The sequence below is a fragment of the Corvus cornix genome, chromosome 3 (genome assembly GCF_000738735.6).
Source record: "Corvus cornix cornix isolate S_Up_H32 chromosome 3, ASM73873v5, whole genome shotgun sequence".
In the NCBI taxonomy this organism is placed as follows: Eukaryota; Metazoa; Chordata; class Aves; order Passeriformes; family Corvidae; genus Corvus; species Corvus cornix.
Window position 1 is genome coordinate 76,389,688 of NC_047056.1, and position 288,358 is coordinate 76,678,045.

The 288,358-nt window shown below is 37.1% G+C and overlaps 1 protein-coding gene across 7 annotated transcripts; it reads left to right on the forward strand.

Annotated features, from left to right (window-relative positions):
• The first annotated feature begins 18,505 nt into the window (after positions 1-18,505).
• EPHA7 (EPH receptor A7) lies at positions 18,506-220,955 on the forward strand. Of its 7 annotated transcripts, none has more exons than XM_010403976.3 (17): positions 18,506-18,811; positions 22,803-22,867; positions 27,152-27,821; positions 72,956-73,111; positions 73,982-74,317; positions 137,852-137,976; positions 141,530-141,698; positions 149,147-149,255; positions 149,949-150,004; positions 153,829-153,954; positions 158,070-158,255; positions 158,815-158,876; positions 159,851-160,060; positions 161,129-161,278; positions 165,727-165,920; positions 167,032-167,187; positions 180,609-181,644. In XM_010403976.3, exons 1-17 carry the CDS (start codon positions 18,715-18,717, stop codon positions 180,802-180,804), a joined length of 3,063 nt encoding a protein of 1,020 aa, XP_010402278.1. In that variant the 5' UTR covers positions 18,506-18,714; the 3' UTR covers positions 180,805-181,644. The 7 variants fall into 7 exon arrangements, with proteins under 7 accessions (XP_010402278.1, XP_010402289.1, XP_010402298.1 ...); XM_010403987.3 differs by having other exon boundaries at positions 153,841-153,954; XM_010403996.3 differs by lacking the exon at positions 180,609-181,644 and adding an exon at positions 168,362-173,636.
• The last annotated feature ends 67,403 nt before the right edge of the window (positions 220,956-288,358 follow it).

A 288,358-nucleotide genomic window follows, 5' to 3' on the forward strand; every position in this document is an offset into this window, starting at 1 on the left:
ATGAAAGAGCTTGAATTACTCTATATGACTTCTTCTGAGGGCAGCCCTGAGGAGAAGGACTTGGGGGTGCTGGTGGATGAGAGGCTGGATATGACCCAGCAGTGGGCACTCACAGCCCGGAAAGCCACATGTGCCCTGGGCTGCATCCAAAGCAGCGTGGACAGCAGGGTAAAGGAGGGGATTCTGCCCTCTGCTCTGCTCTTGTGAGACTCCACCTGCAGTGCTGCATCCAGCTCTGGGGTCCACAATGTAAGAAAACACAGACCTGCTGGAGTGAGTCCAGAGGAAGGCCACAAAGATGATCAGAGTGCTGAAGCACCTCTCTCCTATGAAGACCAACAGAAAGAGCTGGTTTGGGGTTATTTAGCATGGAGAAAAGACTCCAGAGAGAACTCATAGCAGCCTTCCAGTAAGTAAAGGAGACCTAGAAGCAAGCTGGAGAGGGACTTTTTAAATAAGGGCTTGTAGTGATGAGACAAGGAGGGAATGGCTTTAAACTGAAAAAGAGTAGATTTAGATTAGATGTTCGGAAGAAATTCTTTATCATGAGGTGGTGAGACACTGGAACAGGTTGCCAAGGGAAGCCATGGATGCCCCATCATTGGAAGTGTTCCAGACCAGGTTAGATGTGGCTTTGAGCAAAATGGTCCAATGGAAGGTTCTCCTGTCCTTGGAAAGAGGGTTGTAACTAGATGATGTTTAAGGCCCCTTCCACCCCAAACCATGATTCAGTGATTCTCTGAGCTAAAGAATTACTGGTAGCATATCTGATGGATATCCCAAAATGCTGGACAGGATAGGAGATGTAATCTGAACACAAATCAGTTTAAACATCCTCAGGAGAAGCAGACCATGCTTTGAGCCCTGCTGAGAGACTATCAGCTCAGCAATCCCAAATCTGAAATAGCTTCTAAACTGCAGGCCCCCATCCTAATATTTTCATGCTCTTACCATAATCCATCACAGCTAATTATATTAACTTTCTCCATTTCATGCCATATGCTTCATTATCTCTGCAAGAGAAGTCAAGATTTCCAAAGGACAGTCGCTTATTTAAATTTGAATATATTCTATTCTTTTAAAATTTATTTTATCATCGTATCCTACTTATGCCTCTAAGGATGTAGTCACATTACCATCATCAGATAACAAGAAATTTGGCTTTTTCTTTGTTTTCTTTTTGTAAAACTCATTTAAACAATCCCTTTCATAGCTGAGAACCCTTCCCAATGACACAGTTGAAGTTAAAACTAGTTGAAAGGGAGTTAGAGCTTTTGTCGGGATCTGGCTGGAAATCACTGCTTCATGGAAGGCAAAAGTGCTCCTATGTTTTCCACAAACACTTTACAAGGCAAGGAACTTTAAAGAGGAATGACAGCAAAAACTATTGGAAGATTAATGAGGATCCCTGCATCCTGGTCTTTTATGGATCACCAGCTTTTCTTTCATCAGCTATATTTACTCAGCAAGTAAATCTACTGCTAAAAAATATGAAATGCTCTTCCACAAGCCTGTTTAAAGGAAAGAGACCCTAAACAAAAGAGTTAACAGCATTCTAACAACAAAGAAAGCCTTGAGGGCAGGGAGGAAGAAAAAACCCTTAGGAAAATCTTCATCTTGCCTGTCAATTAGTCATTTTGCTATTCACTGCATTGCACATCCTGAACTATCTTTTCTCACAAATGGAAAGAATGCAACATGGAGTGGTTAATCATATTACTGCATTGATCTTTTATTAAACAATATGCTGAACCTCTTGGATTGTTATTAAAACTAAAATGTGTTTATGGCATATAGCATGTATATCTAGCATTCTGGATCAAAGTATCTCCTGGCACTGTCACATACTACAGAGGCAAGTTGAGCTTAGAAACTTCGCATTCATCAGGAGAAACAAAATTTTGTAAATTATACATTTTTAGGACTTGTCTCAGTCCTGATGTTAACTTGTAATAAATTACATTTGTAACTTATTACAGCAAATTCAATTTGTAATCATACTAAGTAGTCCATGGAAATAGCATTCTATTGACAGAATTTTTGTGTTTTTGCTTTGTTCTTGATGGCGTGCTGGTGATTCACACTCCATTAAAAATGATCATCTAAAACAGGCCACTCCTATTTCAGGCCAAAAGCTTTTTCCTGTGCTCTGCTATCTGTAGAGAGGTTCTTCCACATGAGAAAAGCTCTGTAGTCACTGAAGATCAAGTTCAGCAGGTGAACTAAGCTGCAACCAAAATTTTCACAGAAAACGACTCTCTTTGTTACATTTTCATTAAGAAACTAAGCAGAAACAGGGTGTGACTCTAAATAGACTTGTGACCATTTATAGTCTATCCCACCCACACTTGTAATTGCAAGCAGAGGCTCAGAGATGGAACTGCCTGGAGTGGCCAGCACTTGCTCAGGTGGAAGATAAGGCAGCAGGATTGGTTGCAGGAGCAGTACCTTTTTTAGGAGGGAGGAGATGGAAACAGGAGTAAAGAACAGTCCATGGCCTCTTTTATTTATGCGTGTGGATATAGCTTTTCCTTGTTTTCTGTCAATCTAAAAGCTACATTTATATTTTGTGATGTTGTCTCACTTTTAAAATCACCTTTATAGCTATTTAGCCATACATTTTGCAGTATCTTCCTCATCATAATGCTCAATATATAATTACAGTTGGTTAGGGGGATTTTTTTGAAACAAACCTTCTTTATTAAAATGAATGAATAAGCAGATAAACAGTTTCTACCTAAGGTATTTCTCTGAAAAAAAAATCTGATTTAATTTTTCTCATTTTCTTTGAAAGAAAATAAAATTCCACCATCACCAAAAACCTTCAAACAGAAAAATATTTTCATTTTTCTTTTGAGCTTTCCTGCAGGAAAACAAAATGCAGAATTTTCAGCACAATCTGCAGCTTCATTTTTATGCGCAACTATCAGTCAGGTGCCTTAGGACACAGAAAATCCTGCAGACTACAAGGTTCCCTACAAATATAGCACCATAAGATGCAAAAAGCCATGTTTGTGCTTAGGTCCCATAATCTGTTACAGAGGATAGGCTATAATTTTAGTAGAAATAAACAGACCATGTGAGACAACTAAACTGGCAGAATTGATACCATAACATTTACAGTTACATCACTTGGCTGGTGAAACTCACCTAAAAGCTGTGGCGATTTAAACATGCTTGTTCAAAATGTGCAACAGAAGGCCCAATTGGAGAATCTTCTGTATTTTCCTTAAAAGCACATCAGAGCTTCTCTCTTCACTAAACTGCCTTCAGCCTGCATGGTACAGCGCTGTATCCACAGAAGGCACAAGTGTGCATATGGGAGAAGAGCGGCAAGGCACGCTGCTGGTTGTGCATCAAAATCAGCTGACATCACACATTCTCGTAAGTTGATATCATGCTTCCGATCATCCCAAGGTATCCTATGGGGCTGTTTCCATTCCAGTTCTGCCCCTAACTTCAGTCGTATTCATAGCAAGAAATCCCTTAGCATGCGTACATGGATGCTTTCGGTTTTAGGCAGTGAGCCTGAGAAGTAATACAGGTAAAGATTCAAGCACACACGACTCAGCAGCTACTCATACAAGCAGGCTGAGGACAACACAGTTAGATGTGGTTGTCTGCTCAGTCTCCAGGGTTTTGTAATTTTCTTCTGTATGTCTATAAGAAAGAATGAATTTCTCCATGAATATTTTGATTGTGCTTATGTTTCTGACCCCAAGGTCTTGCTATTTCATACACCAAGCACTGGGCCAGTAATATACACCTTCAGTCAAGCTAGGCTAATCAAAAAAGAAATATTCAAATGAACTCTGCAGTGAAAGAGTGAGTTAAAGGACATTTTTGATAACATTTGCATGTGAGTCACTAAGCGAATGCAATGCTTAGAATGAACATTGCTCAGTAACTCCTCTTCACTTTTGTTGATTAAACTATTGGTTAACAATAGTCCACAAACATTTAGATATGTTTTGAGTAATGAATCACTGACTGCTTTTGTTAAAGTTTGGATGGATAAATAATTTTTAGGCCAAAAGTGATATGCGTGATCCTCACCCATGTTATGAAGTTATTTCTATTGTCAGAAAGTGGTCGGTTTTTTAAGTCCTACAATATAAATTCTAGTCCATGACAGACACCGATATAATGGAATAAAGGGAAATAATCCTCTTTTTAGAAATACTTATATGTGTTAAAAGATATGTAACTTTTTAAACAGTAATTATCTGCACAAATGACCTTTACATTTTTCACATATCACATCTTTCAGTCTCAAAAATTATCAGCAATCACAAGTTAGAATACACTTACTATGAACATCTATGAAAATTTACTGTTTGGCCGCATTATTTCTGGTTATACCACCCCAAAATGCAGAAGAGACCCACTGCATATTGCTGACGGGCCTGTATTCCCATTTTAACCTTTACAGATGTTCAGTAAGTTTTATTTTTTAATAAAATACCACTGGTTAAATACCTAGAAAAGTGAATATTTTTTTAAGAAAATTCCATTAAATACGTATTTGTCTGTTCACTCGACCCACTTCCCTTTATTACCGCTTGCGTTGGTTTCCCCCCTTTTCAAATTTGTTTTTATATTCTTAGACAATAACATCATATTTTAGAAAGCTTCTGCTGTCCTCAGCGTGGCCAACGTTGTATAAAGACAAACAGCAGATGGGTAAGAAGTGACACAACATAATTACTCTCCACCTGAAGTATTAAGTAACTTATTCTTGAATAAAATAGAAAGGTTATTTATCCACAATACCTTAAGCATCAACTGTCTAAATTAATCAAGCTATTAGCCTAGATTTTAACTATCATAAATGCTGTTTTCTAAATAAAGTAAAACACGACATCATGCCTTTTGTTCTTCATAAATTCTGTCTTCTAAACACAACAGGTTTGTCATTTTCAGCACAATAACCATGTCATCAATAATCTTGCCAATGTATATTGAATACCTTCCTTCCGTGAACTTTGTTTTCTTGTTCCATTTCTTTCTTTTTTTTTTTTTAATCTACTTATTCAAATCTAGTTTCTTGCTAATTCCGCTTGAGTTTTGGCTCTAGGGTACTGTCTCTCCTCGGCCAGCCAAGTCTGCCATCCAAGATGAACTGAGGGATGTGGTTAATGGAGACACTTGCTGTCTGGTTGTACAGAGATCACGCATGCCAGCCTCTTGTTCAGTCACTGCAAGGTTCACTTGTGGTAATTGGTAGGTTCATTTGCTGGTTGATTTGTCAGGTAGCAGCCTGTGGTCTGCAGCATGTGCCTATTCCAAGGCTACTGTTAAGAAACAAATGCAACTTCTCATCAATAGTGGATAAAAGAGTATCTTATTTTTTCTCTTAACGAAAGATCACATCCAAGACAGCCAGCCAAACACCGTATCTCTTCAGGAACACAGCCTATGCCTCCTTATAAACCAGGAATTTTTTAGATATATGATGTGGAGGTATCAGCGTACATCTATGCACTTGTGGGTCTATAGATTCAAGGCTACCTGCTCTAGAGGTAACATGATGTTTGTCAGATTGAAGGTCTGACCCTCTCAAGCTGGATTCCCCCATTTCGAACTGGCAAACTTCACCTTGATTACATATTTCAGTTCTGTCCAAACCAGCCTCTAGTTGTCTTGTCAGTTTGAATAACCTCAAAATCTCTATCTGCACCAGTAAATAAAAGAACAGTGTGCAATGTCTCCAAACATCAACTATTTGTGCTGTTAGAGCAGAACGTGGCCAGATCAGCTAGTACAAATGATGCCTTAGGTTTTAAGTTTTATATTTTTCAAATCCTGTACTGCCTAATGTTCAACTCTGAAGTTTCTTGTGGCCTGTTAGCTGCTGTTCTCTCATGCTGGTTGGACATAACAAGCCTCTCTAGGTTTCCACCTCAAGGACACCAGGTGCCAAAATTTGTAAACTAAAAACCTCTAAAGAGGGGGCAAACTTGGGGTAATTACATCATGAACTGAGGTTATAATTGGAGAATTAACCCTGATATGCAAATGAACAAAGCTTATGAAAGTGTGAAGAACCTGTGACCCAGGGTCCATCTTGGGTGTAGCCTTTTGACTGCCCAGGGTGTACCTATGAAGGCCCTTCAAATAAATACCTCCTTTAATTCTCTTATTCTTGTCTAATCTCTGTTTTTAGGTGGCCAACTCAAGGCATCAGTTTCCTAAATGATTCCTGGGCATGGGCAGATGAAATACCCATGGGGAGCCTGCAAGTGGCTACCTGATTTGGTAGTTCAGACAGCTGAGGATTGGGATACAGAAACTCCCCTACCAGGCCACCAGTGTGAGACAACGTGCACAGATGTGGCTTACCAAGACAGATTTGGCCAAAGTAGGTAAAAAACCACTGCCAGATGCCATAAGATGGGACCTCCTTATCATCATCTCTGTATCATACAATCATACAAGGGTTTGGGTTGAAAGGGACTTTTACAACTCACCTGGTCCAGCCCCTTGTTACAAGCGGAAACACCTCGAACTAGACCAGGTTGCTCAGAGCCTTATCCAACATGGACTTGAATGTTTCTAGGAATAAGGCACCTACCACCTTTCTGGACACATGTATGTGGGTAGTCCTGTCTCCCAAGTACAGAACAGTACCAAAGAACGACTGCATCACCTCTAACATCCTTGAATACAGAGAATGTACTTATATACCTCAAAGCATGGTTCTGGTCCTCTTCAAAATGCCCTTAAGGAATTCTCCCCATCTCTCTCAGAGGGTTCAAAAACCTGGCAGGACATCTACCTTCCTGAGCCATAAAACTGAAGAACTACAGCACCACTGATGTTTACACTGGTTGGGCTTTCTAGCAATACTTATTTTTGCGCTCTACAGAATCAGTTCTGCAGAAATAGTAGGCTCTGTTTCAAAGTCCTATGAGATCCCAGTGGTCGAACATGTTCTGGGCTAGCACAAATTTGGATGAGGTGGAAAACCTTGATTAGTGAGCACCTTTGGATGAGGTCTCAAATCCTTGATTAGTAATGAAACTGAAAGACATAACCTAAAAGGTTTAGGAGACTGAGTAAAGAATTTCAGCAGTTCTATTAAAATCCTATTGCAAGCTGAACTCACACTAAAATGGGTATCCTTTCAGGGACAGAAAGGAAAAAAAGGTAAGTTAGATCTCTTATGCTATAGCATCATAGCTCTCCTGATCTACTAAATGGTGTCCTTTTTGAAAATTATACAAACAAACAAGTAATCAACAGAACTTCTCATTTCTGTTTCTTTTGAAGCTGACCAACTGAAAAAGGTAAAACAGATTTTCTTAAAGTTTTGTGAGGAAAGTATAATCCTATAATGAACAGTGTGAACAGCAAATTTCATCCCAGAGTTAATTTCTATAGCCCATTTATAAATCTTTGTAATACAGGTTTGTAATGGAAATACTGACAGACCCTTAACAATAGTGCTGCTATAATGAGATTTGTCATTTATGATTAATTGAGGATAGTCTTAAAACATCTTTTCTAAAAGCATCTTCTTTCCATCGGATTTATTCCCCATAAAGCTATATCATAAAAATCAGTTCCCCAATTTTGTCAAGTGCCAGAGACATTCTGCTTATTTACCCTTAATGATAATACAAGCTTCTGACAAGTAATAATTTCATCTGTGTCACTTCAATCAAACTGATTTTTACTGAAAACCTACAAAAGCAAGGTCTAAGAATCTGCAGTGTTTTTAATAATGTATTTCTAATTGCTATACTGTTTTAAAATCTGTGAAATACAAATGGGTTTGAAACAAATGTATGCCTAATTATATGATTAAATTAAGAATACAAAAAAAAATATGGTTAGCTGAAGACTATTTAAAAAAATGTTTCATTCTAAATGTTTCACTTAGTGCATTAATACTACTTTGTGAATGCAGTTCGTTTACTCTCGTGTAATTGAATTTGCTTGTTAATCTGTTTCCAAAAGGTGTTCAAAAATACAGCTGTGCAAGCAAATGGAATTTTACAAAAATGAATATTTATGAAGATCCAGATTTCCTTATTCCCAAAGGAATGTTCAAATTTTACTCTAAATCTTTAAAAAGATTTTTTATCTTGCTTCTTGAGTATATTAGTGATGTGGGCTGCTTATTAATCAATGTTTAACAATGTAATTACAGCTGGTTTTAGTCTTACCAGATAACACAGATTAATAAATGACCTGCAACTAGTGAAGTGTGTAGAAAGGGTAATGAATTCCTTCCATCAGCACATTAATTTATTAGTAATAAACAAAGAGTATGATGAATTAGAAGAATTTGTAGAGTTTCTGAATATTGCACCAAAATTTCCAGATGAAAGCATTTAATCATGCAGTTTTCATTCATTTATTTCCTTTGTAGCAATTCTGTGAGCTATACTATGCTGGGACTTTCTTTTCTGAGCTGTGTTAAGCAGTCCATTGAAAGTCAGGTTCCAGAGTTTTATACCAGTTCACATTGATTCAGCTCAAACTGCTACACACCAATTTTACCTGTTACTGAAGTTAGCTCCACTTTGATGTGAACAAACTAAATTCTTTCCATATAGCAAAACAAAACGTAGCTGAGCAAAGCTGTCTCCTCACTGGTCACAGCTATGTGGAATTCCTGTGGACAACATGCAGCTGCAGGTAAAGAGAAGCAGCCTGATTAATGTGACCTAACTGTCAGTGAAGTGGGGTTATCACACATATCTGCATGGTAGAGAGATGTAACAGCAAAAAACATAAGCAAATGTAGCTTTAAAATAATATTGTTATTTTAGCCTCCTTATGAACTCTTCCGCCTTTTCATCATTTGGATACAGACAGACACCTTTTGAAATCAAAGCTACACTTTTCTAAGAATTGGGTAATTCCCTATGAACAGCAAAACTGAAGGTGAGAAAAAAAGTTAAGGCATACATAATACAGCATACCTGATGGCATCATCAGTAATTGCACCAAACAGCAACAAAACTGTTAAGTGACCATGACAGACCCACGGTGATAATCCAATACACCCCTCTGCACAGCACTGCACAGCACAGCAGCCTCCCCTTCTTGTGTCTTTACTCCTGCTACTCTGCTTCCCTGAGCCGCCCCTCTCCTCAGTTGGGCAGGGAGGAGGAGGAGGCAAGCTGTACACTTAATCTTCCCTCACTCCTCTAGTTCCTCCAGCACAGTCTTGAAACAGAGCCAAAACAGTGAGCGAGCAGAGTCACGTAGATCTGCTGTCCTCTCAGGTAAGAGAGGGTGCTTCCCGAGGACAGGCAGTACTACAGCTCAGTGAGGATGTGCAGAAGGAGACAGTTCAAACATCTCCTATCTCACTGTAGGTTACTGCAAGTCAAACTTCCCCTGGAACAACTCCCAGACTCCTAGAAAAATCAGGTGGAAAGCCAATGGGAGAAGAGGTGGAGAGAGAGCTCTCCATTCTCACAGAAGAATGTAGAATTTTTGTTCCTTTCAAAATCTAATATTATCCAGATACTTAATACCATAGATTTAAATTTTTTTAAATATCCAGATAAACAGCTTTTGAAAGCTTTAAATGCTGTAACTCATCACAAGTTAGATGTCTTAGAAATCTTAGCAGGTGCATAAAAACACTGACTCCAGGGGCTCACATCAGGTAAGGCTCAGGCTCACAACACTCAGTAATTGGAAGCATGTGTGGGGGACTGTCAGGACCTACTGTGCTTTGACCAACATCCAGCCCTATTACCTACGTGCATCTAAACACTGCACTGACTTCTGAGAGAATTGTATAGGTGGAAGAATTGCAACACTGACTCTCAAAGTGACACAGTGACAGAAGCATATCCAGGGGGAACCTGAGGGCACATCTAAAGGGAATTCACAAGCAGAAATCAGTGGGAATGTACAAGCTACGCCTAAAAATATGCATAGATTTCAGTAGGTTAGAATAGGCTGTAATGAATTATGTAACTGTCATGAATTCTTGCCAAAAAGCCCCAACTAGCATAATGTTGTTGCAATTATGTCAATTCACAGGAGATAAGAGACTGGCCCTCTGTAAACAGTGTTTTGTGCATGAAGCTGTATTATCTCTACGTTCCATTTATCTAAGACTACTGAATTTATGAGGAAATTATGTATGTAGACACATACATATGCATATTTGACAAATAAATGTACTGAAAAGTCTCAGTATGAACAGATACGGTACAGTACTTGTTTTGAAAGAAAAGTATCTTAAATAATCTCCTAGTGAATCCAAATTCAGATGAAGCTCTTGCCAGCTGCCAGCAGTTACTAACAGGTACAGTAGAGGCAGTGCAGACTTAAAGCTATGTTCTGATTTCAGCAGGAAGGAATGTGACAAACTAGCGTATTTTGCTGAGCCTGATTAAGCACCTAAAATCTAGCTTAATTATGCTACAGCTGGTTATATGCAAGGCACATTATATGGCAGGACAAAGAGGCTGGAATAGCAGTAAAGCCTCCCTGTTTTTCTCTAAGGGAGGAAAGCTTTTGCATAGGCATGCCACAAGAAAACCTTCAGAGCACTGACTTGCAAATCATAGTGAGGGGCAAAGCTAAGGCCAGGCTGGGGGAAGGAAGAGTGGGTTGGGACAGGGCTCCTGACAGCAAAGGCTGAAACTGGTCCTGCAGTGCACCAGGCAGCTTTAGGAGTATGCTATAATTTTACAGGACCCCAGAGCATTTTGGAATAAGATGAGGACATTTTCAGCTTACCAAATGAGAAGGACACAAAGGTGACTTAATGATCTCTCAGCCTGCCATGTCCTTGGACTGTAAGAGACACACAATGGCAAATTTTTGGGTGTTTTTGTTTTGGTATTTTTGTTTGTTTGTTTGTTGTGTAGCAACATACATTGACAAGCCTGTGACCATTTGGGGGAAAAACAAACTCCCACTACCCATATGGGATGATTAGGAAGATATATGTTAACAATGAAGAAGGAAAAAGAAGTGTAGATCTTTTCCCCTGGAATTCAGGAGGTATGATTTCTTCTAAAATATCCTTGGCAGATGCCCTGGGTCTGGCAGATTACCTTTTCTTTTTTCTTTTTTATCTTAATACTGGAAGTTCACTTAGGTAAGTTGATTACTTACTGTGGGGCTTACGACAGTAATACAGCAGTTATAGAAATTTTTCTGGGAGTGTACAAATGAAATAAGTGAAAGAAATTCAAAATCATATTACCTCACAGACAGCATAAATCTGAATTCGTTGGTTTTAAGGTTCAATCTGCCAGATATATTAATTCATTTCCTTTCCTGTAACATTATTTGAATATTTGGTTATATTTGAAAATGGGATAAAGAATAAAATTAAAAATTGAAAGGGAATAGAACATGTTAATTCATGTATCACAATAGAAGGTGTTGTTAATTCATGTATCACAGATGACTTTAATGTTTCAGATTTTGGATTTTTACTATTAGAAGGGAAAAAATAAAGTTCCAAAAAAATTGATACAAGATAGTCTTTTGAGTCTACCCAAAGAAGACTGTTAAGACCAAAATAATTACAGAGTGCAAGGTAGACACCTGTATAAAATTACAGCCTGGGTATGAGATTAGAAATTAGGTATTGGAAAATAAATGGTTATTTTAATCATAAACACAAGGGAAATATAGGATGCTCCAAGATATGTACTATGAGTAGCAAATATATTTGTTACCTATCAGATAAGTTGTAGATAACAGTGTGGCAAAAGATTATTCAGGGTAGCCAGAATTAAAAAAGGTTATGCATTGGATTAGAAACCATAACTCTAAGTAACTGAGCAACACAATGATAGATGAATTACTGTAGACAGCTGCCATGTTATTCATGAGAAAGAAGGAGAAAAGAAAAGAAAAAAACCAACTATTCAATCACATTGATGGGCTCTAAATTCATTGCAAGCACTTAAGAAAAAGACCTAGACATCACTAGCAACACTACAGCTCAGTGACAACTGCTTATTGTGCCATCATTAGGGAAAAAAAGAAAAGAAGGCAAAACAAACAAAACAACCCCTAACAGAAAAAACCCCAAACTGAAACCACCCCACAAAACAACCAAAACCTACAACAGAAAAAAAAATTGATGTATAAGGAACCACACCCCACTGCACCATTTAACTCTTTTTATCACTACAGTTCAAATCACCTTCTCAAGAAAAACATGTGCAAAAGGACAAATAAAGGATTTCTTGAAATTAAGTGCTTTTCACCTGAAAGAGCATGAAAGATACTTAGTGTTTAGTTAAGAGTGTCACTCTCATTCAGCTGGAGTATCACCTAGCTCTCACCTAGATCAATGGAACCACTTACATGAGGAAAACATTATCTGAGCTGAGACCTTAGAGAGGAAACAACTAAGAAATTGCTTGGCAAATGCATTATATAATTATAATTAAAAAAAAACCCCAAAACCCTATTGAATGGTGAGTGGGATGAAATTATCCATTTTGTGGTGCACATTTTCATGGGATAGAGATAGCTAATCTGGTTGCATGAAGGACAAAAGGGGACCAGAGGCAATGTTGCGATACTGTGATTTATACTTCTGTCTGTATTTACTGATCCAGGCAGGGGTTAGCTTGCCCTTTAGGGTCTACTACAGCAAAGCCTATTTTCTTCATTATAAAGCCACGTGGCTTAATTTTATAGAGGATTTGCATCATCCCTGCATTTGTATCAGAAAATTACTACTCTAGACAAACCAGAATTGACTGTATAAAGACAGTTTGTTAGGTACTTCTATTAATTTTGTCACACTATGGTAAATACTAAAGAAATCACATCCTGAAACTACAGTTGGCAAATTCAAGCCAAAAAGAAATGCACTCTGAATAAAGCATTACTTACCCATGAAACACACTATCACATGCACTTTCATATTTAAAGGAGATAAAATATGCAAGGTCTTGTGATTTAGTGTATCTGGCAAGCATCAAGTATCTGAGGACAAAACAAGCTTCCACAAATTAGTACGTGCATTACTTGTCAGAAATCTAGTTTACTTGAAGTGGATAATGAAAGATCAGTTTTGGAGAGAGGTAAAGCCACAGACCAGGACTGAAGTGGCAGTATATCTGCACAGAAACTTGACACAGTATGAGAATACATGAAAGACGGCAAAGAGGGAAATCTGCAGAGGGTTGTACTCCTGAGAGATGCAATCCTTAAATTATTCTACTTCAAGGAACACCTTCTCACATACACTTTGGCAGCTTTCCTGTCAGTAGTGATGCTCCACATCACTACACTTCCTGGATCTAGAGGTGAAAGCACTGGAACTCCTGCCATTGCAATCTGTAGTTTCTCTTTCAGAACTAAATAAGGGTTATTGCATCTGTTCTTTTATCCTCTCCCCTCCTACCTCCTAACACAGAAGGGAGATTGAAAGAAGAGATGCTTTCATGCTCTTTCACAGAAGGAAATTGAGAGATTGAGACTGACTGTAAGAGAAAGTAATATATGGAAACAGGAAATCTATTGGGTCTGATTTTTCACCTCAGCTGGGCTGAAAGAAGAATCTAGCACTGTCACAGATGGAAGTGATCGGATGTCACTTGTACTGAATAAGAACAGGAAGATACCAACCTCACTGGAGCATATTGCTAGAGTTTATCTGTTACTTACAACTAATTAACTAAATTACAATTTAGCTGCCCTTATGGTCAGGCTCTTCTGTGCACAATTTTTAGTATGACAAACATCATAGGAAAATTGAAGCTTTAAATCTCACAAAGAATTGAACTCAACAAAGAACTTATATGTGTGGATATTTCTTGTTGCACCTGGACACAAAGACACTCCTTTAATTCATAGGTGAGAACGGCAAATTATCTCCTTTCAGAATATCTCCAGATGCTATCACAGGATGATGGCACTGGCTTGTCCTGCTCAAGCTTCCCAGAGGAAGGTCCACAGCACAATGTGATATACTAACAGTCTCTGAAGAATGATCAACAAAGAGACAGTATGTTCTCCAAAGGCTCTTGTTCCTCAAAAAAGCAGTTTCCAAATTCAGGTTTATCAGGGAAAGATGTCTCACAGGACCCAAATGCAGCATACTTTTGGACCCTGTACACCTCTGCTGTTGTTCCTTGGGAAAGGCAAAAGCATTTTATGTTCACTGTATGTTTAATGTGAATTTAATTTGTACTGTTTTATAGAATGTATTTAATTTCCATTAAATGGCAAGATGACACACCATCATACCTCTATTTCTGGACAGTGTTTCTGAAAGTGTATTGAAAATTCATAGATTTGGAAAACATGATCTATGTATCTATTTAGCACAGTACAACTTTAAATCTCTTAAGAGAAAATTTGACAGTGAATTTTTATTACCGTTCTGATATAAGTAAAGACTTTAAAGTGTGAAGCTTTATGGAACTATTTTTGATTTGTGTTAACTAAAATAGTTTTAAAAAACCCAAAACCAAACCAGCATTTTAACTAGAAAAAAAACTTTTTATATGAGCATGCTTTTCAAACAATACAGTCTTGATTCTTTACAATTTCTATATGAACCAAAAATATTTATTTAATACATTTCCTTCTTTACTAGAATAGAGCTACTCTGACTTATAAATCCACCAGAACATCTGAAATAGTGTATGGAAAATTCTTCCCCGGTCCAGATTTGGAATGCAAGTGCCATTACATCTGTAAAACTAAATGCAAAGTCTGATATAATGATTTATTATACATATACTACTTATAAGTCAAATGTCACAAAGCCACTGAATTTTATATTAAAAAGGATACAAAAAATGAAAAAAATGCAAAGAAATGTGTACTACACGTTTCATAGAAAATCTTGTGCACAGATAAAGAACTGCTTAGGGATTGCTTAGAATAAGATCAAAAATTCAGGGCTTGAAAGATCTTCTATTACTTAAACCTAATTTCTTCTTTTGCTACTGTAAAACAGAGTTCAAGGAGGTTTTTGTCAAAACCAGTTTAAGGATCATTCTTCTGTGGACAGAACCAATACTCAATATCATTTACTGCAACTGTGTCTGAGGCTAACCTTCAATACCTTTTTGAAACTACTGAAATTTCACTTCAGCCCTGCACAAAGTAGGAAAGAAAGAATGGGTGAATCCTGAAAAAAGGAAATTTGTGAAAACCTAACTTTGTAGCTACTTTCAAATGACACTCATTACTTTATGTATGCTTATGTCTACCCCTAGAATTCATCCTATATTTCTTGTACCACAATTTCAGATCGAGTTGTGGTGAAGATAGTCAATTTTAAGGAGGAAGAAATTATTTAAATATTTCTCCAAAGTCTGCTTAGAGCTTTGCAGTTGAGTATAGAGAAGCTCAGCTAATATGAGGTTAGTACCAGCATAGGGAAGCTCGGTAATGTCAAGAAAATCATTCTAACTACAAGTAAAAATAATAGACAGAATCTGGCCTACAGTCTTGGGGTTAGGAGAAAAAGGACAAAACAGAGTAAAACAATAGAGAGACAATCTTGGATTACATTGTTCTTTTCCCATTAAACATTTCCTTTAGTGGTGCCTGAATAGTAACACATTGAATTGAATGATATTCCCAGATTCTTTTTTTTTTTTACCTTTTTTTTCCCTTCTTCTCTCAGAGGTTTTCTGCTGAAAGGAAAATCCAAATCTGAGGATTGTAGTCCATTTAGCTTGAGTATTTTTGTTCAGTTGTATTATATCACTTTTCTGTTTTTCTTTGCAGAAGATCTAACACAGCTGGGTGAGATGCAATACAGGATGTGCATCCTACAGAATACAATGAAGTATTAGAAAACACTACAAATAAACAGAGGAAAACAAAAAAGATTTCAAATTCTTCATCAATTTCACAAAGATTTAATGTGTGAGAAGCACAAAACACCACCCCCAACACTAACAGACACTCTAAATGTATATGGAACATTTTGGTGTAACAGTGAATACATCCACGACTGTTTTAACAAAGCAGTCCATATAATATGTCATCTTTAGCTTAATTTACAGTTATCAGGAAGACAGGGCATTTAAAATTAGTTGAGCAGGAAGAAGAATATACATTTCTCTTTAATCTCTTATTTAATTTTTTTATCCACTCACTCATGTACACACATATCCTTTGTGTGGTTAATGTATTTACATAACTTTGAGAATCCTTGCATATGTACAGATCCAATACATATATCATACACACACAATATTAGATTATATAAAACAATACAGTATAACCTGTATAAATGCAGGTGACAACAAAAATAACTGTCTGGCCTAATCCTATGTATGAAGGACAGGAATACATCTCATTACTATTTAAGCCTTTCTCCTGTAAATTTGTCCATTTAGCAAGTTTCTACATTTTTATAAACACGGTCATTCAAAGCCTCAACGCATTTTTTAGTTGACTCTGTAAGTTAAAAATTATCTTTTTGGCTAAGTGATGTAGTAAAATGCTAGCACTTCATGCTAGGAAATTGACGAGGACTAACTAGGTTGAAGACTTCCTACATCTTCTTTAATCACTGTTGCAATATATGCAACATGAAAACTAATTTCACCCATGAAAATTTGCCAAGAAGTCACAAAATCCCTGCATGTATTTAAAATAGCCTTTCTAAAAGAAGATAAGCCTACTCACTGTTCTATATAGCTCCCCTTTCTGAGTACACATGTATGAGGATGGGAATGACAGACGACAGAGGATGAGAAGAAAATCAAGAGTCTGTACTATGCCTACACTAATGGTATCCAAAGTATCAACAGAGCATTCTGAATGAAACACAAAAACTGTCATATTCTAAGCCATATTAATTATTCAGCAAGTGAAAGAAATACAGCATATTTTGGAGCCTCGCTCTACACCCTTCTTGGAAGTAACAAGGAGCCCACAGGGAAAGTGCTCAAAGCCCGGAGTATGGTGGCTGTTTATCCATCAGTGCTGAGCATTGTATTATTGTTATTACTAGCAGCAGTAATTCTAATTTTGCCTTATCTACCTAAAGGTTCCATAAACAAACCTCTCATAATTTAAATTCCCATTTATGGCATAACATTTTCTATATCAGGATCTGCATCTGCGCAAGGCTTGTTTCAGATTCTCGCATAATCTTGCCACCGAATTGCAATTACAGCCCCCTGTCTTCGTTGCCTTCGCTTGCTTCCGAGACGATAGTCACCTATTCTGTTTACATCGCAGTATCTATCCTCCGAAAGGACACGACGATGCACTTTTAGCGGAGCAGTACAAAACCCGGTCCGTGCCGCCCGGCATCGGCCCCGGGAAGGTTGCGTGGGACAGAGCTGGAAGCAGGGTTCGATCGGGGGTGCGCAGGGGGCGCGGAGCGGGCCCCGCAGCCGGGGCCGCCGCCTCTCGCCGCGGGGGCTGCGCGGCCCCGGTCCCGGCGCGGCCCGGGAGAGGAGCTCTCCCACCGCGCCACCGTGCCCCGCGCACCACGCTCCGCTCCGCGGCCTCATCGGGGAGCCGTAAGTTTTTGTGTCCGTCCCGCAGTTGTTTCACCCGTTGAAGGAGCGAGGGGTGTGTTTGGAGAAAGGAAAGCGGAGGGGTGGGGGCATGATGGATCCCCGGAAAAAGCTCTCCCGGTCTGCACGGTGAGCGCTGACAAGAAAGATCAGGCAAGTTCCTCTGTCCCTCGGGTTTCACTTTTTTTTTTTCCCTCCCCCTCCTATTTGAATTGTCTCATTGTTAGAGGATTACACGCGCTTCAGGTTACAACCGGAGAGGGCAGGGGGGAAGCAGCCGCTCCTTCCCCATCCCAAGTAATATCTATATTGCCATAAACCTGTTCTTCCTATTTGGGGCAACCCGGAGACGCGGGGCGGAAAACACGAACGCAACAGAGGGAAGGGATCCCAAGTGATGTCAGCCCCGAGGAACTTGATTTTTGTGGCAGGGCTGCCTCGGGGCACCATCCCACAGCTTCTGCTGAAGTTTTTCTTTCGGTGGCAGTAACCCAGGTGCGCGCTCAGCCCGGCCACGGGCGGGCACCGCGCCGGGGCATCGCCGGGACCCGCCGACGTCGGCTCGGCTTTGGGCTCTGGCCGGACCCTGGCCGGGACCCCTCTCTCGCGCTACCCCGGCGGCTGCGACCCGGGAAGAGCACACGGAACCCTGAGGAACGGATGGACGGACGTCCGCTTGCTCGCAGGACGATCGGGGCGGCCGCCTCCAGGCGCGCGGGACAGCGCCGGGAGCGGCCCGGGCTCGGCTCCCCGCTCGCGGCTCGGCCCCTCCGTCCCGGCGCGGCGCCCCGCGCGCAGCCCGCGGCTCCCCGGCACTGGCGGACACCCGACACTGCCGCGCGCTCATTGGCCAGCGCCGCCGGCCCCGCCCCCCCTGCCGCGGCGACTCAGGGGGCAGCTCGGCCCGCCGGCCACCGACTGCCGCTGCTGATTGGTCGGCGGTGGCTGTCGGTCACGTTGAGGGACGGGCCGCCCCGCCGCTGCGGCCCCGCCCCCCCGCCCTCATTGATATTATCGGCGCGCGGCGCGGGCGGCCGGGCTGCAGTCGGGGCTGGCGGGCGGCCGGCCCGGTGCGGGAGCCGGGCAGCGGCGCGGAGGTGGAGGAGAAGGAGGCGAAAGAGAAAGGCAGCCTGGAGGGAGGGAGCGCCGACCCACAGACTAGCACAGCAAATTCTCCACCGTCCTCTAGCACCCACCAAGCGGCGGCAGTGGCAGTGTCTAGAAATAGAGAGCTAGAAATATAAAATCACCCCGCTCCTGCACCATGGCTTTCCAAAGTAGGCTCCCTTCTTGGATTATTTTGTGCTCCGTCTGGCTGTTCCGCTTTGCACACACGGGGGAGGCACAGGCTGCAAAAGAAGGTAAGGTGATGCAGAAAACAAAAGTTTGGGCTTATTTATTGCTTTTGCCCACGAAGTCTATGTGGTGGCTTAGCAGGGGACCTTCCTCCCCGTGCCAGCTGCTTGTCAGCCCCCCTCTCAGGAAAAAAAAAAAAGATAAAAAGACTTTTTAGTTGAGGTGGGAGGGAGGAAAAAGCACGGCATTCACTGGGGGTTGTGCGTGTGTATGTGTGAGGGACCGGGACAACTGCCTTTGCTCCCAGGAATGAGGTTTGTGAGGCATTTGCACGTGATGAGTCGGAATGGGGCTGGGAGAGCCCCGGCCCGGGGGTCCGTGCAGGGGAGCGTCGCTCTCCCGTGCCAGCCCTGATCCTCCCTAGGAGGTGCAGGGAGGGCGGGTTACCTCGCTGCTCCCTTGGGCAGGGGCTGGGGGCTGACTTTTAGGGCTCGGGACGTTTGGTGGGAGGCAAGGCACGGCGCGGGGCTGGGGCTGCGGGGCGCTCCCCGCCGCTCCCACCGGGGGCCTGCAGCGCTCCGGCCCAGCGGGGCCGGGCACAGACCGCGGGAAGGAGCATCGGGGCGCAGTTTTGCGTGTCCCGGCCATGTCGGCTGGACAGGTATTTAGAGGGGACATACGGCCTGGCGTCGTGTGCCTGCAACGTGTGCTCTCCCCCGGCATCGCTGGAGAGAGGTTTAGGGATGGGTGTTTTACACTATCTGCGTATCACAACGGGGCTTCCCGGTTCCCATCAGTCCAATACTGGTATCTGTGTAAGGCGAACCCCGCACATTTATTTCCGCCGCGCACGGAGACAATCCAGGCAGTTTTGTATCAGAGACTGATGGAGGTGTTTAAAATCAATTCACAAAGCCCATCTGGGAATCTCTTTTTTCACGCTGAGAAAATCTGAAATGATTTAAAGGAGCGCCCTGCTCGCGCTTGACAGCCGAAGGCGAAGGTCCGTCTCCATCTTCGCGGGGGGAGCGGGAGGGGGGACGACACACGCGACATGACAGGCAAGGGGGAGTCAGGGCATTTTCGGTACCTCTGCATATGTATACGTTTGGGGTTCCCCAACCCCCGCCCCCCCGCCTCAGCTGGATGCGTCAGTATTTTTCATCAAACCTCTGGCATGCAATAAAATATCATTTGGAGCTTAAAGAAATACCTCAATTAAAATGTCCTCTGCCATTAAAAGACGAAGTCGATGGCGAGGTTAGAGAGGAAAAGAGGAGGGAGCCTTTCCGTAGCAGCATTTCGAAAGTTTATTTGGAGGGGCTGTAAAGCAGACGCCCTCACACGGGGAGCACTAACGCGTAGCCGTGGGGTGCGGAGCGGGGAAGAGCCGGGCAGACGGACAGGGAGGCAGGCGGGGAGGGTGCGGACTGCCTGCCCCGCTCTGCCCTACGGATTGCTCCGTGATCGGGTCTATGCCGGTGCTTCCCAGCAGTAGCCTGTCCCGGTTTTTTCTGTATTATACGTGTGTGGGTGGTTATATATATGCATCTATACCTAGGAGTGTGCATGTATAATGTCTGTATATTCGGGGAAAATCACCTAGCCAAAGGAGGGTCAGGAGGGGGCGAGCGGCAGACAGGGATTGATAGCGGCTACCTGCTGCAAGCACAGAAAACTCCGCGGAACAGAGAAACAAAGAGAGGGTTAAAAAAAAAAAAAAAAAAAAAGGAAGTAACTTTGCAGGTTCACCGCGGGCCTCGCCGAAGGGCCGGTGGCGGCATCAGCCCCGCTTGGTTTCCTACCCCTCCCCGCTGGGTACGGAAGGCGGATGGGAGGTGTAAGAGGCTGAAAAGTTTTCCGAGTTTCCCTTCTGTAGCTCAGTAGAAACCACGGTGAGATGCTGGAGAGGAACGGGGCAGGGTCCGCCTGTCTCTGTAAGCGAGGGAGTGACCGCGTTACCTGCGGAGCCCTCTGCCAGCGGCCGGGACCCTCGTGGCAAGCGCAGACACGGGGAGAGGGCTGTCCCTTCGCTCCGTGGCTGCGAGAGCTCGGGGCTCCGTTCTGGGGTCGCTGCCCCGGGCGCTTCCTCCCAAAACCGCGGCTGTCGGGGGTGTGGCGGGGGCAGCCAAGCCCCGCTCTTCGGCCGCCTGCGCGCAGCTCCGCGCAGCGCCCGGAGCGCGACTGCGGCTCCCCGCGGAGGCGAGAGGCCGCTGCTCCCCCGCCTGCGCGGAGCCCCGCGGAGCCCATTCTCCGCGGCCGCGCCCCCGCGTTTCGCCCGCCACCTCTCTGCCTCCTTTCGCTTTCCGCCGCGCCGCGGAGCAGCTCCCCCGCGGAGGAACCGCGCTGGGGTCCCAGTGCTCTCCGAGCGCAGGAGGCTGCGGATCCCCCGCGGCTACCGGCGGAGTGCGCGGGGCGCGGCGCTGTTCCCCCGCATCTCTTCCCCGCGTTGCTGAACGAGCCGTGACGGCCGCGGGGCTCCCCGGGCTGGGAGCAGGGCAGCAGCCGCTGGCTTGGAGAGCTCTTCCCCGGTAACTTTGGATGCCAGAAGGAACGCCAGGATTTCTTTGCCAGGGGTGTTTGCAGAGCAGGGGTTTGTGTGTTGGGTTTTTTTTTTTTCCTGTTTCTTTGTGGGTTTTCTTTTTGTTTGTTTTGTTTGCTTGTTGTCTTTTCTTTCTCTGATGTGCTCACCCGTTGCTACGTGATGGAGAATTACTGCCAAATAAAAAGTATAATGAATTGCAGCCATAGTGTATTGTGCTGGTGCTGAAACGGTTAAATTTTTGGTGGTACCTTTTTTTTCATACCATTATAAGTGTTCTTTTTTAACAAGCCACTTATACCACCTGCTTTTCTAAAGAAAGTGTTACAAAGTAAAGCCTCTTGAATCCAACCTTAATGACATAAGCAGGTAATCTTTCTAGAGGGAGACTATCAAACTTCCTTAATGAGTAGTTCCACTTCATTACTGAAATACAGGCCTGGAAGCTACCGTTTTGTGTGCATCTAACATTCCATGTATTACTGTATGAAATAACTTTTTTAGGCATCTTATCTTTTTAGTAATTCACTGAAATTTTGTGTTAAATTCTGCTTGGAGGAAGAACTAAAGCCAGAATTAAAATTGTTTCAATAGACCTGACAAAAGTTGCTTCAAGTTACACCCTTAAGTCACACATCTAAATATCTTAGTGCATAAATGCTATGTGTAAAGCTATAAATAGCTTTATAGCTAAAGATATACGGAATAGGTTAAAATTAGGAATTTTACTAAAGAGTTGGTTTATTAGGCTGTGATTAACCACTTTTGGAGGTAGGGTTACATTTAGCTGAAAATAATTGTGGTGCTGCTAGAACTGATACATTTCTGTATATAAATGTCACCATGACATGAAGATTTTAGGAAGCTATTACTATAAAGTGAATTAGTCTGATTTTGTGTATGTGAGGTGTGAGGTAATTGCAGAGTCTTTTTTTTTTTTTCTGTATTCGTGGTTGTCATTTATTTGCAGAATTATTGCATTATCACCAAAGGGAAGTATTTTTCACTTTGACACTCAAAAAAGACCATTGCTTTTTCAGTGCGACTCTCGGCAAGGTATAGACCAGTCCCGTCTAAATCGGTTTGGAAATGTGTTGAAACGTTTGTGTGTCTGTGTGCTTTAAGCTGATTGTAATAACCAGCATATGGAAAATGTCCTTATGAAAAAGGAGAGGGAGGGAGCATGCATCTTAATGACTGATTAGTAGCACTTCAGAGCACTAAAAAACCTCACTTTTTTTTAAGCAATGAAATTATAAAGATTTATGTATATCTGCTTGTATGTGAATGGTACATAATTTAATTGTCTATTTACAAATAAATGCCTAGTTGTGATTGCAGATAATTTTTTTTAATAATATGAAGAAGAAATATTAGTCTGTACAAAGATTATATTCATTCCATCACTTTTTAAAATTCTTAATTTGTTCCTTAGTTTTATATCCCACCCCTTGTTATATTTAACAAGCTGTGGAATTTCATTTCTTTCTTCATTTTTTTTTTTTTTTTTTTAGTAATATTGCTGGACTCTAAAGCACAACAGACAGAGTTGGAATGGATTTCCTCTCCTCCCAATGGGGTAAGTACTACAGGCAAAACTTAAGTTCCTAAGGATGAGTAGTTATTTTACTGAAGCAGTTGAAAGACCTGCTTTAAACTAGCTCCCTCTCATATTTCTCTCAGTAATCATACCAAGTGTTTATGGCTTCATTTTTAGAATTAAACCTCAGGTTACAATGTACAAATGTACAAGCTAATTAAAAACAAGTGGCTTTTTGGAAACTTTTGGTACCTTTATGTTTTGTAGTGTATTTCTTTGTGCTGTACAAAGGATTACACTGTATATTTGTAACACAGTATTTTAAATCACTTCTTTTTTCTTCCTTTAGAAACAACAGATCTGCTTCTGTGTGGAAACTTTCTAAAAATATGTTTTTAATTTTCTGTAGAATGGGTGATCATAAATATGTTTACGATGTTTTCTTTGTAATTGAATAGCACAGATTGAAGTGCTCTAAAATAAAAACATTTATATTGCAGATGTGTTTGAAATGACATTCCAAACTTGAAACATCCCTAAGTCTTGAGGACCTCAATATCTGGAACTAGGCACGAATTATGTGGTTAAGGCCACCTCCAGCTTGCATACAAATGAATCTCATGGCACTCTACGAAATGTACCATTGTAAAATACATCATTATAAAAAATGAGATGTTTAGAAACATCAGTGTTAGTGTCTTATTTATTGTATCTGTAAAGTTGATAAATGCTGCTTTCAGTCTGAATTAGAAGTGTTGAAAAACCTCTTCTTCCTCAAGCCTTGAGGAAGAACATTTTCAGAAAGATATAATGGATATACTGTCTTACCTTAACTCAGTCCTACATGAACTCATTCTGACAAATCATAAATTATATGGACAGTTCTTGCTCATGGAAACAGTCTTGCTGAATCTTTTGTGACGCCTTGCATGAACAAGAACTTGGGGGATCAGTCCCTTAATCTTCAGTGCATTAAGAAATCTGGAGCCAGAAGAGCGTGAAGTGTGAGTAGGGATGTAAAAGTGTAACAAATCCTTTAAATAAGAAGAATGAGAATGTGAAAGTGTCTTTCTTTAAAAGCAAGATTGTAGTATCAATGCAAGCATAAACTGGAAACTAATCTGAGGACTTCAGAGAGAATGTAATGCAGGCTCAATGTGTATGATGGCTAATAACCTCAGCATTAGCATTTTGCACTGATTGAAGCCTTTACCAGAGGTGTTTGAAAGATTAGCTTGGTGGCACTTATATTGAGCTAACCTGTAGATAATGAAAGACATGTCAACACATGTTACACATGTCAGCGTACTGAAAGATGAAAGTAGAGTCAAATTCAACAAACAGTAAAAGGCAAGTTCAGGGGTAGAAGCTGATTTCAATCAGCAAGAGTGAATCAAAACTAATGGCTAGATTTGTATGTGTGAATATGTTCAGAAAAAGTTGCCTGTAAATTAACATAAAAGTACCATTTTAATAATGTAATTTTGAAAATAAATGTTTTTCTAGTTTTAATTACTGAATTATTTACTATGCAACAAAGACACTCTGGGAATAGACAGAAAATATTGAGGGAAACTAATGCATCATCACAGCACAGAATATATCAGTTAGACACTCGTTAAATGCCTCATTCAACTGCAAATGCTACATTTAACACTGTTAAGATAACTAAGAAGTTAAAATACCATAAATTGAAACCAATAGAAGAGGGCATATTCAAATAGAATTGCATGTATATCGGCATATTTTGCAGTAGGACAAAGAAAAGTGGAGTTTTCTTTCTGTGAAATTGCTCACTCTAAGAAGACTTCAATGAATGGTGACCTCAGCTGCCATAGGTGAAAACATCTTGAAGTACTGATTTTTTTTTTTTCCCCTTTCAGAGTGCCCTGATTACATAATTGCATCATGAATCATATTTCCTTATTTTTTTGGCTTTGGGAAAATATGAAAAAATAGTTCCAGTGCTTAATGCTAGGGATCACAAAAAGTAGTGCTTCTTGTGTGAATTTAGTTTTTTGTAGTATTTTCCTTGACTGTAACATAAGAATGTCTTTGATGCTAGCTAGTCTCATGTAGTGGGATTTTGACTCTGAGAAAACTCATTTGTATTGTATCATGAAGTGTAGGTTAATTTTGTAAAATTTCTTTTGTGTGTTGCTTTTTTTTTTTGTTTGTTGGGTTTTTTGGGGGGAGAATGGTGATTTTTTTTTTTTGGTGGAGCAGTCCACATCAAAACTCAAGGAGACTGATTCTCTTGTGTGGTGCATGAGAGTTACTTCCATGTCAAAGATACAATGCATTGTCTTACTGAATATCTTATTGCAGAATCTGGCTTGGTGTCTTAAGGGAAGAATGCTTACACAAAATAAAAAAATAAAACAAAAAACCCCCCAAACCATCTCAAAGAAACTGCAAAGGACATAGCACTTGCTGATATGAAATGGAGAATATGAAAATCACCAAAATTTTAGGTTTTGTGCCTTTTTTGTCATCTTGATGGGATTTTTTTTTTAATGGGGAGATGTTTTTTTTTTATTATTGTGGTATAGCCAAACCCCTCTCGGTCCAGGGCCCCTTTTTTTCTTTTTTTTTCTTGTTTGTTCTAGCTCTTATAGAGGTGAACAAAAATGACTCATTCAGCTCTAATAAATCTGTTATGAAGATAGACTTTATTTTATTCAGAGGTTAATACAGTTCCATATGCAATCACTTCAGTTAACTCCATGAGCATTTAATAATCTATTTCAATCACTTTATACCATGTGCATGTATAATGCCATATATGTATCTCATCTATATTAACTGTAGGTCCTTGAAATGGGCTTTGATATTTACAACTTCTGCGCATTTCAGCATCTGCAGCTGTGATATATTTTGTGGCGATAACTTCCAGCACCAATTCAGCCACATCTGTTTTTTTCTGAAACAGACAACAACATTAAAATGGTCTCATTTGCTGTCAAATAGGCTTACAGAGTAATGTACACTGTGTGGCTCCTGATCTGGGAAACTAATGCCTTCCATGTTTGGTTGCCGGTGTGAGGAATGTCAGTGGGTGCACAATCCTGCAGAGGTGCTGACTATACGAGTCCCACACAGCACTTAAGCATGTGCTTACCATTAAGCTCATAAGTACAGTCACTGATCTTAAGCATGAGCTTAAGTGCATTATTGACACAGGGCCAGAGGGCTAAGTGCCATCCAGGGAAGTCATGGTTGCCCGTATCCTGGGGTGACAATAGCTCAGCCCCCCTCCTCAAATTTATTACAGCTGCAGTTTCTTCAGGCACTAAAATGCTACAAGAAATGTGAAAAAAGGTGAGAAATAAGGATTGCTTTGGTTACACCTGGGCAGATCTGCCTGGTTGATTCCAGTGGAAGGTTTGCCATTGCTGGAGATGCAAATTCCCACGCTACCAAAGGCTGTTAAAGACTCTGGGATTGTTAAAGGCTTACCAGCTCATTACACAGTTGGTAACCTAAAGAGGGAACATCCACAAAACTCAGGCTTTGAACCAGTGAACTTTCAGTCATATGGGTTGTTTTTAATTCTGTGTGTAGTCTCATGGTTTATTTGAACTCCCAGCTAAATGAAGTTTGCCCCTTCTAACATGGGTGCAGCCACTGGATAACAGGTGAGGTGAGGAGGAGCTGCCGCTTACCTTTCAGGTTGTAGATGTAACAGAAGGTGGACTGAACAAAATGGAGACAACCAAAATGTTTTCTTGCTTTCAGATTTTTAATGCTGTCCATTTTCTCTTGCTCTCTCTTTATGCCACTTTGATCACATAGGGGTGGGAATCATCTGACTGAGTTTCAGGACCTTGATTCCATGCTTTCTGTAAAACTGCAAGTTTCATCAGAAGTTTTACATGCACGAGTTTTATGTACTCTAATGCTAAGCAATTTCAGTTTCTAAGACTTCACTGATGTTAGGTTTCTTTGGAAGAGAAACTGCCTCCCTCCTTTTGGTCTTTGCTTACTCAAAACCATTGTGACCTTAAAGAAACGTGTGTGAGCTCAGGGTGAAATCAGAACCTGGTATGCTAAACAGCCTTTTCTGAAGCTGCCCTTTTGCAAATGTGCCCATGATATGACAATGATTTTTGAAGTTGTATGTGGGAAAGACATGAAGGGAGAGAGAGCCTACTCCTGCATTAATATATATTTTCTTCCTTTAGGTGCTTAAAAGTATTTTTAACAATAACTTACTGTTAAAAAGAAGGGAGACATGAGTTGTGTGAAGCTTTTTAAAATACACAGTAGTTACATCTGGTGACATACTTCTTGTTTATTACTAACTGTTTGTTATCATTTTAGTGGGAAGAAATTAGTGGACTGGATGAAAACTACACTCCTATACGAACATACCAGGTATGCCAGGTGATGGAATCAAACCAAAACAACTGGCTTCGGACTAACTGGATTGCAAAAAGCAATGCACAAAGGATTTTTGTAGAACTGAAATTCACTCTGAGGGATTGTAACAGTCTTCCTGGAGTTCTGGGGACTTGTAAAGAAACTTTTAACTTGTATTATTATGAAACAGACTACGACACTGGCAGGAATATCCGAGAAAACCAATATGTAAAAATAGACACTATTGCAGCAGATGAAAGTTTTACCCAGGGTGATCTTGGGGAGAGAAAAATGAAACTTAACACAGAGGTGAGAGAAATTGGACCTTTGTCCAAAAAAGGATTCTATCTTGCATTTCAGGACGTAGGGGCCTGCATTGCTTTGGTCTCTGTCAAAGTCTACTACAAGAAGTGCTGGTCCATCATTGAGAACTTAGCTATTTTTCCTGACACAGTGACTGGCTCAGAGTTTTCCTCTTTAGTTGAAGTGCGAGGAACTTGTGTCAGCAGTGCGGAGGAGGAGGCGGAGAACTCGCCGAAGATGCACTGTAGTGCGGAGGGAGAATGGTTAGTGCCTATTGGAAAATGTATCTGCAAAGCAGGATACCAGCAGAAAGGAGACACGTGTGAACGTAAGTAAACACACAACTTGCTGTAAATTACAGGTCATGTTCTACCAGATTTTCTTTTTTTTTTTTCTTTTATTTGCCTTTTTTTTTTTCCCAAGAGAAATGCATCATCAGTCTGCTTTTAAAGTTTTCAGATCCTCAATCTGTAAAGTTTACACTGGTTAATCTAAATCATTCTGTCCGATTATGAAAATCAGTGGTTGCATAATGCACTTTCAAATTTAAAGAAAAAAGTTGAAGTTGTGAGAAGTAAAAAGATAGGTTCAGGACTAACATTATGAACTGGTTAAGGTGTCGTTTCTTGGAGCTCTTGGTAAGGCTGAGTAAGTCCTACCTATCACAGAATATTGTATCAATAATGACAGGTATGATTAGGTGAACCGTTTGTTCTTTCACACGATCTCTGACAGAATTCTAAGGAAATTAAAATGGATGTAGTAAACAGAATGGGGTGTGGTTGGTTAGTAATGAGAAGAATACACACAAAATCAAAACCGATCTAGAGATTTGTGTCAAGTGTGTGAAAATTCTAACACAAGATAGATATTTCAAACAGAATATCCAATTTTAAGAATAAAGTATGGTTTCCTTCTATAATTTTTTTGCACAAAACTAACTAGGCTTTTGGCTTGCAGTGGGATCATTGTGATTGTTTTAAAATAGTGGCAGATCAGAGACTATTGAGTTGTACTTCCTGATTCAGACTAATGCAGTTAACCATGTTCTTAGAATTCTACTTACCCTTAGCATTGCTGTCACTGGGGCTACAGGTATAAGACATTTCTGCTTAGCATGAGAAAGAATATTTTATTGTCTTTGCTTCCAGTAAAAATAAGAGAACCTGTAGTTTGTTTGAAAACAGCTATTTTCATGCACATTTAATACAAGGACTATTATTTTTATCACAAGATAACACAAGGAGTTATATATCGCCATATGTTTATTTCAAGATAGGTAGACATTTGTTGGTGAGAAATATTGTAAGTGAAAAACTGGAAAAAAATACCCTACAAATCTATGAAGAGGAGAAACATACAATCTCAAAAACAAAGTTTGCAGCACTCACTGAGTCTGAGGTGCCTGTGTGAGGACTTCAAAATCTGTAGAGGATTAGGGACACCCTAAAACAAAGTAGACGAGTCTCTTTATTAATTGCTTGTCCTCATTAAAAAAACCAGTTCTGCTTTTGATGAGTTTTTACGAGGAAATTCAGTGGAAGGTGAAATGAGTGGAGTTGATCTGAGGCCTTTGCAACTCCACACAAATCTTTCATTGTGTCTGTTGGGAAGGGATGAAGTCTTATACACTGCAGAGGGTGATCTCATTAGGAGTGATTGTAATGTGAAAAACTTCCCTGACAAAACCGTTCAGTAGATTGTATTAGAGGTCTGTTAAAAATGTTAAGTGCTGCATCCCACAGAAGTCTGTGTTGAGGTTTTAGAATTTTTTTTTTCTGAGTGACTGATTTTTTTTTTCCTTTTTTAAGTTAACTTGCTAGTTATCATTGATGTAATTAATATTCTAATTTTATTTGACTTTCAATAAGGGAGAGAAAATATCCAAAATATCCCCAGTGTATGTTAGGAAGGGGGTGGGGGACGTGAGCTGAGTGAGCATGGCGGGGATGGATAGAAAAGAAAGTGATGTTTGGTAACTGGAATTCAAGTAACCTGTTTATTAAACAGGCTTCTTAATTTCTAACCACGCTGATGTTGACAAAAGAATTAAATGATAACTTGTACTTGAGCCTGGTGGCGTGCTCATTTGCAAGAACACTTCCCATTTCTGGCTTGCTTCCAAAGCAATCGCTAGGAGAACACGCTACTCTGGAAGCAGTCCAGAGGATCATTTATGGTATTTTTCCTCTTTTCTTTCAGTGATCCTGTTAAGAGTTTCAAAACAAACTCTGGCCCCATATTGAGGCAAGCTAATGTGTTTGAGAGGGAAAAGGTGGTAGGCAGGCACTCGTCGAGTGCGTGCTGAGTTGGCAGCTCTGAGTCAGAATGATCTGGGTGACTGTGGCACATGCTTGTAATTGCTGTCTGTGTGTCCTGTCTGGGCTCGAGGATGTTATTAAGTATGATCAATTATGTAGTGACCGATAATACAGCTGGCACATTGATACTGCGTCTGTTTTTTGTGACAGATATTGAGAGAAACTTATCTGAACATTGACACTAATGCAACTGGCTATCTGTTTCTGTCAAGCTGTGTAGCAGATCAAGCAGAAGCAAGTTGGTGTGTGCTTCTTAACCCAGAGCTTTTATAGCCCTGTCTGAGGGCTCACTTCTGCAGATACTTTGTACCTGGCATGCTGCGTGACTTCTTTGGGACTACTCAGGGCAGAAAGCATTGTGCTCTGTCAGGATGGGCAGAAGTCTGTGATTCTTCTCTCGCACTTGCTAAAGCTCTGCTGAATTAACTTAACACAATAGCATGGTCTTTTAAAGATACAGAATAATACCTTATCTAGCTGTGTTGTAGCAAAGGTAGGAGTAGATGGCCACATTGTAGTTCCAAATAGCTCTTCAGCCTGTAAGTCAGCAGGGATTTTCATTTGTGTTACGCTAGCTTGATTGGCTGTCTGTGATTGAATAATGTGTTCCTTTTGCATACAGCTCCTCTCCTGTTTGTGAAATTTACTGAGTTCATATACTAAAACAATTGAATTTTGATTTATACACAAGTCTGTACTGAAGGGGTTTTTTGTTGATTTGTTTTTTTAATGAATGTAAGTAACTTGTAGTGCTGGGAAGGATAAGGAAGAAAACAGTTGTGAGTGGTGAAACACATAACCTGGAAAATGAGGTCCCATGTGTTCCCCCTTCATTGCTTGATCTTTCAAACTGAGTTTATCTTCTTTTTTTCCCTTTTGGATGTACACTGATTACTTCTCACTATACGAGTACCAAAGAATCCTTGTGAGCTCTGTGGTCTAACATGTACATTAGAGAGCCAAATTTTAGAGAGTTCAGAAATTCAATTTAAAGCAAGATCTTAAAGCTGTGTGAAACAAACATGAGAAAACTACGTGAGCCTCTGAACTTTCAGTTGCAGATTGTTTTGCTTATGTACAAGGAGACTATTTCTTCAGTGTTGATCTTAGGTCTCCTGGTGTGTAGCACTAGGTTTAGGTGTGGAAGTCCTGTATTTTAAATGATTATCTTGAAGGGAACCTAGCAGCGGTACCAGAAAGGTACTTAGACATATTCAGTTCTTTTAACACCATGTATTGCATCTGTTCTTGAAAAAAAATCAGCAGCCAACCGTCTGAAAAAACTACATCCAACCAACCAAAAAAAAAAGCCAGCCACAAAAAGCCCATGGACTTCTCAGCAACTGTAGTGGACTCCCAATAGGTCTAACTTGGACTTTTCTCACAGTGGAGTTCAGTTGATATGTTATGCATGTAAAGGAGTACAGTGCAATCAGTGATTGATATTTGAAGGTGAAAATAATTCTATGAGAGCTTTTAGTATAATGTATTTTCCATCTGTTTCATGTTAGTTGGGGGTGGGGAGGGAGAGAATTAAATTTATTCAATCAGAGCAGTAGAGTGATATTTCAGAAGGTAGGAATCTTCTCTTAATATTACTGAACTGAGAAATTACATAGATGACTGGGCACCAAGTCCAAAAATTCAAATTCGTAGGGAAAGCCAAATGGGCACATTTTACTGTTAAATGTATTATAATACTGTATGCATTAACAGTTGTTTTATTGGCCTCGAAATGCGGAGGGGATTATAGCTATTTGCACATTTTGTCTTGGTGAGGTAAAAAGGGAGCTACAGGCTTTTCTTTCCAGACTTTGTCAAGTGCTATACACTGTGCCAAAGAGCAAGCTGCATCTGTTCCTTCTCTCTCTTTTTTTTTTTTTTCTTCTTAGGACAAACTTTTTATGTCTTCACTTTGTAAGATATTACTTGATAACAGATCCAGAAACTGAATTTGCCTTATGTGCAGCATATTTGTGGTAAAGTAAGTGTGGTTGTGGGTTTTTTGTTTGCTTGCTTGTTTGTTTTCTTTCTTGTGTGTTTTGTTTTTTTAATGTTACTCCATTTATGAGCTGATGTGCCATGAATTTATTGGTAGAGGTCAATGAATTAAGACTGGAATGTGAATAAGTTGTCATTAAAACAAGTATTACCATGCTTCTAAAAAGTTCAAGTTGCACATATTGTGAATTGAGTGTATGTAGAGTTCAGCTCAGGGAGCTTGTCAAAGAAGCTGTGGGTGACCTGCAACTTGAGTAACCTATGCTGACATTCCTGCATTATTAACTTGAAAATTTTTTGCTTTGTGGAGATGGAGAAAATTTCAAGTTTCAATGGCATTTATATCATCAAGACTCTGAATGTTTCGTTTTTTGAAGAAGAGTTACCTTTCTTCCACTTGCCTCCAAAATTACTCTAGGGAAGAGAATGTAATTAGTTTCAGCTAATTGAACCTGAGCAGAGAATGAGGGTATCTCTGTGTCACTGAGTCTTGTCATTTTCTCAGAAGCCGGTAGAAGTTCAACAGCAGAGCATCTATCTCCTTCCCTTTTTATTCCCTAACATATTAAATAACTTTTCTGTTCCTTTTTAAATAAAGGTCAGTGGGATCTGATAGCAGACACCACATGCAGCTGAATATAAACTATTTGATTAAAAAGTAGCATTAAAAGGTAAGTATCTTTGCAAAGGATCCTAGCAGCATTCCGGAAAATAAAATAGAAACTTTAAGGTGAAAGTAAGACCTTCTAGCTAGATGGTCAAGAATTACTGAAGGTGTTTCTACCATGAAATGCAGAGCTTTGATTTCTGCTTCAAGCCCCCTTTGGAATTTGTAGAAAGTTGAATGTTTTGGCCATCATTCACCTTGTGGTCTTCTGACTTTTCCCCTCTTGTTAGAGAAGTGTGGTAGAAAGATATATTTTCTTGATATATCTTTCTTTCAGACCAGTCTAGTGTTCATAGAGAGGATAATCTTCACAAATTTATTAGTCTCTCTAAGTAGTTTGGATTTCTTTGACCTACTTTGTTTGTGTTCTTTGGCTTTTTGGATGTGAAAGCACAGAGAATAGAAAGGGAAAGGAGCTACGTTAAACATGACCTCTTTGAAAAGTTGTTTCCAAATGAAGCAACACAAAATGGCTAGTGTTCTCAGTGGTCAGGATTTTCCTGGAAAAAATGGTGCCTTCATGCTTCATGAAACCTGTTTCAGGTCTCTTCTGCATTGTGTTTTGGCCCTAAGATACAATTGATTTTTGGTAGTGTGGCTTTGCTGGAAGTATCTGAATTAGTTTGCTAAGTACGATTATAGGCAGTCATAGTTTTGGTGATACAGCATCCTCTCCCAAATGTGAAATGAAGATATAAGAGAAGTAGGGTGATGAGAAGTCGAACTGATAAGTAATGAAGGCAGTCAAAACCATCTAGTTTTCATTGATAATGCTATCAGAGTGATCCCTAAGATGAATTAACTGTAGAGCTACTGACAGATTGAGTTTTCAATAAACTAGTTGTTTTGCTTCAGAAGGGCTGAAAGAGGTGAAATAGCACACACAAATGGGCTATCAGGAGCCCAGATCCTAGAAGTGGAGTTGTTGGATAATGTAGTTGAATGTCAAGCTCTTTCCCTTTCCCGCCTTTCTTCTCCACTGCCCTCTGGCCTGTCCCTCTTCCCAGCTTCTGCTGTCTCCAGGAATTAATCTTAGTTTTGCATTTTGCTTGAGGTTTGATAAATACCAATTCCTTAAACTAAATTTGCTGCATGGTTGTTGTTTGGGTTTTTTTTGGTCAGATCCCCTGCTGTGCACAGATTTTGAAATGCAAACAAAGCCAGCAATGAAATCTAAGAGAATTTTAGTAATATCTCCTTCAGTTACAGGGGAAGCACTAAAACTGTCTGTTTTACAGGTCTGGGATGCCACTACTGAATTAGCTACGGTTGCTCAACAGCTGGGCCCTTAACTCCTTAGCCATAAAGTCTGTCTGCTGTTTGTTCTAAATGAAGCTTTAGTTGGTATTTAGAAATGGAATCTCATCTTGTCAAGTCTGTTGCCCAAAACCATAAGTTTTGCTTCTGAAACAAACTTTCCTGCCCAGAAATCTTTTGTGAAGGGTGCAATAGGCATCTTACGGCTTTGCTATCATTTTCTAAGTTTGCTGTGTTTCTAAGTATAAAAAAGTTTTCCTACATGAAAAAGAAGCTGCTTGCTTGGAAATTCTGAGAGGTTTTTTTGGTTTGTTTGTTTTGGTGTGGGTTTTTTTGTTTTTGTCCAGGGTTTCTGTTAACCTCTCAGAATTAGGCCACTAAAAATAAATTTAAGTATTGTTTCATTTCTGAGTACAAATGGGAGAAGTGACATATAATCCTCCTGAGGAGGATCATAATTGTACATGCCTTCCATTAAATATGACTGTTAACTTTTTAAGAAAAAGCAAAACAAAACCCATCCAGAAAACAAAGTTTCAGGAATTGAAAAAAAGAGAGTTAGTAGGTTACAGAGAAAGTGTAAGTAGGGATCATTTAATGGAAGAACCAATCATAGAAAAGAGAAGAACATGTTAATAACTATTTACCTAATCTACTTTATGTATCTGTAAAACATCTATTATTTCTATAGTGAAATGCTGTTGAAAGTTGTTCAAGAAATCTGCAGTTCAAAGTATATATTATTCTCTGAAAATAAGGACCCTTAAGTAGAGGACTGAATTTGAGGTTTTTATTTAAGAAGTGAGACAACCATATGGAGAGAGCTATGTCTGGTACTGAAGCTGAAAAAAAAAATGGAAATTATGTGGGCAAAATGTTTGGTTAACTAGATTAGCTTTTGAATTTTGATGCATCCCAAACTTCCTCTGTTATTGTGAAAATATTGGCTCCCCAACAACAGTTCCTATATACTAAGCAGTATTAAATCCCTAAGAAAATCTCTCTGTTTTCACTTGGGAAACTGTGGAGATAGTTTTAGTGTAGGTTTTCAGTTAATATCTTGCTTATTATTACTTGAACTATAGAGTAAAAATTAATTATTGCTTCTTGATTTCTTAGCATTAAATGCTGGAATGCTGGCTTCCCTTATACTGTGCAGGCTCTGTCTGCAATGCTAATTTAGTTCTTAAAAACAACAGCCATACACAATTTATTGTGGATTAACACTTTTTAGATTAAAAAGAAATAAAACATGTTGAAACTAATACCTGCAAAGTCAAAATGGATCTTTTGAAGGGTTATAATGAGTTATATGTATATAACTTAATTGTGTTGTTTTTTGCCTTAGAGATACTATAAATATTACTTTTATAAAAACTTTAGGCTGGAACCAAATTGAGAGTAAAACAGTTTGTAGGAGTTTCCTTCAAAGAATTAGAAAACTGTGTTCAGGGAGCTTATTAAAAGCCAAACAAGAAAAATATGTATATGATTTCTGCTTTAATTCTTCACAGAGTGTTGTGGTGTCAAAGAGAACCAAAAAAAAAAGGGCAGGTTCACTATTCAAGTCATCATGACCTGTCTTTAATTTCGTAAAAAGAAACCTCTCTTTAGCAGAATGGTGTGTCTAATTTCTTCTATAACATTGCATTATTGTGAAAACAGCAGCAATAGCATAAGACATTTTTAGGAACGCACTTCTCCTTAATTAGATAAGCTTTTATCCCTGTGCACTTCCTAATCTTTGTGCTGCTGCTGTCTGTTACAGTGAGTTCTCTTGTCCCTAATATTAATAAAAAATATATATGTGAAAGTGAATAGTATCCAGTTAATAGTTCATGGCAGAAACTGGGGTAATCTCATGTTTCATTTCTTGCTCTCAGACGTATCAGCAATGTGTGCCTGGTGGCTCTAGAGAAAGTATTTTTGTATATTTTTCCATTAATGACTGTTTCTGACTTCATAGAGTCTCCCTAATAAACACAACACACCAACAAAAAGGAGAGTGTCTGTTCAGTGTTTAACACTCTTTTCCTTCTATTTTTCTTCATTAAGAAGAGATTTTCCATTAGGAAAAAATCTCTCTTTGAAGGTATATGCTCTTTGGAAAATTTTGCTTAATATCAAGCTAATTTATAATTCTAAGTCAGAGTAGCAAAGGCAACCAAATATAAAACTTGTGTGCAATAAGAATTGGGCTCAAGTACTGTATTTCTTGAGTTCAGATCCTGTCAGTGCATGTACCTGTACAGCTTTATTTAGCTGGGTGGCCCCACTGCTTGTCTTGAGGACAATAAAGTTGCTCACATCTATAACAAACATCAGTGTTTTTTACCCAGGGTAATTTGATACTTTAACCTGTTAATTTTTATGATTTGGATTAGTTACATGTGTCTCTTGGCAAGACGTGGCTCTCCTGCAATAATAGTATCAAGCATTTTTCCAATAAAAGACTAATTAACTCTAATTGTTAGTATATCTGATACCAGTACATACCTCAAATGTGTGTGATTGATGGGGGGAAAAAAAAGGAAGTACATGATTGAGAAACATAATTACTGTTAATATTTTGCAATGCATTCAGTATACATAAATGCAAAAGTTATTTCTTGGTGTAACTGGGAGATACACTGAGGCTTTTGAGAGGCTGGAGTAAGTCTACAGCAGGCTGGCTGCTGATTGGTTTTTTTGGTTTTTTTTTTAACAAAAAAATTCTGATACTATGTATTACCATAAATAGACTGGCTGACAAAGTGTGAAAATGGGATTTCTACTTTTCACTAAACAATTTATAAGTATTTTAAGGAAACAATGCCTAATGCAGGAAACTATCTGTAGAACTGCAGGCTGAGGCACCATCCCCAGAACTTAATGGCAAGAATTCCATTAACTTAATGAGAGTAACATCATGTGATGATGTTTTCCTACTAAGAAAAGTGCTAAAGTTTTAGGTAAGTGTAAACATATACATAAACTTGAAAATTTTATGTTGATGAAACATATTTAAATGCATGCTTTATTAGAATTTTCAGAATTGTAATACTGTGCTGCTATAAATGTATGCAGAGAAGTGGATATAAACGGGACCCTAAAATTCCACTGATGGTATATCTCCCGCTGGTGAGATGTATAATCTTGAGCATGATTAGTGGCTATAACTTCTTATTATTCTTTCCCTGCATGTAGTAAATGTGATATATCATGCAGTGTAGATGACTGGTATTCATTTTACAGTGGATGGAGCACAGTGGATTAAACTGGGACCGGGGGGGTGGCCCTTGAAAGTGATGTTTGGAGGTCTTCTGGCAGGTTACTAATATGGTGGCCTTATGTAGCCATATGCATGTGACCTGCTGTACATTCCCTTCATCTTACTGGATGTGTTCTCATAATGTGACTAAACTGCAAGCGTCCCCTGACAGTTGATAGAGCTAATTTTTCCTCAAATGACCGTGTATATGCTTTATTTCCAGTCTTATAATAGAGTGTAAATGTGCATATTTTCCTATAGAAGCCTAAACCCATGTGTATTAGAGGGCAGGATGTCCTTCATCCACTTGTGATGGACCATCAAAACAAAACTCAGGAGTTGTATGGAGCTTGTATTAATGACCTGATCCACTTGACCTGAAAAGTTAGAATGGTATGTGGCCTCCAGCCCTCCACATCCCTCAGTTTCTCAGTTTATGAGCTAGTGTTCATTTGTGAGTAGTAAGCACACAGTAGTAATTTTTAACTTCCTGAGTGTGCCATCTTTTTTTTTTTTTTTTTTTTTTTTGGCACTGAACTATTTTATGGGTAGATTTTGAGAAGAAATGATACATTTAATGAAAGTGTGTGTGATGCCTATTTGTATCAATCAATTTGTGTCCACAGAGGGATATAGTTGGTGTTGAGAAACTCATTAAATCTCTAATTTAAAATATTGGAACCCTTCCTTAGCTACCCTGAAAATTCTTAAAGAATATTGGCAACTGAGACTTTATAAGTAAGTTTTTTGTATTCCTAAAAGTTGGACAGTTTGTGTGCCGAACAGCTCAACTCTGTTAATGCTGGAACAGATTGCATATTCAAAAATTTTTCTGTGGAACATGGTCTGAGTGGGCAACATGTGGCTGTGATCACTGGCCATATTTACATGATCTCACTCAACTCATGTTTTCCAGGCTTAGGTCAATTATTTTTCTTGCTGAGGAGAATTTGAACTTGGATCTCTTGCTTCAAATAGGGCATGTCTATTAACCAACACGCAGTCACTGTTAGAAGCTTTTATTAGCTACTGCTGAAACTTGTTCTTCCCATGATGTAGCAGTTATAACCATTCACATGGAGCGATGGATTCCAGTCCCTTAGGTTTTGAGCTTTCTTTTTTATATAAATATATATGTTTATATGAATGTATATAATATATAAAACACACAGACATGCGTATAAATTATGAACCATTTAATCTTGACTATTTGAGTTCTAGTGTTTCTAAGTGTTGACATAATTTTGTTTTGATAATTATTTGCATTGTGTATATATGTATGTATGTATTAGGTGAATGGTAGAGCTGGAGAAAATGTTCTACTGATTTTTTATTTGCGTATAAGAGTGATATGTTTGTATGTCAAAGCAAATGGAGACGTATTGATCTTTTCCCTTGTTTCTGTTAGAATGTATAGTTTTGTTTGAAGTCTTAAAACATCAAGTAAGAGAATGTTAAATAGAAAGAAGAAGATTGCATGGAACAGATAGTATTTGGTATTTTGTTTTTAATTGCTACATAGAAATAGTTTTGGGATGTGACTTTCAAAGAGAGAGTATTCTTACTTGATTTTATTGTCTTGGATCAGGCCCATGATACAGCCTCTTAGCTGAAATCAAGCATTGAATCTTGGGTATTTGATTTGTCATGTTTCAAAATGTCAACATTTTTTTTTTTCTGATTGATTTATTTGCACAATAAATGAATTAAATAACTCTTAATTTTATTTTTTTGTTCAACTTATTGGAAAGGTTTGTTCCGTACCAGTAGGTCTTCAGAAAAAAAACCCATTCATTATATTATTTACTGAGTATATTATAATTGTGACATTTTTCTGTGCTGATTGTGCAAGGACACATTTGTCTGTTATACAGACAAATGGACAGCTTTCAAAGTGTGGTCAGGTTTATTGGCACTAACTAGAAAAAAAGAGTAGTGATAAAGTCCTTCCAAATGATAACTAAAGGAAATGGACATTGTTTTAACTGTTAGCAAATCCCAAGGCTCCACATTGTCACCTAATTATCTCACCTATGGACATCTCAGCCAGATTTCATCTGCAGTCTGATGCTGGGAAGTGTGAAAGTATCATGTGCTTAAAATCATAAACAGGGTTGAAAATCATGTCCCCCTGTGCAGATGGAATAGGATTTTCAATCTGTGATCTCTGACTGTTTCTTCTCCTTACTTAACACCTATAATTAGTTGCATATCACTTAATTTCCTGATTAAAAGGCACATTTTTTTTTCTTATGATGTGTATGCTTGTCTGCCTGCTTTTGTTTGTCAGTTAAAATAAGTCTCTACTTGGCCTGTTATTGAAAAAGTCTTGTCAGTGGAATTGCTAGTGAGTAATGCTGGTAAACAAGGGAGAGAAATAACATCTTTTTAAAACAGTTTTTCTTTTCCCTGGGCAAACGGGACATAGGAGGAGACAATGACATACCTACTTTTGATCTTTTGTCTTAAAGATTTTCTGTCATATTTAGAGCTGCAGTCATTGTATTGTGTATTATTGTTGTAAAAAATCATGTATCCAAGAAGATAAGATTCAAAATTCCATGACAAGTAGAGATGAATGGTTTTTAGAAAATAAAGCACAGGCTGATAGCACAAATGATGTGCAATATCTAAGTAAGGGATTTTATTTCCTTAATACAAGGACTAAATGAAAATGCAATGCCTGTTGTCACAAAACAAACCCCACTTTTATAATTCCACCATTTAAAGACATTTTGTATGTTTATGCAGTGACAAGGGTATTCATTATTAATTAACATTCAGGAGATAACTGTCAGTTGCCAGTCAGAGTGGAGCTTGGAAGAATGTTGACATTGATTGATGGACATGTTCTGGGACTATGCACAAACAACCTGCTCAGGTCATCTGAATACACAGAAACATTACAGATCAGCTCTACATACACAAAAAGCTTGGGCTGTCCTTCTTTCCGAAGGGAGGATATCCTTCCATGTACCCTAGACTCACTTGATTTGTAGGTTAAGCCTTCACTTTCCTGCACTGTGGTCACCAGTTAAGAAAAGTTCAGTTTAGTGTGGTAAATATGGGTAACATGTCACTGTTCTGTTTCTAGCTGTTTGTAATTGAGGTGCTTAAGCATTCAGCTTGAAGCAATATTTTTATGTTGCTTTCTGAAGTGCTATATGTACTTACCTAATGGATATATACTAACACAATTTTTTCTTTAGGCAAAAGAAAATCCCCAACTCCTAATTTATATTACTTTGAAATGCAGAGATGGAAGAGGCTTTTCAATCCTGAAATCTCTATGGTCTCTTCGAAGTGAGTTTTAAATATCTGCAGTGATACCAGTTGTCTCCATCTCCTGGAATCAGTAGTGTATTTAGATTCAGTGGAATGAAGACATCCTTGTGGCACCCTCACACCTCCTTTCAAAGGAGGATATAAGCAAGCTCTTAGTGTGTCACATACCAATTCCACTTGCCCTAGGCTGAGTAGCCTGTGTGCTGTGGGGAGAGTGTCTGAAATCCTCCTGCTTCTTGTGGTGGGCACCTGCTCGTAGAACAGTGGTAGTACTTAGCTAAAGAAATTGGATTTGTCTTGTCTTCTTTAAAATCCCCATAACTTTCAGCTTTGGGAGACACTGTAGTTCCACCCACTCCAGATGGAAGTAGCGTGCTGTTGGGAATCCCTTGCCAATCTCTGTCCCTGGTAACAGGTTCTGAAGCATATTGGTGAAATCTGTTGAGAGCTGTTATAATTTCATACTTGTGTGCCAGTTTTCTCTTTCCGTGTTTCTTCCAAGTACCTGCGACTGGGGTTCCTTAATGCTTCTTTGGGGCTGGCAGAGTATTCCAATGAGGCAGAGCTCCCTGCTTTTACCCAGTGGAAAAGGGCACCACAAATGTTTCTGTTGCAAAACTGCTTATTTTCCCTTGAGTAAAATCTTGCTTGCTTTATTCATAAAAAAAAAAAAAATAATGAGTCCCTTGGGACTGCTTGTGAAAGTAAGAAAAACAGGAATTGGCCCCATGTCATAACCATCTGTTATTAACACAAAGAGCAAGGGCCCAGTCTTGCAGTCCTTGCTAAAAGCAGTTTGTTTAATAGGAATTACTACAAATATGAAAAATGTGTGTTTTACTCATTACTGTGACAATATTCCTTTCCAGTAGTGAAAAAAAAAGTCATCATGAATCTTGGTGTACAATCACACAATTGCATTATTTTATATTGTGGTAGGCTGTATGCAATAAACATCTCATTCCAAGAAATATATGTATTGCAGTATTTTCAAAAATCACTTCAGCTACTTTCACACATATTTTTTCATAGTACATCTTTTTATTTTATGGCTGAATTATGACTGGGTTTTTTTTTCTACTGTTTTTATGACTGAGGTAAACCTTTTTTTTTTTTATAGCAGCTAGTTTGAAAATAGTGCCATTTTTTCCCTCTCCTCCGGCAGAAAATGTTTGACTTTTTCCTTGATGACTCCCCTGCCCCAGACACACACACTCTCCAATCCCCTCCCTCAATTATAACTACAAGCATTACTGGAGAAATGAAATAATTTGATCCATCTTGCCATGCCATGTCATGGCAGAGGTAGTTTTGGTTGCTGTTACTTCTGTTCATTATAGGATGAACTGCTAGGCTGGATTGCATTTTTCTCCCCCCAACTTTGTGACCTCCCCTGTATTTTGTATTTTTACCTTCATATTTGAGAGAATTATTCCATACTATTTAATACAAACCCCATATCTCTGTAAAGGATCAGCTTGATGTCTTCCTGCCCATTTGCATTTCCATCAGTTTGTAGCTAGTTCTGAGAGTTCTGCCAGTCCCTGCAAGATAACTTGAGCCATGGGTGTTAATAGGAGCGTTTAATCCATGCTCCTTCGCTTCTGGCTATAAATCTGTTAGGCAGAACAGGGGTTGCTATAATCCTGTTGATTGCACCTCAGTGGCAGGCCAGTCCCCTGGCAGGCTGTAGTGCCTTTAAGGGTGGCTTTGAACAATCGGTCTGGCAAGGAGCACATGCAGTGCGACCCAGAATCTGGGAAAATATATAAATTATGATAGGAGGCTGCATGTTTCCATGGTGCATGCAGAAAGACAGGAATTGCTATATTGGATCAAACAGGTGGGTTGTCAAATCCATTACTCTTTTGCCAGCAAATGTCCAGTAGCAGATGTTTGGGAAAAAAAATATAAAGGAACATCAGTTTTGCTTTTCTTCAACCTGAAAGCATTCTCTGCAGCTCTATTATGTCTCCTTTATATCCTTTCTCCAGTCGTTTCATCATTCAATTGTTAGAATGATTGTTTTCATTTCATATAATAGATATGTTCTAATCCATATATACTCCTAGTGTATTTTTGTGTTTTTTCTTAAGTTTGTGGCCTCAGATTTAAATAGACTGGAAATTCTACAGATATTTGCATTATTAGCTATTCAAACCTTAAATTTATACTTTGAACTTGACTGAAAAGCCCCTTGAGGATCTGACGTAGAAGCATACACAGTAACAACAGTAAATTGATTTCTGTGCATTTGGAGATGTAGATTTTAAATAGTTTGATTGGGAAAACTAAATTAATAATTTGTAAACTATATGTAGGACAAATGCAGTTGAATTTTATTACAGGAACATTACAGCAACTTCTTTCTTTATTGACACATTGAGCCATTGAAGGGTTAACCCCCACCCCCCCAGGCAAGCAGGGTATCACTTTCCTTAAAATGCCATTGGGAAACCGAGATAAATGGTGAAGCATTTTCTGTGTTGACATGATGTTCGCCTGTCCGATTGCATCCTTCCCAACAGACAGCAGAGAAGCAATTACAAAAAAAGACATCTGTGCCAAGGTTTGGCTAGCCAGGGAGGGCAAGCTCTTGTGTTTAAGAGGTAGAGAATCCAATCGATGAAAATGTCTGGGCCTGTTAGCACCAATAAAGCTGAAGGCCACTGGGAAGCTCAGAGAGGGTCTTTTGTTGCGGAGATAGAAAAGAGGCCAAAGCTGTGACACTTGGGGAGGAATAGGGTCAGCCAGTACGATCATCCATCTTCCTCAATGGCAGCTTTCTGTCAGTTTTTAACCCTGCTCAGCAGAGGATCTAAACCTCTATTGTTGGCACCAGCCAATTCTCAGCCAAGTGTAAATGAAGTTAATATTCACTGACCTTATGCATAGCCAATGAAGGCCCTTGATGTCATCCTGGAAATAATGTTATCTGACACTTCAAAAAGCAGATGTTGGCAGGTTGTTTGTGGTTTTTTGCTGAGCCAGTACGCAAAGACGCATTGTTTAGGCACCTCACATTTAAACTGATTTCCATAATAACCACAAATAGGCCTTTTTGACCTTAAATTGACATAGTTATGGTTTTAGTTTGCATATCCTTATATGCTGCTCACAAAGCCCAGCTAACCTGCACTGAATGATCAGGGAGAAGTAGCTTGGTTCACTTAGATAAGAAATATATGGGTCAGAGAGCAAAATTTATTTATGCTGATTAAACAGTAATTAAAATAGTTTAAATAGTTCAAAGCAGACATTTTTAGAGCAAAATGAAGAATAGCGTTTTATTTTGAAACATACCTCCATGAAAGGAAATATATAACTGAAGTAAAAAAAGATACTGCTTTCAGAGGTACAGAAAGCTTTTATTTTGAAAGGCCTATTGCAAGCCACCGTTAATGTCTTCCTTTGTCTCCAGTAATATTTTGTCATGGTGAAACATGATTATTCTAATGTTTTAATTACAGAAGGTTAAGTAATTCTTATAGGTTCCACTTTGCCAGAAATTTGTCTAAGACAGCAGCATACTGGTGATACCTGCATATTTGTACAGTGCATTTCATCCAGACAGATGCCCAAACCTTCTGCAGACACAAAAAGAGAACACATCCACACTCTTCTTGTGTAAAAGCCAGTGTCAAACATATATTGTAACTCTAGGGTGAAACACTCTTTAAAGCACAGTGCTATTTCTCAGCAGCCTGGGGTTCTGGTTCGAGGAAAGTTATAAACATGTACAACACATGGGAGGTGAAAAGTATTTGATTTGGTTTATTTTCCTTCTAAATTAGCTATAATTCTGGCTCATGTGTGTGTTTACCTTATGAGATATGAGCATAATAACAGACAGTAATTAAGTGCAGATGCAGGATGTGTAGCCATTAATAAAATATTTCAGCTGTATCAACCAATGAACTTCACACAACCATGTTTTTCCCCTCTGTGTACAAAATGCAGCAGCAGGTAGCAGAAATCTAGAAAATTCTCTATTATGCCATGGTATTGTGGTTAAAAATATATTTAAATAATGATTGTAGTATAGTCAGCACCTTTCAGGCTCTGATGCATTCCTGTCCTTTTTAAAAAGAACTCAAAATAGCATGACTTTTTTTTTTTTTTTTCCCCTTTGGTCAAAGAATGAGTTAATAGTTGAACTGAGAAAGCCTGATAATCACAGTTGCTTGGGAGGCAATTATCTGACAAGCTGGCAAAGATGAGAAATACCAGAACAAATCTGCATCTAATTGAAATCACTCAAATCTGATCTTAAGATAAACAGTCCTAGTATTTTTGGAAACCCTGTTATTAATTGTGTTCTTCCCATCAGTTATGTTTGTTTGTACCTGTTAGAGAAGTGAACATGTTTTCTGTAGTAACAGATTTCCTTAGAAATTCATCAGCTAGGGATTTCTTGCTGTGTCTTTGCTCGATATTAACTCACATCAGATGGGTTTTAACAAAAAAAAAAAGAGAGAGAAATAAATTCAGCAGGTTTCTGGATGAAATTTTAAGAAACGGTGATTGATTTTGTGTGAAGTACAGCATTGTATTTCATTAGCTTCTGGTTATTTGTGTGCTGTCTGTGACATATGATGGCTCAGTCTTATAGCTCAGATGATTAAAAGGCTGATTTTAGTTTTGAACTGATTTTAATGGGGTATCTGATAGGACTAATTTGTCCAGATAGATTAACTCAGATCCCTCCCTCCCCGCCTGCCCCAGTCCTATATTCAGTTTATTCTACAATCATTCTGAAAATACCTGAAGTTAGATGAAAATTTCTGAAATCCAGAATTACAGCCAGCTACTGAACAGTGTGGAAAGAGCAATGAGCCAGAGAGCACTGAAAGCAATGAGGCACCTTAGTGGGCCTTTAACAAGCCCTAAGTCTGCTAAGCAAGCAAATTAATTTGTTTAAGACTTTACAAAGACCCATTTCTTCTGTAAGTTATATTGAGTAATAACCAGATGGAGTCACATTTTCATTTTACTACTCTGCTGTAAATCGGTTCATTTCTGGCTCAGTTTTGTTAGTCTGTCCCTTTGTCAGGCTTTATCCTATGAAAAGTGTAGAATGCCAAAATAAACATCAAACTGACCCAATTCTGCCCTCTCCTCCAGCAGAAATGGATACTGAACTACAGAAGTTTATTTCCTATTTCTGGAAGGAGACTGTGAAAGAGAAATTTGCCTTTGTGAATTAACCCATGGGCAGATTGATTCATTTCATCCTGTTGGTATTGAATATTGTTCTTATTTTAGTTGAAAGTTTGCAAAATGCTAGCTTTCCATGGGCAGGCCACTGAGGAAGTGATCCAAAAATAATATAAATTGAAAGTGTTTGGTTTAATGTACTTTTCTGTTAGTTTGTGGTTTGTTGTTTTGGTTTTTTTTTTTTTTTCTTTAAATGAAACAGAACAAAACGAGATGCTTTGGACTAAATGTCAGCAGAAGATTCCTTAGGGGATAGGGACACAGCTAGCTGTAAGGTGCAGGGGCGTGGGAGGTGGTTGGGGTCTCTCCTGCTGATGGAAGACACTACCAACAGTGGGTTTGCTGGTGACATTGGGGCTGTGTCTGGTGGTTCTGATGGAGGAAACCTGTCAGGGACTGGGAATCTGATGTTCATGCTTTTAACTAGGTTGTTTTTGCTCCTGATTAATCTCATCTGTAAGAGGTGAGGTCTTCAACAGCAGATTTTTTTGATTGGTTCTTGTTGTTTAGGATCATATATAATTTTCACCTCTGGACTCTGGGCCTCTGCAGAAACAGTCTGTATGGATCTGAGTTCATTTGTATTGTGTTGTTAGCATGGCTGTGATTTTCTTTGACAGTTACATCAACTGGGAAGAGAAGAATGGAATTAGATATGAAAAATTGCTTTGTTCTCCAGAGTTTCTAGAAAATGGCTTTGGAGCTGTAGTGTGAAATCTCTAGCGCGTCTGCAGATGATTTGTACTAATAAAAAATAGCCAGCAAAACTCTGCTGGAGAAAATAATATTGGAAGAAAAAAGCACAGAAAAATCAATTGTATGAGGAGATAGAATATTTAGTACTGACTCATCTTCCCTAATCAGTAGAAAAATGGATTATATGACTAATAAAGAATCACCTCAAAGAGAACAGTTAAACCATGTACCATTTTGTTGAACAGATCTAAAATACTGTAAATGATCTACCAGTAATGAAATACATGATTTTACAACAAACAAAATTTGCCATATGGGGGGAAAAAAAAAATCAAATGTACTGGTTTTTTGGTTTTTTTGCATATTAACAAGGGTAGCCTTTGCATTTTCTATTTTATTTTTCTTTTTCTTGAGTCAGAAATATAATTTACTTCACCCACACAAAGCACTGAATGGTGTAAAGCACCTGCTGTCAGATTGAAGGGAATATATCACTGGGGAGAGGGAAGGAGAGGGTAAGTCAGTTATAAGGAGCTGCGGACAGGTGAGGAGATGCAATCTAAAGATAAGATTTTGGGCAGGGGCTGAGCTTGAGGAGGATGGGGGTGTTTGTCAGCTTCTACCCTATACTTTAGTGTGCCAGGCAGTGGATGTGCCAAGAGGAGGATGAACACAAATGGAAAGCAGCAGTTCTCATCGCTGTGGTAGGCATTCCATCTGATGGCTCGCATACCACCACAGAGTGGGATCTGAATGCTGTGCAAATAACCAGCGCTTCGGCCAGCATGGGGTGGGCCTGGGAGCTGCTGTCGCTAATGACACAGCATCACACAGCCACCCTTGGTCTGCCAAGTTCTTTACTTAGGGCTCTGCCTTTGTTTCATAAAGTCAATAATGCAAATGTACAAGAATAAAGGTGAGGCCTGACCTTGCCCCTTTGAAATGACTGGGAGATTGTCTTTACCTTTCATAAGCACTAAGGTCTATTTGCTGCCTCTGTTTTGTTTGGTTTGGTTTTTGTTTTTTTCTTTTTTTATAACAGTTTTCAAAGTGCCTTTCACGCACACAGAAAAGATCCCTTTTTTAGTAAATGAAATATCAGTGGTAAATATGGTGGAAATACCTTTCATAAGCAATAAAAAAAGAAGAGCTCATTTGTAAGCACAGCCCTATTCTTACTTAGTGAAGGAGAATAAGGTACATTCTTCCTCTTCACTGCTGCTCCTCTTTCTCCTCAAATGGCAGAGGGTGTGACAAAAGTTAGATTTTTGTACTACCCATGGAAAAGACCACATTGTGTTTTATCCACATGGCAAGAGAGGCAGGAACAATATCACTTAAAAAAAAAAAAAAAGATGCAATTTGAATTTATGGTCTCAGCCTAAGGTGATTGGGCTCTCTGCTTCTCATTAAGCAAGTTTTCTTTCTGCACCATCACCAAGTGCCTGCAAAATTGGAAATTAAAGATGAGTTGAGTAAAAGAAGAATGGTTCTGAAGCTGAGAATTTACTGTTTATTTTCTTTTAACTTCTTTAGCTTTAGACAGACACACATAGCTCATGTAGATGAAATTAACTGGGTCTCCACAATATTAGGAATGTCTGAAATCATCATTATTCTTTAATCTCTCTGTATGCATCTGTTCAGTCTCTGAATGTAGTTGGGTCATCTTTTCAAAATATTTTCTACAACTGGAAGGATGAGAAGCTATTTTTTCCTTAAGCAAGAGTTTAGATGGTCATTCAGAAACAACAACAACAAAACCATGTGATTCTTGGAACTGGAATATAAAACAGATTACCAATTGCTTTAGAATTATGGATTTTAAGAAAAAGTAAGAAAATAGCAACTTTATATGCTCAAGCATACTTAGATTTTGAAGCCCATGTTAAAACCCTCATTTAAAGTAACTGCAAAGTTATTTTTTTTATATTTGGTCAGTTTGGGATTCTTTTTATGTGCCTTTTTTTTTGTTTGTTTATTTTGGTTTGTTTTTTTTGGTTTTGTTTGGTTTTTTTTTTTAATATTCTTTTATTTATGATGAACCAATGTCTCTTGAAGGACTAAACCAAAGATCTTAATTCACGTCTTACACTAGTGACAGGACTGCTTAGGAAGTGACAGCCTAGTCATAATAAATTTAGGCAGCTTTTACCTGTATAAAATCGTCTTGGGAAAAGTTTCTCCACATGTGGGAGAGTATTTATTTGTTGCATAGGTGTAAAGGAGGACATAATTTAACATGTGGAAACACTGTTACCAGTATGAAAGATCCAAAGTAAAAACTGAGTTTGTGTTGCTGGTGAATAGAAAAGCCATCCTTTTTCTTGCAAACTAAGCATATTTCCTGCAGAATTCACCAAGCAGACCATAAGCATGAATGGTTGTCTCTCTCTCCCACATGACTGTAGAGGCCCTTTTGGAGGGAAATCTCTGCTACAGCCTGCATGTGTAAAATACTCTACAGCCAGACTGCAGAGGACTTTGAGCACATGAGATCTGGCTCTTTCACAGCCTCTCTCATGCAGCACATCAGGGAGCACAGGACTTACATTCCAATGTCTGTGTAATTAGAGTCTCCCTATGGGTAAAATTTAGGTTAAGAGTGAGGAAATATCCTTCTACACTGAGCAGCAGAAGGTTTCTGGTCAGGGCACACCTGTTCTTCCAAAGCTGAAGAGTGCTGGATAAAACAGGAATTGTTGGTGCAGAACAAGCATGTCAAGGGGAATCCAGGTTTTAAATCGGTTTAAGCTAAACAAGAACGAGTCTTATTCTGTTTGCATGGTTATAATCAGGAACAACTGGCTGTGAAGACTGCAGTGATCCTCAGCTTGCAAATCAGATGTGTAGCTATGAGTTCCAGTGTCTAGTTTCTTTATCACTCGCTGCTAAATGGGGATAAACTACTGGATATGCAATACCAGTCTGATTATTTCAGAACTGTATTCCTCTGCATTTTCTACTTTGCATGTAATTTTTTACTTCCACTGAAGTAGGGCACAGTTCTCTCAGTATACACCCCTAGAAGTTTACAGCCTTGCTGCTGCCCATTTATGTTATAACAGCTACATTCCTGGAATGATCAACTCCTGATCTGCTGAATTAACCAAAATACCCCATCATTCACTGAGTTTCTTTGCACCACTGAGAGGGTAACTCTTAATCCTGTGCTAAAAATAAAGCGCAGGAATTTGGTAAAGTTATGCTGGACAATAAAATAAGTCTGAATTTGCCTCATTGTGTGAAGTGCCTCTTGCCAGCTTTTGTAGTGTTGTCATGAGTTTTATGGCTATTTGCTGCTGTACAGTTTCAGCTCCTGTAGAAATATATTTCAGTTTCTCTTCTTGAATTTTTTAAGGGTAAGCTGTCAAGCACTTCTGAGGTTTGGCAAATGCTGTGTAGTTAAAGATACCAAAAGTCAATAATAAGTGATAAGGGGTAATCAAAAAAGAAAAGTGGAAATGCTCATATTTTAAAGAGGTGACCCTCCTCGAGTTAACCCTTATGTATGCACATCATTCATCAGCCAGGGTGTTTAAAGTTTTTTGTTGAGATGTGTTTTCCAGATATGGGCTATTTAGGGCTGCATGAGAGTCCAAAATAATCTGTTTGCTTCAGAGGAAGAAAGTAATGCCTACTAGGCAGTATTATTTTAGGACTAAGAGAATGCCTTTCTATTTTTGTCACAAAGCTATCACCTCAGGTGCACCTGAGGCCTGAAGGGGATCATCTCAACGGAGTTAAAAATGGTTGTTCTTTTATTAATAAAACCACAGTGTATTATGTTTGTGCCCATCTTTACTGCTTTCACAGAGGCATCTCATTTAAAGTCATTAAGAAATCATTGATACGTTTCTTCTCACCACAGTGCACTAATAACATTCAGTGGCATTAGTATCTGGCTACTGTGCATTTGCAAAAAGTTGCAGTGCTAGGTCAGCACACATGCTACTTTTCTATGATAAATGAGAAATATTAACGTATTAGGCCAGAAACAGATTAGAAATATTTCTAGTGTCAGCTTTCTGTCTTACATTTCACTTTTTTTTCTTGTTGCTACAGTTCTGAGGTAGGTCCTAATCAGCACATCATATGGATAATTTTACATTATTATTTTCAATTTGAAACAATGCTTAAACATGGTTTGACAAACTTACAAAATGATGTAATAAAAGATAACCCTCTAATATGATCAGAAGTCTCATATTCTTCCTTGCTGCCTCAGTAAGCACAAAGAATTAATAGACTCTCACAGTACACTACTAGAAATTCAGAACAAAACAAAATGATATGTAAGTCATGGACAAGCAAAGTAATTTTCTGCCTATTTGTAGAATGATCTCTTTTAATTTGGCCACTGGTACAACTAATAAGTTCCTAAAAATCATAAGCTTTGTGTGGAAAATATCACTTTCTACAAAATATTCCAATTTATGCATGTTTTTCCTGCCACCACAGCTTATTTGCATGAGGTAGGTTCATCCATGTTTCCATGAAAACAAATGGCAAACCTGCTGAATTTACTTATCCAGCATTGCATAAAAAGTGGATGCCATTTTCTGTTCAGCTATTTCCACTGGGTTTTCATTGGTGGAAGTTAAAAGGTGTAATTTTGGCCTCGGTGATGTGAATGATGTGAATCCTAGTTTAATTGGAGCAGGAGTTGACCCAAAGTATTCTGCTTATTATCTTATATTCATTTTCATGACAGCTAATTGTGATGTCACAAAGCAGAGACATCATGGGTGAAACAGACATCTAGAGGAGGTACATTTCTAAGCCTCATAGACAGTGATTTATTTTAAATGACTTGTGGTAAGAGAAAATAAATGGTGAAAACTCAGTGATGTTTAAAGATATTTCATACCTTGCTGTTAGAAAGAGCTGATATTTTTCGTATGTAGCGGTGAAAATGAAAAGGAAGGTTAAAAACTTCTTTCTGATTTTTAGCATAGTTGTAATGACTATCTACATGCACCAGTTCCTATACTAAATTTTGATCTGAACAATGTACAGAACACTGGCCGATACAGGATCAAGGTTTCTCTTTCTATTTTGATTCCAAAAGTGTTGTCCACTGTCACAGGAGAAGTGAACTTCATCAGACGTGACTTGACTTTACATCTGCACAGGAGGTTATCCCCTGTTAAAAGAGTAGAGTTGTGAATGAAAGCTTTGTCTTCAGCTTCCTTGTTATCCTGCAGTACAGTTGAGCATGTTAGCTCAGCTGGAACAATGGGCTGATTTTCTAAAGATGGAAAAAAAAAAAAATTAAACCCTTTCCTCATTTTAGGTATCCAATTCTGTACATTCTTAGAAATGCACTACCTGCTTTGGTTTTAGCAACTCTGATTTGAGTCTGTCACCTTCCCTGGCTAAATATAAAAAAATGATACGCTCCTCAAAGGAGAATATTCAAGAAATGCAGTCCCAGTGAGAGTGCTGTTATGTAGCAGCAGGGATTCTTTTTTCCTGTCATTTTCTTAATTCGGTCTCTGTTTCAAATCTTTATCAGCACCTGTCCTTTTAAGGAAACAGATTAAAATGTCTGAGGGTAAACAGAGGCTTGATTTGGTGTGAATATACAGCTTCTGTGCTTTTATAATACATATAGTTATGAACAGGGATACCACATGCTTTAATGTCCTTACTGACTCTTAAATGCTTTGCTTCCTTGCCTTCGTGCATGCTGATTTTAGTTCTATTTCCACTATATTAGGCATGAATTAGATGTATATTTGAATTTTTTTTTTTTTTTTTAGAATAAGGAACATGTTGTATGAAATGCTGGATCATGCAGTCAGGGCTGGAGAGGGGTTATCCATTACAAAACTGTGGAGATATAGAAGAAAATACTAAAGATACTTGGGTTAATAAAATGATAACAATACTCTGAAATATTACAGAATATATTGCAGTAGCTCAAATGTATTGATGACTGTCTGACTGGGTTAGAGATAAAAGCAGTAGACATGCATTTGCTCTGCTTGCTCTCATTTAATTTCATCATAGTGAGTCACATAAGCATCAAGATTTATATGTGTCTGATAAGTAGTCAGGATAGAGAGTGCTAATGATGGTTGTAATGCTTTCTAGAATTCTATTTCTTCTGACTTTGGTTGACATTGTGACTCTAAATACTCCAGACACTGTAAATTAGTAAGTGGAAGACAGAGGGGGGGACAACCGTCCTCAGAATTCACACTATATTCATCAATATTTAGTCATCCATAGGTTGATTTTTTAAATTCGGCCATTCCCCCCATGTCTGGACAGCAGAATGCATGGTGCTTCTCAGGGAATATTTATCAGATTGGAGTGTGCATATATTGGAAGAAATTCAGGGAAAATAAGTCATAAAACATGCTGAGGGTTTTCGTTTTGGTTTTATTTTTTATTTTGCAAGGAACTTTTTTATCCTTCAATTCATAGAAAATCTTTTCCATCAGTGATCAGTGCAGAAGGGAGAGACTTGGCTGAGTCTTAGTGATTCACATGGGACAGCTGTCTCTAGCACAATCTGTTTCTGCTGATGGCCCTAGCACTGACACGACAGATGCTTGGAAAGCTGCTTGTCCCTACTGCCGCTGCTGTTGACACCATTGCAAATTCTTAAAGGAAAGTTGTGATGAGTCTTACTCTAGTTGAAAAAGAAGACCCACAGTTAAAAACAAGGTAGTCTTTTACAGCCTGATCCTGTGGGATCTCCCTTGCCATCAAGTGTTTTTGGATGGTCTTAACTGTAGGTATTGTGGGTTGAAGGTCTTCACCTCTTTAAATGACTGTGGTGTTAATAGGAGAATTTGGAATATTGTGAAGTGTTTGCACATCTCTTACTGTCTTCATTTATGTGACTTAGGTGTTTGCTGCCGTTGTAGCAGTGGTCCTTAGAGGAACTACTTTTCCAGGACATGAACAAAGACAGGGGTGACAGTATTGCAGCTAGAAAAAACATGGGAAAAGATAGCTATGGGCAATTTCCACAGCTCTTAATAAGTAGCAAGACCAAGTATAGCAGAGAAAATCAATAAAAGCCCCTTGTTTACCTTCTTACCTCCACATCCCTTTTCTGAAACCCACAAGAAAAAAGATGCAGGAATAAAGCATTTATCTTCAATGTGCCTGTCTGTTAGCTGCCTCCTATGGCTGACAGCAAGGCTCTTTTCCACTTATCATTTCATGCTTGTTTTTGGTGGAGAAGAGAGTCAGTTATTCTGTTTAATTCTATCAACTGTTAGAAAGTGTTCTCTATTCTAGTGATATTTTCCTTTGAGCAGTTTAAATTCTTCTGAAATTGCACAAATTTTACTGAAGGCTGTTGTTGCTGTTTAGTGTATTAATGCCTACATGCTTCAGCCAGACTCAAGAAGAGGAATCAGTTGATTCTAGGGTGTTCCTTTTCATGTACTTAATGGGAATATATCCCACCTTTGCTCCTATTTTTCATTATTTAACCAGAGAAGATAGGGAAGAGAAATTGAGTTGGGTCTGGTAACAAAGTTGTTAAGTGCCAGTGTGGGGAATGGATCCCAAATGCAAATTTTGCCTTAGGACTCTTGTTACTGAGCATCCTTCTACATAATTTTCTCCTATGAAGAAGACTGCTTAGCCTGATAAACTGGACAAATACCTATTGCAGTTAAAAGAGAAGTAGGATGAAATCTCAAAATAAAATAAAATCAAGTGTGGGTTTGTTCCACTTCTACTTTATAATTCGGCTTAAGACAGAGTAGAGGCCATAAACCCTAAATTTTCAGGCTGTACTGTACCTCATAATGACTAGTGGAATTTGAAACAGAGCAGGTAACCACCTTTCTGCAGCTCTTCATATGAAATCTAGTTTGATGGCTATTACCACAAAGAGAAGGGTACAAAAATATACATTAGGCTTATAGGTATTTGAATAAAGTAATTTTGAAGAAAAAACAGTGTTTTGCATTTTGCTCTATTACAACCAACTGGAACAATGTAAGAAAAACAATGACTAAACTTCTCTTTTTAAACACTTTTCATGATGTGACATAAGGGCATTGTGCATATATTGTTGTTGGCTTGGTCACTTCAGAATGAGGACTTATGAAGACAGACCCAGTGAAAAAGTATGTTATGTTCCCTAATGAGGGAATAGGAATTTAAAATTGACAGACAGGTTTGGTGTACTCAGTGTCAGGAATTCAAGCTGAAGAAGACAAGGCAGTAAGATGTCAGTCTGCCTGGAAGAATAGTATACATGTTCTCTGATACAAAAATGAGAAGCTAGAAGAGCTAAAATGAGTTACCATGATGATGAGTTACTGTGCTCATCTTCTTCTAGGCAATGTATCTGTTGCCCAGAGAAGCTGTGGATTCCCCATCTCTGGAAGTGTTCAAGACCAAGCTGGATGGGGCCCTGCACAACCTGGTCTAGTGGAAGGTGTCCCTGCCCATGGTGGATTGTGCAGGGGGAGAATGGGAGTTTGGAACGAGATGATCTTTATGTTCCCTTCCAACCCAAACCATTCTAAGATTCTGTGATTCTTTCAAGAAACAGGTATTTCAAAGGAATATTTGCCCAAGTTCATTGAAATGTAAAATAATTTTATTTAAAGAAATTGAGAATAAAGAAAATGACTGCAGCTTTAATCTGCTTTTGATGCAAAAAGAAAATTAAGGAGATAATGCAGATGTATGGATTGCCAAATGTTATGTTATTCTTTTATACAGAAAAATTGCCTTTTCCTACTCCAGTGACATGTTTAAGCATGGCTACAGCCTTAATAAAGTAAACCTAAGCCCTACACAATTAAGGTAACTCTACAGAAAATTAGGAACTAAAAGCAGCAGAAGTTTGCATTGCCTGTGTGACCTTCATGAGAACAGCAGTGCAATCAATCTTCTAAGTTTAACAGAACTGGTATAAAATTTGAGCAGGAGACATAAATTTTGCTGCATATGCAAAGAGCTGCATGTAAATGGGCTATATACCTGTCGAATCTTTAGCTGAACAATATAGACTGAGATAATACCACAAGTCAATCCCTTCCTCAAGTTCTGTGTTATTGGATTTGATTTACTAGTAAAACCACATAAACCCTACCTAATCATCTTGCATTCTGGGTCTGTCTGAGGTTTTGCTTTGTTCCCTGTTCTCTTCTGATTTTCTCATCTGAAAGAGCTGCTTTATTTTTTCTTATTGGTGGAAACTACTCATCTACCAGTATGATTTGGCATTTGTTGTCTTAATTTGTAAGATCATGACATTTTTTTGGATATTTTTTTGGCTGTGTTGATTTGGGTTTTTTTTAAGTAGGTCAGTGCACACAGACTCTTTTATTTCTACATAAAATCTTAAGTCTGCCAACCTGTTACAAATACTACAAAGAAGAAAGGAGTATTTTTTTTCTATATGCCAGTGGATGTAAATAAAAGTGGTATGTGCTTTGTTATTATTCCTGCAGTGTCAGGAATAATTTATATTAAGTTTTAGGAGACGTATTACACAATCAATTAGACTATGGGCCTTTGCTGCCAAAGGATGTTGTAGAAACATAATCATGGAAAAGGTCAAGTATCTGTATTTCTAGATTGTGCAGCAGAAACCCTTAGTTCTGCCGACCAGTTACGGCTGGTGGAAAATTTTATAGCAGCTTCACTGCAAATACAAAGCAGATGCTGTAAGTGAATTCAGTTAAAAAAAAAAAAAAGAAAGAAAAGAAAGCAATCAGTACAGCAACCCTAGCAATACCTATTTTCACATTAAATTCCATTTCTTTTTCACAAGCTCCCATTATCAGACTTTGATGAAACAGGTTTTTTTGACTGCTAATCCACAATACATGCTATGTTCAGGACTGAAGGAGGATGAGTGAAAATCCAGCTCAAAATATGGGCTGTTGGAAATCTCTGGTACTACTGGAAAAACGTAAGTGCAGAGCACAGATTGGAGGATATATTAGCTTAAGTCCATCCAAAGGTTCTTGTTGGGAACATTACTGGTTGAAAACTGGTATGCCTGCAGTGCTGATGTACATTTGGGCTCATTGTTGCAAATATGTCCAGTAAAGTCACTTTTACATCAAATGTGTTTGCACACATCATCAAAATCTCTCACTGCATTTGAGGCAGATTCCAGTGAGCTTTGCATTTCTTTTACATCTTAGAACTCCTTATTCTGAATGACATTTTGTTTTCACAAAGTTCCCAGTAATTGTCACATGTATTAAAAGCTGCAATGTAAACGGAGATTAGAATTTCAAGCACTTGTGGGGCTTATAGGGCACAGAAACCAAAAGGGCACAGAGATGCACAAAGGTGCTTTATTAATTCAACATGAGAATTAGTGGCTGGGCAAAGCAGTTGGCTCACTTTGTAGTGCAGGAAGTAGCGTGTTTATCAGGGATTCCCAGATTCCTCAGAAAAGTCCATAATTAATGATTGTTGTAGATATAGTGGCAAAAAGCCTAATAAATGGCTTTAGCATCTGCTATTTCAGTGATGTCGTATGTTAATTTGTTCCAAAGAAAGAAGAAAGATGAGACATGGAAAGAAAAATAAAGGGTTTTTTTATTTCTCTTCATAACAAATGTGTACTTGATAAAGTCTTCAACAGTGCAACTTTCTGCAGTCACTAATAACTGAGTATGTTTACTTGTTCTTTTGTTCACCCAAACTATTTGCTACTCATACCATTCATCTTTGGCTGCATGATAGGCCAGTAGAGAGGATTGTATCACTGAAATATGAATGATCCTGAAGCATGCACATGTGGGTACACATGCCCACAAATTAAGATTCTTCAAATGTGTGTCCTATCTCTACTGCTGCTGTAATGCAGGAAATTGCCAGCTAGCATTTGCATTCATATCAAATTAATTTTCATCACCATCCACATAAATGTCATAATAGCCTTATACAGTCATAAACAACTTGACTGCACCAGTATTTTATTTTGAATTTAGAGAACTAGTTACAGTACACCAGTTCTTTGCTCAAAAGCTCAAATATGCCAGCCTCAGCTTGATATCTCATTCCCTGTAGGCATACATTACTCATTTCGGCTCAGTCACCAAGATTTTTTGTGACAAGCCATAAAAAGCTCTACAACGCTATGTGTATGGATCTAGTTGGATACAGCTATTATTAAAGATTTTTGGACAATCCACTATTCTAATTTCTCATCACTATCCAGCCTTGTAGGAGGCTAGATGAACTTCGTGCATATGAAAACAGGAGATATTTTGTGAGGTTATGCATCTGGGTGCCATTTGAGGATTACTGGTAATTCTTATGACTGGATACTTTATGTTGGCATGCCAGGACAAGTAAGTGAGAAAAGGATTTATTTGAAGCTGTCACCTGGAGAGCCGTTCCACTGACTGTTTGCAACAGGCTTGGGTTGGGTTTGTAGACATCGTTTGTCTGGTCTTGTTTGAGGTGGTGTATAGTGTGCAGTAGGTAGGTTGACAGATGTGATACAGGAGTCACAGAAGACCCATATTCTTTTGGACCGTAGCTGAGGACCTGGCAGGATAGCTTTTGGCAGCTGGGGACTGAGTCCTGGGTTTCCATAGACTATAGTGAGAACTGAGCTACTCATTATACATGTAAGCACTAACTGAAATTTAGGTGTTGTAAAATCTTGGGAGACATCACATCCTGCATGTTTAATCTGTGGCCTGTTGTCAGCTGGGCAGTGGAGATCAAGGGAATAATTTGGACTACTTCTCTAAATATATTCATGCTCTGTATCACACTGCTGCAGTTTCTGTTGATGTTTCCCTCCCAACAGCCCTTTTTTTCCTGTAGAAGACCTCCAGGCAGACTCAGGATGCCCAGGTCCCACTCCGACTTTGTATTTAAATCCAGTGTCAGAATTGGCCAACCTTTTTCCTTTGTGTCCTGTCCTGTCACTGTCTCAGAGGAGACCCATTTAAGATCAGTGGGTCTGCGGGACTGGTGTGCTTGCTGGTGATAAGGAGGTGGGTTGTGTAATGGAAATGTGTCTGGCTGAGTGATTAGAAAAAGTTGGGAAGGGGAGGAACTGAGCACCCTGCATGAGGACTGCATTCCTGTTTTGTTTTCCATTGCTCAGCCCTATTCCTTGGTTCCTAGTGGACCTCTACAGCCACTCTACTCTCTGAATTTGTTCCATCTTTGGTTTTTTTTTATAAAATTAACTTCAATTGCAGTTTACTTGTATCTTTTATCATTCAGAAAAAAAGTACTACCTTATTATTTAATGCAGAAAATTGCAAGGATGGGGAAGATGGAGAGCCATGCTAGGGAACCAGTATGCTTAAGGGTAGTATAGCAGAACTGAAGATGGAAATGCATTAGAGGCTAGGGAGATACCAGGGAATGCGCTTTGTCGGTGATGGTATCTGCTGTCCTCTGGGCAATTGCCTTGACTTTCTCGCCTTTGTGGGATATGTTTTATTTCTTACTTAGCAGTCCATCTTTCTGAAAATAAATTAATAATTTTTGAATAGAGCTGCCTAATTAAAAACCTTAAATTCCACCTTAAGTGGAAAACTGAGTTTTTCTATGGGCTGCGATGGCACTTCCCTAACGTGGACAGTTTCTTCTGGGAGCTGCAAACATTTTAGGTGCGGACAAAATGGGCCTTCTTGCCTGTTATTGAACTTTTTAAAATTTGCTTTTTCTCCCAACTCACTTACATAAATCAGCTTTTGTTTTCTTTCTTTCTCTTTTTTTTTTTTGTTTGTGACTATAACAACTTGCTTCCTTCATTGTTTTTCTTTCAGTATCTTGCTCTTCTTTCACAGAATTTTGCGGTTTCTTGAGCACTGAGGAACCAACATCTATAAATTTGTCTTTCTAACAAACTACACAGAGATGTTTGAAGAATTACTTGCACAAAAAATCATTTGAGATACAAATTGTTCACGATTAGGATGCTGAGTCACTTCTACGTCTGTTAGATATTTTACATAGTGATTTTTCAATCAAAGCCAACAATTAAAGCTTCTCTAAATAAAGAATTCATGTTTTCCCCTCATGATAGTGTCACTAGCAAGGAGCATAGGGCAATAGGAATGAACTGTCGAGCAAAACAGTTTGTCCTGAGGACTTGATGTTCACACTAAATGAATTTCAGAAGGGTGTTTTTTGTGGTAGGTCTAGTCTGATCCAATTGCAGTTGGAACACATAAGTTTCACTCTTGGAGCACATCTTCTGGTTATTTTCTTCTGAAAACAAACCTGTTCACTTGCTCTGAGATTATATGATGGGAACCAAAACAGAGTAAGCATGGATGACTGGGAAAGTACACTCTGCATCCAAACGAAAATGTGAATATGGATGCCTTAGCGTTATATTAGCATTCTTTCTATTCCTTTTCAGTTTTCACAAGTTGAAACCCAAGACACAAATAAAAAATTGTAAAAACAAAACCCCAAAAGTAGAAATTCTAAATTTCCAAACCCTTAAAAATATTGTAAAGGTTTTGGAATATTGGTATCCTTGAAAATATACCTGACAGCTGGGGAGATGCAATGGAGATTGTTCCTGTGTCTATACTGCAGTCTTTGCTATGAAATACCAGTGGTCTCAGTGGGCCTTTGATCTTCGTTTTTTGCCTTGTCTTTATTGCATGATTCAGGTCATCCATTGTCCAAGACACCTATTACTTCAGTGGGTTCAAGCCCTCGGGGCTGTAATTACTCAACTGACTAATGCCAGTAAATTTTTGGAAATTTGCAGTGAACTATGATTGCACACAGTTCCAGAGAACCTGGGCATTGTATGTGCACAGAGCTGTTTTCTTAGGGGTTTTAAAGGATTAAATGTAATAATAGTGTACCCTGAAACAGAAAGTGTGATAATCATAGTTAGCTTGATTACGTGGCAGGAGCAGCTTGGAAGTGCGCAGCATTTTCAGTGGAAAAATCTTTTGTGCGGTTAGATGAATATCCTCTTGTCTTCTTTAAGAAAAATAAAGTTCATGTTTTGAGATTGCATCGTGCTGGTTCCAAAGCTTCCTTGGATATCTAGCTCCTTTGTTTTGCAGTGGTGTTTAATCACTTGCAGTATCATACACTCTTCAGCCATGCACATTATCCCTTAATTATATACGACTAAGCCCCTCTTGACTATAAGACATGTTGTTTGTTCAAATGCACTTACAAATCCATTTTCTTATCAGTTCTTTGCTGAACATTTACACAACGGGGTACTGTTTAAATATGAAAATAAACCTTTTATAAAAAAATTGTTTGACCCACCCACCTGGCCTCCATCTGTGATTGTTCTGTCTCTGCAATCTGTTGTCTGCTTTTCCTCAGCGTGTTCTTTATCTTTCTGGATGGCTGCTATCTTTGAGTGACTTTATTGCCCCTCCCTATTTTCTCTGTGCTTAGTAGAAAGTGACATTTTCAAATCATAAGGATCAGCCAGGCAGATTTGATATGCTCTCTGCTATAAGACACACTTCTGTTTGGAGTATGCAATTAGTAAAGACAACTTCATTTCACAGTATCACAACTCATGCTGTAGTATTTGGAATTAAAGCATTGTGTGAATCTAAGGAGTTTTATCATAAAAACTGGTAGAGATAAATTTGTCAGAATTAGCAGTGTTTTTTCTTACCACATGCTTACTGAAGCCCAGAAGTTTCTTCAAGTTTTGTTCCAGTTCAGTTTCATGTCAGTGAATTACTGTAGTAATGCTTTTCCTTTATTTTTTTTTTTTTCATTAAAGGGGAGTTGTGTGTTTGTAATCTCTTAATAAACTGACACTTTAATCTTTAGATAAAGAGGTTAAATCCATTTTTTTGAAGGATTATAGTTAAATTCTTACAAAGACAGTTAAATTTCCAGTCTATGCACTGATAAAATTTTTATTGCCTTCTACGAACCTGGAAGGGAATCCTTTCTTGAAGAAATTAGAGTGTATTTTTTGTTTCCTTTCTGGCAGCATTTCTGTTTCTTCCCATTCCAAGCCAAATGTAACTGTGGAGAACAGTTGCTTTTATGCATTAAAATTCCTTCAAAAGCACCACAATGGATTCAAAGGCATGAGCATAATTTTTCTGAGTAAGTAGGACAATCAGCATTAAATGTAGAAATATCGGAGACCAGGATATGCAAGTAAAGTTATTTTTAGATTCTACAGCACTGTTGTGCAGAAATGGAGTAATTTCTCTCTTGTGGGTTCTTAGAAGCTGGTCTTTTGTTTGGATGGATTTTCCTGCTGTATAATGATGGCCTTGAGGAATGTGTTACAGAAACCTGTGAAAAATTTCTTCTGGATTGAGGCCTGGAATGGTAATAGTAGGTCATTGTCCAAAGGAAACAAAAGTGTGTTATTAAGTTATTTTAATTTCATTTCAATTGGAAAGCTTATAGAGATGCCTGCTTCTATTCTATTTCACAAGAAAGCCCTCCAGATTTATTTCTTGCCAGCCAGTTATTAAGCACCATTACAGTTAAATTAAATTAAACATCCACAACAAGTTGATTGTCTCAAAGCTTCAGGAAGAAACAGAACAGATCCATTTGCACCACTTGCTTTACAGAGGACTTTATCCTTGAACCACGAGACTTGAGAGAGATCTGAGACTCCCCAAAAAGAGCTTCATTATTTCACAGGGCCCAAAATGATTTCATTAAAGGATTTCAGATTATCTGGGGCTTTCATAGGAAACTCTTCCATTATATTTATATCTGGAGAGTTGTAGGATAGGATTTTTGGGGTTTTAGGAGGGAATCATCTGTGTGAAGAGGGAGTCTGGCATAAAAATAGACAGAATGATTAAGCTTAGGTGCTATTCTCTCCACAGAAGTACAAGAAGCTACTCAGGTTATATTTTTACTAACTTTACATTTTATTAGTGCATTGATTACACATTGTTGCTGAAAGGAGTGTTTCTACTCCTTTTCCACCTTCCACTCCATTTTGCAGCCCTCTGCCCCCTGTGTTAGTGTCTTCACAGACATTTAATGGCTGTAAACTGGATTGAGGAACTAATAAAACAGCACAAAAGTTAGTTTTACAGTAGTATGTCAAAAGGTTTTGTACATAAGTTTTTAGTGGCATATGAATTATCTTGCCCATATAATAAATTTTTATGTTTTGCAGAAGTAGATTGCTGTTGGGGAACTCCTTTGTCAGCATAGGTGTGTCTATATTGTATTTTGGACATCAGCATTGAGCATTTGAGCAAAACCGACTGACTGAGTGTTCAGGCTTTTAGAGGCAAGTGTTAGGTGGACTTCATGGCATCCTGGGAGGGAAAACTTGGCCTGGTATCCTCCAGCTGGCTTGAGCCAACACGGTCCCACCCATACCTGCCCATGGGGGTCAGGCAGGCAGGTCAATGTATGGCTTCTCCTGGAAAGTTGCAGAGGGGCATATCCAGTAGGCAGCCTGAGAAATACCTAGCTGCAGGCATCTGCTGTTCCTGGGGCAGCTTAAGCCATCTGTCCCCTGCAGCCACCGGACTTGTCCATTGAGGAACAAATCTGAAGGGTGAGAGGCACGTTGGAAACCCTGATACTGCACACTTAGATCTCCTTGAGTGGTAGATATAGCTGACATATTTCAATGATAGAGCCAAACTTACCCCTATTTCTGTTATTCCTCAGATGGTAATTTAGAAGCAACTCTGTCAGAAAAGCTGTCATCATGTCTTCCCTTCACCAGTTTGTGTTTCTTCTCCTGGAAGTGCTTCTCCCAGGAAGGGAGAGTAGGGGTAGCCAGGGAGTGAGAGGGTTGTTCATATATTTGTAAACTGTTTTTGTAAGGTTTGGTGAAAAAACACAGTGACTCTGATTAGAAGGCTCTGACAGCTGTATTGGCAAGACTATGGATGTTCATTTGGCAAGGGAAATGAGAGCCTTTGGGGGGCTTACTAGGCATTAGAGATGCTCCTGTCAGGGGACATGTTCACTGCTCTGTATAAAAGGTTGTCATATCGTAGTTGTGCTGGAGTGGTGCTGTGTAATGAGGTTGCTATTTAGAGTGTGACCGTCTCTGTTTGTTTGATTTGAGGTAATGAGGCTAAAAGATTCTAAAATAATGGAGTTTCTTAAAAAAATCAATAAGAATGAAAAAAACCCAGTCCTACCTAGTACTCAGTACTTTTGGATTCCATTTCTACCTTTAATGTCATAGAACCATATAATCATTTAGGTTGGAAAAGACCCTTGAGATCATCAACCCTAACCGGTACCCCAACGCAGCCAAATATACCACTTAACCATGTCCCTAAGTGCCACATCTACACGTATTTAAATACCTCCAGGGATGATGACTCAACTACTTGCCTGGGCAGCCTATTCCAAAGCTTGACAACCCTTTCTGTGAAGAAATTTTTTTGTATTAAACCTCCACTGGCACACCTTGAGGCCATTTCCTCTTGTCCTGTTGATTGTTACTTAGGAGAAGAGGCCAACTCCCACCTCCTTACAGCCTCCTTTTAGGCAGCTGTAGAGAGTGATAAAGTCTCCCCTGAACTTCCTGTTCTCTGGGTTAAACAACTGTGGTTCCCTCAGCTTCTTTTAAGACTTGTGCTCCAGACCCTTTCAACAGCTCTGTTGCTTTTCTCTGGACCTGCTTCAGCACCTCAATGTTCTTCTTGTAGTGAGGGACCCAGAATTGAACATAGTACTAGAGGTTAAAGGCTTTTTTGTTAAATCCAAAGGCCTTTGCTGCACTGGAAATTCAGGTAAGAAGACCCAGAAGACCATGGAAATCTTGTTTGTATTAAATTCAAAGATGTGTTTTCAAATTATTTAGAAATTATTTTCCAAATGATTTGTCAATGATCAGATTTAACTGTATTTTTAGTTAGAAAACAAGCAAACCCAAAATATGTGCCGCTTCCCTTCCCAAATTACATTATTTTCATTACTGTTTTGATGTTTTTCATTCTCTTTACAAAACAACAGGAAACCTTACCTAAGGCCCACTGGCAATACCAAAGCCCAAGTGTGCATTAGACACCTCGAAATGTTCATTTGTGTATGGCCAGACAAGGTATGGCTGTACAGCACCTGTGTGAAATCAGAAGAGTTTAGTCACAGCATTGCCGCTGTCAAAAGTCCCTGATGAACTCACTGAGCTGTTTATTATTTAAGTAACAACACTGTGTAAGCTTCATTGTTTGAGCTATGCCCCTAGAATGGGGAAACAAAAAAGTTAAAGAAAAATCTCATGAAAACCATCTATTGTATTCATTTCATCACCACTAGGTTGGGGTTTTTTGTTGGGCTTTTTTTTGTTTGTTTGTTTGTTTGTTTTTTTATTTTCTTACAGCTGTTAGAGTTGGATTTTATATGGGTAAAAGAAAAAAAACCAAAGCAAAACAAAAGCTCAGCAAAAAAATCATTACAGAAATGTGATAAATTTAGCATGAATTTTTCATATATCTGTATAGAAAAAAAGCACCACTTACATCCAAGTTTGCACAGCCAATTCCTTTTTGTTGCAGCAGTTGTCTGTTGTCTGCTGATGCATCCAGGGATGTGTTATTCCACTCAGATAATCATACAGATTTCCTATTAGACTATCATAGCTTTCAAAGCATAACTTGGTTTTTAGTTTTAGATTTGCTGAATTCTTAGTCACTGTATTTTTAACAGATTTTTTAGTAAAAATTTAAAAATGTTTGTAACTGGATATAACCAATTTAATAAAAGAGAAAGGAACAATAACCAAAACCTAAAGATGCAGAAGCTATGAGCAAATCAAGTGCATTTCTTCATTAATTTTCTGAGTGGTTGAGAACCTTTCGAGGAAGAAAGATAAAATTTCTATTGCTGACAATACTTCAGGCATGGATTCATTTTTTTGGTGATGAATCCATACCACGTCCCTCAAAGTGTGGAGCTTTTGCTCCCAACCTGGCTAATGAGTTGAGCTGTCACTCAACTCTGAGCAGAAGCTACTTGAGCACCTTGAAAACCTAATCTTGAGGGAAGGGCATGGTTGAACAAAAGGAGAAAAATAGGAAAAGAATGAACAGGAAAGCCAGAATATCTCTTCTCCTTTCATTTTTCTAACTCACCTTTCAGTTTTGAACTCTGTAACAGGGTAACAGAGTTGCATATGTCTGCATTTTTAGTGTCTTTGTATCTATCACATGTTAATTTCCCCCAATTTTTCATGCTGGCTTTATATTTATGATTCCCAAGAAAGGTAATGAGAGGCACATCCCTTATCCTTGTAAACTGAAAATTTAGAGAAACATTATGTCATAGCCTCAATGCACAACTTTTAGCTCACCCAGTTAATTAATTCTCCTCAGAATATGCTACCGTGTCTTTAATTGCCATTTAGATGTAGTCTTTTATGTACCAATTCGGAATGATTAGATTCAAAGTAATTTTGCTGTTACGCTATAGTGACATTGGGTATTCTTTGATTTGTAGGATATGTTCTTCAATCTGATTACTTTGTCCTTGTCTATAAATTAGCCAGGAAAACAGCAGAGTACTACTTTGTGCCTATGTTTCTTGCAGCTAGATAAGTTAAAAAGACACATATGATGACATGCTCACTTTTGGGGCTTTGTTTTGTTTGGTTTTGGAGTTTTTTGGAGCAGATTTGTAGAGAGGTGAAGCTTTCACTTCATTCAGTGGAAAAATCAGAAACAAGTTACCTAGAAAGCATTCTCATTCTGGATCTCTGTTTGTGTGACCAGCAGTAGGTGAACATCTCTCAAAAGACATTATCAGGATTTTGGAAAACAAGGGCATAGTAGGCTTGGGAAATGAATATGAGGTCTGAGAGATTCCTGACAGGCAACAACAAACATTCAGTGAACGATGGTATGCAGCCATGGGACAACCCTGTTTAGATATGTCATTCACACTATAGCTTAGGCACCATTAAGAGTCCTGAGTTTATTCTGACTAAAACATACAACATAATTCCTTGGTTGAAACATGAATAATCTTTAGATGCTATTGCAGTTTAAAAATCAAGCTAAAATAAACTTCTTTTTCAGTTAGACATTTAGCGTTGCATAGTAGTTAGACAAAATACTACAGTCTAAGCTCCTTATAAAACAATATATATTAGGTGCCAGAGAAGGCATAACAGATGCCATCTCTCACTATAAAAGTAATTTACAGTTTCAAACATAGCTGTGACTGGAACATACTCAAATTATTGGAAAAGAGGATCAGAGGTTATAAAGTCTCTTTTTGTTACTAGATTTCTTATGTCTAATATTTCACATTGAAATCTGCAGTTGGGAATTGTTTTATAATGGTCTGCTTTAAGTTTACCTAAACTTTTCAGAGAAAAGTTAGACTTCAGCTAAAAAGTGTCTGTGGCTGATGTTGTGATCTACCAGCCAAGTATCTCATAAGAGAACAATGCCCCACAAATGATTTTCAAAATTTTATTTTTTGACACTGTGAAAGGTTAAACCTTTTGTATTTCTAATGTCTCCCATGCCAAATTTTCATGTGTTTGTAGCAGGTTAATACAGAAGGGGGTTGACAAATCTTGCTATAATCACTACCCCATGTTGCTTTTATTCTCCTTGTCTGCTGCTCATTTTGGTTGTGAAAAACCCTAATATATCAGTGACGGGAGGTCTGGATTTGTGGCTGACTGTTATAATTACTCCCACTGAGGCACTGTCAATAGGATTAAAATAAAGATTCTAGACCCGTCCATTGTAGATGAGGTCAGCAACACTAGCAGTGGGAGTACTGTTTCTGCAAGCTGTGCTTTAGTCCTGAGTTATGGAACCATAGACATTAATATGAAGCAAATATTTGAAAGCTCCAATGGAGAAAGACCAGCTCTTTTTTTTTCTGCATTAGCTAAAATATCCATCTGTAATAAATAATCTAACAGAATCCATCTATGTCCTGGCCATACATATATGTATGTTAATTTTTTCAAATGTATCAGAGCTCCAGAGATTTTCAATTACAGAACAATCCATTTTGCATTTTATAATTACTAAAGTCTTTGCAGCTGCATAACTTCATCCAGGAAACATCTGCACACACTCTTTGTGTATACATCATTTCTGTGAAAAGAGGGTTAGCTGAATTCTCTTTAATTTTCTCAGGCTTGGAGAAGGTAGAAAGGTAGGGAGCTGATTAAGATAATGGAAAACAGATCACAAGAATGGAGAGTTATGCCCACACAGATATAAAACAAATTCTAGTCACTGCTCATAGGAAAAAATACAATGTATAGAATCACTTATAATATAGTCAACTTATTCAAGTGAAGAGAGAAAGGAACCCAGGGGAAGACCTGAGCCCTCCCAAGGTGGGCAGTCAATTTGCCACGGTTCTCAGTGGGACTGGCCTGGTACCCCAAGTTCATAGGTAATACTGATGTTGTTGAAACTCTGTGATTACTCCTTTGTCATCCTTTGACACTGACTTTGGAAAAGTATTGTTTTTTAAACATTAGTTTCATCTTAGTGTGCATAAAACTGTCACACCACTAAGGCTTACTAGTGATGGCAAACTCCAGGAATGGTGAGCAAACCAGAGTAAACAGACAAGGTCTCTTGCTCTGCTAGCACAGTATGTCATATTTATTTTCATCCTCTTATACCAGTCTACTTTTTATAATGGGATCAAACAGTAATTAGTGCATTTGCCTCTTTAATTACTTTCATTTAAACTCAAAAGTTATTATCAAAAGCCATGTTCAATCAAGTGTCTAACACGCTGAAACAATTCTGTGGCCTTTAAGTCTTAAGCTGATATGCCACCTGGAAGCCTTGCACTTCAATAAATGGAATTTTTTCTTTTTTAATTGTTTATTGTAGTAGCAAATCATTTTCTTGATTAATATGTCAGTGCCCTCTAACTGTTTATTCTTTCTCCTTTGCTTATATAAACATCAATTGTTACATATGTCACCCATGGCTCTCACCATATTTCCATCATTGCTCCCAATTTAAGTTCCCTAGCTATCCTAGACACAAAATGAATCTCATGGTGTTTATAGTGAAAAGGCTACATAAAAGTGCATAGTACTTAACACATCCTTTTTTTCCTTTTTCCTGTCCCACAAGTGCAACTCTAGACTGTTGTTTGCTGCTGTCTACATCTGCCTTCATTCCCTTCTGCAGAAGTCCTTGGATTTTTTTTTTTTTTATTAATATGTAAAGAAGAATATACATTATTTTATCTCTACTGGGCCACTAAAGCGTGTGATGAGCTCACAGCAGAGAAGCTGCTATTCTTCTCCATTAGGTGCAGTCAGCATCTTATACCACAGATGTGGCATCATAGTTCTTGTTAGTGTGTGTTAATTCCTCAGTATTTACTTTTGGCTTTGCAAAATTCCATTATTTACAGTATTTGTGTAGCCCCTTAAGGGATACCAAACATACTGGCTAAAAGTGTTTGCGAATGCACTGACTGCAGTGGCATATGCTAAACACGTTTCCAAGTGGGCACCGCGCACTGATGCTGCAGCCGTGCCCAGCCGTGTGCCAGGCCCTACTGTCACGATACATCCTTGTTATGGCTGAGTGCTACTGGATGGACCAGAAGAAGGCAACTTAGTCCAAGCCAAGAAAGACTGCTGGTATGATTTTCACAAGGTTTTTTCATTGTATACAGCCAGAATAGCGTACTTCTTTATCTAGGGCTTGCTCAGTTTCAAACCCCAAGTCCAGGAAAGCTCTCTCATCCAAGAGATTTTGTCCACATTGTCTTTGTATTTCACACTGGAACTCTGCCAGCTTCCCAACAAGAAAAGTCTCTGTTTCATGGAGGAGGTGAGAAGATTTGCTCTGAGGAGCACCCATGGCTATTGCAGACAAGTAAACAAGTCCAAGGTGCTGGTCAGCCCTGGGAGGGTCACTGATGGACAGTCCCTAGTGGTTTTGAGGCTAAGTGAAGAATCGTGCCTTGGCTGAAGCAAGACTTTCTTCTGTATTTATTGTTGATTTTGCAGTATATGGGGAAAGAATTAAAACCTAATTGTGTTGTTTTAAGCTGGTTGAGGTCAGACAGGTAGGTGCTCTTCTGTGTCTTTGTGCTGTCAGTAACATCTTAGACTTTGGAGCAGCTGTTTGAACAAAATGGGAGCTTCATCTGGGAAGAGCTGTTCTGTTAAATTAGCAGCCGTAAATGACACAACACAGTGAATGGAAGGGAATTGTATTCTGTGCTGGCTTTCTTGCCTTTCTCCCCACTCCTGTGCTGCCTTTTCAAGTACCCCAGAAGCCCTTCAGTTGCAAAACTAATGCTGGATCTTAGCTTGCTTGAGGAACATCAAATGAGTTCACATTTTACTCAGATCAACAATGATGAGGATTAGAGCTACAACATCAGAGTGCCATCTCACCAGTCATATGCCCCTGCATATCTTCTGTCATTGCTTGAGTTCTGTGCCCTGACTTACAATATAGGCTCCCTTTATAGGGAAGAAGTGCTGCTGCTGAGTGCTCTCTGTACTAATAAAATGGGTGTGATCAAATGTCATATGAGTTGCCTGAAGCTTTGCCATGAGATACTTTTGTGAAAGAGTAGCTGTCTTTATCGCCTTTAGATTTGCATGTACAGAGCTCTGAGTGTTGTTTGGCTAATGTGTTTGTTTTAGGTGTTTTACAATTAGCATTTTTTAAATGTCCCTTATGGAGGTAGTAGCAGTGGGGATTTTATACTGCCTGTCCCTGTAATCTTAAAAATATTACATGAAGAACTAAACTGAATCAAAATATGTAGAATTAAAATAGTGTAGAACAAAACAATCTAAGTTGCTCACAAAATAAAAATATCCACCAAAGCAATTTGGCAAGGCAGGACAAAAGGGAGGGGAAAAAAGATTCAAACCAGTATTTTTGAATGATTCTTTCCCATCTGTTATCTGTATAGCTGACTGGCAAGTTCTCACACCTTCGTAAATGGTCTGTGCAACACCATCTTGGTAGAGTTTTCAGTTGTAATTTTCTTTGCAAGGACAATGGTATATGTTAAAAACAGATAAGGACCCATAGGTCCCCAAGTTTTAAGCAATGGAAGTACTCCACTGCTAGCCTGAAAAACACAATTTAATTTTATGAAGAAAGATGGGAAAATAATTTAGTTGTATTCCTCCAATGAGTACTTTTAGTTACAGTGTACAGCCCTGCATACCCTCCTTTCTAAAGAATTACAAAGTTTTTAAAAATCTTTTTAAAAGTGCTATTTTCATACTGTTAAAAATTTTGATGCTGGAATATTATGGCACTTATATCTCTGGGATTTATTATGAGTTAAAGGGATGGTTATTAAATGTCATCACAAGCCTCTCAGTGGACAAAAAGCTAATGGAATGGTAGCATGATATGAATGCCCGAACCTGCTGCCTGTGTTACGCTGTGCGGGAGAATAATTGGCTTTCAGTCATGTAAACTAGTCACAGACACTCAGATCCTTTGAACTCTAATAAGAAATGCACACTTACTTTAAATAGTGAGTGACTAAGCATATAAATGTCTTGATCAAGTCATCAGGAAAAAAAAAAAAACGAAAAGGAGGTTTTTTGTTTACATTTTGTTATTTCTGTCCGAAATCTTTATTTTACTCTCTGCATCTTTGCCTTGTAATGTTCCCTGCTGAGAAGGACAGACTGGAAACACAGTAGGGATCTTTGCCTTTTAAGTTGCTCTTTGCTTTGCAGAGGACTACATGTTGGAAGTTCCAGGGTATTTGTCCAGCGTTATGTTTGGTATGAAAGGAGCACGACTATTTAAGAAAGGCGGGAAACTAATATTTGGTAAATTTAGCTACATTTCTATTGCAAGTACTAAAAAAAGCAGCCTGAAGTTTAAGTGTATGTTTTGAGGTACATGTATAAAAATCAGTTCAGCTTTTGTATTCTTTGGTCAGCAAATTCTGAAACAACCTTGGATGAAAGTATAAAAGCATAATTCTGAGTTGAATTTTCCACAACTATGAATTCACAGGTCATGTTTATCTAAAGTGCTTCTCCAAAATTCTTTTTGTTGTTTTTTCTAAGTAGCATATATAACAGCTACTGTGGCAGAATCAAGCTATAGAACATTTTACAAGCAGGACTAGATTTTCTTCTAATGCTAACTTGTGCCCCTTTGTCAAAATCAAAGGCTACAATTTTTGCATGCTAATTGGCTCTGCCAGAGAATTTATCTTCAATCCACTGGGTTTTTTTCAGCACAAAAACCTCTAAATATTATGGCAATTTAAGCATATGTTTCTTAAAAAACTTAGTATATTGATAGAGTAAGAGCCCAAATTTCCTACTGGTGTGATCCACTGTTGATTTACATAACTCATCAACTTTAATCTACTGTTATCTTAAGTATTGCTGCCTTTTATTTTTTTCTCTGTTGTGTAAAATTAATCAGACTAACAGACTCGTGTTGCTTTAGCGACACTATGGGTGCAGTCCAAAGGCTGTTAAAGTCAAAGGTACTCCTCATTGACTCAGTGAGCTTTGGATAAAGCTCATTGTTTTCATGCTCTTTCCATCACTGCAGTACCAGACAACTGAAATAACTGTTCCAAATATCAGTGTCTTTTGATACTTTGCATTTCTGTTCTGAGAAAATATCCAAGCAAATAAGAATATAACCAAAGTAAATTCTCTCCCTCTGAATTCAGAATGACTATTTAACTAGCTTTAATATTTTGATACCCAGTACAAAGTTTCACCCACTGTCCCTTTCCTTTGCACACAGGCAGTGGCTTAAGAAGGTTAGACTGTCTGTTAGGGTTGGGGAAAAAAAAAAAAAAAAAGACTAAAATAGTCTGGTTGAAAATGCCTCTGCTTTATTAGAAAGTTCTGGAGGACTTTTGTGTTTTGTTTTGCATGTTGACAGTGTTTGTAAGTTTGCCCATAACCTCAGTGCTGAAATGGAGTCTTTAGTGTGTTTTCAGTTTTAGTGTTGTCTGATCCCCACTTCCTTCTTCCCCATTCCCTACAGTTCTCATAGTTTATACATTCTTAAGCTGGCTGTCTAGGTTGCAGTGCTCTGCTTGTAAGTCTAATAGTAGGTGTGTTTTATGTGTGTTTCTGCCTTGGGAGCTGTGGCAGTAGCTGCAAGAAGCATTTCTAAACGTCAGTGTTGGAACACAACAATTTTTAATTTCATGGGTTCACAGTGGAGAAACCAAAGTAAGAAATTACCTTATGCACATATTTCCTATTGTCTACCTTTTGTCTTTTTCTTGAAAGTTTTAGTAAGTTAATTTCAACCTACTTGTCTCTTTCTGTGAAACTGGACGAACCAATTGAGCAGTTTATGCTGTCTGCTCTCCTCCTCTTCATGTTCCTACCAGAGTCATCTTTTAAACAAGCATTCACGCCTCATTCTTTCCTCAGGATCAGGGTTTGCTGGTGAGTTACAGCTTCTTTGGGTTTCTGAGATCAGGGAAGAATAAATTTTGCTCCGAAACAACTAGTTCAGATACCATAAACACTTCAGTGGCCTTAGAGCAAATCTCAGGAGTGTTTTCCTTTTGTTTAGGCCTATTGCAGGCATCCAGATGTTTCACACCATTATTGTACTCTTCTTTGGTGAAAAACAAATGCTTCTTGTATTTATGTGGCCCTCTGTTTTAAAATAATGTACTGCCAGCTGTTGAGGTACATATAGCATATACTTGAACGCATAAAAATGCCACAAAATCATTAACAGCATCATCTGAAGAAAAAGAAATTGTGAGCATATCTTGCTTGAGCTAACATAACAGAATGGGCAGTTTAGATGTTTACAGGAATGTGTACCTCATGTGACTGAAACAAAAAAATATCAGGATTGAAGTCCATGCAAATCTAAACCTTAATTTGTTTTGTTCTGCCTTAGCTTGTGGCCGTGGGTTCTACAAATCCTCCTCACAAGATCTGCAGTGCTCCCGCTGCCCTAGTCACAGCTTCTCTGACAAGGAAGGATCTTCCAGATGCGACTGTGAAGATAGCTATTATAGAGCACCTTCTGATCCACCATATGTCGCATGCACAAGTGAGTGAGTCATGAATTTAATAGCAAAGGACGTTGCTTAACCAACCAGGTGCAGCCACTTGCAGCGAGTAGTTTTGTCTGGCTTTTCCTGTGTTTGAAAAGTACATTTGCAATGGTAAAAGAAATTGAAAGGCAGAGGACAAAAGGATTGACAGTGAATATGGAATAGGCATAAATATAATTTTCATGTTTGCTTGATGCAGCATTGGAAAACACTGTGTGTTGCATAAGTGCATAACTCACTGCAATAGATAGAATACAGGCCTGGTTTTCCCTAAATTGTTGTAGACAATGTGCATTATGTGATATAATACCAAAATTAGTAATGTGAAAAATGAAAAGTAACCTCTGTGGGTCTGCACTTGGATTGAACTGTAACTGGATCTGACTTAACCTTCTAATTGCAAATAGATTGGCCTAGACAGATTGTTGGTTCAAACAGTAGAAGTCTCCTAAATCCAAAACATCACTAAATATCTCTGTAAATCATATCAGAGCTGATAACAAAGGAGTAGATGCAGCTTGTGCAGTATGTTTAGAAGAGATGAACAAATCCCATATTTGGAAAACCTATTAAAGAGAACCTTTAAGGTATATTAACCATTCCTTTTAATTGCACAGAAGAAAAACAGCTAAAATCCATTGCAGTAAATATACAGACAATTGTTACTCTGATGTCTTAATGGAAAATAATAAAGCTCTTACCAAATGAGTTCAAGAAAGCTTTTATGCAGCCTGTACTAAAAATAATGAAATGTTTATATGAAGAAAAAGGCTTCAACTGTTTTCTATCTCAGTAATTAAAATGCTACCTGTGTGTCCCACTGTGGTTTTGTGTAATTACCCTGGACTTCTTTGTGTATTATGTAGGACCTCCATCTGCACCACAGAACCTAATTTTCAATATCAACCAGACTACTGTGAGTTTGGAGTGGAGTCCTCCTGCAGACAACGGGGGAAGAAGTGATGTGACCTACCGCATTTTGTGCAAGAGGTGCAGCTGGGAGCAGGGCGAGTGTGTTCCCTGTGGGAGTAACATTGGATATATGCCCCAGCAAACTGGATTAGTAGATAACTATGTCACTGTCATGGACCTGCTAGCTCATGCTAACTACACGTTTGAAGTTGAAGCTGTGAATGGGGTTTCTGACTTGAGTCGTTCCCAGAGGCTTTTTGCAGCTGTCAGTATTACCACTGGCCAAGCAGGTAAGTTTTCATCACTTATGAATCTCAACACTGTGAGACTGAGAGAAATTTGGAACATGCAAACTATAGATGCAGTAAATCAGGAGCATGTTCAATGTGTTCTGGCTCATTAATCCTTTCACCTTGCCAGCTATTTAATTTGAGTTTATACTATTTCAGGATAACCTGGCCTGTTTCTTGGCCTCAGGATTGCTTTCAGAAAACATTCACAAAGACTTAAAGAAGACACACAGCTTTGTTATTATATAGAATTTCTTAACTCTGGAACTTTTTTGTTGTTGTTGTTCTTACTTCATTATAGGTAATTCCCAAGTATTTGAAGATAAAAAAATAGATGTGACGGCTCTGTGCAGACTTCCTTTTTGAATTTTTTAAATGTGCATGGGAGTCCTAGGTCACTGGAAGATGACTTGGATTTCGGATGGTGTTTTCAGTGTTAATGTTTTCCCTCAGGACAGTATTTCTGATTTATCTTATATTTCCAGATATTTGATTATGAGATGCAATGAGAATGTGATGATTATTCTTTGTTTCTTCTATTTATCATAATCTGACAGGTGAAATGTCAGGGGAAATAAAATCAAACTAGCATATCACCCCAGGGAAAAAAAGGGCTTTAGTTGTCTGCAGCTGAATGGAAAAAAAAAAAAAAAAGAGAATTCTTAGATTTAGGTTTCTGAAATGGCGAGTTTTTTGTTGGTAAAATTACAGGGCAATAGCGTGCCATGGTCATAAAGAGAGATAGTAAAGCTAACCTTTTGTAATTTGAGCAAAAGATCTTAAACTGAATATTATTTGCAAGATCTGGCTTTCAAAGAAATGCTGTAAAAAAGAATATAAAGTGAATAACTGAGACAATGCTTCCTGTAAGGACAGCTGACTAATATTTTAAAGGATATTTCATACTTATATCTTGTAGGAAATTTCAATGACTGTGATCGTGCTATTTTTTTTTTGTTTGGTGCAGTAGAAATGATCCCCTAAAGTAATGTTTTGAACCAAGAACAAACTCGCCAAACAGGGTAAATGAACAAACAGGAAAAATTGTAGTTATTTTTTACTTTAAAGATAGTCATCTCAAAAAAGAAATAAGGGACAAGAAATTTAGTTCAAAACCTTCCTTCTCTCCCCCCAAATTTCGGACAGTTTCTATGGTTGTTAAAGTTAGGCTGGAGTATTTATGGGATATTTAATCTCCCTATATTGCTTTCATGGATTCCAAATGCACATTTCATATTATTTTGAAACCATCTCTGTGGCTGAAAGGATTGGTCTCTGTGTTCGTTCAGTTCTTGAAGTTTATGATGAGATTTTCAGCACAGAAAACTTACCCTGAAACTATTTTTGCACCACAGATGATATTATTTTGGCACCTTGATTTTTCATCTTCAGAATAATTCTCTATAATTCTTCAAACATGCACAGGTGGACAGTGTTCTGCTCTCTGTAGATGACTGTACAGAGCTATCACATGAAGAAGAGGATTTGGACTTTTTTTTATTCCGCTGAATCAAATTGGCTTTACTTTATGTGCTTTGATGGTTCAGTGGCACACAGGGTAAAGGAAGAAACAGTGCAATTTAGTGGCTAGTATCACATCTGAGGAAGATGAAAAAGCCTTAATCAGAAGTTTGCTGTGTTTTCCCCAAGATAACTCATTATCATTCATTATCTTGTGTTGTCATAGTCATAGATTTACAGGGGTTTTATTAGGCCAGAAGATATAAGATGGGTATCCTGTGCTATCCTAGAAGTAACACAAGCTATGTGATTTTATGAAATGATCCTCATATCTAGCCCAGAGATTTTAGTGAAACTATAGCATGCATGTATATATTAGAGACAACATCTAGACTTTACAAAAGATTTAAAGCAATAAAAAAATCTTCAGTCTCCTAGACAAGCTTTGTAAGACCATGCATCAGGAAGCAGGAGATCTGACTGTTTTTTCCCTACTCTCCAGTTTACTGTGGGATTATGCACAGGCCACCATTTCCCAGGATTTGACACTGTCTAGAGAAAAGGTACAACTGAGGCTTTGCCTGTTTAGCACTTCGGAATATAAAGATTTAAAGGCTTCCAATTTGGCATCTAAAAGGAATAGACATAGGGGACAGATTTTGGAAAAAATAAAATGGCTTTAAGCTCTTTTTGTTGTAGTTTTCTCTGTAAAATGAAGGTAACCTTCACTTTTCCTTACCAAGCTCTTCAAGATTGTCTGATTAGAAGCACCACATAAAAGCAGCTTCTTTTTTTTTTTTCACTGAATTACAAAATTTGTGTTAAAGAAAATACAGACGTTCAGAATAAATGCAGTTAGCAAAAGGAAAGACCTCTTTTACATTATTTTTGCAACAGCATGTTTTGGATCCTAATACTGATTTCTGTGGTTTCTCAAGGAGGAAAATATTTTAGGTGGAACAGATTGATGACTATAATTGAACAGAAAGAGACCGGTTGCTCAAAGGAGGCTGTTATGCTTCTGTGCTTCTCTTTTATTTTACCATGGAGAGAAAGAAAATGTTGGATTTATTTATGGCCAAGTAAACTAGGATTCATGCAGGTCTCATTTGTTCCTGTGTGACTGTTCTATACTTCTGGCAAAACTGACTTTTTCTATGCCCATATTGCCTTTTATGTGTGTAAATGTGTCTAACTAAACCTTCTTCACATGTTATTATGCTAGCACAATAGGTGGCTATATATAATTACTGGGTTCACCAGTTGCACAGAGGATTGCAATGAGATTTTCCCTTTTTAGTTTTGGTTTAATTGAATTGCTCCTTTGTGGCTATAGTCACAAAATTCAAATAATTGTGTAATGATAACAGGAAATTATTGATAAAAGAATGGGGTTATAGAATATATTCAGTGTTTCTTCACCCACATGTAACAAGCTTCTGATGAGACAAAGAAAGCATGCCACATAAAAGAACCAGGTGGTGGATAAAAACCTATTTATATTTGTGGAAATAACACAATAAAATGACTGCAAGTGGGTAGGTATCCTTTCAAATCACTTATATATATACACATATGACACATTGCTTTTCATTCCTTGTTTTAAAAAGGCTTTGTGACTAGGCTATCAGTTGTCATATGACATATTCTTTTGCTTCAGCCAAGAACCACGAGGCTTTTGGTTTTGCTTTGTTTTCTTTCTTTGATCAAGATTAAGTGCACTAAGTCCCCCTGGAGTAAACCATCTTGTTTCATATCTTGCCTATCCAGCATCATATAAAGAATACAGGATGTCATCCCAGTACTGCAAGGTGATCTATGAGAACTCCTGCATCCTTGTAGAGTTCAGATTTAAATGTGAATAAGCTCTAGTTATGATAAACAAATGTACTAAAGAGCTGCACCTGGCCAACGGCTGACAAGTACTACCTTTGCAAGCTTACTGAATGGGTTTTTACCAAAGATAAAATTGACCACTTCCCTAATAAGATAGTCACCTTTCGGTTGTACTGGTACTTCCTTTTGATCCATCAAATTCCTTCCCAAATTTTACATTTTTTTCATACAACACCCAGAAGGTGACTGTAACTTGAGTAGGTTTGACTGCAGATGAATATTTGTTGTATTTTGGCATTCATGCATTTTCATTTTACAAAATATGCTTCAATAACAATTTTTTATTTTCTCTGTTGACATTTTTGCAAAGACAGTGTGTTTTTAAAACTATCTTTCTGCATCCTTTCCTCTGGAATTTATCTGAATGAAAAATGGACTCATCTCTGGTAAAGGGTGATAATATACCCAACCTACCCTGACCTTGATAAAGCTTAGGATATTTTGAATGAATACCGACATTTTATCAGGGTTTGAGCAAATTTAAGTGTGTATCCTGAGCCAGTTTAAATTGTCTTTATAGTCATTGAAAAGGAAAAACCAAATCCAAGGAGACACTCATCATGCTTTATTACCGTAACCAACCAAGATAAGCAGAAGTTAAAATCCAATGCCAATAACTGTCCCTGTACTCTTTGCTCTTGTGCAGGGAGCACTTGCTAATGCTTGCTGCTTCTTCACAGCAAGAGAAAGGTGTCCCACAGCCCTCTTAGGTCATGCTGTGCCTTCAGATGCACTTAATGCTGACAACTTCAAGTGGTTAAAAAACCTGATTCAGTTCCATAATCAAGGCTTACCCTTGAAAAACATTCTTTTTTAGTAACAATTTTCTTTGTATATGTTGATTTGCTGCTATTCCGTTTTTACATCTTAGAGTTAAATTTTAAGACCTTTTGCTACAAAAAAACCAGATCCCAAATTTCACAGTTAAAAAAACAAAGTAAGCGGAATTTTTCAAATTGGCATTATCCCAGCAACTTGAACTGAAAAAAACATTGCATGCTATATAATCATGACTATTAGCAGCAGCACTGTTGATTTACATGACAAGAAGAAATGGCTGAATGCATAAATGCAAATCTGTGGGGTGAGTTCTGCCTTTCTTAGGTAATTCTGAAGTCTTTCTAAATGAGGGAGACACTTTGCATTCTCTCACGTTACATTCTCCTTTCGTTCTTGCTGCTTATAATTTTTCTTTGCTTCTTTATGCTTTTTCCCCATCTCTCAATTATCCCTACTCATTTTTTGAAGTCTCTTCTTTCATAGTCTCTGCACTATTGACCATCTATTTGTTTCCTGTTCCCTGTCAGTCTCATTTAAGCCTGACTTTTCTTCAGCAATGAACTGTCCCCCAGCAGAGGCAGCAATCAAGAAGATTGATGCCTGCGGCTTTCCCAGTCACTATGACCTCAGTGTTCTAGTCCTATTCTCACTTCCCTCCTTTCCCCAGGCCATTTTGATTTCTTCCCATACTGCCACCAAGTTGTTTCAATCTACCTTCATCTACATCTTCCATCTAATGTTCACTTCTGGTGATACATGACAGCTTATTACAAACAGCTTCAGTGTTCAACTACACATTTCTTCAGTGTTTTCCTATTTCAGTGTAGCTATAGATTTCCTTGGCTATTTCCTGCTAATGACTTTACTTTTCGAGCTATGCTTCATCTTCTAACATCCAACCGTAGATCAGTTTTCACACATTGATATGGCTACATCATCTATATATATATATTTTTAAGCAATGCTTCATGTAAAAAGAATTCAGATTATAAAAGTAATGTTTTCTTTTTACCAAGTGTGTTCCACCTGTTGAGCTGGGGGAATTATTTTATAAAAGATCACTTTTAAAAACTATTATTCACTAAATGCTTTAATTAAACTGAGGTTTTTAGAAACGTGTGATGATGACTGCATTTTGGGTTACCTTTTTGCTTAGTTTATTTAATGGGAGCTATATGGATGTCTGTGCTTAATCTCAATAATATTTAAGATATATTTTAATGTTTTAAAATTTTTTCCTAGACCAGTAAGTAGGCAGAGAGCATAGCTGTGTAAGTATTCTGCACTCCATGGTCGTCAACTAAAAAGGGAAAAATAAGAGTAGAAATAGTTGCATATGATATTTACTATTCTTCTACTTTTTTAGATGTCTTTTCAGTACCTTAAAATAAAGGATTGGGTTATTTCTGTGGGGCTAAGACTGCCTATTGATCTGCAATCACATTACCCTGAACTAATATCACAGATTTTTTTACAGGAGGTGATAACTGAGTTTATGCTTGAATTAAACTGATGGATAAAAACTTGATAAGAATTCCAGTCTCTGTATAGCAAATACCATCAGATCAAGGAAAGCAGCTTGTTCATTCACTGATTGTATCAGGTCATATTTAATATTGTGACATCCACAAGGTTATAGAGATACTACAGAATTGCAAGGTTGGGGCTTTATTATTAGATTATTAAATGTTAGATTTTTCTTCAAGATTTTCACAAAGAAGGAAACATCTGTATAGGATATAATATGGTATGGCACATATGTTTGAGAGTTTTGATGATATTTTATATACATATACAGAAAATGTATATTCGATAAAAGTTCGGAATGACAAGCGGTATGTTTTACAAGAAAATGTACCACAGAATAGCTAGTTGATATTAATTCATTTTTTTCCTACTATTTAGTTCTCATATGTTCCAATATTTTTCACTGAAAGATAAGAGAGATAAAAAGCAAGCAGATGCAAACTGTGTTGCTTAGGGTCTGATCCTGCACCGCTGAAGTCAATGGAAGCTTTGTCATTGACTTCAATAGGAGCAGGATTTGAACCTTATGCTCTATCAGAACACCCAGGATCAAAAGCAATGGGCGCTCTGTCATCCTGAAAGGAAATTTTAACTTCATATCATATTTTGAGTCTGACTATGTCAGGTTTTTGCACATCAGTTTGTGACTGAATGTAATTTGAATTTTTTGTAAAGTATACTAAAAATATGTTGGAGTTTTTTTCTCAAATGGATATCAGAACTCTTGCCTTTCCAGCTCTGTCATAAAATCTTTTTTGAAAGAGATGTAATAATTTTTGCTAAGAAACTAATTTTTTTCTAGTTAAGACTATGTGAATTTTACAATAGTTAGAAGTGAAGGTAATGGGAAACCACACCCTAGTATCACTACACAAAGGTAAAGTAAAGCTTCAGCTTCACAGAACCAGAGCTCCAAATTAGAAATGGTCTGATTAGGCTATGTATACTAAATGTTTGGTGGCAACCTGCTTGGAGAAGCATGACAGCCTCAGGGCTATTGACTTTCCTGTGCACTGAGCTATTGAAAAAGCAGGTTATGTCACCATGGTCTAATGTACACTACTCAAGAATAATTTCACCAGCTGCACAATAAAAAACTATGTACTTGAGGAAGAAAATGAGCAACATAAAGTACAATTTAGCCATGGAAAGGAGGGATTACTTTACTAATGTCACACAAAGGACTAGGAGCCCCTTTTTCTTTTAAAAACATAGACCAGCTATCTCCTCAATATTTGTGAGTTAAACCAATTGTGTTCATAAACACAGTGATGAAAAATTAATCCTGAAAGCAAGTATATGTGTTAATATCACACTGTCTGTGACCAATCTCAGAAAGGTCTGTAAAATTAAAGAGCTCCACTTATGACACCTGCTGCGTGAATTTTTAGACCTTCGTAAATATGCCTGGCTTCTTCTTTCACTTCATCCATAATTAGATTTCTTTTCTCATGGCCACAAGTTCTTTTCAACAGAGTGGAAACTCTTTGCACTTTGTTATACTCTTTGGGAACTTTAATACGTAGTTCTGTGATGACTCAGCCAATGTCAAAGACTTTTAAGATAGCTTCACTACAAAGACAAGAAATGACTTGATATATTTATACTTGATGATACACAATCTAGAGCCGCTGATTAACTTATGTGCAAAGAAAATACAATTCCACAGACCTTTGATTTTCACAGCAGAACTACATCTCCAGATCTTCCTTTTACTGCTTCCTGTGAACTGTAGTATGGTAACTGGATGCAGGATATAAATAAGCACTGGATATCATCAGTAGGAACTCTGAACTCAGTGTCGTTTGTTTGTTTCAGACCTTTTGAAGAATTCAAGTGCCACTGTCATTAGAACAAACAAAACCTTTTAAGTGCTCAGATGCTTTTTCAATGAGAGATGAACATCACTGTTGAAAGGCACTACTGCCAAATGTGAAATCCTAATTAATGTTGAATGTAGTGAATTAAAAAATTCTTAGACTGCAGCATCTCTATATAGTGAAGAATTTGATGACAGCATGTCATTGAGCCAAGCTACTGTAATGACTCCTGTGGAAATCTTTAGAAGAGAGAAGGTAGCTTGTGGAGAGAGAGCTAAAGAAGTTTCTTCATTAAGCTTAAATGATGCCATGTAGAATTGTCCAGCAATTTAAGACAGCGTATTTCCAGTTTGCTTTTTTTATATATATTCTCTTTAGAAAGAGAGTCAGAGATTGTGCTGCTTCTCTTTTGGAACACATAATATTTTATTAAGTTAGTTACTTTATATTTGTTGCGTGTGCCAATAAGCCTCCTTTTTTAGAAGGAAAAAGAGAGATTTGGCTAAACAGGCCCTCAGTGGAAAAATACAAGTCTTCTTCTTCTGGCTTATGGCCTTCTGGCAGTTTACAAAGTATTAATAGCCCAAGAATAAATGGTTCACCTCTGGCAGGAAAGGGTGAAGGTAGACAAATTCTGTGAAGATCTTTCTGATGCTATGGGTATGCATTCTGATGATGGCGTAATAAGAAAAGGAGACATCTTCCCTAATATGGCATTGCTGACTTACCCACTGTGACAACCCATGGGTGTCAGCAGATTTTTCAGGTGCTGGAATAGTCTCAGTAATTAATAGTCTGGACAATTTTTGCCAACTTTGACACGTCGCTGCCATATGTAGTTTCTTCTGCTTTGTATGTGATAGAACCAGCCCTGACTCCATAGGGCATATTCATAGTGGAACAGTTTTATCTACTCCTCTTTAGTGTATGTGTTGTTTTGTACAGTTAAGCATTTCTGTAGTCTTTCCCTGTAACAGTCAAAATATCTAATTGGTTCTATTTCTAGAGAAAACTCTCAGGGCAATTTACTGAGGAAGCAATGGTTGAAGGCTGGAAATTGACAACAATAAAAGTGTTATCCCAAGTTCAATTGTTAATGTTAAGAGAGGAGATGCTGATTATCTTTTTCTTTGCTTCGTTAGTGATGAATGGAAGCAAATTTGTTGCAGACAGCAATCTGGTGGAATGATGCAGAGCTATCTATGAAAACATCTGTACTAATCCACCAATGCAGTAAATTATAGCTACAAGCAAACGACATTGATCCAAGAGGATCATTAACAGCTTTAACCAACTGATCCAAGTAATAGGGTAAATGAGAGAACATTATCAAGATCTGATTTTTACAGCTGTCAACTACAATTGTTAAAACCTGGTTACCACTTTCTCTCAACTTCAACCATTTTATGACTTAAATTTAGTGTATTCTATTGTGGTCCGCCAACAAGGATCAATTAAGTGGTAAAATACGCAGGAAAAAATTGCCCAGTGATCATGCACTCCATTTACCAGGAGGTCAGTCACAAAGGGAGAGATAATTGCTGCAAGCCAGCAAAATTAATCGGGGATGAGCCAGAAAGGATGATGTATGTTCTGTGACAAAGTACGTGACAGAGATGTACGTATAAACCTGTAGCTACTTGCCTTGTTGAGGACACAAGGACGAGAGAAGGAGACATGTGAAAAACAATTAGCATGGCTTCAGAGTGAGCAATTCTTAATTATCCATAACATGTCGACATCAGATAATTAGTGTCCCAATTTTTAACAATATTTGGTCATTAACTACAGTAGAATAAGAAAGATCAAGAACAGAGCCATTTGTCTGAGCTAAGTGTTACATAATGGTGTCTACATAATACAACTAAATCATGCTCATGGTAATGACACAGAAATCTTCTTACTGTGGGACCAATATAAATGTCCTAAATTTGAGCTTATAACAAGCTGCTTTTTGTGTTTCCATAAGGTAGTTTGTTTATATTGGCAGCCTGCAAAATGAATCAGACTTCAGAGATAGCTGTAGTTTCAAACTCCCTGACTTGCTGCTCTTGATTTGTACATTTAAATTTTCACAGCAAGTGTCGTAAGTCGTATGACTCAGGCCATTTTAATATTAATGGTAATTAAGAAAAGGTCATTTCTAGCTCAGTTTTCTAAACATCCAAGACTCTGTGAGCATGCTAAATGCATGTCTCTTTGGAAAATTTTCCTTCAGCTCCTTTATCCTCTGTCAATGGTTTTTGACCATTTTAAACTATGTTTGACAGAGAGGTAGAAATATTAAGATCTTACCTGAAGTCGACAAAGATCTCATTCTTTACTGAATGAGCTAAATCATCTGTCAGACACAAAAGAATCCACATGTGCAGAAACACTGAAAATCTTAAGAAAAAATATTCACAGAACTGCTTGAATTTTTCTGCTGTTAATGCAAGAAATCTTAGAAGTGCAAAGTGGGATGTTTCATATCTTACTTCCATCTTGTTTCTGCTATATAAGAAAAGGAGAGGGAGAGACAGATGCACACGTGTACATGCACACACAGAGGTACATATAGCTCAATCTCCTTTTAATTACTCTTTCTTCTATCCCGTTAGTGTATTTTTCAGAATTTTTAAGACAGATCTCACTTCCTCTTAAGTAGGTTTAAGAATAGGGATGAGGTCCTGTCACTGTGATTCTTAGCTTTGTTTTGTATGACTCCTCCTAAACTCCTAGCTATGTTTCAATAGCTTGTACAAAATTATCCATTGAATCTGGTGTTATCTCTCACATGTATGCATTTGCAGCAGCAGACCCTTCAGTTTCTGTATCTGCCATCTCATGTCTGCAGATGGATCTATTTGCCATCTCTCCTTTTGACCTTTTCTGTCTGTCACCTAAGCATTTCTGGTTTTTTTGAGAATCTCATTTCCTAATGCATCATGGAGAGCTCATATTTTTTCATAGCACCCAAGCTCCTATCAGGCAGTAGTGGCTGAGTCAGCAGACCAGATTCAGAGCTAGTAAACCCTGATGCTTATGTGAAGAAATGCCATTTATTTCGCTAAAGAGTCTATTTAAGTTCATACAGCCTCTAATCATGGCTGTGAAATGAGGAATTGGATGCTAATATTTCAAAGCCAATACTGTAATGATGTGTCTCTCTGGACCTCCTGTGGAATTATTCCAAATATTCCCTTGTGTAGCTGAGATCAAAATTTCACCCTTAGTTCTAATTTTTTGTATTGCAGCTTAACTGATAATGAGGAGGGAAAAGTGTCATTGCACTTTATATTGTCTAGAGTTAATCACATGAAATATTTTAGGGCTAAACGTTATGCTCTTTGATGTTGGCATTAAACATTAGCATTTAAATCTTTGGTGGATATTTACACTGCTGTAGTCAGTGGAGATTGATAGGTTTCTTTAGGGAGTGATTTGGAACAGGAGCCAAGTTTAGGAATTGTGCATTGACTCGTCCTTAATTACAGAGGAAGCGTTAGATTACCTTCCCTATTTAGCCACCTAAATTAACTGCCAAAAGTTGATGACTTGAATGCCCTCTTCCTTCCACCCCCCCACATATGCGAGTGTTAATTTCTCCCACAATGTTAGCATTAAATATTTACATGATTTTATTTATTTTCAAGAAAATACTAAGCAAGCAAGGAAATTTAAAAATACTTTATTGTCTGTGGGTTTTTAAAACTCTAAAAAGTAATTTGCTTGTCTTATTAATAATTCGTGTTCTTAAGAGTCTTTGAAGCTGTTTACCAAGGACTGAATTAACCAAGGTGCTTAGTGAGGATATTCATATACAGGTGTGTCCTAAAAATTGGGATATTTCACTTGATTGCAGTTTATAGCCTTAACATTAAAAATATTTTAAAAGTATAAAACACTTATTCAGTGCTTTATTTTTATTGTAATGCTACTTAAGAGTTGCCATCAGGAGGGCAGCAGGTGCCTTATTTTGCCTACGATAATGCCGTGATGGCCACTCATAAGTGTTACACCCTTCAGTGTAAAAAATGAATTTGATCAGCCATGCAGTGGCACAGAACAATTACAGTCAGATAACCTTCAATGAGCAATAAGCAGAGAAAGTGAACTCCTTCACCAAACTCTTGGAGGCTGTTTCTCAATGTTTTCCCTAGCAGGTACCCCAGGCTCTCAGAATATTGTCACACTCACAATGCTTTGGAGGGTAAATTCTGTACCCCAAAGAGACTACCTTTCATACCTATACAGATATGTCGGTGGTGATCTCTCAGGCAGATATGTCCTATCCCATTTAGCAATCTATAGATCTAAATCAATAGCTCAAACTCCACTGGGATACCAGCAGACAGGCAATGGGACTCTTAAAGAAACTATAGGTGTTCCCTGTTTTCCAATGTCATGCCTGCTTGAAAAGGGATCAGGGTTCATCCTCTGTTCCTGGCATGTCAAGGCTCATGCTTGCAAAATTAACTTCTTTGTCTCTCTAAACAGTGTTCCCATGTTGAGATTCCCAGAATTATGCCCAACTAGCTAAGCATGCTAACAAGCTAACAGTATGGACAAGCATGTGTTCATACTCCATTCTCAACTCTAGCACCATTTACTTTATTAGATTAAGTTTACCAAGTCTCCTGAGGTATATTTATAGATCAGGAGGTCTATAAAATTTGACTTCTTGCAAAATATTGTAATGAGCTAATCTCAAAGTGATAAACCTATTCATAAAATCAGCACAGCTTCTTTTCTGGGGGAAATACCACAGCTGCCAGCTGCAGTGAACTTAGTAAACTGGTACCATGTCTCTATTGGTCACATGGTCGTATAAATTTCTGTGAATGTAGAACACTCCTGGGAACAGTCATACCTTGTGTCATAAATGCTATGTTGAAAAAGAGTTATGATTTCTATTGGACCCACAGAAAGGACTTCATTTTGTAGTTCCTATTTTTTAAGTTTGAATTAACGTTTCAATACTCACGTACATTTTCCTTTCCTCTATTCACTATGAAGCCTAGGAAAGGTAAAAATATTCAGAGGATGCGTAAAATAGTTTTGAAGATATTGATAAAGCACACAGAACTGTTGTTTCAAAATGTGGGAAGACCTCAAGTATATTTTTGATAGAAGGAATTAAGTAAAGAATTTTTAAAAATACTCTCTTGCCTCCTTTTGCTCTGATTCAAAGTCAGTGGTAAGTTTCTCTTTAACTCTCATAGGTATCTAAGCCATTTAAAATGACTAAGGACCAAAAGGCTGGCACAAAATTGCTTTCCATTGAACTACCTCTGAACTGTCAGTATTATTCAGTACCACAACCTAGAGAGCTAGCACACATTAAAAAAAAAAAAAAAAAAACCATAAAGAGAAGGTTGTAATTATTGAAATTTTTCATACAGTGGTCCTTTTTCATACATTTTATTAATCAGATGTTACATCTAATGTAAGATTGTTTTGAAATTTTCTGTAAAAATCTGGGATCTGGGAAATGCTTACCCATGTAAATGCTCCATTTTCTTCAAGTAGGGAATAAATGCTTAGGAATTTGCATAAGCTAGCTGTAAAAAATTACTTGATCCAGTGGTTTTGGGGTTTTTTTCTGCGTTCAGAAATGCATGTAGTGTAATGTCTTGAACTTAATCGGTGTATCTCAGGGGGAGCTTTGGTGTAAAAGGAGTGGATTTTGACCCATGTAGCTGTAGAAAGTAAAAGTCAGTGGTCTCCATTAGACTGTATATCCCGCTGGGTAGTATCAGTTGCCCTTTTGTTATTGTAAGCTCTTTCTCTTACCATTTAAATAAATATATTGAAGCCAAAGAGTTAATGACAAATTCAGGAAATCTTGACTTAACAGTGATGAAGTGAGATGCGTTCTGTGCCATTCAATGTACACAATTTATAGCCCCGTTTGATTACCGCGGCATGTCCTCCGCCTGTAAGGATTGCACCCGGGGGACCAGTCAACTTATTAATTCATCACTTGCTGCCTTTCACGGTGCAATAGTCCTTTGTGGCGTACAAGCAGAGAGATCCTGGAATCTGAAGGCTGCTGGCCGACTGGTTCCACTCTAGCTGCCCCTTTGTGTGCAGGCACAATGCTGGCAACTTTTCCCTGGGCTCCTCTTTCTCGGAGGCCGCGTTACCCTCCTTTTGTCTTATGACAGGAGCAAGCAGCCATGGTTACAGGGACTTCCAGGGAGGAACGGCCTTCCACAAGTTAACCTGTAGCTTTTTTATGTGCCTTTTGATTTATCTGTCACCTGATCCATCAGCAATGAATAATTTTCATGGAAGGTGCACTTTAATTACCTTCCCATTTGACTAGCATTATCATGCCCTATCTAGGTAATTAATCTCACAAAGTATCCAATTTCAGTCTTTATTGCTGGCAGGCAGGCCTTCTGAATTATATGTGCTTGAATGGGCATTGGGTCTGTTGTTAAACCAAATAGGCCATGAAACAAATTTTGGGTCCTTTCTTTTTTCTGTCTTTTTTTTTTCTCTTTAGCTTAATGGGTTCGTACAGATGTTGTGGTCTAGTTGCTTTTGTTGACATAGTTGAGATTTGCATAATGTAAAGCAGGAAAGGGCAATGGTAGAAAATGGTGGCTGATAAAAAAATAAATAAAAGTACAGATCATAAAAGTCAATCAGTCTCTGAAGAAATAGTTACAAGGTTGTGAAACTAGGTACCAAAAATAATCATTTTTTTGCTCTTGAATAATGTATAACTCTCACAGTATGAGCTGTGCATGCCAGAGTTACTTTGTAGAGCTGGTGTATTCACAGGATGAATTAGAAGTCCCCCTCCCAAAATCAGATTAGGGATTTCAATTTGTGTTCAGATTTGTGCATTGCTCTGTGGGTAAAAGATAGACCTTTAAAAAATGTACTGTTGAAACAGAAGATTAAATAGCATGGCAATAAATTTGTAGGTGAGTTATTTTTCCTTATGCGTGTCTCATTATGAAATGGTGAAGAGCTAAGGTATTTGGAAAACAGAAAAAAAATTGCCTTGGTGATTAAAAATAAATAATTGCATGGTGCAAATCTTTCATTTGGTTGCCTACAGTTTTAACACACTGAGTATTTTGGAAATTCCTTTCTAATTTTTCTGAGAGTGTTTTTTTCCTTCTGTTTTCTCTCAGTTTCTTTCCCATTTCCTAAAAAAAAAAAGATTATTTTTTTCAAAGGTTTTGACAGAAAAAAAACTTCAGATACAGCTGAGAATTCCTTGAGAATTTTCACAAGTCCATTTCCTGGAAATAAATATACTGACTTTATCACTGGAGCTGATAAAGTAGTGTGCTAGTTAAGTTTCATGTTTTAAGTACAGGACAGAATTGTTGGATTAGAAAAAAAAAATAAAGGAATTGATAAAATATGAGGATTTGTGAAGGAATTTATGAAATCTTAAAATCATAAGATTTTTCTTTGTTGTTATAATTTTTAAGTTAGACAAAGCAAGCTGTATGATGCTGATAAGTAAAAGCCCTTGAAAGAAGCAGACAGTTTTGTGAAGGCACACTTGAACTTGTAACAGTTTTTTTCTTTACAGGATTTCTTAAATATCATAATTTTATTATGTGACAGAAGATTATTTTCTTATTTAATGGAGGTACATTTTTTTTTTAATCAAAAGTTCTCCATACATAAGAAAATGTTGTATAATTGTGGTTTATGCTTAGAATTATTTTAAGGGAAAAAATCTGAAAAGAATAAAGTGGATATAAAGTGGAGACAACTGTGTTTAACCATGTAACTCTCACTACTACCACTTTGAACTTCAGAAAATTGGAACAATAAACAGCATGGAGATTGATACTGGAATGCAGAATCTTTCACCTCTAGGTCACCAATTCAAATTCAGTAAACCAGTGACCAAAAATTGTTACCATATGAAAGTTGTTTGTTAACTGTGTGGAATTTAAATTATGATCTCAGTTCATTTTCTTCTTCATAAACTTCATCATAAGCAACGCTTTTGGCAGTCACTCAAAAGAGACGGTAAGATTAAAGGAGCGTGACCCAATAAACTTTTCACTCCTGGTCATGATCCCTTCAGGTGAGCATAGTGGCTGGAGAGTTTTAGGTTGCTGATGTGAATTGTACTTATTCTTTGGGTAAAGACAAAACTTTAGTTAGTTTTTTGTCTTTAAATAACATATTTTAATTAATTTGTATCTTCGCAGGCAGATACTGACCCAGTGATTTAGACTGCCAGTCTCATGGGTGCTCCTGTAGCTTGAATTGCATTCAAACCGAAACCATTCGTTGAATATAAAGAGCAAACAATAGATTGCCTTTTCTTTTTAAGCAGCTTTACCAAATGATAAACAGAGCTCTTCAGTGTGCCAGGAAAGAACATATTTTGGTAGTTACCAAATGGCTTCTGCCATATATTCAGACATATATTGCGAGTATAGTAGCTCTTTTCAGTCACAGGAGTATAAAAAGCCTTGAAAAAACCTTTAAAGGACTTGAATAAAGTGTGGCCATTTGCAGAGCATGAAGGATCTTTTCCAGCTGCCAAGCTGCTGAGCTGTAGCTTTGCGGCTGACTTCCAAGAGATATGTAATATTTGGTCTGAAAGTATATGTGTTCCCAAGTTTCACAGCTGGTGTTGAGACAAAATACAGGGCGCTTAATTAAGCTCTCTCAAAGTATGTTGCTTTAACAGCTTTCTTCAGAATGGTGATAGAGCAAAAACCATGCAAAAATAGCCATTTTGAAAGGTCATTTAAGGTACTGTTCAACAGCTCTTGTCTGTTAAGAAGAGAATGGTCTGCTGGTTCAGGCACTGGACTGCGGCTCTTGAGATCCATGATAAATTACATAGTCATTCCCATAGGCATCTTGTATTACTTTGGATAAATGACTTAATCTCTCCATGACACTGTTCTTCACAAGAAGAATAAGAATAATAGAACTTCTTTGCATCAAAGAAGCATTGTGAGGAAAAATCCATTAATGACTGTGAGGTGTTCAGATACTGTTTTGCTAGTGGTTTAATAAATACAGAGATAGGTTACAGTTACCTATCTTCCATGATTTGTTTTTTTGGGGGTTTTATCCTTTTCTTGTTAAAATGTAAAATAGAATTAAGCCCTTGTTTTCGTGTTAAGCTGGAAGTATTGGTGTTCTTTGTTCAATAATGGCCAAATTCTCTTTGGCTGGAATACTTCTAAGTCTCCCTAAACATACTTTTTCACCCTCTATATCTATATCCGTCAACATTTTAAAGATTTTAAACAGAACTTGTCCAGTGTATCACCAGCTTTTTGAGAAAGCTTGTGTCTCCTGCATCTCTGCTGGATGCACTGGGTAGCTGCCAATGTTGCATATGAAAGAAACAAATCTCACCAGGAATCTTGAAGCTTTCAGACAGTGAGCAGGTAGCAAAGTAAACCCTTAAGGATATTTTAATAATACATTTTTTTATTAAAAAAAAAATTCCTGAGATTGTGACCTTTCTGATATAGTTAGTTCTTTCTGGAACTTTGCTTTTAATCACTAAAAATTGTGACTTTTCTTGGCAACCTGACCCTTGTGAATCTTTCTGCAGTGTTCTAGGTAAGTCTTCCATGGAATAAAAGCAGGTCTTTAATACAGCAGTTTTTAAACTGTAACACTGCTGCATTCCTTCATTCCCTAATTGCACCTGGGAAGATCTGGACCTTGTTGCAGTTAAAAAGCTGTTCACCCAGTACTCTGAAATAACAAGATTGGTCACATTAAACTGCGTTTTCATGGCTCATGTTTTTTCTCACCCCACTACTCCAAATGAGCGGAATCATTTTATGGAGACAGCACCATTGCTCTTATATCTTTCATGTGGAAAGATCTTAGGTTTGTTTTATATTGGAACTGTTATAAAGCTTAGGTGTCACCTTTCTGCCACATTTCAACATCATTAAAGCTCAAGAGGTTGTTCAGACATATGGGCATAAGGTTTTTTTAGTGTCTGTTCCAATGGCTGCAGGGCAGGCAATTTTAAACCTGATTGTCTCCAAGATTACACAAAAGTGGGTGTGAAGAACAGCACAGGATACTAAACTTTGGGGATCAATTTTGTTATTTTTGCTTTTATTTGAAATATAGTTGAAGTTATGTATGGTCAGCAAACCCAAAGCACTAATATTAGGAGGTAATCACAGGGTAAATTTTAGATACAAACTCAGAGGACAATTTCCCACATCTCCAGCTGATGGTGAGCAAAGGCAGAACCATCAAGCCTTGGCCTCCTGGTTCCTCCTTCAACACATTCTCAAAGCCACCATTCTTCCTCATATATTTGCAGTGTGAAGCTGTTTTGCCACCTTCTTGCTCCACATTGCATTTTGTTGACTCAGCCATAAGGGGAAGAAAGAAACTCAAATGTTCAGCTTAAGCTTTGGGACTTCTACCTTTTTGGATCCTGTGATGAAAGAACTCCTGTCCAGTGGCATGGCCCTCTTCTGGCCATGCACAACAATTTTGCTTTTCTTAATGATCAACTAAATTACACGATTCTCACTAGGGGAAACAGGGATCTTCTGAAAGCTGTTGCTTTACTAATCTTGATTTTGAAAACTTTGGGTAAAAGACTGAAGGGAAGGTAAAATGCATATTGCTGAACGAAAAAATCAACTTACAACCCTTTTCTAAAGCATTCTCTACTTTCTTGTTGAAGTAATGTTTTGCATTTTAACAATGGGCTAATAACATTTATGATATAGCTGGGTTTGTAGTGGTACAACCCCAAACATATATTAAGGATAGATAAAGTTCTTTAATGCCTTGTCTACATTTCAGGGTATTGTAGACAACTTAGCACTGTCCTGTCACCATGGGAATAAGGAGTCCTTGCACATGGTTGTAACCTGAAGTTTCACGTGTTTTTGTAGTTCTCTTTTCTTTCCCTTCCTTCTTATGTCAGTGACAGCATTGTTTTGTGAAATAACAGTGCATCACCAGTGTTTCTGGAATTTTACAATTACTAAAGTCATGAATATCGCTCAGAAGATGAAACATTACAGTCCACTTACAGGGTGAATTCCAAAGGTTTTCAGAATTACTGTTATAATAGTTATAAATGAGAGTTTTAGCTGACATCTCTATCACTTAATATGGTTCATGTTCTTGTAAAAAAATTAGTATTTATATTAAATAAAGAGTTGTATCATCCTCATGGATTTTGAAACACAGAGCAGTCCACTAAATACCACATTTTCTGAAATTTTCACTACAGTCGTGAGAAAAGTCATTATTCTTTAAAAAGAAGACAGGAATTGTGGCCTCTTTATCTTTTTCTGTGCTGCACAAAAATGTATTCAGTTTAATGGAATGCCATAATGCACTCCTAAACTGTCAGATTTCTAAATATGAGCCATACATCATGACAGTGCAGAACAATGTATTTTGTACCAAAGCAGTTCTATTAGAGAAGGTGAAAATATGTTAATCCTACCTTGATCATCAGGGACCCATATGAATTTGCATTATTCTGTTAACCTTGAAATGAGTAGGTGATATAATTTTAAATTTTTTTAAGAAAAAACTGTTCAACTACAAACAATATTTTTCTTTGACAATATTATTAATGACTCCATAGACATCAGTAATTATTATTTGCACATATACGAAATACTAAAAATCTCAGAGAAGCTTGTGTTACACACTATTATTTCTTTTTTTGCCCAAGGGAATTCTCTAAGGATTTTCATTTTTTTTTGCTTGTAACTTGCATCCATTTTGAGTTAGAATATTAATTTTTTATTGTGTTCTATAGCTCTCAGTTTCTGTTGCCTACAGATTGCACTGAAATGCAGGCCAGTGTTGGAAAATCTGGCAGCGGATCTGTTACACAGATTTATAGATTATTGCACTGAATTGTCTCAAGTGTAATTTCATACTAGGAACAGCTGAAAATGCAGTTCTAAAATACATTTTTTAACCTTTCAGGAAATTAACCTTTTAGGTGATCAACACTAATTTTATTATTAAATTCATTTTGGGGGAGGGATATGAAAGGAAGAAAAATAGTAGGAATGTAAGATGATTACAAGTGTTACAGATGGTAAAATGATTAATTTTTTTGTTGTGTTTTATAAATTAAAATACAGCCAGTCAGATCTAATACTGCAAAACAGAGGAGTAGTTAGATTTTGGTAACTAGTTATGTATTAAAAGAAATCCATTCACATATCCTCATCACATGAGACATCTTGGGGAATTTGATTTGGGGTTTTTTTCTTTGTTTTTGTCATGAACATACATATAACAGAAAACCTGAAGATATATGTGGCTGTGGTACAGATTTAATATAGTGTAATATCTGCAGAGATTAACTGTGATGAAAAATGAAACAGATGAGGCTTAGACTCCTGTAAGAGTTGAAAGCAAATTCTTCACTTTTGTGACATTAGGTGCTGTATTGTTGTTATTGCTTTCTTGTCTTCAACTGATCTTAAAAAAAACCCAAAACAGTTTGAAAGCAGAAGCGTGGTAATGGCTGTATGATTAATGACAATGAACTGCAGATCAGTTTTTAAAAATAGTCATGAAACTACCTATACATTAGATTTAGTTAAAAAAAAAATTAGATTTTGTTTCTTTTTAACAAGTGTGAAGTAATCCATATTTTAGAGTTTGACAAATTTATTTTCTTCTGAAAAGTCCAAGAGTGACCACTTGTAAAACATAACTTCAGTTTGAGTTCAACGTGGACTTCATCAGAGCTGACCCTTTTTTTATTTCATCTGCATTGTGGTCATCTCTGTGAGCATGGAGAAACAGGGGGTTTAACGCTACATTAAGGAGTGATAATTAGCTCAGTTTCACAGATGAAAAAGAAATGAAGTGCTTGAAGGAGCCTGCGTGCTGAATGCTGGGTCCTGCATTAGTACTTGTGACTCCAATGGGAAGGAGGCAAGAGAACAGTTTCCTCTTACTCTCAGGTCTGGTTCCAAAGATCTCATGTAAAGGAAATGATGGAGTAGCGTGGTTTTGAGCACAGAGGAGAGCCAGAATATTTTATCAGTAGCCCCTTATTAGGAGAGATCAAGAAGAGTATGAAATTTAGCCCTCTGCTTCTAGAAAGCCAGGTGACTCAGAAGAAGGTTTCAGGAGAAACATGCCAGAAGAAAAGCTGTTGGACCTGCTTAGCTTAAAACATAGCTCCTTTAGTCTGCCTTTAATTTGGCTCTGGAGTGTATGTGGGTTTGAGAGCCAGAAAACCTGTCCTGAGGTGAGTGTGCCAGTGTTCATGATTTTTTTTGAGAAAAGAACAGGCTAAGGCTTGTGTTAAAATAGGGTGCTGTGACTCAGAAATGCTGTTCTAGCACTACACCATAACCTGTGAAATGGGAGAATCAAGTCCCTTCTTTAAGTGTTGCTTTTATTGTGCTCCTTCCATGTCTTTAGGAATGTCCTTATTTTTAGTCCACAGAGCCATGTTTATGTGCAGTGCCTAATTTTCTTCTTCTCCCTTTGCCTTTATTTCACATGATATTCGATGGGAATCACAGAGAGGGAGTCCTTACTGCCTCAGATATCACTAGTATTCAGAAATATACTGGGATTGAATGTTGGGAAAAAATCAGGAATGGAATGCCAGCTTAATGAAATGACTAGTACAGATGTGAAAACAAATGATTGACTTTGTAACATGAGATATTTATGCTGGAAATTTTAACTTTGGCCATCAGACCAGTGAGATTCTGAAACAGCCTTTTGATGGAAGTAGTGGGAGACATAATCTGATTTTAAGATGGGGTGTGGACATTCTTTTGGAAGGAATGACATCATATGGTTGCTTGAGATGGCAGGTGATTGGATACAGTGATCCCAAAGTACCCTTCCACTCCTACTTTCTTAATTAGGAAAATATATTTTGTTATGTTCTCTGGTTTCTCAGAAACATTTCACCTGTAATTTGATGGTGGTATTTTTTTATTGCTTAAGAGAGGTTGGACATAGAAAAGAAAAATTTTTGTTTAGATTGCACAAGTCTGGTAATTGATATGTGAACTGGAGATGATGAAATAGCTGTTTGTGGGGTGGAGAAACAAGGAGGACACTGTTCACATTGAAATGGCTGGAAGGGATGTATAAACAATTATGGCACTTTGTAGATCTGTTTTAATATTGATGTCAAGACTGATAAAGCATAAAGTGTTGTTTCATTGGATTGTGTAAATTTAGAAGGCGAGCAAAGACTTGTCCCCATTTTGCTTACTTTTAAATGAATGTTGCATTTGTTAATATTTTATAATCTGTAAGATCTGCATCATTGGTGCTAAAAATAGGTCTGACTGTATTCTGACTTCACCGTTTTTTCATTGAAACACTTCTTTACACTTTGTGGAAGGACAAATCATGTTGTAGTCAGTATAGGGAGTACCTGGATATACTACTTTACATTGGTACTACAGTTAAATGAGTTCAAACTGGAGATTTTTTTTTTTTGATAGTATGCCATCAGTGGTTCAAACCCAAAAGGCAAATTTATGATCCTTAGTAGTAACTGGTCTTAAAATGCATTTTAAACAAGTTTGGCCTTTGTGTTGCACAAAAACTAGATCCTAAAAGATTTTTCTGCTACAGATAATGATAGCATAGTCTTATGTAGTGTCTAAGTTAACTCTTTGGAAGATTGTGTTTATCCTAGCTTTGTTAATGTTAAAACTTCTGCTCTCATATCCTGTGCTGCTATGACTCAGCACCTTCCTGGAGGTGAAACAAGAAGATGCCAGTCATAATCAAGGTGTGAAAATGAAGTTTGGAATCATATTATAAGGAGCTGCTTTGCAATGGGTCATTAACTTGCTCCATGGCATGAAACCCCTGCAGGAGGGTCTCTAAGATTACAGATTATGACATAATTCCCTGATTATGATCCAGGTTTTGAAATGTGGTTTCTCTGAATGCTTCAGGTGCCGAATGACCACTGATTAATGCCCACAGTCTGATTTTCAGCAGTGATTATTGTGAGGAGGTGTTTCTTTCAAAGGGTCAGGAAAGGAGTTGTGGTGATAGGACACGAGTTCATGTTGTACCAAGTGTCTCAGGGGTGCAACAAAGCAGACACCTACCAGACTTCTTGTCAAAATTATTTTACTGCATAACTGAAGTGCCACTGGACTTGTAGGCAATTCACATCTCTGAAAATCATGATGTGACTTACAAAAACCAAGTATTTGAAAATTAGAGGCTACTTCAAGAGATTTGGGAACTGGCATTAATTGGTTATATACATTCTTTTTTATTATTATTATATATCGTTACTTGAAAGGAAAATGGATTTCTTCATTGCCGATCATAGTTAATTTATCAAAAAAGTAGAGCTCTGAAAGGAATTGCTTTTTAAAACATTGTGGGTTTTCAATCCATTTTTCTTCCTTTAACAAATTGATCTGTCATTCTTGAAAGATCATCAAAATCCCACAAAGACATAGCAGTTTTTGCACAGCTTTGAACATAATGAAATTGGTTCTGTTATATATGTGAGTGTGTACATTCATATGGGGTTTAATAACCTTCCTTCATTTATGTACCACTCTTGTTTAAATATAAAGTTACAACCTAGAAATTTTCCAGTATACATTCTCCAATGTTTATTTTGCTATGTTTTGTTACTTTGTTAGTTAGTTGGCAATGTTAAATTACACAAATATTTGACTCATGGTCACTGTAGCTATGCTTCTTTAAACTGTTTCTTTTCACCTGTCATACTGAGTTACAATAGGGAGTATTATTCCTTGAAATGGATACCTGCAGTGTGAATCCAAATGTTGAAAGAAGTGCTAAGGATGATTCAGAAGGTAGTTCTTTCTCACTGTATTTTGCCGAACCCATAGTCCTTATGGGAAGAAAGAGTTTTGCAACTGGATTTCTTGCATTTCAAATGAACTAAAACCCCTGAAATCCTGTCAGCTGTAGACTTGACACAATTTTAAAGAGGAGAGGCGTTTACCTCAGTCCTAAGCAAATTCCAGTTTGAATAATTGTGTCTCACATCCATGTCACTCCCCCTGTAGCTTCAGTTGGATTAGCTATTCATTTCCTGTTCCAAATCTTTGTGTAGCATTTCCATGTACTCTGTAACGGTTTCCACATTCCACCCTAGAACAAACTGTAATCGTCTTTCTTTGTCTGTCCCCACATACAGACACAGCATAATTGTGAAACTCTTTGCAGGCTCATAGAGAAGCTAGCCAAAGGCCCACTGCATTAACTAAATTAAGATAAAGTTCTAGATCCAGCACAATCTGAATTTAAAGCAGGACTTGAAATGGTTGTAGTGGCATGTGTAATCTTCTTCTGTCAGTGGAGACAGTACAGACATCTATTCTCATCACTTTAGACATATCTGAATCATTTAACACAGTTGATCATGAGATAGTCCTTTCTTGATTGAGAGAGGTAGCAGGATCCAAAGTAATACACTAAAATGGTTGGCATTACTCCCAGACGAACCCATCCAACCAGCAGTCAGGGCAGACCGCCTTTCTGTTCTTCATTCCGGTGTCTTTCAAGGATCAATTTTATTGCTAACTCTTTTTGGCATCTATGTTCAGCTACTGTGTGAACAGGTCAGATGGTATGCTTGAGAAATATGCAGATCATGTACATTTCCTTTTGTCCTTTGAGGCCTGTAACCATTCCAGTTTCACTGTAATGGCAACTGATTGCATAAACCAGCACAGAAATAAAGAATAGTTGTCTGAAACTGAACCTAAATAAGGCAGACAGAAGAAAGTGACAAGTCAGTGAGATTCCAGGCCCAGTGTAGGAGCTTCTGGTGAAAGTTATATATTGTTTTTTCATCAATGCATTCCATAATTTAGGAGTACCTGTGTATTCTGCATTGACACAAAAGTTGCTAAGTAGTGGCATCTGGTAATAAAACTCCATCTTCCCTCTTTGGGTAAGAGAGTTTACCTCATCCTGCTGGATGCTGCACTGTCTGCAGTTATTCTTGCATTTCTTCTTCTCCTTTGGATGATAGGAGCACAGTGTACCTGAGCATAAAGCTCTTACTGGCTAGGGAAAATTATCTAGTATAAAAGATTGCAGCAGCTCAGACCACCAGGAACATATGGGACTGCCTTACACTGGCTTTTCAGAGAATTAGGCTTAACTGTGCTCTCCACTCTTATCTTCAAGACTCTCTGGCCTGGGCCCAGATATCTAAAAGGCTATCTCAAGTCTCAGTGCTTGATAGTTTCACTGCTGGAAGTTCTTCAGTAGATTTCTTCACAGAAAATATAAGGCTTATCTATAGGAGAGAGCATACAGCACTACAGTTTGCATCAAAGTCTCTGAGTTAATTCCCAAGGAATCTGATGACTGTTGAAATATTGCTTTATTTCTCTGTGTGATGCAAATTTCTTGGACTTGCTTCTATCTTGATAGTTGCACAGAGACAGCCATAAGCAGAACAGAAAGGCACTTTGAAGCTGAGGTGTCCAGTTAATCACTCCTCTCCTCCTTGAGGAAGGATGAGTAATGTATATTACATTTATATGCTTCCATGTTTGTAAATATCCCTGGCTTTATAAACTAGTAGAGCTCAAAGAACTCCAATGAATACAGGCCAAATTATAAAAAATTACTATATAGATGGGAAAGCATTATTACAAGAACTTGCTCTATCATAAGCTTTATTTCTAAAGAAGTTGCTTGATTAGTTTTTGTTCTAAGTCACATAGATAATAGTACAATATCTACAACAAAGTTAAATAGTAAAATATTGAAATAAATTTTATGGGTTTTTTTTCTTAATATTATTCCTTACTGTTAGCCAATAGGCAGAGATGCTGGCTATTAAACGATAGGAAACTCAATTTATTTGTGTACAATTCTGGATATTGATCTTGGATTTAAAATTCTTTTGTTTTGTTTTGTGTCACAAAAACATGTTACTTCATTATTCTTTGACTGATGCTAGTAGGACTTCTTTTGGAGAAATTGAAACTACAGAAGGTAGTAAAGTGGTTTATGTATATGTTCCTCTGCCTGTAACTTCATAATACTTGGTTTATTTCTGGCACTTATGTCTCTCACAATTAGTTTTATTACTGAGATTTTTTGTAATGTTTCTTGAGTCAAAAATGTGAAAGGAAAGAAAGATAGTTATTTTTCACAGTTTAATTGTTAGATACAGCAGCAGTAAGTACTAGATTGTCATGTGTTATCTCTAGTAAGAACTGTTAGGTGATTAATTTAGTTGATAGATACATTTTCCACTGACACGTTTGTATTCCTGAAGATAGACAAGTCATTGCTAAGTGAAACAAAAAAAATAAAATGTACAAACCTACATTCTTGTGCAGAATATGGATACTTTTCTCATGACTGGTTTAATTTGTGCTTTTTAATTTCACCAGTTGAATAAACTTTCTGGCTTTCCTACGTACTAGTCTTTGGTAGTAAGAATCAACTCAGACCAAAATCATGAGAAAGCTGTATCAAAAAAGCTCAGAAGTCTCTAATGTGGTGTTTAAGCTGTTAATTGCTTGCCACATTTACTTAAAGCACATTCCTGGGTGACTTTTTTTTTAATTAGTAGAAATTATTAGATGTAGCAGGACTTTTTTTTTGTTTGTTTGTTTCTGTAAGGAATATATGTAACAGAGAAGAAGGTGTAATATCAAAAATAGAACTTAACTTTCAGGAACAGAAATGTATTCAGTTGTCAAAGAGTACTTTGCAACTAAATGGGCCTGATGTCTCTTTAGTATGAAAATTTTTGCATTGCTTCATTCACTTCAATAAAATTACTCTTGGGCTTTCAACAGAAATTAAGAGAAACATCATACCTTTTCATACTTCTTGAGTTTCCAGTGGGATTTCTTTGAATTTGAAACCACAGTCTATTAGTTGATTATTTTGCCGTTTTCTGACTACTTATGTTACTATGACTGTTTAAAAGCTGTAACTGAGGTGGGGAGTTGTTCTGGTTTGCCTTTAAGATGACACTGTACAAACTAGCTGATGGATTAGCTGGTCTTTCTAGTTAAATAGACTTGTATCCATTATTTTCAAACTGTTCCTGAAGATGTAAGGTTACCTCAGGACTCTGGCCTGTGCAGCTGAGGACTCTCAGAAGGAGCAGCGTACAGGCCCTAGCAGCTATAGCAGGAAACACATACTTGAGCTTCTTGTGGCTAGGGTTATTCTTCTCCAGCTCAACCATTGTGCTGTCCATGTTTCACAATAGCCACTCAGGCTTTTATGGTGACAGAAATGGACTTCCCCATGCCTTCTGTTGGGTTCCCAGTGGAAAGTGATAAGCACTGGTTTAATGCAATTCAAACCTTCTTCCTATTTCAGACTTGGTTCATTATATTGCTTATTGCATTAGCACAGTGGCAGGTGCTGCTCCTGGTGCCTTCTCATTACCGCATGAACTTTCTAACATGATTTTGACAATTCAAGTAAGAGCCACGTTCACAGTGTTTCTTTGCCGTTTCTTGAGGACTTTTATTTCTTTTCTAAAGAAGATCTGACTGTTCGAATGCAAGAAGAATTTAACAGATACAGAGCCTGATCTCTGCCTGATACAAAGGGATATACACAGCTGTGACTTGAGAGCATGCTGTACAGGTAGAAGTCAGTGCAGACTGCTAGCACATCCAGGATTCTCGTAGGATGTTGTCTGCACTGATCCTACAGGTATTCCTCCTCACAAAAAAAAGGGACATCTTTTGTTTTCATGAAAGGCTCTGAAAAGCCTTAGCTATCATCCCAATGTACTGAAGTGACAATTTCCACTCTGGGTTTGCAAAGCTGTGCTTTGGGAGCAGGCTGACAAAGACACCAGTCTTGCCTGCCTCCAGGCTGGGGCACAGGGACCAGGAGCTATTTATAGCTGCTGCTGCACATTGGTCAGGTCACACAGTCACTGAGGCATTTGTAAGGGCTCTCCAAAAGGCAATGTGAAGGTTTATCGGCTCTGAATTTACATTTTATTTACCTGTGCTTTTTGCACCAAATTCGTTCCTTTGGATTTTGTGGGTTTGAGGCAGACTATAAATAGCTGGTTGTTTTTCTTCTAAATATGTTCATCAGAGGAAATAGAAAAGTGAAGGGCCACCTGGAATTAAAATTTTAATATTTCAGTTGTTACAAACCAACTCCAAAAACAATATTTTTTTTCCCCAGCAGATTTGGTGTGAAAATGTTTAGTTGAGCAGATGGAGCCACAGCTGGTAGTGTACATGTTTATCGGGATAGTTGGCATTTAGCTGCATCCAAAACTGATGTCAGGCTTGAAGATGCTAAAAAGCGGGAATGACTGGAAGTGGAGAGGGTGCTTCATCAGATCATCTAGCAGCAAATTTCTTTATTACTTTGGCCTTGTAAGAATAATTTTAATCCAGCAGGAAGTTAAAGGTTTAAAAATAAATCTAAAAAAAATATGTCAAAACAGGTAAACATTTGCTACTATTATGCTTTAATAAATAGCCTGAGGAGTGCAGAACATAACCCAGAACGTATTGATGTTTAAGGCCTAGTTAGCAAATAACACGCATCTGCTGATGTTTAATTACCATGTATGCTTTGCTGGCAGATTTCTGAATCTGTATAGTTCATGTTTACCAATGTAGTCTCTTGTTTCACACATGAGAACATTGAGAGAGGAGAGGGCATATGAATGACAGTGAGGAACCAAGATGGAACAGATATGTGTAGACAGTAAAGATTTTACAGTTGTGTCTAATGCACACAATGAGATTTGATGTCCTGTTGTGCCAGGCAATGTGCAAACAGTGGGGGAGAGTCCCAGTGCCAGGGAGTCTTAAAGGAAGAAGGTGGATTCAGAGACCAAAATCTTCATGTCAAACAAGCATTTCAGAATAAATCTCCTTAGAACAAGCTTAATATGAACGAGGGACAGAAGTATACTCTTCTTGTGGTCCTGGCCATGCAGCAGTCTTACGACAGTGTGGGATATTATCCTCTTTAGGTTAATAATATGGCATACATTTATACCAGGATTAATTTGACTTCAATTTTATTTCTAGAATTAAATTTTTTAAAGCATAAAATTTCATATTTTTTTTTTCTTCACCATATTATTACTTTTCCCAGTACAATTGTTCTCCCTGTGCAAGTTTTTCACAAATGTTGTAGATGAATCTTGGACTGTGGAGAAAAGTGGAACATGTTTCTTTCTTTTCCATAATACACAGCATTTTATAACACCGGCATGGCAGAGATCTGTTCCAGTGACATTCCCATACAAATGGGGTAACATACAGAGAAGTGAGCTTTATTCATGCACATTTGCTCCTGTAGGCAGCAAAGAATTTTTGCCTCATTTTTGGCATGTTATATTCTGAAGCAGACTCCTTTGCTTGTTGTCATTGCACAGGTAGCAGAGAAAAGTATCTCTCCAGGCATGTAAAATGGCTGCATTATAAATGACAGTCTAAGGGGAGCCAAACTGCTTTGCTAGATGACCAGTGATACCTGTCACCTCTTTGCCGGTGGGTTGTGAATGTACAGTGTACTGAAATGTAATGGTGCCTTCAATAACAAAATAACAGCATGTGGCATTGTGCAAACTCTGAGCAATTCCACTTACCTTAGGGCATCCTTGGAGTTCGCTATAATACAGAAAGACCCCCCCCTCAGCTGTCATCTCCTGGGGACCATTCCAATTTCCATCATAATCCAGCCTGGGAAACATGAAAAAGTGCCAGAAAGGCATCCTAATCCTGCATTTCACTGAGCTAGGCTTCCTGAAAATATAAGCTTGTACAGAATTCAAGTGCCACGTTTCTTCCTTGTAGGAAAATTGCATAAGAAAATTATTAGGTAGCAGCATTTAGAGATGTTTCAATCATAGACTGTACCTGTAAATAAAAATTACTCAAACATTCAAATTGTTGATGTCCCTTTTTAAAGCAGGGCCATGTCCATTTTTTAAAGCACATATGTGTTTATGCACTCCAATGCACTCCCCGACAGCGGGGCAATGGCATAATTATGCAAACTTAATGATGGTGAAACAACAGCATGAGAGATAAAGAGCTGTGATGTTGTATAAGGGAGCGGGTTTGTTATACACATATTTACCTCATGCTAATTCCACAGGACAGAAAATACAGTTTCTGTAATAGGTGTGAGGGACATGTGGAACCCCTTACAAATAGGATTATCTCCTAACTGTGTCCAGATTCTTTTGGGGACCTATGAGGCAGTAAGTTTATTCACCTTTTAGTTTTTTAATGGTGTCTCAGGGCTTTACTAATTGTGTTGGACCATACTGCCTTCAGAGCATTAAGTTTTATTACCACTAGTATAGAAGTTTTGGTCAAAAAAATATTTTTACACTGATATTTATGCAGTTTAGTATATTATAGATAAACCTGATAGCCTGAAAGGATATTCCACATTCTCTCCTTTTATTATTCTTCAATTAGAGCTCTATGTTAATTTTTCAAGAACATGTAGCCATTTTATCACTTAATTATGAAAATTATATTCCATGACATCTAGTTATAATGAAAATTTAGGGGATATATTCTTACTTTGTGTAATGAACCTTCATGAAAATGCTTTGTACCTTAGTGGCTGCACTCCTTTTAAAAACCCTAATATAACTGTTCTTTGTGAGGGTATAGCAAAGAAATATAAAGCTCATCTTTTGGAACTCCTTTTTCAGTGGAGAAATTTATAAAGTACGTACATTTTCTCTAAAATTAATATATAGTTTTACTAAAAGTTCACTATATTAAAACCACATTTGATCTTAAATTCTAGTGAAAGCCAGCATTTAATAAACAAAGAGTTTTTCAGGGCGGGTGTGAAAAGAAGAGCATTAGGTCTGACTTCAGCTGCATTTCTTTATTTTCATGGCATATATAATATATACATAAAACTGAAATTTAGCAGGTGGACTTTGCACTAATCCAGGTACAGTTTTCACCAACAACTGGTGGAGAATATTAAAGTATAAGTAGATAAGAAAATATATATATGTGGCTTCACACCATATCTTTCTCCATGCAAGTTTTTCTATAAAGTATGCCAGAAGGATTTAGGCTTTTCAGAAAGGTATTGAAATCAGAAGTGTATTCCAAAATAGTTGATAACAGAGACAATAGGAATTATCTAAATTAGGAAAATGGTCATATTTAAGCTGTGTTCTGTAAAGAGGCAGAAATACTGGATGACGGTTCAGCTGCTATAAACAGAGAAAGAATAAAGGTCCTTGCATAATCTGTTCATTACAATTAGGAGCAGAAAATTAAGATTTAATATAGAAACCCATAAAGAAATTAGTATGGATATGTTCTGAGCAAGAAAATAAAGGATTCTGTTGGAAGGGGTGTTGTAGCCCTAGCGAAGACACCAATTTATTTTCGTTTTCCAAACATATACTGATACATTTGACTTACCATTGGTAAGGGGACATTAATGATACAACAATGGGCTATACCTGGAAGAAAACAATGGAAGTCAGTGGATAAAGTAAACCAGTTTGCTACATAAGAGTCTTAATGTACATCTGAACATGTTGCAACTGAAACAGAAATTGCATATTTTTCTCCTGTTGCTTGACCCATGAGATGTGATTGTCTCCTTATTGTTTGCTTTCTTCAAGGCAGCAAGAGTTTGAATGTACTTTTGAAAGCAGGAGATAGAGTGCTGATGTAGACTTGCTGTGTGCTGCTGCTTCCTTCACATTTTTACTCGCTTGTAAAGTCAAGGCTGTGTGTTTCCTTGTGTTTCAGGAAGCCAAACGCATGGATAGTTTTAGTAAATTTGATCTTTCATATCACCACTTTCTGTATTAGAGGGGTTTTTTCATTCCTCATCATCCTCTCTGCCAAATCAAACCAACTTGTTTATTTCATTCTCTATATTTTGAAGAAGAAATAGTCATCAATAACATACAAATGGAAAGTCTTTGCTGTCTTTACTTTTCTTGTATGTGTCAGCACAGTCAGTTGTAAAGTATAACTATTTACGTGAAATAAAAGCTTAATAGTTTGCGTAAGTTGGGACAAAATTGAAGGAAGCTTCATCTTCACCCTGTTTAGCATAATTTGCTTTGTTTTGATAACCAAAGCTTTTTTTATAATAGTAAACAACCTTTTCACAATCTACCAGTCGTGGCTTAATGGATTTATTCATTTACAGATTCTAGAACCAGCTGCTCCCGCGTGCTTCTGCTGCAATTAGAAAATCAGTCTGTTAAGATATAAGGAACTTAATAAATCTCATGCTTTCAAATTTATGTTTTTATTCTCTACTAGTCATAGTAGAACCTATAGCTAACACATTTTTTCCAAAAGCATAACAATAATAATAATAATAATAATAATAAACACTTATCATAAGAAAGATGCCTTGTATGACGAAGCAAGTATTTTTCATGGTTGTCATCTTTGGGAGAAGAAAAATTGCTGGTGGGTGTAGAGAGGCAAGGATAATCTCACTGCCTCACACACTTGCTAAATACAAACAGTAGTAATGGTCTTACCTTTCAGAAATATTCTTATTAAATACACGCAGCAGGGTCAGTCAATGACCTTTATGTTAAATGCAGTAATTACATTACGTTTTCACAGAGATATGCCTTGTATGGTTCATGTCCTAAGTATAGGAGAATCCCTAGGAAAACGTGATGTACTGATTATTTTCTAATCTTCATATCCATCACAAATAAGGGTAAGAATTATTATCCAATGTTGCACAAGAAATTTCTGATGGAGAGATATCAAGTGTTGCTGAAGATATGAAAGGAAATCATTGGCAGAGTGTAGTAAAGAATCCAAACATCTCAACTCCAAGTTTTGTTCCTTAATCATTTAATCAGACTGATTACTTGATGTGAGCTTTGTGGGTAATTTATAATGTAATTATTTTTTCTTACAGAATGGTCTGGTTAAGCTACACACGTAGACTGCATTCACGTAAAGTGTTAGAAATTGAAAACAATCTGGTTGCTATATGGTTCATATTTTGGATAGACACCTGGAAATACCATACATTATCTTTCAGCGAAATTCCCTCCATCTCTATTCCTATTTTCCCTTCTAATTTTTTCCCTCTTTTTATTGGCTGTTTTACATAATCTGTTTTATCCTTTGAACAGTGCATCAAGAGTCACATGGCAGCCAAGACCAGGTCAGAACCAGAGGGAAAAAATTACATGCAAAGCCAAAGCAGCATTATCTCCTCTATCACTACATTGATGTTGGCAGATGTTAGTTCTTTTCATAGGGCAGATTCTCCAAGGGGAACTCTTAGGGCTTGAACAGACTTCAGGAGCAGCCTGGCCACTTCTGCTCTGCAGCTGGCAGGCTGTGCAGAAAAAGGGAATCGTAATTTGCCTGGATATATTGCACCTCTCTGCACCGCTTGAAAAGCCTGTGCTGCAATAATCCAAGGCAATAAGAAGACGAAAGGAGTGAGGCCTAATTCACTTTTTTGGGATGTGTTACCGTAAACTTGTTTTCAGCAGAACTGTGGTTATCAGTGTGTTGTCCAGAAAGCAGCCTTATAAGAACACTTCTCTCTGGGCTTTATCACACCACAGGGGTTTGAGTCCTGTAAGGGAGAAAGAGAGAGAGATCAGATTTTGCATTATACTGCTTCCTTCACTTCCTTCCCCTCCTATTGTCACTTCTACCTCCTACCCCTTCACCACAGCACTTTTGGCATCAGGCTTCCTAGGCAACAGTTCTCTCCCACTCAAATTTCTCTCCTACCTAAAAAATTGTTTAGTGACTCCTCCACTTTAGTGGAGTCAGATGATGCATTTTGCCTCCCCTAAGTGAGAAGAAATTAAAGTACCTAGCTTTTTTAGCAAGAGAAAGGCAGATAGGAAATGCTCCTTAAAGTTAAAAATGCATGCATCTCATTCTAGAACAATCTTTCAGCCAAAAAAGTAGCAACCCCACAGTGTTTTTAATCTTCATATCCTGACCATATAATGTCTGCAATGTAGTTAACAAAGAATTAAATTTTGTGACACAGATATCTCTTTCCAGTCTTACAAGTGTGATGATTTGTCAGGGTTTATATACTGATTCCAAGAACTTTCAGAAATGAAACAATGTATTACCAAATAGAGGAAAGTATCTAGAAAGTGTGTCAGCCAAGCAGACATATCTCCAGATTATTTTAGCCTGTTCCATTAGAGATGGGGGACTTCCCAAATCAGAATGTGTAAATCAAGCTGTCACTCAATGGAAGTGGCATTTCTTAAAATGTTTATCCATTGTGTTCAGAAATGTCAATATTCCCTGGATTCTAGAGGACTAAAACCAAAGAAACTAAAAAAGAAAAGTAAAATTAATCTATTTTAAATCAGATTTTCAACATTTCAAAGGAAATAGTTTATGATTAAGAACTAAGCAAAGATTGATAATCACGTTATTTGTCAGGCTATGTGAACTTGATAGTAAGGAAGGCAAATTCATGCCTTCTGTCAAAAAAGAATATTCACTCTATAGAAACTATATGGTTGCAAAAGAAGGTTCTGAAGCTTCTTTTTGAACACTGATCTAAAAGATTGTTTCTCGAGAAATAAAAGAGAGGGTGGAGAAACTCAAAGTCCCCATGTGTTAGAGTCTTGTAGCAGCAGCAATCAGGAGACAATACCATTTTGGTTGTTTTGAAGCAGTACCTGGTTCAACATCTTTTGAGAAGGCATCAAAGAATCATTTAGGTTGTAAAAGACTTCCAAGTGTAACAAGTCCAGCCTTTTTGACCGATGCCCACTTTGTCAGCCAAACCGTAGCACTAACTGACATGTCCAGTTGTTTCTTGAACGCCTCCAAGGGTGGTTACTCTACCACCTCCCTGGGCAGCCCATTACAATGCTGAACAACCTTTTCCATGAAGAAATTCTTCCTGGTGTCCAACTTGAACCTCCCTTGGCACATCTTGAGGCTGTGTCCTCTCATCCTGTCACTAGCTCTTCCTGAGCCTCCTTTCCTCCAGGATAAATGACCCCAGCTCCCTCAGCCATTCCTCACGCAACTTACTCTCTAGGCCCTTCACTGGCTTCGTTGTTCTTCGTTGCCCTGTGTCTCAAGGGTCACTTTCACGTAGATTTAAGCTCTGGATAACATCATCAGTTTACATTTGGTATGACACAATAGAAAGTACAGGTTTAAAAAATACCTCTGTGAAAGAATTCTATTTCATCTAATCCCAGACTAAAATAAACTCAATACATGTGTTCTTAAAAGGAGGAGCTTAAATGTTCCTTGGTTTTGTGGGTTTTTTTCCTCTTCCTGGAATCAGAGTAGTATATTTAATAGTATTTTTTTTTGTGCTTTCTAATATTTTTTTTCATTTAAATTCTATTTAATCCACAGATACTTTTTATTGGCCATCACAGCAAAATAACTTCATTCCAAATAACATCCTGAGAATATTATGCTCAAATATCAGAGTGTTGCAGTCATAGTAACCACGTAGTTTTTCTGATACAGAATCACAGAATCACCAGGTTGGAAGAGACCTCCAAGATCACAGAGTCCAACCCATGCCCTAACACCACCTCAACTAAACCATGGCACATCCAATCTTTTTTTAAACACATCCAGGGACTCCACCACCTCCCCGGGCAGACGATTCCAGTACTTTATCACTCTTTCAGTAAAAAACTTTTTCCTAATATCCAACCTAAATTTCCCTTGGTGCAGCTTAGGACTGCATCCTTTTGTTCTGTTGGTTGTTGCCTGGAAAAAGAGACCAACCCCCACCTGACTACAACCACCTTTCAGGTAGTTCAGATATGCAACCATCCATCCTTCTTATACAAATACAGCAATTTAAGAGATGGACCAGCATGATTGTCTCTTAAAATTTTTTTTTTGTAGAAATAATTTTGTAGAAATTATTAACAGTTTTGGGTTTGGTATAGTGTCTGAGCCTGCATAATGAGAAAGGAGGCTGGGTGTACAAAAGCTTGGTGGAGGAAGACAAGGAACATGCAGTTTCAGCTGCAAGTGAGTTGTACATTTCATGGAATGCCACAAGGAGCTGGCATATGAGTCTCACTTTCCTTATTCAGTAATATGAAGTTTTTAAATGTGTCTGTCTCTCTTCTTTGTCCCATTTACACTTCTTGTAATGCAGAAATTTTGTCTAGGATGTTGCACCTATGACCAATCTCTGTTTCCTGAAACTAAAGAGGGAATGATAGTCAAGAGAAGTTTAGCAAATTTTTATTTCATTCTTCATAATATTCTGGGGACATTGAGGAGGAGGGATGAAGAACAGTTAATTAGAAGTGAGTAACCAAATATGTGTAAGTGTTTAGCTAGTTCAGCTTATGACTCATATCTTCTGTGTGCAAACAACTGAAGACTCATCTTGTGAGAGACGACCTGGTATTTTAATAGTTGAGCTTTTTCCTTTGAAAAACACAGGAGAAAGGGTTTTAACAATTGAATTCCTTCTTGAGTATCTTTTATTCCCCTCAAGAAAAGGGATGAGAGAATTTAAAGATTGGTGTGAATCTTAGATGAATGCAGTCAAGCCGTTCTCAGGGGTGGTAGCCCTGTTATCTCCAGACAGGGTCTTCTTATATGCCACTTATAATGAATTAATGAAATGATAGCCTGCTGCTTCAGGAATGTTCCCATGTCTGTACTTACTCCCTTCTGAGTCTGAATGTCTGTTATGACTTTTGGTCAGGTTATTCAGAATAAAAACCTGTAAGATGATGATTGCAGAAGGGCAATTTCACATTGTAAAAATTGGTAGCTTTGACTTAATAAAACCAGCTGGATACAATATTTTAAGTGTTGAATTAATCTTGAAATATTACTGACAGTAACAATCATGGGGACCTTGTTAGGATCTCAGGACTTTGTTGCATATCTTGTTGGCGACTTCATGTCACGCTACTGGAATCTATTGACTGCATCACAGCAGAGAGGTCAGCCCCTGCAGGTTTGATTAGAGCTTAAAAAAAAGCTAAAACCCTCAAACATATCAGCCATAGTGTTCCAAAATGTGGAATATGTAAAATTTTCTTAAGAAAATATGTTCTTTAGTGTTTAATCTTTGTATACTTACAAGCTTAGTCAACAAGAAGGGAGATTTAATCCATTAAATAGCAGCTAACAAGCTGTAAGTGATGTCCAGGTGTTAGAAAAATTAATTACTTGTTGGTAGAATGCCTTGTTAAGGTTTAGGGCTTGATGTGTTCAATGATCTCAGACCTAGGGGAAGGTTAAAAAAGCTTGGGAAGAAGGATGCCCACTGATAGTGGGTACAAAGAATGCAGAATTTACAGGCTATAAGGATGTTTGGCAGAACTCCCAAGATAAGGAAGAAACTAATAAAGCCAACTCAGCAACTGTGCTGGAATCAGCTCTGGCTGGGTAAAAGGTAATTCTGGCAGGGGGAGATTGTGACCACTGACTCATGGACTGCTGGCCCAAGAAAAAAACCCACTGACTCAAAAAGAGAGAAAGACTGCGCATGTGGACAAATTAGCATGAGAAACAAGAAAATCATTAACCAGTAGAAGATAGAATACTAATTAGTAAGAAAACGATGTAACTTGTAGCCAGTGAACACTAATTCCTTTGTTTGCTGAAGTATATAAGTAGTGAGAAGCTTTGATAGTGGGTGTGCTGCTTGATTTGTGGAATACCACCAAGCAACCAGGCTTGCACAACTCTGAAATAAATAGTCAATGTCTCTATTGAGTGTGTAATTTTTGGCTTGTTGCACGCTGGGTAATGAATCCGATTTTTGTGGACAACAATATCCTCTGTGAGTTTGTCATGAGAACTTAGACAATACATTCTGCATTTTCTTAAAGTATTATGCTTGATGCAGCTTCACATCAAAAAAATCTGTATAGTAAAGGAAAAGGAGATAAAGAAGAGCATTTGACCACACATTTCTGGAATGTGTACCTGGGAATCCCAAAAGTGTGCTTAAGTTATATCACTGACCCATAAGATTTTAATGGTGTGGTTCTGTTCTTACAACTAATATTTTGTTGGTGAGCATTTGTGTATCTTTATGTAGCCCTTTGTGGCTATTGCAAAAGAAGCTTTCTTAGTGTAAATTCAACTGAATGGAATACAAACAGGTTTGATTTAAATTCAAACAACTCTTTATAAGCCTCATTGATAAAGCACTAGTTTTAGGTTGGTTTTTTTTCTGATGGTGGTGATTTTGTGTCTTTAAATATATTGAGACACCACGAGAACATGTAGAGATTAAGTTTTCCAGATAATTTAAAAGCCAACTGAAAAACAAGGATGGTCCACTAACTTGATATACATAATTTGAAGCATCTAGGACCTGAAATGGATTAATGTGTCTTACCTGTGAGTCCTTGACAATATGTAGGATTCTTGTAAAATTGACTGCTTTTGTCTACAGAATAGATCTTGCCAAAAGAAGAGTAGTATGCTCAGGTTAGAAGCATAGTAGTCTTTCATTTCTTAGGTGGGATTTATAAATGTGAAACTATTTAATGAAATATTTAATGAAAAGTTAATAATCATGTCTGTAGAATTTCTGCTTTGGCCTAATCCTTTCTTTCTAAGAATTTGTATGTAAATATACAAAGGCTCGTGCCTTCAAGACTTCACTCCTTTTCTGTCCAGAGCCAGAGGTTTAAAAGGGAGAGCTAAGGAAGGCTCTCCCTTATAAGAAAATAAGAAAATTCACCTTGAAATTTATGTGCAACAGGTGTATTAATTTCTAGATGGATTCCCTCCATACTGTTCCCTCTGCAGCATGTATGGGATTGATGAGACATGAAGCAAGCTGCTTCAGAAGAAGTGGACTCTGAAAGGAAGAATGCAGCAGAATCTAGAAATGCTTGGCAGAGATCTTTCCACCAAGTGCCCTGGCATCCATGTGTAAATCCAGAGTAACTCAGATTAGCATTTCCCTGAGCAAAGTTTGCTTAATATTTATTACACATAGTTACACAGAGTTTTTAATCCTTTGCCTGCAATGTTTCAAATATAAAGGGCAAATATATCTGCTTTGTGTTCTTCTTGAATATAGTTTAGAGTATGGAAATGTAGTAGATTAGATTTAAAGCAGGCAGTTGGCTATAGATGGGTTACTTAATTTGGACTTGATCCCACAAAACAACCATTTTTAACAAAATAAGTAACCAAAAGTCAGAATATTCTTAAATATCATTGACTTTACTTGACTGAAAGTTTAAGCACAGGTTTTCATAATTTACAGAGCTGAACCTATTTACTAGTAAATTAAAAATGCTTACCACTCCTACTGATTTCTTGCATCAGAATAAACAATGTCAGAATCTGAAAATGAAAATACTTGTTTAGAATGCCATAACTTCTAAATATATTATTTATTTTCTATCAGTGCTATCTTTCAGGAAGAAAATGACAAGGAAAAAAATCAAAAGCAGAAAACCCTTTCTGTGGCTTTGTGACTCATATCAGGTAAATGATTGATTCAGGGTAGCTCAGAATCTAATCTAGTATGACCCAGTTGTATCAGGGTGAATTTGGCTTTAAAGTATTGCCCATTCCTGGAAGCATGAGTAAAAAAGCATTGATTCAACAAAAAATCTCTCTGATAATTTGTATTAGAATCAGCCTTTCAGCAAAGTAACAGGGCTTATGTAGAAAAAGAGTGGTTTGGAGTTTATTTATTTATTTGTTTGGGTTTTTTTTTTTTTTTCCCACACTAATCTGCAAGAGATGGTGAGTGTAAATCATCTTTCTCTTTCAGAGTATTCAGACTCAATTCATTTGTTGAAATGAAGCAGCTAAAGCTGCTTTTTGGAGCAGCCCATACTTTAACATATTGGAAACTTTCAGAAATTAAAGATTTTTAAAATGTAATCTCTTCCAGGAGGCAGCAAGGGAGAGCATCTTGCCAGAAGTTCATCTTATTAAAAAATGACTGAATGATTTATAAAGTAGCATTCAGACTGATTTAATTGTTGAGGCTGGAGCAAATCACATCCTGAATTTATTGCAGATTGGGCTATGTTAATCTGCAGGCCAGGATTTCACAGCTACAAGTTTGTTGATTCCACCTCTCTCTTCTTTTCATCTCTCTCTCACATCTTCCATTGCCCTTTTTCTCTTCCTCTTTCCCCCCATATGTGGTTTTTTTTTTTTTTTTTCACTCTTCAGCTTCAAGACAGATTAATTCTGATTTAGTTTGCAGGGGTAATGGAAGTCACATTTTTCTTTCTAAAGCTTCCTGCTAGTGAAGGGCAGTGCTTGGATAGGTCTGTCTTTGGGTTTTTTTCAAAGCTCTCACACTTGCCAGACCAGATTGTATGTGAGTTCAGTTCAGTGAGCTATTGAGGAATAGGTTCTGGTTTCTAGGAGTAATAAAGGTTTGATGTGGGTAGATCCTGAGATGGAGCTTTGAGTTATCATATGGCACATCACTCGTTAGTGATTAAGCCTCAAAGGCTTCAAAACAGTGACCATTTCATGGAAGATAAAGAATATATTGTATGCTTGCATCCCTTCAACTTTCTTTGTGTTTCAGTCCTGTTTTTTGTCTCTTTTAAAAAACTATCTTTAGAAAAGTTCTCTCACACTTTGTCTATTTATGCTGTCTGAAATGAGATCCTACTTCTCTCCCCAAATCCTCTTCAATTTTCATAAGGAAATATGGTGAAATGTAAGAACTGCAAACAGGTTTTCAGCATTTTCATATGAATACAAAGAAGTTTTATCCTCTTAAAAAAAATTATCCTTCCCATCTGGCAAAGTGCATAAACCTGCTTTCCAGAAAGCATATCCCTGATGGTAGACACCAGAAAACTAGTAAGAAACTAAGTGTATCTCTTAATAGCAGTAATTTTATAGTGTTTGGTAGAGCTGACTAGCATGACATTTCATTTGCACTTACAATCCAGACGTGCCTAGAAAGATTTAATAAAGTTTAAACGTTTAATGTTACTGCAGGTGTTTTAATTTTGATACCTTGGCACATAGAAGTTTCCTTCTCTTAGGGTCTTGCTTATAATATTGAAAGCTCAGAGAAATTGTGATAATTCATCATACTTGAAGTGTTTGAGCAAAGTGAGGATGCAATAACGCATTTGTATTTTGAAAAGCTCTTCGGGGTTTTTTCCCCCACTTCTGTGCTGTACCCTAGATGTCATCCTGAGATAAGCAGTAGAGCTATCATTTAATCCCCTCTGTGTTCCCATGCAAACAACTGTATTTTTCTCTAAGGGTACATATCTTGAATAAGAGCATCAGCAGAAGAACATGTGGCCGATTCGGCCGCCCAGGATCTGGGGCTCCTGTTCCTGCCCCTCTGTTTCCCTGTGGATGCAATCAGATCACTGAACTGCAGCATGCTCCAAAAGGCCAATTAAGCATTCTGCTTCAACACTATGCTCCTCTTTTTCACTCATCTATGCTACAGAATCAAAACAAAACATTTACACAGAAGTTTTGGAGATGTAAAAATCAAAATCTTTCACCCCAGCCTTAAAGCCTGGAAGGGGAGAGTGAGCTGTTGATGCCCACAGAGATATCTGAGCCACAGCACTCCTGATGAGGGCTTCTGGGGAGCCTCCAGATTTCTCTTTGTTTAAAACTATGTCACCATTTGAAATCTAGCTAATGTGGAGAGAATTCATAAGCTGATTGCATGCAGCGCTTCCCTTGTTAAGGGTTAATTATTATGCGTCTTTCCTTGCACCATATGGTGGACTTTTCTTTGCTCTGAAATGCCTCTCCTTTCACCAGCTCCGCAGATTAAAAAGTAAAGCTCATTAGCTAACAAACACTATCCCTTTTACTTGAGATTTACATGGTTTTATGTAATTTTACGTACACTTGACTCATTGTTAGGTATAACTAGATACGGTTTATGAAAATTGTCATCTATTTTTAATATTTATTTTTTAAAGTAAGTTATGGTAATATTTTTATTACTTTTCTCTATTCTCTGTACTAAGAAAAGTTTTCTTTCTGTACCTCGATGCTGTGTTTCCAATTAGTCATGACCATGACTATGTATACTCCTCAAATGACAAAAGTTTAAACTATTTGTTGCTGCAGGATCAATGCCAAGGATCTCCTAATAAAACTGGTTATATGAAGTCAAAGCTTCCTTAAACAGATTTACTTTCATGATAATCCTAGCCTAGATATGGGTACAGATAGAACCAAACTCTTAATTTTTGGCTAAATTTTTTCAGACAGATGAGTTTTCTGGTTTTTCTGCTTAATAGTTTGTGGAAGAAGAATACTGGACTTTTGAAATAAAACATTAATGTTTCATATTAAGTGAAAAGAGAAAGGGTGTAATGTGGGGGATTTGACTTATTTATGTAGGCAGGTTTATATGAACCACGCTTTCAGCAAAATAACTTAGTTGAAATTCTGGCAAGGAAATAACGATTGTTGATTATTATTTTGCCTTTTTAATATTTTTTCATTAAATTCCTTTTTGATCTGGCATAATTGCACATCTTTGAACAACACTCATTTTGCATGCACCTTTTGTGGACTTATGCCTTATTGAGTGTTATGGAGATGCTCATAAACATTGATCTTGATAAATTCTGGCAAATACGGGATAATGGAAAATTTTAAATGTTGCACATATGTTATCATTCTCTTTATATTTTTATATAATATTAAACACACTTTAGGAGCTACTGGAAACAATTATTCCTGTAATATTAAAAGATTTATTCCTTCACTATTGCCATTACCATGCCCTACTGGTATTATTGCTGTCTGGATATACCACTAGTGCTACGGATTATTAATGTTGGAATAAGAAAGGGAATTCTGCCAGTGCATAATAAATATTCAGAGAAATGGAATATGCATTCTAGTTGCATAGTTGTGGTACACAGTTTGGGAAAACAGGCCTTTACTGAAACTAGCTTTAAATAATTCTTTATCCTATTTGATGCTCCATTTTTTTCATTTTTCCAGATATTTTTAAGCTTTTTCTGCTGATGACCTGTCTTTTTCTGATTTATTGTTCAAAGAATCTTTACTCCAAAATCTGATAAGAACTGCTACATGGAACATTATTTGTGATGTCACAAATCAACTTTATGGTTTTTCTGCAGGGCTGAGCCCTGCTAACCAAGATAGAAATAGAGGTATCCTGTCTTGTTTCATGCAGGTATTTCTGATAAAGAAAGACGATGGCAGTGAGTTATGTATAAGGCAGGGGAAAATAGACATAATTCTGTTGCTTTTCTGCTATGAATATGTCTTATTAATTCCATGGAATCACAGTACTTTTTGCCTTATTTTTGAACTATACTTAAAATTATCTCTCATCTGCAGAGCCGTATAAAGTCTGCTACCAAACTAGCTGAAAGACAGTGTCATTATCAGGGTTGGTTTGTTGTTTTTTGGGGTTTTTTTCTGCCTACTGTTTTTCTTTTCTTTTGGAATAGCATTGAAAGGCTCCCATCAGACTTCAGGCTGACTACATTAGTCATTAGATCCACATATAAAAATGCATTCTCTAACCAAAAAAGCTTTTTACTCTGAGTAACAATGACATGCTTTGCCAAGGACAAGGTGAAATGCTAATGTCCTGTTTAGCTCCTTCCAACGGACTGCATGGTGGAATAGACAAAAGTCCTTACTCTGAAGGACAGCTTTATGATTCTAATTTCAGGAACTTCCTGAGTAATTAAGACATGCTCATTTATTATGCCAATTTACAATGGTTCTGTCTAGATAACAATACAGATTCTTCAAATTACTTTCCACCATTTTAGATGAAAAACTTTATCTGCTGGTTCAACACACATTTCCCATGTCTTCTTTCCTAAATCTCTGACATAGACTTTTTTTTTTTATTAGACATGACAGAAAAAGCATTGCATAGCTTTTGAACTTTAGATTAGGAAATTAAGTCAAAAGTTAGTGAGAGTTTGCATTAAGTCAAAAGTTAGTGAGAGTCTGCAAATTCTGGGACTTGGGAAAGTTTGTGCTCCAGAGTATTTAAAATACCACTTCTCTTAAAGACTGCTACGCAGGTAACCAGACTTCAGGTTAAAAAACTCACAGTAAAACCCAGAAAAATTTACTTCTGCTTTTTAAAATGAATAATTATGCTAGTCATTTTTGATTGTTGTAGGTTTTTTTAAAGAAAGTTCTAATATTAGAAATACTGTTAATAGCAAAAAAATATAAATAATTACCAGGGAAAATTCTTTTGACAATGAGAATTTTGCTGAATTCAGATATTATAAAATATTGAATCTTATAGGTGCTTTTGTTTGTTTTTGTGTTTGGTGTTATTTTGGTGGGGTGCTAAATCCAAATAAATAAGTAAATTAAATACTATTTATCTAATTAAATCTAATATCTAATTAATAATAGATATTTTTGTCTAAGTATTTGTAACTAGGTTATTCATTGCTGTATTCTAAAGATTTATTATTTGTTACATGTATTATATATGCATGATATGAGTTACATTACATGGAGACAATAATATATATTAGAATAGATAATCATTGCTACATAATTATATTCTATAGTGCACATTTTTTAATCTTAGTATGATGAACCATCTGACTTACTTTAGTGCAGAATTTTCTTTTCAATGAATACCCTAATATTTCAATGTATACATGTGTAACAGCTGTGTGCCTTATGAACCAAACACTAAGTTACTTCTAGAGAGGTATAAGCTATATGACTCTATTAACAACAGAAACACACACACACACACACACACAAAAAAAAAAAACACCAAAAAACCCAAAACAAAACAAACAAACAAACCCCAAAACCAAACCAAAACAAAACCATAAAAAAACCCCTGAAACCAACCAAACAAAAAAATGCTGTTGTAATGACGAAAAATCTTATGTGTAACATCAGAACATGTGAACTTAAATTTTGGTCAGAATTATTAAGTTGTATAACAGTGGCTTTAATTTTGTTCCCTATGCACAAAACCAAAACAATTTACGTATGTAATACATAAATAGAAATTAAATTAAAACATTCTCTGGCACTCTACTGATTTGTTTCAGCGAAAAAACTAACCTTATATCCCCATGGAAATGTCTATATTTAAAAAAAAAAAAAAAAGTAAAAAGGAGCACAAGAAGTATCCCTTAAGCCATCATTTTAAAAATAAAATTATGGCACCCTTTTTTTTTCTGCCTTTGAAAGCCTGTTCTCAGGTGGCCAGAGCTTAAGAGCAAAATTCGCTTTTGGTGAATAAAAAAGGGTTGTAATGACTGTAGTTAAGGGAAGATGTGATATAGAAGTATCAGGGCATCTCACCCACGCACTCCCTCGTTCCTGAGATACTCCAGCTCGTTACAGTCAGTTCTTTTCCAGAGTAGTTCTCAAAGGCAATACTAGTAGTTGCAAAAATATGTCCTAAATTTTCTTTGCAAGGCCGGATTTGTAGTGACTTTTCTATAAATTGACTGCAACCTGTAAAACAAAGGAGCAAGAATACATGGGTGTAATTAATAAATAAAAGCTGAGTTTTTAATATTCAGCATTGTGTATACCAAAGTCATACAAGCAGCAAATGTTTGAATGGCATTTCTGAGACAATTTCCTTTGAGTGGCAGGAGCATTGTCTCCTTGAGCTGTGGCCAACTCCTAGATATACAGGGGGAAACCCTATTTGAAAGAGAGATACAGTGAGTTCATGATTTTGTTTTCCTGCATTTAGTTAGCATATATCACTAGATTGATGTTTATGCTTGAGCAGACCCAGCTTTTAAAGCAGGAATTTCACTGTGAACTGAGTGCCCTGAATTCTCCTCTCACCTTGCTTTGGAAAGGGATGCCACCATTTCCACAATTAAGAAGGAAGAGGGAAGAAAATTTTAAAAAATAATGAGGAAGTAAGCACTGTTAATTTCCGTTGAAACATCCTTTTGTTGGGCCGTTGTTTAGTGTTTTGTCATGCTGTGTTTTATCCCTTGTGCTAGCTTTGCTGACCTTTTGGGCAAGCTTTGGCCAACTGAGATTGGATTTGCACAGTATATCACATTTTGACCAAAAAACTGTTTTTCCAGACTCCCATGGGACAGTATATCTGTGTAAGTTCAGACACATACACTTTCTAGATAAGGAAACAGGCCTAATTTTAATCCTTATCAAGTTTAGCACCTACCCAGAAGACTGTATTTTAGTGATAAAGTTGGGGGTTTTTTTAAGACTCTCATGAATCCAACAGGAAGACATAGGGATGTTAAATCAGAAGGTGACTTTACTCTGAGTCTTGGAGATTTTTTTTTTAACTTTGGTGTGCCATTTGGTGCCTAAAGTTGCATGATGGTGAACCTGGGTTTTCTGGTCTGAAATTACCACTAGAGAATGACACATACAGACACCTTCCAGTCACTGCACCAGATGCTGATGCTTAAGGTACTGTAGTTCCCCAACTCCATTTTAGATGAAAATTTCTAACACCTAAGGCAGCTGTATCTCTGTTAGTAATGAAATTCCTCGTTTTCTGTACTTCTTAATCAATATGCTTCAAAAGTGGTATTTCCCCAGTGTTTTAGTAAATGCTTATAAACAATACATATTTTAAGTGAAATGAGAGAACCTATTAAAAATAAATAAATATTTGCTACAGTAGCACCTGATTGCTATAAAACCTGTCTTGCAAAACTCAGGATTGCCTTTGCATAGGCATACTACCTTTTTTTTTTTTGTCAGGGAAACATGAGGGAGTGATTTATTTTATTATCAGCATCACTTTGGTGGGTTTGGTTTGTTTAGTTTATGATATTTATTATTAGTTGGTTTGGGCATGATAATTATCCCAGCAAATTCAGTTTGCTGTTTCCCACAAATAAAAGAACATTAAAATGAAAAATTACAGTGTTTTCCCAATAACATCTCTGTGTAATCAGAATAGGATTCTTTCAGGATACAGAGATTCATTAATTGGCAAAAATCAATGCCCTGGCTATATAAAAGTCCAACAGCATTTATAAATATGCAGACAATGCCTCAATAAAGATGTGATAATTAGAGGGTCATCAGTTTAACACTTTTTTTGTTTCTTTTATGTCATTAATGCACAAGTCATTTGTAGTATTGATTGTTTCTGGTGAGCAGACTTATTTAACTTGTGAGCAGTGAAAACAAAGCAGGTGTATTAGCTTCTATTCACAGCCAATGCTCCAATGAATCAGGTAGACCAGAAAATACATAAGCCAACCAAACAAAAGAAGTGCCAGGTGATACATCTTGACTGAAAGACGGTAGCACAGCCTTCATTGTGCAGAGAGTTTAAGAGCCATATCCTGATGTACATAGGTGAGGTTGTTGTTTACCTTGGAGCTGTAAAAAATGCAAGTAGTAAAATAAGCTTAGAAAGTTAAAAAGAAAGATGGAAGCACCAAATTAGTACATAAAAGTATATGTCTAAGAGAGAAGTAGTTTTATAAAGTGCATTAAATAAACCATTTTTAAGACTGCAATTTCAAAATAGCTACCTTTAAAAAACAAATCTTTTGAGAATTTGAAAAAAGACACATTAATTTCATTTAGAAGAAAACTGTGTTTGAATACCATGACAAAAGAGTCAGGAAGAAAGAGGACAAAAATGAATTTCATTAAGATTGCTTCTTTATTCTGGTCACGTAATTTTCTTTTTATTTTAAATTATATCTGTGATCTAACACAAGGCTGGATGATTCCAATGATGCAAAGACATAATTTGTTTTTCCAGCCCTTAGCAGCATTTTACTCTTGGGGCCTCTTTCTCAAGCGGTACACACTGCATCACATGCCTTCCAGTCCTTTGGGGGATGCAGGCTAGTGGTATGGATGCTTTCTACTGACCAAATTTAGATAATTGTTCCAAAACAAAGAGGGATGGAAAGGGGTACCATATCCCGTTTATTATTTTTAAGAGATTTACCATTTGCAATTAAAAGGATGGAAGATAGTTGTAGGATGTACAAAAAAGCCCAATTTGGACAATTTCTATTCAAGCATATTTGTCTCTTAAACAAACCATATGTAACTTTTAATCCTCCTCTTCATCTGCCATGGGCAAACGCCACAGCAAACAGCACAGTCTTCTGTAGTAAGATTTTCTGTTGTAAGTAAAAGTTTAAGTTAAACTGCAGTTAAGTGAAGGTTTTCTGTAGTAATATTAGAGGAGACCTAGAAGTATAACTTTCTGAGGTTGCTCTTAACTATATGTAAGTTTGGGTCACCTCTCATACCCATCCTTTTGGTGACTGGATATAGCCTTCCTTAAAATATCTCTATTTTGCTATATGTAAGAAGCTTGTCTTTTCCTTGCTCTTTGGTTCTTCAACAGTAGAGACACTAAAGTCTTCATTAGGCTCTACCATTTTGTTATTTAAACATCACGACTTTACTTGCAAACTTTGAAAGCATTTAAATACATGAAACAACATAAATCATAGTTAAGTCAAGAACTAGAAGGACTTTGGTTTTACATTTCAATACAAACAAAATGAGAAGGTGGAAGGAAGATAGGAATTCTATAGAGAAAAAAGTTAAAATCAGTCTCATCCTACATTTATAAGAAATAATAGGATAACAGATATATAGAAGGAAAGCTGACCTTTCTTCTCATCTACTTTATTCTGGGAGGAGAAAGAGTTTTGACCATATCAACTTCTATTCAGAGAAGCCTGTGGCTCTATCCAGGAAAAGCTGATACAGGCTAGGGGACATTACTGGATGTCTTCGTACATCCTGATTACTGGCAAAGGGACTTTGCTGTAGAAACAAAGGAAATAAGGGAGATTAACTTTTAGTCCCAGAATGACTGGGGCAAAGGGCACTGTTTAAGCAAAACCAGCATTCCAGCAAAACTGCCACTATCTGGATAACTGGTGACAATCTGGAAATCTGTATCTTGAGCAAATGGCAACGCTGTCTATCCACCTTTCACTCTGCTGATTAATAGCCTAATTAAGAGTGTAGTGTGTTCCATTTGTTATAACCTGTTACAGTGCCATGTTACAAAGTGCTAGTGGTTAGATTCTTCTTCATATTGCCGTAAAAATAATACCACTGGATTTTTAAAAAACATAAAGTGCTCCTGTCATCCTTTCATTTTTATTTGTATTTTCTGCCTTTGAGCTTTATTCTTTTAGGTGTATCATTAAAAATTAGTCACCTGTTAATGTGCTGAAGGCTTTAGGTACCTAGATGATTCTTTGGAAAGAACTAAAGAACACCTGCAATGTCTTAAGGTAATAACTGTCAAACTGTCAGAGGCAAAAGTAACAAGCAAAAATATTTGCAACAAAAGAAAGGAGAAGACAGCCGTTGGAAAGGGAAGCAAGCTATATTTATAAAGCTGGTTGTAAAGGCAGTTAATGCTAAACATGTGATGTTTATGCCAATAGAATGAGTCAGATATGCTTCAAGTGAAATACTGTATTTTGAGCTGCCTGATGTCACCAGCGCCTGCAGGGACAGTTTTCTAACTCTTCATGAACACACAGCCAGCTCTTCAAAGTAATTTTCATTATGCAACAGTGGAGCTTGAAAGGCATCCTCCCTTATTGATCTTGTTTTTTGCATGATTCAACTTGTTAAGAGCAAGATAAAGCTCCTCTGATAAACATTGATATTCTATAGGTAGGAGAATTTCTTTTGTCTAACGTTTTTATAGTCATTGTATCTATTCAGACAGCTTAACCTTCTGTAAGCCTCTGGTAAGTCATTAAAGTGGCTTTCTCCCTCAACAGTTAAGCTTCCTTTAAACTCTAGCCAGCTTCTTGCATTCCTGACCTTCTGGAACTTCTGAGCCAGTACTTGAGACCAGTCATGGCACCTCACCTACTGATACCCAGTCAGGACTGGGCCAGTTTTTTTCTAGGTTTTGCTTTTTTCATGTTAAATTTAATGAGACAGATTTTTCAGAAAGAATGCACTGATAAAAAGAGCCAGCCTTTCCCTTTCCCTTTCCCTTTCCCTTTCCCTTTCCCTTTCCCTTTCCCTTTCCCTTTCTCTTTTTTCTTTTTCCCTTCCCTTCCCTTCCCTTCCCTTCCCTTCCCTTCCTTCCCTTCCCTTCCCTTCCCTTCCCTTCTTCCTTCCCTTCCCTTCCTCCCTTCTTCCTTCCCTTCCCTTCCCTTTCCCTTCCTTTCCCTTTCTCTTTTTTCTTTTTCCCTTCCCTTCCCTTCCCTTCCCTTCCCTTCCCTTCCCTTCCCTTCCCTTCCCTTCCCTTCCCTGGACCATATTCCCATCTTCCTTCTTGGACCATATTCCCTGAGCTACGGGCTAGTATGAAAAGAAAGGATCAAATGGGATAATTTCACACTAAACTAATCCATCTCCTTCAAAAGTGTTGCAGATTTGGAATTCCTTTCCTGCTGTGGTTTTTTTTTTGGGGGGGAGAGTGGGGTGATTTGAGACCTACCTTGATATTAAGTATATATATTAACTAAATACAAATACAAAAATACATTCTAAATATTTTAAAAAACAATTTGATGATCCCTTTTATTCCTTTAAATTCTTTGGCAATCACTTTACCACAGAGTGGAAGAGGGGAGAAGTACATTCTTAACACTAGAGTATGTAACCTGGATGGGCTGGCTGTACAGTAGAGTTCAAACAGAATTTGGGGTGATCCTGCAACTTCAGGCCATGCTGACTCACTTAAGACACATTCATATGGCTGTTGTGCTGTAGGTCAGCTGGCCAGCTGTTCACATGTTAAGCCTCACAAATCTGCATTAGTCGCAATCCTAATTTATCATGTATTTCTATGTATTTTTTTAGCGTGTGCTTCATAGAGTACAATCTCGTGGCACTTACTTGCAAAAACTCAAAAGTCTGTTTGTATCTAGGGGGTGAGAGTGGTTTCTAGGCACTCTGGAGAAAAGTTAATGACTGCAGCAGAAAGGTGGGTAGGTGGTAGACTCCGACTGCCAAACTTGGCTGTGTGTTGTGTATTGACACAAATTTTAAACTCTGAGTAAGCCAGACTCTTTAAAGGATATGCCTCATTTACCTCTTGAAGAGTGGCAGATGTTTCCACCATCCCTCAGAGGGGAGTCCAGCCTCCCTAGCTGGGTGCCTGAGCTGTACCAGAAAGGATGCCTCTCTGTAGGCCTTTTAGGGCAGTCCCTTTCCCTGATTAGATTTCTTTTTGGGAGAATTTTTAGGCATTTACTACATAGACTCAGAAGTTTAAATTAGGAAGGCTAGTTCCCAGCTGTGGGGTAATAAATTGAGACAAATACCAGAAATCGGCATCTCTGTATTTCTATCAGAGAAAACAAATATTAGACTAATGATTTAATATTGAGTAATGATAATGAAATTATAAAAAAGCCCAAACCCTATGAAAGATGTAGAATGAAAAAACAGTCCTACCAGTCAAGTGACGTAGGTTCCATCTTAGGATGCACCTGTAGAAACAATCTAGCTTAAAGGCACACCTAAGACTTGCTTACCTAAGATCTGAAAGACCAGCAGGATCTCCTTCTCCACTAACTCAAAGGACCTTAATAATGCTGGACTTGTATTTTAATATGCCTGGTGAAAAATTAGATGGGATCAGTCCACACAGGTATTGCACACTGGGGTGTGAAATTTGAGTCCAGATAAGGAGAATTATATTTAATGGTGAATTGTACATTACCTTAAAGACTGTAGTGTATGCAGTAGTAGTTCTTTTAATAAAGATAAGCCAGTTGTGTGTTCCACTTCTAAAATAGGTTTGCAGTCATGTCCATTTGAAGATACTCTATTTAATCTGCGCACTTACTGCATGTATAAAGATCTGATTGGTTCCTGTGGTTACAGATGTTATTAAAAAAAGTGAAAAAGTGCCATGAGTCTCTCTATTATCTGACTTTATATGTGTATTTCACAAACCATTAGTTTGGATTAGAGAAACGACAAGGTTAAAAAAAAGAAAAAGCCTTCAAGTAGAGATTTAAAATAAAATCTGCACATATCATTGCCAGCTTTTTTTTATGACTAATTCAGCCACTATTGGCTAGGAAGAACAAAAGAGGAATTTTCTTTTTTTTCTGTTTTTGTTATCCCTGAGCATTTGTACAGTACATCTTTGTTTAGTTAAGTAAACTGTAAATTAAGTAGTCTCTGCTATTTCCCCTTTTTTAGCAGTGCTCACATAAAGATCTACAAAAACTCACAGCTAGGTAATAAGTAGATTGACTACTTTTATCATTGAATGATCATAAGAGGAGTTCCTAAGTGGTTTAGCACAGCTATTTTTTAAGTCAGGGTTTTTACATGCACATTTAGAGGAGAGTAATGAACATTCAGTATATTTATTATCATGGAAATTCCAGTACCAATAAATTATTTTTTTCATGTCATATAGTAAGTGGTGCTGAGACCATATTCATTAAGGAAACCAGGTATAGATGTTCATGATTCTGATGTATATCTATCTTAATATGTGTATTATAATGCATTCATGAGTATAAATAATTACACTGGAGCTTTTTCAAATGAATAAGATATTAGACTGTTATTCAGAGGATGTAGTCCTATTTCTGTTTCTGTTTACATATTGTGCAACCCTTCACATTCTGTTATTTAATACAGTGTTGGTCTAAGTTATGCTGTATTGTTTGACTGATCTAAATATGACCCATATTGTACATTTTGCTCACCCATGTCAGTTGAGTTACTCTGCTAGTGATGGGCCTTGAATCACTAAATTTGAGTCTCTTGCTGTTGGTGGCAAGTGCAACTTTTGTGCTATACATACCTGTAGGTAGCAATAATTTCTACTGAAGACCTGGAGGCTCTCACGGGAAAATAGTAATTGAAAAATTATCTACACAGTCTGTGTAGGAAAACAGTAATTTTCGTTAAAACACGGGAATGTGCTGTTGTTACAACTCAAGTTTAATTGCTTTTGTGACATTCCCATTTTATGGTCTTTTTGCTGTCTCCTTTACAATCTGGAAAGACTTGAAAGGCGTGTAGACACCATTTTTCCATACTTTCATTTAGCAGAACAGCTTACGTTGGATGCAGCCTGAAAGACAGACCAACCCTACTCTCACGCAATACCCTAACTGTGAATGAGGGAATGGAGAATCAGATCTAAAGTTTATTATTTAGGATAAATAGAACCATAATAAAATATTCAAGATGCTTATTCAGTTTTGCTTATTTTTCCAATATATTGAGTAAATGCGCAATAAAACAGAACCAGCTTTGTTTGTTCAGGTTGTTTTTAAGTTTAGCCTTTCTGACTTATTTTTGCATGGTTTTGTGTTACTGCAAAGAGCTCCATTTTCATCTCCTTCATCCTGGATATTGATTAAAGTTCAACATTTGGGATGAAAGGAGTCAATGCAGTCACTACTTATTCGCGCCATTAAAAATTGAAAGAGAATCCTACCCAGAGCTGTTTTTTGTGGATTTTTTTTCCTTATAAAATATTAGTTCAGACTTCAATACTACGTAGGAATATTTTCATCATCAAGTTGATTCTCTGCAGTTGTGAAGCTGGAGTTATATAAGTAGTCACAGTATTTAGATAGCAGTTTGCTAAAATACCTCTAGGCTCATCAGGAGTTAGACTTATACTATTGTATGTAGAAAGCTGGATCCTACAAGATCTGCGTGAGAGGTAAGTCAGAGCAAACTCCTGGCTAATTACCTTCAAGTGCTTTAAGGATAATGGAATACCTCCCTAAATGTGAAGGAAAATTTAGGAGGAAGGAAGAAATTGTAGGTAGTGTGTGAGAAAGATGGGGTCTAACTCACCTAAAAAGTATGTAAATGTCATATGTCAGTTTTATTTGCTTTATTGGGTCATCTGTTTCTTCTAAAATCAGTGCCTAAATTCACCGTGCAGTTAGTGGAGAAAGTTTTTCAAAGGTCTTAAAGTGATGTTTTAAAATTTATGGGTCTCAGTTTAAACAGGCAGGCTCTCTTTTTGGATCTTTCCAATGCAGTTACCTCTCTGTCACAGGGAGCAGACCTATTGGGGGGAACTCAAGCACTTAATTGATGTATGCTGTATTCACCTAAAGCGGAGGTGCACCCAAGTGCCTAAGTTAGATTGGCTGTATCCCATCTAGAATTACTCCTGAAAAAACAGTAAAGACCATTCTCTATGAAATTGGCAAATCGGTTGTAATCTTTTTGTTAAAAAAAATATAAAAAAATTGTAGGAAATTAATGATGTAGCTATGTTGCATAATCAGTTGTGGTAATTACATTTTTAATTACTTTACCCTTAGGACCTGGTTCTGATCTTGTTTCCATTGGTATAAGGCAAGGATAACTTAGATAAAATCAATGCAGCTAAAGTAAAATAAAATTGATGAGAAGTCAGAATTGAGCCCTAAATGGTATGCTAAAAGTGGAACTAATCAGAAAGCTAAATGGGTTTATAATTTGTGCAATTGACATTTTCGTAATCTAAATCTCCAAGAAGTTAACCTTTGGATACAGAACTTAACTTTCCTTTAGAGTCTCATAGCATTCAGGGAAGTAAAGCCACTAGAAAGCCTGTAAAAAAAAAAGATGATTCTCTACAGCTTTTAAAACCACAGAGTAAATTCTTTCATTAAATGATTGATGTGTTTCCAGCTTAATAAATTTCTGCATCAGACAAGTCTTTTTGCAAAGTTTTCCGGTGAGCAGAACCTGGAGAAGTGTTGAACCATAGCATGTTCTCAAATAACAACAACAACAAAAAAATCCCCCCAAATCCAAAGTTGCTTTAAGCAGTAAGGAGTTTTAGGAACTAATGTCTACTCAAAGGGAAGAGCATTTAAGATATTTTTGAAATTATGTACAGAGTTTACTTTTTGTGTAATAGATGGTAGGGATACATATTTTAAAAATCATGACAGTTTACAATATGTAGTTTCATAAGTCCTATAAATGTATTACAAGTTATAATATTTTTGGTGTAAAAAAAGAAAACATAAAAATATTAAAGATATTTTCATACAAAATTTGTGAGCTGTTTTTAAGTAAATTTAATTTGCACATTATGTCTAAAATAGTTCTGTTGAATAGTCAGATGTTAGTTTATGTTGTATATTCAAATCAATCAAATAGTTTTACTTTGCAAAATACATTCCCCCAAAGATAAGGGGTTTTCCTTCTGCTTTTGCACAAGAGTAGTTTTTTAACAGCTTGTGCAAACATCCAAAATTACTCCATTTGGGACAATCAATGTTGTATCAAATGGATTTTTTCTCAGTTGTCAGAATGTACGTGAATTTTTGTACATCAAGGGAAATTTTGAATATTCTGTTTGTGTCTGTGGCAGTTCTCCACAGTGGTGACCTCACTCTGGCCAGTGAAACTGCTTCTTCTACGAGTCCTGACCTAGGGAATCATGGACTGACTGCTGTGCCTGACCTTCTTCTCATGGACATGACTTTCCCTCCTGTGCATAGTCACTAACTTCAGGCTTACTGCTTCTGATATTTATCACTGTAGCAGAGATTCCCTGACAGACATTTATCCATCTTCTTAAATTCTAGAGATTTATTGTTCTTTGGGAGAAAAACAGCTCATAATATGAAAGAGAATGCAAGCTGTTCTTGCATGGAGTTCTTCCTGTATTCCTTGTGAATACTACCCATGCTGCTTTCAGAGATATGCCCATTGTTAGCAGTGCCATTATGATGCATTTCACAGGAATTTGGAAGGCTGGAACAGAAGTTGTACACATTTGAGGAATGTTAGTAATATTTTTTTTCCCCACAGAACAATTATGTCTTTGGAAGCGTCAGTTTGATCAAACTGTGATAATTATTGTTTTGTGCTGACATCTTTATGGAATATTTATATGCTTTTCTGTTAATACTTGATCAACTGTTTTTAATTTTTTTGGCATGGCACTTTGTTTCCAGATTTTGGTTGCTATGTCTGGAACAAAATGCTTTTTTTTATTTGGCTGGAATTCACTCAATTGTGTCTTGGACATCTTACACTAAATAAATATAATCTTACTACCCTATAAGCCTCCAAAGCCACAATTCTAAATCACCTCATACACTTCTCTAAAAGTAAAAATTGCTTTTGCTGAAGTCAAACTAGAATAGCAAACTTAGCTATACAGTAGCAATAAGAATATATTTAAGGGGGTTTTGTTGTTATTTTTTTTCCCCCATGTGTAGCATCCTTGAAGCTGACATCTATTTGTGACTGAATAGATGACAGCATGAAATTCAATTACAGCAAACAGTCTCAGTCATTACACCTGTCTGCTTCCAGAGAAAAGCACTTGTAAATTGTTTTTATTCTTCTGTTCCCTAAAACCTATGTCTGTAATTGACACTTGCCAGCAGAGATGACTGTAGACAGAAGGAGAACATAATGTGTCTGAGTATCCCACCAGGGAAAAGAGTATCCTCATCTTTGGGGAGTTTTGTGGTGTTTTGTTTTCTTTAATGAAGAATAATATCTGTGTGCCAAGGATTTACTGCAAGGCTGGTGGCAGATGTTTCTCTTAAAAAAAAAAAAAAGTTATGAAAGATGAATCGCAAAAGAACACAGGACAAAAGGAAAAGCTAATTAACATAGAAATACTTCTTCTGCAAAGGAAAACAAATGCTTCAGGAGAACTAAAGCCCCTCTCTGTTATTTGTAAGGGTGGTTTGTTACTCTAACACATTTGTAAGAATCAGGTTTGTGCCTGACATGTCAAAACTTATTCGCGAAACAAGAGTTGTGGATATCTTGGGAAATGATGTTGTCACTTGTTACGCAACTCAGCATCCGTTCAGCACTGATTGATGCCCAAGTTGCCAGTTTTCAAAGAAATGAGATGCAGACATAACAGTAATATTTGTACCAAATGTCAGGCAGAAGAAACAGGGGAGTTCATAGAACAGGCCTAGAAGTAGACTGTGACCAGAAAAAAATCAAAACGTGATAGACAAGCTGTCAGCCTGATCTTTCTGAACAGTTTCATTTCTTTCTGGTAGGTTCTTTTTCTTTCTTTTTATTAGTTGCCCTCCCCAGAATTTTGCCAGAGTAGACAGCATACAGAACCAATCCAGCTGCTGAGTTTTGAGTTCAATGAAAGAATTACCAAACCATTATTTTAAATGCATCAGATGTTTAAAAGGTATGGACAATTAGTAAATCACTACATATTTGGTAATAATGCTATTTGAGCATAAGCGTTCTTAAAAATTTGCTCGTGATATTAGGGGAGATCAGAATGTATTTATTGGGTTTTTTCCTCTTGGGTCCCTTCCAACTCAGCATATTTTATGATTCTGTTTTTTGATCTTCAGTGGTATGGTGTTCGGGCAACTACTGCATCTGTTCCTCTTTGTAGATCAGCAAGTATTTTGAGAGTTTCTCAGCCACAAAAGTAATGGCAAAACATGTGATGGAGTAATGCAGTCAAGTATTACTTGACTACCTTTCCTGTTCCCATGTAGTCATGACATCCCCAAGTGGCTCAGAGCAACTGTGTGTGCCTTTGCTGATGGCTTACCCAGCACTGTAAGCACATTGTGTTATATTTATGAGCTGGAAAGTAAAGTGTGTCAGCGAGGAATTTAAAATGGTTTCTCTGTAGGATATTGTTAGTGTAAAATATCTGATTTATTTGGGTCTTTTTTTGAATGCTGCAGCTTGTAAACACAGTGGGGAATTTCTCTGCCATTGATCCAAAGCAATAGGTACTAATGGCATAATACAGTGGTACTCAATAACCTTTTATCATGGGCTGCTTTGTCATGTGGAGGCTTAACTGAGGGGAGAGAAATATCACAGTAACAAAACAGAAGATCTTGTGAATTTCTATCAATACACTTAACAATTTTCAGTTTAAGAGTTATCGTAATCTTTTCTGTTATCTTTTGGCATGAATTATCATATAGAATAACATGAAAATTATTGTGCTTATTAGTGTACACATGAAGTGAAATGTAAGCATTTTTTTTCCAAGCTTTTCAAGGACAAGCTGTGGCAATTTTCTGTCATGACTTTAGTAGCACTCAAGTTAGTGCTATTTAACAGTGCTGTGAAATTTTTAATAATTTGCATAATTAACTTAATAAACAGTTTATTTTTTTTCCTTTATTGCAAAACGCTTTTGTATCTTTCTAAGAAACAGAATATATAAGTAAGGGAAATATCTATACAGTAAAGTGTTAAAATTTGCCCAGTACCCTCAAGCCTGATCAAGGTTTGGTTTTGACTGACCTCTTTTTACATCAGACAGCTCCTTAGAAGTAAGCAAGGGCATGTGTCCTGAAGCAAGGGAGGGCATGTGTGCTGAGGTATCCTGTTTCAGACCAGCACAAAAACCAGTGTGGTGCTACATGCTGACCCCCAGACCCCTGACAGCAGCAGCTGCAATTCCTCAAGGTGTATAATCTGTTTGCCTTCCACTCTTATTTAGTAATTTTGGCAATTCTGATGCCTAAGTTTCCCTTGAGAGCAAACCAGAACATGGTTGGAGGCCAGGTTATGACTTCACTTATACTCTTGCTCTTGGGAGCAAATCAGTGCAAAAGCCGGGACAGAAAGGTGCCCTTGGGGTAATCTGGGTGCAGGACTGTAATGGAGTATGAAGAGTTTTGTATTCTCTTCCTGAACAACCATTTAAGATCTAACAACAGTAAAATTTTCTGCTACTATTTTCATATATATCTATATACACATATGTTGCTACCTTCCGCACACATACATGGGTTCATTTTACATTTGTTATTGGTAAAATGCCAGATTACAGTCTCACTTAAAATAGATGTAGAGCCAAAACAACTCTGTTATCCAAAGATTTCTGCCGAAAAAGGAGGCAGCAAAGACATCTTAAAAAGAAATAACAGAGTAGGTTATAACCATTGGGATGTCAATATCCCCATCTTTCTATGTTTTGCATCTGTTAGCAATGTCCCCTTCAGGCTCACTACTCAAAACACCCCTCAACTGCTGTAGAACACTGTTGCAGAAAAATGGTTTATGTCACGTAAAACTTATATTGGGCCTTTAGATACAGTTTTGCAGGCATGTAAAATTGATCTCATTGCTACTGTAGGAAAAGTTGGTGGTTTTGAATGATTCTTGCATATCTTCATGATATGAAAATTAAAGAGGCCAAAAGCCAAGAGTTTTTGTCCTTTAGGAAGTTCTGTAAGGGTGCTACCAAGGTGCCAGTGTCATTGTTAGACTTCAGAAAGTATAAGAGAAAGCTCAGATTGACTTCAGTACACGATTGCTGTTGTAAGATAAGGAAATCCAAAAAAAAGGTTAAGGAAGTCTGATAGCTGATTCATCCTTTAGCATTTGTATGATAAGTCATGAAACTGGAGTTGCAAGCATAAATTTGGTGGCATTTGTTAATATAGAGTTTAGTCCTGCACAAGGAGCATGTGCTCCTGTTCATTTATGAGATTTTCTGTGTGAAGTGTGACTGCAGGATTGAAACCCTTATTTCTAAGGATTTTAAATATTTTGTTTCATATACATGAACTACTAAACACCCAGGATACTGCTTCTAAGACACTTTTTAAAAAGTATCAAATTACAAGTGCCCATGACTGATGCTGTTGATGGAATTGAGACACACTCAAGATTCAGGACTTTAAGAAGTCACTGAGAAATGGATAGGTATGTTTCTTTTGCTGAATTATCTTTTTTCAGTAAAAAGATATTTAGATCTGATTTTGTGCTAGCAATTTGTGCATTATGCCTAATTCCTCTTATATATGAAAGTCCATATTCACATATATTAAATTTTCAGGTTTTATTGGGGAGGTTTTTTTGCTCAGCATTTTTGTTTGGTTGGTTTTTGTTTGTTTGGGGGTTTTCTGTTGTTTTGCTTTGGTTTTTTTGGTGGTGGTGGTGTGTTCTGATACACCTCTCTTTGTCTTCTGGAAAGCACACTATGGATCAAGAAAAATGTTAGTCTTGAGAACCAGAGAATAGCTAAGGATAGAGATTAAAGGCATGAGCAGTATTATGTTACAACATTTTCAGATGACTCTGGACTAAAAGTAGCACTTTCCAAAACAATTGCTACAGTTTTCTGTACCTCAATAATTGCACATATTAATAATGCACCATATGCTTGGCTTAGCAGCATGGATGTAACATGTCAATCTACCAGATGCAATATTCTCTCTGGAGCAGTATATATCCTTGGAATATCCTGCTCTTTTTGTCACCTCAGTTTTAACTTTTTCTATAACTTGATCTGAAAATGATGACCAGCTTGAAATCTATATAACTTGAAGGCTTTATCAGTAAAACCCAGCAGAGTTATATTTCTCAGTGTCTGTGATGTTGAAACCTGGGGAAAATCAATTTTTTCTTTTGCTGAATGGTATATTTGAAGCATTTAAAAAAGGTGAATGAGTGTGCTGAGGGCCTGTCATTCTCAAAGTACTTTCTTATGCAGCATGTGTAGGTACATCTGCCTGTTAGCCCTGAGAGGCTGTGTGTGTTTGATGCATTGGATGTTGTGTCAGCAGGAAGGAGAAAAAAAAGAGATGAGGTATATCAGAAAGAAAGTTGATAGCAAATGGTGTTTTGAACAGCCTGTATCCCCCTGTGTAATATATTATGGAAATAATGATTCTGTCAAGTGATGCTTCTTTGTAACCTGAAGTGATATGGTAGGGATTATGCATGCTCAAGTCATTCAGGACTGGGTACTTAGTTGTCTAGAAATGCTGTAAGAAGTGTCGTTGTCATGAAAGACTTCGTTAGAGGTGCAGTGGCAAGAAGTAGATTACTAGAAAAAAAAAACCCTGAAGTAGTTTATTATTATTGCTATTATTATTATTATCATTATTGGTTTAGCTAGAAATGAGAACAAAAATGTTATTTTTAATCCTGTTTTTATAGAGTTTTTGTTTTTTTTTTTCCTGATAATTTAATTCCCTAGTTTATCTTGTATGTAAGGATGAATTGTATTCTTTAACTCATTTTCAAGCTTGCTCAAATATAGTTGTTTCAAAACCATAAAAAGTTGTTAATTAATTAGCATAGATAGGCAATGAGAAATTGGCTAAACCTTTAAAAGGAGGTTTCAGGAAGCCAGAACAAAAAAAAACCATGAATGTAAAACCATCTGTAAAAAAGCCACAGAGAGAATAAAGAGGAAATTATTATACTAGAATAAAGAACAAAATGCTTCTGACCTGTACACTCTCATTAAGCAGAGATAAGAGATGCAGCCCAAAAGGCAGGATAAAGATAGCCTACCCTCTCACATCAATGGATTGGCTTATGTGGCTGCTCTAGTTTGAAGAGATTTCCGTGCAGTGAAAACAAACTGGTGTTCCTTGCCAGAGGAGGATACTCTGGCTTCAGTCAATTTAATGATTGCCTTCTTCCCCTGAAAAACATGGGAACCCAAAATAAGGTTAGGTAGCATACTGCATTTTAGGAATCTCATGTGGTATGGGAATTATATGCAACATAATTGTCTTCAGAGCTGCCAACATACGCAAGGTTGGACTGTAGGTTTGGACTTCCTCTTCTTCCTCGTGTGGTTCTTCTAACAATCAAAAGTAGCACAGCTGTTTTAGTTTTGGGTGCAGAAAATCCAAAACAAGAACAAACTACCAGAAACCCCCCACACAAACCCCAAACCAAACCATTTTGAATGCTGACTTGCAATGTTGATAAATCACTGGGATTTTAATTGGAATGGAAATTCTTTAAGAATGGAATATGCCTGTTTGTGATGTGCTTTGTACAGGTTTTAAGTAGGAATGTCACAGTGCATTTTATTTCCCCAAATAAAATCTTCCCCCTCTCTCAGTCCCTCCTCCTTTGCATTCCTGTTCCTTCCCCATGTACACAGAATTAACTAATATCAAGTTCATTTGGCGTCACTGCTTTAAGAAAAATGAATGCTGTGGCCAATGGAATGAAAAAATTTGATAAGCAAAAACAAAAAGCAGGAAACAAAAAGTGGAGAACAAATTCCAGTGACCTAGGTAATATAAAATTGTTCCATGATAAATACCAACATTAACAATTTTGGACATCTGAAAATGTAAGATTAGCAATCTGAAAAATATTTATCTGGATGAGTTAGAAAATAATACATGAAAAATAATGACCTCTCTGAAATTCATTCAGGATGCAGAACTACTCATTTAGGCAAAGAAGACAACTAGTTAATCATGTCAAAGAAAACTAGACAGTAAATTAGTTTGCTGCATTCTGGAGTCCTAGCTATGAAAAAGAATATATTTCACTAATTAAAGAGTGAAAATACTCTAAGCTTTTAGAAAGAGAATGCAAGGAGACTGATCCTGGTTTTGTGCAGCAACCCATGGTGTTTGTCTGATACAATTTTATGATTTTATCAGTTAGGCAGCCTAGATTAAGAGATCTTCAACTTTGATTGTATTGATTATATACAGCATAGTAGTTCATAATGAAAATTATCACGCATGGCTTCAATCCCTAGTTTTAATGGATTCTTGGAGCCTCTAATGAAAAGTAAACAAATTTAATTTAAAAACCTACATGAATGTACATTTTATAATTTTAAAAAACCCCTAGAAACTTCAAAATTGCAGTAAGAAGTTAACAATCCAACTTAATGTTTAGAGGGTTATTTTCTTGATTCTGCTCCAGGTATTTTAATTTTATCATTATGTTTTTATACTTAATGATACAGGAGTGTGCATTCTAGATGTTTTATGTTATTTTAAAAAACTAAAGAAAGTGAAGGTCACCTTGTTACTTGGGGTAAGAATTGTGTTTTATCTGAAGAGTTTACATGTTTTTACATACTAAAAGCTTTATACACAGTTCTGAAATAAGGTGGTGGTTTTTTACCTGAAATATTTAAACTTTTCAGGTTTTTTAAACAAAAATTTCAGAAAATAATCACAATTAGATTCTGTGTTAGAAAAAGATATACATAAATTTATCTCTAATTTAATATCTTTAAAATTATTTCTAGTATATTATTTCTAATAAATTTATCTCAGACCCCTTTCCTGTGTCTAAGTCTGCTCCAAGACCAAGTCCTTATACATGTAAATATCATTTAGCTTTTTACTGTAGGGGGCTGAAGGTCAGGTCCTCTCTTTCTTTGTCTTTTGCATGACCAAAATTGATTTCCATTAAAATGATTGAGAACAAGATCAAGTTCTGCATGGTTCCAATACCATAGTTGTTTTTCGAAGTGCTATAGTTTTACAGGACTTTTGTTCTATATTCAGTGTGCATGTGAGGAAGACTGTGGTGTTTGGCCTCCTTTGATGGTGCACATCAGCAAAATACCTGCTGTCTTTTTCATTAGAGATAAGTTGAGAAAGTGAGTTATTTTTTCAGTCTCTCACATTTTATTACATTCTCTCTTAAACATTTTTATATGAGAGTCAATGTCTCTATAATGCTTTTATATTGGGTTTGGGGGTTTTTATTTTCAAAAGGTCCTTGTTTGTGGGTGATGTTTATTAGGAAACTCAGTGTATGTACCTGTGCATGCATGAAGCATGCATGTATTTTTATCTCTGTAGACTGAGGTGGAGGGAGACAGTGTCCCCTTTGTTTCATAAGATCTACTTCTTAAATTGTCTTGCACTTTCAAAAATGCCAAGACCAAATATGGAAACTTCCGCTCTAAAGAGAGAATGTCCTGGAAAGGTTTGAACTAATGTAAAAGAGTGGGCTTAGTCTCTTAACAAAGTTGTTTTCATCACCGTCATATTGTAATCAGATACTGTGAGAGATTATTTCTAAGCAGAATTGGAATTAGTCATATCAAGTCAGCCTAAAATGTGATTTTGTTTCTAAAAGATTATTTTTATTTTTATGTGCATTTCAGAAACATATGCAATAAATATTTAGACTCTGAATTTACTACACATCAATCTAAAAATTTGATTTGCTATCATCATCAGAATTAATTTGCTTAATTGTTTTTCCTATCCCATCAATCTCAGTTTTGCACTAACTCAAACAATGACACCTTTTGCTGTTTGCACTTTAGTTTGATTTCTGTTCTAAGGTTATGAACAGTAATAGGGTCCTGCTTGAATATTCATTAGCTTTGAATTGTGAGCTATGAAAAGGTGCTTTCTTTTACCTTAATGAAAGTGGCTCAGCATGGGGTGGATCAGTAATGACATTTTATTTTTGGCATCCAACAAATTTGCTTTTTTATTTATTGACACATCTTGTCCAAACAGCTCCCTCACAAGTTAGTGGCGTAATGAAAGAAAGAGTGCTGCAGAGGAGCGTGGAGCTTTCCTGGCAGGAACCAGAACATCCCAATGGAGTCATTACTGAATATGAAATCAAGTATTATGAGAAAGTAAGTGCTAAGATTATCTGTAATGTGCAACAATGTGTTGTTTGCTTTATGTTGGCTTGCTGCATTGTGGAACAGTGTTAAAGTCATCAGCTATCAACTACCCCGTCTCTCCAAAGTCAGTGATTTTGCTTGTTTTTAATAACTAGCTAAATTCTGCAATTATTATTGCTATCATGCGTCTTGTATATTGTATTTTGGCATACTAAAAGTGAAATATACACTTGAAATCTGCCTTTGTTTCCTTTTTTTTTTTTTATTGTTAAGTTGTACCATTATATTGCTGTTTTCTCATCTTTTCTACATTTTATTTGAAGCTTGTTTCATTTCCTTCTGCATCAATGTAATTCTAGCCTTGAGATGATGTATCAAGTACAACTCTTGACTGCATTTTTTATTTCCTTATGAGCTGGGCAGCTTCTACTTGATGTCTGAAAATTTTCAAAACACTTCCTACAGTTTTAGGAAAAAAATTTTCTTATTTGTCCTTTTAAAAACGGCCAGCACTGTGAAATTTATTTTTCACTTGTTCTCTCAACACAATAATGAATTGAAGGCTGCTTTTCAATAGTAGATGAAGTGATCTCTGTTTCTGGTAGAGTGAAATTGCAATCTTACTGATGTCAGTTGGAGTTTTGCCATTCATTTCAGCATGTCTAGGGCTTCATTCATGATACCTTTGAAGTACTGCAGAATAAAAAATTCTGACAACCGTAAGCTGGATGAAAGCAGAGTGAAGGCAGGTTGTACAGCTCTGTGTTTGTCATGGGACCCACACTAAGTTTGACTCCTCCAGATTCCCTGGGAAATTTACTGCATAACATAACATACTCCTAATTTTTATAAAATCTTCCGTGAGAAAAAAGAAAGAATTAAAACGAAAAAAAAAGATAAAGGATCTCCTTTGTGATCACTCATGAAGACATTTCTGCAAGCAAGGTAACAGTACCCCTGTATCAAAAAGAGCATGTCAGCTTAATAGGTAACACAGAATTAGGTAAATTCAGACCAGATTGGATCTAATATCAAGTGTCATATTTGATTTTCAGTGCTGAATAACACAAATATACTTATCAAAAGTTCTTTATATGATTTGGGAAAGGAATAAAATTTTTATTTTTTGATGCTAACTTCCAGTTTAAGTTGTTCACTCTAGTGATTCTTATAACAAAATCTAGCAGATAGGTACAGATAGCTAAACAGTTCCTCGGAGGAAATTTTACTAATTTTAGCAGGTAATTTTTGTTCCTCCAGCATGTGTGTGTACATACACACACAAATAAAGTCCAAGTATTTTTAAAAATTTACATATTTACCAAGGGCAAAAGTGTGCTCTACACCAAAAAAAAAAAAAAAAAAAAAAAAAAAAAAAAAAAAAAAAGAGGAAAGAAATTGAGCACCAAAAACCTTGGATTTTTTAGTGTGCAGAGCAGTTTCTAATCTGTTCAAATAAAACAAATAATTTAAATGGGTAGCGTAAAATGACAGAAAAATGACCAAGATACCCAGCTTTTCATATGATAGCTTTTAGAATGTGGTTTTTATTATTTTCCCTATAAACTCATGCAACTTTAAATAACCAGCAGAATCTCCTTGCCAGTTTTCTACATTTGTGAAGAGAAAAACTGATGTAAAAGTTCTTTTGTAATGGAAGGAGATCTTCCAGTATTATACTTACTACAGTGAAATTAATAAAAGAGAATAAAAAGCTCATTCTAACAGTCACAGATAAACTGGACTCTATATCTTTAACTGAGGAAATTTTTGCATAAATACTTAAATGCTTGTTTTCCTTCCAAAAAAATGCATTTCAGCTTTAGAATTACTTCATAATTTTCTTGCTCAGAATGAGAGAGGCTGTTTAAGTTTTGTTCCACTAGTTTAAAAGAAAAAAAAATGAAAGGATTTGAACTTTCAGCTCCTTTTAGAGCCAAATTAAATCAAACATTTTTGTCGTTCTGAAATACTCTGATATGTGGTTTTTTCACCTCTCACTTCTGGCTAGGGCTGGAATGGAAACTGCCTGAAATCTCCAAAGTAAGTCTGTCCTCTGAGATTTCTAACACAGGTTATTTTTATTTCTTTGTTATTTATTTATTTTTGAATACAAGGACTGCTGGCAATTCAAATAAGCCTGGTTTATGCATGAAAACCCAAACTGAAATTCCGCTGTGGCTTACAGTCCTGAACCTGACTGTTTATGGTTTCCTTACACTTGTTTCTCGTCTCTCGAGCATTCCTGTTCTTTCTCACATACCAACATACATTCCACCATGGTCCTCACTTACAGATGATTTAAATTCTCTTGGAGAAGATATGGAAAATTGTTGCTAGCCAAGACAGTGAGCTTGCTCAAATAACAGACTGGGCAGGAACCAGGAGAAGCCCTTACTGAATCTGAGAAAAGAAACCGTGTATGTTCTGTATAGCCCTGTATTTCAGCAAAAGCCTTTGTTACTTTACTGTCTGCTAAGGGGAAGGCTCTCCATCACTTTTAGCTGGTGAAGTATTATTGAAATGAGTTACAGATTTATTCCTTCCCTCTGTATCCGTCTCATTAGCACTGCTGTGTACGGCTCATGCTTCTCTGGTCATGTGGTGCATTCAGATGGTTGGTTAATTCATCTCTTCTGCCCTTCAAATCAGGGTTGCATCTGCCACCAAAAATCAACAGGGCTTCACATATCTATGCTGAAAGATAATCTGTGTCAGTAAATGTGATGAATAAGTAGAGCTTTTTGAATACTCTAATGATCTGTGATACAGCTTTTGTACTATTTGAAAGTGAGTTATTACTCATAGGGTTTGTAATCTTACAGCTTCAAATTTGTGGAGTGTCATACTGAGCTTCTTTCCCTGGGTTCTCCTTTATGCCATAGAGTCTAAAACTGAGAAAAGACTAAAAGCCAGAGATAAAAATCTGAAGTGAAAACTGAGTTAAGGACCTCAGAAATTATGCAAAATCCAGCCAATTATACACTGGCGATATTATATTTTTTAGAGGTGTTGGAAGGGTAGAATGTCAAAGTAATGATGTCAGTCAGAGTTTTGCCATCCATTTCATAATGTCTGACTTCATTCATGATAACTTTTAAGTACTCTAGAAATAAAGAAATTCTGACAGCTGTAAACTGAATTAATGCAGAATGAAGGCAGGTTGTGCGGCTCTGTGTTTGTCATGTTCTGACCATGAGAGAACAAATTTCCCAGTCCTTGAACTGTTTAGACTCCACAGATTCCCCTGGAAGCTGTGGTTATTTCTCATCAAAATTTCACAAAATTTAATCAGAGCTAGAAAAGCAATCATTTTTTGTTTGGATGTTTTATGAGTAACAACATGAGCATCCCATTTGAATTTTATGTTACACTTAGAGCTCTTCATTGCATTGACAATGTTTTGTAATACCACAGAGTATGCTTTATTTTTGTTGTTGGGGGAAAAGAGCATTCAGCAAATTGAAATAAACTACCCACGCTGGCTGTCAGTTGCTGTTGTGCAATCATGATAAAATCTCATCTGTAAATGTCATTTAATCCTTTGTCTTATTGTTTCTAGGATCAAAGGGAGAGGACCTATTCAACAGTGAAAACCAAGTCCACTTCAGCTTCTATTAATAATCTAAAGCCAGGAACAGTGTATGTTTTCCAGATTCGTGCTTTTACTGCTGCTGGTTATGGAAATTACAGCCCCAGACTGGATGTTGCCACACTGGAAGAAGCCACAGGTAAGGAATTAGGTTTACAGGAAATTAACCCTTTCTGTAGAGGTAGTAAGTAAGCAAGAAAGGACAGAGTCATAAGCAATATAATTACAATTAGAAAGAATTTGGTTCTACAAGGAGGTGGATTTTGTCTTTGTCTTTTGAAGGATGAGCTTCCATAATTTGTTTTACCATAGAAATGACAATTAGTCCTATAATTGGCTGGAGGAGATTTGTTACATATTAGGTTCTTCTCCTTTGCTGTCCTTCTAATACACAAAGACTTTTTTTTTTTTCCCATAAAAGAAGTGAGTAGTGGTGAGCTGAATAACTCAACTAGATTCTTCTGTAACTGGAGAGAAAAGGGAGGAGTAAATTTCAACCCACAGAGACTTCTCCAGGCCATTTTTTTCCATTTGATTTTCTGAAAAAAACCCAAACTTGATCATTTTATGTGTGTGTCTTCAACTGTAAGTCCATCTTTAGTGTCTTTTGAATTCATTGGCAATTTGGTTTAGTAAAGAAATGGGAGGCTCTAAGATACTAAGTTTCTTTCAGGCTCATATAATAAGTTGTAAGCTGTGTAACAAAAAACTTCTTCCATCAGTGAGACCTGATAGCCCTGAGCTGGCTCACAGGAACTGCGCCCCTGGCAGCTCCACTCCTTTGTTGCAGACCCAAATTTGGTTACCCTGTTTTGGGGCATTTGCTTCACATTGACCTTGACATCAGGTCAGCCAGATTTGGATCTGGGAATATAGGAATACATGGCCTATGAGTTCAAAGGGTATGGATGCCATAGCCTCTCTGCACCCAATGCAGCAGTCCATCTAAGACTGTGTGCAGACACACATTATTGCATCTTATTAGTTGCAGCCAGGTGTCGCCTTGTGGTTATTCCTAAAACGCAGTAGTTAGGTCTTGATTCCACCTTAGTTCCACACAGAATATAAAAACTATAAATAGTGAATAGTACCACATATCTAATAGACATAATTGAAACAGTAATTATCATAATAGCAGCAGTAAGCTGTTATTACTAATATTATTAACTCTGTGTCTAATAGCATACTTCCCATCTGTAGAAAGAATCAGAAGCAGAATCCCCATTTTGCAGAATGGGAACCTGAGGTACAGCCAGAAGCAATTTCTTATTTTGAATGGTTTTCTGGAAAACAAATTAGAAGTCTGTCATAATCTGTCATAAGTTTCTGCTAATTAGATAATTTATTGTCCATAGTGGTTTAAAATTAGTACATCAAAATGTTTCCCCAACATTTCCTTAATTATCTGAGTATTTTTTGCATACTGAATGTAACTGGTAGCTGCTAAGATTAGCAAAGATGATTTCAAAGATAAATGGTTTTGACTGGAGTTTGGTCAACATATGGGAGATTAGGAAAGCCTTTAATAAATGCATCACTGACCACTTTCCTGTACTCCTTTTCTGACTCAGATGATGAAAAAATACATATAAACCACAAAGATGTTTGGCCAAGATGCACAGCAGCTTTTTTTTGTTACAAGTCAGCTATGTGCTTTGAGATGCCATGAAAAATGTCCTGCGTTTTCATTAAAGAAATTTTTTAAAGTAGCATGTTTTCCATTATCTTGAGACACCATTATAAAATATAATTTCCAGAAAGGATAAGCATCCACAGTTTCCCATATATGATTTTCAGAAATAATGAAAATGCTGGTAAAAAGATAGCAAATTCCATTAAACTCTTCTAAAATTGTTTTACATTAAAGTTTTTGTTTCATATATTTTATTTGTAGTTTTATCAGAACTTACAGAGTAATCAAATTAGTCATTTGTTAACATTTTAAAGGAAGACCTTTATTGGATTGTTTTTTGGAAATATGCCTCAAGGGAAGTACCATGCAGGTGAACACTAAACCATGTTATGCTACAGTTTAGAGGCTTTGGCTTCTCGTTATTCCAGTGGATTTCTGAAGGCAGCTTTTAAAAATGTCAAAGTATTTTAAGAAAAAAATGCACATACATATATTTATGTAAGAATATATGTAACGACCATCACATTTGGTTAGTCATGTTGCCTAACTGGATTTCTGCTGGCACTTCCACTGGTTGACACTGTTTGGTTGGCACTGTTAGTTAAGTAGATTTTTGTACCATGCCCCATTTTCTGAATTGTGATAGAAACTGTATAGCCACTTTTCAATATTTTAGGAACCATATCCATTATATTAATATTATCTGATATGTAAAATGTACATATATTATACCTGTATTGGATCATACCATACATGTTGAGTATTGCATAGATATTTATGGAAAAATATTAAAAATTATGAAGTAAACATGCTTTATAAAAGCAGACTATTTCTATTCTACATTGTGTTTGCCACAGATCAATCAATGGCTCTGGTCATTGTATTTTTTTGTTGGCTGGCTATTAGAAACAGAAGTTCCTCTGGAAAAACACACAAATCTATAAAAGATCACTTAAGTGTCAATTCTATCTCTTGGTTCACTGAAGTATTTAAAAGTCAGGTTAAGTGATTTGTAGCCTGTGGACCTAAAGATGATCCTCTGCTTTTTGTAACTGAAGTAGATTTTTTCATTTATAGAATCGCAGAATCAATTAGGTTGGAAAAGACCTCTGAGGTCATTGAGTCCAATCTTTGACTTTGTTACAGTTCTCACTCTTAAAGTAGAAGCACTTGACAAAACCTGGCATGAAGTCTTTGCTTTTTCCTTTTTCTACGAATCAGTTTAAATCAAACAAGATTGAAGCAATATGCATGTGTAAAATTGAACTCTAAAGTCTGAAATAACAATATTACAAATTTTTATACAAGGCATAAAGCACAATACTTAAGAAAGTAGTGATTGGCATACATGGATCTAGTTATCATTGAAGATTTCATGGTGAGCTTCACCAAGAATTCTTTTCCAAAGATCGTGCATTTCAGATTGCTTGAGTGAGAAAAGGTTGTTGGAGCAGCAGCACAGCATTTTCAACTGATATCCTTTTTTAAATCTATTCCTCATCCCTACAACCATGTACTTAAAAGCTGGTTTAAATTTAACTCCTTTAAATTAGGCATTGTGCATTGGACGTGCACATCTTATAGCTCAGGTCAGGTGTCAGCTGTAGCTGAATGCTCAAGTACCAGCTCCCTGTGTCACCCTCTGAGGCTGAGCACTGTTTGAGCAGAGGTGAGGTGTCCTGGTGCTGATTCCCTGTCATCCCTATTGTGGCATTGCCAGTGACAGGTAGCCATGCATGCACCCTCTGAAAAGACCTTCTCCACCCCAAAATCATTCTTCTAAGAACACTCTAGCATCTTTATTTCTGCCAAGCCACAGGGACCATTCCAGAAGCTGTTTTCTGATTCACCCTTACACCAGCAGACTGAGTTAATCACACAGAAGAGAGAAGCAGCAGAGTACCTGAATGGAGGCAGATGTCTTAGACTGCTGTCACCGAATTTATATCAGACTGTGCCCACAGTCAGGCCCCCCCCACACCTTTTTTTTAAAGATATAAAAATAAATCATACAGTGCATCCCACCTGTCTTACCAGTTGGCCAGTGTACCATGTCCCCAACATTTTCCAGAGCCCAAAAAACATCATCTGCTTGATTCTAGAATGTGCCAGTAGCCAAAATATGTGAGGCAGTTATATAGAGCAACCCACTCACATATGTCAGCCTCCATGCACTCATCTTGGCTATTGGACTAGGTGACAGGCTGGGCTGGGGATTTTTCCAAACTTTCTTGGATAGATGAAGCTTCACACCCTGGCCATTATGACAGGATGCTGCTTCTTCATCACTTCCAAGTGAGGTTTGCACTGAAGTTCAAAGAGAGAAGGGAACAGTTTAAGGAAATGCTGTATTTTGCAGAAGTTTGACATTCCTTAGGATTGTCTGTTTTGATGGCCTAGATATGTTGCAGGAACTGAGTTGAATGACTTATGCCCCTACGCTTCTGCACAAGACAGTCACCACTTATTTCTTAAAAGTTGCACGAGTGGGATATAGGGAAGTCTACTGACCTGTGTATCTCAGAAAGTTATAGTTATGCAAAGATAAGCATTCATTCTTTTTAGTTAAAGAGTAATAGTAATAGTGTGATCTTCCTTGCTTGCATTAGAGAGAAGATGGAAAAATTAGAAAGTTTCTTCAGGAAATAAAATTAGAGGGGTGTGTATATGCATGTGTGTGTGATTTGCCTCCAGTGCAGACTATTCTAAATCTGTGTAGTATAACAAGGAGTTTGTTATTTTGGGGGGAAACAGTTGGTACAGGTCAGTATCAGTGAAAAAATAAATGATGTTGATTGGCTCACTTTTCCCAAGAAAAGACTGGTTTATTTGTTTCTATGGGAACCTCTGAAGTCTGTAACAGGAACCCAATTTTGTGGAATTCATAAATCCTGGTGTAGACATTCCTGTTCAGTAACCACTACCAGCAATTAACCATATTATCATATCATTAATTTAGTTAATCAGCTATCAGTTTGGTTTCCTTTGTTTCCTTCTTGTTCATCTGTTGGCTGCATTTCAATTGTGGGACAGTTTATGTGGCCCCAGGCCTGCTGGAGACAGATGGGGTTCACCTGTCTAAAAAGGGGAAAAGGATTCTAACCCGTAAGTTTGCAGGGCTGATTGACAGCATTTTAAACTAGGTTTGAAGGGAGAAGGGGATAAGACCAGGCTCACTAGATGTGAGGCTAGGGGTGGCGTGCCAGTGCTGGGGGTGAAATCAGTCCAGCTGAAGTGCATCTACACCAGTTCACACAGTATGGGTAACAAACAGGAGGACATGGAAGGAAGTCTTACAGGTGCAGAAACAGGCTGTCCCTGTGTGCTGAAAGGTGAGCCAGTGGGGAAGAAAATTGGCATGGCTGAATAGGGAGCTTTCACTGGAAGTCAGGGAAAAAAGAGTTTATGACCTTTGGAAGAAAGGGGATGGCAACTCAGGAAGCATATAAGGATGTTATTAGGTCATGTAGAGAGAAGTCAGGAAGGTGAAAGCTCAGCTAGAACTCAATCTGGCCACTGTTGTGAAAGATAGTAAGTGTTTGTATAAATAAATTAAAAACAAAAAGAAGGTCAAGGAAAATCTCCATCCTTTTTTTGGATGTGGAGGACAACATTGTAACCACGGATAATGAAAAGGCTGAGGTCCCAGATGACTGGAGATTGGCCAATATGACACCCATCTACGAGAAGGGTTGGAAGGAGGATCTGGAGAACTACAGGCCAAGGTCAGCCTGACCTCGGTGCCAGGGAAGGTCATGGATCAGATCATTTTGAGTGTTATCCCACAGCACATACCGGACAACAAATGGATCAGGCACAGCCAGCATGGGCTTAGGAAAAGCAGGTCCTCCTTGATCAACCTGATCTCCTTTTATTACCAAGTTGCCTGCTATGGGGATGTTGTCCACCTGGACTTCAGTAAAGCCTTCAATACTTACTCCCACAGCATTCTCCTGGAGAGACTAGCAGTCCGTGGCTTAGACAGGTACGCTGTTTGGTGGCTTAAAAAATGGCTGGATATCCAGGCCCAGAGAATGGTAGTGAATAGTGCTACATCCAGCTGGTGGATGGTCACCAGTGGGGTTCCCCAAAACTCGATATTGGGGCTAGTCCTTTTTAATATCCTAATTGACGATTTGGACACCCTCAGTAAGCTCGCAGATGACACTAAGTTGGACAGGAATGTTGATCTGCTGGAGGGTTGGAAAGCTCTCTAGAAGGATCTGCACAGTCTGAATTGATGGGCCAAAGACAACTGTATGAGGTTTAGTATGGCAAATTGTTGAGTCCTGCACTTGGGTCACAGCAATCTCATGCAGCACTACAGGCCAGGGAAAGAGTGGCTGGAAGGTGGGCCAGTGAAAAAGGACCTGGGGGTGCTGATCAACAGCTAACTGAACATGAGCCAGTGTGTGTCCAGGTGGCCAAAAAGGCCAATGGCATCCTGGCTTGTTTCAGGAATACTGTGACCAGTGGGATTAGTACAGTGCTCGGTCCTCTGTATTTGGCACTGGTGAGGCCACACCTTGAGTCCTGTATCCACTTCTGGGCGCCTCACTTTAAAAAGGACATTGAGTTGGTGGAGCATGTCCAGAGAAGGGCAACAGAGCTGGGGAAGGGTCTGCAGCACAAACCTGAGGAGGAGTAGCTAAGGGGGCTGGGGTTGTTTAGCCTGGAGAAAAGGAGGCTCAGAGGTGACCTTATCACTCTCTAAAAGTACATGAATGGAGCTTGTTGTAATGTGGGGGTCGGTCTCTTCTTCCAGGCAACTAGTGACAGGACAAGAAGACAGAGCCTCAAGATTCATCAGGGAATATCAGGAAGAATTTTGTCACTGAACTGATGGTTAGGCATTGGAATGGGCCGCCCAGGGAGGTGTTCCAAGTGCCACTGTAAGTGGCATTTAGTGCTATGGTTTAGTTAATATGGTAGTGTTTGGTCAAAGGTTGGACATGATCTTGGAGGTCTTTTCCAACCTAAATGATTCTATAATCTTGTGATTCTGTGATTCCAGGTGACTCTCAGTTCCACGGTCCCTGATGTCTCATCCTCTAGTCATCTGGTTTAGATCCTCAGTGTTATAAACCAGTACAGCTCCACAGAGTTCAGTAGAGCTGTGCTTATTTAATGTGTCTGAGTACCTGGCCACCCTTATTAGATATCAGGCAAGCAATGTATTTAACAAGCCTCAAGGTTTCTCAGGCTAAGTATTTACATCCTCAGTTTACATTAATGTGACATGTATATATTTGCATATATTAATAGAATTGGCATATCTGAATAAAAAAGAGCAATAATGTGTGGATATTTTAGCATGAAAATTCTCTGAAGCATGGAGAATTCCATTTTGTATTAATGTGGAAGCACCTTTTTGTTGCTAACAGAAACAAATGTAAGTAATAATAGCCATTTACAATGATTAATAGCAGTAAGAGATTGAAATATGCTACCTAGGAAATCTGTGTTAATAGTGTTTCAGCTCAAACATTTTTCTTAAAGACACTATTTCCTTGGAAACCATCAAAGTCATATCAATGAGTTTTAGAGGGGAGGCTAGGAGCAGAGTTAGGGATTACTATCCTACCATTCCTCCTTACAGGGATGTCCAGGACTTCCCTTTTAGGAGGGAGTCAAAACAGAAGGCAGCAAAGCAGTAGTAGGTAATGGAAGTGACTGATGCTAGTGGTGCTGGCTTTCAGCTAATGGCTGTACCACTTTGGCCAAGGAAATTCCAGCTTGGCTTCTTTTTATTCCATGTAGACAGTCATTAACTCACACAGCATTTAGCTGAATTTCGATTAGAGGCCCTTCTTTAGACTAACTTTATCAATGTAATTGTTTCAGACAAAGGCAGTCTACAACATCTACAATTCATGATGATTGACTTAAATTTTTGAAGTCCCTTTGTAGGGATTAATTTTTAACTAATGTCAGCTCTGTGCTCTGTTTTGTAGCCACAGCTGTTTCCAGTGAACAGAATCCTGTTATTATCATAGCTGTGGTTGCTGTGGCAGGAACTATCATCCTGGTCTTCATGGTGTTTGGATTCATCATTGGACGAAGGTATTGCATCTTTGATGGACATAAGCACACCTGACACCACTCTTGTGAACTCTTGAGACACAGTTGAACCTGGATAGTAATTTGCAAAACTGAAACAGAAATAATTATTAGTAAGAACAATTTTCATTTAAATCCCATTATCAATTATATGGTTTTTCCTCTTACTTTGGCAAGATACTTATATCAAGATGTTCTTTTTGTCCTATGTAAATGTGCTGTAAAAGGAACCCCTAGCAGGTTCTTTACCTGTATTCCTCAAAGTCTCCCTTTCTGTTCAGTTTTCTCACATGGAGAAGTCTGACACTTTATCTGATCAGCCTTTAAATGACTTTACATTCAAGAAAAAGAGACACAGCAGTAAGTTTAAGAATAACCTCATGTAAAACAGTGTTCTACTTTCAAGTTCTTTAATCCTCTGTTTTATCTATAGAAGCCTTTCACCAGAACTAGAATTTTTTTCTAGGACCTGTCCCAACTGGTATTTGATACAAAAGCCTTTTGATTGTAACTGTTCATGATTTATTTAAAACTCTGCTGTCAATAGAATTACAGGTGAAAGTTTCAAAGGGCCTACAGCAGTTAGGTGCTCAGTGCCTGAAAATTCCAGCCTGCAGAACTGATTTTGTCAGGACTTTAGATGTGAGAAGTAAATCATTATTTACCAGTAGAACTGATGTTTTACTTTCTTTTCAGGCATTGTGGCTATAGCAAAGCGGATCAAGAAGGGGATGAAGAACTTTACTTTCATTGTAAGTGTTTTGCTTTTTCCCCCCCCGCTTTCAAAAATTCCCAATTGCAATAGTGTAGACAATACTAAACCAAGACTCCATGAACGATAATGCCATAGGAAATTCAAAAATGCTATGTAAATAGCAAGTGGGAAGTTAAACACTGTAAAAATGTAACCTACACAAAAAGAATGCAGATTACAGTCAAGATTGCTCACACAGATGGTTTTATTTCTATACATGTCTATGATATACTGTTGTTTTCATTCTGCATTTTTTGTTTTCTTTTGGTTGCTTTGAATACATGTTTCACATTGTCCTAATGATCCCTCTGAGATGCAGTATTCAAGAGACCTTTGCCTACATGACTATTTGATCCTTACCTCAGGCAAATTTCAGATTAAGAAAGTGTGAGTCACTGCATCACCCTAAAATGAAGCTGTTCTGCTCAAAAGCTGTTTTCTGCTACTGTGAATACAGTACCATCAATATTTATAAAACATAATGGCCTTAAAAATAGAATATTTAATATGAAGAGAAAGGTCAACCACTTCATTACTGTTCTGTGATCTAGAATTACTTGCCTAGCTAAGAATAGTACCTAAAGCCTCTCTTGTTAAAATCACATCTACCATCTCAACTTATACTAGAACCCTGAGAAAACTCAATAAAACACATCTTTCTTGGGTTGATGACAATTGAAAATGTAAGAAGAGAGGAATGTTTTAATTTCTTTTCAAATTAGTCATTAACTCAGGAAGTGTGGTAAACTAAGTTGCAAAATTATTTTGAGCAACCATAATTGAAAAAAATCACAGAATTAAACTGAACATAAATTCTGACACAGAACAATGCCTGGGTTTCTAGTCTTCTCCCATACCTGGTCACTCTCATATTAGTACAACTTCCATTTAGTCATGCTGTGCGGTAATTAGTCTTTGTTGTCTACCAGTAACTGAAGTTGTAGCTTTAATCCATCAGATTATTATTTTTTTTTAATGAAAGCAATAGGATTTATTTTATATATGTTAAAATCATGAGCTATTATCTGAAAGTAATGTCACATGGAAAATTAAGTAGCCACTAGTCATAAATTGTTAGCATGTTCTCAATGCATTTCTCTTTAAAGGAATAGTTCTAGCCAAAGCTCCACTCAAAATCAGATCAAGGTTCGGTTTTACCTTTCTTCCCTGAAAAAATCAGCTGGAAATTGACCACATTTCTTAAGTTTGGGTGTGTGGCTACCTAAATTCTTTAAATGCAGTGAGTGTCAAACTAAGTAGTGACATCATTGCAGCTTTAGTCAATCAACTCATAAACTGTGCAAGAAAGGTAGAAAAGAATAATAAGATAAGAATTATTTATCATGCACTTCGCAGTGCAGCGTATTTTAAAGAATTTGTCAAAAATCTCATTTTACTTAAATGCTACTCTTCTGGGAGTGATGGATTTGATATTTGCCTCTCATAATGCATTATAAGCTTTTCACATCTCCAGAAGAGCTACTCCTTTTACTTTTAAAATTCCCATTATGTCCTTGAAGGAAAAGATCAACTATGTATTCTCGTATGTCAGTGTATAAAGAAAAGGGATATGCTAACTAAATAATTTCTTATTTCTGTTTTTGGTAACATTCTTTTTTTAATTTCAGTAAAAGTGTAAATTCATTAATATGAAAGCTGCTACTTAATAATTAATAGTTGATCCAGAACTGGTGAGATTTTATAAGTGTTCTTTTCCCTCATTTTACTTTCAAGAAATCTGGGTATTTAGCAAATTAGTCTGAACATTGAGCATACACAGTCTTTCTTATTAAATCATGGCACCAAATATAAGTCACTTCTTGCCAAACTAGTTTTTCATCGTCTGTTGATTGTAGATGTAGTATTTAATTTCATTTGATAGCCATTTACAGAATGAGATGGAACCCAGTGCTGTGGTCACCAGCTTGGTCACAGAGCTGTGAACACCAGTTCAGTGGCCTTTTGCTCCACAACATCTAGACAACATTCTTCTGTGCTGAGGTACCAGACTGGATTTTCAAAAATGTGACTTACAACAAGCACTTACTTAGAACAAAAACTTACAAGCAAACATTTTTTAAAACAGATTTTAAAGCAGTGCATTTAATGGACTATCATATATTTCATTTCAGTTCCCTTCATCTCTCTGTGACCTCAAGTGCTACACTTGAAGATACAAGTACAATGGAGGACTTTAGTCAAGCAATTCAGATTTATATTTGGTTTCCTCCTCCCTTTTTCATCTAACAATGTCTGCAAATGCAGGCCAGCATTATTTCATGTTGCTATGCCAGGATAGCCTTGGCCTGTCAAAATGTTTTATGACAGCTTGAACAAAGAACCATCAGAGGCCCACTTGAGATTCACAGGGTTACTTCCAAACCAGGCCCTTTATCACAAACACAAGAGGATGTCTCCTTCTCCATCTCCTTGCCTTAAAGCACTACTACTGGAGGTCAACCTACTGCTTAATTCTCATTTTGTCCAGTCTCTTTTGGTTTTAAGACATAAATATTTATAATTTTAAAAAATTACAGCATACAAATTTCCAATACAACTAAAGAAACATCCATTTAAATACATGATGTGACAGATAACAACATTTGGGTAACATTTCGAATAATTTCTCTGGCTATAAATTCATTATATTCCTGAAACAATTTCTCTAGGGTTTTTTTTTTCTTATGTTTTGTGGATTTAGGTCATTAATACCATCTAAAACATAGATACACATGATTGCTAAGCTCTTTTTCAATATATTTTCAAATTTAATATATTTTTTGTTAAATTAAAATAAGACAAAGCAACTGTAAATTATTTATGTTTTATATTGACTTTTGATCCTGTTGTTGTATATCAATATATCAATTAACAGAGCAACATTTTTGCACTTTCATATTGAGTTTTAATTCACTGATTTAATTAAAGCTCAAGAGTATAATCCTTGTGAGCAAATTTATTTCATAAAAATTGCTTGATTAATTGATTTCCAGGGTTGCTCTACTATCACCGGGAGTTTGTACTATGACCAGAAGAGCAAAAATTAATTTACCTGAATCATCAGCAAACTAAGGGAAAAAACTGCATGCTGGCCAGAGCACTATGCTGCCTGAGTTGCACTAAGCATGGAGAAAGAATGAGCAAAAAAACAAGTTGCTGCATATTATTCACTTAGGGGCTTGAGAGAGGACATAATTGTGCCACAGAGGCCACTTTCCCTTCCTGTGCCTTTACAAGCTGGCTACAAGTGTTTTTCATGTTCATACTACGGTGCAAGAAACCTACCTGAGGATGTAATTTCTAAGTGGTGTTGCCACTGTCTACAAACAATATTATAGTCACTAGTTTAAGGAAATTCAAGAGGGTGAGGAGCCTTTCAAATCCCACTAGAGGAGGGAAGTAACATGAAGAAATGCTGTTTACACATCCTGGGTGAGGAGGAGAAGCTGTCCTTACACAGAAAAGAAGCTTTCACCTCCTCTGCTGGTGTTACATCCTTTCCCCTGCTTTGTTTTTACTCCCACTCAACCCTTGCATTTTATTCCATTAAGCACTATTTAATATTTATTACTTCTTTCAGTTCAAGAGGAGATGCAGATGCTAGTGTTAGTCATTTTTCAGAGATGGAATTGTGTATACTTGTGTCAGCATGCTTACAGATGATGCCTAAAACTAAGGTTGCCTCTCAGAGCGTCTCTGACTCAGGCAGCATGGAAACAGGTTCACTCTTCCAAGGAGCACTCTGCATAATGAAATTCCTGGGCTGACTGCACAATAAGTGCTTTTGCTTCATCACAGTCATGCTTTCTTACATCATTACAGTTAAATTTCCAGGCACCAAAACCTACATTGACCCTGAAACCTACGAGGACCCAAATAGAGCTGTCCATCAATTCGCCAAGGAGCTAGATGCCTCTTGTATTAAAATTGAGCGTGTGATTGGCGCAGGTAAGGCTGCCGTGGCTTCCTGATTCAACTGTTCCATTTAGCCGGGATCGAAACTCATACATCATAATGACAGGCAAATAATTATACCTCAGGTATAGAAGAACTTTCTGCATTTGCCAGAGTGGTTAAGAGCAATGAAGCTGCACTCGCTTCTAAAATGTAAAAACAAATAGGGGAAAAGCCCAACAAAAACTAAAAAAAGCCAAATAAATGAGTAAATTAAAAGTCTTGCTTGACATTGAAAGCTTACGGGTTTTTAATCATGTATCTGCTGTTAAAATTGGAATTGGGGGAGTGGGCCAGTCTTGCTGCCTGTTATTTACTGTCACAGTAAAGGCAGTAGGCATTTGTGCAAATTCTGCTCACTTGCCTTTTGCAAGGGGGCTTTTTGACCTCTGCAGCTTTGTTCGTGTGAGTAAGGAAAACTGGCTGCAGTACCAAATCTTAAATAGAGAGTAGGAAGGTCTTGTTTCTGTGTAACAAAATCTGCCCTAAGGCTGTTTTTCCTTCTACAATTTTTCTTTTTGATATTTTATGAATACAAAAAGTTATTGTTTAACTTCTTATGACTGATTGTAATTGCACCAGCACTACATTGCTTTTTTTTCTCTTGAACTGTCTACCACCTACTTAAGCCATGGTGTTCATGCTCTAAAAAGGCAGTTTCATTTGTTTGCATTAATAAGATATGTGACATTTTTATTGCACTATTCCATGTAGTGAAATTAAGTTTCCATGAGTAAGAAAAATATCAAATACTTCAGATTCCTGGAGGAAATGTTCTTTTGCTTTCCTGTTGTTTTATATAAGTATTAGTAGAATACTTCTAAAATCACCCTGTAGTTTGGTACAGTAAATTACATGTTGTGGTATTATTTAAAAACAGAAGAAGAAATATCTCTAGAATAAGTTATTTTACCTGTAAAACAATCTTTACACTTAGAATTCACAATGCCTTTATAAAGTAACCTCAGTCGAGTCATGTCTTAATCAAGGAATAGTAGCATTGAAATTAACCACACTGCTGAGCAAATTATTCCTTCGATGAGTAAGAGCATAAGAATCCAGCCCTTCCTAACTAGTAATTTTTGTGATGCTGGAATGGCAGCATCTCTTCTAATAAATACGCAATATGCAAGATTAGCATAGAAAAATTGCTGAGCTTTATCTTTTGCTTTGAGTTAAAAAGCTACCAGCATAGCAACAGTTTCAGAGCACAAAGATATATTCAGTTGGATTTTGCTAATGCCTTCTGAGAAAAATGCTGAAAACACTTGAGCTGCAGAGTATACAGTTTAAAATGCATTTTCACTGACAAAATCCAGAATGTTAATTTTCTTGACTGCAGATGAATTTATTCTTGATTTTAATGAGTAGAACTGTTAGCAAAAATAACTAACGTTTGTCAGTGGTCATTTTGAAGAAAGTTAATTAGGAGTGCAGTGGTGAAAGCATATTGTGTATGCTATTTAACCTGTTGATGTAAATAACAAACAGGAGTGAGATGAAATGCAGTCCAGGAACAACAGAAGCAAACAGACCCAAAACAGCAGCTGAAACTCATACATCAAAGAAGAATATGGAATTTCTGCTAGTGACAGCACCAGAAAAGCTACTTAGCAATCTCAATATGCATCACCAATGCTGGCCACATCAACTGTTGAGTAGTGCCACGTCTCTCAGACACAAACAGGGTGCAAGTATGCTTGTGCTCAATTTGCATGAGGGATATGTGCTTTCCTTGCCAACATTTTCATTACCATCCCGCTGCGGCCACCTGTCAGATACAGAATATTGTGTCCACTATGTTTAGTTGTTCATACCACACATCCTTTGTTTTAGCCTCTGCTTTGTTGACATGCTGAGCTAGTGGCTGTGCGGCTGTGCAGTATTCCCTCTCTTGTTGTCATATTTGCCAGTTTATTTTTGGGCATCATTTCAGTGGAATATACTATTTTCTTGGGAATAAAAGTAGTTTATTGGCTAGCATCCTGTCCTGAAGTGCATAACATACAAGTTCAAGTTTCTGGTTTGCCCGAGTGTGTGTGATCTGCCTTTGGAAATCGATCAAAATTAGATCACACAGAGCTGGAAAGGAGTTAAGCCTTAGTGTCTCCTGTGCCAAGTATCCTAATTACCTGGCTCTGCAATATCACAGACACACAGACGCACTCCTATACTCATGTCTTGTTTTCGGCATGAAATGAAACAATTTTGGAAAGTACTGCTAGAGAAAATTGTTGTCCTTTAGTAAGTGCTTGTGGCTAGGAGCTGTGAGTGAGGTGAGTGATGAATTCATTAAAAGTCATCCGTGTTGCTAATGAAGTGCAGGAGGGAGGTTAAGGCATCAAGCTAGGGGCTTGTTGTTGTGTATGTAACAGCTATACCTCGTGGCATACTTAGCTCAGTGCCCAAGGATGGTTGAGGATACTGTGCAGGCAAGAACACTTGTGTGGTCAGTTAGCTTAGGTGCAGCATGGTATTAACAGAGGTATATGGAGTTGGTTTGAGCTAACCTTGGTTCAGCTAGCATAGAATGTGAGGGACAGGAGTTTGATTCTGTATGCAGTCACCTCCTGTAAGATTTGTAAAAAGAGCCGTACTGAGTGGAGGTTTACTCAGACAAGTCAGTTGGAAATAGTCAAAGGCATGGTCAAAGTTCTACCCTTCTGGATAAACTGTGAAGCCAAGACCCAAATACTGTTTTTTTCTTTCCCAAAGCCCTGCTTGGGGCTGATAGGAAAACAGTAGTGTTCAAATACTGACGGTGTCATAAACAAGACTTCTTGCAGCCCATCCATTAGAACATTCCAACATCTATCTCTTCAGGCATTCAGCCCAATTTCCAAGCATTACTATCTTCACTGACAGCCAGACACCTTGCCAGCATGCATGTCCACTTAGGTCCTGATCCCACAAGGTTTCTCCCAAAAGGATTCCCTAATCAAACCCTCTGCGCAGGTCTTGCCTAGTTCATTTTTTTCAGCATTCATCCTGAAACATGTCTTAGACGTAGGTGTGTCTGCATACTTGTGTATACGTAACAGCTTAATGTTAAGGCACTCCGCAGGCATGCAGGAAATAAATTTCTGACTTGGTTTGATTTGGAGGAGGGACATGGTACCGTATCTCTCAAACTCCAGATGAATTTGCAAAGTACCAGATTATTAAATATTTTTGTGGTTAATCTTTCTTTTTAAAGAGATGTTCCCTTTTATTCAGTGTAAGATATGTTACTACCCTTTTCTTCTATGTATACAAGGAGATTTTTCTTCCTGTCTGAAGAACTGGAGATCTCACTTTTGCACTTTGCTGACACAGCTGTGAGGCAAGGGACAATTCTTAAATCTTTCATAATCTCGTTAATAGTGAGGTAGATATATTGCCATTCAGCTCCACATCTCACATGCTTCCATCCTCTTTCCTGTCTGATAGATTTGAATTACTTGTCTTCCAAATTTGGTTGTTGGGGCTTTCTCTTTGTATTCTTTCTGGCTGTTTGGTCTTTTTTATCACAGGCTTCTTCAAGTTCTAATTGTCTGTTAGTTTAGAACCTTTTACAGACTTGCAGCATTTGCTTGTGTTTGTTTAATGTAACAAAATTGTTATAAGTCACACCTTTCATTTCATAATCTGTAAAGTAAATTATCCTGCTTGAAGGTAATAATGCAGTGCTTCATTTAACACCATAAGGATGCTAAATTAAAAGCAGCTCTGCAAGAGCTGCCTTTTGAAAGAAAAAAGCCCATTGGAACTAAAGATAGCAAGGAAACCATGTAGAGCAGAATGACATTTTTACTTAGGAATAGTATAACTATTTCAATAATAGTGTCTTCTTATGAGAGCCACTTCATTTTTTATTTTCTATTTTTAAAAAAAATGCAAGGAATTACTAACAAGTCTTTTAAAATATTCAAATAACAGTCCTGTCAGTTGGCTTAACTGAAGTGTTTATTCCATAAGGGTCAGCAATTCATTTAAGGCACATGCTGAAGTAATACATTTCAAATATGAACATGTTAAATTTAAACACACACTTAGGTGGCTATTTGAATCAAGGCCTAAAAAAAGTACTGGTATTCAGAGTAATTCAGCATTGATCTACTTCATTTTAGGAGAGTTTGGTGAAGTGTGTAGTGGGCGTCTAAAGCTTCCTGGCAAGAGAGACGTTGCAGTAGCCATAAAAACTCTGAAAGTTGGCTACACTGAAAAGCAGAGGAGAGATTTCCTGTGTGAAGCAAGCATCATGGGGCAGTTTGACCATCCCAACGTGGTTCACTTAGAAGGAGTCGTTACCAGAGGTAAGCAGCAGCTCAGTCTGTCAGTCAAATAACAAAACGATGGCAGAAATTACTCTGCCTTATTCGTGGTCAAAGATTCAAATTATAAACAGACTGCACACTCCTAATGGATTTTCTCCTGATGCGTAACTAACTAAAACAATACTTACTTTATGCTACAACCTGAGGAAAAAGATTTAGATGCACGCATGATTAAAAGATGAAGTACTTTGAAACATATTATTTTTCTAGTTTCATTTAGCCTCAAAGACCATGCAGAGAGATAAGGTTTCTCATGTCCTTTCATATTATCTGAAGTGTCATTATTCCAGAGTCCTGTTCACACAGCAGGAGTTAGGAGAACACACTGACGTTTTGATTTGTATGGTTCGATTTTGTGAATCATGACCACTTTCCATGCAGATATTTAAGAAATTAGAGCTCTCTAACAGTGCTGGAGGGCTCAGAAATGTTCAATGTCTGAATAATTCAGTCCTTCAAAGGAATAACGTGTGCTTTATCAAAAAAAAGCCCTCCATTTGTTTTACAGTTCTCAAATATCTGTCTTCTTTTCTTTCAGGGAAACCAGTCATGATTGTAATAGAATACATGGAGAATGGGGCCTTAGATGCATTTCTTAGGGTGAGTACCAAAACGAAAACTTATATAAAAGTGACATATATTATATATTGGCACTTTTTAAAAATGTTTCTTATACTTGGGCATATATTTATATATATATAGACGTATACATGCATGATAGTCATATGATTTAAATGGTTTTCAGGTTGAAATGGAGTTTTGAAAAATACTAGCAGCTCTCTGTTATTTCAGCAAAACCAGATCAAAAATGAGAGGATCGGACAGGATCATGTGGGGACATTCTAGGAATTTATGTGATTTAGCATGGCATATACATGGTGGGTTTTATTATAGCCACCAGTTGAAATTAAAACCACTGATACCTGAAGCTCAGTCTTCTGCCTTTTGGGAGCAGAATTTTATTGTGTCAGCATGGTAGAAATCAGCATAAAAGAATCCCTAAATGAACTATGATTCTGTTTAAGAGATGAACAAAGAAAAAATAAATGCAAATTCAGAACGATTGAGTGGTTTTTAAGTGTGTTCTGAACTCTCCAGTTCTGACTCCTTACCAGGTAAGCAAGACAGTGTGAGATGATGTGTAAATACTGTATAGAGAACAGAAAATATATTTTTTAAAAAAAACCTCCAAGCTGTGAATGAAAATTATCGGTAGCTGGGGTTACAATAAGGAGATCATTCTTATTTTATTGATACAAATAATTATTCTGAGAGCATAGCAGCAAGCTCTAGGAACATTAGGAAATCTTCATTAGAAAATCCCTCTTAGAAGAGACTTGCCACGAGTTAGCGTGAAATGTATAGTGGTTAGCAAGTTTTGTTACTATCAGAACATTAATTACTCACAGATTTCTTAACTGGATGTATTGCTTTATCTCTGAAGAAAGTGTGTTTGAAGTGAGTTTCTTTGCCACAGAAGGAGTAAATAAATAGAAAGCTAAAGTCATAAAACTAATTCTTATTTCTCTCCTCAGCCATACTAACAAGAATTGCTGCTCCTTTCTTCCCTCCAGAAACATGATGGGCAATTTACAGTCATTCAGCTAGTGGGAATGTTGAGAGGAATTGCTGCTGGAATGAGATATTTGGCTGATATGGGATATGTACACAGGGATCTTGCAGCACGCAATATTCTTGTCAACAGCAACCTTGTTTGTAAAGTATCAGACTTTGGCCTTTCCAGAGTTATAGAAGATGATCCAGAGGCTGTCTACACTACAACCGTAAGATGAATCAATGGGTTTTCATAATTTTGAGATGTGGTTATTAAGAAGAAGGGTACTTCTGGAGGGTATAGATAAAAGGATAAGAGAAATACTTTAATTCCTTGGGAGATGTTAACCAATCAAAAGGAACAATCTCTGCAGAAATCTGTCTCTAATTAGGAAATAATATTTTTGTAAGAACATGCATTTTTATTTGATAAAGTTCTAAAACTTTTGTACCGTATCTTCATTATTCCAATCCTCATGATTTTTTTGATTGAACAAATAAGGAAGCTTTACCCACAAAAATTTTAAACATCTAATTTACTATGAGTCAATTAAAATATTTGTAGGCTATTACTATTTTTCAGACTAGATTTTATCTCACCAAATGGTTGACTAGCTTGAGGCTAGTCTGTGACAAAGCTCAACTCCTGTATTTTCCCTTGCTTTTGGGTGGGACGCTTTTCTTAAATACGCATTCATCAGGCACAGTATGCTCTTTATTCTTTTGTTGAGCCAGCTCCACTTTCCCACCCATGGGGCCTCCCTGTACCTATTTTCTCATGCTGAGGGAAGGAGGGGCTGCTGGAATCTGCTCCAACAGGCACAGGGATCCAGGAAACCACACCGGTGTTCACAGCTGTCACTCCTTCCATTGGGCTCTAAGTGGAATCCTGCTTTAAAAATGTCAGACCAAGATTTCAGAGGAGCCATACGACAAGTCAGTTGGATTTATATGTACAGGTTGGGATTCCCCTCACCTAGCTTCAGCCAGCCAGGAGTTAAATGGCTAGTGCAAATCAGACATCTAAGCAGCCCTTTAAAATCAGTGGATAAGCACTTCCAGAGATAAGCACATCCAACTTAGCTTATACAAGTATCTAAGTGTCTATGTTCCAAGTGTTTTAAGATGCTAAACTTATGTAGACACCTTGGAAAATTCTGCAATCAGTCAAACATAGCAGATCATGTAAGTGCTGCTTTTGATGTTGATGGAAATAATTATAAATGCATTCTATGGAAGATGATACGAAAATTCTGTGGGGGAAAAAGAGAACTTTTTCTTCCTTTTTTTTTTCATAGGGCGGAAAAATTCCAGTGAGATGGACAGCTCCAGAGGCCATTCAGTACCGCAAATTTACATCAGCCAGTGATGTGTGGAGTTATGGAATAGTTATGTGGGAAGTAATGTCTTATGGAGAACGGCCTTACTGGGACATGTCAAATCAAGATGTAGGTTTGTCTGGTTGCGAGTGTGCGTGTGTGTTAGTAAAACAAAAATTACGCATTGTAAACACATACATATCTATTTCACTATAAATACATAAAATGCTGGTTTAGAAATAAGATTTATCAAAGTACGGTATGGTTGTCACAAAATGAAAAAGTTACAGAGCTTTCACTTTTTACCAAAATCAAAGTCTTTCTTCTGCCACATGGATATTGTAGGTTTTTTGTCCTTAGTATCAATTAAAACTGAAACATCAAAAATAGTAATATGTGCTCTTGACTTTACTGTGCTTGAGCATGGAAAGAATTAATTTTTTTTAATAAAAATAATTCTGAGGTTTCTGACCTTAGAGCAATGATTAATCATTTGAAAAAAGTTGTTAAAAGTCTGACTGGCAGTTAATGACCTACCTTGGTTTTTCAACTTAATTATGATGATTTAACAGTACCCTTGTTTGCATAAAATATGATCCAGAGCAACAGGTCAGCAGTAATAGAACAGATGGGTGTTAATCTTTATTTCTGACAGGAGTATCTATTAATATAGAAATTACACAGGAAAAAGCCATACAGATGTGAGAGATGTCAGAAAGAGTCTCATTTTCAGGTGGGGCTTGAGTGGGCTTTTTAATTGTTATATTAATTTTTGATTGAATGATCAACATCAAAGTTGAAAAAAAGAGATAAAAGTGTAGATGATGAGTCAGTTTGGCACAGTGCAAAGTTGTTAATATTTGACAGGTCTCAGTGTCAAAGATTTCATGGACTGTCAAAATATGGGCAAACAAGTCCTTGGGGCAGAGAAAGAGAAATATTTACATTCCCCAGACACCCAGTAGAGTTTCATTTCTTTTGACACCTTCCTTCTGTACTAGATTCAAACATAAAAGAAGTCTGACAGGAATATAAGATGCCTCAAAGGCAAACTTTACCTATCTTTCAGGGAACAATAAGGAAAAACTTTTAAATAGAGGAGAAATTTTGATATATTTTTGCTTCTTGTTAGATTTTGAACAGTATTCCTTCTGTTGAAAACTGCATGTAAAGCGCATGACTGAGCCTCTTTCAAAAAATAGCTAATTGCCACTTCTTACAGTTTTATCCCTTTTTAGCATCTTTCATGATAACCTTCAATAGCACATAGTTAAAAGATGCATCAATTGCTTGGTAAAATAATTCCAAATATTCTTGTATGCTGTGATCTTCAAGCATGTCCTCCCACATCATATACACATCCTACCAAGCCCATAGATAATCCATGATGCAAAAATTTAGAATCCCCTAATGCTTTGTTATTTATTCTCCTTCAAAGTCACCACCACTTGGAGTATTTAACGGGAATGAAAAATTCTAAATGTGTCCTTCTAATTTTGCACTCATTTTATATATTTTAAGTGTATCATTTTGCCTAAAAGTGGATGTGGGTGTAGTCATTGACCAGACCAGCTCTCCTAAATAACAGGCCTCCCTGACTTTGGATCTTTAGATGGCATTTCTTTAATTCTGCCCTTCTTCCTTTAAGTCATTGCTTTAGACTGATGCAAGATACATATTTGCATTGTGAACTCTTTTCAAGCAAAACCCTACTTTTAGCAATGACCTGGAGCTAGGGTGCCCCAAAAGAACACTCGTCCTACAAACTCCCTGCAGAGGCACAGCAGGCTGAGCACAGATGATAGACAGAGTTGCCCCAACTTCCCTGAGCAGTGGGCTCACCTCAGCTTAATCCTTGCTAGTAAGAGTAGCCCTCAAACCCCCATGCCCCTATTAGACTGCTGATGTTCTTTGCTCTCATTTTGTTGCTGACCTGAGTGCAGATTAGTTCTTCAGTAAAGAGCAAGGCTACACTTCTGGATTGCTTACCATTGTTATAATCATTAATTTGTATTACTATTATATGACCATAATCACAGTTACAACATTACATTGTCCAGTTGCCCATATTCAATACTTCCTTTTTGGCATCCAGTATTTAAAGTGAACAGACACGGTCCTCTTATATTCTGCTTTACATCCTCAGATAGCCTGGCTATGATAAAAGCACAGTCTTAACAGTATTCCCTTTTACTCTTTTTGCAGCAAAAGCAGAATTTCAAAAACAAAGTGGGAAGTGTAAATAATATAAATCAATTCTATTAGTAAGAACTCCAGCTGTTTTCTCTTTGTAGATTTGCTTATTAAAAAAAAAGTAAAAAAATCCTGCATCTGTTTCATTATCTTTGAGTACTGGGTTTTTTGAACCCCACCTTCTCCTTTCTTAGCAGAGCGGACACTTGTCGCCCTTTATTTATCAATATTTTAGAATATTTTTTAATGCTTTGGATATTCACAGCAATTCCATCCATCTCTAGCTGACTCATTGTTTTATATTTCCATTTTCACCCTTCTTGCTGCAAATATACATCAGAGAAGCTGATTCTGATGTATCACCAAAGCCTTCCAAAAACAATATCTCATCTTGATTCCCGCTTCTCTTTGGGTTTCTCTGCAGATTGTAGTGAATGGGCAAAACTCCTTTTCTGATCCTTTTATTCATGTTTTCACTCTCCCTTACATTCTTGGATTCTTATGTAGAAAGTTTGCCAGTTCTAAGGGTATTGGATATTTTGGTGGTTGCATTGTTGTTGCTGGCACCTACTTTTTCATTCCTCATTGGTGATCTTTGTCTTCTGACTTCTTAAGCAACTACTTCATTTTTGGTAAATCATATGTGGCATGCTCAAAGTGCTTAATACCTTTTGTTGTTTAGAAGGTCAAAAATTTCTGCACTACTTTTCACAGCACAGCAATTGTCCTGTATGCACTGTAGCTTATTTTTCACTTTTATTTCACTACTACTTTTAAGCATAAGGGGCTGTTCTTTTCTCTTTCCTCTTAATATAGCTCTAAAGGATCTTACATTTTACTTCTAATGTTTTCTTTCCTATGTAGTTCTGTTCTTCCAATTTCCCTGTTCTTCTGCAGAAAACCTCTCTCCACACCCTCTCTGACAGACAACTTCAGCGTTTCTAAAAGGTCACTGCACTCATTCTTCAAGGTGTGAGTGTTTCTGCAGGAATTGAATATTTCTCAGTCATTTTTGAGCTGTAGGACAGTACTGTCATTCTAAATGTTCAGAGAGAAAGCTGAGGCCTAGGGAGATGAGGCAACTTCCCTGAGGTCAGAAGGACATTCTGTGACACAAACCTGCAGTCAGTGCCCTACCACTGGGCTATGCCTTCTCTTTTCATAAAATTTCTTTTATGCAAAAGGTTTTGATACAAAACCTGGCTGGATTTCAGCCAGCTTTTTGAAGGTCATTCTGTATTGTCTGCAGTTCTACTTTGCAGTCCACCGCTTTTGCGTTTTCTCACACAACCTACAGAATATTTTCTGTTTGAGGTTATTATTTTTACTAAAAACCTGGATATTCACTAACTTTGTTTATTATACCAGATCTGCTTTGCAGAATTACATCCAGAACAGCTTATGATCTTGCTTTTTCTACTAAATGAGGGACAAGACAGTCCTATGCACTCCCCTTCAGGAACAAGCACCCTTCCTTAGCAATTCTAATGCTGCTCTGTCAGTCAATGTCAGTATACTTGAAATCCCCCATGAACAGTGTTTTAGCCCTTTTTCACTAGCTTTTCTTATCTGCCTTGCTTCCTGATGTGCTTTTTTATTCTGCCCTCAAGGTTTACAGCAGTTTGCTGTGATTTTACTTTATCCATTTTTATTTTTTACTTAAATCCAAATGGACTTGGCTAAGGAAGTCAACGGGTGGGTGTAATTCTTGGTTCAGACATTTATGCTCTCCTTTGATCATATCATCATCTAGCAGCATCTTTTATTAAATCTAACTTTCTGTGATATATTAAAATAGCATTTACCCAGGTCCTTCTCTCTCACATGGCACAGTTCTGCTGCTTTATCATTACTATAACATAGCTAGACATAGAATACAACTTTTTTCCCTAACAATTTCTATCTGCTACACATTTTTCTTGGATCCTTTCATAATACCTGCAGGCTTCTTGTATTTTATATGTGCATGCACAGATATCTATCCATTTAAAAGTCTGTTGCTTCTACCACACACTCTTTCATAAAAACCTTGGGGCAAGTAATAATGCTTTCTGAAATAACTCGATTTATCAATCTATCTGTTGCTCCCTTGGTGAATTTAATTGTTGTTCCCCGCAACTCACTTGTCTAGGTAATATAGCTATGTTCTGCACATATAGAACAATATGCTTAATAAGCCCAAAGATGAAGCTGGGGAAATTATTTGAAAACCTGAAGGCTAGTGTCCAAACAACAGACTCATATTTTTGCAACACTGATGGCAAATTTCAGTTTATTGTTTTTTAGGTTTTTATTTTATTTTTTCTTATCTATTTGAACTGGGTAGCAGTACACATTCTTTAAATTACTGTTGATGAAAAATGATTAACTATGTTGGCTACTAGGTTATAAAAGCAATCGAAGAAGGCTATCGTTTGCCAGCACCCATGGATTGCCCAGCGGGACTGCACCAGCTGATGCTGGATTGTTGGCAGAAGGAACGCGGTGAAAGGCCAAAGTTTGAGCAGATAGTTGGCATTCTGGACAAAATGATTAGAAATCCAAACAGCTTGAAAACCCCACTGGGAACCTGTAGCAGGTAAGAAAAGCTTTAGTGTGTGTTCTTATGATGGTGCACATGGCTGGGCTCTGGATGTTCTGCTTGGTGGCTGGTTCCAGTTCACACTTATTTCATCTGTCTTTCAGTTCCCCCTTCTTTCTGTTCCCCGTTCTTCTCTTCCCTCATTTGCCCTTCTTTTTTACCATGCTAAATAAAGCCAAAAAGGACTTTCTTAGGGGGGAAAAAAAAAAAAAACCAACCAAAGTAAATATCGCAGAACTAACACATTTCTCAGTAAACTACAGCTTGCTCATCACTCTTTCCACACTCTCACCACTAGTCTATGTTTTTCTTGTTTCTTAAAATCATAAAGTCTGGAGGGCAAGGATCATTGTCTATTATAGTTTTATATGATGCATCCCTTGCCCTAGGAAACTGCTACAGTAGAAATAGTAATTAACAATACTCATGCTTGGCCAATGTACCTTGACATGCTACACTCTAGATTTTTATCTTTCATTTTCTGGCTTTTAACTCCTTTCAGTGATTGCATCTCATTGTATTTCATGATGTAGTTTTTAATGGCTTCTTCATAAATTTCAGGTGAATTATTTAATCATGGTAATCTTTTGATCTGCTAGCTAGATCACTGCACTAGGGAATCAACTGGCCTGTGTTCTGCTCCTGATTCTTCTACTGACTGATTTGCTGTGTGACCTTAAGCAACTTTGTGTCTCTGCTCTTCCCTTGTCTTTGTTTTGTCCCATCCAATTGAAAAATGGGAATAGCTACTACTATATTTTCTAAGATGCATAAAAGAATAGCATCTTTATTTTACTCAGCAACATAGACAGCAGCTGTCATGCTAGGTATTAAGGTTGATTTTCTGTTGGTAACAGTAGTCCATTAGGCTGATTTTGCTCACTCTGACCTTTCATCTTTTATGTGAATAATCTTAGGAAGTACATATTGTGAGCTACAGAGTAGTCGAGCTATTCACAGAATAATCTAAACTGTGTATAAAGGCCTATTACTTTCTACTCTCAACATTTTTAATACCCAAAACTCATTTGACTCTCACCTTGCTAAATACTCCCTGATGTTTTACTCTCTTTGGAAACAACTTACTTTCCTTTTTCCTTCTCCATAGACCAATTAGCCCTCTTCTGGACCAGAACACTCCCGATTTTACCACTTTCTGCTCCGTAGGCGAATGGTTACAAGCTATTAAGATGGAAAGATATAAGGATAATTTCACAGCAGCAGGCTACAACTCTCTTGAATCAGTTGCCAGGATGACTATTGAGTAAGTTAGTACTGGGCATGTTTAACTTGCATTTAGGGAATTTCTAGGTAAAATAATACGCAATGTTCAATTTCAAAACTTTACCCTGAGTACAGACATTGTACTTGGGGTCAAACCAGCCGTTTTAGCAGCTGATGTTGTTGTATTAGAGCATCTCATGAAAGGGCAAACACCCTGCTACCTCTGCGTGGCATCATTTTTTTCCCTGCTTTTCAGACCAATTGAAATAACACAAAAGGACTAGAATATGAAGGAGAATGTGGCCCCTTTCAAAGTACGTATGTATAGGAAAATAACCACATTGCCTCCACCACCTAATTGGTACCTTTTTCCCAATGTGTTCTGGGAAGATGTGGAATTTTCTTCTAATTGGCTGGGGGCTGTCTGTGTCCTGCAAGACAGGACTTTGCATCAGGATAAGTCTGTAGAAGCAAAACAGTTTTCTGAAGGCAAGCATGGCCTGTATCAGTACTGTCATCTTAAAACAGGTCTTCTTGGCACCCTGCAAACAACTTTCTTGTCCTGGTGGTTGCCAAACACATGTAATTCCTCTTAGAGAGCAGTGGGTTTCTAAACAAGTTTCTAACCCAATATTCTCAAGATTTCTACCCTATTCTTATCTGCCTGGTGTCACTAGGGCTCTCAGCCTATAGCTTGGGAACTGTCATCAGAGTCCACAAGCTTCTAGCACTAGCAGGGGTGGAGTTGAAACTGCTGCTCCCCATTCATTTGCATGATGGGTATGTGTCAATATGCAAAGGCTTTCACTAGGCATCTCTTTAGGAAACAGGCTACGATCCCCAAAATCTTGTATTTATATATAACTTTGTCCTGAAAGCCACCTGAAGTATTTTACAAGAGACGTGTCTTTGTCTTTGGGTGTCCTTAAAAGCCACAATAAAAGATTATCATAATGCAAAACATACTGACCTCCTTCTCAGATGTGGAGACCCACACAGTGTAATTACATGACACTTGTCATGTAATTGCACTCCTCGCTGAGAGGTTGAACAGTGTCTATTTGAACTTCCCAGTACTGAGCTGAGGTTACAGCATAGCTTCAATATCAGAAACCTGTAGTCCAAACCACTGCGTAGCTTTGACTCACAGTTGAATACCATACAATAGCAGTCTAAGTTGAAAAATTAACAATGTACGCATTTATCTTCCCCAGGGATGTGATGAGTTTAGGGATCACGTTGGTTGGCCATCAAAAGAAAATCATGAGCAGCATTCAGACTATGAGAGCACAAATGCTACATTTACACGGCACTGGCATCCAAGTGTGATAGACATTTCTCCCTTATGAGGGAGGTGACAGACTGAGAGAACAGCACTGGCCTTCAGTATATATGAAGTGCTGCTAGAAGACACTTGATTTCCTGGGTCCTTCCTGCAGTGAATAGAAGAGCTACAAGAAGCACCTACAGACTTGAACTCCTAAGTGCCACCAGAATTTATGAAAAGGGAATTAGGATCCACCAGTGGTGGCAAGGAAAACAGCAGTGACAATAAACAAAGTACTACCTGAATAAACATACAAACACCTTGAGCTCTCTAACCTCCTTTTTATCTAATAGACTTTTTAAATGTACATAAAAATTTAAAAAAGAATATATTTGTCAGATAAAATCATGATATTATTGTTGAATTCAACAAAATATTTTCCTTAAATCTGTGATTTCTGAATCTTTTTTTAATCATTTGTGTTTATTCTTCATAAAGACTTTCTTTTAGTATGATGTTTATATCTTTGGACCTTTCTAGTGCTAATTCAATGACACATTACTACACTGGGTACCTCTGAAGGATTATTTGAGTTCCTAGAGATTTAAGAAGCATGACCAAGCAATGTATATCTATCCGAACTTTGGTATCCTTTTGTGCCATTTCCTTTTGTTAAATCAGCACCGTATTGACATGGCTAGCTAATTGGCAGGGAGTCAGGAAAATGCAAGTTGCCAAGAGCTCTGATATTTTTTAAAGAATTTTTTAAGGTTATACATATGCTATCTTTTAAAAGAAAATAAAAGAGAAAAAAAAAAGTAAAGAAAAAGAAAAGCAATAATGACCCCTAAGTAGTTCTAGGCACTTTTAGCAAATTGTTTGCAAGATGATTTTAATGGACTAGAGTTAAACTGAGATATATTCTAAGATGTAGATCTGCAGCTGTAAACCTGCTGAGACAGAGCATTGAATGGACAAGTGATTGTAGGGGTGTCTCAGAACACGGGTGCAGTTCTCCAGTGTTACCTAAACCATTTAATCTGAGCACATCACATTTTTTTTCAGTACTCTGCATTAGCAAATCTAAGAGAAATAGCTGGTGTATATTTTCTATGAGTTTAAGCCGTATGCAGTCCAGCTGTCAGAATAAGGACAATAGCTTTTATATGAGAACTGTAGAGCATGAGACAAGGGGCAGTTCAAAATTTTCAATTTTTTTACAAGCTTTTGCTGCTCTGAACAAACATGCGTGTGCGTGGTCACATAGACACAGCAGTCATTCATCAGGAACAGAGATGCAAAGGTAGTTGCTCTATGGAATATCTTTTTACACCATTTACTTATATATAAATTTTGTTCGATTAAAATATTTAATTACCATAAGCAATAATGAACAGTGTCTTTACAGATATTGCAAGAATGTATATGAACCAGAGAGAAATGCTTTAAAAAAAAATCTGAAAATTGTGAACTACCCCAGCAACGAAATGCTGTACTTCCAAAGAGAATTGGGCTGCTTCTATTGATTTTGATAGAGAAAGATCCCAGGGATCAGTCATAAATTGGTCTGGTTTCATAATGTGGGCATCCACACAAAAAAAATAAAAACAAAAGAAAAACCTTGTAAATGTTCCTTTGTAAAACTTGTAAATTTTATTTATACTGTCTTGTTTTGTACACACATTTATGTGTAGTGAGCTCTGAATACATTGAAAATGCACTATATTTTTCTATTTTACTTGCAGAGCATCACAAACAAACATGTATATTCAGTGCTACATAACGTGTTTTCCCACATTTAGGACCAAAGATAGTTATCAAAAACTTAAATGCATCATTTTCCCCCCTCCTTTTTTCTCCCTTTTTTTAGATCACTGTACAGTGTTATATTTGTCATTTTATTTATTTGTTTCATTAGAAAAGTTTGGTTATACTAATTTTTTGTTCCCCCCCACCTTTGTTGAAGAAAATCTGTAAAAAGCTTTTAACTAGCATAATCCCGATACATAGACACTTCCATTTGTAATCTTTGTAATAGACTGTAAATATATTTTTGGAACTATAATGCAATGTGCATAAGGGTTATTTTTCAGTGTCCATATATGATTGTTTATACAATTCACAGCACTTTACAGTCATGCTGAGAAGCCTAATTTATTGCCTGGATTTGGGCAGAGTAAGAAAAAAAGGTGACTATTCTTATTTCGTATTAGATTGTCATTCAGTAGAAACGGAGTTATTTTCACGTATGCAGCTCAAGATGTTTTTTTAACTATTAAAATTAATTTTCTAAAAACACTGTAGGAGTAAGATGCAGAGTAGACTGCATGCCCAATATTGAAATTAGTGCACGCAAGCACTCGGACAAGGCATTTCAAGTAACCATTAGAACACAATTAATAAATACACAATTAATAAACATCCATTTTGTGTTATAACAAATGCTAAGTGCCTCACTACTGGGGTGAGCGTCTGTGGGCAGCTGGGCAGGGTGCTTGTCAGTCTTGTTGCTGCTTTAGGCACCCAGCTAAGAATTTAGCAGTCTTAAGTTTAGACACCTGCTTCCTTATAAATCTCGGCTACTGTTTCCAAGGGCTTGGTCATCAAAGGTGCAATGCAGCAATGCTGGTATTGCTGAGAACCTACGAACCCTAAATGCAAAAGAATTGAGGCCAGGCTTCACCTTTAGGACTTGTTCAATATTCTGAAGCACAGAGGCCTCGAAGCATGTGTGGTGACTTGGGCTCACACATGTACAAGTGAGGGCCCTAATGATATTTCTTCCTTAATTTTCCTGGTTTGATTTAAGCCATCTTCTTTGAATAGTAAATATATTTTAGCATTCATCTATATACCTTGACTGCCTTAATGTTGCCACAGATTTTTACACATTTGAAAGTGGTAGAGTAGACCCAGAAAGCACAATCGCAATCAACCGCAATCAATCAGATAACTTATCTATATGTTAAGATCATTACTGCATTTAGAGCACATGCATGTAAATTGATTTGTAACTGGTAGAGCAGCAACATATTGACATTGGTTGCAGTTCCCCAGGTTTCAAAAAACACAGTCCAGGGTAAGAAAAATAAAGTGCCAGAGAAAGTTGATGTTCATGGGAGGAACTGAAGAAAAAGTTGGGTCACAGGGAGAATGAAAGGCTAAATGATGAAAAAAAAATTCAGTTCTGGCTTCATTTCAAAGAATTTGGAAATTGTGCATTGCTAATGACAGATTGCCAGGCTGTCAGTGAGGCTGATCTTTCTTGACTTTATCCATCTACAAGCATCTAGAAGAGAGATGCCTAAAGAAAAGCAGGATGAATCTCCCTCTGGGAATGCTTATCTCCATTAGCTGTAGAGGGAAGCCAGATGATTAGCTTAAATTAGGCATCTAATATCTATATAGCTAAAGTTAGGTAAAGTGATTCCTACCCTATCTGTCCTTGGCTGCTACAGTTTTCCTTGTAAGCCGAGTGTCGTAGAAAGGCAGCTCCTCCACCACTGGTATATCCCAGAATGTATTTAAACTGGGCTTTATCACAGAGAGAAGTGATTTTTTTAATTACTATTATTATTATTATTATTCAGAGGCTTGTAACAGGTCATCTAAATGCTTTTTGTATGTGGATATAAATTCTTGAAAATTTCTGTGATTGTTCTGAGGAAGACCTGCCTAGTAAATTACAGTCATTTAATATTTTAAATAATCAGAAATATTTGCTGACATACTGCTTTAGTCCAGAGGTTATGTGATCAGATATGATAGTTGCTGTTTGCAAAACCATGTTTATCTAAAGCCTTGTCATGTAAAAATCTCCAGGAGGCAAAGATGCTTAAATGTATCTCAAATTGAATGTTGCCCTTAATATCTCAATAATTGAGCTCTGTCTGTATTATTTTCAGTTTAAAATGAGGTCTTTTATATTTGTTTAAGCTTGAATTATCTGGCATCCACTGAGGGAGTTTGAAAAATTGATTTTAAATTAAATTTGCTTTTCTCCACTAATAGTAATATACAATGAATAGTTTCCACTGTTTTGAATGTTACAAAAACTATTGCTTTAATGTGGGGGATGAAGGGGTTTATTTTTGTTTTGTTGTTGGTATTTTTTTACATTTATTGGTTAGTAGTTGAAATAAAAAAAATAATAATTTGTCCTTAACTTTCTAAGTAATTCATATGCAGCAATTTTGAGAATTATTTAAATTCCATGACTTTTGGGTTACTGCTGAGATGGTATTCGTGTCACTACAGCCATTGTGCCAGGAGATACAGAGACACCCTGCCACAGGAGCAGGTTCAGCTAACATTCTGTTGCCCAGTAACGGCATGAAGCAGTTCACTGCCTGTGTGAAAGGAGTGAAGGGCAACTTGGCCAAAAAATGGTCATTTCACCTTTTAAAAGCATATTTGTTACATGTTAGAGCTAAAACATCCTTAATTCATTGCCTCCCTTGCATGTGGTTAAAAACTGATGTGCTCATGATATGCATTTGGGCTTTGGTGAGTTTTGTTTGTTGGTTGGGTTGTTTCTCCTATTTGTTTTATTTTAAACAAGTGACATTTGAAGTTCTCATGGAAGAGAACAGATTCCATACAGAATGACAAGCGCTGTTTTAGGAAAGTACAATACAAATTCTTGCCCAAGAGCCATTCTGGCAGCAGGTGCTGCAGGGGTATTCAGACAGTTGGTGCTATTATATTCTGAGCAGTTATCACAACAGGGTTTCTCCATCTTCAGGACATGTTAGGACTGTGCTTCTGATCAATTAACTGATATATGGAAACAGGCAAAATTTTTCCCCCCACTAATTTGTAATGGACCTGCATATGGTAGATTTGAGATTTGCAAGATTACTCAAAAGTCTTAGTCTAAAACAAATTTCTAGTAAAACATGAAATCCTGGGCTGTAGCCTATATTTTTTTCTCATATTCTCTTAAGGGATTCAAATATAGCCAAACAATTACTTTTAAACAGGTATCTTTATTGTTTGCATAATGCAGCCCTCTATTTACTTGGAAATAGGCGGTTCTACAATTAAAGTTCCTGCAAAAATGGATTGGGGAGGAATGGGAAAGCAGAGATGAAATGACAACAGTTTAGGGGAAAAAAAAAAAAGAAAGAAAGAAAAACCTCATCCAACAAATGGCCTGTGAAACCCAAAGTATAACAGGGTTCCCCATTTTTGTAACATATTCCATATAGGGATTTGAAAAATATAAATGATTAAATCATAGGCACAAAATCTGCAGTATCCTGACAAAAGAGTAGTGGCAGAATGCAAGCTAATTTTGTGAGAGTTTTTCCTCTGGATTTGGTTTTGTGGGACTTCTAAGTTACAATAATTGACACGTGCATTTAGAGCCAAATCTGTTGCGACAGGCTAAGGGATAAAATTAGCATGTCCATAAGATCCATGAAATTCTCAGAGTACTTTCAGGGTGGATAAGGGTTAGGCAGTTTGAAAGTGAAAGGAGTGATGTGTAGACCCTGTAGGTTACATCCAACAAGATTATGAAAGGTTAGAAATTATGGAGGAAAACCCTCACTTTTGTACGTGGTGAGAAGTCAGAAGATGGGAGGGAATGGAAAGAGAGCCGTGAAGTCATTCAGAATGTCTGAGTTGTAGGGCTCCACAAGACATTGCTGACAGGAGAGTTAAGGAGTGTGAAGATTTTTTAAGTAAAGAGACACTGTTAATATAATATACTTAATAATGGAATGTGGAGTGGTTTCAGTACTCTGATTTTTCCTCAGGCCAGATTGGAATTTGTCAAAGAGACTAAATTGAGACAGATGGGAAAGCAACTGGTAATACACAACTCATTCAAGCAGACTTGAAATCGAGACATGAAAGGAGAATTTTACAATAAAAGCCTGAAAATATGACATGAACTATGATGATATTTACTCTCAGATGATTTTAGAGTAGTTCTCTTTAAGTCTTGTATAATGATAGCAGATTTTAGCACTTACACCATACAAATTGGGTGAAATTAATGTCTAATTAGAGTGACCAAAAAAGAACCACAAGTTAAAAAATAATTGATGTCTTGATAGACTATGAAAAAAGATGTGATACAGCCAGGCGAAACTTGTGTAGCCAGCCAAATGAATCTTGGACAAAACAAGACATAATGCCTGGTGCCAGAAGAGCTAAATCAGGAATAGAAAATCTATTCATTCATGGACCAAGGCTTCTGCATTTAATTGAACCAAATAACCAATAGGAGAACTGTGCTGCTAATAATAATTAATAACGAAAAATTACAACTTAGAGGTCATCTGATGAATCATAACATGGCTAACACTGAAAAACATGCACAGTGCTTTAAGCCATAGCTACGCCCAAAGACTTACATGTGCTACTGATATTAGAGTTCCATGACTCTGAGTATGTCAAGTCATTTATAAAATGGAGACATTACAGCCCCAAGTCCATAATTAAAGCCTTCCTCTTTTGTGCCAAAACAAAACAGAAGGAATGCTGAGAGTCTGTAGGATCTATCAAGTGCAATAGAAATTATCTTGTGATTATATTGCCCAGAGATGTAGTCTTCCTCACTGGAGATATTCAAGAACCATCTGGACACAGTCCTGTTCCATGTGCTTTAGGACAAACCTGCTTGAGCAATGAGGTTGGACCAGAAGACCCACTGTGGTCCCTTCCAAACTGACCCATTCTGCGATTCTGTGATTGTTGCCTTAGAATTATGACGAAAACCATGAATTTACATAAAGGAACAAACTTCCTGATCCAAAGATACTGTCTCATTGAGGAGAAAAATCATCCTTTATTTTTACTCGTACATTCAAATCTGGCTTGCAGGAGGCTAGACAGATAGATAGATAGAATGTATCCACATTGATCCCTCTCATTTCATGTCTGTAGGAACATTACTCAAGCAATTTATTGAATGTTATTCAACCTGTGTTAGTATGCCAACTTCCACTGGCTTCCTGAAGGGCTGCATGTCCATTTTTAACATGTCTGCTGTAACACGTTTCAATTTCCTTTTCTCAGGGACAAACAGCCTATGCCAAGAATGCACATGTAGCTTAAGAGCAAGAAGGTGCAGGAATCTCAGATTTGTTCTCTCCACCATGCTCTTTTCAGACATAATCATGAATTAAATGTGTTATTGCCCTAATATTTCACATAGCAAATTGCATGAGAAATCTGATTTGCCTGGAAGAAACTTAGTAAAATCATTCTGATACCTCCTGAAGGCCACTCAAAAATGGCATTTTTTAACTGAAAGAGTTGCAGGCCGTTTCATTCCAGGTATCTCTCCTGGTTTGTTTACTGGAGTAGCCCATAAGTCATCCCTTGTATTAGTCTATACAAAATAGCAGTGTCTCCTTCACCAGTAGACAATATTTGTACCCTCATGGGCTGCTGGAAAAAAAAACCAGGGTTAGATTCAAATCCAGGCCAATATGCCTACCTGAAGAAACTGGGCCAGCAAGGCACTGAGAGGTATTCCTAATGAGGATTCTCCTTTAATATTACTGGGCCTCAGTGCTGTGAAGAAATTATTGTTTGCTGTTGTGGAGAGAAAGGTTGCACTTTACTACATAGCTTCCCTACTTCAGTTCATCCACTGCCAATAGCAGGAGTGGGGGCACGGAAGGAAAAAAAAATAGCTTTTAGGCATTTCTTTGTAGTGCTCTTTTCAAGAGAAATAGTTGTCTCAATGCCTACATTACCTAAATTTGTGCAAGAGGCAAATCCTGTTTTATGATTTCTACTTGCTGGCAAAAGCATCCTAATTAGGCTGTGTGCTCTTTGTTGCAAATCTCAGCCACAAACTGCCTCCTATCCCACGAAACTGCTTTACTAACAGCAAGGTGACTTCCAGATAGTACCTTTCTTGCAGTAGTTACTTGAGTATCCCAACACCAAGTTTCCTCTGCAGTTGTCCACATTTGTTTACTTGTGCAGAGCTGCTTTTGAGGGATATTTTCTCAGCCATGAGGTAGGAAATTATTTGCAGCACCATGCTCTTCTTCAATTTCTCCCCAGCTGGCATCAGTTATTAATACTTTCCTAGCAGCATCCATGCTTCGCTGCAGGGTAAGTAGAAGATGATTGTGAGGAAGGAACATTTACTACCCCAGAAACAACTAAAGCCATGTCTATCTACAACCAACAAACTATGAGTCAGGGAGACCATTCTTGAGTGCAGAAGTCATTAGTGTTGATTAAAACAAATCAAAATAAACAAGAAAAAGAAGTGTGTTTACAGTGGGGGGAGTTGTTGAATATAAAAGAGTGGAATGTCAGGCTTCTGTGGACTGCCCCATTAACACCAGTGATACAAGCTAATGGAGTGTATTTAAAATAATGTCAAAATCTTTCTGTTGGCAATCTAAAGGGGAGATGAACAGCAGAAAAAAACCCCAAAACACCTGGTGAAGGGATTTTTTCAGGGAAGCAGGAGAAAAGAGTTACCTTTTGTGATTTTGTATTCCTTGTAATGAATGGGGGACAAAGTCTCTTCCCATCCATTTGTCCTGTTATAAACATATTTCTTATGGATTTTATGATATTAATATAGCTGGATTATTGAAAATCATACGAGAACTAATGCTTGACCTGTGTCATCTGCTTTTGAATTATTTGCTGAAAAAGCAAGAAGATATACCATAGAAATATACCTGCTGTCAGTATAGCAAAGTATCTTAATAATTATTGAAAAAGGTAAAAAAATCTGTATAAAGTAAACCTTTAAAGTAGCTAATACCATTTTTACACTTGTATATTTGTAATTGGATTGTGCAAAGCTGAATTTATCTTCTTTTTTTTAACATCAGATGCTGTCCAGTTATTTAAATTTAAGATTAAAAAAATCTATATTTCATAATGATTTCGGAAGTGGTTGCATGATATTTAAGGCTGAATTTTCACATCTAAGTTAAGAGACCTTCACTTTGGCTACCACAGAAACAGAAGCCAGATATCTTAACAAGGACTTATATATGTGCAAATGTGTCATTGAACCATTGCAGCATACTTTTGCAAAACAGTATATTATATTTGGCAGGGTTTAGACCATAACTTCTATTGTGTTGTTGCTATTGTTTTTAATTTAAAGCCTTTTGGTGATGGAAGTCCTTGTTAGCTAAGGTCAGTGAGCATTAGTAAGCAGATGAATATGATGTGAATTGGTAGAAGCTGTTTGCTGCAAGTAGGGAGATATCTCACAGAGGTGACATCCAGCTGTTACTGAGCTCACTGTCTCTCCTTGTTTAGCATAAATGCCAGAACAAGACAACAGACTGTCTCCCCTCATGCTTACTGATAGCTGAATCATGGCTATCCATAGTTCAGGATGCTGATGGACATATAATACTTGTCTGGCATCCTTATGGATAAGGCTCACCTTATTTTTCTGTGATTTGATGAATGGCCTACTTTTCTGGAACTTGTGGGAACGTTACATATCTCTTGGGTGAGAAAGGCATAGAAAGACTAAGATTGACTCTACAGCATTGGGCTGTGGGAAGCTGTTACAAAAAGGCCAACATGATATTTTCAACCTCTGTGTGGGAAAGGAGAGACTCATATATTGGTATTCATATGTTGCCAAACACTTTGAGCTGCAGCTGCTTGCCTGGGAAAAGGTTGGGTAGGGTAAGCCTAGTCCAAAATTACCTCTGAAATTACTTCCTGCAGTGTACAATCCCTTCCCTTCCTGATGCACCTTTCTGCTTCAGAAATCCCCTCCTTATTCTGAAAATCTTGTTTATGATATTTCTGTGGGAATGAGGAGACTGTTGTTCTGAGCAAAATGGAGATTTTTCTTGGAAGACATTGAGTGGCCTTTCTCTTCCCAGAAAACCTAATATCTTGGTCTGCCAGCACCACACTTTGCCATATCATTCTAACACTGCTCAACTCTTAGATAAAGTGCATGTGATCTCTTTGATCCTTCTTTACATGTATCTCCTGTTGAAAGGATGAATTTAGGCATCTAATTTCAGAGAAGGTTAGGGGCTGTGAATCCCTGACACATCCTGATTTACTGTTGGAATACATGATGCCTTACCCAGGACTCTTGGAGAGCTAGCTCTCATGGGGTTTCCTTTATCTGGAAGTTACAGTGTGGGTAGTAACTTTTGCGTGTTTTCTCCCATTATTGACTTCGGATATGGCCTTGGCGTGTATCAGAGATTGGATAAATGAGTACTAAATCCAACCATACAGATATAGCAACCAAGAACTGAAACCCTATCCTCACTTCAGAGGGTTTATCCACTGTCTTTGACTGGCATTCAGTTTCTCCAAACCATTTTAGGTTTCTATCTCTTTCCAGGGAGATAGACTGTCTAAATCTGGAATGATATTGGACAGCACGGCAGCTAGAAATGAACCATTATGGTAATGAGTAACTGGGTCATAGAGATGAAAGGAAATTATCTCATTGATTTGCCATGTGTTGCACAGGGATCCTCATCTCCCATTTGTTGATGTTTCATGCTTGTTAGCTTGCACCTGGGCTCTGCTCTGGTGAAACTAGTACTTGGGCTGTGAGAGCTAGTGGCAGCCCAGAGTAACGGTGTGCCACAGTCCAGGGCAGCCCTGTACACCATCTCATGAATCTCTTGATCTGGAGACCTCCATCCTGGTGCTAACCAAAAAAATATGAGAAGAGAGAGTCAGTACAAATATAACTTAAGGTTTTAAATACCTATGCATCAAAGTGCCATTTGTGACTACCATTTACCTTTAGCTTTGAATAAATTCACATGTCAATCATTTTTACTAATTCAAAGGCTTACTTGTCTTCAAAATACTAAAAGGACCTATCAGAGTAAAAAAGTTCTTCCTTTTCGAAAGGATTTCTCCTCAGAGTTCCTTTTTGCTGAATTATTTTCTCACGCATTCCATGCATTACTAGGGCTTCAAAGGGCAGGTGCAAAAAAACCTAATAGAAATGAGATTTAGCTTAGTTAATACCTTTCCTTCATTTAAAATTAGTCCCTAGGACACTTTACTGGAGACAGGAGAAAACTTTCTCCATCAGATTGCTTCCTCTTTTTGTTTGTTAAGCCTCAGATATTATGGCTATTAATAATATCAGAACCTCTTCTCAGTTTACCATAAAACATCTGCTCCCATTTTGTCCACTTTGGTGACAGAGATGTATGGCATGCAACGATGTATTAATAACGCTCTTCTCTTGAATGAGTATCTTGCCTTTGATTCACACTGGTAAATAATCTAATCCATGTGCTGGAATGACAGATACTACTTTGGAATCAGCTATAAGAATATTGGTTGGTATAGCAGGGGGACATTCCTCTGCTCATTTATTTTTCTTTAGTATTAGTGTTACATTGGCTTGTCTCAATGTCTATAATAAATATCTTTTCTCTCAGGAATTTTCAAATAATTTAGTTAAGAGATTTCTAGACATATGTAAAATAATTTCCGTTCAGTCCTGGCCTACATCAATTAGAGCTAAAGCTATATTGTTTAGAGATTTCATATGACTAGTCGGTCACTAAATGTACAGTAAAACCCACATCTTATTCTTACCTTTTATTTTTTAAGCTCTGGGTTTGTTTTGTTGGGGCTTTTTTAGCAGCACAAGTAATATAAACATTGTCTTCAGGTGCCTAATATCATATAATGACTGAGATGAATCAGTTAAAATGTTTTATAAGATTTTTCAACCATACTAAGAGCTTCTGATAATATCAGGTTAAGGGAGAGTCTACTTTCATTAGCTTACATGCTAGAATCTACCTACCTTGTGTATGCTTTCTTAATTAAGCAGAGTTAAACTGAACACACCCATTCCACCGTTGTCCTGCTTCTCTGTTTTAAACAGTTATCTACATCTTCTCCCAGTACTTAATTTTATACTCTAATCCCCATCTGAAAAACTGCACCTCATTCATTTATTTCCTTTGTTTCCAATACTGAAATTGTCAAGTATAACCCTGTGGCTCATTGAGATCCGACGTGAAACACAACTACATTTCCTTCATGTTAGAGGTGTTTGCTTGGGAATTTCTGAGTTTATTGATGTTTACCTAGCCAGTCAATGGGAATTTTTTTCAAATAGTGGTGTATACATGGCAATGAAAATGATAGTGTAATTTACCTCTATTACTTCCTGATATCAGGATTCTGCTGCACTGCAAATTTCATATCTGTTGTTATTATTTGTTTGACAGAATCAAAAACATGCCAGGTGCTTTGCAAAACAGAGAACAAGAAAAATCCCTTTCCAGAAGAGATGACAGCCTGAATAGAAATGGCATAATGGCAGGAGACAAAGGAAGCAGAAAGGGGAAGCAGAACAAGAGTTATAACCATAAGATCATGAGATTGGTTTGGAGGCACAGTGAACGCTATGAGGCATTTTTTTAAAGCGCATAAGGACTGTAGTTGGGATTAGAGAATGGAAATGTAGAAAAGAAGCATGGAAAGGAATGGAGAAGAAGGGAGGAACAGACTGGCAACAGGAGGAAGAGTAAACAGAGGTGTGTGGGAGAGGCCAGAACACACATCTGACAAACTGAGGATTATGACTAATGACAAGAATGAAAGACCACATCTGAAGAGCATGATGATTTCAGGAGGATGGCGAAGCAGGACATGGCGATGCTGCTAGGGAGAGAAGAGCCAGCAAAGCTGCCCTGGAAGCCTGCCCTGGAAGCTCCTCACGCTAACATAACCCTGCTTCCCCATCTTCTTTCTAGCTCCCCTCTTATACATAAAATATGTATATAGAAGAGCAAAGGAGAAGGAGAAGCAGCTAAATAAACTTTTCCAAAGATCCTGCTGGGGAAGAAGTTTAAGCTGGGATGATACAGATTTACTCCTATTGATACCGCTGGTGGTAGCAAGAGGCAGAGAGCATTTTGTTAGTCATACTCCTGCAGATGAATCTATGTGAGTCTTTGCCTCTGCCTACAAATAGGCCTTGTTGAGAAATACTCAGCAAAATTATAATACTCCAGCCAATCTGGGACATCTTAAAATGTCCTTTCATTCTAAAACAGAAAGAAGCAGAAATTATACCACTCACAGTGAAATGGAAACAGGGAAGACGAATATTTTAACAGGGTTTTTTTTAATGCTGAAAATAACCATTTCAGTATTACAGAAAAATGCAAGGGGCATTTTGCTCATCGTAAAAAAAAATTACATTTTATAACTTTTCATTAAAATTTCTGATAAAATTGGGAATTATTTTAATTATGTAGGACTGGTTTTTCTGTTTGGTTTTTTTTTTTTAGAAAATTGGTGTTTTTAGAAGGAAACAGGAAAATTGCCATGTTCCGTCTGTCAGACATTTTAAAATAACCCTGATTTCCAAGGTAAGAATTCTTCAGGAGTAAGAAAGCTGCAAAGTGGCCACTCTAATCTCTTCCTCACTTCCTTCTCCTCTGCTTCTGTGATCAGACGTGTCCAATGATTAGTCTGCAAAGAGCAAAGCCAGTTTCTATGTCTCCCTGAGAAAAGGCATTTTGCCAACTACTTTAAGAATTTTTAACTGGATCTGCTTACAGGAAGTTGGTTATTTTGCTGCAGACTATACCTCCACTTAAATCCTCCTCAAAGCTCTTCCATTTTGCCTGGAAAGGTTTATCAGAAAGCATGCTGGAAAGGCTCAGAACTTTCTGTCTCCAGTGAAACTGTTTCTAAACATAGTTATAGCTTAGCAGATGCACTGGTATGACAGTTGAGAGACTACTGCTGTTAATGAAGTATTCTATTACCTTGGCATATATAGACACTTTTCACTTGGTACTTCTGACTGCAAAGTATTGATGTTTAGGCTATTATAGGTACTTGCGCATTATATTTTTTTTTATAAGTTTTAGAGGACAGAACTGGATAAATTTTTCTTCTCCTTCAGGGTAACACAGCTTTGCATGAGTCATTCATCTTGAGTGTACACCAGAGTGCTATGAAGTTGGTTGTTGTGACACCTTATCAATATGACGCCCATTTTTAGTTTCTTGTAGCAGTGGAATGATTTAAGTATTGTCTCATGGAGACAGTGGCTTCATTTAAGAATATCTTGGTGACTCTGGATAGGATTCAAATAATTTGTCTGAGTGAGGAGGAGACAACTGAAAGTCATGGCTGAAATATTACTGAAAATCCTTAACTGGCTGGATTTGTCCATCATTTGCTTGAAGACTTTGGTAAATGGTGGCTTACTGGATTCTCAAATGCCAGCAATGGCCAGGCACTTTCTTTTCATTTTCTTCAATTTGAACTTTGCTTAAGTTAATTAAGCTCTTGTCATCTCAGGGTACTATTTTAGCAATGAGGTTTGCAATACCTTTTCTGTCAATGTGAAAACTTCGGCTACTAAAGAACATACGAGATATAGAGATATAAACTCAACACTCATCAGTCCTTGAAGAATGATTCCCACCTCAGTAATTTCTCTCCACTGTTATTGAAATAATACTGGGTTTAAATCCTATAGCCACAGTGCCAATTTACCAAAATCTTCCCTGCCTAAATTATTCTTCAATTAAATGTAGCTCAAAGTTTTATAACAATCCACCTGTCATTAAAAAATGGGATTGCAAAGTACTGTCATAGTATACCCACATAATACAGATTTTTTACATATCATTTTTACATATTTGAAAGAACCCCATTAACTCGGTTGCATACAACTTTCTGCAATAAGAGACACAACATAAAGCAATATCAAACCACAGGTAATACTTCTACTAATTTTATTTAGCCAAGCTCCAGATTTTGCATAATTTTGCCACTGCTTCTGGTGTGATAGCAGATATGGAGATTATCCACACCTATCTTTTGATGCTGAGAGAGGATTCAGCTGTGTGGCACCTTACCACCCTCTGCTACCAAAAAAAGAATAGAAAGAAATTTCCACTGGGAAATGTGGCATAACCTCTGGGAAACGCAGTTTGACCTACCTTCTGGGTTCAGACACTGAACTGGATGCATGATTTGGGAAGGGATTTAATACCAGCTACCTCAGTAGCCACAAGGTGTTACAGAAAAAAGATTGAAAAAAACCCAAACTATTATAATGTATCCTGAGACTAAAGGACAGCACGCTTATTTTACCTATATATTATTTTCAAACCTCACCTATACTTTTCCTCACAATCCTTCCCTGATATTGTCTGTCAGCTTTTTCAAGAAGACACTTGGTTGTGCATAAAGTAAGAATAGCTGCACCAACTCAAGCCACAAGCCCACATAGCCCTGTGTACCTGGCTCCTTGGTAGGGGTACAGTCCTGTTATAAGGCCTCCGCTGATCCCTACAGATTAGGGACACCTTCAGCTGTTGACTTCCAGACATCTTCAGGGCTCTATATCCAATATGTACAGTTCAAATGCTTCCCAAATCAGGGTGGTGCACTATGATGAGTAGTCTGAATTTGTCCTATATTCTGTGAATTGACTTCCTTCTTATGTCAGTCTTCTCTCTCTGTCTTGCCCTTCTTTCTCCCGGAGTAGAATGACGAGGGCTGCATGAATTATTCAACATAAGAGTGTATGATGTATTTATACAGTGATATAGCGATACAGTGTATTTATACAGTGATATATATATATATATATATGTTTTCTATTTTGTTTACAGTTTCTTTCTTAATCATCCAAATATCCTGTTTCACATTTTTACTTGATACTGGGTGCTTGACTTGATGTTTTCAGAGAGATGTCTGATGTTAATTCCTTATTTTTTTCTTCTCAAGCAATAGTTAATTTGTAGTCCCTGCCTGTGTGTGTATAGTTAGACTTATTTACCCCTTGTTCAGTTCTTTCTGTTTTATCAGATTTCATCACCCATTCATGGCCAAGGGCATTGAAAATTGTGAAATCATTTTGCAGTTCTTTCCAGGCAGTTCCTTACTGATTTAACTTATAAAAACCATTTTGTATCAAACTTTCTCATCTGACAGTTCTTAGATATCACATTTCCCTTTACTACTAATAAAAGTACTTTTGCTTAAATCCTTTGTTTTATTTCATGCCTCAGTCCAGGAATCTTTGCATGCAGTTAAGTGCCCAACTGCTATAATTCACTTCTATGTTTTTAAGGTTGGGGGAGGGAGGATTTCAAACTATTGTCATTTATGTTTTATTAACTGGAAACCTTAAAAGTAGATTTTAGACCTTCTTATTGCCTTCTGGTTCTGACAGAGTGGTTATACAACCTCCAGAGTGAAAAATTGCTGAGGGCTAGATTCATTAACTGCATCTAGGAATGCCTTTAGCCTCTTAGATGTCCTGTCTCCTTGCAAAAGCTGTAAACCCATATTAGTCATATCCCTCCACACTAAAACAGAAAACCTGGGTATTAAGCAACAACCTCCACCAACTCTTTTATACGGAGCAGGGAACAGTCTGAGTGAACAGAAGAAACATCCAGATGGGGTAAATTAAACCCAGGGAGTGGTGTTCTGATATTGGCATATTTTTCAACACTGCCTTACTCATGGGACTGTAAGGTGCTGTGAGGTAAGACTTTCAGCATCTCTCCCACAGTAGCTGTTTCTCTTGTTGATCCCACTATTTCCTGCAGTGAGCTCTAGAATCAAACTACAATGCTGAGGTCACAATCCCTCTCTTTCTCCCTAGCCTAGTGAATGTTGAACTTTCAGGGTTAGGCAAAAACTGAGGGGACTTTGGGAAGCTGCCCTGTCAGCATGAGCACTCAAAGCTGTGTTTAGCCACTTCTGTTTTAGTGCAAGTCTAAGCTGGGGTCTAAGTTACAGCACCAGTGAAAGCAGTGACCAGAATTTGAATTCCAGCTTTGCAGACCTGTTAAACATGCTTGTCTAAAAAGGACTCACTCTACATAACCCATAACTTATCTTCACTCAAATGGCATTCTTGCCATTCTCCAAAACCTATGCTTGGTCTATACAAGTGTTGTGCCATGACCCATGCTACCATGTGAATACTGAGAGTATGTAAATGTAGACAGGTGAGTAGACCCTATGAGTTATAGGTATTCATAACATACTGGAAATCTTACATAGTGGAAAAAAGGAAGGAGCAACATAAGTGAACCATGACTGACATTTAGTGTTTCTCAAGCCGAGATGTATGCTGAACACTTGAGAGAAAGAACTGAGAGCATATTTATTTATTTATTTATGTTTTAGAAACATCCCCACTTGCCAATATTAAAAAAAAAAACAAAACCAAAAACCAACAAAAACCACACCACACAGTTATGTACTGTGCTTATTTTTCTGTAGTTATAAAAGTAGTTCTATCAAAACATATAGCTATACTAATCTGGCCAGTGACAAAAAGTGAACCACATGCCAGAGGAGGTTTGGGGTGACAAGTTTCCATCTGTTCTGTTACCTCTCAGATGCCTGTAAATCTTTCTCTGAATCAGTAGAACTTTGAGAACTAATAAGCCAAAAATCAAGAGATTCCGCAAACTATCAAATCAATCTTCCATGTGATTTTTTAAAAAATAACATGCTCTGAATGACTGCTATTTTTATTGCTGTCATCTATATCTATGTATCTATATTAATACAGGCTTCTGTCATCTATATCTATATATCTATATTAATACAGGCTAGTTCACACATTTGTAATTAATTTCTTACTTTCTCAGTTTGCTAGATTTATATGTTGGTACAGCCTCTCCAGTGCTTCAGCATTTTTTGTTTTGCTGACATTAACATTAATGGGCTCTAATTTTTAATTGATATTTGCCAATTGATTAAGAATTTCAGGTAGCAATAAAATAAAAGACAATGAACAGAAACTTGGGATTAGGGAAAAATTCATAACAAATCCCAGGTCAGCCTGGCCTTCCTGGTATGTACCACACAGTCACAACTCTTTTTGTATATAATGCCAAAATGGCAAATGAAGTGGATTTTTATGCACCGATGCCAAATAGCATTTAAGCTCTTTTTAGGCCTCATATACTTAGAGACACGAAGGAACTGGTAGAAAGCTCTGGCTTTAAACAAAAACATCTAATTGTGCCAGTTCTGAATTTGTGTGTTCACATCATGTCCTAGAAAAATGCCCCTTCCTTGTTCACAGCCCATGTCACCAGCCCTTTCTAGCTCTTTTCTTTCTATGTAGCACAGGATGGGAGACTTCATTGGGTGTTGGTCACAGGTTTACTTACGAAAAATGTCTTTTTATTTGCGTTTTGAATGTAACTTACATTATTGAAAGACTTGTTTGGTTCAATCTTTTGTTCTAATCCAAAGCCCAGATTTAGGAATTGAGAAATTATTGATTGATTCTTTAGAGAAAAAAAACCAAAACCAACAAAACTCCTCTAGTTCTCTTAAAGAAAAACATTTCCTGTAACATACCTTTGCTCTAAGGTTTCCAAAAGTTTGGGATCTCAACTTGAAACCATTTATGGGAATCTAAGTTTTTGAAACTAATGATTTCTAAACCTCTCAAATACAGGAATTCTCAATTTATTACAAACTAAAGAAATATTAAAAAGGCATCTGTAAAAATAAAAGGAAAAGCCTTAGCTAGTGAATTTTCTGTGGCATTTTAGGGCCTTGATTTATTTTATGCTCGAGTTCTCTCTTTCTTATAAATACATTCACATATGTTTGCGCTTTCACAGAAGAGAATCATAGAATGAGAATAATTTAGTTTGGAAAAGGGTTAGATTGATTCTAACCCTTAACCTAGTACTGCCACGTCCACCACTAAATTATGTCCTTGAGCACCACATCTACATAACTTTTAATACCTCCAGGGATGATGATTCCACCACTTACCTGAGGAAGCCTTTTCAAATGCTTGAGAACCTTTTCCATGAAGAAATTTTTCCCAGTACCCAACCTAAACCTCCTCTGGCACAACTTGAAGCCATTTCATCTTGTCCTACCACTTGTTACCTGGGAGAAGAGATCAGCCTCTCTCACTACAGCCTTTTTTCAGGTAGTTATAGAGAGCAGAAAAGTCCCCCTGAGCCTCCTTTTCCCCAGGCTAAACAACCCCAGCTCCCTCAGCTGCTCCTCCACAGAATTGTCCTCTGGACTCTGAACCAGCTTTGTTGCCTTTCCCTGGATCCACTTCATCTCCTCAGTGTACACATGGTGAGGCGCCAAGAACTGGACACAGTACTCAATGTGTGACGGGCCTCACAAGTGACAGGTGCAGGGGGGCAATCACTGCCCTAGTCCTGCTGGCTACACTATGTTTGATAAAAGCCATGGATGCCACTGGCCTTCTTGGTCACAGGGGCACACGTCTGGCCTGTTGACCAACACCCTCCTATCCTTTTCTGCTGGGCACCTTGCCTGACACTCTGCCCCCAGCCTGTAGTGCTGCACAGGGCTGTTGTGACTGAAGTGCACAACCCAGCACTTTGCCTTGTTGAACCTCATAAAAGCTGGCCTTGGGCAATTAATCCACTCTGTCCAGATCCCTCTGTAGAGCCTTCCTAACCTCCAGCAGATTGACACTCCTGCCCAACTTTGTGTGATCTGCAAAGTGACTGACAGTGCACTCAATTTCCTCATTGAGACCATTGATAAAAGATTAAACAGAACTGGCCCCAACACTGAGCTCTGGGAAATGCCATTAGTAGCTGTCCACCAACAGAATTTAACTCCATTTACCATCACTTTCTGGGCAAGCCACCCAGGTAATTTTTACTCTGCAAACAGCGTCCACACCATGAGCAGACAGTTGCTCCAAGAGAATCCTGGGGGAAATTGTGTCAAAGGCTTTGCTAAAGTCCCAGTAGATAACCATCCACAACCTTTCCCTCCCCCACTAAACTGGTCACCCTGTCATAGAAGGCAATCAGCTTGGTCAAGCGAGACCTGCCTTTCCTAAAACCCCTGCTGGCTGTGCCTGATCCATTGATTGTCTTGCACCTGACATGTGATCTCACTCAAGCTGATCTGCTCCAATACCTTCCCCAGCACTGAGGTCATTTTCTTATAGATGGGTGTCCCATTTGTTAATCCCTAGTCATTTGGGACTCCTCTGGTGAGCCAGAACTGTTGAAAAATGACGGAAAGCGGTTTAGTGAACTCTTCCAGCAGCTCCCTCCATACCCTCAGGTGGATCCCATGCAGGCCCCGTAACACTTAAGTGCACCAAGTGGTGTAGCAGGTCACTGAAAATTTCCCCATGTATTATGGGGGCTTAATTCTGCTCCCTATCCCTGTCTTTCAGCTCAGAGAGCTGGGTACCCAGAGAACAACTAGTCTTACTATTAAATATTGAGACAAAGAAGGCATTACTGTTACTTTCTAGCGTCTTAATAATTACGGTTGACCGAGGCACTACCTCCGACTTTTCCTCATCCTTTGTTGCTATATTCCCCCTTGCACTCAGTCAAGAATGGAAATGCTCCACAGCCTCTTTTTTGTTGCTGATGTGTTTGTAGAAACATTTTATATTATCTTTTATGGCAGTAGTTAAAGTTCTAGTTGGGCTTCAGCCCTTCAAGTATTCCTTCTGCATAACCACATGAGTCTTGCTGAGTGGCCTGCTCCTTCTTCTAAAGGATATAAACTCTTTTTTTTCTGTGGCTTCCAGTCAAAGCTCTCTGTTAAACCAGGCGGTTCTTCACCACCCCCAAAACTTACAGTGGGTGGTAGCAGCCTGTTCCTGTACTTTTAAGATTTCCATTTAAAGCACATCCAGCCTTCCTGTATTCCTTTCCCTTTCAGGACTGCCTCCCAAAGGACTTTGCCAGCCAGGGTCCTAAGTAGGCCAAAATCTGCCCTCCAGAAGGCCAAGATCTGCTGATCCCACTCCTTACTTCTCCAAGAATCATAAACTCTGTTATTTCATGATGGTTGTGCCCAAGAAGCCCTCCTACCATCACATCACCCTAAAATCCTTCTCTGTTCACAAACAACAGGTCCAATAGGGCATCCCCTTTTTGCCAGGAAAGTATCTTCCACACACTCCAGGAACATCCTAGACCATCTTCTCTCTTGTGTTGTATTTCCAGCAGACGTCTGGTAAGTTGAAGCTCCTCATGAGAACAAAAGCCAGTGAATGTGAGACTTCTTCTAGCTGCTTGCAGAATATTTCATCCACCTCTTCATCCTGGCTGGGTGGTCTCTAAGAGATTCCCACGACATATTCCTTGTTGGTCTTTCTTCTGATTCTTACTCGTAAACACTCAAACCTAACATCACCATCATTAAAAATATAGACAATCAAAATACTCCCTAAAATATGGGACTACTCATCCTTGTCTATCCCTTCTGAAGAGTTTTTTGCCATCCATTGCAGCACTCCAGTTGTGTTAGTCTTCCCAACATGTTTCTGTTATGTCAGTTATGTCATAGTTTTCCTGCTGCACCATGGCTTCCAGCTCCTGTTTGTTGCTCATGCTGCCTGCATTGGTGTAGATGAATAGCCAGAGAAGTCTCTCCATGTTAATATTACAAATGAACTTTTAACCAGCGGACAGCAATTCTAATCAAAGCTGAAGTATCAAGGAAAACAAATTGAGATGGTCAGTTTGGAGGCAGGTTCTCTAATAAATACAAGGAGTCGGTTATATGCTTCATTAAATATTTCAGCTAAGTGAAACTTAAGAGAAAATGCATTGTTGTCAACCATAATTAATACCAATTTGGACAAGAATATTTCAAACCCTACTGTAGTAGGTCTTGGTTACTAGAGACAGCAGAAATTTCTTTAGGCAGCTCAAGATATACAGGTTTCTTTATTATAAATTTCTAATTATTTATATTGTCAAGAAGTTGCCAATTAATAGATAAAAATATATGGAATACATTCTTTCTGAAAACTTCATGCTTTAGTGCTTTCTAATGTGTGCTGAAAACACAATTTACAGCTTTGGCTTCTAACGTATAGAAAAAGTAGGCAAGGCCCACTGAAAAAGATAAATGCAGAGTTTAGATGATTCAAATTAAGTTTAAAGCTAGTTAAATGTATTAATATTATTAATCTCAGCCAAATAAAAATGTAGAAATTGTCATACTAGTCCATTTAGAATTATATTTTATCTGTATCGTTATGAAAACTGTACATTCATTTTGATGGTGAATAGAAAATGAAGGATTTAGATATTTGTGTAATCACATTTTAGTTATCACCAGAGCTGTGCATAATTCCTTATTTATAACTAGGCAAAATTCCTGGGCAAAAGCTTAAAAGGTCTTGCTCTAAGTTTACCAGAAATTTTATCTATCTACCCATGGGTGCACACAGATATTCAAGCACACACGCACAAATAGATGTAGAGAAACCTGTCAAAAGGTCTTTGTTTCTTTTCTCAGGAGCTAGAGACATGTTAAGAATAAAATAATTTAAGCAAACCTTTGCCTTTGTGCAATGTCTAAATCAAAATTTCACAGAAACTTTAATGTGTATAAAGATGTAATTTTATGAAATCCAACAAAAACAAACACTGAGAGATGCAACCTGCATTCTTGATTGCCTTTTTGTGTCCATCCTTTGCTTTTATTTTTGCCTTTATTTTCCACCTCCTCACTTCCATGCTTTAGGAGAAGGTTAACAGAGGTGCTGACTAACTGCATTCCCACAAGGGACCTAATAAATAACCTCAAAATTACACAATGTGCATTTTAAAGTAATGAAACAGTCCCTCTGTCACCCTTGAAAATAGCAGGCGCTAGTTTAGCCACTTCCTTCCCTCCAGGCTGCCCTCATATGCATTTTATAGTGAAGTATTCCCCTGGAAAAAAACAACGCACAAGTTCGGAAACTTTTTCTTTTATTGTTTATTTTTTATGATTACTAGATGAAATGGAGTTGGTGAGGTGAATGTAACCAGGATTTAAAAATATCGAGTGCCATTAGGTGACATTAAATGTAATGAAATCTCAAGGTCAACTTAATTTCTTACATCTCCTTATCTCTCTGACACATAGTATTGTATCTCAGTAGCTGCCACCAACAGCTACCATCAGTGTGCTTGGCTAATTGGTAATCAGTCATGTCACTTGGTGTGATCTCATCCAGTCTGACTATTGAACCTGAGTGCAACAACAAAAAAGGAAATTGAAAACTCTTAGCAACTATGTGTTTAGTCCACATATTTTCAGCAGCATTATATGCCTGCAGTTCAAGCTTTCATTTTACCACTCTAATAGGCATGTTTGAATTTGATGGTTTGGGGAGTTATTCATACAAGAATATTCATACAATAATAGTCTGTAGCACTAAAAAGCATGGCATTTGGCTACCAACCAAATAACCCCATCAAATGCTAAAAGATAAGATTTCTTAGCAGTTCAACAGCATTAAGATAGGGAAAAAGCATTTAAATAAAATTCCTACTCATATATCCTTTCTCATCCGTAACCATTTCAGCATGGAGAGTACCCATAATAGCTGAATGAAACCAGAGAGCATCTCATTGCTGGGATGTGATCCAGCAAAGTGCTTAAGTACATCTAGAATATAAAGACATGAATATCCCATCAAAGTTACTATATGACGACCTGCATGATTAAAATTGCACAGAATTGTAGATAGGTGCTTTTCTGGATTAGGGTCTAAGGAACGAAGCACTTAAGATCAGCCTTGTATGTGCTAAAAATATTTACAAACCTTTTTAAGAGATGACATATAAAGGAAAATTACTATCTTGCCTTTGACTGCTAGACACAGGACAACTTCATATGTGCAAGTCCTGCACATTAAGTGATCACTCTATTCCCAAACTAAGCAGTTGTCTGAAATGGCAAGCCTAAAGTGCTAATCTCTGTTACTAATAAACAAAAGTAAATCATGGCAGAAAACTCGTTTATGTGCAGTAATCTCCAAAGGATTAGCATTTCAAGGGATCAGATTTCCTAAACTCCTCTTTCCTGATAACAGCCTCTGCTGTGAGGTGACACACCAATAGGCATAAATTATCTACAGCTGCAGATAAGCAGAGGCCATTTGGGGGTTCGAAGTGCAATATAAATAGATGCAAAACAGTAGGGGAACTGGTGCTCATCGCAAACCTCAGAAGGATTAGCAGTTCAAGCTCTGATTTCCTTGCTGTTTTTAGCTGTGATTTATCATCAGACAGTGCCTGAGCGTCTGTTTTATCTGTGATAATTTAATGGTTTAATGGCAGTCCCTTTATCTGGGGGTCATAATTAAGCTTGTTTGATCAGTTTCCTAACAAGTACCTCCCCTGTATTTTTAGCTATGCCTATTTTTTCTCTGTGTGTAGCAGCATTTTTGCTAATTAGTATTAACAATATTATTGTTAACAATTACTGGTAATGATAACAATCTCTTAAAAGGTTGGCATTTATCTGGAGGAGAAATGCAAGCCAAAAAGGATGGAAGACTTTGAACCTAAATACATTTATAGGAGATTTTAACTGTTGCGTCCCATCACCTCTTTGGTTTGTCAGATTCAAATCAAACTTAAAATACATAACTGAATAAAATAATTTTCAACTGAATTATATTTCTCTGGTGCAAAATTAACATCAACTTTAAAGTAAAGATGACTTTTATCTTACAGTGCAGTTACTGTCCCTCTCTATTTTCCTATTAATAATCTGTTTCTTCCACTCTAATGAGAATTTTTTCAACAAAAGATGAATTTTAAGACCTTATTATGGCAGTTTTAAAACACAGGTGTCATCAAAATGACATTCTAGCTATTAAAATCACTATTAAAAGAAGCAACTAATTATTTTTTAAAAGTACTGAATAGTGGATATTTGAAAGCAAAATTTTCTAAGATTTTATTTTTTAATATAATGCAGTGACAAGCAAACAAATGCATTCAATGTGGTGGTTTGGGCTTTGGGGTTTTTTTTAAAGGAAGATCAAATAAAAAAGAAACAGATTCAGATTGGCCACATTATTTCTTAATTATTGATGTAATTTTCTTAATGAAATACCTTGGAGGCCACAGGGAGATGTGACTTGATTATGTAGTGATATTTAAGGAAACAGAATGACTGGCTATAGAAAGACATCTAAGGAACCTGATCACATGTATATAGAGACAAGAGTTATGGAGTAGTGTCTGTAAAAATCTATGCATATGTGAATTAGCACATCTATATATGTGGGTCTGTATTATATATTTTATGTTATGTACATTTTAGTCAGATGCATAAATGTATGCATTCACAGATTGATTAAAGTTTGTCATTAAAATAGGTCTTATTTAACTTTGAAGAAAAAATTAATAGTGGGACAGAGAATATATATGTCTAACCTAAATGAATTTTTTAGATACTATAATTAATGCAGGAAGACAGGTTCATTAGAAAGTGAGTCATATAAGGTTCATTAGAAAGTGAGTCAGTCCACTTACCTGACTTGCTTGTTTTAGAATTAGATTAATTGTTTTTCTTTCTCCTGGCTATGGATAAACTTCAGGTGATGTGGTTAAGATAGCAGATGGTTTAGGGTTAGATGAGACTATACCCACATGTATCAAAGAAATAGGAGATTAAATTTCAGAATGATAATTCCCAATACTTTCTTATAAAGTTACCTCTCTGTTCTTTTCAAATGGAAGAACTGTTACAGAAGTATTATATATGTGTCTATATATTTCCTGCCTCAGGTAGCAAAAGGCTCACCTGAGAATCCTGAATAAACCAAACTTTTCCTCTGAATATTATCAAATAACCTATAGTAATATTGATTAAATAGGCAAAGACTTGCAGCCAACTGCAAAGAAAAACAAAATGAAAAAACAACACATCTGTTAGTTCTCATCTACTATTAATGCAATTTTACTGACTTTTGCTGAGTTTTGCAGGTGGACCAGAAATGGCCTATGTTCAGCTGTTTGGGTTTGGCAAGCAGGAATTTGATTTTAAGCTTGCTATCTGGCCAAGAATATGGCAGAGGAATTTACTTGGAGTATTACAGACTATAGTCTCGAATTAGCTTTTTTCCACACAAAACTCTTGGTCCAGTTCTTGATGAAATCAATGAGAAACTTTTCCCTGACTGCAGTGGGATCAGAGAGAAGGTGCCAGTGACATTGCAGCTGCAGCTGGCAGTTGCCTGGGAAAGCTGGAATTTTACTGAGCTATGAAACAAGCAAAATGTGTGAAAGATAGAAACGACAAGGTGTAAGGGAGATTGCAACATAACACACTGAAATCCTTACCCGGTATCTGCAGCTAAGGCCAGTGACACTTGTGTGCTGAGCTGGCTCTGGGAGGCCTCGATGAGATAAACCCACACAGTCACTGAGATGTGTGCTTTACACATCCAGCTTCACAGATAACTTTCCAAAACTAATAAGACAGAAACATTCCTGGATGAATATTACTTTTGTTGTTGCCAGTATGTGATGAGTTCAGAAGATTTTTTTCTGCCACTAGAACAAATTGTTGAGGATATATAAAATAGGAATCTTTGCCCAGCTCACAGTGAGAACAGAGACAACATCATGCAGTCACCACTGTGTTATGTTGTTAGTTGCTCACCAGCTAGTGCCAGATATAATATAGTCAAATAAATCTCCAAGAACAAAAACATCATAAACCTTTTGAAGTGCTGAAACCTTTGTTTTAAGTTCAGCAAAGGTTTCAGTGGATCTTACTGTTGTCAGTGTAGAAAACAATAAATATCCTAAATATATCTCATTGTCTTAACTTTGGCTGTTACTTGTCATTACTTGTAGAAATAATGCTCATTCTAAAAAAGAAATCATAGATATTATGAAACAACTGCTCATGTGTCTGAAAACTGAAATAAGCTTTCAGTTAATAATGTAATTTACTGGTTTCTGTCTCTGGATTCATGGTTAGGATTAGAACTGGATTAAATTTGTTGGGTTGATTTTGTGTAGTTCTGCATGAAAATTATCATGGTCTGGTATCATATTCAGCCCCACTGTTCTTCCTGCATTGTAGCTTTAAAAACATGATTTTATTTACTATATGTATATATAAAAATAAACATATTGGTATACACATACATAGATACTGGTATATAAAACCATAAATTCTCACTTTTTCTTTGATGTACAAACAATTTTCAAGAATCTATTTTCACCCACAAACAGGCATGTTATTACTGGAAAACAGTCCCAAATGTGATTTGAATACATCCATCACAAAGATAAATTTTATTTCCACTAGAATATAAATGTAGTTTTCACTAGATTAGATCCAATTATATCTGCATAACAAACAAACTCCATGGTATTTAAGACGTTTTTTATTGTATTATGAAAATTTTGCATAATATGGTCTTCTCATCCAAACCTCAAATTCTGTTTTCAGCTCTTCCACTGATTTACTATTTTATTATAGGAAAGCTCTTTAATCTCTCTGAACTTCAGTTTACGCATTTGAAGTAAATGAGGAGACAAGTGTGATTTAATTGATGTTTATAAAGCTCTTTGAGACCTTGTAATGAAAAACAAGACAGAAGTGATAAATATTCTTAAAGGTACACTTGCTTTCTTTGCTCCAGTTTTTGCCAAAAATCTGTATGTTATTGCTAAATTTAGTATTATCTGTTTTATTAATCCTCTTTTCACAGTCAGAATTCTTCAAAATGTTACACCATTATGTATTTTCATACTCAAATCACCATTAATCCCCAAAAAACAATAAAATACTGTGGGCTCTTGAAAGGCGAGTTTTTCATTAAATATTTCCTGTAATTTCATGATGCTTTTACTAATTCCAAAATCTGCAATTCCATATGCAATGGCAGACTGCTGTATACATATAGAAACCCAGTAGTACATGGCTTAAATGTGTTCAGCAGAGAAATCTATTCAAAATTTGGATGTTAGGGGACAATGAAGTAAGAATGAGCCTAATAATAACATAAATGAGCATCCTGTGATCTGTATAAACAAGAATAAATATTTATATATAAAAAACCTAATATATGTAACAACCTCTCTATGTAAAACAAAGGTTTTTTTCCTTAAAACAAAAGTAATAATCAGGTTGCAATGTTCAAATATGCTTATATCTATTTATGAAGAATAATTATTCAAAGTCACAAGGTGATTGGTAGTGAACTAGAAATATCAATTCAAGCTTTCCTTTGGGTTTGCTGTTCTTCAGAAAAGCAGGACAGGCACTGACATATTTTCAGTTTTGGTCTTTCCATTCTGGAGGGACAGGAAGTATTGGGTCTATTCCAGGCCTATTTTGTATTCTGGAATACATTTTCTCCCATGATAACCTAATTGCATAGCTGCAGAATACCACAGCCGTTTGAGCTAATACCAATACAGTAACTTAAGAACTGACAGATCAGTGAGATCAAGACCTGGTTTCTTCTTCTTATATGTGGTCCATAAAAGCTGCTTCCTTGGGGGAAAAATATGTAAAGTTCTGTAATAATTCTTCAGACCCAGTGGGGGGTCCTAACAAGGTGAGGGGGAGGACATATTAATTCATTTTATGATCAGAGCTTTCTTGGACTTCAAGCAGTAACATGTTGTTAAGGAACATGACACAAAAGATAGCACCATCCACATCTGTATTGCTATTTCCTTGCATTTTCTATTGTGCTGATGGGGGAAGCAATATCTCTCTCAGGGATTGGGAGAGATGACAATTTGGAGAGGGTTATTAATTACCAGTTACTATTCATGGGTTTTCTTTTTAAATGGGCAGGAATATGAGATTTGGATGTGAAATCAAGCTCATATCTCCCAGGCAGCTGTGCTGCACTAGAAATACATAATTTAGAGCACTTCTAACTTCAAGCTCTTTCATGCCATTTTAATGGCTCATTGACAAAATGATGTGGGGGAAGAGTGGAAAAATTAACTCCTCCCAGATAAGAATCAGAAAGGTAGATCATTCCTCTATTCATAACATTGTTCAGGGATACTGTTTTGGGAAAAAAAATAGAAGAAGGAAATTACAAGTTGTAGGTATTAAGTAAAAAAATAAGACACTACAGTTACCTTGGTAGGTGTCAGCTGTATTGTGTAGCACATAAACACATGCTGACCTTTAGTTCCAGAGCAGACTGGAGAAAGTCAGTAGCAGTTGCTCACCTGCTTACAAATCTGAATCTATGACTGGCAAAGAGAATATCTCTATGTGATTTCTGTGACAACTGAAATAATTTTCATGTCTTCCCCACTGCAATTTCAATAGGTAGGTAACAGTTTTCATATTGCAAATCTTCACATTTTGCTGCCAGGATCAGCATGTGAAGCATTATAGTTTACATTTTGGAAAAGAAGCCAGATCCTCAGGGAGAAGTGATGAAACTTCACTCTCATCAAGATTCTTCCCCAAACACAGGAGAACTGATATGCTGCTTTGAAGAACCGTGGTTATAAGTTAAAAGCAGGCCACCACAAAGGGTCAAAAAACCAATGTGCAGAGGCCAAACGCTTGCTGTTACTGAAAGTGGTTATGGCTTTATCAAGGCACAAGGTATCAGTAGAGTTGGCATAAAAACAAAAGATTTCTCATGCTGTGAAAAGAATATAAAGATTAGACTTTACTGTGAAGCCTCCCTGTGTAGTCCTGTGTAAAAACCCAAACAACTCCCTTACAATTCAACTTCAGTTATCTCATTGACCCTTTTCGTATTGGTTGTCTGTCTGCTTTTTTCTGATTTGACAAATACCTCTAGGTAAATACAATTACTTAATTCGTCATAACAGCTTCAGAATCCCCAGGTAGACCTGTTCTTCACCTCCTTTGAATAACTACTGTTTATTGCAAGCAGATAAGTCACTGTTAGTGACATAGGACATTCATTTGAGCCTAAATTTACACTTTTCCATGGCCAAAATAACTCACAAGGAACATCAGAATTCATGTCCATATGCAGTTTATCTGGCATTCATTGACTGAAAAACATAATTGCCTCTGTCCAAAAGGAGGTGATGATAATATTTTTTCACAAAACCTGAAGGTCTCAGAAACTAAATATCTATTGCTTGCCCATATTGGTTCATTGCTTTCTCTACATGTATGTAAGATTGGAGAGTTGTTTTCAGATTCCCAACAGAGTGGAAAAGAATCTAAAATTTTTGAAGTCTGGTGATAAAAAATGGTGATGGTTTGTATTTTGATGTGAAGAAAAAATACTGAAATCTACCAGTTTCTTTAGTTTCTTTTCCAAATGAAACAAGTAGCTAATTCCTATAGAATTAGGAGAAAACCTCATTTTATTGACAGCACTTTCCTCTCCTCTGTAGGAAAGGAATAATTCATACTAAATGGTGTGAGTTGCCTGTGAAGTTCTCTGAAATGGTTTCTCAGGCTGTTGTGGTGCTTAGTTTCCTGTGTTGGTTTAGCAAGCAGCAAACCTTCCCGGAGAGCACTGCGGGGCTGCTTCGGGGAGAGCGGCTGTTCTGCTCGCCAGCAGCCCTTCCGCACGGCCCCGCGCTCATGCTGCGGCCAGCTGGGCTCTGCAACACGGTCATGATAAAGGAGGCGAGAAGGGTCCCTGCATGGGGACCTCAGAGGAACTTCGATTCACATGATGACAAGCCCATTCCCAGAGACAGAGAGGCCACGTGGTCAGGGAGCTTGGGGGTTTTATATGGGACGAGGGGGACGGAGAGAACACATGGACGAATGATCTCGGGGTGCGTGGGCGGTACATGGACGCAGTTGGGGTACTGGAACCAATAGAGAGAACCCGAGGGTGTGGCCAGGACTAGGGACAGGGAAGGGGGACAATGAGGGAAGTAAGAGCAGGAGTGGGGAAATACAGCGCTACAATGCACTTCAGAGGTAATTTTATCATCATAGAGACCATAGTATTAAATATAGGAGAACAAACCTTCTGGTCAGTTTTTAAAGTTAGCGTTGGTGCATATACTGCTGTTAAAATGTAGAAACACTTTTACATTCTTTCTTCCTTTTCCGTATTTGTATTACCACTATTTGATAGCACAACCAAAAATAGAATAAACTTGGTCTGTACTAAAAAAGTTCTATAATTTGAAGAGCATCCAAAGAGATTTGAAGGAGAATGTGGTTTTGGTTGGTCAAAATTCTCCTCCATGTTCTATTGCAATTAATTAGGGATTTTTCATTTAATTTGACTAGGGTAATTCTTCCTCTTGTTTTCAGATGTTGTCACAATAAAAAAAACCCCAAACGTGTCAGAAACGTTTGCTAATATTAGATTCACTTTTAGAAATCTGTGTAGCAACCCCATTCTGCTACTAGTGGACAATTAGAGGAAGGGAAGTAAGTCAGAAATTATCAGATGGAGTGATTCTCAAGGTAATCTTTCTACCAAACAGAAGAGATGATTTTAGAATTTCATTAATGCTCTGCTATTTGTGGACAATTGTCTGTTCAGCTCAAGGAAGTTATAATTCATGACTGCTCTTTCGGTGTTTGTCTTTCCTTCTTAAGAAATTTTGTTGGAGAAAGTCCCGATGAAGGGGAAGGGAAGGGAAGGGAAGGGAAGGGAAGGGAAGGGAAGGGAAGGGAAGGGAAGGGAAGGGAAGGGAAGGGAAGGGAAGGGAAGGGAAGGGTGATTATTTGATCATTTAAAATATCATAGCAGAATCAAATAGCATCAAAATAAAGACACAGATGACTTGTCGAATGGCCTAATTTTTGTAATTACATGATAAGATTCATTCAGAGCCACTGATCTCTTCAGATATGTGTGTAGATCTATTGATCACAAATCTGCCTCACTGTTATAGTAACAGATGCACATTATTAATTTTTGAAAGAATCCACATCCCCTTTTCAGAAAGATCAGAAAAGCTAATTAAGAATGACATGGCATCTTGTGTGGAGGAACTGCACTACCCTTCCCATAAATGGGCAAAAATAATGCCAGAATTCCAGAATCTGTGAAAGAAATACCAGGAAAAATAATTGTACACATCTTTTTTTTTTTTTCCTCTCTGCCATTTCAAGCCAATTTCTTTGCCAGATTACATGTTCAGTGTAACAAGTGCAGCTCTGCAAGCAAATGCATGACACCTGCTAACTGTTCTTCCCTTCTCAAACTTCTCATTTACCAACCTTTGTTAAGTGCTCCAGTGGGTTGACACAGCAAAATTCATGCCAAAAGCTGCTCTCTACAAGAGCACTAATAGCTTAACAGTATGAGCCAGGCTTATTAAACCACATCCTGAACAGTGTCTGGGCTATTTGGAAATATAAATAAATGATGAGTAAAATACAGGAAATCTATGCTCAGAAGAGATTAGTATTCAGATTGTTGGAGTTCAATTACTGCCAGGAGTGTACAATGTACAAAACATAGTATTTGTATATTCATTTTGCAAGATGAAATCTTAGATCTGTTAGGAGACTTGCCTTGGTGAACAATAATGAAGCAAATCAAAGATCATATAACTTCTTCTCTGCTTTTGAGATTTTGGCCTAGCCTGTTATTTTTTTTTTTTTTTACCATACTTAAACCTGTTGAAATGTTTTCATATATGATTCATATGCTTCTTTGGAGATGGCTCCTCCAGACAATTAAATAGCAAGACAAGATTTTATCATAAAAATATTTTTGCTGAATAAACAACAAAATTCCCTAGAGAAGGAACATAGGGGCAACTTTTTCCATAATTTTGGTTATTCAAATGTTGATAATATTCACATTTTTTTTTTCCCTTTTTCTCTAATAACTAATACTAACCTTAAAATGAAGGTAAGTGATTTTTTGGACTTTTAAAAACCAGGGATACTCCTTCCATGAACATCCTCTTTCTCTGTAGGATATCTGAAGGATCTTGCTCCTCCTTCTTGACAGGATAAGGATTTCAAATCATCCAGCATGTACTAAAAGGTCAAAGAGTCATTACATAAACTATTCTTGTGACACAATTGCTGTAGTAAAATTACAACAGTATCCTAAGTTGCTTTTTCAATGACTAAGCTTATGAATTTTATGGGACATCCATGATATTTATATGGTAGATGCTTTAAGATACCTGGATGTGTGGTTAAGTACATAAGTAGATGAAGTTTAACACGTACAGTGTTGGTGCCCTCAACTGGGGAGGTAAAAAGTACAGTAGGGCGGAAAAGAGATAATCACAATATTGGAGATCAGGATTGTAGAACGAGTTCTCAGAAAGAAGAACAGAGGATTTGCAGTCATTAAAGGATAAATTAGGGCTTGGCTTCTCAATTTAACTGAAGATCTTAATTTGCTTAAGGCTGATTATGTTAAACTTAAGTCACAGTAATCTAAAGTAATGGGAGAGGAATGAGAGACTATGGCTACCTTGGAATACCAGCATGTGTGCACTCAGCCCTGAAGAGTATGGTAAGTGATTTTTCCTATAGAATCCATGTTCCTAATTCATCTGTTTTACTTAGCTCAAAAGATTATAAATTCTCACAGCAGTTTGTTTTGTTTTGCTGGGAAGTAGAAGGAAAATAGGAAGAAGTAAAGGCGGGGAAGCATGTAAGGCAAGATTGATTTTGGAGTCTGTAATGGCAGGTTTATTGATTCTGACTCATGAAGTATGAAGTTATAGATTTGTGTGATGTTACAAAGCCAGCTGAAACAGCTACATAATGTCACACACTACCCAAGTATTGGTCAATTAAATTCTTGCTTTATATCTTTTGGCTGTTTAATGTACACTGTAGACATGATTTAACAGCTGGATCAACGATTCAACCTCTTATTTTTTAGTAGCAAATAGTATTGTGTACTCTACAAAATTAGGGGCATAAGAGCTATATGATTCTCCTAAAAATGAGATTTTGCATCAAAAATAAGACAAGAGATGTTGGTGGCATTTACATATTTTTAAACACGTCTAGTTAAATGCAAATTATTCTGTACTGAATAAAATTTTTGTTTTACTAAAAAAAAACACAAACAAATGTACTGCTATTTCTTGTGCATATTGGTGCTTTGTCTGTGAGGATAAGTTCAAACAAAACTAAGAAAAACCTTATGCAGGAAGAAAAAGTGTCATAGGTGTTATTTAGTCTTCCAGAGGTATTCCAGTTAAGCATCATGATGACAGATTTCCAGGAACAAAAATCTTTCAGCTTGGCTTATCTACTTTGGAGTCAATGGAAAGAACAAGAGTGGTATTTAAGTTAGAGTCCCAAAATAAGCTGTTTGCTGTTTGTGTAATTTAGGTTTTGAATGTTTTTCTTTTCACTGACAGTAGAGCCGGCCAGGTATGCAAATATTAGCCAAGATGATCAAAAATTCTCATTCTCAATTTGACCTGGGGTGCAAAAGTATCTGTAATGCTTCTATCTGACACCTCTAGAAGGTGGTATGAGTACAGTAATTTACTGTTTTTAAGTGTGATGACTGTATGGAAAATGCTTTAGAAAACAAACAAGACAATAAAGAATCTTCAAAAGATGTATTTTTTCTACTGTTTTTGTCTAAAGCAAAGATGAGCACCAGTAGAAGAGTATATGGTTCCACAAACATGTAAAGATGAATCTTTACAAGGCCTTTTAGAAACCTATATGCATGATTGAGCACCACTGCACTAGTCCCTGCCCTGTTCAGCTTGTTAACATGGATCTAGCCAATGTAGCCAGAGTAGCAACAGCCCGTATATAGGCATTTTTTACAACTGGATAAAAATGGTTTCTTTTACTAGTAAATATTTCTCTCTATTTCAGTTTCTAAAAATGTATACTGCAGCATTTTTCTCTCTATCCCTGTGCACGCACATGTACACCCACAAACACATGCACACTTCTCTGAATACAAAAATGTTATGGTAACAGTTTGAATACAGAGAAAACATAAAATTGAGAGACAGCTATTAGTTATTTCTATTTCTGAATTGAACTTGGAGACATGAAGATGTTACTGTTACTTAAGTGATGTTCCACAGCAAATCTGAACAATTCCAACTAACAATTCTATGCCCATCTGGTGGATTTGAGATTTTCGTTGTTTTCCACATTACAGGAACAATCATGAAAACTTTCCTGATGTATCAGACTGTCTGTCTCTATGAGGACCTGCTTAGAACATACCAAGGCCTTGTATATCCAGATTTCTGTCTTGCAATAACCATGATATAGAAAGTGGGTGTGGACATGGCAAGAACTGTACCATGAACTCAGATAAACCTCTGGACGTCCCAGTCCAGACACGGTCCAGAAATGTTCTGCATCTGTCCTGTTCACGCTCTAGTGCAATAAAAATTACGTTTGATGGAAATGAGGTTACAATCACTATAATTACATTAAAGCTACTACTTGACATACAGGTCATAAAAAATCAGTTTGTTTACAAATACATTCCAGAGACGTTTCATTTAGCTCTGTAAACTCCATGGTACTCAGTGTGCTCTCTACATGCAAATTTTTCTCTATTCCAGCAGATTTATGTGAAGATTCATGCCCATATCTCTTGATTTCCTTGTCTGGTGAAGTCCCTTTTCCAGCAAAGTTTTACCAAGAAGTTAAGATTTTACCAAAAAATGTTAAGATTTTGTAGAGCAATCATGTGGATATGTTGATTAATTTGGAACAACAGATTTTCTATTTGTCTTAATTTAAATATGACAGAGCAAGTGGAACACACAAGAAGCCCCAGAATCTTCAAAGATATATTTTTCAAATGAGGTCTGGACAGATACCTATTTAATCTCTATCAATTTGTCTCAAGAAAACATGGATTAGAATTTATGAATTCCTATCTCTGCATCTTATATATATTTCATTAGCCTTCACCACTCCAGAGCAAGAAGGATCTGCTTCTGTAAGTGTTCCTTTTAAATGGATCCAAAACAGTGAGTAGTTTCAGAGTAAATTTTATACATTCAGTTCTTCAGTTAATGAATTTGAAGCCACCCCTGCATTTCACTGCCATTTGACGAACAAATGTTCATGCTTCTAACTGCAATTTAAAAAAGATGTTATTGTCATGTTAACTTTATGCAGAAGCAAAACAAAAACAATACTTACATGATGTTTCACATAATAAAATTTGCCCACACCTACTGTTGAACTTGTGCCAAGCTATTAGCTACCACAACAGAGACTAATGTAGGAAAAGACATCCTTTTTCATTACAGGAAAAAAAAAAAAAGAAAAAGTGATGGATGATTGGATGATGAACATTTTAATAAAAGTGATTTTTGACATTTAAGATATCCCACTGGTGGTGGTTAGTTAAGTGAGGTAAAAATATATATATCCAATGATTAACATATTCATTTTCTTGAAAACAAAGTGTGATTTTCTGCTATCTCTGTAACCCACCTAATATGTATCTCTCTGGTTTTGCCATTAAATTATGATAATTAAAGTCACAGTAACTATGAAAGCAAAATTGGAAATAGAATCAAAATTCTAGGAACGTGAAGGGAACTTAACTGTGTTTTGTTATTTCCCTCCAAAATGTCTATGAAAATGATCCTTCAATTTCAGTAGAATCTGAAAACAAGAAAACCCAGAGAAGCTGAGGAAAAGTCGGGATCAAGTTCTCTTTTTTTCCCAGCTGATTTTTATATATAAATTCTGGGCCTGGTTCCCAATTAGTGATATATGATGAGAGCATGGTGAAGTTGAGGACGTTACTATGTCTTATTCGTTTACTGCTGGTGCACGTCCCGAGCATATAGATCCCATCGTTATCTCTGCTGCTCTTTTCCTGCTGAACCTGATCGGTCTTGTGTGGGGCCAGGTTGCTTTATGTGGGATGGAAGAACAATCACAGCAGTGATTCACTTCTCCTTTTCCCAAGCCAAAATAACTGAGCCAACTCACAGTGGGAGCTTAGGTATGCAGTGTTGAGCCTCACCAGTAATAAGTATTAACTCCTTGCATGTAAAAGGAAACAGAGAAGGAATTGAGTCCGTGAACTACATATTGCCTCCGATGGTTGTGGTGGGAGCGGGCGCATTCTACACTCACAGTCATGCCTAAATTCAGACTCCATTCCTTTGTAATTTTGCATGGATCTCATCAGTTTAATGTTGCTTACCATGAACCACAATTATATCTTACACTTAAGGGGAAAAAGAAAAAAATATATAGAAAGAAAGCTTTCTTTCTGGTTTTTGTTGTTCTGGATGGTTTTTTTAACATCTGAATAAGTTAAATAAATATCATGGATCAGACCCACAGCTTGTGTAAATCAGCTCCACTCCACTGATTTCAGTTCAGCTGAGAATCTGGCCCAGTAATTTTTAAGTTAAACAACATAATCTGATTTGCATGAAATGTTACATGCAAGAATGAACTGGGAAACATGATGTGGGATCCTTTTATTCAGCTTTTTAATTACTTTTACATAATTCTACAAGGCAGAGATTATTACATTCAGAGGACAATGTTTGATCCCCTTTGGTTAATTTAAATCTCATTTAAAAGTTCCTGTGGGAGGGTTTCGGATCAGAATGTCTGACACCACAACCATGTTTACACCAATGGCAGTAAAAGCCTTCAAAATACATTAAACAAAATTACCAAATCCTGTTTAAAAATCTAAATATTATTCAAAAGCAAGCTACACACATACATTTACTAATTTTCCTTATATGACTCTTATGAGGTGAATAAATGCTTTTCTCCAAATTACATATGGGAAAACTCAGAGTGGCAAAGTGAATTGCTCACTGCTACAGCAAAGTTATTTTCAGATGCAGGTTTGAAATTTAGGGTGTTTTGGCTATTAGATGCTGTGTCCCTCTTCCAGTTAATTAGAGGTGTATTGTTTTTTTACTTAGCAAAAGAGAAGAAAAAAAATTCCTCTGTTCTTTCACTTTCCCAACATTTCTGAATTTCTTCGTCTACACAAAATTCTTTAGTTGTATTTCTGTTTCTGGTAAATTTGTCTTCCTCACCTGTATGTCTTCTGCGTCTTCTACTGCACACATCTATGATCTATTTTCAAAAATAAAGGAGATTTTTTCCTTCTTATTTACAGATATGCAACATAAAATATAAGAAGACTTTATACCTGTGCAAAGAAAAGTAGGATGGCTAGGATTATATTTTAAAATGTTTAAGTGTTTTTCAGATGGTGTCTTTTATGGCACTTTTTTTTTTTTTTTTTTTTTAAGAGGCTTTATATACTGGAGTAGGACCATAGGCACCTCAGAATGAATTTTATTTGCTCTAAGGTATGTGAAAATGTATTCCTAACTACTCAACTTTTTTCAAGCCTCCAGACTCTCCCTTCTCACCCTTTACATCCACTCTAGCCTAATTATTTTTTTTTATGTAGTTCCTTTGCTTCAAAATTTATATGTCTACATTAAATTTCATTTTTACATTGAGGATGGCCAGGAAAGTCCCTTATAATATATGACATGAGTGAATAATATAAAACTTTAACATTCTGTCAGCTGCATTCTCCCAAGCAGTTTTAGATATATAGTTTTAGAATCAGCCAAAGATTGCCATCATGCTCCAGCATGTCTTGAGAATAATTAGAATCCAGACTTCTATAAAATATTGTCTGAATAGTGGAAGCATAAAGGTACCTTGAAAGCAGTCCCAATGGACAAGGTAAAGCTCAGAAGAGATCACGAAATAACAGCAAACAACAGGAGGAAAATGGAACGTCTGGAAATACTTTTAATACTTCTAAGAATACTATAAGAATATGAACAGTATTTTTGAGAGTAATTTGACTCTTACTAAAGTTGCCACAGCTGATAACTTTTCACACAGTATTAAAAAAAATAATAATAGTACGTTGAGCCATTAAGCTAGAATGGCTGGTGCCCAGGAACCCATTGTGAGATCCTTTGACTTCATGCGTGTCCTGGTGTTCAACCAGGTAAAGATTCACACGGGGCAGCCAAGAACTCTATTACCCAGCAAATTTGGCGATTGCACAGAAACCTTAGGTGGTCAGCTAAACAGAAAATGCTGTGCAGGACAGCTCTGCCAGCAGCCAGCAGGGAAAGCTGCATAGGGGAGCTCTATTAATAACACCTTTTCTTTTATCACGATTCAGCAATGAGGATGAGACAATCTCTATCCGTGTGAGTGTTGTGTGCTGGGCAGGCACTGCCACCATTTAGTCAAGAAAAAACCTCCTTGGGCGGGATTCAGTTTGAGACCAAGGTACCTAAGCCTGGCTGTCTATCTCAAAGTCTCTCTATCCCTGGTAGAACACTCAATGGACATCTTGTAAGTACACTAGGTGGAAATGAATGGTTCTGCTAAGTTTACATTAAATTTCTAGGTATTGTTTAAACACGAGTGTCCAGAGGCACTTTAGGAGCACTGGAATACCTAGTATCCATCCAGGCAATGATAATCCATAGGTCTTATGTCCCAATTGCCAGCACATGCAAATGCATTAGACATGTAGTACACTGTTACTCTCTAAAAACTGAGACTTTTACATAAGCTGACAGATCTAACACAGGATCTATGGAAGATGTGCATTCCTGCAGCAATGAATGGAAGCCAGGTAGAAGCAGAAATATGGATTGTCTAACGGTTCTAGATGCTTGTCTTCAGGAAAGTATCCTGGACTCTTGTTGCATTTTCCATCTTTGTAGCAGTCACCATGCACAGTGATGTTCCCACAAACAGGAGCAGCAGTGCAGACTGTGGAGATAATACAATGAGGAACAGCTCTGTGATTTTGTCTTTTCTTTTTTCCACCACAATGCCTTCCTTGGTTACACATTTCCATTTAGAGGTTTGTCCTTCTCCAGTCTTTCTGCTAGAATAGGTAGCTGTCTCATTAATAAATCTTTTGCACTTTTTAAAAACTAGTAATTAATCTATATGACTAGGAATAATTAGATAACCTGCAGCTGCATTGAGCTTTACAACTATCAGCTAACTAGTCTTCCTGATATCCCTGTGGAGATATAATTAAAAAGTCTACAACCTAGGTACAAGAGTATTTCTTATTCTAAATACAAACAACACCATCTAGTTACTGCAAGTAAATGTTACAATTTCTGGTTATTTTTATGTTTTATATCATTATTCCTATTTTTTAAAGGTGAAAGATAATGAAGTTTTATAAACTTGTTTTTATGTTAGTGACAAGCTCAGCATGTTGAAAAATATCTTAGATTTCATGAGAGGCATTGAAAAGTTGAAGAAGCAAAATTGGAAGACTGTTGTTAATGTATTTCTTTTAGTCTTTTCCCCCATAGTAGAAATCCAACTAACTGAAAATATATTAAAAAAATAAAATAAGACCAAGCTCCAGTCAAAAAGCAGATGGACACATGGTAAAAAAAATGGGAGACCTAAATAAAGCATTTTCCTTTAGGATCATATGAGAGAACTCAAGTCTTAATACTGGATTTTTTCTCACTTCTTCTCTTATTCAAATATGAAAAAAAGATAATTAAAGTGAAAATTAGACACTAAATACTTAGGAAAGTATGAAAAAATATTTAGACTTAAATGGAGCACAATTTTACCTTTTCATTCAGCAAAGAATATGAAAAACACATAAGTGAAAGAAAAGCATATTAAGAATGAGAACAATTTTTCTACCTAAAATTAGCAGCTGGAGAGTTAGAACTTGGCTCAGTATTAGCAAATTGTTTATTGGTCTTAACACTAGTGATAGTCCCAGAGCAACAACTGTAATCAGAGATCTGTTTGCAGAGCTAATTCATTCAATTTATTCATTTCTTCTCCTCTCATAAAAAATAAAAGCTTTCTCTATCACTGCTCCTAAGACTTAACTCCTATAAAAATGTGACTGTGGGGAAAAAAAACCCCAACAAATAACACAGACTTTTAGACTGGTTAAATTTCATTTAAAAAACCCACAGCTGACAAATATTTGCAAGTCTGAAGGGACTCAAGAATTTTATTCCATTATAAGTTCACCAGAGAATTACAGGGGAACAAAAACATGTAAAAAGCAATTTCATAACACAAAAACAATCAGGTAGCATTGTAGGTGTAAATATTTCCATGTTCTGTATCCACTCTCTGCTCTTATCACAGTTTTTACTGCTTGTATGGTCAGGGATTCATAAGCTCAGCCTTTACAATGAACTGCAAGAGCTGGTGTGTTATGTTATCAGAGGACATTATCTGAAAATATCTGTCCAACAGTCAGGAAGGGAAAAGAAGGTTAGCAGCAGGGAACTGGATTAAGGCCAATGGCACAAATAATGAACAAAGGGTATCCCATATACAGGCATCAAGCAGCTTTTAACTTGTCAAGTGAGTTGTGAAGACATCCTTACAAATGTGTGTGACACACTTATCATCTAAGGTCCAAAGTGCCTAGCTGTACCATGTCTTCAAGTGAAATAAGAAACCATAGCACTTTTCCCCACAGACTTACCCACATTTGACTGCTTCCAGGCTGGAAAGCAGAAGCTGTACATTTCCAGCTTCCCTAACCCCCAGCCCGTAGTAAACAAAGCCAAGGGCAGAATGATGGCATGTGGGCTGATGAGGGAGGCACTGTCTGCTGACTGATTTGCTTGAAATATTGGCTTCAAATCTTCTCACTTGGTTGGCAGCAGAGACCAAGTTTTGTCTGCACTGAGTACCAGTGTGCTTTCAGATCCTGTGCTTGATAAATCCTTTTCTCTCTGTATTTGCACAAACAAGATCTTCAAGCAAGCCCATAGCACTATTGGAGTTCACCAAAATCTACTCTAGCTCAGCAGCTAAGGTGAGGCAGGCAGAGAGGCAGCTCTGTGTAATACCTGACCCAAGTTCCATATATATAATTATATACACTATACACACATATATATACGCACATAATATGTATGTATATACATAACATTCAATGTTAGGATGCAGCTTTTTGGTTTTTTTCAGATCAATTTCTGCATTCTATGGCCAAGACAAGTCTGTCAGATGAAAGGAGGAATAATTCACAGCCTTTTAGCTGGTCTTAACAGGGGATTTCTTACTTCCATTTGAATGTCTAGTGATTGGTGAACAAGCCTCTGCAGCTCAGCAGAGAATCCTCGAGTGGCTTCTGGTGTTATTTTGATGGTATTAAGACAATGGTGCATAGCATATGTTGGGCTTTTCCTCTGAACTCTTCCTTTCTTTCTGAAGGAATGCTCATGCTGTCTAAATTGGAATAAGTCTTTTAACTTAGAATGGAATGTGTCAAAAGGAATCTCTTTCATTTTTTCAGCTTTGAAAGTAAGTGCATTAAATGGAATTGTAGTATTTTTCAGTGATTGAAGATTTGGGATTATGCATTTTTCTTTCAGAAAGCAAAATGCTTTTCATCAAAGACATTTTCACAGTAGTATATTAAACACAAAATTGGACTATATGTTTGAAGTAATTCAACTATTTGCAGATTTGAATACACAATAATGTTCAATAACAAAACCAGAGATGGTCAGCAATATCTTCTTGTAAATAAATATGTAAGACAGCATGCTATTTATCTAGGATAAAAGAATTATGTGACTTGAAATAAAAAAGGTAAATGTGTTTAATTAATTTTAAAAAAGAGTTTAAAATACAAACTAAAAAATCACTTTAATCAACATTCCTAATATGATATAAATCCAGTGATATAAATGTCAGGGAAAGACATGCATTTTTTCCTTATGGCTGTGGGGAACATTTTCACAAGGTAAGACATACAAAGGGCTATAAAGTGGGAATGGTGTGTCTAGTTCAGATTTATGATCCTGAAAATACACATTCAACTGATACCTGATTGCTGGAGTGCCAAAGCATATAGACTTGTTAGCACTTGAAATTAACATTCCTCAGGTGCCTCTGCATTCCCAGTATAGGATCTATTTTTATGTGCCAGAAAAGCTTTACATCTCCCAATCAAAATCTAGAAAGCAATTTTTACTCCAATTTAGTCCACTGTACACCTACATTAAGCAACCAGCACTACAGAGAGTGCAGAAGTGGCTGTCATTTCCTTTTAAAATCCAGTCACAAGAGGAGAAAACCAAGGAGAAATCCTTTTACAATAACTTTATCTGCACTGTAGCCAAGGTATAAATCTGGACATGACTGTGAAAGCATTCAAGAGACCACTTTAGTAGGATAAGGAGGGAAAGTAAAGACTTAAAATTTAGCATCTATTTAAGGAATTTTCTTGCATAATGGCTCATTCTTTAAAATAAATGAATGTTCTTTAGAAATGGATTGAAGTCCATGTGTCCCTAACCTGGAGAAAATGTCTTGAGTTTTAGGGAGAGTTCAGCCACACTCTTTCTTGCTCTCTGAATCACCAATTCAACCCAGAGGAGCTCAAGGTAATCCTGTGTAGGTTTTTATTTGGTGCTTAAATTCCCCTCCTGATTGCAGGATGCATAGCTCTGACATCCCTCACAGTGCTGAAGCTCTAGTATCTGCATCCATATCCCTCAGTGTAAACATTCGAGTTATCAGAATTAACTGCAGTAAGATTCTTCATCTAGCTGTAGATTTTAATTAAAATTCTAGACTGTCTGAGTGTATTGTCTTGCTAAGATCATATTTTACATATTGGGAATTCCAAATGAATTGTTGCTTCCCAGCCCATCTGTGAATCATAAAGTGGTTTAGGTGGGAAGCAGGTGCTACTTTCAAACATATGTTAGAGCTTAGATTTAAGCATATTATGAACTTTATATTCCAGACCAAAGGTGTCCAGATTTTCATGCCACCATCTCAGGTGAAAAGGATCAGTCTGAGACATAAATGATTTAAATTCTATCTGAGTATGAGGTTAGAGAGAATTAGGCAGTCTGAGTGTCAACCTGCGTGATAAAGGACATTTTTTAAAGCTTAAAATTTCATCACACAGGAGAAATACTTTTCCTTTTGAATTACTTTTAAGATTGTCTTTTCAAAATTTTGTATCTGGCAACAGCAAAAATAAAAAATAAATAAATAGTTTCTTACTGATGCATTCCTAAATTAGTTGCAAATTTCCCTAATTAGCTGCACATTTAATGAAAGAGATGAGAATGATAATGAGAGTTTAGATGGTAGTAAAAATCTGCAATCCTCCTCACTGGTGATCTTAAAAACCAGAACAAATTGTGTCCAACTCTTTCTCCCCATGTGAGTAAAAAAGGAAAAAATAGTGAAGAAGAATCTATGTTAATTTGTGAATGACCACAAATATCCCACTTGTGAGTGGGTGTTGGTTAAGTCTAAAAAGAGCACCAACTTAGTCCTGATCCACCCCCATGCTTGGGAGGTTTCTTTCAGGTATGTTACTTTGCTTATTGTGTTTAAAACTGATTTCATGGAGGGCTGAGAACATTCCTTCTACTAAAAGAGATTAACCTTCTTCATTAGAGGTGACACAATTCATAATTATTGGCAATACTTTAACTGTAGCATTATGATATTTATGTGACAACATTACATACAAAGGAGGTATAATACAATCTATTTAAATGGCCAGACAATGTTTCTTTTCTGTAGTAAACTGCAGCTCACTCTCATGACAGAGCAAATGAATATACAAATGAAGGGTTTGTTTCCCAGCGACTGTAGAATAAATACTTCCCTGGGAATGTTATGTGTCAACAGGCACACATTTTCTATAAAGTTATTGTTTCATTTTTATGGAAGATAAATCCTCCTCTAAGTTTTTCGAAAATTGTCATGATGTGTCTGCTTGCCTGCTTTTTTGATGCTGTTTTATCTTACATGTGACTACATTTATGAAAGATGCAAGTGATATTAATAAAAGATTATGAGATTTCACTGTAACTGTGTAAGCTTACAGCATGTTCTTTCTCTCTCTCTTCCTCTCTATATACATACCACACACATACATGTATATACAAGGATGAAGATGTTATAAATAGAAGATAAAAGCAAGATACAAGCGTGTATAAACAGGGTACTGGTGACAGTTCCTAGGAGCACTGCTTGTATCTGTATAGATATGCCATAAACTGTGAGCCTGCTTTCAGGTTCCCAGTGCATTAAATTTATGTCCACACTATGTATCTTACCATCAAAAGGGTAGATGTTTTTCTATTGATCACAGCAATTTTGTGTCAGGTTGAATGCATCAAGATACACCTCCCTGATTAAGTCAACTTTGTCTCCACCATGAAGTGACAAAACAAAAATATTTCTAAGTCTATGAAATTGCATGATCTTTTGCAACCCCTTCAAAAAGAAAGCAAAATAATTTTTAACTATGGTCACATAAGGTACAACATTTTCTTTTTTTTGTTGTTATGCTAAATATTTTTTTATTATGTTCTTGGATATGATTGGTAATATCTCAATAAGAGAGAGTATGCCATCTTTCTAAGAGACTCTTGGAAAGTTTATGAGTACAGGAAGCTCCAGTTTTGCCTGGCTGTTGTCAGCAGGTGTACTTGCCAATGAAACAAGAATGAGTAATGAGTTGCCATTAAATATCATAGGTTTGGACATGTGGTTTTAGGAAAGGGATAGTTTTTGCATTGTTAAGACTGAGCAAAGATGATGGGGACTAATAGCAAAATAATTTGTATATTAAAATTTGGCTTCTAAAAATTATGTGCAAGCAAATAATTGACTGGGAGATGTTTCTGGTCTGGTCTGACTCTTGGCACCTTTTTACCTACATATGGTGTGATTAGCGAAAAAGGACTGTCTGCCAGTATTCCTGGAGAGTCTGAAGTGAGTTTGAGGCTTCTGTGTTTGGACATAGATCATATACAGGTCTTTAGGATGAGTTAGGTTTTCTCCAGGCAAAATGCTGAAATGGACAAAGATAACCAGGAACTCATTACATGAATAACATTAGTAATAGTAATAGGAAATATCTTGCAAATCAGATTCTCTTCTCCTCTGCCCATTCCCCGTAATCTTCATTAGAATCACAGAATCACAGAATCACAGAATAGTTTGGACAGGAGGGGTCCTTAAAGATCTTGTAGTTCCAATTCCCCTTCAAAGGATCATGTTGCTCAAAGTCCCTTTCCAGCCAGGTCTTGAATACTTCAAGGATGAGGCATCCACAACTTCTCTGGCCAATCTGTTCCAGTCCCTCACTGCCCTCCCAGTAAAAAGTTTCTTCTTAATATCTAATCTACACTTAACCCTCTTCCAGTTTAAAGCCATTCCACCATGTCCTATCACTACATGCCCCCTTATGGCTTGTTTTTAGGCCCTCTTTAGGCACTGAAAGGCTGCTATAAGGTCTCCCCGGATTCTTCTTTTCTCCTGGTTGAACAATCCTAAATCTTTTAGCCCATCTCTACAGGAGAGTTTCTCCAACCCTGCTATCATGTTTGTGAATTCATTCATTCGCTCATTCATTTATTCTTTTTCTCTTCTCCAAATCTACCTGGTAGATGATGAGAAACCTCCCCCCATGTTTTTTATTCAGATTTTAATTATCCTGTTCTTAAAAGGCCAATTATGTTAACCAAAAACCAAACAATAAAAACACATTCTCCAATAGCCTGAAAGCTTTGATGTCATATTTGAAAGGTCATGTAGAACAGGAGAGGTGCCCATGACTGGATGAAGACTGCCACGCCAGTCTTCAAAAAGGGCAAGAATGGAGGGCCCAAGAAACTACAGGTGGGTCAGTTTCACCTTCATCCCTGGTAAGATCATTCTGGAGGTCATCACCAAGCACGTAAAAGAAAAGTAGGTCATCAGAAGTAGTCAACATTGGTTTAAGCAATGGGAAATCATGCTTGACCAGTATGATAGCCTTCTGCAATGAAAAACTGGCTGAGTAGATGAGAGAAGAGCAGTGGATGTCATCTACCTTGAAATCTGCAAGGCTTTTGACACTGTCTCCTATAACATCCTCATAGGAAAGGTCAGGAATTGTGGGTTAGATGAGGAAAAAATGAGGTAGATTGTGATCACTGGTACAGAGTCTAGTTGGTGACTTTGAGGTAGTTGTGCTTCCAGTGGGTCAAATCTGGGCCAAGTTTTGTTCAATTTGTTCATCAATGACCTGGGTGAAGAGGCAGAATGTATCCTCAGGAAGTTTGCTGAGGATAAAAAATGGGGAGGAGTGGCTGATACACATGAAGGATGTGCTGCCATTTATCAAGACCTGAACAGACTGGAGAGTTGAACAGAGAGGTAGTTCAGCAAAGGAAAATGTAGGGTCCTACCTCTGGGGAAGAATAATCCCAAGCACCAGTACAGGATGGGAGCTGACCTGCTGGAAAACAGCTCTGAAGAGCAGGACCTGGAGGTTCTGGCAGACAACAAGTTGTCCATGAGCCAGCAGTGTCTCCTTGCAGCCAAGAAGGCCAATGGCACCCTAAGATGCATCAGGAAGAGCACTGCCAGCAGGTCAAGGGAGGTGATTCTGCCCCTCTGCTCAGCCCTGGTGAGGCCAGGTCTGGAGTGCTGTGTCCAGTTCTGGGCTCTCCAGTACAGGAGAGACATGGAGCTCCAGGAGTGAGTCCAGCAAAGGGCTGCAAAGATGAATAAGGACTGGAGCATCTCTCTTATGAGGAGAAGCTGAGGGAGCTGGGCTTGCTCAGCCTCAAGAAGAAATGATTGAGTGGGGACATTATCACTGCCTACAAGTATCTGAAGAGGATGGAGGCAGGCTCTTTTTGTTAGTGCCAAACAACGGGAAGAGAGGCAGCAGGCAGAAACTGGAGCAGAGCAAGTTCCATCTAATTACAAGGAAGAACTCCTTTAGTGTAAGGGTGATTGAACACTGGAACAGGCTACCCTTCTCAGGAGATATTCAAAATACTCCTGGACACAATCTGGTGCAACCTGTTCTGCGTGAACCTGCTTGAGCGTGGACATAGGACTAGATGATCTCCAGACGCTCCTTCCAACCCCATAGGGGAAACAAAGAAGACTTGAAAAATAGATTACAAGTATTACTACTATTCTACAGGAAAAGATAAACAAAGTAATATTTTATAACTGTCTTCATGCCCTATCTTTGAACAACCACAATACACATATCCCCAGCATATGGCTATGTTGTTACATCATTTTGTGATGCTTTACTTGTAGGAATAACAAGCTGGGATGTCAGAAACTAGAATTTTCAATGCAGTCACATCAGCAGTAGAGTTGCTCTTTCTGATCAGCAATATGTCTACAGAGGACTAGGTAATTTAACAAATCAAAGACCTGAGGAGGAAATATTTGCACATATAGCACTATTTGAACCAAAAATAAAAAGAATTGTGTGACGATTTTCTGAGATTAAGACCTAGGAAGTCCTAATTTGATGAGTAATTTGAAGGAAAAGGAAGTTTTAAAAGGCCTACCTCATAGCTGTTTAAAAATAAAATCTCTTTTATAAAAGGGGTACAGTAAAGTAGTGCCATAACTTTTTTCCTGTGGGAACACTTATTGGGTGAATTGTTTGTAATTTTCATTACCTAAATAAAGATCTATAAACTTTTTTTTTTAAAAGCTGTGAATTTTTAACATACGTGTATATTTGGGTTTCTATCAGCACATTGTGTTTCTTCCTAACTTGTTATGACAGTGGCTTATGTAGTGTATTGGGTTTCCATGGCCAGGTTTTGGTAGCAGGAGGCAGTTACTGGGGTGGCTTCTGTGAGAAGCTGCCAGAAGTTTCCCCAAATCTGGCAGAGGCAAGGCCAGCCAGCTCCAGGACGGACCCACTGCTGGCCAAGGCTGATCCAATTAGAAATGGTGGCAATGCTTCTGTGACATCATATTTCAGAAGCAGTTAAAAAAATATATTTTGCAGATCTAACTGCAGCCAGAGAAGAGCAGACTGAGAACATGTCAGAGGAGCAACACTGCAGACACCAAAGTCAGTGGAGGAGGGGGAGGAGGTGCTCCAGGTTCTGGAGCTGAGATTCCCCTGCAGGCTGTGGTGAAGATTATGGTGAAGACCATGGTGAAGCAGTGGTGCCCCTGCAGCCCGCGGAGAACCACAGGGATGCAGACGTTCACCTGCAGCCTGTGGAAAAGACTCATGACTTGTCATGACTCATGACATGTCTGAGAGGAGGTTGTGAACCCAAGGTGGCACGTATGGGTTATAGAACCAAACAGGTTATCACAAATATTTATCATTCTGGAAAACCTAATGCTGTTAAGAAGTCTTTGTTGCTTTCCTTGCTTAAAAGTATGAGTTATTATTTTCATCGGTAAATTACTGTATTTTTAAATACAATTACCATGAAGCCAGCATATTACAAGCTATAAATCTGAAGATTAAATTCTCCTACCCAAAAATTTGAATGATTAATATTAAATTATTTCAATGATCCATGATGGGATACTATTTCAATCATATTTCTGTAAGTCTAACACAATAAAAAATCAGAACCAGTTTCTTCTGTCCTCATGTATGTTTGGTAAAACCTGAATTTGTCAAAGATACCACTAATTTTAGTGAGATCTCTGATGAAGAGTATTATTAGAAATGGTGCTTTTGTTCCTGCACATACCTTTAAAAAAACAGACAATAGTGAGTGATATTTAGCTATTCAGATTCCTTTATCGTTCCTTTGGTATATTAGTGTTCCACAGATTTTATGTATGAGGTCAATTTGTTATGAACACTGGAGACCCTTGTGCAGATTCAATTGGAGTTGTCTACTTGCACAGAAGTGCCCGTGTTTGCATAGGGGCTGGACCATTAACATTTTGAATCAGGATATGTGAGAGCATTGTTTATTCATTTTCAACAAAGACATTAAGAAAAAGTTTTCTTATTCAGCAACATTAAAATTGAATGTCATGTTGTACTCATGATATTATTGGACATCAAGCATTCTGGTAAACAGCTGGCATAATCCTGGATTGCACATCTGGTAGGTGTGGATGGAACTCATTAGAATAAGTCTTCCATAAATAATGTGCCAAAGCTTTGATATAACAAGTGCTTATGCCTGATGGCAGCCATTTACTGTTTGCCAGTTCAAATGTGCTTCCAGTGTTGGAATTCATCCACAGTGGCACTTGAAATATTGAGAATGAGCTCACTACATTTTAGAGGTGAAAGTTGAAGAAAGGGAGACATTTACTCAGCTCCTGTGAGATGTAGCAGCTCTGGGGGAGTGAGCAGAAGCACTTTACTTAGCAGCTGAAATTTTTGCCTCCATACTTTCACTTTTAGCCAGCTTAGCAGTATTTTAGGGCAATTAATTATGGGGCATATCATTCTAGAGAAGTGACCTTGAATAGAGACATCCCCTTAGAGAAAAGCCTAAAACAACAAGAAAGGATGGACTTACGTGTTATCACAGAACAATAGAAGATAAATCTGGAAAGAACCTTGAGGAGTCACCTACACTATCTTTCTGCTCCAAATGTATTTACCCCATTCCCGATGGGTGCTCAGCTAATCTCTTCATTAATCATTTATCATTATTCCCAGCCCAACATCATCAACAGAAAGTAGCATACATAGCTCCCTTGTGTCCCTTACCCCAGATGTAGGGAAATGTTTGATATTTTTTCTCTTGATAGGGCATGTAAGCAAATGATTATTATCCTTTCTGTTTGCAGATGCAAGAGAAGTGCTGAGCTGAAGTGCTGACAAGAGATTGAAATATTTACATCTTCCCATGATTCCAGTGAAAAAGGAACACAGGATAACAATTCTGATATTTTTATTTGTGATTCAGAGCTTAGCCTCATCTACACACTGCTCAAAAGGAAGCCTCCTTCCTTCCAGACATTTCATCATAATCTATTTTTATTTTCATTTTACTTAAAACATGCTGCCTTTTCTGTAAAAAAATGTTCTCCTATACTGCCACATATATATAAAAATTGATTTCCAAGTACTATTAAATGTCTCTTATATTTTCCCTGACAATCACAAAAGGCTTACAGAATTCAGTACTGGGCTGTCAGTATAGAAATAGTAAAGAAAAAAAAGCTGAACTTAAATGCATAACAAATACAGAAAAGGCTCTTACTATCCCTGGATAATATTTTCAGAGTCCTGTAGGTTGTTTAGTAACATAAACAAAGAGATTTAGACTCATAGATGATTTGGACACTTTCAAAAAGTTAATTTCACAGAAAAATCTTGAGAGAAAAATTTTGGCCTTCAGATGAAATACTTAAACTAGATTTTAGTTGAATCATAATCAATGATCAAGACCTTACCTAACTAATTTCTCTTGCTAAATAGATTCCACATTATCTATTTCTCTGCCAAGTAATTTCTTTTTGTGCTTTTATGCCCTATTGAACCACAGTTGATCAGGATATCTTCACCTGTGTAAGTGAACTGTAAATCGTTAAAATGTCACCCTTCATTACACTTTAAAAATAGATACGAGTAGCTCAGGGGTTTTTTTGCTTCTTGTTGTTGCATTTTTTTTGTTGTTGTACAGATTTTGTGTATATTTTCTTCTTAAATTTCTCACTTTTATAACAGAGTCCCTATCAGTATTACCTGGCATCAGAACTGACATAAAAGGCAAACACTCGTTTAGCAAGATGAGGGCAGCAAAAAGCATGTTCACCAACACAGAATAAATTTTACTCATTGCTAATAATTGCTTCTTATTAAATTTGCCAAGACAGATGAATCAACTGAATTTTACTGGGACATAATAAAATTCATAGAGGAGCAGAGGAAAAGATAATCTGATCTAGAAAACAGGTGAAAGCCAGAACTGTGTGATATAGTAAACTTTCAATAAGAGTTATCTATAACCCAGTTGGGAGGAATGTTCATCTCTTGACTTGTATCATCAGTTATTAACTGTCTTTAGAAGCATTTGGATTTCTTCTCATGGTGACAAGTTTCCGTGTTATTATCTCCCCTGTTCACCGTATACTAGAACAATAGAGAGGAAAGAAAAAAGTGAGGTGTTTTTGAATTATTGGTGTTAATTTCTCAGCCTCTCTCCACTTAAAACTCAGCTGAAAAGGAAACACTCTTCTACACTCTTCTAAAGTAAGGTTTCAGGCTCAGAGAGGCGGTGTGGAGTTATAGGTTTACATATGTGCTTAACATATCAGTAGTCTCTAGTTCCTTCCAATAAATGCTCTCATTACAATTAGTCATAGTTTCCCTCTAATACATTGTTGTCATTTAATACTCTACGGTTCAAAAATAAGAGCAATACTGCAGAGCTGCATCTTAAGATTATTACAAGCATTCAACATCAGCCTGAAGATACTGCCTGTGAAATGAAAAGCACAAATTCAATTGATTTCCAACAAACCATTGTTGGGCCAATGCCAAAATGTACTTTGGAAAAACTGGGCCATCTATGCCTTGTCTTCATCTTCTTGAATCCCCTTCATGATCCTGGAAACCTAATGATGTGGCAAGCGTTGTGGTTACAGGAGAAAGAGTACCAGTATGGAGTTGGCCAAACTGTATATTTCACACCCATCTACATTATTCCTGATGAACTGTAATGGTGGGTCACCTGTAACAGCTGTGAGCTGGGTGGAGTGTTCTCTTCACAGGATAACTACACCCAGCCTAAGGGGGGGTCATCTTTGCCAAAGGGCCATCAAGGACTCCCCAAAATATCCTATGACTCACAGGATTACATCATTCCATTGTGAAACTCCCTGCCCTGAGGGAGGTACTGAGCATTCCTGCCTGGGCTTTGGGGGTATATAATCTGGGGGTTTGGGGACTTGGACAACCACTGGACATCCAGAGGGGAACCCAAACTTCCACAGGACCACTGCTTTCGACAAGACCACGGCCACCACTTCAACAAGCGCAGCAACCACTGCTTAACGGGACTGCGAACACCACCCCTGACTGACAGGGGCCAGGCTGTACTCTGACTTGGCAGGCTTAAGCCAGTGTTTCTGTACTATTGCCTTTTTTGTAATTTTCCTATTAAATTATAAATCCGACTTGAAGTCTCTCTCAAGATATTTGTGTGGTGTCAATTTCCCCCTGCTGGTTTACCTTCAAACCACTACAGGCAAGTCAGCTATAGCTCAAACCATAATCTGATGTTGAATGCACATCTGCACTGGAAGACTAGTGGAATAATAAAAAGAGCAAGCACCTAGCATTTCGCAAAATATAAAAATCCCCCCCAACCTTGCTTGTATTTTTTTGCCTTTATTGTTACAGACAATTATTATCCGTAAATTTCAGATAAAAGACACTGTCTGTCAGCAAAGAGTTTCAGGATTTTCTGACTTTGGTTTTGTTTTGACGAAATTAAAACTCAGTTTTATTCTATTACATCTATTGAAATAAAGCGCACATACATATTTTCGAAAAGACCCAAGAAAAATAAGTTCATCTAGTTCAAGATGATACTCGCAATAAAAGAAAAAAAAGAATGATTTCTGTAGGCAAATCTCAATCTTTTTGATTTTCTTTTCCTTGAACATATATTTAAGTGAATAAGAGGTTAATAAAAACTAGGCCACAGGGAATGCTGGATTATCTAGCCTTACTCATTTAAAGGACATAAAATTTCACCAAGTACTGAGGCCAACAGTCCTTGTTTGACTAAAACTGGCCTTGCATTTAGGAAAAGCAGAATTTTCAGAAAAGCATCCTGTCTTGATTTGAAGATGTTGAGAGACAGAGAATTCACTTCTTTGCTGGGCTGTTCCATTCCTCAATCAGGGCCACTTGTTTTAAAAAAGTGCTCTATTTCTCACCTGAAATCTGGCTTCTTCTTGCAGCCATGAATTTTGTTATGGCTTTCTGTAATAGTTTTTAAAATCCTCAGTACCCTTTATCTTCCATCTATAATGGCAACAGTAAGTTTAAAAGCCATTAAAAAAAAAAAACCAAAAAACAACACATTAAAACCTTTACATCTTTCACTTTAAGATATTTTTTCTAGCCTGCAAATAATTTCTATGGATTTAGCTACCTCATCTCCAACTCTTAGCCTCCTTTCAAGGTTGTGAACACTGAAACCTCACACAGTTTTCTAATATCAGCCTTACCAAAGTTGTATGTGGGTATTGACCCTTAGGGAACTGCATTTTCTATTTAAATTTTTTTACATCAGTAAAAGAAATCCTCTAAAAAATATTAGTCCATTCACCAGTTTAGTGTTTTGTCATTATACAACACAAAACTCAAACCCCTAAGAAATTTTCCTAAGCAAATGAGTAGAAAATATCAAAATAGTCACAAAAGTCCACCTTATTATTTACTAGAAATCTGTTTAGAAGCATGATTTAGTTCCTGCAGATTTTGTGAAGCAGAACAAGTCCTTTAAGGAGAGGCTAGGCTCATAACTCCATGGCTGCCACAGCTGCCTAGTTCAGGTATGCCTGCCCTGAGTTTGCATTGGCTACCAGAAGAACAAACACAGAGAAATCATTTGGGTTAAGTTCCCTACTTTTCTCAAAAATGTAGCTTCCTAGTCAGAGAGGTGAGGACAAAGATAAATAAAAGGAAACTTGGCTTTGACTGGAATTGAGTATAACACAATCATATTTTAGACCATTTTCAGTGTATGTAAAACGTGAGAATAGGGTGGATAACCCAACAAATTTCATCACTGAGTCTTAGATCAAAACACTGACATTTATTCCTAGGTCAGAGGAAATATTTTCCTTTGGAGCTCTGGCAGAGATGCCGAAACCTGTCTGAAGGGACAATTTCAGGAAATCAACATTACGATCTATTTTTAAAAATTATTAAACCTCAGTAGTTCTACTATTAAGGTATGGAGATACACCTCAGTAACCAATAGTTTGGGCTTCAACCAGCCTTGATGAGATTTTATCAGGTGTCAAAGACAGAAGCTCTTTGTCATATTTTAAAATTCTATAAGGACTGAGTACATTTAATTAAATGGAAGGAAAAAAGCAACTCTTCAATCTCTTCCTCTCAAGTCCTGTTACAAGTCTATGGTTAGGCAATAATGACATAATTCACCGCCATGAGCCTGCTGCAATAAACCAGACACATCATTTCAGTGTGGCAAAGTATGGCACTCTCTTCTATTAATATCAGCTCTGTTTCTTGTTTCATCACAGGAAGAAATCTCCCTTGCTAAAGAACTGCTGTAAGACTTGAAAATAACTGACTTCAAACTGAGAGAAGCTTAGCACAGCTATTAGTGGCAGGCTCCCTTTGGACTCACTTGGTAAACCTGCTTTCTATATACCCCCAGGGTTCTGTTTCAAGGACTGGCTGAGTGCACACACAGCAAGTTCACTTACCAGATTTAATCTGTCAGATGCAAACAGCTGTCATATCCATCTGTGGGACATGCTGAAAGGGTGGAGAGATCAAAACCTGAGATTCCCTGTGAGTTTCCAGGATTAATAGTCCCTGAAGCACCAGAGATCTAAATGAACAAATCTAAGTGAGCACAGGGTGAAATCCAGGTAATTTGGCAGGTCTGAGATAGGCGTATGGTAGGAAATATTGCAGGGCAAGAGTATCATTTATGCTTTTCTCTCAAAAGTGAGTGTCAAAAATGTTCATTTTCCCATTGTGCTCTCTGTTCACCTTTAGCAACTGGCCAGGCACTTGTCTTGGTGTCACTGCTGTTGTGCTGTGCCGTCTGTAGGAATGCTCCTTGGCAGCATTCCTTTGACCATCTCTGACATTTTTGTCATAAAGCATACCCAGTCCCTCCCTACTGTTGCAAAGCAGATTAATGCAGGATGGTTAAGACTAAGACATCCTTTGCCTCCTTTCCGTATTTCTGACTCCTGAGCTTTCAGCCCATCTTGTCAATATCTCAGCTTGACTGAGTTGCTACCTTACAATTTTTGCTGTGGGGAAGAAGGTATACATTGACATTCATTAAGAATTTGCATTCAGATGGACAAATGTTTCTTTAATTTTCCTGTCTTCAGATATGGTTGATTTATTGCAGAAAGCTTAAAAAAGTGAGTTATAGAACATTTTTTTTTTAAGTTGTTGAAGACCTCAAGTCTGAAAAGAAGTAATAATACTAAAGAGAGAGTTCCCAATAACTAAAGATATAATGCTGGTTAGATTTCTGTTTGGAGAGAAAGATCAACACAGTTTATTTGTGTAGCTGAGTTGAAGTTTCTTTGCAACTACTGAAGACATTTCAAATACAGTCATTGCAGAAAGGGGAGAAATACATGTACCCTGTCTTATTTGAGATAGGTGTCACATATGCTCATGCAAAGGAAAAATAAATTAGAATAATTTACTTCATATTTGAAAACAAAATATTTTAAAAAGGTAACCCTTCTTTAACACATCTAAGACACTAGACATCACATTATGAATGCAACCCCAATAGTATCATCCTTTGTAAAGGCAAGAAGCATACTTGAACTTAACTGCAGGCCAATAAGTTTAAAAAAGAGAAAAAAAATCCTCTAAGCAAGGTCAAATGCTGCAACTGAGTAACTTCTAATAAATCAAAGCCATAATGTTTTAATCTTCAAGTATGCACTCACTGCTAGTTATTTGCAATCTTAATCAGTCTTTCTTTTAAAGAACTTTGAAAGTTTTGAACAATGACACAAAATTAGGGCTGTGATGAGCAGTTCCCCAGAGTTTTGAGTTTTGCTCAGAAAGACCTTCAAAACTTGCAAACTAATTAGATTTCCTAAGGAAGCAGCATTCTTTTGTGGATAGTAGTTGGAATGTCAGTCACAAAAAGCAAGGGTATTATGTTATAAGCATAATCAAGTTAGCTTTAAACAGGGTAGGGCAGGCATCTCTAACAGTTTAACCATGGCATTAAAGAAGCTATCATGAGCTTACAGTCCTGATTTATGGGCAGTATTGAAGCCCACACTCATCTTTGTGATGATGGGGCTTCTAATGCTTCAATCATTTTTAAACTATAAGTCAATATGGACTTGATCCTACTGTGGCTAACACTTCAGACCTAGTCTTGAATTATTCTCTTTGGTCTGCTACTGGGACTTGAGAAATAACTGCTTTTCTCAGTGAATCTCCTTGCCTTTCTAGTCTAGAACCAAGCCCCTGTAAATTGCTTTAAATGTTGTGGATATAAACTCTGATAGAATATTCTTAGAACAACTGAGGGAAAAATAAGATTTTGTAGCACAAGGAACAGACACAGCTGGGTCTGGCCTATGTTCTGTGCATAAATTTCAACCAGTAACTGGTTAGCACCCTATCTGCTCTGCCTCCTTCCTTTAATTAGGCCTTGTTGAGAATAACATAAAGTGCTCTGTAAATATTCGAGACATTTTAGACAGTTTAATTTCTCCAGTGTATAGAACGCATCTGATGCATAAAGCAAATCCCATCTCAGCCTAAAGATATTAACAAAGATTATGAAAACCCTCTATGACTACAATGAGCTCTGAATCAGTCCCGTAAAACCATGTTAACAAAACATTAGGTCATACATAATCTGTGCTTTCTCTACATATATGTTGCAGCTTTGAAAATGAGTCACAAAAAGCAGATACAGCAAATACAGCACTTGTCAACCAAGAATCTTACTCATTTTCATTGGCTTGATATCCAAGATTTCCTTCTCTTCACTCATCTACCCTCAACCAATATAAACAAAAGGACAGACTAATATTTACGTTCCTCAGACCATCAAACAGACCAAACAAAACCTCCCAACCACCCTTGTGCAGTCATTTTATAGAGCACAACAGATGTCCAAAACAGCTGACAAGACAGGAAAATGTTAACACTAAGACTGCAACAAGTCCAGTAGAATTTTGCTGGTCACAGACTGCTCAGCAAGCGAGTTCAGGGAGTTAACAGCAAAACTGCTGCATATATTTAAACCTTGCGCTGTAGGTCATGTAAACATTCCTTTCATGGAAACTGTGCTGGGAATGTGGAAACTCTCTGACCCTGCTGTGTCTTCCCTATAAGGTTTATCATAATGCTGTGACATAACTACATACTGTATCTGTCAAAAAGATGGCATCTTGCTGTTTAAGAAAACCAAGCTTGTGTTTATCAGTGGAATCTGGAGAAAAGCAATAACACAGTCCTGTGCCATTGGAAACATTTCCATTGATCTTGACATTTTTTAAAACAAATTGTCGTTTGAAAGTGAATGTAAACTGAAAGATGGTAACAGTTCTTTTCTAACAGTAATAAAAGTGGTATGGAATTGAATAGGCATACATGGTCTTGAGGAGCTTAAATCTCAAACTTCTCAGATGGAATACTAGTGCTTCCCAGATATTCAGGAAAAGAAATGGTAACGTTTAATTGTACATATAATTTCTTTGCCTTTTTCATATTATTCAGAGGCAGGGAAGTTGGATTATACTACAGCATTCTAGCAATTTCATGGCAGTCCTAAAGCAATATGTCATTGTCAGACACTTTATCTGTCACTTGCACTCTTTCCTGTAGACAGCAGTAGCCTTCTGGGAGATTTCATGGTGACTTTTTTTTCCAGGCTGCAGCAGCAGGTGTGAAGTCACCACAACTCTATTAGCTCCACTGTGGCAATGAAAGAACATTATTATAATAGAATTGGATGTCTACTCATTACTAGGGGAGCGACTTGCTCCAGGACTTGCCCTTTTTCTATGTAAGGCCACACTTTCCTGCCAGCTCTTTTTCAGAAGAGGCCTCAAAAATGAAGACATCAAACACTCAGCTGGAATCCAGCCGCATTCCACCCTGCCATCCTCACAGACTGGACCTGAAAAGCCTGTCTTCTCTTATTTCAGTCTTGACAAAAGCAGGACAATGGGTGGCTATTGGTAAAGTCTTTTTCTTGCAGTTAAGAGCCAAAAGCATTATCCCAGGAATCTCCTTTCACATGAAGATAATGCACAGTCACTCTCTCCTTGTTTAGATTACAGCTCAGCCTATCTCAGACCACCTCTTATTTTCTTTCTTGCTTTTTAATCCTTGGCTTTACATACTGAGCTATCCAACAACTGAACAAACTAAATAGGAAAATAATTGTGGTAAGTCTAAGAGCATCGAAGCCTTAGAAAAGGATGCCTTGCCTTTTCCCCCCTCAGCCCCTAAGCTATATTGGTGGGAAGGAACTTCCAAACAGACATAAGACCACTGAATGAGCTTCTGGAGCCTGGAAGGGGTCAATGTATTCTGTGGAGGATCATCTATCCTTCAAGTGTAAATGGAGCTGATCACAAATCTTCCAAGCACTCATCCTCTAAATGGGCTTTCTTGCACACAAGTCTGCATTTACACGAGGTTATTACTATAACAAAATCCTTCTGTATTGTTTAAAAGTTTCAGCTCCTAATGGTTTTTTTTGGTTTGTGGTTGGGGTTTTGTGTTTTGTTTTTTTTCTTATTTGTTTTAAAAAGAGTAAAGAAAATGTTAGGATCTTCAGAAACAAACTTTTCTTTTGCTGACGTTCTCTCTAAAAGGGTGAAAAAGAAGGCATGATTATGACTAAGGAAAAATTACTTGAAGAAAATCTTTCTTCTTTAGCAAAAATATAAACTACGTGGAGTGTACATGAAAGAGAATTCTTATATAGATATGCCTTTGTATCTTTAAATTAAATATTTCAGCTAGCAGTGTTTTCCTTTACTGATTCCTCTTCTCCTTCCAGTCCCTTTCCTGTCACCAACAACAGCAATGAACAAGTACTAAAAGGCTTGAAGTTCCATTTTGTATAACAGTTTGGATTTCACTCCAAGAAACAAATCCTGTAGAGATTTATTTCCTTCCTCTACTCCATCCTCTGTGTTTCCATGCCTTATACATAACTTTGACAGGCTTCTCTTTGACTGCCACATGGATTGGGCTGAGTCCTGTCCTCTTATTCAAAGCTGAAATGATCTAGGACCTACAAATTTTCCAAAAGTGTCCTCAGGATTCAATAGCTGCTGAAACAATTAACTTTCTGAAAAGTTACACACTGCCCTCTGTGATCCTAACTCCACCAATCTGCCAGACCCATCCAGAGAGTTATTCTTATACATCCTTGTACTTGGCTACGTACAAATATATTTGCCAGGTACGCTTGATTCAGAGCACTGCTCAGTGCAAGACAAGTCATTACAGTTGCAACTTACCTAGGCAGCTGGGCAGACTTAGTTCAAAATCTGAGAAACTTTTCTAACAGCACTCCTAGAAATTAACTTTGTTTCACCATTTGCCACTCAAAACTGAAACTGTGTAGGAACACACTTCCTGTTTAGTAAGTATATTATCTCTCTGCTTATTTATGTTAAGACAGAGAAGATTGAAGAAGGGGCTTTTCTTTCCCATGGGAAGTTGTTCTTTTTGAAGAATAATTACAGTAATTAACATGGCCAGCTTTGTTAAAGTCATGTCTCTTTAGGAGAGGAGAGTTTTCTCTTTGGAGATTTTGTCAGGACATGAGGATTACAGCTATCAGGAGTGATGTTTCTCTTGAAGAATAGCTATCCTGGATACAGATCGTTCAATGTTTTAAAGGTATGAATGGAAGGCAAGATCCAAAACAAGATTTAGATTTCTAAGTCTTAAGCAACGCTTATCCTGTTCAGGGAGCGTATTTTTGCCTCACAAATTGCTCAGGCACTTAAGATTCTGCTACAAATCAGACCCTGAAGCATTTGCCTCTTATCTGATGTGAGTACCTAGGTGTTCACCAGCTGCTTAAGCTGCCTAAGATCTTCAGCCTTGTGCCCAGCACAGGCTCTGGGCTAGCAGGACTAATACACTCCAGCAATGCGAAATGCAGCAGCCATGGTCAAATTCACCAAAAGGGTAAATCCAGAGGAGGAAGCCCAATATCAGTGTAGGAATTCTGTGTACCTGTCTAGCAGCTGACATGATCCTCTGGGATGCAGGAATAACTCAGTTCCTTCCTTGCCACATGGGGTTACAAATTCTCAATTTTCACTCTCAAAACAGTGCAAAAATGACATTAGAATGAGTTACCAATAGCCAATTTTATAGACATTCCAAGCCCAGCTTGTGTTTGACAGCTGTTTCACTTAAAGTAGTCCAGACGTGCTCCCCATCAGGGCCCACAGAGCCTGGGGGGTCCCCAGGGGACACCAACCAGGACCTGCCCCACCACCTCAGCCAGGTGCAGGGAGCTGATGGCACCAGAACAGCCACAGCCATGGTCACCAGGCATCTACCTGGGGTCAGGGTGGGCCGAGAATGGCTGGGGCTGAGGGCCTGAAGATGGGATTGGCTCAGCAGAGCCCACGGCTGGTCAGGGAAGGGTTTTGGAGAGCTGGAGACCAGCCCTGCTGCAGCATTTCAGGGCCAGGGGCTGACAGTCCAGGCTGGCTGAAGTAGGGTCCTGGGTCATGAGCAGGGTAGGACAGCCCTTGAGACAGGCTGGGAAGGGACAGTCCCATTAGTGCCTTTCCTTTGCCATACCTGCAAGCAGGGCACGTGCAGATAAGACATGGCTTTCTCAGCTCAGCTTTATTTGTGATGGACTATTTCTGGCAAATCTGAGAGTTTTCCCATCTCTATTGTAAAAGTCCTGATTATGGGATGTAGAGCTATGTCTTCCCTGCTCTCTCCTGTGACTTTTCCTTCCTTGACTGGGGAGTTTTAGTTGGCAGGGTTCAGGGTATGGCAAACTAGGTAGCACATGCTACATTATCCTTCTGCAGCTGATTTCACATCCTTGGGCCTAGCAGCATGGAATATTGCAACTCTCTTCTTTCACTGAAAATTTTCTCTATGTTTACCTATCAGGCAGTAGTTGTGAGTCAGCCACTCCCTCCTTTTCTCATACAGTTTTTCCATAAGAAGTATGTGTTGGCTGATTCTGCTCAGGGGCATGATTTAAATGTCTGAGCTGAGAAGAGCTCTGCATTTTCAGAAGGGGTTTTCAGTTTCCCATGGTATCTCAATGAGGGCTACAGCTACAGAAGGGTCCAGAAAACACAGAATTATAGACATGGCCTTTTTCTCTCACCTGGTCATTTCTCTGCTTAATGCATTATCAGATGCATGTTTCAATCCTAGGTACCCAGCAACAACCCTCCAACATATTGGCAGCTTGAAACCCTAACTCAGTGTTTGTAATTTGAGGCTTTTAACTATTATATGTCCAAGCAATTTTACACTGACAATATTCAGACTTGACAATAGATGGGTTATATTTTGCTGTTTGTGTAACTGTTCTTCCATTTTTATTGTAGTCATATGTTTACTGTTGACAGACAATAACAAAAGAAAACTCATGCTGCTGCTTGCTTATAGGTAAATTGGATTCATATTTCAAAATATTCTAGAAAAAGCAAAATCCTCTCAAATTTAAAAAAATAAGAAGGAAAATCACCATGGCATACCATGGACTGCGAGTATGCCACTAGGAATAACACATAAACAGAAAGGGAAAACATAGTTGAATAAACAGGACTCAAAACTGGGGTTCTAGATTGCATTCTAGGTGTCCATTAAATGGTTTACTCTCTTAGGGTCCTAACTCTACAATAAATGTGGCTTATTGTACTAAAACAAGTGTTCAACATTAGACTAACATTTTAAAGAAGTTTTAGTTCTATCTTTGGAAACCAAATCCCTGTATCTCTGGCTGAATATTGAAATACATTTTTCATTGATGTGTGAATATCTGCAATTGCTCCCTTTCATTTGGTACTTTTTCATCTTTGCAGTATGGTAGCTATAGTAATTAATAGACACTTTAGGTGATCTGGTTTTATCAGATTTATATCAATCAGAGACACGACATATGAGCAAGGTAAACAGTGAAACAGTATTATTTCCAATTGAGTTAATTTCTACTGGTTAAAGGTGGTGAATTTTAAAAATGTCAGTAATTTGTAAAATAAGTTTAAAAATGTGAAAGAGAAATGTGAGAAAATCTTGATAATTTTCTCATGTTATTCTATCTTGTTTTTCAGATACACAAAAGATGAAAATTCTACAAGAGATTTAAAAGTAGTTTGAATTAATTGCAACTGATATCAGTCTTTTATGAATAAATGAAATATTTTTATTAATTTATGAAATTTAGCATAAGAAATATCTGATAGGCAAAGCTATGAAGGATTTATAACTGAATAACTTCAGAAATTATGTGTGTATCCTAAAGGCCACTGATGATTCTACTCTGTCTCTCATCAGAGTCACAAAGAAATGAACCTGAGATCTTCATCCATAAAGATATGCCAGTGACATTGTGAACAAAGACACTTTTCCTTTCCACTTCAGTTCCTTGTACTAGAACTATTTTGGTTTTATTTCACCTGGTGGTATGAAGTAGATAGGCAGAGAAGGGTGAAAAACCCACAACTTCCTACAATAGCCCTGAACAGTAGAAAGGTGTGTTGCTTCAACTAGAAATACTCTTCCTCCTTCAGCATAATCTGGCAATGGTGGAGCACTTTATGGCATTGTATCCCCTTTATAAAGAAGGCAATCATCTGTTTCAGCAATGCTATTCAAATCCTAGCAGCAGCTGGAATTAAAAAGCTGCAAATAACCATAGTCTGATATAAAAGATTTCAATGGAATTGAATATTCAGGAATATATCTGTCCCTGTCTTTCCAGTGTATTTTTTTATCCTTAGTGTTGTTCATTTATCTGTTTTCTTTTCCTGTTTATAGTTCTTCTTTTTTTATCTCTCTTTTTTTAAAAATTATTTTACTAGTTCTTAGTTTACTCTCTCTGAGTTTAGGGCAGAAGAGACATTTGCATAATAATATCTACCATTATAAAGGACATAAATATGGAAAGAAAACAAAATTTAAAAGCAAAGAAGTAGTAGAAGTTTTTTTAATTTTTCAAATAAAAGTCAAGTTGCTGTTTTCTAATATAACCCATTATTGTGGATACACTAAATCAAAGAAATAAGGCAATTTTAATTTTAGTGAAATTGCATAAACATTACAAAATTTTCATTTTAACATCTTCTTAACATTTAATATTTTTTAATGATCTTTTAACATTACCTGAATTATGACTAACATCTGGGTCTGAAGCCATATAACATAATAATCTAGCAATTGTATCAGACAAGACACTGAAAGCTTCACTAAAGAAACTGCTTAATTTACCTACGTGTCCATAGAAGTGCTATGGACATTTTCAAAGACTCCAATGGATACAGTTCTGTCATAGGCAAAGAACCCTTCAAAGCATTAAGGTAGATCTGGGCTACCTTTTACAATTTCCATCTTGCCCTCCTTCAGATTACTGGCTACTAGGGTAAGCAAATTATCTATTTAATTCAGTGAAATCAAATAACAGTGGCAGAAGACTGGGTTATTGTCAAGTGCATGAGTAAAATAGCTATGATATATCCTTTTTTTAAAAAAGAAAATTTTCTTAATACATATAGGCTCTTAGTAGGTGTTCACATGTCCTCATCATGTTAATCTGTGAAGATTTTAATATAAAGTAACATATCTTTAAAGAGTCTCTTTGTCTGAATGTAATAATTTCTTTGTAGTTATGACTATCAAGACCACAGATACACCTAAATCTACATCTAAAATGAAAAAGACTGTGGGAGAAAAAGGATATTTTTTGAATAAAATATTTTAGGAAAAAGTACAATATTTTCAGCAATAAATCATATTAATAACAGAATATTAATAGCAATCTATTTGAAAAGTTTGCTTTTAATTTGTTTGCAATGGATTAGAAATCCATTTCCTCATATTATTTTTTTAAATAAAAACCCTGAATTAATTTCAGAAACTGAATGAATTTTAACAGCATTAACACTGAGAGTCCTAAAGTACCCATGAGAAATATATACTTGCTTAAGCACTCAGAACTAAAATTGCATGAAAAATTAAAAGTAGACTTTCTTCTATTCATTACAATCCCTCTTGGAAATGCAAATGCAATACTGTCATCATTCGAAGATCTGTTTCAAATCCACATTACTGCATATTCTTCCAGTTTGTATCGGTATTTAAAAAAGGTAAAAGCAAACCCCTTCAAGTTATTCCTTAAATGCCACACTGGGAAGAATGAAGTTTACTTGAGCATGGAACATCTTTTGCAAACAATTTCTGCAGTGCGTTTTAGATGTAGTTTTTCACTGTTTAATTGATTACAAAAATATGTGCTGCAGTTTGCAGAATTTTTTCATTTTCATAACATTTCTTGAAGCTCAGCCATCCTGCGATAAAAAAGCTGTCAGGTGGCCAGGGGTGGCTGCGGCTCAACGTTCCCAACAGTTATTTTTGTAGCATGCAGAAAACAAATGAGTATGTAGAATTATCTGCTCCATATACATTTCCATTTAAATAAACATTTACATTTAAATTTATATTTTCACCTTTAGACACCTTCCTTTGCAACAAAGTGAATTAGATACAGCCATATTTTTCCACTAGTATTTGCTATCTAAATATTGGTGGAAATTCAGGTCGTAAGTATAGGAGGAAATTTTTAAAATTTTTCCTTTTTCTGAGAGAAAACATTAACCAGATACTTCCCAGGGATCTTACAGTGTCTTCTAAAGTAATTCTGCTATTATGAGTAGAATTTTCTGCTTGAAATTCTGTTCTAACAGTGAACAAAATGGCCTCAGATGTTTAGCAATAAAGCCTTTCAGACTGTGCTTCCTCATGCAGCGTATGTCCTATCCAAGACTCATTTCTCTCTAGTACTCATTTTCTCTACTTTGATTTGGAAAGAAAACCTTGAAGGATGAATCTTCCTGAACGAAAATCCCTTCCTCACCTTATACTTCCCAGTAACATGGAAACGATCACTTTGCTAAAGTTCAGCAAACCAGTTGCTGACTGAAACTACTCTCTAACCTGTTGTTAGTTAATATCATCTACAATAATTCTTCCCAATGTTACCTGAGGGTCATCAAGCTCTCACTGACAGAGCCTGCATTTCTAATTGTTATAAACAGACGTCCTGAATTAGTTAGTATCACGTGAATGGTATTTATGTACATTTTACATGCGTGCGCACACACATAGATAATAGCTAGGCAGCCGGTTTGCTGGTATGCATCACTGCTTATCATGCTGATTATAATCATCTCATTGCTACCTTATTCTTCCTCCATCTGTTTGTTGCATCCATCTGGTGTCTATTGTCTTATAATGAGATTGCAAGTTCTTTGTGGTGGGGAGAACTTCCTTGTTATTTGTTTGTATGCAGTTAGGAAGAATGGTTTGATGATATTCAAAGTGTTACTGTGGTTTAGATGATGGTAATAAGAATGATCTAAATAACTTTTTTTCCCCTACTCAGAACAGTTTGAAGGAAAGATTCAGAAAGTCATTTCAATATTGGTATGGTAACATGACTAAGGATGAACTGATTTTAGGAAAGATTTATTTGAAAAACATCTCATTTAAAATAATTTTTCCAATCTTTTCAAGTTAATTGACTTTCTAGAAAAAAGGAAAATTTAGTATGCAAATAAAACACTTAAAATTCTTTGACTTCAGCGTCCATGCAACAGATGTCTACTCAGATGATGCAACTAAATTTTTTTCTTTTCCTCTAGATGTGTCTCTCAGAGGTCTATGTTGGGACCAGCGTTACTTCCTGTCTTTGTTAATGACCTAGATGAAGGGTTGAGTGCACCCTTAGCAAGTTTGCAGATGTCACCAAACTTTGTGGTGCAATTGACACACCTGAAGGACAGGATACCATCCAGACGGATCTGGACAAGCTCTAGAAGTGGGTCCACGGGATTCATATGATTTAACAAGAAAGACCAAGTGCAACGGGCTGCACTTGGGTCCGAGCAAACCCCAGTATCAACACAGGCTGGGGGATGAAAAGATGGAGAGCAGCCCTGAGGAGGACTTGGGGGTGCTGGGGGATGAGAGGCTGGACATGACCCAGCAATGTGAGCTCACAGCCCAGAGAGCCAAACGTGTCCTGGGCAGCATCCAAAGCAGTGTGGGCAGCAGGGACAGGGAAGGGATTCTGCCCCTCTGCTCTGCTCTGGTGACACCCCACCTGCAGTGCTGCATCCAGCTCTGGGGTCCCCAATGTAGGAAGGACATTGATCAGTTGGAGCAGGTCCAGAGGAGGCCACCAAGTTGATTAGAGGGAGGGATTACCTCTCCTATGACGGAAGGCTAAGAGAATTGGGATTGTTCAGCCTGGAGAAGAGAAGGCTTCAGGGTGACCTAATTGCAGCCTCCCAACACACCTGATGAGAACCTATAAGATAGATGGAGAGAGACTTTTTACAAGGGCATTTAGTGATAGGATGAAGGCAATAGCTTTAAACTGAAAGAGAGTAGGTTTAGATTAGGCATAAGGAAGAAATTACTTACTGTGAGGGTGGTGAGGCTCTGGAACAAGTTGGCCAGAGAAGTCATGGAGGCCCTGTCCCTGTGAGTGTTCAAAGCCAGGCTGGATGTGGCTTTGAGCAATCTGATGTAGTGGAATGTGTCCCTGCCCATGGCAAGGAGATTGGAGCTATATGATCTCTAACATGGCTGTTAGACTGGAAGACAGCTTCCAATCTAAGCCATTCTATGAATCTATGAGTTAAAGAGAAACTCAAAAACACTTGTTACATTGGTTAAACCAAATTTGCCAGTTAAGATGACATTTTATATTATGATGATTTTATTCTTTCAGAATGGTCTGTAATGAAAAAGTGAGTTTTGACTTAAGGACATCTTGGAGAAAAAAAAAATTGATTTTCTGGGAAATTTTTACTTAATTTATTTTCTTTAAACCTGTATGTTTTTAACTGCAATTGTGGAAGTCACTGCAAGGGAGTGAAACTCAGAACTGGACTGCTATTTCCATCTGCTTCCCAAATTCTCTCCCCTTACCCTTCCTTAAGCACAAAATGTAGTGAATGAGAATCAAGTCAGGCAAAATTAAATATTGCCCTAAAGACACCCCTGAAGCACGGGGAGGACAGTGCTTACTTACAATTTTCGTGTAACTTCATGCATTGGCCTAGTCATAATTCCCACTTGTTTTGCTGTATTAAACTAACATGTAGATTATTTCCTCTTTAAAATTTATTTTCCCACTCTAAGTGGTACATGAAGATTAAAAACCAACAATATGTAAATGCCAGAAGGACTGCATTTTAAAACCACACAGCAAACTTAAACCTTGTAGGTTATCAAGTGTCAAGGACTTTTAAACTTTTAAACAGCATTATGAATAAGCTGTTTCAGACTTCACAAAGTTTTCATTTTATTTTAGGATTAATTGTTCAGTGGAAAAAGGATATTTTTCTCATGTTAGAGTAGCTGCCTACTTCTGATACTGATGAATTTTTTAAGAAATTTGAAACTCCTATATAATTAGTTGTTAAGAACTTATTAACTGCCATTCATGTCATATTCATTAGCTCATGAAATAAAATCTGACTTTTTACTTCTTATCTTTCATGATTTATTTAAGAGATAATAAGTTTGGCTTAAAAAATATCAAATGAAAAGTATAAAAATAATCTCTGTAAGTAAAAATTTCAAACATCATACCTGATCTTTTGTTCTTAAAAACAGAAATTTGTGATGGAGAGGAGGATGGATAGATAGAAGGACTGGGTAGATACAGATTTTCCATACAACTTTACTGTTACATAGATGTGAACCTGTAATATATTGATCTCTAAAAATTCCCATTATTTAATCTATTATTACCTTACTACAGCAACGATGAGTAGCTGGAAAATGTGTGCAGTGTAGCAAAATATCCATGGATATAGTGTCTATACCAAGGACCAAGTTCTTACCAGAGAATAGGCTTTGGCATTGGCTTTTCACATAGCTGTTACATTGACCCAGCTATTTTGGTGAACCAAAACCAAGAAGTTCAAACAGTGCCTGGGGAAACTGGAGTCCACATGGGGAGGGTGAGAGAGAGACACACAGACAGTGTGTGTACATGTGTGTGTCTACAACTTGCACACGGAGGGTACAGCTCCTCAGAGGGAGGAAGAAAGGAAGTGATGGGGCAAGTGAGCCATTCTTTGCTGTCCCAGCAGGAATAATTCATGATTTTACTGACCAAAAATACCTGTTCCAGCTTAGCGTTGATGTCAAAAATAAGCCTGTGATCTGCAGATCATGAATGACACAGCTGCCTGCCCATCATGCTGGGAATGAGTAGGGACGAGAGCTCAGCCAAGCTCTCCTCATGTGCCTGAGTGACGCTTGTTGTGACACTTATTATTGGCCTGTTCTATGTTAAAGGGAGATAATCACACTTGAGAGAGTGAGACCAAACTGCCCTTCACCTTTAATGAAACTTCATTTTGGCTGTTAAAGCCTTTTCCTTCTGTATTGGTGCTTGTAATACAAAATTACAATACAGCAGCAGGACCTCTAAAGGATTGAGGGTGGCCAATTGTGTCAGAGGAGTCGAAGGGTAGGTGGGAGCAGCCGGAAGCAATCAGAGGAGGTGTAGTCTATGTGAAGGTGGTTACTTTTTAGGTAGGTTTACAAATAGAGTTGAAGAGAGACTGGTTGGATTGGGCAGAGGGGGAGTGAATTTCAGGGGGCTGCTGTAGCCTCAAGTGCATTCCATAGTTGTGCTTTTCCCTCTTCTTAGCTCTGTAATCAATTTCTTGGGGTTTGGGGTTCTTTGTTGTTTTTTTTAAAGAGCATTTTTATAGAAAGTTGTTCCTATTTAAAAAAAAAAAAAAAAAAAAGACTCAAAGTTTACTTAAACGTGCCTAAATTTTGTTTGCTTGTTTTTTTTCTAAGTTTGAGTGCATGGTACATTTTAACCTTTATACTTACAGCTTGCCTTTGATCTGCCATAAAGGTTACAGAAGAGAATAAAAATGAGTCAACAAGATTAAAATATGCATCCCTGTGTGTGAACACTGGCATTGATCTTATGTCTATAGTTTCTATCTTTTTCACATAGGAATAACAATAAAGGAAGCAAAATTTTAAATATATATAAATGCATTCTGTACACAGACAAATACAAAAATGCAATCAATATTTGGTTCTCCTAGTAATGTTGATTACTCCTAGAAGAAAATCACACTGCATTTCTGAGAGGATTTGCACCATAATTTCTGCCTTTGTGAGTATGTTCAAACACATATTCACCTTACACTAATGTTTGCTGCTAACCCTAAGCTGGTAAATGTCCTATGGCTCATAACTATGTTATTACAATTCATAAAATTGAAGTTAATAGTTTCCAAGAAGTTTGACCATCTGCTAATTCATTTAACCATAGTCACATTAAAGAACCAGTTTATTTTTACTTTCAAATCTAAAATATCCTTTGACCACAGTGAGATTTAAAGCATGAAATTTGACAGGATATTCAGGCAGGAGAACTGACAGTTGAAACAAAAATTGTTTTCAGACACTTAAACTCCAGCAGCTCTTCGCAGAAAGATGCTAGAACTCCACCACTAAGATCCCTTAATCATATACATAATTTCTTTTATTTTTATTACTGTTTTTAAGGAATAACTTGGAAAAAAAGGAGAAAACAGTTCTTCAATTTATCACTACAACCAAGGTAGCTGATACGCAAGAACTTAATTTGCAGTGAAAAGAAACATTTATAATTTGCAAAATAAAAATCATTATTAGTTTGATACTTAAGAATATTGTGTTTAATCATACACTTTGTTTAATGACGTCTATTATTCATGTGAAGTTGAGAACTGTATTTTAAAAAGTTGTATAAGTTAATAGAGCTGTAAAATCTCAAGCACTTTTTTTTGTATGTTTTTAATCACTAAGAGCAAAAGTCTCACTGAAAAAAAAAATGCACGACCAATAAATAGAAAACCTTGACTTCCAGTTGCATTTTGGTATGTATTTTCTCATGAACCCTTCAGCACTGAGCCATAAACTAAGGAGTTTTACAAACAAGGCAAACTAAAGAGAGATGTTCAGGAGTAAAGCAGAAGTATAAACATGAGTGCAAATGAGAGGAAGACGTTTGAATCTGAATGGTCAGTTAATGATTCAATTAGTTTTTCACTTTGTTAAACTACGATAATCCTTCTCTACTAGGTCTCCATATTGAAGCCTGCTGAAAGAAAGAATGTAAAGTACCTTCAGAAAATTCTAAGAAAAAAGAGTATAGCTTTTTGTAAACCATTGCCGCTTCCCAACAAAATGCTCCTTGTAAACAGTAATGGGGATGCCAGACAGATATTTTACTAAGTCTAAGATTTTGAACAGGCTTGGTCTGAATAAAAGCTATCAGTCTGAAGTGATTCCCTCAGTTAGGCAGGCTGATTGAAGTGCAAGCCTGGCTTCAGGACTGGTGATAACCTAGTAAATCATATGTACTGTGACTTATCGCTTTAACCTTTCCTATTCTCATCACTTAGTATTTATCTTTCCACCATACACTTTAACTTCTTTTTTCCATTTTCCACTCTTTCTCCCCTCCCCAACTTGGAAGTTTCCTTAATATCTTCTCCATTTCTCCATATTGCAGAGATATGGAAATAGAGCTTTCAATACTGCACATACCTATACATATATCTGTATGTACAGATACATGTATATGAATATTTTACCATATGAAGGCTCTGTGAAGATGGCATTATGATTCGTGGTTTCTGAAAGGCAGATGTCCAGAGAGGTGACTGAGACTGTTTATTATGACTGGTGCTAGTGCTTGCAAACAACTGTTTAAAATATACAATGATTGGCATTTGGCAGTGAGGTAGCACAAAACTCCCAGCTCTTTGTGTTGTGCTGAAATTAAGCAGGGGTTACATAGAGTCAAATAACTGTTAAGTAATGACTTACATTAATGGATTATTTTAAAATCCTGAGAAGTTATCTGATTACTTTACAGGCCAACAAATAAAGCAGTTTATGCAACTACTTTTCTTGGCAATCCTGTCATTCCCAGCCACGGAGTGAATGATTATTAATGAATGATGTTATGGTAGCCATGGTGTTCAGTATGGCCTCAGTCTCACTACATAATTTGAATGCCTCATGCAAACAGTTAGACACTTTTAATCTATTGCTCCTATGAGAAAGTAATCATGAGCAGAAAATTGATTACCATTTTTTGGATCCCATAATGTCTTAACCACTTTCAGTAAGAAACAAGGTGATGTCTACATATAATCTTTTCCAGCAAGGGTAAACGTTTGTGCTGGTATAGTGTAAGGCTTCTGTAGATTTCATGAGCTCCTGAAATTGATCTGAATGAGAATTTATTCTTATAAGAGTTAGACGAAAATGATAAGATCTGCCTCATTCATATTGCCTATTCATGTATTTTAAACTGATTTATGTTAATTACCTGCAATGTTACTATATATACCAGGGATGGAAAAGAAAAGGAGAGTGCAAATTTCTTCTTGTAGGGTGTGGACTGAGCAGGCAGAGGTATGGGAGCTTCAGTCCTTCTCACTTCCTGTGTACATAAACTGGCTTTCCTCCTGTTCAACCCTACACACAAGCACAGGCTTCCATATCAGTGTTTCACCTGCCACAGCCATGTTGTTTGCCTCATAGGCCCATCCTCCTTCACTCCCGTCAGTTTTGGCAAGGGCTATTGCAACAAAATCTGACTGTTTTAGATGGGAGAGTCACATAAGCCTCACAAAATGCCTGTTAATATTTCTAGATTATAATGAAAATATTTTTCACCTATTAATCAGATTTCCCCATATATATTTATGAAGGGATGGAAAGGAAACTAGAACAAGGACATTGTAAATAAATTAGGATGAAACTAACATTGGAACAAAGCACTATACAATCCTCTTTTTAGCACTTAAAATACACAATAAAAGATGTGTGTGGGTGTTCTGCATCAGCTTGGATTTCGCATTTTAAAAATTCCAAATGTTGGTTAAAGCTATAATTATGTTTCAAAATACTTTTTTTTTAACATGATGCTTTGTGTTTTTAATACCATGTATCAAATATCCTCAATTAAATAACAAATGTGTTGTGCAATTGCTATTATTATGAAAGCTGCTGGGTGTATACCAGTACCCTCTGCAGGAACAAACACTTTTTTTTTAAACAATAAACATAACTTGTCAGTTCCTTCAACTTTACATGTTAATGAGATTCATTTATTTCTTAAGCATCTAAACTTCCATTTTAACCACTGAAGGGACATTTTTATTCAATTCATCAATGCAATAAATGTAACTCATTGTATTACTGCAAAATTGCTAGCTCTTAAATATAAAATTAATCCTGTTTTTTACTTAGACTTTTTATCTGACTCATTACAATGTTTTTTTAATTTTAAGTTAACAAATTTTTCTTCAAGTAAGAAGGAACATTTCTGCCTAGGGATGACTGCAAGCCCTTAAGTAAATTCTGAGATGATGAATATATTCTTTAAATTTCCCAGTGATGAGAAAGATCTCAGTTCCTCTACTTCGAGTTTTGGTTTGTGTGTGTGTGAAAGGAACATTGCTATAGACGAGTAAAGATGTATACGCAGTTACATATGCTTGCCTACATTTGAAAACTTTATAAACCTCCTTAAAAGAAAAAAGTATCTAATCATAGATTGAAGAAGTTATATAGAAATAAATACATGTATGCTAAGGACTTAAAAAACCCAAACCAAACCACAAAAGCAAGGGAATGCTAGGATGTAGAAAGAAGTCAGAAAATACAACTATAGCGATTCTTACCTAGTTCCAGGGCCTCTGACTTTTGAAAGACACTAGAAATGTGCAACGCAAATAGTCTATTTCATACCTAAATTACTCAGCAAAGTTTCTTCTAGGGCCTTGGTTGTTCAAATATTAATGTGGGGTAGCAGTTTTCAGGCACACAGACCCACTGTCTCAAAGAGTAAAAAAAAAAAAAACCAAAAAGAAAAAGGTTATTTCATTAGTGACAACATTTTAAAATTAAAAGCTCAGTTTGTGTTGATAATAACTTCAGTCTCTTTCCTACCATGCTTGTGAGCTATTATGCAATAAAACAACAACTACTACAGCAAATAAAAGTATAGGAAAACACCAGCTAGCTATTTCAGAAGGTCATCTGTGACAATGTTTTAGCTTAATTTAAAAATACCCAAATGAGATCACAAGAAACCAAGTATTCTTTTCCATCCTGCTCTTTCTTAATTATTCATTTGTCTGATATAATTCACAGCAATGGTTTACATGCAAATTGCAGATTTAAAATGTTACAAAATAGAACTCAAGCCTTTTTTTTTCCTCAATGCCTTTTGGTGCATTATAGCATAGATAATTTAGATTCAAGCTGTTCTAAGTGCATACAATTATATGTGATTTAGGTCATTCACCCTACAGTAGGCCAACTAATATTTTCATTTTAAATCAAAGTGGAATTTTTCCAGTGCTAAAGCTTTCAGAATGTGTAGAATATAACCCTTGTGGATAGGGTTCATAGATATCTTGGGTATACATATTCTCCCACAACTTGTCAAAATTCAGCATTTACTTCTGAAATGCTTCTATGATTAAGATTTTTTTCTTTCTTCCTTTCTTTTCCTTGTCCATAATCTTTCAGCTAAATCCTCAGGATCCTTGTCACTACTAAACTGGCTTAAGGTCTTTTTTCCAGATGAGGTTAAAAACTACAAAGCTTGTGAATGCAAAGGTAACCAAGAAGATATTTTCTTTTCAGATGAAGAAATGATAGAGCTTAAGCATGCAGAAAAGTGAGACAAATAAAATTTGATAACAGTTGCAGACTTGTATTATTGTATGTAAATAAAAAGGAGCTCAGGATTCCTTTACATATAAGTCTTTATTATCTTGGGCCCTTTATGTAGAACTACTGTGTTTTTATGTATTCCTTTTCCACAGGAAAGTATTAATGATATCCCATGAAACTGGTACTTCAGTTTATTTATTGCCATTAGCAGAGGCCAGAGAAAGACTAGACTAAGGAGTCCTGCTTTAATGGCAAACCAGTCTTTGGTTTAAGCCAAAAACCAGCTGAAAATTACAGTCCAAGTATCGTAAGAGTAAATCCAAGAGGGCTGATTGTTTTTAGGGCCCAAAAGAGGCTGCTTGGTCTACTAAGGCTTTCAGAACATTAAATGTTTTTCCCTTCCCTGCCTTTCAGCTGTACCCCAAAATATTTGACAATTAAGTATGTACAGACACTATATTTACTATACCAGATGCAATGTTCACAGTTATTTCACTGAAAATGATCAATTGTGAGCTCACATTGACCACTCATTCTAACAACTCATGGTTTCCTTTCAGCCAAGATGAGGCAAAGCAAGAGGAGCCTTAAATATATTACAAAGTCATAATTAGTTGAAGGTAAACCCAACAAAATAAAGTATTTTCTAGAAAATGTAGCAGACAACAATCTCTTTTTTCTTTCTCCCTAGAATATATAATTGTTATCCTCAGGCAAACATTTATAGCATATTGTACAATAAAGAAATTAAGTAAATTTATCTAAAATACTAAATACTCGAAGTCTGAATTTCCACCATATATTTCAAGTCTATTAGCATGTAGGTGCTTAAAAGTCCCAATGATATAAGAATTATTTACTTAAACGGAGACAAATTGCACAAATATTGGATTTTCACACTACCATTCAACCACTGGATTACTTCTCTTACTACATTTCCCTGAAATGGTATACTTTAAATGTAAATAAAATGTTTGTGGCACTTTTTAGTTGCCGTGGTCAGATTGACAACTGAGTGATGGATTCCTACCATTGGACATAAAAGAATACAATTTTTAAAGCACAGTGTAATATTAAGAAAGCTCGACACAGACATTAGGAAGATAAACATTACAAGAGAGGCAGAAATACCAACAACAAAAAAATCCTGATTTCCTGAAATTGCTGCTACATGCAAGGAAAATTGTGATTCATGGGCAGAAAGAAGCAAGAACCACCAAAGCGGTCTTCACAGAAAATGATAAATCCTCAAATTAGAGCTATATTTAAAAAGAAGAAATCTTTAATAGGATCTTTAACAGATTTAATTTTGTAATAAATCCACAGAGGTAATAATTTTATTAATAAATTGTTTTTATGGCCCAGAAATCCAGTGGCACAGCCACAAGCTATTAAGCTTGCCAGAAGGTGTGTGCAAACTGCCTCTTTGGGACTGACTATTCGTATTCCACGCTACTTTCTGGAAGGTGTCTGGAAGCAGGCTGTGTGATCTAGCTGTCTCAGGACAGAAGCAGACGAGTTATCACCTCAGAAAAGTAATGGGGCAAATGCCCAGACATTCATATGATTCCAAAGGCAGGGAAATGCTTCCCAGTATATCTTAGTTTGCTATCAAGATCCAGCCATGGTGAAAGCAGTGAAGGAGTAAAAACTCAAGATCAGGGCATATGAAGACTCTTTCAGGTTTTCATTGTGTTCTTCTGGTACCTTTTCCTCCTCTACTGTATGATATCCATTCAGCATCTCTGTCAGTGTAATCAGTATAAATCCTCTAGTGAATGGGAGATTACATAGGATTAAGGCACTGCCTATTCAGCTGGCTGTAGCCTCAGTTTCTTTATGTTTTTATTCTTTCCTCAGTGGGCTATTGAAAAAAATAATAGTAATAAAAATATTTCTTCTGGTTCATATAAGACATCTAATATGGATTTTATCATGGGTACTTTTGGTGCTTAATAAAAAGAAGCAGCTTCCTTCTATGTTCTAATTACTGAAAAGAGAATGTTTCAGCTATTTCTGGAAAATATATTTTATGCGGAACAATAGAGATACATGAGTTTTTAAAGGTGGCTCTGAACATCCCATTTTCAGCTTTTGTTTAAAATATTGTTAATTCTAAGCAAATAATTTAACCCTTTAGGCCTCAGTTTTTGGTCCACAAACTGCAACCAATGAAGATTTTTCTCATCTCACTTGTGTTTGTCTTTGAATTTTTCAAGAACAAAAATCCAATCTCCAATTTCAAAAATGTGTGTATATTTACAAAGGAATTGATGTATCAATATATTTAATAAACTCCAGTGGAAGAATTTTCCTTAAATAATGTACACCACAGCAAAGAAATTACAGGATATTTGGCAAGGTCATGACCCATAAAACTTCCAGATTTCCAGTTCTAAAGTTGATTTGCAGGGGAAGATTTCTTGTTAATATGTGCATTTCTTCTTAAAAAGCTCCTCTTGAGTTGTCAGAGTGTGTATGTATCCTTTCATCTTCACCTCACAATGGAGAAAAAGACTAGCAAAAAGTGAAGAAAGAATGTTTATCCTACCGTTTCTCTGTTTTAAAACTTTACACATTTAAACACAAAATCCCTTGCATACAGACTTCATCAGCTGCACAAAAAAAGTTATTTATATCTGCTCAAAATATTCCCCGAGAGGCATGTCTGCCTCACACAGTGGAGTGTTGTGCAATGATCTCTGTGCTGTCTTTGAGCAAGTTGGTGCATCTGCCCAGCAGCAAACAGCTGAGAGGTTGCCAGTGGGTGCGACATCATTGGTGCGTTACTCAGTGCAGGCATGCCCTGGGTTTGCCGTGCTGCTCTCCTTTGGTTCTTGCCTCTCTGTGCAAACACCTCCACCCATCCACACTGATTTTTAGAACAAAAGATATCAAACGGACAGCAAACCTGAATTAAAACCTTAAGATCACCTACCTTTAGAATTTGGAAAGCTTCAGTTCTGATCTAGTGTTCCTGCCTGACTCAGTTTGCTTTATCTGTAACCAAAGCAAAATCTTGGACTGGACACACACAGGTGCCACGCACATTTGGATTTGCATCTAGGACTTAATAATTTTTGTGACTGGTGACACCATTCATTGATTTCACAGGCCTAGTATACTTTGAAATCTTATGGGGAGTATCTAATTGGCTAAATCAGATTAAGAGACTGACTCAGGTATTAAATACGTTACATACTTGAGGTAAAGCTGATCTTCAATCAGCTTTTTTTCAGAGAGAGACTCAAGGGAGCAGGAGAATTGGTCCAGTTGTCCACACACAGGCATCCAGTGACATTTGGGATACCTGCAGTTACTCTTCCAGGTCTCTAGTCTCTGACAAGTTTTATGTCATATCTGCCCCTTTTGTGTAGATGTTTCAGATACCCTGAGAAATCTCAAACGACACTGGATGCCTGTGTGTGGTCATCATAGACAATTGAATCATGGCCTAAGTGTTTACAATAAGCATCTGTCATACCTGTAGACATCTACAAAGATAAAATTTAATTCAAAATCAAGACACCTAAATTTAGGTGTCCACATGCAGTTACTTCAAATTACATCAAGTGTTTATATGTAGACAACTCAGCCAAACCTTCGCTGGTTTTGTATCTGTAATTTCCATGGAAAGTCTGTTCTGATTCTCATATCCTGAGTGTCACAATTGGTGTGCACAATTTTAGCCTAAACTTGAAACAAACAAAAGGATAATGATATATTTAAAATGTTAATCAAGTTTTTCTTCCTCTTGTGAAGTAATACTCTCAGTCCTACTCACTCCTCTATTGAGATGAAAAGCAACTTGTGTATTTAGGTAGATTTGCTCTTTCAGAATGAGTGTGTGAATATGTATGTAGGTGTTTTGGAAGGAGGGGGCAGTCAGAAGAGCTGAAACACAAGACAAAATGTCGATGAAATATGTTGTTCCACTCCATACCAATCTTAAAGGCAAAGATTATAAAAGACAAACATCGTAAAATAAATAAAAACCAGTAGTTTTTACCAGACTCTGGGCAAGTAGTTAAAATGGATAACTGACTTTTCAGATTCTGCAAAGTCCCTCAGGAACTAACATTAGTCTCCCTTTTCTCTTTTCCCATTTCCATTTCCATTTCCTTTCCTTTCCTTTCCTTTCCTTTCCTTTCCTTTCCTTTCCTTTCCTTTCCTTTCCTTTCCTTTCCTTTCCTTTCCTTTCCTTTCCTTTCCTTTCCTTTCCTTTCCTTTCCTTTCCTTTCCTTTCCTTTCCTTTCCTTTTCCATTTCTTTTCTCAGTTTTTATCATTGAGAACTGGATTTTTGTTAGCCAAACACACAAGTGAACCTACTAAATAAATTTATCATGCAATTAAAGGCATGTACAAGACAAAAGTGCTGTGTATTTTTATAGTGTGTATTTGCAACCTCAACCAAGAAGAAATAAAGAAATACCTCAATTTTTATAAAATTTAAACTATGTTCTCCTTAAAATTAAGAAACAAAGATATGTAAAAGAGGCATTGCTCTGTTCTGGGCTGTATGTGCTCTTTAACTAGGTGGCTTTTCTTCTGTAGAAGCTGATCCTCGCTAGGTAAGGAGAGAGGCCAAAGAACACAGATGAGGTTCTTACAGAGCAGCTGATAGATTTCACATGATTACAAAGCTGTGCCCCCCAGTAACTGGAGGAGTGATTGTGTCTGTGAGGCCTTACTGCAGTGATCTTTGATTCCAGGTTTTTATCTCCTCTGTGTTCTCCAGTGCAAGTGTGTGCACTGACTTTCAGTTTGCACTGAGGTCAGAATATACCCCCATTTTTGACTCATTTCTGTCTCAAAAGGACTTTGAGCCAGTCACTTTCATGGTTATTCTCGGTATTTTTCCATGCACATATGTCCTAGTATTTTGAATTACAACAAATCCTATTGCTAATAAAATGGAACGAGAACATGTGCAATTCACTCTGTGCAATATTTAAGGCTTTGTTACCTGGATGATTTACCTCTCCAGTGTAGAGACCTGAATGTGAGGATCAGAAGCACAGCTTTTTTCAAGCCTTACCCTGGTTCACTTCTCAGCAGAGTTCAAGGTAATGAACTCCCACAGCCCTACTAATTTAAAATAAATTTCTTGGATTCCATTCACATGTGTTGAGATGTGATGATTTTGGCTGGGATAGAGTTAATTTTCCTCATAGCAGCTAGTATGGGTTATGTTTTTTAATGTTTTGTGCTGAAAACAGTGTTGATAACACAGGCATGTTTTCATTATTGCTGAGCAGTGCTTGCACATAGTCAAGGCATTTTCTGCTCCTCACCCCACTCCACCAGAGAAGAGGCTGAGGGTGCACAAGGAGTTGGGAGGGGACACAGCTGGGACAGCTGACCCCAAGTGACCAAAGGGACATTCCATACCATGTGGCATCATGCTCAGCATATAAAACTGGGTAACATCCATGCATTATGGAGTCCTGCTTTCCTGGGGATGGCTGAACACCCTCCCACCCATGGAAAGTGGTCAATGATGCGGCAACACATCTGAATGGATATTGCTAAAAAACATATCTGAATGGATATTGCTAAAAATAAATAATATCTAGGAACTGCTAGAAAGCATATGTTGCACTTGTGGCTTACGCATTGAAGAGGTCTCAACCAAATCTCCCTGTTGTGTTGAATGATTTCATATAAGCCGACACTAATCACCAGATTCTTAAACAGTGTGTTAACCAGTTTAACTGTGCCCTGGCTGAAGATCTGGCCTGAAGGTTATTATTATCTCCAATTGGTTCCTTCTGTGTTTCTGGAAGCTGCTGCTTGTTGAATGCTTGTCCTCACTGAAAGTCAGCAGAGATTACCCAGAAAGAGACAAGGAGTCTCAGTAACTGCTACACTGAGGGGAGAAAAGGTACTCTGTATGTTCTGTGGAAGGAGACACAAAAGTGATAGGGAAGCTGCTTGGCTCTGACCTTTATTTTAACCTTAAAAAAACCCTCCTACTCATTAAGCATTGGCCCATTTGGAAAGAATTATGCTAATCCTACTGAAAGTAGTTGGGTTAATGTAAATGATCATGTAGGAAATAAAGAGACAGAATTATATTGTCAACAGCTCGAACTGTGCCTGTCATCTACCTCTGCTTGCTACCCAGACTTAATGAAAGACTGTTTTCCATCAAAAACTGCTTTTTATAACAGGTAAGTCATGCAAAACATGAGGGAATTTCTGTATATTTTTACTACCTTCATTCTTTGGAAGTCAAAATGCCACTGATTTCAACCCACACAAGGAGTTTTTCACACGGATATCAAACTTCTTCTTTGAATAAGGGTGTTGTTCATTGAATGTTATGTGAAAGGCTTGGTCCTGGAGTGTTCTGACTGCTCCTTCACGGAAGAGACTGTAGCTGGGACTATCAGAAATCACTACCCATCCAGAAAACTCTCAGAGAGGTTCTCAAACAATAAACTGAGTTTACTCAGTTCAGTAGAGACTTTGGCATTGGATTCCGGTAGACTAAGGTTTTTATCTTGTGAGTCTCTGGAGTCCCAGCTATGTCAGGACTTAACTCATAAGTCAATTTACTCATATAGGCAACTATACAAGCCATCTGACACAAGTTAATGTCTTATACTTCAAAGTATTTAAGGCTTTAGGAACCCAATAAACCTTCTGTATTAGTTTATGGCATGTCACAAGTTGTTATCTTTCACCCACATACTCATCTTTGGGGCCATTTGACTTGAGCTAAACCAAGCATTTCAGTCCTCAGGTGCCTGGAGTCGTAAATGCCACAGACTGGCACAAGCCAGGTGTCAACCAGCAAACAGGTTGATGAAAAATAGTTGAGGAATGTACAGTGATTTTTGTACTATGCTTAATAAAACCCTGCAATGCTTCTGTCATCTGGATGTGGACAAAAATTTATTCCTATTCCAAAATTTTCCAATTTTTGAAGGTAAGGAACTCTTGAAGAACACTGAATAACGATATTTGGGTTTTATGCAGAATTGTGCTGCTGGCACTGAAGAACATTCTTTTATCTTCATAGATCATGAGCGTGGGATTTACATACATCACATAGGTTCTAAAGTCTGAGAACACCACAGTGGTGGACAAACTGATACCCACATTACAGCAAGTTCAGGGGTTTTTTAAAAAGAAAGATGTGGTTTTGGCCCTAGGTCATGGTCAATCTACTGTTTGCTAGACAGTATTTCCTGTATTTGCTGTCTTGCTTAAATGTCTTAATTTCACTTTTTTCTGTAATTTCTGTTTTAGCAATGCAATTTTTTTACGTTTTTATTAGCTCTTTTGAGGGGTCTATAATTCTGAATAATCAGGCATGATTATTCTCTTACTAAACCTTAGTGGCTCCTGTTGATGTTAGGCATCAATGTTTAGCCACCAATCACATAATGAATATATGAGCTACTCTTTCCCTGTAACTTATGTTCTTTAAATAGTCAACATTTTTTAAAAAATTAGAAAAGTATGAAGAAATCAGATATCCTAAACAATGTTGATTTCTTCAGCCTGGCATATAATCTTTTTGTGCTTGGTCTGAATTAAACCTTAATATTCTCATATCTTCTTTTCCATAGAGCTCTACACACAATTTAAAACACTCAGAATTAAATGGGATTCCTAGAAAATGTCATTTATCTCTGCCTATAAGTAGTATCTTATTTTAAATAAAAAATTTTGAGAGTTTATACGAGAGAAGGAAATGGAACTGATAAAAAAGTTAGCACTGCCATTTTTGAGTTTCACATTAGCATTTTTTTCTCTTTTTGAGGAATGATTTATAATGGGACACCAGAATCCAACAAGTATGAATTGTAGGCATTAATTTACTTAGGACGTGCAATTCACTGGAATCATTAGCCCTGAGTTGAAAAACTTACTCAGGGAGTGCTTTATGACATGAAACCCTATCTGTGCTTCTAGAAGCTAGTATTGTAATTTTCATTCTAAAAATGAAAAATAAATAAAAATAATTCAGAACTTTCCATTTCTTATTGGTTTTTGAAATCCAGTCTGCTTAGGTTCCCCAACAACCATCTGAATGACAGATTTGGATGCTTCATGTAAGGCGTGCCCACTTCTGTCTGTATCAAAAAACCTTCTTTCTTCCTTCCTTCAGGTTTGCTTCCTTGTTTATATAACACTTGAGAAAAATTAGTCATACTTTTGTTATAAACTTTGTGCTATATATGAATAGAATGATTAGGACATAAGCATGCAAGTTTGTGCTTAGAAAAGATTCTAAATCCCAGAGACAACATTTGCATCTGAGTACAACTATTACGCTGAACATATGTACAGTGTTGACATGCATGGGACACACTTTAGTTTCTTGTGGTAAATTTCGTATATGATGTACCTTTGATCACCTCCTGTGTTTTAGAGCCCTATCCTGTCTTAATTTTATTATTTTTGTGATGGATGATTGCAGTTTCTCAGAGGAATGGAATGTTAGAAGTCTCAGCTAAGAAAAGTGGAGTTGCCTATTGTCTAGGGCCTGAACATTAAATTTTAGGTTAAAGGTACCATAGATTGTGGCTGACTAAAATAAGAAAAGCTTGATTACAACTTGAAATCTTCTTCTACAGAGGAATGAGGTATTTTTTCACTATATGTTTATTCTAAAAGTTATCTGCCTTTGACATTCAACATTCTTATTAAAAGGAAGAAATATTTTTATATTCTTTAAAATTTTTCCTCTCCTTTCAAAAGCTGGAAAACAGTACTCATTATACTGAATTAAATGGCTTTTTCAGCAGTGGGAAATAGAAATAAAACAACAACGAGAAAAAAATAAGCCTCTGAAAATGTCAGGAGGGTTTTATTGATAACCACTTGAGATAAGCTGCATTTTAAATACACTCCTGAAAAGTTGGAAAGACCTCAACAGAATCATATACAAGTACAATTGAAAATGTGACTAAACCACATTACAGTGAGACAAACTACCTACTTTACATATCACAAATAAGTCTATGAGGTAATTCACAATGTTCAATGTGTCTATGGGGAGAACAGGTTCCCTATCACATTTATTCTTTATGATTACCAGTTTTACTGTACAGAAAAATAAAATCATGTAGTGGGAAACTGATAGTTTGTCTTTGGTTGTTATTGTTTGTTTGATTTTGTTAGTTTGTTTGTGGATTGGTTTTGAGTTTGGGTTTTTTTTAATGTAAAAGATATAGATTTTCTCATCATGAATTAAAAACCTTATGCGAGTTGTATGGAATTCTCCATTTCCACCTTAAATAAAGGATTGATAACTTTTGTTTGATACCTGTGAAATCCATGGCCTGAATTAAGTGGAAGGTCATCCTAAGTGACCATAAATATTTCCTGTTCTGAAAATGCTTATACTTATGAATCCATGAACAGTGTAGATTCATCAGCAATTTGCTTATTCCAAAGGCATGATAAAAACATACTTTTACCACATCATCTCATTACACATAAGTATTTAACTCTGTGTACATATAAATATACATATACACACAGTATACATGCCACTTTATGCAAATGTAAAAATATGATATGTTGTTATTATGTCAAAGCTCAGTTCTGAAAAATCTCTCCTGGATCTTAATATGACTATCCAAATAAGAAATCTCTCATACCCAAATGATCAAGAATGCATCCTAAGCCCCTCTGAAATCAATTGGAAGTTTTTCCATTAACTTTAGCAGAAACTACATAAAACCTTAATTTAACTTTAAATTTGACATATACTTACCCAAGTCATCTCTTAGAATATGAAAATGTTCTCCTGTCATAAGTGATTAATAATAAAAATGAGTATTCCAAATTTATTTAAATCTTTTGCGGTCTCTCTTTAAACACATATAGATATATTTGTTTCTTATAATAGAAGCTGAAATTCCAGAAATTTATTATAAAGTATTTGTGATTTTTGTTGTTTTCCAAATGAAACATAGTGAAAGAAAATAATTTCCTGGTTTATGCTATACAACTAAAACAGCAACATTCCACATGAAGGAGTCTCAACTCTGTACTAAAATCTTATTTGTAGTTAACCTCATTAAGAAGGGGAACAGATGTGTGGTGGTCCACTTAGCATTAAGCAAGGGATTTTTTGTCATGTTGTTAGCCTAAACCCAGAGAAACAGTAGTAAAAGTTACTAAATCTATGTATCATTAAAGCAATTGTGTGGAAGGGTCTTGGTTTTTAAATCTTGATTTGCAGCTTTAGATAATTATCTTTTTATTGGTAGATATAGACCAATATGAAGCTGTGATTAAATGTGTATCCTCTTCATAGAATATGGGCATCTCATTTAAAGTGATAATTGAGCTGAGTAATGTCTGTGTCTTCATGCCATTGGCTATTTCATTCATGCGGTGCTTAATACTTTAATTTCTAAATAAAGACCATAGCAAAATAGATATTTTCAAATACGAAAACCAAAACAAATCAAAACAAAAACCCCAGTGTAACTTTAGTTATAAATGTTTTGCATGTTGTAAACCCAAATTTAGAATCAAAATAACTGGATTTTAATATCACAATTGAAAGCATTTTCTTCCTGGCAACACCTGTGCAGAACAAAACAGAAATCTGCCTTCAACAAAGAGGCTATCAAAGGTTATTTCTATAAATAGCACAGGTTATATTTATTAGTTTGTTTTACTTCTTGGATCGAGATCAGCACCCCGGCAAATCAAACTATATATTTTAGATAACACAGTAGCTGGGACAATATAGAAGAGAAACGGGGAGTTGTCACCCATTTCTATCGCCTCTCTACCTCCTTCTCAGACAGTCATTATGTCATTATTATGGCCCTGGAAAACTTTTTCATTAATGCCATTATTAGATTTGGGCAAAATGTCTTTCGCATTTTGGATAAAAACATCAAGTTTTTTTTTTTTTTGGTAATCTTAAATGAGACCAAATGTTCAAATCTTAAAGAAAATCAATGTTCAATCACTGTCCATACAATGCAATGTCACTTGTTCCTTCAACATGTTTAAAACTTTTTTTTTAAATAATAAATAATTTTACTTTTTAAAATCGGTTTAATTAGTTTGCCTATTGGAAAACATATTCAAGCAGAAAACAAAATTATCTTTTACAATCAAAAAATCAAACCATATAAATCTGTCAAAACTGGTCTTGTAAACAATTTTCCTTTCAGATGACGTGCATTTTCTGCCAGCAAACACTAGGTCTTGTGCAAAGGCTTTGATTACTTTCATTAAAATTTGTATTTTAGTGACAAATGATGTTGACAAGTACTTTCATCAATCTGTGTGACTAATAAGCAGTAGAACTGAACCTAATATTTTCTAAATTAAGAGTTCAGATGATTAAGCATCAGTTGTGTGTATTTGGTAGCAGACCTCAGATAGAAGCAACATAGTATAAGGGTTTAAAAAAAGTTCATGAATTCTTGTTTATTAGGACCAAATGCCAGTAGCAAGGATTCCAGTACCATACAAAAACCTTAAGTAGTTACCTTCCAGAATTTAATGATGGAACAGAATTAAATCAGAAGCAGACTAAGTACTTTCAATATCTAGCATATATTACTTTTGATTTTAAGAAAAAAGAGTCCAAAGACCCAGAACTGTGCTGCCAGTACCCAGTAATAGCTAAATTTTCTGTTGCTACTTTAAAAGTTTTTAAGACCTAGACCAAGATTTGTCATCACAGATGGGAGAGAAATGGCACAATACTAGAAAGTGATATTTTAAGAAAAGTCCTAAATATAAGTACATTGAGGATTTGCTAGATATTACAATTTGTCCTATATGATTTGCATTTCAGGGTGTTTTCCATATGTTCAGAATGGAATAAATCCATGAGAAGCCAAGTATGCTGCTCTTGTAGTAGGTCACAGTTCATGCCTAAGGGGATCCCAATTTCCAGCCAGATGTCAAGTGTGAAGTTCAGTTTGAAACTAACGTACATAGATTTGGATGCCTTTAGATAGGTGCCAACAGTGGAGGCAATGTTAGACTCTTACCATGTTCAAACAGTGAAGCCTAGAGAGTGCACAACCTCTATGCTACTGCAGAAAGGCTTGAGGCTCCCCTAGATTTAAGTTGTATCTACCAGCCTTTTGTAAATGTCTTAAACACCCTGTGCCATTTTAATACCAGAGAAAACCCACACATGATCATCGGTGGCCATAACATACACACAACCACAAAAATTGAGGTATCTAAAGATGAAGCAGATTTTTACCCTGAATATGACACCAGTTCTCCAGGTACATCTAGCTCAAATGGATATAGGAGAGCTTCTGGGCAAGAATCATTGCGAGAATCCTCCAAGGGATACCTAAAAAGCTAAGAATGTGGTGGAATAAATGCTTTTGTCTACCTATGTCTAGAATACATCATTCTTTCCATGGGATGTGTTCCCTGTCAGTCACAGAGCTTAAACAATTTTAGTTAGCTGAAATGGTGGTGACTTAGGCCTAGTCTTGGAATACCCAGTGATGTAATAGCAGATGGAGACTGGATAGTAAAAGCGTAATTGAAGACTGTTGCCAGGCATCTCTCCTTAAAGAAGAGGGGTCCTGAAATCCCAGGTAACTGAAAGAAAAAAAGTCCTAATTTCTTTCAATTTAATAATCTCAAATTGTGGTTGGCATGTACTGACAAGAAATGACGATAAGACAGAGATAAAGGACACTTTGCTATTTCACTAACTAATAGGGAAATATTGACAAAGGAAAGAGTGGAAGTTACTAAATTAGTATATACATAAACAAGGAGATAATTAATCATATGTTCTCTTAAATCAGTCCTCTTCGTTGCCCTTGCTCTTGGCCTTGCCATTGCCCTTGTCCTTGCCCTTGCCCTTGCCCCTGCCCTTGCCCTTGCCCATCCTCTTTGAAGTAAAAATGTCCTCCAAAGAAACACATTGTTCTGCCATGTTTCTGGAAAACCAGAACAGAGAACTCCTAAGTATTTCACCTTGGCTCTGGTTGCTGCTGAAAATGCTTAGTAGTTTTCCTTGGTAAAACACATGAAAGGGAATGGGTGGAAGAAGGGAATAGAGTAAAAATAAGAGAGAGTAATAAGAGGACAGATGTGGTTCTCAGTTTCCTCATTGTTGCAATATCTGTCCCCTCAGATGATTGACTAACTTCAGGTAAGGAAAAAGCAAAACCAAAAGCAAACCGAACAAGACAAGGAAACTCAAAACAGCTTGCAGAAAACCAAGAAGGACTGTTAACTATCCTTTTTTGTATGCTTCATTGCTTGTTCATTGATGCAGATGGGATAGAGTGAATATGGCTGTGAAATTAGCATAAAAAGTGAGAATTCAGTTTAATAACAATTCTAGAAAACAGAATAGCTGGTTATAGATTTTAACCATTCAAGATTTACTATCTTCCATTTGAAAACCACAAGAGGATTTAGGTATTCCTCATTGTTTCAGTAGATTTGGTCCAGATTTTTAGCATTGAAATATTAATATTAAATCTGCAGATTGGTGTTTAATTTGATTTCATAGAACAGTTAGGCAACCAAGGGAGCAGATAATTGGATAGCTGCAGTCTGCTCTTCCCTGCAGAGGGTCTTTTACAAATCTGACAGTCCACTTATTTTTTTGGACTTAGTGGTTGAATAATTCACTGTAGAGAACAATTTTCAAATGTTATAATAATTTCTTAGAGTTCTTTAAATAGAGGAAGCTGGTAACAAAGAAGCCATCATCTAATTTCATTTCTAATGTAATCATGGGTGTTGATGACCATATAAAACCCCTCAGTGATACTGATCAGACCATCTCAAGTGTCATTTCTCTAACATGTACTGTTATGACTGGTTTGAGTACTTTGGTTCTCCAGTTGAGTCCTGGAAACTGGGCTATTGAAGAAGGACCGTCAGATCACTGTCTTTGGGATTCACTCCCTCTTGTGGCAATAAGTCACAACAATTGATGTGGTTTACACACTTTACATCTTTGTTTTTTAAACTGTTGCTGCTACTGTTATTACCTGAGAAAATGGTTATGCCAGCATTTAGTCTGACTGTTGTAAAGACAAATGAAACACTATTTCAATTCTATTGCGTATCAGTGTATGTTCACATATAGTGTACAAATATTGTTAGTATATTTACAGCAATAAATATTCACATCACCAATATTTTAGCACACCGACTCAGTCTGAAGTAGATGAAAAACAACACCCAAAAAAATCTTTCCTAAAATATTTCCTGACTACATTTAAAAAACCCAGCTTACTTTCAAAGGATTTCTTACTGCCGCTAAACTGTCTTATCATTTCAGAGACAGTCTGCTGCAGATTCTCCATAAGAACATATGAGACTTCGTAAAACTAGATGCATTTTGCAAAGGTACTGCATGCACTGCTGAATAATGAAGTACTTAATATTCTGCAGCTTTTTGATTTATGACACCCGGGTTACTTCAGCATAGTGGATAAAGTTTTATTTTTAAGTAACTTGAAATTAAAAATAAATTGGACACTAGATAATGCTTTAAAATCACAGTCTATTAAAAAAAAGTTTTAGATGGAACTGTAAGGTTATCTGGAATATCCACTGGAGTGGGCAGGAGAGTGGCCATATGCTAATGCAGAAGGTGTGGATTTGTGGGGTCGTAAGGGTAGAAGAAATTACAGTTCTGTAAGCACAAAATTGAGGGACTCACAAGATTATCTGCCTAGTGGTTAGTGTGCCAGGTAGAACACAACTCATAAAAAATGAGACAAAACCCAGATTATTCTGAGATCTTAATAATTTTGTAGTGAGAGCAGACTAGAAACTGGGTGCAGAGGTTTAAGGAGACAAAAGAACCTCACCTGTCCTCTCTGCCTACACTGTCTTTCACCCAGTTATTTTCCATATGGAAATAAAACACAACTGTGATCATATTATGTACCATGCAGCAGGAATGGTAAGATCAGAGAAGTAGGTTCTTCACACACAAAAGAATTTGTAATGTGAACTATGTATACAAAATGTAGGACACAAACAAAAAAAGGATGAACTGTAGCAATTTTGAAAAATGTCCTTAAGTCTTCTGAGAATACAGAAAGTGAAAAAAATGGTTATTTCTTTTTCTTCTTCAAGAGTGTTTTATCTTCTATGAAGAAAAAAATCTGAGTATAAAGAGGGCCTTCCTGACAGCATAAAACGTGTAGCATATGCCAGGTTTCAGGGAACCTGTAAAATGTTACGCATTGATTTTTTTTCTTTTGTGAGTTTAAACCTTGCAGAGAGACTAATAGTTGAAAGTGCTAAACTACTAAGAATTAAATATACTCATAATTACTTCTGGTAGTGGTGTCAAAGGAAAAAAAAGCATGGTGATCCCCTTAATTTGGAAATTAACCTCTTGTCTTCATATTCTTTTCCAATTTTATGAAAAAGTGGCTAAAACTAGGGGGTTTTACCTGGTCTCCTTTAAAATATTATGTTAAATCTCCATTAACGATGTTTTAGGTGTAAAGACTAGAGATTGTGGGAACTGCTGTTTAGAAAAAAGCAGCAGCACCTCTAAAATCCAGTAATGTCTCCAAATAAAACAAACAAAAAGCAAAGTAATAGAGCAACCAAAAGATGGCAAACTGATTTGCTGTCTAGAGACCATCTGAGCACAAACTGGTGCCATTTAAACAAGTGTACTGCAATTGAACTGCAAGCTAGATCCATAAGAACAATTGAATGTTAAGTGACATCCCTAAAAACTCTAAAGAGATTCGTAAGCGAATTTACAGGGAATACTGAATAAATTGATAATGATAAATTCACAAAATTCTCCTAGCAAATGGCTTCCAGATGTTCAATGTTCCTATTATTGCTGGGAATCCAAAGACACATGGACACATATGAGGAGATATGAGTATTCTTTTAGATCATTTTAAAACAAGTTAGTTCATCCATTATGTAGATGCTCTTTATTTATTTTTTTCTTTTCTATTATTTTATTTTCTATTTGTTTCTGTTGATCTAAGGATCACTATATGAGGATATTTATGAGACTCAAGACTCAAGTATGTTCTCATTAGGTTTTTGGTATGACTAAATCTACTTTTAAAAAAAAATCACACCATGTACTGGTCTGCATTGCACACACTCAAAGTAATTTAAGAATCTGGAAAAGAGAAATTACTGACTTGTGTGCAATACGAATTTCATATATGTGAGAACTGAGAAGGATCTCAGACCTGATGGGTTTTGCTTGTACCCCGTGTCCTTGTGAAAACTTTTTGTATTCATTACTGTGAAGTACTTCCTTCTTCAAGTGATAGATTTATATTTAGTAATTGATTAAGTCTGAGATTGCTTTTATGCAAATTTAGCCATCAAAAACAAAATGTCTTTTCTTAGTTTTCTGTGTGGACAATGAAGAGACACGTTCTTGCAGAGGGTGTTTCTGCCCATCCCAGAACAGATATCAAAAGCAGTGGTGATGAATTTCTTTTTGGGAGTTTGCAATTTGCCTTCAGAGGGTCTTAGCTTTAGGCCCTCCACAAGGACCCTAGATGATTACCTTCGGTTTGACACATAGCTCTAGTCATTGACTTTAAATGAGAGGAATCATACCCTTAAATTATTACAAACATTACAGTGTGAAGGGCCACTCATCCATCTGCTTGATTCAATAACAGGTCTTTGACAGGAGCTTACAAGAGATACTTGACAGAAGACAAAAAATCAAGCCATAGACAGCTAAGAAACTGGTTTTCTGCATGGTACTTTTCAAGTTGGTTAATCAGATCTTGGTTTATGTTTTCAAGCAACTATATGAATATGATTTCCTACTTTTAGATGTTAAACGTATTAATTATCCTTGAAGATAAAGAATATAAAACCCCAAGAACAGAATTTCATCACTTTGTTTAAGTGTAGTTAAAAAATTGTGCCACCAATTTCTAAAATGGAACTTCTGCTGCTCTGAGCTCTACCATAGCATAACTCCTGGTGACAAATTAACTCTGTCAGGGCAGGTAGCTCAATGTTGCTTTCTGCCTTGGAAATGTGACCACACTGCTCCTAAGGCAAATATTATTCTCTCAGAATACTCTGCTCCAAGTTATAATTTGCACATTCCAACCAGTCATGCAATGAAAAGTTAAAGGGAACCTTGTAGAGGAAATCAAGCATACTGGGTTATGTTTTGTGATACACAGCTCAGTATTAAGCACTGGAAAATAAGATGTATATGATATGAAGTGAAATCCCATGTGCATTTGAATACTTCTTACACATAAGAACTTTTCTATAATAAATTAGAATGACATAAAAGGAGGGCACAATGTGCAAAGAAACTGTCACTTAAATTATCCTTTAAACATAGGTACTGCGGTTGCACTAAAACTATGATATAATTGCATTCATTTCATAACAATCATAATGTATATAACCTTGGTCAATGTTAAATAATGACGAAAGGCAATAACCTCTGTACCGACGCATTATGCTCCATCGAAATAAAAAAGCATAATAAATACTTGGCTTGTTTATCATTATTATTTGGCCTATTATTAATTTAAAATGACATTTATAATTAATACTGTTAGACTTTACGCCTTGAAATAATGCATGACATTCCTCAGATAAACAATCTGTCTATACTGTATTAACAGAAATAAACAAATCATAAGCTCTTTTACAGAATAAATGAAGGGCTAGTCTATGTTTTGCTTTCAAGAAATCTTTTGCATTACATTTCAGAGGTCTATTTAAGAAGTAGATGGTCAAACAAGTCCTCAAACTTTGTATTTTCAGAGATTCACAAGCCGAGTACTGAACAATTTTTTATTCTCTTCTGTTGCATTCTTTCCATTCGGGATGAAAAGCATCAGGCTAGATTCCTCTGGAGGAATCTTGCACAGAAGCTTCAAATTTGTGGGGTTAAGACATTGCAAAGCTCACAAAATTTGGACTTCTGTTGACTTTCTTTAAACATAAAGGAAATGTGTAATAGTCAAGCTGACTTCCATTAGACTGCCTAAATATGATATACTTTCCTTATTTCAGGAACCAATGTTGATTTTTTTTTCTCCTTTCTCAGTGTTGTTAAAATGTGCTTTTACCCTCTATTTTTGAGTCAATACTGTCATTACAGTGAACCAAAGAATCTATTTCTAGCATTGCAGGAAAGGTTTGTTAGCTTTGAGTGCAATGAATGGAAAAAGTCAGGTTTGTTTTCATGGAGACAGATGGTGACTGCAAACAGTGCCATCCATCCTACCTTTCTGTGTATGACTTTATGCAGAGTGTGACTTGAACTCATCCTTGGGCATTGGAATACCTCACTGGCAACACTGAAGAAGAAGAAAAGAAAGCCAGCAATGAATTTCAAGTAGCGCCTCTTAAAGAAATCCAAATATTGTAATAAGTCTTCCACCCTGCTCCTGCTAAATTTTGGAGGAAAAAACTGGAGACTCTGCGTTGTCTCCAGTGACATACAATGTTTAGAGCTGAAACTCAAAACACTCCTTCAAAGACTAAAATCTAACTGGAATTGATAGTTTAATTCCAGGGGCTTTAATACTATTTTACCTCTTGTTAGCCAGAGGAAATGAAATGCATTGACCTTATGCCGAAATCATATGACTTAATACATGGAGTAAATATCCTTGAAATAATAATTAAAATGGAGATTTCACACCATTCACTTAAAAAAAAAAAAAAAAGATGTTTAAAAAAACAGCATGGTATTTTTTAAGTAAAATTTTTATATTGGTTTCTATGTGTGTAAAGTTAGTTAGACCAAGAGACTTTATCTATATTGATAAACTTAAAAGTTTGTTGTCTTGGAAAAAAAGTCCTGCTATGAAAAAAAACCTGTCCTAAAAATGTATAGTTATTCTAAAATTGAGCCAAGAACAATTTTTAAATTAGAGAAGTAGCATTTCTTTATTGGCATGCTCACATTAAGTATTTAAGATTACAATTAATTACTTTCTATACTCTTAATTGAAACATTACAACATACTTGGTTACTATTTAATTAGAAAACACATTAATTATATATTAAGGTCTTCAATTGTTTATATAGTCAAGCCTCCCCTTTGAAGGGAATTCAGCAGTAAACAAGCCAAGGCTCAGCAGAGCATTCTGGCATGAAGATGCAGCAACATTGGTGTTGTGACTTACTTTGATTTGCATGGGCTAAGCAGTGATCAGTGACCAACTTCATGGGAATTCAGCCGGCACAGCTCGGATGAGTCACGAGAGCAGGCGTCTCTCACTGCACTCGGAATGTGCTACGTGCACTTGCCCAGATGCAGACAATGTGCAATCACACGGAAAGATGTTGTATTAGCAATTACCACAGAAAGTCCTCAATGCATAATAAAGGGAAGGAACCAATTGTGAAGGAAATAAATTTTCTGCCATTAATTTTGTCTGGTGTAGCCTATTCCAGTTCTCTCAATATTTATTGAAAAGTAAAAAAAAAAGGATAGTAGTAGCTTTTTACAGGCATGTTTAAAATATTTTGCCCTTCTTGAAGGCAGTAAGTTTTGACAATTTATTCTCTATCTATATATTAGATTCTTGCATAAAAGGGGAAATAAGTTTAAATATCCTGGAAATGAAAATACACAAGGAAGTCTCTACTTTAGAAATATACTGACTTAAAAAAAACCAACCAACCAACCAAATGATTAAATGAAGTAGCAAGACCAAAGCCTGCAAAATTCTCTTGGTAAGATGCAGGCTTTATGAGAGATACAATTTACAAATATTTTAGCAGAAAAAAAGAAAATAAGTTTGAAATTTTTGTTAGTCATAACCGTATCAGTAACAAAATGGCTTTTTATTATCTCAGGCGTTCATTGTATGTTACATTGAGGTTAACTTCATATCATACTTGAGTCGAAGTAGAGACTATATAAGGAAAAAGTTTTATTTTCTCCATTCTACTGCTGGATCTTTTTAATTTTTCATGTATTTTCATGTGTATAGTCCTTTATTTTTGTATTTTCATTCTTTTTCTTTTCTGATCTCTTTTCAAACATAATAAGATATCAGTTTTAGACTAAACATGTTAGGATCCCTTTTCCTTCTTAGATCCCTCTGGTTTTGCTGACATTTTTCTGTGTGTTTGGATTCCAGCAATTTTGTCGTCTCTGCTAGGAGACAGGGGAGTATGTGAAACTAGGAATCTTGTTAGCTAGACAAGATTTGACTGAATTCCAGCACAGAGCCAATTCTGTGCTGCTTCCTATGGTGGAAGGATGATACATTAACTGGTAGCGCTATGGTATGTGCACAAACCTTGTAAAGCTTTCCCTAAACACAGGAGAGAAGCGGTTCCCAAAGTTGTACCCCAAAGACACAAAAACACAAATCCAGGAGAAAAAAGTGACAAAAAAACTCCCAGAAAATATAAATAATTTTAAGATACACTAAAAGTTCAAAACTGCTACCCTGTGTGAAATCTAGTCTTCACCTGGAAGGCAAGACATTTGTTATTACTGACTTGATTAAGATTGTACTGCTCAGTCCTGATTTAAAGGAAATTGTGGACTGCAGTTTGAATTTTATCTTCCACTGAAATGGAAAGTACAACTAAGTCTGCTTAGCTTTAACCTCAGGTATAGTTAAGTAATTTGTTCCAGAAATCAACACAATTCCAAACAATTAAATACAATTTTATGTAAGAAATATATAAGAAAAAATGTTCTATAAAACTGGCAAACCTGGACAATTCAAAGGACATGGTATCAAAAATGAGGTTGATGCTCAACCAGTTTGAATTCCTACAACTATCTCCATCAGAATATTCAAGAGTTGGCTCCTGGAGCAGCCATGATCCTTTAATAATTGCCATGTCCGTGTCAATGATCATATCAGAGAACCTCCTTGGGAGTGAAGCAGGCAGGTGGGAAGAGACAAATAAAAATATTTTAAGAATAACCTAAGACTTTGGGCTAATTCTACTTTGCTGAAATTATATAATATGGCAGAAGTTCACAAAGCTACTATCAGGATCTAATTGACTGAAAAACAATATTAGCCTTTGTAACAACATTACAGAGAGCAAAGCAGGGATACTTCTTTTAACTTCAAGGTCTGTCTGTCTCACAGATATAGTGTGATAAATGTGGATTTACATTATGCCAGTCGATCTGTTATATACTATTTTATTTATACACACACACACATACATATATATACACACACTATAATATATATACAACCTTTTACTCTGTGGCAAATGTGCAGTAGGACACCCATCACCCAAAGGAAGTAAATTGCTCTACCTCACATTTAATGTGAGAAAATGAATGAGAAAAGTGGTTCCTCTGCAGTAATGGCTAGACTGATACAAATTCATTACATACCTTACAGTGACTTTACTTTATGTCAGTTCCTGTGGGACCATGAATGGGCTCTCTCATATTTACACAGCTATAAGGATTTATATTTTGATTTATTAGGGATGTGTTTCAACAGATTCTACATCAACTGCATTGGGAACTTGTAATTAACTGAGTCAAGAGTGAAATTCAATCATGATTGTATATAAAGCAGTGAAAGTGATGGATGTTAAACTCTTATCAGGGACATAGTATTGTAGTGCTATTGTACTGAAGAATATTTCTCAATCTTACTATGCACAGGGTTTAATCTGTCATTAGATACAATATCATTCAAAAATATTTAGAAATAGGTGAAAAATTGATTTATTTAAAATCTAAACAATGCAAATTATAAAGAGAGACAAATACATTAATTTGAGTCCCAGTTACTTAAATATGCTAGGGGCTTTGCTCTCCCTTAGGGTATTTCTGTCATTACATATGACTAGGATTCTAGGGAGCAGGTCTTTTCCTATCTGGAGCTTTATAGTTGTGTTTTTGATATGAGTCACTTTGTCTCTTCTGTAGCTGATTTAATAAAAGCCTATAGAAAAGAAAGTTCTGACACTGAACTTGTCCCAAAAGACTAAAAAAGACTGGATATTTCATGATCAAAATTGTTTTTTACTCAAAGTCACGAGATAAAATACAAATATATAACCTGCTTCACTACATGAATCTACATATTTCTGTATTTTACTGTAAGTGCATATAAAATATGACATGAAAAGTCACTAATGCTTTAAATGTCACTTTAATTTTTGTGAAAAATTTTACAAAACCAATTCAAGAGACATACATTTTTGCCTCAAGATATAACAATGCAGCTCTATCTTTCTGAAATCAGTATGAATAGATTAAAATAACTGGTTTTGCATGCCACAGTACATGGTAGTAATCATTGCCTGACAAAAATGGCATCAGTCTTTTAAGGCGATCACTAGACATGAAACCTAGAAAATGCACTCTCCAGAGTATGTCATTATAATGACCATCCAGTTATCCAAAACAAATTTTTATGGTGTAGAATATGGTTTCCACTGTGTAAATTCAAAGGCTTATGTTTATTTTGAAGCTGTATTCAAAATGGTGACTAATAGTATCTATTTTTTCTTCTTTCTTTATAATCTGTTGAATCAAAAAGACATAATTTAATTCATATTATCTCCTTGTGTAGTCTTTGGAAGAGATGGAAAAATATAGCCAAAGAACTGGCAATATGATGACAACTATCATATTGTGTGTAATTGTATGTATCACCAAAAAAACCCAAATAGATAGGGTCATAGATTAGAAAACAAATATTCTTTAATAAGATTTGTCTGTTTCTGCTATAAAGCTTTTAACTGGATGTCAGGTTTGCTTCTTGACATCAACAGGAAATACAATTTAGTGAAGAAGGATGTGATAAAAAAACTTGGGTGGGGGTCCCTGACATGAGCACACCTCCACTGTCTCACCAAGGTGCTCTGGGGTGTATTTAGACCTACTTCACTGCTATTCCTACTACAAGGCAGTAGAGAAGGAAGGCCATGGAAAGGAATTTGTGTAAAAAATGGCTTGGCTTAAAGATCTCAGACTTCCAGAATCTTCGGAATCAGATAATCCAAAAATTATAGTCTTAACGTGTTGAGCAAGGCACAATATGTCTGTTAAAAAAAAAAAATCTAGCTGGCTTTCAAGGATAAAACTATTAATAACCAGTAATTTCAGTCAGAGCAATTACAGTGAACTGCGTAACTACAGACAGGATACAATATTAATCTGAATTTACAAAATAGATGTTTCTGTCACATACAGCACATACAGAATCACAGAGGGAAAGAAAACGGAAAAATATTTACCATCTAAGAAAGAGAGCAGCTTGTAAAAAACAAAAGCCACCTGGCAAATAAGCTCTTCAGGAATGTAAATATATGTCTTTGCCAAATTTACATCTGTTCATAGAGGAAAAGCATGATGAGAAAATCCATCAGCAAACAGAAAATTTCCAGAGAATAACATTAGGAGTCAGCAGATAATCTTGACACATAAATATGAATATTATAGGCAGAAATTAAAGAATGTTAGATTTTCAAACCAGAAGTCTAACACATGAAAAAATTCTGTATTGCATTTTTAATACCTATATTGAGATCTGTTTTAGCTACCCAGGTCACTCAAAGTACCTCCAGTGGGCATTAGCTACCACAAAATCTCTGGAGCTGAATTTCATGGCAGGTAACAAACTAGTCTTTGTCAAGGACATAGAATCTGCATTGCCATTATTTTATTTTACGAAACTGTAGAAAACAGAGTACATAGATATTCCAAACCTGCTGATGTCTGAGTAGGCAACAGATTCTTGGAAAACCCTAGGAAGCCCCAAAGTGGCTTAAAGACAACCTTGCATTTCTTGATCCAATCACTAGAACAGTGTAAAAATATTTTTAAAAAAAAATTTTTTTTATTCTAAAGAAATATTTGGCTAATGTTTTGTTACCAGTTACTCAAGGTATCAATTGCATATTTGAGATATTATAAGGACATGGGTATCTCTCTTACCCTGATTCCCAGTCCTCAGAGATGCTTCATATAATTTATGATGATAGAAGATTATTAGGTATATCTTTTATATAATTGCTTGATAAAGGGGTTGTTCCCACTTACAAATGAAGCAATTTTAATGTGTTGTTGTTTATTCACTTTGCATTCTATTTTGGCAATTTAAAATAACCTTGCTATTGCAATTAGTAAATAGTAACGCCTCTTTATACTTCACAACAGGGCTCACTGTAAATGAGAATCATACAGGGTTGTAAAGGTAGCATAAACTGATAAAACACCACATAGGAAGAATTCAGTACAATATATGCTTTAGAAAGAAGTCAGAGTAAAACTTAGATTTGGTTGAAAAAAAGTTTAATATTCTGTTCTACCAAATAGGAAGCATGTTTTTGCTGACCAGTTTGTTACCCTGGATTTAATTCCTTCATTTATTCATATTAAAACTTCTTCAATATTCTTTAAATTGAGGTCTTCATTTTACCACAAGTCAGTTTCAAGACCAAATAACTTCTTAAGATTACTCTGTCAGACATTTAAGTATCAGCATAAATGTTTTCAGTGTTCATTATTGTTTACAGTATCTTCTAAAAAGCTTCAGATTACAATGATTTTACTTTTTATTTTATGCTTTTCATTTACTGTAGCAAACTGAAACTTCCTCTCTTCTCCTTACTTTTATTACACAATGGAAACCTCTCAGTGCTTTCAGGGGGAAGATAGGTCTAGAAAAGATATATCTCTCACTTGACTATTGTAATACACCAGTTCCCAAAAGGAGGTCTTCGCACTTTCAAAAATTTTGTATTTGACTGCTCTCGTGCTGTAGAATTCCAGAATGCCACGTATTCCTTTGGAAGTATAAATAATGATGCCTACAGAGATTTAAACATTGACAAGAAGTTGAACAGTTGAGTTTCTACAGCTCCTACTCACAACATGGACATCATAAGCATCTGCTTCATGCCACGGAGTGGAACAATAGAGAGCAAAAGAAAAGGAAGTAGCATTAGGGTCTGCCAAAAATGTCAGCTCTGTATATCTTATATCTACATAAGCCTCCAGAGTCCACTAACCAAACAGCAGCTGAACGAATACAGTTTACACAGGTGCCTAGAGGAAAACCCAGTGGTGACTAGCAGTGATTCTGGGACATGAAATCCTGCCTGTTTGCTTCATCATAAAGATGGGATTATGGAGTACAAGAGCTAGAGACATTCAGTGAAACTGTCAAGGGGTAGGATTCAAAAAAAATTTTAAAAAAGGAAAAAGGCTAATGATACACAAAAAAATGTTTGCTCTTCTACATGGGCAGTTTGAATCACCTGCTCACAGATCTTATTAGTCCATTGTCTATATGACATGCATGTTAGACTGCTCCTGGCACAAACAAAACGGTCTCTCCTCAAGTAGTGTTTAGCAGTGATTCAGTGATTGGCTTGGATTATTGAGTGGATCACTGAGGAGCAGTGTGCTGGCTGGTGAACATACATTCTGTTAGGATGACCAGAAAGGCTTCTCCCAGGATGCTTGTTCTGTCATGTTAATCTATCCCAGTTTGGATTCCCCGGTTGGCTGTCAGCCTCTACCCCTTGTCACTCCCCCAGAGCTCCCCGCTGGTCCCTGTTCCCTGGTCCCGCCTTTTCCCCACCCCCAGATAAAACTGTGAGTTTTGGGATCATGTTGGTATTGGCCTCTGCAACCTTCGACAGTGTAGCAGCAATAAATGCTCCTGGCGGAACGCACACAAAGGCCCTTCTCGACTCTTTGCTACCGACTGTAACACTGAACCCACCCGTGCTTCTGTGGGGGCACGCGGGACCCACGGAGCCGGGCAGGGACAGTATTAGAGCAGGGACATGAGAGTGCAGTTTCTTTTTTTTCACACTAGTGATATTCTAACAAACCTCACATTTCATACATCTTTATGCCTTTCAGTTCTATCTGTACCTGTATTTACCTCCTCCTTGCACAGTAAAAATGAACAGACTCCCTGTCATTATTTGTTTTTAATGCATTTTTTCATGATGTGCCCATGACGAATTTTAAAAACAGCTAAAAATTATCATGGTGTTTAAAAAGAAGAAAGGTAATGTTATTAAATTTATGATATCATAGAGTAAATGGATGTGGAGTGAAAAAAAAATTAAAAATAGTAAAATTTCTTTCTAGCAGTCTCATTTTTGTCATAAAATTATTACATTTTACAGGCTGTCTTTAAACACAGCTTATTATTATATTTCATAGTTCAGCATTTAATATTCTCCATCAAACCAAGCACATTATAGATTAGACTGCTTTATATAATAAAATAAAGCCCTGTAAATTTTGTAGCAGTGACGTATGAAGTTCACTTGAACTTATTTTTTTTTTAGTAAGTGAGCATTATGCTTTCCAGTTACTGTTAGATTGATACATTTGATTAAATTTAAACAGCAAAAAACAAAATATATTTATTGCAAGTTCTGACCCTTGTTTTTTACACTGCCTTGCCAGATCAGACCTGGAAAAGTGTTTGCAATCTGGCAACTGACCTCAAAATTTCCTCTAGCATACCTGGGAATCTAAGGAAAGTTGGTCTTCAGAAAGCACAGAGAAGGCTGCACTAACACAAACGAGAATAAGTAAATTAAGTGGAAAAACGCATGAAAGATTGGAGATACAATACTAGAAATAACAAGATTATATTGATATATTCAGATTATTGATTTACATTTTCTTAACGTTAATACATTTTTAATCTGGGAAGGAACTGGTTAACTGCAGCTGAGTCTCTAATGCTTCTGATGAAAAGCCTCAGAAAGTACTATCTTTCTTAATATTTTTAAGTAAACCTAAAATTTTCCTTGATTGTGAAGATTTTTGTTTGGGGTAAGATTCCTGATATAAAAATTTTTTTCTGCAGTTCAGGTTCCATGTTTGATGTATATAAAATATATTTTATAACAAATATACTCAGACATTGTTTGGCAATTACATCTTTGATGGCCAAGTGACGTGAACTTCTGAGATCTATAAAATATCATCAGTATTTTTCAGCATATTTTAAAAGGATTGAGATATTAATTGTTAAATGCAATTATCTTAAGCTAAGCAGTTTTGAACAAAGATTTTACAAATAATTATGACCCTTAAAACACTTATACATAATGTAGTCAGGAGAAAATATAGTCAGCACATCCAAACTAAAATCTGCTCTTAGTTAGTTATCCAAAACCTTTTAGACTCCTCAGATCAAAGCAAATATTGTTAAAAGGAAATTTTCAAGTCTGTTTGAATCCTTGTACATTTTACTTTTACTATGATGTTTATTTAAAATAAAAGGTAAATATTTATTTTCTTCAGTAGGATTCAATTCTTTTATAGAAAGAGAGATAAAATTATCTGGAGGAAGCCCTTAAATATACTTCTCCCATCACTGAAACATGAAAAAATAATGCTTGTATCAAAAATATGGCCAACCAAAAGGGATTATTTTATATAATGGAATTTTTCTCGTCTTTCTTTCCCAGATAACTTTAGATTTGGTTTCAGCTGCCAATAAAATTATGTGTCTAAGGTTACAAAACAACTGTCAAACAAATATCCCAATGTATTTTAACAGTTTTATTGTAAAGATTTTGTCCTATAAAGATCTTTCTACATACTTGCTGCAGAGGAACCTGTGGTTAAAACCTTTCAGCAGCATTCAGAAGCTCTAGGTTTTTAACACTTAACATTGTTACAACCCTCTGAAGGAACCTTTGGAAGTCATGTAGGTCTGGGAAAATTCTCGAATGTATTCTTTGGTCTCATTTTGTAAACCAAGCTTCTCAGACGTGTGAGGTGAGCATGTGCTTATGTGTTTCCCTATTTCATGGCCTGTGGTTCAGATTCTGAACTGCAAAAGAGACATAGCAGTACTTATACCTGTGAGAATAAGTCTGTCAATACTTATTCAGTTACTTGGTAATAAGAAAGGACACAAAGTGGACAAAAACTGTCTCTTTTTGTTGGGTCTTGTCAAATTCCTGATAAAGATTAGGTCATAATGATAGATTCATAGATATCTTGCATTTCCTAATGTGACTAAAAGATCTGGGATCCCTTTACTATTTCATGAGTCCAAATTCCTGCTTAGGTCAGTAGTGTGGTAAAAATTCTTAAAAGGCATAGGTACAAAAACTATGTAATCAAAATCAGTTCTGACACCAAGAACACATCTTTCTCAATGAAAGCTGTGAATTACTCCATCTATATTCCATAGTATGGGGGGAGGGCACCACAGTGCTCATCAGTTTTGTCTTTTTTTTTGCTGTTCCTTTCTGTTCCATCAGATGCATTGGATTTTATTTAAGTGCTTGCTTGGAATTCACATTTAGAGATGAGTATTGTTATCATCTTGAATTCTGCTTTATTCTGGGTCTAATATAGTATGGACTAAATTAGGAGTTTAGCTTGATTGTTTTTCTGTCTTCAGCCATGTACAAGCAGAAGGAAGGGATCAGGTGTATTGCAATTCATATACATCCCAGATATATATGCAACAGGCACCTGGAATCCAGTTACTCGTGGGTGGGAGGTCTGCACATTTGGATCAAGGAGTTTTGGAAGTTAAGTTAGAAAGAAAAGAAAAGGCATGTGCACACCAGATATGCTATGCTTTTGATACAATATTCATATCATTGTTCTAGTAAATTTATTTCTATATATACTATGCTGAATTCCTAATACTGGCCATCTGGACTAAAAAGCCTATTAAATATGAGTATATGATGGACCTGGGAGAAAATTACTTTGGGGTGTTTTTGAATTGTATATTTCTCTCATGGAAAACACAGAACATTTGTGTTTCGCTCTGAGATCTGACAGATAGATACATTTATTTATCGTGAATGATGCTTTTAAAATTGCAAGCTAGATTGCCCAGTATTATAGGGAATGGTTTTGTATAGAGCAGTCAAGCATAAGGAAAACAAATATCATGAAAATGAAAATGTTAGCCACTGCTATTTTGCACATCTCCCCTAAAGAGGACAAACAGTTTTCGGAACACTAGAAGACTTTGAAGGGCCTACTAAACAGTAATCTTGACAAAACAATTCCCTTCACTTTTCATAGACTTGAAACTGGGATTTCTGTTTCTCTGTAAGCCTACTGTGTCCTTATTTACCTATATTGATCCAAAACATTTGAATTTTAGAGCTAGAATCCTTTCAACTCTGTCTTTAGATTGACTCACCACTGCCAGTATTAACAGCTGAGTAGGTTGCTATATTTCATCTAAACACACTTTATAACATTTTTCTATTGCCATATGACAGAAACTCCAAGAACTTACTGCAGCAGTGCTGCTATGGACTGATCCTATGAAGTACTAGGTATCCCTTGGCAAGGTGCTCAGCATCCACAAACCCCATGGGCTGAACGACATTCAGCATCCATCAGAATCAGGTTCTTTGCCCTTAAAGTTGCAGCTTTTCAGCAGAATGAAGGCATATTGTCCTACAGCTATAATATTGCTCCATAAAAGAAATTCTGGAAAAGATTTTCAGTATTTGAAATGATAATAATATTAATGACCTTTGTGTTGTTATTTATTGCATCTATTTGCACTGAAATAATAATTTGCATAGTAAGCTGTGCTTAGGTCAGCAAAACCCTCTGTAGCTGCTGATGTACCTTAGAGGAGGGCCAACGACTTTTTATGGCTTTTACTGCAATTTAGAAAGAAAGCAATAAAATTATCTCCTAGGGCAGTTTGTTTACCAGAAAGGGGAAAGAAACCCTAAAGGAAGTCCATCAGAGTATAATATGCCCAGAGAGCTCAAAATGGAAGGTAAAGGAACATAGCTATTCTGTAAATAAACTATGTTTAAGGTGAAGAAAGAGCTGAAAAAACAGTTTGCTCTGTAAGAAGAAATTAAATTTTATTATTGTTTACCAGCATAATCTGCTGATTTTATTTTGGCTTGATCACAAAGTTGTGATACTGGACTATCATAAATTTTAAATGGCAAATTTTCTTTATGGTCGCAGTAACATAAAATTTTTATAAGAACTGTGTTGAGTGTCACAAGGAATTTTGTAATGCAAATAATTTAATATCAAGCTCCACATGAGTTTGTCCACTTAAAGCCTTTCACAACTTTCACATCCTGGAGTCCTCTTCAGGACTGTGAATTGCAGAATTTTTCCAGAGTATGATCAAAAATTTCCTTCTGTCTCAGCACTGCTGTCCATAATGTATTCTCTGAACACTTCTCAGAAAATTTATTTGACTGTTGATAACAAAGATTCCTTCACAGATTATGGATCATTTACAGAAAATTAATTTTGAAGGACTGAAAAATATCTGAATAGTCAGCTCAAACCTGGATCTATACATGCTATTGTTAGCAAAATGTGTCTGCAGGTCTCTGGATCCATAGGTAATGCCTCCTTCTCTCCCTATCAATATAGAATATGATCATCTGCTATGGGAAATTGCTGCTTAGTGTGGCCAGGCAAAGGGATCCTGTGACTTTCAGTATATAAAATATTTTTAGCAAGACTGAAAAAGACCTCCAAAATTTATCCAAAACAAGTTATCAACTACTACTGATCTGTCATGTATTGGTTTTCTTTCTTGTTTAATTATCTTTACTAAATGCTACAATTTTTTATTGCACAGACACATTTCTGGATCACAGCATGAGGTGTCTTCTAAATGACAATGGCTATTGGATAAAATTGTCACAGTGGCATCTCATTAATAACCTTATTATAATTAACAGAATATTCTGAGCTGGAAGGGACCCACAAGAATTCAACTCTTAAGTGAAGTGGCCCAGTTGTGCCAGTTTAGTATGATATACCTCATCAAAGATATATAATTGTGTTTCAGACATGAGGAAGGAGGAAGAGGAGCTTTCCTGTGGTGATTGAGATGTAGATATCTGAAAGCTCATATCGGGCAACTCTTGCTGTGCTCCTGGAACAGAAACACATAGGCTTTTCTTAGTGCATTAGCCATACTTCTAACATACACAGGACAATTTTTTTCAAAGGTTCAGTGTGACAGTAGTCTGTATGCTAAACTTTCTTCCCTCTTTCATTTACGTCCAGTACAATGTTACACTTTTAATCTTCAAAGCTCTGTCAATATGGCTGTAGGCTAGTTCAGTGATTGCCTGCCACAGAACAATATGACTTTCCAGACAGTGATTTAGGAAATATGTGGTTTTAAGGGTGCAAGGATGAGCCCAGGCAGAATTAAAACTGAATTCAGAATTTTCTGTTTGTACATGGAACACATTTAAAGAAGAAATGAAAATGATCTCTATAGTCTCCAAAACTAAGTGCCAAGGCTCAAATATTTACACTCTCCTTTTCAAAATTTATATTTTATTTGGGCAGGAAATATCTAGAACTTTCCAGAAACAGTACTAAGTAGGAAATGTTTTGTGAGCTTTTTGATTGTTTGTGCGTTTGCTTATTTTTTCAACTTTAACTAAGACTTATTTTGTCTTTTAAATTTGTATCCTTTTCCAAACATAGGCACAGAAGAGCTTCCCACAGAAATGGGATTTATGATATTCAGCTCTCTCACAATTGCTGACAAAATTTGCAAAACTTTTCTAGAACTGCTTATCTCTACAGATCTAGTCCTGACTGAATGGTTAAAAAAACCCTATTGACTACAGGTAATATCATCATTAAAGAAAGCTGGACGGATCTTACATATAATACAGACTATCACTGTAAGGACAACATTATTATACTGTGTTTCATATAAAACTATTGCAAGCAATCAAATTAAATATATTTTTGAATCTTTGTGTAATGATTTACATTAAAGCAGAAGAAATGAATGACTACTTAAGGATGAACCGTCTAGAAAACTAAAATTGGCACGTTATATATTCCATATTTTTTCCAGAAAACATGTAATCGTGACATGATTTTAGCAGCCTTGAAAGAGGTTATAGTAGAGTATCTGTTATAAAATCCAAATATTATTTAAGTTACACTGGAAGAAATAAGCTGAGCAATATATAGTGCAATTGATGCAGCTATGATTCTCATAAAAACATAGAAAAAGGTGAATACCACAGAATTTATGTATGGTATGATCATGTACAAAATGGTCCCTGGTTTTCTGGAAGAGTTCAAGCAAGAACTGAAGAGTGGGCTCAATCATTGGAAAACATTATTTTTAGACTGCCCTAGAGCTGAGGTTGCACACAGTTTTTTGCACTAGTCTGCTGCCTATTCCACCAGGATTAGAGTTCACCTGGAGCTTTGATTCACTCATTGGGTTCAAATAAGGCCTTACTGAGCAGTTAAAATGTAGCTGCTTAGTTATCAAGTGCATAAGTAGCAGCTGACAATATTAATACCTCCATGATTTAGGTATCAGACAGACTTCAACAGGCAGTCAGTTAAGGCACTGAGAACAGGAGGTCATTCTGTAGGTGATGTATTACACATCAAGTGGATCCTTGTGCAACTGAGCATTGGTGGCTTTGGAGTAGCCAAATTTAGATTATGAAAGAGGTTGTAACTGCCTCTCCCTATAATATGACTCCATGGGCATAATGGTGACCATCTGCAGTAAAAGAGTTAGGTGTTTATAGTGTTCATGTGACACTAAAAAGAAGAGATGACAAAATTATTTCTTCAGAAAATAATGAAGAGAGAAAATGGCTTGAAGATAATGAATGAACATGGTAGCATCAATCTATGCTATATCTTAAAGCTAATTAGCAATGTGATTAAAGAGTTAATTAAAGGTAAAATATTTCTCCAGTAAACTGTTTTGTGCATCTGATAGCATGAGATATGCCATTCAGACACTGGTTTACCATAAAGCCGGTAAGTTTATAGCCTGCTTACAACATTTGTAATCATGTCTAATATGTTTGGGTCTCACTAAATGTGACTCATTAAAAGAGTTACTTTTACTTGAATAAATGTCCATTGGTTTTGTAAACTGCCTGTTTCTAAACCCAGACTTGGGCTAATGAATGCCAGGATTGTTTTTTCTGAAACTAGCAATATAGCTATAACTTCAAGGAATAAGGCAAATTTTCTTTTTCCACCACTGTAAGTTAGTCTGATCAAAGCAGCACTGAGTCAGATCAAGTAGATTGGTACTAATGTTGTTCTTTCCAGCCAGTTAACTGGTGTTGAATGACTCTAGGGAAGGTGGGAATGGAATGTGATTAATTTTTTTTTTTTTTGGTAACGTAACAACAAAGTAGGTGAAATCTGTTAGCAGATTTCTTTATCTTGCATGCATTGAACTAAAAAATGGGCCCCTGGTAAAGTCAGTTTGTGCATCTTTGTGGTGTATTTTGGTTTTTTACTGCTCCATAGACTTTCTGCTACAGAAGGTTAAGAAAATAGCATGACTCTCTTGGGTCAAGGTAAACATAATACAGAAGCAAAAGGCTCCTCATCTGCACCACACCAATGGTTTCTGTTTTCAGATAGCTCTACTCTCTGTACATAGCCACAGAAAAATGTGAACACATATTGGGGAAGACAAATCTTTCTTTGCTGTGATCCACATCATCCACAGAAATAAAAAAAATTTACAAAAGCAAAAGAAAAGTGTCTTAAAGAGCCCAAAGCAGTCATTTAGTATATCTAGTTGCCAAAGAAAGTCCAACTCTTCAGAATTTCTAGAGAGACTTTTGTTGCAACGTCTAGGTTCAAAATTTGGAAATCCTCAATACACTGGTGTCTTCAGCCCCTCCGTGGAAATCTGACAAGACAAAGTAGAAAATGCACAGGTATTTCAGTAAATAAATCTCTTTTCCCCAAATGTATTCATAACTATTAAAATGACTTGTCTCTGATTTGTTAATTTGTATTTGTTAATAAAATTAGTTATGCCACGTGGTTGAATTCTGCCTTCTACACCTACATTCTATAAACTGTTAACTGGGAAGAGAATAGAGAAATACAATTGTGAAAGGGAGGGAGTGAGGAAGTTCAAAGCAAAACTGGAACTGAACCTGGCAAGGGACACAAAGAATAACAGCAAGGGCTTCTACAGGTATGTTTAATCTGAAAAGGAAGGCCAAAGAAGGTTTACCCACTCTGGTAAACAGCAGTGGTGAATGGATAACAACAGGCAAGGAGAAGGCTGAGGTATTTAACAAATTTTTTGCCTCTTTAATGATGAACTCTCTTCCCACACCTCTTGAGTGGATGGGGTCAAGATGAGAACTGGAAGAGTAAAGTCCCCACCACTGTAAGTAAAGATCAGGTTCATGACCACCCAAGGAACCTGAATGTGCGCAGGTCTATGGAATCCAACAAAATACATCCCAGAGCCCTGAAGGAATTGCTTAATGTAGTTGCCAAACCACTCTCCATGATATTTGAGAAGTCATCGCAGTCAGGAAAAGTCCTGGGTGACTGGAAAAAGGGAAACATAGTACCCGTCTGTAAAAAAGGAAGAAAGGATGACCCTGGGAGGTACTGAACTGTCAGCCTCACCTCTGTGCCTGGGAGGATCATGGAACAGATTCTCCCAGCAGCTGTGCCAAGGCACATGGAGAACTGGGAGGTGATTTGAGATAGCCAGCAGGGCTTCACCAAGGGCAAATCCTACCTGAAAACCTAGTGGCCTTCTATGCTGGAGTGACTAGATCAGTGAATAAGGGAAGGACTATGGACGTCGTTTATCTGGATTTCTGTACAGTCTTTGACCCCCGTCCCCTCAATACCTTTCTCTCCAAATTGGAGAGTGATGGATTTGACAGGTGGACTGTTAGGTGGATTAGGAATTGGTTGAATGGTTGCATCCAGAGGGTAGTGGTCAATGGCTCAGATTTGCACTGGGCAACAGTGATGAGTGGTGTCCCTCAAGGGTCCAAATTGGGACCAATGTTATTTAATATCCTAATTAATGACAGTGGGATTGAGTACACCATCAGAAAATTTGCAGATGACACCAAGTTCAGTGGTACTGCTGCCACACCTGAAGGATGGGATGCCATCCAGAAGGACAAGACAGGCTTGAGAAGTGGGCCCATGGGAATCTCATGCAGTTTAACAAGGCCAAGCACAAGGTACTGTAACTGGGTCAGGGCAACCCCTGCTATGGGGTTGGGTGTTCTCAGTCTCGATGAACAGACTGAGAGCAGCCCTGCTGAGAAGGACTTGGGTGCATTGGTGGATGAGAGGCTGGTGATTGTTGCAGTGAACTATGACCAAGCCCAGGGCCAGCCCCAAAAGCCCTGAGCATTCATAAGGCTGGGAAAAATATATAGATCCCTGCCTTACCTTTTAGCTGCGTATCTCCCTCCCCTATATCCGGTTGCTTTCCCAGAGTGACCCAGGGCCAGCTCTATGTTCTTGAGCAGCTAATTGGTCCTTGTTAATCCTCCCCACCTACCCCTTCCTCCAGTGGCTGTAATCCCTTCTCCCCACCCCGGTAACACCCCCTGGCTGATGGTTACTGTGTGTTTTCCACACCTGCTTGTCAGGGTACAAACTGCCTCACCCTGCTGCGTCGTTTGGCTCTCCTTGTGGGTCTTCACCCTAGAATGAACTCTCTTCCCCCACGAGGGGCCCTCTGCTTTTTCCTACCTCCTTTGCGCGCACCAGCCATCGGGAGCGGGGCGAGCCCCAGCCGGAGATTTGCCCGCCTCCGCCACGCGCTGCGATAGGACTCCATCTGTCCTCGCTGGGGACAGGCAGCAGTTTGCACGGTACCAGGACAACGTGCTAGCCATGGGACAGTACTGTTGCAGGACATGACCTGGCTATGTGTGTTTGTAACCTAGAAAACCGATTGTATCCTGGGCTGCATCAAAAGCAATGTGGCCAGCAGGCTGAGGGAGGGGATTCTGCCCCTCTACTTATTCTGCTTTGCTGAGAGCCCGCCTGGAGTGCTGCATCGAGCTCTGGGGTTCCCAATAATGGAGGGACATTGATCTGTTGGAGCAGGTCCAGAGGAGTTAGCGCAAGTTGATTAGAGGGAGGGATTATCCCTCCTATGAGGAAAGGCTGAGGGAATTGAGATTGTTCAGCCTGGAGAAGAGAAGGCTTTGGAGTAACCTAACTGTGGCCATCCAGTGCTTAGAGGGAACTTACAGGAAAGATGGGGCAAGACTATTTGCAAGGGCACGTAGTGGCAGGACAAGAGGGAATGGGTTTAAGCTAAAAGTAGCTTTAGAGTAGATACTAGGATATCTAGTAGATACTAGAATTTCTATTCTTTACTGAGAGGGCAGTGAGGCACAGGAACAGGTTGACCAGAGAAGCTGTGGATGCATCATCCCTGGAAGTGTTCAAAGCCAGGCTTTGAGCAACGTGGTCTAGTTGAAGGCAGAGCAGTTGAAACTAGATCTTCAGGGTTCTTTTACTACCCAAACCGTTCTATGATTCTGTGTTTTTGTGGTCTGAGGTAGCAAATTCCTATCTATCAGGACAAGCAAAGTGATTTAACCCATTTATTTCACATTTTTGGGGCCACATCTGTAATGCTGCATCCAGTTTGGAACCACTGAAAGCAAAAGACATGATGAAAAAATTGGAGGGAGTCCAGTGGAGGGCCACTAAGATAAATGAGGTCTATAGCACAGGATGTGTGGAGATGTGGAGGGAATGCTCTTCTGTTTAGTCTAGAAAAGAAAATAGGAGAATAACACTGAATTTATCTACTATATAAAGGAAAGATTGTGCAGAAGAAAGGCTCCTATTCAGTCATAACAATAGAACACAACTCAAAATTTCAGCAACAGCTGAGCCCTATAGTAGGGTCACAAAATCTTCACTTTTGGAGATATTTGAAACTTGTCTAGGCACAAGTCTGAACAACCTGATCTGACCTAGAAATTATCACTACTTTGGGCAGGAGATTGGACTAGATGAATTACAAATTTCCCGTCTAACTGAATTGTGTTATATTTCTGGAAAGTCTATTTATTCTTTGATTTAGAGTCTGCTTGCGTAAATCCTTGTGATACAGGAGTTCCCACAGAAAGCACCAGTGTTGATCTTACTCTGTGAAAGGATACCATGTATAAGCATCTTGATCATTAACATATCCAAGACTAAAAGATCATATCAAATGCTGTTTATGAATATAACCAAGATATTTGACACTAATTTGTATTTCATTTGGAGCCTGGGAGAGTACTTTTATTATTTTTTATGAATCAAGCCCCTTTTTAGCCCTCTACCATCTACATAGAGACATTAAGCATATTTCCTTAAAGGTCTTTCATGCCTCACTGTGTTTGGATAAGGGTAAATTCAATGTTCATTCATTCCCAAATTCCATTGTTTCCCTTAGGACAAATTTTTTTTCCTTATGAAAATTTTTATTTGCTGTACTCTAATGAAAAACCTGCAACTCTGATGTCTAATTTTCCACCACAGAAAAAACAAGTTGATGTCAGATACTCCCAATACATTTAAGATTTTTAGCTATTCATGGTTGCCATGACTGGCTAACAAAGAAAGTCAGATCTGAATTCAAACTGAGAAAAGTGAATAGATTTATTTAAAATGTTCTGGAATAGACTAGACAGTCTGTCTTGTCTCAGATATTTTAGATGTGACCCTATATATCTCCCTTCTTTTGTTAAACACCAGAGTTTGATAAACGGACAATTTAAAGAGCATAAGTAATATCCTGCCCTGCCTGCTATGAACACCACAATTAACCTGATTCATGGGACATGGGTGTCATGAAATACATTGTTTGACAAGTACCCTAATTACTTATACTAACAGCAAGTCTGAAAACTGCAGTTGAAACAAATCTGAACCCTATATATCATAAAGTTTGCTGTAGTTTTCTCCACAGTTTGCCATTCTTAAGAGGATAAAGAACTTTTTGAATTTTTTAATGTATTATTTTTATTCTCAAATTTAATAAAGTTTCAGATTAATTCAAGATTTTATATTTATACAGAACTCTGTCTGGAATGGAAAATGAAGCTTTGGGTTTTTGATAGTATACTGAGATAGGTATCCTAGAAATGAGAAAATACTCACAGTGGTGTTTTCTTTATTTTTTTCTTTTTTAAATACAGTTTTAATCTTCAGCTGTGTACAATGCTATTTGCTATTTGCTAATTTTTTTGACATGGCATTGAACTGAATACAGTATTCATTCTTGAACTGTCACAATAATCAGAACCTTGGTGTTTATGTTGCAGTCTCTTCCCATTCTTTCTGATTCCAAATGCTTTCTTAGACTAAAGAATTTTGTGTGCCAAAATAAAAGATAATAAGAAAAATAGCAGAGAAATGAAACATTTGTTTGTCCTTTTCAAAAGGGTTTTCATCACCAGTTATTTGAAAGACTGTACTCCAGCTTCCCTAAATCTCTACAGTTTTAAAACATAATTTCTACTGGGGCTTGCTTGAATGTGTAGAAAAATTTTTGAACTTTTAGCTGTTCAATGACCCATAGAAACAATTTTGTGCTTTAAGTCCACGTTTTCATTTGCCAATGTCTTTATCACCAAAACAAACAAAAATTTAGCAGCTGAAGTTATTTCCCAGGAATGAGTCTGAATCGGCCCTCAGAATGCATTTCAATACATTATTATTATTTATCATTTGTGTTACAGCACACCCAAAGCATGACAAAAAGACAATTTGCTACTTTTAAAGTAGCATTAATATTACAAAAAACCTGATTGAAAGTATGATTGAAATCATATTCTTAAAGCTTGATTTTGATTTAGAGTGTTGCAATAAGATATCCGTGACAACTGGTAGAAGGGTTAGATACATTAAATAATTTATTCTGAAAAAAAAATTTATAATTTCTGTCTTTATTATTACAACCAGATATAATTACACTTAAATTATCCAACTATTGGCAGCATTTATATTCACAGCTCGGGTTATATATTAGATTGAAAGTAGCTAAAATAATAAATATAGACTACATTGTGTATAAGGAAGGGACTCAAAATTTTTATGTGTGTAAAAGGGAAGGTAGGAGGGAAGTATAGAAAAAAAAAAGAATCTATGAAAATGAAACAGGCAGAAATCAAGCCTGGAGAACAATTGGTTAGAGTGGACCTTAGAGATTATTATCAACTCTTCCCAAAAGACTTATTTTTTGATGTAATAAGATTACTCTCATAAATTATTTCTTTAATCCCAAAGTGATCACAAACCAAAATGCTGAATCTGTATATAGTTATGCTTACCTATGTGAAAGCCATGGTGAATACTTCAGGAAGGAGGGTTCACACAGCCCATTCGTATCATTTGTACAAAAATATATTTGTGGGAAAGAATCATCAGTGGTTTAATATGAACTACTTTAATTTTGAGGAAACTAAGAAAACTACTTCACACAGAAAGTTAAAAATGAAGCTTTTAAGCTGGATAAAGCAAAACATAATAAGGGAAAAAGAAACTCTAGATAGCAAGTGTATGCAGCAAGGAACTCGTCCTCGGGCAACAAAATGCTGAATAATTTCTCTTTCTTTTGCGGCCTACATCTCTGTCCATTAGTGTTAATCTATCCATTAATGTTAATCTTTGCATCAGCTTTGATGTACACCACATCTGGCAGAGTAATGGCAGAACCAGGCACATACCTGCAGGTAATTTACTGACATACACGACACCTATGGATTACATACTTTGATCCGCACAAGTTTTTTTTCACCTTCTTTTAGGTGTGAAGATTCATGTTTCCAAAAAGGTAGAGCACATTTTAAACATTATACTGCGGTTTGATTTCCTCTCTTTTTTTACACAGGATGCTTCAGGTTCTAACTACAAAGAAATTTTGGGCATTTCTTACTAAAAAAAGACCCCCAAAGTTTTGTCAAACTCAATCAAAACCCTGTGATACTAGAAGTTTCCATGGATAAAATACCTGATTATTTTAAACCATGTACTGTATGCAAGGATGCATGTATTTCATGCCTGAATACCCACTGGTACATCAAGAGTCAGACAATCAGTTTTGTATCTAATCTTCAGCATAATTTACTATGAACATTGTAAACCTTTTACACTACTTGAAGACATCCCACAGAGCTTGTGAATCCAGTGCTTTTGCAGTTTTGTGTGATCTTAGATTTGGTCATTTTAGTATCTGAAAGTAATTAACAAATTTAATACATTAGTAGGTGTCTCAAACTTTTTCTAATATTGTGTTGACACTTCTACAAGGCAGTGTTGTTAAGATCCGATTATTGAGAGATGCTTCTGCCTGAATTCAGCTGCAAATGAGATGATATGCCAAAGGCAATAGTATGGATTTTATTTAATAGTAAATGTAAGAGATAGAAATAGGAAAGAGCGGGGAGAGAGGAAGCAAGAGTGTGAGAAGAGACAGAATAAGTAGAAAGATACCACCATCCATGGATCCAGACAGCAGAACTTTCTTCACCCTGGTCTTCTCAGTGGTGGGGGCCCTGGAGTCATTCTTCTGGGGGTAGCAGTTTTATAGTTCAAGTCCTGAGTATCCATGGGGTGGTTGCAGGTGTTCCCATAACTTGGAGCGATACGTGTATAAGAATTTGTTTCCTTTTCCACAGTCTGCCACAGTGGGAATTTTTGTCTGGATGAATTAGCCAGGATGTGCTAACCAAAACTCACCTTCTTTAGGCCTGGAATTAGCACCGTCCTGCTGCAAATTCCTCTCTTCTGTGCTTATCTCACGTTTGCACTGTGGGGCTGATCTTATGACAAGTTCCTTCTCTGGCCTTGACAGTGTTTAAGGCAATTGTGGTCTTTAAGTCCCTTGCAAGTGTGAGGTATAAACCAATATAAGAAGAAGCATACTAAAGAATTCACTAACACACTGAATAGAACTCTCTGTAAACTCAAGTTCATGAGATAGATGTTCTTGCACTAGATCTTTATAGTTGCTAGTGGCTGGGATAAGGAGGTAGGAGAGTATAGTGATCCTTAATCATGTAACTTCACAAATGTTGAATTAACACTGACAGCCACGTTATCTTATGATTCATGCTCCTGTTGATGGCTTAGGAATGTCACAGTTACTGGAGGGCTGTATCTTTCTAGAGTAGATATTGCTAAGAAGAGGAATTATGCTAGAATATGTTAAAGTTTGATACAGACAAAACTCTTGCATGGGCATAGTTGTTTCAACTTGGGAAGCAAGATTTGACCCCAAACAAATAAAGCAAAAATCTTGTTATCAAAAATATTCATGTGCCTCCCTGTCATGCAAACATCTGTGGAACTTACAAAAACCCCAGACCACTAATATTCATATTCCAATAAAGGTGGACCACAGAAAAAGCAGTTGTGAAATATAATCAGAACTTATCAGGAGTTATCACATTGTGGTTCACTAGAAAATAGCTGATCAGTTTCTTTCAAGGAAAGAAGAAAAGGGGGTTTTTTTTACTGTCATCTGTGCTGATTTCAATTTTTTCAAGGGTTTTTTTTCCTAAAGTATCTTAGATGGTCTTATTCAAACAAATCATTAAAATTTCTGTTCAAACTATATTTTTTTTAATGAAGAAATTAAATAAGGAAAGGTGTACCCAAAAGGTGGGGGGTTTTGTGTTCTCTTTTTTTTTTTTTTTCACTTCTGGACTTTCATTATATTATATTCTATTAACATAGTTTTGCTATTTAAGAATATACAAAGCTGGGAATTGTTCCAGCTCACAATGAAGGCATTATTGCACTTCACTGAAACAAAAGTTGAAGCTCTGAGCACTGTCACACTGACAATAAACGAGGCAAATTAATTCTGGTTTTCCTAAAAGGGAAAATACTTCAGAACCTGAAAAACATGGATTTAAACAATTGATTTACACCCTGAAGATACACTATTGGCCACAAACACTTATGTGACAACATGTGGAATGCCATCCATTGCTTTTGCCCACAATAAACTATTTTTTGTTAAGAATAAACTAAAAGTTATAAAAACATATAACTGTCTATAATGGGTAAGACAAAAGAAATAGTTATCTGAGTATTCTGCCAGCAGTGGTGAAACAAATTAGGTGTGTGTATATAAACATATTTAACCTCCCCAAGTAAATAGTGATAGTTCTTCACAATATCCTCCCCACCTCTTAGAACTGAAATCTCAGTTATATCCTGAAGCAATGGTCATATTTTTGAATTACACAGTCCTTTCAACTTTTTTAGTTTCTCCAGTTAACACATGAGTTCCTGCAGACTTGTAGCACTCCCACATCTTGAGCCAAGGAGCTTAACAGCTTAACTACAGACTGTCAAGGAATACTTGCTTTTCTTCAATCTGAACTTGCTATCTGCTACCTTTACCTGATGCTTGTTTGAGATTGGCAAGGAACAGTGAGCAACTGATCACTCTTAAAAGCACCATAGCACTATTGATGTTCTCTGGGCCACTCTTTTGCTTATTTAAAGTCACAGACTTGGCAGTTTAATGTATATGTACAATTACTTACATTGATAAGTATATATATATTTTATGTATATATATATATATATATGAACATAAGCATTAAATATCATCAGAGTATTACACCGCAGATGTAAACTTTTTACTGACTTTAACCTAATGCAAGTACTCTGTGCCAGTCACCAACTACAGTGTTGTAGAGGGCAGGAGGCATGTTTTCTGTCTGGAGGCCTTGAAACAAAACAGAACCTAGATAAGTTATCATTCCTTTTTTTTTTTTTTTTTTCCTGGGTAATGTGGCTAGCCTTTACCATCCTTTGTCATGAGTTTGGGATTAGCTAACTTATTGGAGGCTTGTTTTTTGTTCAGTAGGGCCTATGTGTGCTCATTTAGTAATTTTTGAAGCTAAATTGTAAGTTTTAGGATTTTTTCCAGCTTTCTGTACAGGAATAATAACATTTATGTTTTGCACTGTTAAGAATGCAGGATAAGGAAAAAGAATATGAAACATATTTTTTCTTCAACAAAAGAGAGAAAAGAAAATAGAAACATAGAATCATTTATGTTGAAAAGGACCTTTAAGATCATTGAATCCAACCATTAACCCACCACTGCCAAGTCCACCACTAAACCATGTCCCCAAGTGCCACATCTACACATCTTTTAAATACCTCCGTGGATGGTGACTACACCACTGCCATGGGCAGCCCGTTCCAGTGCTTGACAACCCTTGTAAAACAAGGTTTAACAAAACAAGATAAAAAGAAGACAAAACAACAGGTCAGAACATTTTCTTCAAAGACACCTATATATTTCTGGACACATGTAAAATCTGGTAATTCGTAAGAAAGATAATGTAAAGAATTTAGCTTCAAACAGTTAAAATAAACATTTTTAAATAATAATGGTCATATCATAAAAGTCAAGTTTCTCCTGAACTAAGATGGTTAATCTCACTTGAGATCACCCTTTGCTTCCTTTCCTGGAATGGACCAGAGCCTCACTCCCACAAAGACTGAGTAGTTGAGATATCAGTAATCTTGCTGTAAAGAATTCAGGTCTGAGCTCTGAAACGGAACTTGTACACAGCATAAAATATTGCTGGCTAACTTCCAACACGTAAAGAGCCTCAAAGCTTTTGATAGGAGCAGCAAAGGACTGGCTGGCAGACAGCTAATGATTTGGTTTCCAGACAAACAAATCCATTTCGGAAATGGCAAACCAACCATCTTTAAAAGGCCTCCAACAGTGTAGGTCACTATACCATATCTAATGGAAAGGTCATCTCTTAGGAAAGGTTAGAAAACAGTGAGAGCTTTTCACTTTTTTTCCTTCAGATCATTCCATTAAAATGGAGCACAAAATGAAGGGAAGGAGATGGTTCAGTCACAGAGCTGCACATCCTGACTGCCTGGCTTATCAAGAGAGTGCTGAGCTTTAGCACAGAAAGATGTATGAACTGGGACAAAGGAGATATAAACACCACTACAAAATGTATATTTTACTGTTGCTGCAAACACAGCAATTGAGGCTGGCTGCCTGGTAATGCCGTGGTCAGCAAATTTTTTTCTTAGCTATTAAAAAAAAAAGCATGATGTCTACTATGGACATTTTAAATGTTCCTGTTTTAATTGGCCCATAGTTCACAGTTCATTCCAGCTTCTCCCTACTTTTTGCCCTGACACCAGAAAATCAGAAAAGCTATCTCTTTGCTAATGTAAGAGGATAAAAAATCCCAGCCTACCTTGTCCTGGTGTACACTACACCAACTTTTGCCTTCTAGTAGCTATGCAATTATAAAGTGAATCTTCTTATTAGTTCCAGGTCCAGAAAGTTTTTTAATGAATGGCTTCTTATCAGATGATAAAATAAAACTGGGTCAAATCCATAGAAATATGATATACATTTACATACCATCTGTTGCTGAACCTTTATGAATCTGTGTTCTGTTTTGCCTGAATTTGTACCACAGACTATTTTTATTACTGAATCATTTTTATTACAGAGTTTTTATTATTTTTTCCAGATAGTAAGGGTCATTTCCCCATTACACAAAATCAGTTTCTTGTGTTATAGTATATCTTTTGGTGCTTTTTTAGAGTACTCTGAATGTTTTGACATGCCTGGTTCTCATTTTTTTCAGATTTATAATTCATGAAGTGCTTTTGCTCAGTGTTTCATAATTTTGGGTCTTTGTAAAGATCTTACATTTTATCTGTGATGATACTAACCCTGTGCAGTTTCAGACAAGAGAAGTAAAAAGGAGGATCAGCTTTTTATGTGAGTATTAAATTATTCTTTGCCTCATTCTTTATGGTGAAGATTGTTTTATGTTTAATTTTTACTTGTGAAAGGCAAGAGCAAGACAAAAGGGCTTCACATGTTGCAATTCACAAGATTATTAACGTTTACTTCAACATTTAAATTCTAACGAGAAATAGGTGTTTTCTGTCACTTGTCATGCATTTGTACTTCAATGTATATTTGATGAAAAGATGTATTCATTTTAAAGACAATTTTGGAAAAAAAAGAAAAAAGGAAGGAAATTAAAAGAAAGAATTTTTTTAAATATCTTACTATGTACTATATGTCAAGTGTTAGTCCTAGAAAGTTGATGCAGCTTATACCTTCTTCAAGAATTCTTCAAGAAAGATTTTTTAAATTTATTTAAATTGTTTCAAAATCAAAGGCATTTTTGGGTTAATTTGTACAATATGCAAATTATGCTATATTATACCTTCTTAAAAATCTTGAGAATATGCAACCAGGAGAACTACTGAGAGAAATCTTTTAAGTACTTAGTCCTTAAGCATAAGATTTCTTCTCCTTTATTCCTTATGTTGCTTCAGATTTGAAAACATAAAAAAAAAAATAGACTAAAGGCTTTTCACTAAATAATAATCTTAGTGGGAAGGGCGTCAGAAGGGAAAATACATTATGAATTTGTGTAATTTAAATGTTCTTTTTCAATGGTCATTTGTACCAAGAGAGTAATTTTATAACAATAAGTATGAAAACTTTCTGCCTTTTAATCCTTTTCTAATGTTCACCAGGTTTTGTTATTCAAAATTCACTTTTTTCCAGGGAGAATTTTTTGGAGGCTGGAATTTAATCAAGAAAATTACTTTTGAATTCTCAATGGAGAATTCTCATGTAATAGTATTAGATAAATAAATTATGCATTATTATTTGTATTTCATATAATCATAAATATGTAATTTCTTTATGAAAGCAACTGGTATACTTTGAATTTCAAATAGCCATTTGACTAACTTTAATATCTTGCATTATGCTAGTTATTTATATTCTTTGTACACATGAAATGTAGATTACTATAAGAAATATTATAGGTGAATACAGATTGAAAAATCTCTTCATTGGAAATACTGGCATAGGAATAGTAATTTGTGTGAACACACTATCATATATCAAACATAAATATATTTAGAAAGTACATGCAAAAGAGCTCTAGAGTTGAAGTGCAAAACGGTGCCCATCATTCAATTAATACTCATTTCTGCATTCTTCAAGCAAGTGCATTTTCCTCCATGAGGTGTACAAATACTTGATACACTTTAGTTTCCAGAATCATCATAGAATCATGGAGTGGT

What these genes read in the sequence shown, in the direction of transcription:
- EPHA7 (XM_010403976.3), top strand. Translation starts at nt 18,715, where the DNA reads ATGGCTTTCCAAAGTAGGCTCCCTTCTTGGATTATTTTGTGCTCCGTC. An exon ending in GGCACAGGCTGCAAAAGAAG is followed by an intron (nt 18,812 to 22,802) that starts GTAAGGTGATGC and finishes TTTTTTTTTTAG; the next exon opens with TAATATTGCTGGACTCTAAA. An exon ending in CACACTGGAAGAAGCCACAG is followed by an intron (nt 141,699 to 149,146) that starts GTAAGGAATTAG and finishes TCTGTTTTGTAG; the next exon opens with CCACAGCTGTTTCCAGTGAA.